At 41.0% G+C, this 274,043-nt stretch overlaps 3 protein-coding genes across 4 annotated transcripts; 1 reads left to right on the top strand and 2 right to left on the bottom strand.

Moving 5' to 3' along the window:
* Nucleotides 1–597: 597 nt before the first annotated feature.
* Nucleotides 598–29,972, bottom strand: CEP55 (centrosomal protein 55). Of its 2 annotated transcripts, none has more exons than XM_058189041.1 (9): nucleotides 29,696–29,972; nucleotides 20,669–20,882; nucleotides 19,214–19,498; nucleotides 11,800–11,865; nucleotides 6,200–6,341; nucleotides 3,824–4,128; nucleotides 2,767–2,838; nucleotides 2,256–2,381; nucleotides 598–1,514 (listed from the first exon to the last, which is right to left on the bottom strand). In XM_058189041.1, exons 2-9 carry the CDS (start codon nucleotides 20,825–20,827, stop codon nucleotides 1,293–1,295), a joined length of 1,377 nt encoding a protein of 458 aa, XP_058045024.1. In that variant the 5' UTR covers nucleotides 20,828–20,882; nucleotides 29,696–29,972; the 3' UTR covers nucleotides 598–1,292. The 2 variants fall into 2 exon arrangements, with proteins under 2 accessions (XP_058045024.1, XP_058045025.1); XM_058189042.1 differs by having other exon boundaries at nucleotides 598–1,502; nucleotides 29,696–29,971.
* An 11,071-nt stretch (nucleotides 29,973–41,043) lies between these two features.
* On the top strand, nucleotides 41,044–148,840 carry MYOF (myoferlin). The gene is made up of 54 exons (XM_058187014.1): nucleotides 41,044–41,217; nucleotides 47,335–47,390; nucleotides 51,001–51,092; nucleotides 59,892–60,000; nucleotides 61,463–61,553; nucleotides 65,039–65,199; nucleotides 66,635–66,763; nucleotides 68,783–68,848; nucleotides 68,939–68,989; nucleotides 70,486–70,516; nucleotides 72,076–72,191; nucleotides 74,445–74,571; nucleotides 75,897–76,000; nucleotides 77,117–77,185; nucleotides 77,274–77,317; nucleotides 78,578–78,660; nucleotides 79,957–79,995; nucleotides 80,883–81,007; nucleotides 83,398–83,514; nucleotides 85,426–85,603; nucleotides 86,243–86,367; nucleotides 86,839–86,945; nucleotides 89,578–89,770; nucleotides 90,232–90,387; nucleotides 91,568–91,699; nucleotides 93,922–94,085; nucleotides 97,404–97,518; nucleotides 98,833–98,938; nucleotides 99,121–99,260; nucleotides 99,405–99,578; nucleotides 100,725–100,833; nucleotides 102,287–102,364; nucleotides 107,674–107,855; nucleotides 107,938–108,096; nucleotides 108,210–108,308; nucleotides 109,157–109,318; nucleotides 111,486–111,651; nucleotides 119,331–119,407; nucleotides 125,152–125,163; nucleotides 129,011–129,109; nucleotides 129,751–129,876; nucleotides 130,432–130,587; nucleotides 131,208–131,299; nucleotides 131,774–131,944; nucleotides 133,532–133,680; nucleotides 138,680–138,819; nucleotides 139,768–139,856; nucleotides 140,054–140,149; nucleotides 141,091–141,232; nucleotides 143,079–143,178; nucleotides 143,292–143,485; nucleotides 144,537–144,646; nucleotides 146,210–146,357; nucleotides 147,229–148,840. Exons 1-54 carry the CDS (start codon nucleotides 41,130–41,132, stop codon nucleotides 147,271–147,273), a joined length of 6,189 nt encoding a protein of 2,062 aa, XP_058042997.1. The 5' UTR covers nucleotides 41,044–41,129; the 3' UTR covers nucleotides 147,274–148,840.
* A 93,095-nt stretch (nucleotides 148,841–241,935) lies between these two features.
* Nucleotides 241,936–258,662, bottom strand: LOC131200815 (cytochrome P450 26A1). The gene is made up of 7 exons (XM_058188079.1): nucleotides 258,477–258,662; nucleotides 258,143–258,367; nucleotides 254,750–255,046; nucleotides 253,711–253,860; nucleotides 245,919–246,053; nucleotides 244,676–244,828; nucleotides 241,936–242,271 (listed from the first exon to the last, which is right to left on the bottom strand). The coding sequence occupies exons 1-7, from the start codon at nucleotides 258,660–258,662 to the stop codon at nucleotides 241,936–241,938; spliced, it is 1,482 nt and encodes a 493-aa protein (XP_058044062.1).
* Nucleotides 258,663–274,043: the final 15,381 nt, after the last annotated feature.

The raw sequence follows: 274,043 nt of genomic DNA on the forward strand, positions 1-274,043 counted from the left end.
GGGTCATATTTACGGCCACCTGCAGTGCCCCAGAGTCACAAAGCTGCATTTTACGACACATTTGCAGAAAACCAGCATTTATGTCCGGTTTTGGGGGAAACCGCTCTCATAGGGAACCATTGGTTTGCTGAACGACCACAGTATTACTTTAATGATAATGAGCCTGGCACAATCACCACAAAAAAGGTCATAAAATTGATTATATGACCATCATGACATACAGTCTTGATGGACAGGCTGTCATTACAGTCGTAAGTCAAGGACTATCTGTACTTGGGTGCCTATTATTTTGGTAACAGTAATTGCTTTCAGATCAATGTGAAATATCTGTGTGGTGGTTACAAAAAATTGTTCTTATCTACTTTAGTGGTAGCTTTATAAGCCATGAAGACACAGTGTCTCCTAAAGAAGGAGATACAGTCCAATCAAATTCTGGGCAGCATGACCAGAAGCTCAAATCACATTGAAGAAATAGTACAGTAGAAGTTAGAAACAGAAGAACAGCACAGGAGATAGTAAATTCACGAAGGAATAACAAGAAACTGCATGTACAGCCATTCCTGATATTTAAAAAAAGACATATGTACAGGATTGGTGGCATAGTCAAATTCCATTTTATTAAAAGCATTTCCTTATACAGGTTCCCTGATAAGTTATATCCCTGAGCTTTCAGCTCAGGGATAACAAGTGCAAATGAGAGCATATCTTAAACAAAATGGATGCAATGGTCAAGACACACTCCGATGTTCTGAATTTGGGAGTTGCTTTCTTTCTGCAAAGAAGAGTTCAGTGGAAATTAGAAGTTGGGCTACGTGATATTTGTTTCCTATTACACCCAACTGTCTCCATGCATTCCTTCATATGGCCTACATGTTCACAGCTCATTAGATATTAAAAAGAATTTTCTTTTTTGCAAATGTTGGAGGGCCTTGGTAAACTGAAATGTCAAAATGCATTTCTGGAGGCAAGGCAAAGAATCATGTGTTAATCCAGTAAAGTAAAAACAGTGGTAATTGAACATTTGCATGATGCATTAGCCTACAGAAAATAAGATAATTTTCTTGCCCAAAAGTGCAAATACAATCAGTAGTTGAGAACTGAAGATACCATGCACAAAGTTGTTTACTGCCTGGTCCTTCATGATCGTTAAATGTTAATGTAAATGCTCAAATGTTTTGGTTGAAATATGAACTTTAGTCCTTTAGCATCTTATGAGCTGTTTTTAAAAAGTTATTATTTTCTGTTATATTGCATGGGTGTATTGAGACAGACTTAGAGGCTTAATCTAGGACTTAAACAGTACAGAAATCAACATGAGCTAATAATTCCCTATGCTGGCTTGTAGGATATTGGGTTTTACATTTTGGACACTCCAGGAAACTTTCATCCAGAAGGCTTATACGTTTTGGTGAAGAACGTTTGTCTTGTATCATCAACTTGTCTTCAAAAGCAGCCTGGAAGTTATCTAAGACTTCTAAACCTCCATCACGTTCTGGAAGCTTCTGGAAAAAAAACTGTTGCATTTAAATATGACAGTATATAATTTATAATGCATGCCAACGGTATTTCTTTTAGGGGGTCAAATATCTAAATATAATTGAACTAAAACAGGATATCTGACTGGAATGTAACAGAATCTAGTGATGTGTAAAGGAAAAAAGACATTAATGTTTTATATCAGAAGTCTATCTGACTGTCTTAATATTATCTACCATGTTTCTAAATTCCCCATCAGATGCCGTTTTAAAACCAAAGACAAAAGTACAGAACCGAATAGTCAGAAGTTGCAACAGTGTGTGAAATTGTTATAAAAACAACACACCTGGCAAATAAAATACAAACTCATCAACAATTGCAGTTCAGGATATATGCTGTATGTGGAAAATGGAAAGGATGTCTTAGGGCTGTGTAGGTCTAGTTTTGAAGAGCAAAATGTACTTCAGAGTCATATTCAGCCTTTCCCCAAGACTGAACAGCAATCATATCTCAGAAAAAGACTCATGTGGGTTATGGTGTTCCTGACAGATGCTAGAAGTACATGTACACCTGCTGTAAATATTTCCTTTCCTTTTCTTTCCTTTCCTTTCCTTTCCTTTCCTTTCCTTTCCTTCCCCTTCCCCTTCCTCCATGCATCCATCCAATTTATTGGCTGCCCATTTTACCACAGGGCAACTCTTATTTTGCCTTTCATGCTGGATCTCTGCACAGCTGAAGTAAAGATTCAGTTTTTAATTAATTCACCAATAAATACTTACTGAGGGCTCAAGACGAGTAATTTGGTCTCTTGCCTTCCGCAGTTCCTTAAGGACTTTGTTCAACTGGATTTGCAGGTTCTGGCGATCTAGTTTTTCATTCTCAAAGTCTAATGTGCATGACTGGATCTAGAAGAAAAGAACTGGATGAAAAATGAAATGACCTCCTGTTTTGTTTTTTTCATATCTGATAATTATATGATATAATTATATGATATAATTATATTATAGATAAAAAGGGAAGAATAGTTTGATAAAAGAAGTAAAGACTTGTAAAGACTACAAAGGGGATACAATTAATCCTGAATGAATTTTAAATTCATATTCTGTTCAAAACTTCAACATGAGCAGTCATTAATGACAAATTACATTAATAACATTACGATTTCCGGACCCTAGAAATGTATACTGTTTCTATATTAGAACACATTTTTTACATTAAAATGAATATTACAGTCATGGATATTAGTCACAGAGATCTATGCTCCGTGTGAGAGAGAGCATAATTTCGTACCTGCTGTTCCAGAGCTGCTATTCTTGTCTGTTCTTCTTGCTGTTTTATCAAAGACTTGTGGAGCAATTCAACCTGTAAAATATGAACAGGGGATTATGTGACAATCAGTACATAAAAAGCTTCCAAATAATAGATAGAAGACATTTCCATGGGTTTATTTTGCTACATTTCACTACTGCTGTAATGAAAAGAGGGACAGCATGAAGAGGAGCAAGGTCTCCTTTTCTTAACCCTTATGACTCCCAATTTCTTCTCAGCTGCTGTATATTGGTCCAAATACAGATATAACCTTCAATAGCAAACCTAGACAGGATGCAGATGTATTCATGCCTTTATCACCTTTGTTGATATTTAAAGCAATGTTGGGTCAATATATTTAGAGCAGACGGTTGAAGATCCGCATGCTACAAATACAGGCAGTCCTCGACTTACCACAATCGAGCCCAAAATTTCTGTTGTTAAGTGACACATTTGTTAAGTTTTGCCCCATTTTAATGACCTTTCTTGTCTCAGTCGTTAAGTGAATCACTGCAAATGATAAGTTAGTAACCCTGTTGTTAAGCGAATCTGACTTCTCCCTTGGCCTTGCTTGTCAGATCGCAAAAGGAGATCACATGACCTTGGGGGACAGCAACGGTCATAAGTATGAACCGGTTGCCAGGCATCTGAATTTTGATCATGTAAAAGGATGCTACAAAGGTCGAAACTGTGAAAAATGGTCGTAAGTCACATTTTTCAATGCCGGCATAACATTCAACGGTCACTAAATGAACCGTTTTAAGTTGAGGACTGTCTGTACAATTCCCTTCTACCTGATTTATTTCACTCACTGCCAAAATCAGGGTTAAGATATGCACCCAGGTTGTTAACCACATTAGCAGAACCATTTAAAGGGGATTTATTTTTAATCTGTCTTTAGACAGACACAACTATGGTAATCCAAACCCAACCTTCCACCACTAAAATGGAATGAACCTGCAGTAGCAATACCCTGAATTCCCAACCTGCGGGATGAGTTTGGGAAGATAAAAAGGCATCTAGGCAACAGTACAAAGACCTGAATTGAGAGGGTATGTGCACGCTTCCTTTCTTCATCCAGCTTTTTCCTGGTCGCTTCATGTTCATGTGTAACTCTTTGCAAGAGCTGCCCTTTGTGGTGGTTTTCATCCTGAAGAGCCTTAATATCAGTTTGCTTCTGCAGCTTGAGGAGGCCTTCTGCATTCACTGCCTCCTGCTTAATTTCATCATACTTCCTTTGCAGTTCGTTAAGGTCAGCATGTAGCTGGGAGACTATTCGCCTTTCTGCTTCCAGATTCCTTTCTGCTGTGGCCAACATCTGCTCATAATATCTCTGCTTGTCTCCTTTTATGAATTCCACCACAGGGGAAAGGACACAGAGAAGAACAAAAAAAGACATGAAAAAATGAATACACAAATTTGTGAAAACATGAAGGCCAACAGCATATTGCACTTTAGATGTAAGAACTGAATTATAGTATCTCACATGTTGGCATCTCCTCCTAGTGAGTCCAGAAATCATAATCACAGTAGATCAGGGGTGTCAAACTTAAGGCTGCTTAAATCTGGCCCGGAAATATCAAACAACCTCTGCCGGCAAAATGGGCTGTGGGGGAGGGCACATGTGGCCCCCACATGGCCTATTTTCAGCCTCCCCGGCCTCCTGCAGCACTGCTGGCCAAAAAGGGCTGCACAGAAGCCCCACGAGGCCTGTTTTAGGCCTCCCCACCCTCCAGCAGCACTCTGCAGGCCAAAAACAGGCCACATGGAGGCCAAAAATGCCCCCTGCGCGACCCACTGTCAGCCGCTAGAGTGCTGCAGGCATCCATGGAGGCCGAAAATGAGTCACTGTGTGTGTGTGTGTGTGTGTGTGTGTGTGTGTGTGTGTGTGTGTGTGTGTGCATGTTTTGGCTGGCAAAGTGCTGCAGGAAGCGTCTATCCCATCTCCCCCCTGCCGTTCCCTGCCTCCCCTTCCACTAGCCCTTGGAGAACTACAATGCTGATCCACCCCTCAAAGAAATCCAGTTTGACACCTCTGTAGTAGATTCTTGGATTTTTTTTTAATTTAGCACCCATACTATAAAATGGGAAACCTGATTTAATTGTATTCTGATGCAGACACTTCTTATAGCTTTCCATATGGCACTTTGTATTACTGGAATTCTACAGCATATTCCAAGGGTACTACAGTGCTTGATGTACCTCTGTTCAAATCCCTAATAAGGTTCATTTAGTGACCTTAAAAACCAACAAGCACAAATAGATTAGTCCACAAACCTAGTCCATAAAATAACCTTCTCAATGATGAAGATCCAATGTTGACAGTTTCTTCCATACCGCCATTCCATCTTTGAATGTGTTGTTATAACAACTTTTGTAGTTCAAATAAAAAGTCCTACTAATATGCTATTTTTGACTATCAAGAGCCCTTCCTTCACTAATTTCATATGGTAATGATGATATGAGTTTTGTAAAATGTATCTTGGAAATTGTAATGAAAGTACAAGGCTACAATCTCTAGTCCACATTCGCATTTCTACCATCATTCAAGATAAAGAGAGAACTTAGGGATGCAGGGATGGAGAAATGTTCTAAACCCTTCCTCTCCTCTATACAATAAAATGTCTTTAAAAACTAGTGGCAGAACTTGGGAAAACAACCACTAGTGGTATAGCAGGGCAGGGAGGAGAAAATTACCACTGTTCTTCTCTAGTTTCTGATTACAATGGGATGCAGGAGAAATCTTGGAACAGAAGGAGCATGATTCCAGGACAACTACTCAACAAGAATAGGAAAAAACATTACTGGGAGATACTGCACTAGAATTTTGATCCTTATGTTTCCAGACTTAAGTTTAAAATTTTATCAACTTTAATCTTTCTGGACAATTTTAGGGAACAGGGTGCTAATGTCAGCAATGCCAATATGTCTCATGGCATATAGATGCTCAATCAAATATAGCACAGATTAAAAAATATAATACTAATATCTATTCAGGCACAAAACAAATACCTAATAGCAGAAGAATTTCCAAAAGCAAACAAAGTGTGAAACTTGTTATCAAGAGGTCTTGCCTGCATCTCTGTACTATGGAAGTTGTTCTCAGAAATATTGTAAACTCAGTTGGAATGATAAGCATTTTTCAATCAACATCTAAAAAGCAAGTTTTATATGCCAGACCAGATCAACAAATCCTGTTTTCCTATTGACAAAATTGGGAGTCTGGGATCTAAACAATGACCGGAATGTATTTTCTCTCCCACTCTCCCTCCTAAAAAAAGTACAGTGGCACAAAAGAGTTTTTAGAAGAGCTCTTCTTACAGCTACAATGTTTTGAACAATATATGGAAATCTGACCAATATAAGTTTTTTTTTTTTTTGATGCTACGCAGTCTGGAGACTAATCAGTCTATACCTTCTGCCCTAGCTCCTTTTGCTTGTTCTTGGATCACAGTTTTTAGCTGCTGTTCCAGGTCAAATATTCGTGCTAAGAGACTCTGAACATAAGCTTCCCGTTGCTGGTCATATATTGTCCACTGCTGGTTTTTCTCTAAAGCCTGTAAAGAGATTTGAAAGTGAGTGAGACTTCAATGAGAAAAACAACAACTATTTGTTTTATCTCCCTTTTCTGTAAATCAAATATATCAAATGCATGTTATTTGCAAGGTTTCTTTTGCATGACTCCTACTATTAACACGACATTTCAGTAGAATACAGCTTACAACCACAATGGAACCTCAAATTTATATTGCTGAGTGAGACACTTGTTAAGTGAGTTTTATTTGCCACAGTTGTTAAGTGAATCATTGCAGATGTTAAGTTAGTAATACGGCTGTTAAGTGAATCTGGCCATTGACTTTACTTGTCAGCTTGCAAAAGGTAAATCACATGACCTCCGGGACACGGCAACCATCATAGAGATGAACCAGTGGCCCAAGCAGCCAAATTTTGATCATGTGACCATGGGAAGGCTGCAATGGTCATCAATGTGAAAAAAAGGTTGTAAGTCCCTTTTTTCAGTGCCATTGTCAATTTGCATGATCACTAAATGAACTGTTGTAAGTCAAGGACTACCTGTACAGCAGAAGCAAACACTAAACCAGTGAAAAATTATCTCTGTATTTTTTCCTTCATTCTCAGCACACACTGCTGTTGGAAATTATAAATTGATGTGGTTCAATATAGAGTGATAACTAGTCACAACAGTGTTTGAAAACTACTTTCAAATATAACTTGAAAAGAAACAGGTTAAATTAGACAATAGATTTGGATATTATTTAATATCCAAAAATTATTTAATTTAATTTTTAACGCAACCCAATAGAAGGAACAATGCAATTCTATGCATCTACTCAACAGTGAATTCTAGATTAAATCAACAAGACTTCAGGCAGCCGTATGATGATATCCCAGTACATTTGTTACATATTGTTCCTTGGCTTGTTCAAACTATGAGTCACATAAAAGTAGGACAGTGGCAATGAGCTTGAAGAATTAGAACAAACTCATTTATCACAGGCTCCAAACCATGCTTTTTTAGGTGTAGGCCACATTGAGAATCAAACTTGCTCTATCACATGCCAATAGTTATTCAACTATTCTAGCACCTTTTAGATGGGCTAGGTACCTATGACAGTACAGTCATACACATGTATGAGAGTTGTTAGTGAAATAAAGTATAAATTAGGAAGGAAGGAAGGAAGGAAGGAAGGGAGGGAGGGAGGGAGGGAGGGAGGGTGCTAAAATGAGGCTAGAAAAAGAATACAAGTAAAACAGATGGCTTGAGAGAGAATCAAAAAGAAACATTTAAAATAAGCCACGTTGCTTATTTTGGCCACAAAAGCCTCCCCACCCCACCCCCGAAGAATGATGTATTGCTGGAGATTACAGATAGTTCTTGATTGTTGAACCATGGTTCAAAATTACAGCCACCTTGGAAAATGTTATTTGCTACCTATGCTCGCATTTATGACCATTGAATCACCCCGCAGTCACATGATCACAATCTTGGTGTTTGGCAACCAGCTCGGATTTCTGATTACCTCAGGCAATTTCCAACAAAAATCTGGTTGGGGAATTCTGGGTGCTGAAGTCCACAAGTCTTAAAGTTGCCAAGGTTGGACACCCCTGCTTTAAAGCCTCCCCCAAAATTAGTGACTCCAATACAATTTTAAGGTTGTCCTTCAAGTATACTTAGCTCTATGAAGCTGCGAAATGTTTTTATGTCTTCCCAAGATATACAGCTTAATGTTTAAAGGGTTTATAATTTTTTGTTCCTTTACATGTAGAATTTAGGGCCAAAGTACACAATGAATTCAATATGCGGCTTCCTTACAAATTGTATTTTTTGTAGTATTTATTTATTTATTTATTCATATTTTTATACCGCCCTTCTCCGAAGACTCAGGGCAGTGTACAGCCAATAAAACGACAAGAATCCCCAAAAATTTAAAATACACTATCAAATTTAAAAAACAGATTCAATTGCTGTAACATTAAAATATTAGCTAAAATTTATCAAAACTAAAACCTAGGTAAAACCCTATAAAAAACCCACTAAAATCCCCATACTAAAATCAATCAGGCCAGCCCCGCTTGGTGAAAAAAGAAAATCTTGAGCTCGCGCTTAAAGGTCTGGAGATCAGGGAGGAGACGGAGTCCCACCGGCAGCTCATTCCATAAAGCCGGGCCCCCCACAGAGAACGCCCTTCCCCTGGGGGCCGCCAGCCGACATTGACTAGCCGACGGCACCCTAAGAAGACCCTCCCTGTGGGCACGCACTGGACGTATCGGACAATGGGAGGTAATTGTCGGCAGCAGGCGGTCCCGTAAATATCCCGGTCCAATGCCATGGAGCGCTTTAAAGGTGATAACCAACACCTTGAAGCGCACCCGGAAGACCATCGGCAACCAATGCAGCCTACGCAGGAGAGGTGTTACATGGGAGCTACGAGGAGCTCCCTCAATCCCCCGCGCAGCCGCATTCTGCACCAGTTGGAGCCTCCGGGTGCTCCTCAAGGGGAGCCCCATGTAGAGAGCATTGCAGTAATCCAGACGGGAAGTGACGAGGGCATGGGTGACCGTGCATAACGCGTCCCAGTCCAGGAAAGGGCGCAATTGGCGAATCAGGCGAACCTGATGAAAAGCTCCCCTGGCGACGGCTATCAAATGATCTTCTAAAGACAGCCGTGCATCCAGGAGAACGCCTAAATTGCGCATTCGATTCCCTGGGGGCTAACGATTCGCCCCCCAGTCAGTGATGGAGTAAGCTGACTGTGCTGGGACGCCGGCATCCACAGCCACTCCGTCTTGGATGGGTTGAGTCGGAGCCTGTTCGTCCCCATCCAGACCCGAACGGCCTCAAGACACTGAGTCATCACATCAACGGCTTCATTGGGGTGGTTCGGGGTGGAGATGTACAATTGAGTGTCGTCAGCATACAGCTGACAGCTCACCCCGAAACCACGGATGATCTCTCCTAGCGGCTTCATATAGATGTTGAACAGGAGGGGCGAGAGAATCGACCCCTGCGGCACCCCACAAGTGAGTTGCCTAGGGGTCGATCTCTGCCCCCCTGTCAACACCGTCTGCGAGCGGTCGGAGAGGTAGGAGGAGAACCACCGTAAAACGGTGCCTCCCACCCCCAAGCCCTCCAACCGCCGCAGCAAGATACCATGGTCGATGGTATCGAACGCCGCTGATAGATCTAACAGGACAAGAATAGAGGAACAGTATAAGTGTGTGGCAGCTGATTTGGTAGAAGGGAAATGTATGTGTATTATTTCTATGGTGCCATTGGAGTTTTTTAACATTACTCATTTCATACGTGGACTGTGTGACTTTTTGTCCATAATTAAAGCCCTAATTAATTCTGTCTGTCTATTTCTATCTCTCATCTATCTATCTATTTATCATCTATCTATCTATCTATCTATCTATCTATCTATCTATCTATCTATCTATCTATCTATCTATCTATCTATCTATCTATCTATCTATCTATCTATCTATCTATCTATCTATCTATCTATCTATCTATCTATCTATCTATCGTTTTCAAGTCATTTTTCACTCCTGGTGATTGCCTGGATTGCCTTGCAGTTTTCTTGGCAAGATTTTGAGATAGCATACAAGAAGATGCCATATAAATGCATAAAAATGATATCACAGTATCCATAAGTGGTTGCTTAGGTTTAGAAAAAAATGAATGGTCCTTGCTGAAATAAAATTTCCACAAAAGTAAAGCAATGCATTTAATGTGTAGTATTACATGTAGGAGATTAAAAGACCCTGTCAAGAAATTCCTTATTCCTTTACAGATAAAAAGCTTATGCAGGTCAAACAATTTAATAATTATTCAATTTTTAAACTTTATTTGAATCCATATGGCTTTCAATAGCTCAACAAAAGCTTTTCTTTACACAGACATCATTTGCATTATATTAAAGTAATCTTTGAATTTAAGAATAGTTTTCATGAGGCATAAAGGTCACTATTAATGGAATTTAAGGCACTTGCTTTATAGCTCAGAGTACTATTTTCACGGCCCTCTTTATATTTTCCTTAAAATGAAGAAAAAAAACAGAGATATAGACAAGATAGCAATATTTAGATGTAATCTAACAATGTTATAGGCTTTCAGTCCCTGGCCTTGTTTGAAGTAAGCGGATTGAACTATACTGCATTTTTGTTTAATCATCCATTCTTAATTGTTACTGGAACTGGATGTGCCATTTCATAGCAAAAGTGGCCAAGGCATAAACAGAAAGCCCACGTTAAGCTTTCAATATGGTTTGACCCTCTTTTCCAGCTAAGAATGGGAAATGAAATGTTGGCTGCCTGCCATACCTCCAATATGTTTGTTTGATTCAGAAAAGCAGAGAAATATTTTAAAGCTTCAGATGCAGGTCAGGTGCACAGGCTTAACTGCTGACCAGATGCTCTTTGTGTGACTGAACTATAGCAGCAGCTAATTAAGTGGGGGAGGCATCACATCAGATCAGGGTTCTGCCTACAGACAAATACACAAATAGTTGAATGGATAAATTACAATTTAATTGATTTATTGCAATTTGGATGAGATAATGTGCTGTTCTTTGAATGGATACATTCCAAAACATTGAGGATAAAAGTATAATTTATTCATGACATTGGAGGAGATCCGCGTTACCCTAAGGTAGCAAAAAATAAGGAGTCTGCTTATACCTTTTCAGATTAGGGCATTTTAAATTTTACTGATAGTGACTCATATATAGTATAATGTTGAGCTTACAAAAGTATGGCATAAACCGGCAAGTTATTAGCTTTTGTTGCATAGCATTTTATAATTAGCTCACTTTCATGCAGTCCATGGAACCAAATTCAATTCCTGCCTCCACCCTGAATGAAAAACTGAGCCCAGATTTAGATCTGTCTCAGCCAGTGCTGGGTTGCCCCCGGTTTGGACCGGTTCTGTAGAACCAGTAGTAAAACCGGCGGGAGGCTCCGCCAACTGACCCAAATGCCATCAAAACTCTTCTGTGCATGAGCAGAAGAGCATGCGCATGGGCAGGATGCGAACCGGTAGTAAAGGTAAGTAGAACCCACCCCTGGTCTCAGCACAATATCTGAACTGGTGCTATACATTATTTTACAGGGTAATATAATCATATGCAAGTAGTCCTTGGTTAACAACCACTCAGTCGGCAACCGTTCAAAGTTTTATAAGGTTGCTGTTACAAGTACAGTGAATGGTACTTCCAATTATTCCTCAATTGTGGGTTGATCCTAGTATTCCCATTGTAACATGACTGTGGGGAGCTACAGATCTGATTGCTTTCCAAAAAAATAATAATGCATTTTTTTATTTGATCCTAATCTCCCTATTACAGCTACATTCCCATATATTCTTTGTTGGAAAACCAGCGGCAATAGCTCCAACAGGCTAACATAGGATAATTCTACATTATTTGTATTTATGTAACAATATTTTATGCCTTAAATAAAACGTATCATGTATTTGATAAAATGCCTTACATCTTTCAGTTGAATTTCAACTTCATGTATGTTGATTGGCGTTCCAGCACAGAGCACTGCCTTTTCCTGTTAAAAAATAGAATAGCGAAACAGTTCAATTCCATTAACTGAAAGCAGATGTCTGTGTGTTGAAGATAGGAGCAGGTACTGCTACGTTATGCCTTGAAAGCACTGGGTTTCTGTAATTTTTCAAACTGCTGAAACATTCAAGATTCTACATATCATATTTCTACTAAATATTTCCTTCTGCAGAATAAAAGGGCTTGGCAAATTTAAAAATACTTAACCGGATGGAACCTAGTTAAATTTAGATGAGAGACCACATACAATCCTATGGCTCACATCTTGGGAGGGAGGGAGGGAGGGAGGGAGGGAGGGAGGGAGGGAGGGAGGGAGGGAGGAAGGAAGGAAGGAAGGAAGGGGAAGGCAATGGCAAACTGTCTCCGTACCAACATCAACATGGTCCTTACTATGTCATCATGATGAGTTGAATTGACTGAAAGGAGATTCTTTAATAAATTACAAATAGCAAAGTTTCATGTAATTGGCAAAAGATGACAGAAATTCTAAAAGTATTTGGATAAGTGTCAGATTACCTGGACTAGAATCTATTATTTTAAAACATTGTATATTACAGCTTCAGGATAAAAGAGTAATATGTCCCTAATCTATACAGTTGGCATATATATATTTGAGTTTAGCTGTGCTAATTGTTTTGCATAATGGCTGATATGTTTCAATTAACCAATAACTATAAACATCCTTCCGGATTTGGACAAATACCTGAGTTATCACTGCAGCGTTTGGTATTTTAATTTTCAAACTCTATAGGATTGATATTCTACTGCCATCTACTTTCAATAAGTGGTACTTTTCTAATCCTTTCCTATAATGTCTTAGCTAATCAGATCAGTGGAATCAAATTTATAATCTGTTCAACTTGGCTTTTAACAGAGGAATTTCTACAAAAGCACTTTTTAGCATCTAGTATGAGTTTACATAGAAATAAAAATTATGTATGTCCATTTTTCATCTATCCTTACAGTTGACTTAATTACACAGAGTTATCAGTTAAGTTTTGCTCAGAAGCCCCCGTGTGGCTCAAATGCTATGAAAACCTGATCTCCCATTAGACATAACAAGAAGCCAGGACATTCTAGGACATTTATTCTCGCTCAGCAGAATAATCCAAAATTAAAATATTCTGTATGGATCACTATATCTGTCCAGTAAGTTTAAATTAAAGATGCTAAAGATTATAATTAACTTCATTGTTACGAGCACTTACTCAAAACAGTAGAATTTTAACAGAATTTCAATTTAAAAATGGAGCATTATAAAAATAAAACAGAGCATCAAATATATAGATTTACTAAAAACAAAAGCAACAAAATACATAAGGAGTGAATAATATCTTAGGCTAATTCAAACAGCGGTAGAGAGACAGACAGAAATAAATTAATATGGATTTATTAGCTGTACCAGACTGTTTAGTTAAGAGTTTCGAATACTGAAATGTCAAATTTAAAATTTATCCCGAAGGACCATGAGATCACTATTTTACTAATTTAACTGCTCTCTTGAAAGTCATTTCTGAAATATCTGCTAGGAGGGAAACAATAAGAACAACATCTGTTTTTGCTATGTCTGATTGTTAAGGGGGATGTGACTAAAATGTTATTCCAGTTTCAATAAAAGGGACAACGAAGGATACATGCAGTTGATTCAATTTCCTTTAAGAGACAGGGGCATAAAAAGTCTTGCACAGGTGTGCCATTATATTTCTCTTCCAGATGAGCGGAAATTAAGGCTCCAAGTCTGGCTAATGTAAAAACTCTTCTCTATGTTCAATACAAAATGCTGGCATGTTATAATATGGCACCTGTGAATGGTTTCCCTAACATGCTTAAGTTAGAGAGTTTCGCAGCAAAACCTAGGTCCTTTTTAAGTCTAAGTTTGCAGTAAAGCTTAGATCCTTTTTAAGTCTAAGTTCAGAATCAGCTATTTTTTTATATACCGTATATACTCGAGTATAAGCCGACCCGAATATAAGCCGAGGTACCTAATTTTACCACAAAAACTGGGAAAAACTATTGACTCGAGTATAAGCCGAGGGTGGGAAATGAGGCAGCTACTGGTCAATGTAAAAAATAAAGATAGAGCCAAGTAAAATAACATGAATATTTATTTGAACGAAAAACAATAAAAGTGCAAAAGGGGGAAGGAGGATTCCCAGCTTTAGAAAATTTAGAACTACGCCGCCTTTGGTATGACCTGAGCATAGCTCATAAAATTATCTGCTACAATGTACTTCCTATCAATGACTACTTCAGCTTCAACCACAACAATACACGAGAACACAATAGATTCAAACTTAAAAGTGAACCTCTCCAATCTAGATTGCAGAAAATGTGACTTCAGTAACAGAGTTGTTAATGCCTGAATGTGCTACCTGACTCTGTGGTCTCTTCCCAAAATCCCCAAAGCCTTAACCAAAGACTATCTAGTATTGACCTCACCCCATTCCTAAGAGGTCTGTAAGGCGTGCATAAGAGCACCAGCGTGCCTACCGTCCCTGTCCTAATGTTCCCTTTAGTTGTATTCCTTTTATGTATTCAATTCATGCTTATATTTATATAATTATTTAATATGTATTTGACAAAATAAAATGAATACAATAGAATAGAATAGAATAGAATAGAATAGAATAGAATAGAATAGAATAGAATAGAATTTTATTGGCCAAGTGTGATTGGACACACAAGGAATGAATGAATGAATGAATGAGTGAATAGAATAGAATAGAATAGAATAGAATAGAATAGAATAGAATAGAATAGAATAGAATAGAATAGAATTTTATTGGCTAAGTGTGATTGGACACACAAGGATCTACCACTTCTTTGGATGCCCTTCCCAAATTGAACACTGCAAGCATGAAAATGAGTCCTCCTTTAGCTTCCAAGGGACCAGGGTGCCTCTGAAGGTCAGTGCTCTAAGTACTAAGAACCCAGCACAAATCTAAGCCTGTATGCACACCAACAGTGAAAATACCCTGCACAGTGTCTCTTGGAAGAGAAGGTTAATTTTCATAGACGTTGGGGTGGCTCTTTTTTTTTTTTGGCAGGGCAATAAGGGTCTCTAATATCATTAAACCCACTTTAGAAGTCTCTGTGTGTGTGTGTGTGTGTGAGAGAGAGAGAGAGAGAGAGGAGGCCCGCTGAGCAAAGCGGCGGCGGGAGGCCGCTGGGGAAACGCGGAAGTAGTCGGAGATCTGCTTGATGGGGCGGATGGGACCTGGGCAGACGCCGATGGCCATGTGCTCCTGGATGCTGATGGGCGGCTTGTCGCCTTTGCGGTGGCTCATGCAGGTGGCGCCCGGGAAGGAGGCGGCTGCGGGGCTGCTGCGGAGCCGCTGGTGCTGCTGGTGCTGTTGATGCTGCTGCCGCCGCCGTTGCTGCCGCCAGGAGAGGCCGCCAGCCCGCCCTGCCGCGCCGAGCGCCCGCCACGCTGCTGGCTGCTGGAGGAGGCGGAGGAGGGACGGAGGCAGCAGCGGCGGCGGCGGCGGGCGGCGGACGGCGGACGGCAACGGGTGGGCGGTGGAGGTGATGTCACCGGCTCTGCCCAGCCCTGCCCAGGCGAGGCCAGCAAAAGGGCCGGGGCGAAGGGGCGACCGAGGACGGGGCTCGCAGCCCAGCTGAGCCGCTACGGAGGGGGAGGGAGGGCGGGGCCGGCTAGGTTCCGGGAAGGCAAACGGGAGGCGTTCGTCCACCGGGATAGACTGCTGGGATCCACCGGGATAGACTGCTGCTGGAGCTGGAGGCTCAAGGAAGGGAAGGAGAGGGGTGGTGGAGCTCAAGGTTCTTTAGCCCTAGACACCTGCCCCGCTAGAGAAGGGAGGAGATCGGGCCGCCAGTCTCCGGGAAGGTAGACGGGCCGGATTCTTACCGGGATAGACTGCTGCTGGAGCTGGAGGCTCAAGGAAGGGAAGGGAGGTGGCTGAGGACGGGCTCGCTTAAGGCTCTTACAAAGCAGCCCTGAGCCGCTAGGGAGGGGAGGGAGAGCGGGCCGGCCAGGCTCTGGGAAGGCAAACGGGAGGCGTTCGCCCACCGGGATAGACTGCTGCTGGAGCTGGAGGCTCAAGGAAGGGAAGGGAGGTGGCTGAGGACGGGCTCGTTTAAGGCTCTTCCAGCAGCCCTGCTAAACCGCCACGGAAGGGAGGAGATCGGGCCGCCAGTCTCCGGGAAGGTAGACGGGCCGGATTCTTACTGGGATAGACTGCTGCTGGAGCTGGAGGCTCAAGGAAGGGAAGGGAGGTGGCTGAGGACGGGCTCGCTTAAGGCTCTTCCAAAGCAGCCCTGCTGAACCGCCACGGAGGGAGGGAGAGCGGGCCGCTAGGCTCCAGGAAGGCAAACGGGAGGCGTTCGTCCACCGGGATAGACTGCTGCTGGAGCTGGAGGCTCAAGGAAGGGAAGGGAGGTGGCTGAGGACGGGCTGCTTAAGGCTCTTCCAAAGCAGCCCTGCTAAACCGCCACGGAAGGGAGGAGAGCGGGCCGCAGTAACTGAGAAAAGCCTGACGAGGCGGCTGGGCTACCTTCTGGCCTCATGAGTCGGCCGTCCGTCCGTCCGTCACTTCTCGGCTCGGCAGCCGGTTTTGAAAAAGGTTCCGTCGCTGGGTTTCGGGACTTTGTTTTTAAAAACACCACCTTCCCTTTTCTCCCTAGTTGGGGCGTTTTCCCAGTTCCTGTTTTTTTCCGCCTTGCCTGTTGAGTTTTACCTGACAAGTTTCTTGCGCTTCCTCGACCTCCCTCCTCCCTCCGTCCTTTCCTTCCCCTCCCTCCCTCCCTGTCTTGTTTGTAGCCCCAGCGTCCCCTTTCGGTTGTATTTAAATCCAGAGCTTGAAACCTCCTCAGTGGGAGGAGAGGAACGTGCGATTTGGCAGCTGACCGCACTTGCACGGGCTGGGTAAGGAGAGCCCTAGACGGCACTGCGCGCTGGGGAGGAGAAAAGAAGAAGCAGCCAAGAAAAAGGGGTGGGGTGGGGTGGGGAAATGAATTTAGGAGGCGAGCGTGTGTGTGTGTGTGTGTGTGTGTGTGTGTGTGTGTGTCTGCGCTACCGTCACCCGCGAGGAATGCCAGCTATTTCTTTGAAGGCGGTGTAGCCAGGCGCCCTTCCTTCGCTTGAAACCCGGAGGGTTTTCACCGCCCCCGCGTGTGTATTTGTCAACAATTATAACTCTTCGGTCGGGTCCCTTGCCTTGCCTCGCCTCTCCCTCGTGCCCTCTCTGTCAACGCTGTCAACAATTATAACCAACGCGGGTAATTGTGCGTGAGGGGTGTCTTGGCGTGTGTCCACATAGGAATAAATGCGCATGCGCGCACTAACGAGAGCTAGCTGCCTGCGGTAGAAAGGACTCGCTGCAAGAGGAAGGGCTGAACGGCTTGGCTCGAGTATAAGCCGAGGGGGCGCTTTTCAGCACAAAAAACGTGCTGAAAAACTCGGCTTATACTCGAGTATATACGGTATATATCTGAAGAACTTTTTGGTAGCCAGTCAAGATCAGTTACTGTATGGACAATCTTGGATTTATTTCAGTTAGCCATGAGGGAGGAAAGGTATCTTCTGAAGTTAAGGCAACCAAAGGGCTTTCAAAGATTAGTTTGAGTCAACCTCTCAGAATGCAATGTCAAATTTGGGCTTTAATCCAGTCAGGTTTACATCTAATCTTAATAATAAAGAATTAACTGGTTACATACAGAAGGGCACTCAGAAATTTTGAACAAACAATTCCAGAGACTGGTGATAGCTGAGATCAGTGCATCATGAAGCAGATAGCACACTACCTTAGCTCTGAAGATTTCAGCTGTGGTGATGGCATGCTTATTACTGTTGTGGGTGGTGAATTAGAAAATGGCGGTTGTCACTTTGATCTTGCAAAGATTCAAATCACTAAGCCATTTTGTCCCATTTCCTTATTACTACTTTGCAATGACCCAATTTTTCATATTTATTTAATTCAGCTCAGAGATTTCCCAACTTGTTGACTCTGAGTGGCTCACAGCATAAAAAGCAAACAGCAATGTGCAATCCAAATAAAATGGACAAGATGGTGACTTTGGCCAATAGTATCACACATACATCTACATGTCAGGGAATAGAACCAGGTCTTTAAGACTCTCTGGAACAAGGGTCTCCAACCTTGGCAACTTTAAGACTTGTGGACTTCCATTCCCAGAACTCTGGGAGTTGAAGTCCACAAGTCTTAAAGTTGCCAAGGTTGATGACCGCTGCTCTGGAACATCATCAGGCCAAGAAGCGCCCAATCTCAGAGGGAATCTCATTCCAAAGGACAGGTACTATGATAGAGATCTCACATTTCTCTGTCTATTTTCTTCCAATTAAGCCTCTGGTGGCTCAACGGACTAAGTCTGTCTGTTATTAACACAGCTGCTTGCAATTACTGCAAGTTCAAGTCCCACCAGGCCCAAGGTTGACTCAGCCTTCCATCCTTTATAAGGTAGGTAAAATGAGGACCCAGATTGTTGGGGGCAATTAAGTTGACTTTGTATATAATATACAAATGGATGACGACTATTGCTTAACACAGTGGTTCCCAACCTTTTCTTGTTTGAGGCACAACCTTTTCTTGTTTGAGGCACCCTTGGAAAGCCTTTCAAAAGTTCCCGGCACCCTTATAAGGAAATAGATATTTAAAATCTCCGTAGCTCAAAAGTTCCCGGCACCCTCAAAAGATCTCACGGCACCCCTTAGTGCCGCGGCACACTGGTTGGGAACCACTGGCTTAACACATTGTAAGCTGCCCTGAGTCTTCGGAGAAGGGCGGGATATAAATTCAAATTAAAAAAAAATTATCAAGCAGTGCTATGACAAATAGCACTGCTTGATATATAGAACCTAGAGTACATCAACCCTGTCGGATCAAGCCATACAGGTTGATATGATGGGAGACTGGCTGTCCCTCAAAAAATCAGGCTCCAGGCAACAAAGAGCTTCATAGGTCAAAACCGGTATCTTGAATTACATCTGGAAGCAAATTGCTTATGAATCAAAACAGGCACTGACACTGCCTTTGCCACTGCATTCTGGATCAGCTGAAGATTCCAGGTGGGGTTCAAAGGCAGCCCAATGTAGAGTGCCATGCAGTAAGCAGCAGAGTGAAGGGCATTCTGATCTAGGAAAGGGCATACACCAAATGAAGCTGAGTAAGCATTCCTCACTCAGCAGGAGTTCAGACAGACACACTCCCCCAGATTGCACATCACTCTTAAAAGGGGCAAATGCTACCCCATCCAAGGCTTAAGAGTTCAAAAGGAGTTCAGTCCCAAATAACTTCCAAATATCAGTAGGAGAAAAAAGCTTTAGGAAACATTGCTCACGTTTTATATAAACTCACCTGGGCGATCTGGACATTACTGGCTCTGCTTTCAAGATCTGTACATCTTGCAGAAACGGCAGATATGTGATTTTTCTGCCATTCTACCTCTTCGGAGAGTGAATTTAGTAGCTGTTCCCGCTTAGCCACTTCTTTTGTTTTCTCATCTAGCTGACCTCGTAGAGAAGCAACATCTGTACTTTTGTTTCTACTCCTTAACTCATCTTTCAGGACCTGGATTTCTTGATCTTTCCTTTCAAGCTTATTTTTATATTCTTCAATTTCTGTTTCAAGGGCAAGTATTTTCTATATGAAGTACAAGCAAGCATTTAACAAGAAAAAAAGGTCAGTTTCCAAACTATAAATTCCTGATTGAGTAAAAATGGCTAATTATGCTGGCAAATATTAATCTATTGGAGAATAAAGATAGTAAAATTAAGCTTATGGGACAGGATTTGGAATATGATTGTACTATTCTGCCTAGAAAATGCCCATTTAATTGTAGGTACATTCTCATTAAAACCAAAATATGTCTAGTATGTCAAAGCATAAAAAAATTCCCCAAAGAACTAAAACAAGACAAAAAAAAAGCTACAGATAAGTTCACTTCTTATGAAATCAATGATTTAATGTTAATATGAAAGTGAAACAAAAAATAAAAGAACCTCCACCACTTTAACCAAAAAATGGAGTCTCAACATGAACTGCACAATATAAATAAATAACTTATATGTACATAAACAGCTCAGATGATGCATTATCAACTGTCAGCTATTTACAATTAAATTTGAATTTAAATAGTTCAAAACAGTTCAACTATTTAAATTACAATAGTTCAAATAGGCTTTCAAATATACAGACTCTATGAGAAGAGTAGAAGGAAGGGTAACTAAACCTTTCGAAAAATGCATAAAATCACAAATTTCTTCTCTGAAATAGGTAGAAACAAATCATTTAAAAAACTTACTGTGGTATGTTATAAAACCATACGTCATAAAAGCAACAGTGAAGGAGCCACCCCACTTGTCCTGAGTGCTTCATATGCACTAGAACAAAAGGAACTAATATATGAACGAATAAAGCAAACGTTTAGCATTTCTTAGGGAAGAGTAACTTGCCATCCCATTGTCAGATGTGGTTCTGGTTGCAGAAATCTAGAAAGAATGCTAACAGGCTGCACAGCAAGGCACAAAGAAAAAGCAGGGGTATCTATCACCCCAGGTAAGACATCACATTACAGTTAGGCAGAGTAGGGCAGCATGGCTGGCTCGAGAATTCTGGGAGTTGAACTCCACAAGTCATAAAAGGGCCATCATTCCCCCACCCTTGCAGTAAGGGTTAACATCCCATTATCAATTAGTTTCTTTTGTAATTAGATGAAAAGTGAAGCCCTTGCTTTACAAAATGCTTTGTCTCAATCTTAATATCCAGGTTTTAATTTAGATGCAAAACTAGGATTATTTTAATTTATATCACCTCCAGAAGCCTCTTCCTTTCTTCCGGTGTCATTTTTCTTTTCTCCTTAATGATTTCTTCCAAAGACCTTTTCAAAGCTGCATTTCCTTTCTTATACACCTGCAATTCTGTTTCAGATTTGGAATCACCAGACTTGAATCCCCACTTCTTTGATGTCATACTTGAGATTCTCCGAAAAAATCATCAGGCACTATTCAAGAAGCAACCACTTCATCTGCAAGATGTTTTTGAAAAAAAATCCCTCTAAATTCCAAACCCACAAATAGTACAAGCCAATGGGAATTCTTTTCTAATATATATTATTACAACTACTGGTAATCCATTTATTCATATTTTTATTGTATACTAACACAGTGTTTTACAACAGACAGATAAAAACAGGTAGAATTCTGCTCCACCATAAATATTATGAAAAATAAAAATTCCTTTCAAACCACTCTGAACATTTGGTAAAATAGCAATAATTCTTCCCAAATAGAACATGAAACCTTAAAATTTGACATTATGAGGAAATTAAAGAAAACAGACACAATGTAGATGTTAATTGTCTTCAATTAGCCATGTTAAACCTTACAACTGGATGTATCGCTTTTAAAATAATAAAACCTGAAATGCAGCCAGATTAATTTGAGAGCAAAGAGATGAGGAAAAACCGCCATTCCCCTAATAAGATGTCTCTCCAATTGTTGTTTGTTTTGTAGAGAAAAAAATTACACGGACCTGTATTTTTTCATGCACATCAGCTGAGGTGAACAATCACTTTATTGATTAAAAGACTTCATCTCAGACTTGCCTTTATTAAACATTAAATTGAAGTAAATGGAAATACCTTCAAATGTGACATGCTCAAAAGGGCTGGGATAGAAAAATAGCTCTAAAAATATAACTGCCAGCCACTCCCTCTCAGCCCAATCAACCTCACCTTGTCATGGGGAAACAGACAGAAGTATTAAGCATGTTTGCTGCTTTGAGTTTTATATATACTGTGTGTGTATATATATATATATATATAGGTCTTTGGTTGTTCGGGTTTTCTCCCGTGTAAAATTGGAAGTGTCTTGGCGACGTTTCGACGAAGTCTCATTCGTCATCTTCAGGCTTCAGCTCGGTTTGGGAGCAATGTGTGATCGCAGCTGTTTCTTCCTTTTAACTGCTAGTGGGGTTTGAACTGATTGGGTGGGAGCTTGGCTGTGCTCTGATTGGATGGGGTTTTCTGTGCTCTGATTGGCTGGGGTGTGTCCTGTGTTGGTGGGGGCTTGGTTGTGCTCAGTCTAATCTGTGCTGCAGGGGATTTGAGCTGGTGAGCTGCACTGCTGCTGTTTGGCTTCGTGGTCGTGCTACATCTTCATAGTGGGTGTCAGTCTGCTGCATGTATGGATTGGAGGGGTTTGAAGTGGCTAATGTTGCAGCTGCGGTCTGGCTTCTGGTCCTTGGTCGTGCTTCCTGATCAGTGTGGGTTTGGGTGTGCTTTCTGGGTGGATGTGTGGTGGTGACATCCTGTGTGACCTCGTGAGTGTGGGTCTGGTGTCATTCCTCGTGTTAGGGACACGTTTGTCAATAAGGGCAGGTTTCCAAATGGCTGGTAGGCGGAGGTATCATCTCGCTTGTTCATGCTGTGTGGGCGTTTATCTCGATGGCTTCTCTGATTATTCTGTTGTTAAAGTGTTCAGTTTTGGCGATAGTTCTGGTCTTTTAAAGTCAATATCGTGTCCTGTGACTTTAAAGTGTTGGACCAGGAAGAAGTTGGTTCCTCTTTTTGAATGAGTTCTTGTGTTCTTCAATGCGTGCACTTATTCTTCTGTTGGTTTGTCCAATGTATGTGGTGGGGCAGGCGGTGCATGGGATTTCATATACTCCTTGATTTTCTAACTCAATTTTGTCTTTGGGGTTTCTTAGGATGGTGGATATTTTTGGTTTGTGCAGAATGCTGTCTTGATGTTATGTTTGTGGAGGATCTTGCTGATTCTGTCTGTGGTGCCTTTTATATATGGGAGGAGGGCTGTGCCATTTTCTTGCTCTCTGTCTTGGGTTTTAGTGGGCGGTTCTTTTGGATTAGTTTGGTAATCTTATTTCTCTGGAATCCATTGGATGTTAGTACGCTTGTGAGAGTGTGTAGTTCGGTTTTAGGTGTTGTTCTGTCAGCTAAGCATTTTGTTCTAGAGATGAGTGTCTTGGCTACGGAGTTGATCTGTGCTGGGTGGTGGTGTGAGAGTGCATGCAGATAGCGGTTTGTGTGTGTTTTCTTCTGGTAGATGGTGTGTCCTAGGGAGCCATTGGGTTTCTTGTAGACTAAGACATCTAGGAAGGAAGTTGGTTGTTAACTTCTGTTTCCATGGTGAACTGTATTTTGGGGTGTAGGCTATTGAGGTGTGTGAGGAAGTTTTCAAGTTTTTCTTTCCTGTGGCCAGATTATGAAGGTGTCGCTCACGATCTGAGCCAGAGTTTGGGTTTGTGATCAGATTTTTCTAGTGCTTGGGTTTCAAAGTGTTCCATGTAGAGGTTGGCAATGACAGGTGAGAGGGTGATCCCATGGGTGCGCCTTCTATTTGTTTGTATTTTTGTCCGTTATAGATGAAGTATGTGTTGATAGGCAGTGGTTGGTCAGATCTAGTATGTGCTTGGGGGTTATATTTGTTTTGGATAGCTGTCAAGGCTTCTTTGATTGGCACTTGGGTGAAGAGGGATATGACATCAAAGCTCACGAGTAGGTCGCTGGGCTGTAAGTTTTGTTTCTTTATGATCTCTATGAACTGGAATGAGTTTTTTACGTGTGAGGCGATGGATTCTGCATAGGGCTGTAGTTGTTTGGCGAGAAATTTGGCTAGGTTTTGTAGAGGTGAGCCTATGGAGCTGACTATGGGTCTGAGTGGGGTTCCTTCTTTGTGTATCTTGGGGAGGCCGTAGAGCTTAGGGCATCTGGATGATTTCTCTCTGGGAATGATTCTTTGTTGGATTTCTTCGCTGATGGGGGAGGCTTTTATTTTGGATCTAGTGGTTTTTTCTAGGTGGTTTTTTCTAGGTTACACTCATCTCTAGAACAAAATGCTTAGCTGACGAACAACACCTAAAAACCGAACTACACACTCTCACAAACGTACTAACATCCAATGGATTCCAGAGAAATAAGATTACCAAACTAATCCAAAAAGAACCCCCCACTAAAACCCAAGACAGAGAGCAAGAAAATGGCACAGCCCTCCTCCCATATATAAAAGGCACCACAGACAGAATCAGCAAGATCCTCCACAAACATAACATCAAGACAGCATTCTGCACAAACCAAAAAATATCCACCATCCTAAGAAACCCCAAAGACAAAATTGAGTTAGAAAATCAAGGAGTATATGAAATCCCATGCACCGCCTGCCCCACCACATACATTGGACAAACCAACAGAAGAATAAGTGCACGCATTGAAGAACACAAGAACTCATTCAAAAAGAGGAACCAACTTCTTCCTGGTCCAACACTTTAAAGTCACAGGACACGATATTGACTTTAAAAGACCAGAACTATCGCCAAAACTGAACACTTTAACAACAGAATAATCAGAGAAGCCATCGAGATAAACGCCCACACAGCATGAACAAGCGAGATGATACCTCCGCCTACCAGCCATTTGAAACCTGCCCTTATTGACAAACGTGTCCCTAACACGAGGAATGACACCAGACCCACACTCACGAGGTCCACACAGGATGTCACCACCACATCCACCCAGAAGCACACCCAAACCCACACTGATCAGGAAGCACGACCAAGGACCAGAAGCCAGACCGCAGCTGCAACATTAGCCACTTCAAACCCTCCAATCCATACATGCAGCAGACTGACACCCACTACGAAGATGTAGCGACCACGAACACGAAGCCAAACAGCAGCAGTGCAGCTCACCAGCTCAAATCCCCTGCAGCACAGATTAGACTGAGCACAACCAAGCCCCCACCAACACAGGACACACCCCAGCCAATCAGAGCACAGAAAACCCCATCCAATCAGAGCACAAAGCTCCCACCCAATCAGTTCAAACCCCACTAGCAGTTAAAAGGAAGAAACAGCTGCGATCACATTGCTCCCAGAAGCCACGGCTGAAGCCTGAAGATGACGAATGAGACTTCGTCAAGCGTCGCCAAGACACTTCCAATTTTACACGGAGAAAACCCGAACAACAAAGACCTATATAAACACTGAAACCTCAGAACATATATATATATATATATATATATATATATATATGTTTTCTGAGGTGTTTATTGTTGAAACAATCTGCAGTTGATACCGAACGTTAATGAAATCTCATTCAGGCTCAGCCTGCGCTTCTGGGAAGAGCACGGCTTGAAGCCTGAAGATGACGAATGAGACTTTGTCAAACGCTACAAGACATTTCCAATTTTACACGGAGAAAACCCGAACAACCAAGACCTATATATAACACCCGTGAAAACCTCAGAAAACATATATATATATATATATATATATATATATATATATATATATGTTTTCTGAGGTTTTCACAGTGTTTATGTGGTTAGTTTAATCTCCGTGTAAATGAAATGTCTTGAGCGTTCATCGTCGTCATCTTCAGCGCTTCCTGGGAGCAGAAGCACGGCTGAAGCCTGAAGATGACGAATGAGACTTTGTCGAAACGTTGCCAAGACATTTCCAATTTTACACGGAGAAAACCCGAACAACTAAAGACCTACATATATATACTATATATATATATATATAAAGATAATAAAGCTAGGTAATGTTATAAAATAGTTAATAAAATGCTAATTTAATGCCCATTTTAGAATCAATTATACAGAAACAAGAGAATCACATAGATTACAAAGGAATGCAAGGCCAAATGTTATGCTCATAGCAACAGAATTAAGATATGCTAATTAGACGCTGACAAAATATGCTATTTCTCATTATGAAACTAAAGCTGGAAAATTCTAGAACTAGAGATGTGCAGACTAGCTGTTCACACCTGAATATATAATGGCTTTTCATCTCTTGCAAGAAGTCCACCACATTCAACATTGTTGCCTTGCATGTTGAATTGTTTTTATGGTGTTTTATCTGAGCAAGTAATCAAGGTTAGAAAAGTATAACTGTTGTGATAGGATAAAGTAGTCTTCAAGTCACACCCATTATTGAGCACATCCAAGACTTTTTTTGGCAAAGGGCGTCCAAAATGGCTTTGTCCTGGCCTGGTTCCATGATGTCCCAATGGAGACACAGCCTTGGGATTTCCTAGTGGTCTCCCTTCCAGCCCTAAGAGGGACCAGTGTGCATTCCTTTCAAGATTGAAAGGTGCTTTTTCAGAAAACAACTGGACTTTCTTGTTTTTCCTTTGAAGACGTTTCACATCTCATCCAAGAAGCTTCTTCAGCTCTGACTGGATGGTGGAGAAAGGAAGGATTGATATTCCTTGCAGACAGCTGGTCATTTGCATGCTTTTAGAGAGTTGTTGAGGCCACTTGGAGGTTTATCTGTGTCCTCAGGGTCACCTGAGTAATGCAAATGGGTGTAGAGCCTTCTTAGACCCTCCAAGTGACCTCACCAATCCTGTAAAAAGAATGCAAATGACCAGCTGTCTGCAAGGAATAGTTTAGTTTAGTTTAGTTTTATTAGATTTTTATACCGCCCTTCTCCCGAAGGACTCAGGGCGGTGTACAGCCGAAATAAAATACAGAGTATATACAATTAAAAGAAATTAAAAGAAACTATTAATAAATGGCCGATAATTTAAAATTAAAAATTTACAAATGTTTAAAATCTCTAAAACCTCAATTTAAAATCACTATTTATGCCAGTCCTGCTTGAATAAATAAGTATGTTTTTAGCTCACGACGGAAGGTCCGAAGATCAGGAACTTGACGTAAGCCAGGGGGGAGTTCGTTCCAGAGCGTCGGTGCTCCCACAGAGAAGGCCCTACCCCTGGGAGCCGCCAGCCGACATTGTTTGGCGGACGGCACCCTGAGAAGGCCCTCTCTGTGAGGCGTCTGGTCGATGGGAGGCATACGGTAACAGCAGGCGGTCTCGTAAGTACCGGGTCCTAAGCCATGGAGCGCTTTAAAGGTGGTAACCAGGATCTTGAAGCGCACCCAAAGACCACAGGAAGCCAGTGCAACCACGGAGCAGAGGTGTTAGTGGGAGCCTCGAGCGGCTCCCATTACCACTCGTGCAGCTGCATTCTGGACTAACTGCAGCCTCCGGGTGCACCTCAAGGGCAGCCCCATGTAGAGAGCATTGCAATAATCCAGCCGAGACCTAACCAGAGCGTGAGTGACCGTGCATAAGGCATCCCGGTCTAGGAAGGACGAACTGGCGAACCAAGCGAACTTGGTAAAAGCCCTCCTGGTGACGGCTGCCAGATGTTCCTCAAGGACAGCCGCCCACCCAGGAGGACGCCCAAGTTGCGAACCCCCTCCTTTGGGGCCACTACCCCGCCCCCAACAGTCAGCTGCGGGTGCAGCTGACTGTACCGGGGTGCCGGCATCCACAGCCACTCCGTCTTGGAGGGATTGAGCTTGAGTCTGTTTCTCCCCATCCAGACCCGTCGGCTTCCAGGCACCGGGACAGCACTTGACCGCCGTTGGGGTGGTCCGGGTGGAAAAGTACAGCTGAGTGTCATCAGCGTACAGATGATAACTCACCCGAACCCACTGATGACCTCACCCAGCGGCTTCATGTAGATGTTGAACAGGGTAGGCGAGAGAATCGACCCTGGGGTACCCCACAAGTGAGGCCCTCGAGGACGACCTCTGCCCCCCTGTCAACACCGACTGCGGCCGGTCAGAGAGATAGGAGGAGAACCACCGATAAACGGTGCCTCCCACTCCCAATCCCTCCAACCGGCGCAGCAGGATACCATGGTCGATGGTATCAAAAGCCGCTGAAAGATCTAATAGGACCAAGGCAGAGGAACAGCCCCTGTCCCTGGCCCTCCAGAGGTCATCCACCAACGCGACCAAAGCCGTCTCCGTGCTATAACCGGGCCGGAAGCCGGACTGGAACGGGTCTAGATAGACAGCTTCCTCCAGGTGCCGGGGAAGCTGCCATGCAACCATTACACTCTACAACCTTCGCTAAAAGCGAAGGTTGGAGACTGACGATAATTTCCCAAAATAGCTGGGTCCAGGAAGGCTTCTTCAGGAGAGGTCTCACCACCGCCTCCTTCAAGGCGGCGGGAAAACCCTTCAACTAAAGAAGCATTTATAATCCCTGAACCAGCCTCGTGTCACTTCCTGAGCAGCCAGTACTAACCAGGAAGGACACGGGTCCAGTAAACACGTGGTCGCATGCAACCTCCCCAGCAACCTGTCCACGCCCTCGGAGCCACAGAATCAAACTCATCCCAAATAACCTCAACAAGACGAGTCTCTGTCACCTCAGCTGAATCATCGCAATCATGGTCCAAACCATCACGGTTGAACGATTTTATCGTATAGATAACCGTTAAACTCCTCGGCTCGACCCTGCAGGTCATCCCGCCTCTTGTTGAAGGAGGAACGGGTCACCAAACAGGGCGGCCGGGCGGTTATCTGCCGACGCAATGAGGGTGGAAGCGTGGGGCGTTTCGCCTCCCTCATTGCCACTAGGTAAGTCCTGGTAAAGGACCTCACTAGTGTCCGATCAGCCTCGGACCTGCTGGACCTCCAAACACTCTCTAGGCGTCTTCTCCGGCGTTTCATCTCTCTCAGCTCCCCGGAGAACCAGGGAGCCAATTGAGATCTGCGCCGGGTCAGAGGCCGCAAAGGCACGACACGGTCCAAAGCCCCAGCCGCGGCCCGATCCCAAGCCGCAACTAGTTCTTCAGTCGTGCCGTGGGTAAGATCCTCAGGAAACGGCCCAAGCTCCGTCAGAAACCTCTCCGGGTCCATCAGGCGCCTGGGACGGAACCAACGCATCGGCTCCGTCTCCCTGCGGTGGTGAGCAGCGGTTCGAAAGTCTAGGCGAAGGAGAAAATGATCCGACCATGACAATGGTTCTTTCACTATATCTCCTAATTCCAGATCATTAACCCACTGACCAGAGATAAAAATCAAGTCTAGCGTGCCTCCCCCGATGTGTAATATAGATCCTTCCATAGAAGAGACAAGACAGTCACTTGTCTGAAATGGTATAGGTCCATGACGGTGAACCTATGGCACGCGCGCCAGAGGTGGCACGCAGTGCCCTCTCTTTGGGCACACGAGCTGCCACCCCAGTTCAACTCCGCCGCGCATGCGTGTATGTCTCCCGCCCTCCAGCTGGTCTTCGGGTCTCTGCCACACATGCGTGGGAGGCGTGCCACATATGCGGGGGCCATGCGCGCACTGCATTTTGGGGGTTCACGTGCACATTCATGCACGCACGGGCTTTGGGCACTCGGTGTGGAAAAGGTTAGCCATCACTGGTATAGATTCTCCTGCTTGAGCAGGGGGCTGGACTAGAGCAGGGGTCTCCAACCTTGGCAACTTTAAGACTTGTGGACTTCAACTCCCAGAGTTCCTCAGCCAGCAAAACTAAGGGGCGTGCATAAGAGCACAAACGTGCCTATCGTTCCCTGTCCTATTGTTCCTCTTCATTATATCCAATTATTATTATTTTTTTTTGAATTTATATCCCGCCCTTCTCCGAAGACTCAGGGCGGCTTACATTGTGTATAGTTATTACACAATTAATATAGTTATTACATACTTATACTCATATATATCCTTGTATATTATATAGTTATTTCATGTTAATGCTTATATATATATTATTTTTATTTTATTTATTTTGTCATAACAGTATACACAAACATCAACATAAAACAACAACACATCATATAAACATATATATAAGCAAAAGTATGTAACAACTATATTAATTTGATATAATGAAAGGGAACAATTCCTATTGTTCCTATTGTCATACTGTTATGACAAAACAAATTTAAAAAAAAAACAACCGCTTCCAAGGCGGGCCTCCCTTTCTTTCCACACAGGTTCAAAAGGACCGACATGCCAAGGGCGGAAAAACGCAGCTCCCGAGCGTCCCCATACACACCTCAGCAAAGTCTCTGGAGCGCTAGGTGGACACAGCCGGGCGGAGAAGGCCGCTTTAAGATGGCAAGACGACGGCGGCGGCACCGACAGCACCGTGCCTTCCCTTCCACGGAAGGAAGGGGACGGGACGGGACGGGATGGCCCGGCCCGTAGCGGAGCGGCGAGCAGGAAACAACGGCAGAACCGCTCCGCTTCGAACTGACGCCCTCTCGAACGCGGCTTCCGAGAGTTTGAATCCAGCGGCTGCACGTGACGCCACTTCCGCCCGGTTGCCAGGCTACCAGCGCCGCGTGGATCCATAAGAAAGTTCCGCGGCGGAACTTGACGGCTTCGTGACGTCACGGACGGGTTCCCTTCCCTGACATTCGAAGTGAAGCGATTGGGGAAGGAGCGTTAATGAAAGGAACGAATGCGTGCGCGGAGTGTGTGTGTGTGTGTGTGCTGGATTTTGCAACACCATCACCCCCCCCGGGATAATTTAATGACGGTTTTATTTTCTAACCAGTAATTTTTGTACAACTGCCTGGAGAGATTTCTTTCCCCGCCGAGGCTGGTCATCGGGCGGAGATTACCGCCCGCTGTCAAAATTAAGCAAATGTTTTTTTTTTAGGAGGGCAAGATAAAAATCAGCTGTATAAATAAGACTAGTTAGTCACGTATCTAAAATACTGCAGGTTCTCCTGCTTGAGCAGGGGGCTGGACTAGACGACCTCCATGGTCCCTTAAAGACACAGACTTCAGAGAATAATTAGAACTGCAGAAAAAATAATTGCTACCAACCTGCCTTCCATTGAGGACCTGTATACTGCACGAATCAAGAAGAGGACCGTGAAAATATTTACAGATCCCTCACATCCTGGACATAAACTGTTTCAACTCCTACCCTCAAAATGACGCTATAGAGCACTGCACATCAGAACAACTAGACACAAGAACAGTTCCCCCCCCCCAAGGCCATCACTCTGCTAAACAAATAATTCCCTCAACACTGTCAAACTATTTACTAAATCTGCACTACTATTAATCTTCTCATCGTTCCCATCACCAATCTCTTTCCACTTATGACTGTATGACTGTAACTTTGTTGCTGGTAATCCTTATGATTTATATTGATATATTGATCATCATTTGTGTTGTAAATGTTGTACCTTGATGAAGGTATCTTTTCTTTTATGTACACTGAGAGCATATGCACCAAGACAAATTCCTTGTGTGTCCAATCACACTTGGCCAATAAAAAATTCTATTCTATTCTATTCTATCTAGGAAATCAGTCTAGCACAGGTAGCATGAAAAGTAGCTGGACTGTTTGGAATGTGTGGATATATTTCCAATATTTCCAAATATTTTTATTACATGCATGGGTGTCTCTGGATTTACAACCCTGGAATAGTTTAATGATGGTTTTATTTTCTAAAATGAATTTTGCACAAATGCCTGGAGATACTTGTTACCCCACCAAGATTGGTCATTGAGTAGATACTAGCACCTGCTGTCAACAATAATCCAGTAATGACACAACTCAATCATCGATTTGCTGATCTTTAGAGATCACAGTCCTCTCCCACGTGGCAAAAGTCATGGGCTCATTGCGACTAACTCTCAGTAGAGTTGGGAAGAAATGTACTCGAAATATTATCATGTGTGGATAATCTACAGTTAGATTCATGCATTAATTTAATAATGCAAGTCCTAATCAAGAATCTAAAAATTGTTACTGCAGTGTCTAAGAATATAGGCAATTCCAAACAGGTGGGTTTGGTCTGATAATTCAGTATTTCCAGCTACTGAGTAGATATCAAGAATTTGTATTAATATTATTGCTTTGGTATTATCATTATTACCATGCATGTTTAATTATTTTTATTTCCATAGTGAAGCCTGCTGAAAGTTTTGGAGTTGTGCCAGATATTACTCTAATAAGTAAATAAATTCAGTCTTGAAATCATAAACTTGTGGTTCCTATACCTGTCCATAGACTGCCTACTGAAAAAGTGGTGACTGCACTTCCTCCAACACCACTGTATACCAGTAAATTGGAAACTAAAGATCTATGGTCTGACTGACCCAACCCTGGGATCATTCTGACGGATGGTCCTTCTTTGCTTCTCTTCCCTTCCTCCATCTTAAGCAGTAGGTTGCAGCGTTACAGGGGGAAGAAAAGAAAGGGGTGCATTGCTATTAGTTTTCTGTCCCTTGGAATCATTGCTCCATGGTATGGAAACTGGCATGAAGTTTCCTTTTGCTCTGCATCTTTTGCAGTGGGAGGGGAGGAGAGGAAGAGATTGGTTCCTCTACTTCTCTCGTCACCTTTTTTTTCCTGAAGGGGGCAGAAGAAATGGGAGAGAGAGGAGGCACCAGTTTTCTTGGGACCAACTCCCCCCCCCATTTCTCTTTCCCTTTGAAAGAAGTGGGACAAGTGGCTAAACCAGGGGTCTCCAACCTTGGTCCCTTTAAGACTTGATCCCTTTAAGACTTAAGACTTGGTCTTAAGACTTTAAGACTTGGTCCCTTTAAGACTTTAAGACTTTAAGACTTGGTCCCTTTAAGACTTAAGCAAAGCTGGCTGAGGAACTCTGGGAGTTGAAGTCCGCAAGTCTTAAAGGGACCAAGGTTGGAGACCCCTGGGCTAAACCACCACCTCTGGGGTTGGGGTGGGAAGGAGTCTAATTATTTGAGTATTGGAAGAACCGGCACCAAAAAGATCAGCTTTCCTCTACTATTTCCTCTAACTTTCCTCTACTCTTGCATCCATGGGAAAAATAGAGGGGGGGGGGGAAATGACAAGTATTCTCTGCCCCCATTTCTCTTGCCCAGTAGAACTGAGAATGTAATACCCCCCTCTATCTTTTTACCCCTGAAAGGTTCCTCCCTATTCACCCACCCAGGTATTAGGTGCTGCAATGCTGGTCTGCAGGTGGGAGTTGCATTTATGAGATGACCAGCAGGTTTATGACAACCATGTAGCTCTAACACTGGCAGGTGGTTAAGGCATTGCTCTGTTAGGGCTCAGTGTACAGCTGTACCCTTCCTTTCTCTTGACAGCATTCTGATCCTACAGATATCTCCATGGGATGGGGATATTTGGTTATCCCTCCTCTCCCAACATATCCCTCAATCTTGGGAATTTGCTACCAGATCTGGCAGTGTTGCCAAGAGAAAAGGGGAGACACAGGTCCGGGTGTGTCCACAGGGAGGGTTTCAAAAAGTTAACAACTTTGTGATCGACGTGCCCACACCCCCTGTTTTACAGTACATCTGAAGTGATTCATCTAAAAGGAACAGGACTTGGAGTGCATGGCTGGGGCTGCCATCTTGATTCTTGGCAGAGTAGCCAGCAGAGATTCTCCACTCCCCAAAGGTAAATGAACTTGACAATTATCAGGAAATGATGGGTGGCCTCATATTTTCATTTTGTAATCTTGGCCGGAGCCTTCTGATAACCACATCATGAGAAAACTCAGAATCTGCTTTGCTAACATACTAATCGGATGCATATATTGTTCAAAATCATAATGAGGTCTTTAACATGTATGAATGCCACAATTTTAGGTTATAGGCCATAGATTATGGTTTTAATGTCAATCCTGTTGTTTGTCGCTTATTGAATGAAGCATGAATTTAAAATTCTGATTTAGCATAATGTGTGATTTTAAATAATGAATGGTCTAGCATAGGAGGGCTTCAAGAAATCTCACTCTGAATTAAGATTCCTATATATACACAGAGTGTAAGTTGAATTCAGTTCATTATCCTAGGATATAAATATTCACCTTCATTCATATTAATTCCAACCAAACCTAGTGTATGTCTCGAATGGAAGACAGACTGATTTCACAATTTGTGCACTTCCACACAACTGAAATGCAGATTTCCAGAATAAGCTTTTATTCTCTTCCTATTGCAATATGTCAGAATAGTTCAGGTGATGCTAACTTTCTCCTTTCCCTTCTTTCTCTTCTTCTTTCTCTTCATGGCCTGATCCTTCTAATTTTGTTTGTTTTCTTACAAAGCAAATATTTTTCTTTTTTTTTTAGGAGGACAAAATAGAATTTAGCTGCTTAAATATGTATTTATCAGACATGTATAGGAAACCAGTCTACCACAGGTGGCATGAGAAGTGTAATGTATCTTTAAATGTTTTGGCGGGAAAAAAGCACGTTGCTGATTGGTTGAAGCCTCCGGCTAAACTGTATTTAAGGAGAGGTTTTTCCCAGCCCGAGTTGCTGGGTTCACCATATAGTAAAGAGCTGTTGTCACTATCCTGGTCTCCTGCCTCGTTATTGCCCGAATCTAACACTGGCGACGAGGATGGGATCTCGAGGCTAAGAGCGCCAGGAAAAGAGCTGAACTCACCAGGAAGACGCGAACCCAGCAAAACAAGGGCGGAAAGCAGCGATGTCCGGCTACACACCGCCATTCGACCCAGCTAAGGAGAAATGGGGGTCATACATGGCTCGCTTCGAGTGTTTCCTCGAAGCAAACGAACTTCAAGGAGTTTCCGACAACAGGAAACGAGCCTATTTCCTGAGCCACTGTGGTCCAGAAGTTTTCGACACCGCAGAATCTCTGGCTGAGCCAACGCCGGTACAGTCGGTACCGTGGCAAACTCTGCAGACTCTGCTGAAAGCACATTTTGCACCGATGCCATCCAAGTATGTGCAACGGTTTGAATTGGGAGCGAGACAGCAAGAAGGCGAGTCCATCAGTGCATACATGGCCGCCCTAAGAAAAGCCTCAAAACATTGCAGTATCGAGACTTGACGAGGCATTGCTGAGCAACTCATCCGCGGGGTCAGGGACATCCGCTTATGGAGGCGGCTGCTGGCTAAAAGCAACCTAACGCTGGCAAACGCCTGGACGAAGCCAGGGCTCACGAGATGTCGACCCAAGCAGCGGAAACCCTACAAAAGCAGGTCACACCAACGGCTGGTGCGAAATCAACCCCGGTCCACAATGAAGAGGTCCAGGCCGAATCGGACGGTGAGGAGGAAGAAGGAGTTTTCCACACCGGGAGGCCGGAGAAAGACGACCGGGGCGACTGCGCAAGTTGCGGAGGGCAACACCAACGACAACAATGCAGATTTAAAGATGCAACTTGTCGGCGATGCGAAAGGAAGGGGCACCTAGCACAGGTCTGTCGAGCTCCCCAACCTTCCCGCCAAAAATTCAAACCGGCCAATCAGAGCGCGGGAACGACGAAGCGGCCCGCGAGTGGTCAGTTTAAAAAAGGCGCGAAATTGAATCAAACTGTCGTGAGAGTGGGTCACGCATCAACACGCCTAGAAAAGAAAATCTTCACAAAAGCAAAGATTGAGGGGGTGCCGTGCCGATTGGAGGTGGACACCGGCTCATCGATCACGATCATGTCCTGGGACAACCTCGTGAGAGCCTTACCCGCCATCGCAAAGCGCAAGCTGCAACCACAAAGACTAAAAGTACAGGACTACCAGGGGAATCGCATCCCCGTCCGAGGGTAACGGTCCACGCCGAGTATGGACAATACAAGAAAACTCTGCCCATCACCATCGTTGATGGGACCCTACCAAGCTTGTTGGGACTGGATTGGTTCCGAGCATTGGGCATGGGAGTGACTGGAATCTTCAGAAACGAAGTCGACCTTAAAGACGTACTCATGAAGGAATTTGGGGACGTTTTCAAAGACTGCCTGGGCAAGTACAAGGGACCCCTATGTCCTTTAACTTAGACCCCAAGTTGCCCCTATCCGCCTAAAGGCTAGGAGGGTCCCGTTAGCCTAAAGCCCAGGATTGACCGGGAACTAGACAAACTAGTAAACCAGGGAATTCTAGTGCCAGTTGACCATGCTAAGTGGGAGACCCCATAGTCACCCCAGTCAAACCGGACGGATCGGTCCGGATTTGCGCTGACTACAAGGCAACGCAACAAAGCGTTGCAAAGAGTGCTTACCCGTTCGGTGGTACAGCACTTACTGCACTCAATGGGGCAAGGGCAAGTTTTGCCAAGCTAGACCTGGCACAAGCCTATCAACAGCTGCCCAGAGACAGCAGCACAGCCAAGCGCAGACAATTGTGACTCACAGAGGGGCTTTAAGTGTACCCGATTACAGTTTGGGGTTAGTGTGGCTCCAGGGTTATTTCAGAACCTGATGGAGCGGCTATTGCAGGCCTACCAGGGTGGTACCATACTTTGACGATGTACTGGTATCCGCTGAAAACCTAGAGGAATTAGGGCGAGGCTGCGAAAAGTTTTGGGCATTTTCCGGTCTGCCGGTCTCACAGTTAAACTGAACAAATGCCAGATCGGGGTTGAGTCTGTGGAATTCCTGGGCTACCGGATAGACAGGAAGGATTCACCCACTGAGAGCAAGGTACGGGCCATCAGGAAGGCCCGGTGCCCAAGAACAAAACGGAGTTACAGGCATTCTTGGGTCTGGTCAACTTCTACGAGTATTCTTAAGGAATAAGGCAACAGTAGCGAGCCGCTGCATAAATTATTAGCTAAAGACGGCTGCATGGTCTTGGGGAAAGGCGGAAGCTAGGGCATTCAAGGGGTAAAAATCTCTAACGAGTGATAGCCTTATCCAGTACAATGGCACGCTGCCATTAGTGTTAAGCTGCGATGCATCTCCCTATGGGGTGGGGCTGTGCTCAGCCACAGGTTACCAAATGGCACAGAAGCCCCTATTGCATACTACTCCCGAACCATGTCATCAACTGAAAGGAATTATAGCCAGCTTGATAAGGAAGCCTTGGCTATAGTCTCAGGGGTAAAGAAATTCCATGAATATGTATTTGGTCGTGGTTTCGAAATCATCACGGACCATAGACCTTGCTAGGTCTGCTGGCAGGCACATCGCCCAACGCCCGTGGCACTTTCGCCAAGACTGACCCGATGGACTATCTTCCTGGCAGCGTATTCTTACAAATTGCTACACCGGCCAGGAAAGGATTTAGGGCATGCAGACGCACGCACTGAGCAGATGCCCATTACCAGAGACTATTGAAGACCCCACTCCAGGAATACCAATTCTGCTAATTGACTCTTTGGACTCTGGCCCAGTCACATCCAAAGAGGTGGCTCGGGCTTCGTATAAGGACATTTTAAAACAAACTGTACTTGGTTGGGTACAAAGAGGTGGCCGCTGCGCGGGCGAGCGTTTTAAAGAGTTTGTAAAAAAATGTGGGGAACTTTCGGCGCAAGGGGGATGCCTGCTATGGGGGGATCGAGTGGTGATCCCAGAGAAATTGAGGAAAAGGGTGTTAGATCTCCTTCACGAAGGTCACCCAGGGATCGTGAGGATGAAGGGTCTAGCGAGAAGCTATGTGTGGTGGCCCTTAATGGACTCAGAAATTGCTGAAAGGGTAGGGAAATGCCAGGCCTGCCAGGAGTCCAGACCGCTACCCCCAACGGCCCCGATTCGGGAATGGGAGAGAGGAGGCACCAGTTTTCTTGGGACCAACTCCCCCCCCCATTTCTCTTTCCCTTTGAAAGAAGTGGGACAAGTGGCTAAACCAGGGGTCTCCAACCTTGGTCCCTTTAAGACTTGATCCCTTTAAGACTTAAGACTTGGTCTTAAGACTTTAAGACTTGGTCCCTTTAAGACTTTAAGACTTTAAGACTTGGTCCCTTTAAGACTTAAGCAAAGCTGGCTGAGGAACTCTGGGAGTTGAAGTCCGCAAGTCTTAAAGGGACCAAGGTTGGAGACCCCTGGGCTAAACCACCACCTCTGGGGTTGGGGTGGGAAGGAGTCTAATTATTTGAGTATTGGAAGAACCGGCACCAAAAAGATCAGCTTTCCTCTACTATTTCCTCTAACTTTCCTCTACTCTTGCATCCATGGGAAAAATAGAGGGGGGGGGGGAAATGACAAGTATTCTCTGCCCCCATTTCTCTTGCCCAGTAGAACTGAAAATGTAATACCCCCCCTATCTTTTTACCCCTGAAAGGTTCCTCCCTATTCACCCAACGAGGTATTAGGTGCTGCAATGCTGGTCTGCAGGTGGGAGTGCATTTATGTGATGACCAGCAGGTTTATGACAACCATGTAGCTCTAACACTGGCAGGTGGTTAAGGCATTGCTCTGTTAGGGCTCAGTGTACAGCTGTACCCTTCCTTTCTCTTGACAGCATTCTGATCCTACAGATATCTCCATGGGATGGGGATATTTGGTTATCCCTCCTCTCCCAACATATCCCTCAATCTTGGGAATTTGCTACCAGATCTGGCAGTGTTGCCAAGAGAAAAGGGGAGACACAGGTCCGGGTGTGTCCACAGGGAGGGTTTCAAAAAGTTAACAACTTTGTGATCGACGTGCCCACACCCCCTGTTTTACAGTACATCTGAAGTGATTCATCTAAAAAGGAACAGGACTTCGGAGTGCATGGCTGGGGCTGCCATCTTGATTCTTCGGCAGAGTAGCCAGCAGAGATTCTCCCACTCCCCAAAGGTAAATGAACTTGACAATTATCAGGAAATGATGGGTGGCCTCATATTTTCATTTTGTAATCTTGGCCGGAGCCTTCTGATAACCACATCATGAGAAAACTCAGAATCTGCTTTGCTAACATACTAATCGGATGCATATATTGTTCAAAATCATAATGAGGTCTTTAACATGTATGAATGCCACAATTTTAGGTTATAGGCCATAGATTATGGTTTTAATGTCAATCCTGTTGTTTGTCGCTTATTGAATGAAGCATGAATTTAAAATTCTGATTTAGCATAATGTGTGATTTTAAATAATGAATGGTCTAGCATAGGAGGGCTTCAAGAAATCTCACTCTGAATTAAGATTCCTATATATACACAGAGTGTAAGTTGAATTCAGTTCATTATCCTAGGATATAAATATTCACCTTCATTCATATTAATTCCAACCAAACCTAGTGTATGTCTCGAATGGAAGACAGACTGATTTCACAATTTGTGCACTTCCACACAACTGAAATGCAGATTTCCAGAATAAGCTTTTATTCTCTTCCTATTGCAATATGTCAGAATAGTTCAGGTGATGCTAACTTTCTCCTTTCCCTTCTTTCTCTTCTTCTTTCTCTTTCTTCATGGCCTGATCCTTCTAATTTTGTTTGTTTTCTTACAAAGCAAATATTTTTCTTTTTTTTTTAGGAGGACAAAATAGAATTTAGCTGCTTAAATATGTATTTATCAGACATGTATAGGAAACCAGTCTACCACAGTTTGAGGGTACTTGGCAGAAGAGGGCATCCGGCATGTCCTCTCGGCGCCTTTCCACCCTGCGACGAATGGCCTTGCAGAGCGTTCCGTCGGAGCGCAAAGAGGCATTGTCCAGAATCAAGCCAGGCGACTGGCAAACAAAAATCGATACCTTCCTGGCCGTCCAACACAGAACCCCCTGTGTAACAACTGGCCGCAGCCCGGCAGAGCTATTAATGGGTCGGAAGCTGAGGTGCCCACTAGACCGGTTAAACCCAAACTACACACCAGACGGTTACAAAGGGGCACTCGGTAAAACAAGAGGGATGGCAATAGGCGACTCAGTGTGGGCACACAACTATAGCGAGGGCCCGACCTGGTTAGCAGGAAAAATCCTAGAAATAACAGGACCAAAATCATATCTAGTAGAGATAAAGGATGGCCGGGTATGGAAACGCCACATAGACCAAATACGAAAACGAATAACCGAACAATCAGAATTAGACGAAACAGGCCCTGACTATCCAATGTTTGAATCCACAGCTGACTCAAACCCGGGGCAAACGCGGGACTTATCTGAGTTCCAGGAGGTCCAGCGACGCCAACCGGTTCCTCTAAAAAACAGCAGGGACGACTCTGCAAGTAATCCAGGGCCGGATGGCCTAGAGGAGGAGCTGAGAGGAACAAACAGCCCCTCCGGTCAGCTCGACTCACTCCCAGAGAATGAATTGCGCAGGTCCGAAAGAGTCAGGAGACGCCCAGTCTACTTGCGCGATTACGTTGAAAAATAATATGTAAATCTCATATAAATAATGGTAAAGTGTTTTCTGGGAGGGAAGGAGTGTAATGTATCTTTAAATGTTTTGGTGGGAAAAAAGCACGTTGCTGATTGGTTGAAGCCTCCGGCTAAACTGTATTTAAGGAGAGGTTTTTCCCAGCCCGAGTTGCTGGGTTCACCATATAGTAAAGAGCTGTTGTCACTATCCTGGTCTCCTGCCTCGTTATTGCCCGAATCTAACAAGAAGTACTTGCACTGCTTGGCATTTGTGTGTGTGTGTGTATGTGGGGGAAGAGTAGAGAATTTTCCAAATATGTTTATTACATGCCTGCCTGCCTGCCTGTTTTAGACCTAATCTGGAATCCTAACAACTGTCTGGGCAAGTCCATGCAATTTGCAGTTTTGGAATCAATTTGCTATTTTCTTTTTCCTTGGCCTGAGAGAGAATGACTGGCCCAAAGTCACCCAGCTGGCTTTTTAAGGCAGAATTAGAACTGAGCGTTTCCTGGTTTCTAGCCTGGTGCCTTAACCTCTAGACGCAACTGTTTTATACAATTGCCTTGCCTTATTCCTCAAATTTTATGAAGGATATGATGAACAGTGGATTCCATTCAAAACCTTCCCAATATGTTTCATTTTCCCATTCTTTTTCTAAATCTGTTTCGAAGGAAAATCTGCAGTCAGTGATATAATATTTTGCGGCTGGTTCCCATTCAGAAATCTCCACTGGAAGTTCCCTGCAGCACACAGTGCGTGGAAAAACCAATCTGCTGTTTTAGCTTCAGGCAGGATGCTGAAAAGCAGCTCATTCACAATTGATCACTTTGGAGTTTGATTCTTCTCTCTTCTTCTTACTACAAACTCTGACTGCACGAAATTTAGAGATGACTTTTACAATTTATATACAAGGTTGACTTTTGCTGAAGGGGGCGATCTAAGACTGTTTGCAACATTCCTGAATTAAAAAGAAGGAGAACGACACTCAAACCACAAACATGAGGAAAGAATGTACTTTTAAAAGAAATGCTTATGCTTTTTTTTTTTTAAATTGTCTTGGTTTAGCCATTATTTCCATAGCCATAAAAATGGAAAGTATGCAATGGATTTGAATGAGTGAGTCCTTGATTCAGTAACTATTTAATGCACATTCATATTTCTTCCTCATAATTTGCATAGAGAGCATTTTCCCCTTTTTAAGCATCGTGCTTCGTAAATTCTTATGTTTGAATTTCAATCCATATCAGTTTTTTTATCTAATGGACAGGAATTGTGAATGATGGTATGCATCACTTTTCTTTAGCTTTGGTAACAAACTTGGTAATTCCGCTGTGAGCTGCCCGTTGCTGTAACAAAGCCATTCCTTCTTGTCTCCTCCTCCTCCTATTCTTCCTCCTCCTCCTGGCATTTCAGTCTGGAGCCTGCCGAGTATCTCAAGTATTTTTTTCCCCCCTCTGAACTTTCTACTTCGAAAACAGCTTCTTTTTAAAGTTTGTTTGAAACAATGCTTCGGGTAATTGTAGAATCAGCTGCAAATATCCCTAAACATACGTTTGGGAAACCAGATCCTATTGCATCAATTATTTTTAAAGGTAAGGAAAACTAATTTTAGAAAGTTTCTTTTTCTGACAAGGTGGCACGATTAGAACAAGATTGCAAAGAGCTTCTAAAGTGTATAACTTCTTTTTTCAACGCTGAAAAACAATCTGGAGATGTCCTGAGGCACCTTGACAAGCATATTTCATTGCACCTGCATCTAGGACACTCACTTTCAGTTTTGGTGATTGGGCAAGTGAATTATATTTTGGCACATAAATAATTTTCCTGCCAAAGAAGATTTCTGGTTATTAACCTGCTATAAAGGAATGCTAGCAATGATTGATTGAATGCTGGTAGGAAGTGTATGATTTAAAATATTTAAATTCTATTTACATTATTGAATAGAATTTTTCTATGACCTTTCTTATTTAAATTAACCCAAAGTAAAGGACAACATTAAAAGCAATAGGATTTGAATTATATTTGCAAATTTTGTAGTGGGCTTTATATTGGCTCTTTGGCTCACCGTTTAGTTGGATGTGTGTTGGATGTTAGAGAAATCAACTTTTTGCTCAGTATGTGTATCAGTTTGGGTTACAGATTCCAGTGAAGACAGTTATATTACTTGGTGTTGTATGGAATAAGAACACTCATTTTATTGGAAAAAGTAGGACTATCAAGAGGGGACTAGAATGAGTTTTCTATATTTCTCTACTGCCATCTAGTGGTCCTCTGGATTTCTGCTTCCCAAGTTTAGTAGAGTTGCTAAAAGTGGACTGTGGCTTAAGCCTTAAAAAATGCACATGTGAAGCTTAAATATTTTTCACTTCGTTCTGTTTTTGAAACAATTCTTCCCTAATAGGAAGTCTTTCTCAAATGGGGTCTGATGAATAAGAAATGCTTGGCTTTATTATCCCTGTTCTTTTATGACAATTAAAAAGTTAACTTTAAGTTAACTTTAAGTTAATAAAAGTTTCTTTTATTTCAAAATTAGTCACTCGGAGCTGGTAGAATTATTGGTGCATAAATATATAAATCAATAGATAAAGATAAAATCTGGGACTTTTAATTTGTAAGAAAATGAAGCCTGGTAATTTGTTTTGCAACTTGTTTATGAATCATTCATTCATTACCCAAGGCTGGGTTTTCCATTTTCCACTTATATTTCAAAGGGGCCACAAATATTTTTTCCCCAATTGGCTTTCTGTAGCCATAATTAAGATGCTTAAAAGGCATCAACAGAAATTAATTTCTATGTTTAGGTGGTGGTGTCAATATTATTCATTCCCTCTCTAAAGCTTCTGTGCTGCTGGACATATGGGGGTAAACCCCCCCGCCCCAAATAAAATTAGAGGGAGGTGCATTTGGTACACCCATCATGCAGCTGATTTTGTTGTTTAAATCTGAATAAGTATCTTGAAACAAAAGCTTGGAAGAAAGGCCAAGAGTTACTGTGTGAGTCATGCTTTTTCCCCCCATGGAAAATGTTAATTGATGTCTTCAACAGAACAAACTTTAACCAAAGAAAAAACAAACTAAAGATGCAGCCATGCTATACTTCTAGGAGGATGGGTTTGTAGGTGGTGTTTAAAGGCTTAGAAAGAAAAGTATTTGTGAGCAAAGACATTTCCATAGAACAGACACTAGAACACCCTGCAGGAAACAAGGATGGGAGAATGGCTTGCGATAAAATGTTTAGAAGCAGTGTCTTCATTCTTGTTCTATTTATTTAGGGATGGTCAGGTTGTGATGTTGCTATGTACCCAAAGTACTCCCACTCACAAGGGAGAAGTATCAGTCAGCAGGTCTGAAGAAACCTCTGGGGTTTGCAGAAGTAGAAATATTGTAGGAGGAAAAAAAGACATCTTGGTGGAAGCTTAGAAAGAGACAAAGAAAGACAAACTGTCCTTTGGGGCATTTAAAGCCAACTGAAAATGAATGGTCAGAATCTCCAAAAACAACAGTCTTCAACATGTTCTGGATACTGGTTATATATGCTAAGAGCAACCTGGAAAGAACAGGTTTTGCTGAAATACAAATCAGCTTTACTGGCATATATTGTAAGGAACGGAATATTGTTAGGGCCATGGAATAGCAATTGAGGTCATTTCCCCACTAGAGACTTACAGGATTATATAGTTATCCTTTCATTGTTGTGCCAAAATGAGTATAATAAAGACAGGCTTCATATTACTTCAGTGACGGCTGAGTAATACTATGAAGATACTAACGAGGAAATTGTTTAAATAATGGAAAAGTTGGGGAGGAGGGGAAAGAATGGAATGGGATGGAATATCATGAATAATATTTATCCAGATAAATATTAATACCTGTAGTTTAGGATTGGCTTAAATTCATATGTTCAAGTTCAAGTTGAATCAATTTCAAATGTTCATTGCAAGGGATCAGTTCAAAGCAGGGGTGAAATCCAGCAGGTTCTGATCATCAGTGCTTGGAATACTTTACCTGACTCTGTGGTCTCTTCCCTTAATCCTAAAATCTTCAATCAAAAACTGTCTACTATTGACCTCACCCCATTCCTAAGAGGACCATAAGGGGCGTGCATAAGCGCACAAAAGTGCCTACCATTCCTGTCCTATTGTTTTTCTTTTCTTCTTCCTATATACATATATGCTTATACCTCCTTATATTTACCCATATATGTATTTATATATTATATAATCTTTTTGTATGATACCTACATATATTGTTATGACAAAATAAATAAATAAATAAATAATAAATAAATAAATAAATTTTGAGTAGTTTGGAGAACTGGCAAACACCACCTCTGGCTGGCCCCAGAGTGGAGTGGGAATGGAGATTTTGCAATATCCTTCGGCCAGGAGTGGGGTGAGAATGCAGATTTTGCAGTATCCTTCCCCTGGAGTGGGGTGGGAATGGAGATTTTGCAGTATCCTTCCCCTGGAGTGGGGTGAGAATGGAGATTTTACAGTATCCTTCCCCTGGAATGGGGTGGGAATGGAGATTTTGCAGTATCCTTCCCCTGCCACGCCCACCATGCCACGCCACACTACGCCCGCAGAACCGGTAGTAAAAAAAAATTGAATTTCACCACTGATTCAAAGTGATCTGTCTCCTCCCTCCAAGGAGAAGGAGACGATATCAGGGGAAAAGGAAACAATATAAACCCAAAGTAAAATGAACACCGCCATGTCACTTTTATATCTGGCTCTATCTAGTGTTTGCTTCAGCCTGACCCCATTGGCTAACATGAAATGATGCTAGCCATGGATGGTGTCTTGAAGATCCCTTGGCCCTGCTTGGAAACCCCATTGGTCCACTCTGCTGATTGGCTAACACGCAGCTGCATTAGCCAATGGGTAAAGCATCCTTTTTAAAATCGTCCCAAGTGAATTTAAAGCACTCCTTCAAAGAGAAGCACCTGGAACGTCTTCACTTTCGTACCCTTAAGATTGCTTGCTTGTAATCTGTTTCTACTGGTTCTTCTATTCCATTTTCCTGTGATTCATTTGGGCCCTTAATTCAGCCCTGCTCACAATGCCCTAGCAGGTATTCTGTGATTGAACACAGAAAATGTTGCCCTCTATAACAGAATTTAATATTTTGTTATATTTCTATTTTTTAAACCTAGCTTCTAAAGCTTCCTTGGAAAGCAGCATTAATCTTAAATGAAGGAATGATAAAGCAGACTTTATATGGGATTTTTCAATGGGGGTGTCTACCTTCTGTGTCCCAAGGCCACTCTCACAAACCATTATGGGGACATAGCTGAGTCTGGATCAGAGGTGGGTTTCAGCAGGTTCTGACCAGTTCTGGAGAACCGGTAGCGGAAATTTTGAGTAGTTCGGAGAACCAGTAGTAAAAATGCTGACTGGCCCCGCCCCCATCTATTCTCTGCCTCCCAAATTCCAGCTGATCGGGAGGAAATGGGGATTTTGCAGTATCCTTTCCCTGGAGTGGGGTGGGAATGGAGATTTTACAGTATCCTTCCCCTGCCACGCCCACCAAGCCATGCCACACCCACTAAGCCACGGCCACAGAAACTGTAGTAAAAAAATTTGAAACCCACCACTGGTATGGATATTTATTTGTAGTGGTAATAAACTAGAAATCCAGGTACTTTAACAGTTTACAGAACTGTGAGAGCTTTCTATCATCTGCTCCTTCAGCACAGAGACAAGGGTTCAGTTCTTTGCTGTTCTCCATTTTCTCTCTTACGTGAAAACTGTCTTAACATTACAACACCACCATCTTCAATACAACCACAATGGATAAATTGGTATTGATTATTTCTGATTTACTAATGTACTTAAAAAATTTCACTAAAACAAAATAAATGAAGATTATATGACAGTGGAGCTTGCAGTGTTTGATGAGATCTCACATGTTCATTTACCTCTTACTCTTAGGTAAATATACAATACGTGCAAATTTAACTTAAATTTAGCACTTCCCTTCAAAAAATATGTGATAAGCTCATACTCTCAGATTTCAAAGTATCAATTGTGGAAAATGTTGGGCCCAATTCAATTGTAACAGTGTATGCTAATATTAAATAATGGCAAAATTGCATGAGATTATGATAGGTTTTTAGCTTAAATATAACATTACAGGTGATATTGTTCAGCAGGACTTGCAAATCTTTTGTGGTCTAGCCTGAGCTAATATCTAACACACTCCTTTTTTTTAAATGTTAATTCCTGTCAGAGTTTTATTACAGGAATGTGACTCACTAGTTTCCACATTGACTAAATAAGGACCAAACTGCTCCTTCCACACATATCTAGCAGAAGTAGTATGTTCTGTAATTGAATTTCATGGAAGCTATGCAGATTTAGCCATATTTGGAACAGAAGGAAAATATATATCTGAAGCATCCTTTCAAAAAAACATTATTAAATCCTTCCATTACTTTTTAAAAGAGATTTAGTGCAATGCATGCTATAATAGCTGGCTTATTTGGAATAAAATTATTGTATTTTAGTTTTTTCTTATTTCTGTTAGAGATTCTATAAATTGAAAGTATGGATTTTAGTTTTTACCTATATTTAGTCGATGTAAATGTACAGTATTGAGGTTAAATGTCCATCTTTTGAAATGATCAGAGTGTCCTTCTATTTACCACAATTAAAATATGTTAATAATGATTTAGTCCAATGTTTCTTAATCTCAGCAACTTTAAAATAAAGTTAACTTTTAAGCATGAGTGACTGGGAAATTCTGGAAGTTGAAGTCCATATTAGAGCCGTTGAGATTGAGAAGCACTGATCTAATCCTAAATTAATACAGTTAGAATCACATGGGGGAAAAAAGCTCAAGGGATAATCTTCTGAATCTTACATGGATATTTATCCTTGCCATGGCCAACTCGCCATGGCCAACTCGCTGTGGGACAAGAGTTACACTAATATCAAAGAAATAGTAGAATAGAATCATTAAAGAAAAGATGCCAAAGGAGGGAGAAAATGAAATATGAATGACAAAAGTTAAAATAACATTGTAATTATTTTAAATAATTGAATTGTTGAATTGTCCTGCAGCAAGTTGTCCTGTGGCAAGTTAGCCATGCTGAGTTGACCTGTTGTGAATTAGCTGTGGTAAGTTGGCTGTGGCCAGTTGGCTGCAGCAAGTTGTCCCATTCTGCCCCAGACAACACTTTAAAAATCAACTCTCTTAGATGAGCGGTGATTGCCACACAGAAAAGAGTATTAGAGGTAGGATAAAGATTATCAATAGGAAAAAGAATATCTGCTGATATACTTTTCTGTCAACATAAGGTCTGCTAAGTCAAATAAATATTTTAAAACTTCTCAATTTTAATCTTATAGTAAATATCAATAGCTATAATAACCCTCATAAACCAAAGCTCTTTGGGAACCTCGATTATTTTTAAAACTGTAGAAGTATTCTGAGACCGATGTGTTTGAGAGTCATTGTTGTAAAAATGTCAAAGCTGAAAAGATGTTATATATTTTACAGCTGTTCTTGGGTAGTGTTGCAAAAAGAAAAAAAAAGGAAGCATTTGGAAATGTTATAGGTCTACCCAGGCCCACATAGTAAAGATATACTCTACCAATGAGTTATTATCATAGCCGTGAAAAAGGTGTTTTTTTAAAAAAAAATTGTAATGGAGTTTTAAAAACTATTTTTCCACACTAGTAACACATTTCTTTGTTTATTTCCAGATGAGAAAAAGAAAACAAAGAAAATTGATAGTGAACTCAACCCTGTTTGGAATGAGGTAACCTGATCTTTCTGTCCCTATAATGTAGGAAAAAGCACAATATGTTTAATAGGATTCAGTCACGTGCCCTGTTTCATGACTCGGACTGTTGCAAGCAAGAAGACAGCGAGAAATGCATGTGTTGTATGTTTTCTGCTCTGTTCAGAAGTAGAATTTCTTCCTGTCCTGCTAAGATTGTAATTAATAGCTAGCAGCTTCTGCAGGAGACCACAGACTGCCAAAATGATGGCCTGTGTGCAATGAGATGATTATGCAAATACCACCGTTATATATTTACATCCCAGTGATTGATCTAATTTACTAGATTTGCATGAGACCTCATTAAACACATCATCCTTTGCAATCTCCATTGCTCTCCTGATGGATGCTCATGGAGGCAGTCTTTTTACAGTCAGTGACCATGTTTGAGGAGTTAATTATTTTTCAGACTTAAGGACTTCCTGAAGCATGTGAAATCACATAGTAGCGTTTTGGGATCTTCTGACCATTATTTATTTGGGGATGGTGAAAGTGACAGCTTTTGTGATACTCTGATAAGTACAAAAAAATGGGTTGCAACAAGTGGCTCTTAAGGGCCTTTTTTGATGGTTCTTGAAAGTCCTCCTGACTATGATTAATGAAAAGGAACAGTCACTTTTAGAAAGAAGCATATTAAATTGTGGAGTAAGGTTTGAAATAACTATAGGTAGTCATCGACTTATGACCAGTTGCTTATTAACAGGTTGATGGACCTATCAGGGTACTTTTGACCCAAAGTTCCAAAATTCTGATTGCCACCCATGGACATGTGACATACATATATGGATATTTGTAGAGTCCCTGGTCATGTGACCGTTTTACATGTTTTTGCTGAAAACCAGCATTTGCTTCCAATTGTCAGTAAAATCAGCCCACAGTGAACCACTGGTTTGCTTAATGACTGCCACAAAAAAATTCATAACGTTGAGTTGGTTACGTGGGTGATCCATTTTACGGCTGCTGCAACTTATCATATCTTATGCTGGGCAGACTCTGTTATGGTCATAAGTCTCCCTCACCTAATTCCAGTGATTGTCAACCTCCCCACCTATAATCTGAATTATGAAAAGCAAAAGAAATTTGCACAGTCAATCAAAAAATGCATCAAATTTGGAAGTTATGATTTGGATGGGAAATCACCAGGCGACTCCTAAACTGTAGACTAAGCAGAAGAAAAAAATCCCAAACAGACCAAAGAATTCTGTATTTTTCTCAAAACAGCTGCATCGACCAAGAATTAAGTTCAATTTTTTATTAATACGGTAGGAGTTAGTATTAAAATTGAGCAGTCTAAATTCAAGCTTATTTTTATCCTCCTAAACAAATAGTTAAAATAAAGGAACAGTCTGGGTTAATATCTTCCCTCTTCTTCCTTGGGATTTATTTATGCATATTCTTTTCAGGCCTCTGCTTTTGATAAATGTTAATCCCAGTCTAGTCATACCAGAGCGCTTGAATATTTCAAAATGCTTAGATAGGCAACATTTCCATTTCCATAGAAATTACTATTTTGACATCTGCACCAGCACAATTTCTGGGAATCAAACAAACAAACCAATAATTATTTGAAATCATTCACAACCTTTGAAATGTGTAAATATTGTGTATGTGTGCACCTCTAGAATCTTTTGTCTGGGCAGGCAATCTTTTGTCTGGGGTTTTCATTATATGAGACAGTCAAGGGCTGCAGGGATGCAATTGCCATGGTTTGGGTTTCCCCTCCAGAAAACAAGTGGAAAATCATACCTTGCTAAAGTTTGCTGGGTGTGGGATAGGAGACGCAAAGCATGTGTCAAGATAGTGTTTCTTTCATATTTGCATACATACTCATACCTTAAATTAACTCTAACCCTAATCCTAAATTAGCATGGTTGGATGAAAGGGAAGGCTACATAGCTAGGTAATAGCATTGCAAGTAGGAGGGGGCAGGTTCGTTGCTGCACAACTTCACTTGTGAAATATACCTAATGTTTCTTTCCTTTCTGCTTATCCATTCCAAATGTCACAACTGCTTGTCTACAGGAACTCTAAAATGTTAGGAAGAAAAGCAACCCAAAACCCATCACGCCCCATTTCCCACACTTGTTTCCCAATTGATTTAAAAAACAATATTCCAAGCATGTTGGATTTTTTATTTTTAGATTATAGGTAATCCTCTATTTACACCATTTGTTTAGTGACCGTTCAAAGTTAAAATAGCACTTTAAAAAGTGATTTGTGACCATTTTTCACACTTATGACCGTTGCAGCATCCCCATGATCACATGGTCAAAATTCAGGTGCTTAGCAACTGGCATGTACTTACGACAGTTGCACTTTCTTGGGTCATGTGATGGTTTGTAACCTTCCCAGCTGGCTTCCCAGCTGGCTTCCGATAAGCAAAGTCAATGGGGTAAGCCAGATTCGCTTAAAAACTGCATGATTCACTTAACAACTGTAGTGATTTGATTAACAACTATGGCAAAAGAAGGTTGTAAAATTGGGCACTGCTCCACATAACAACTGCCTTGCCTAGCAACAAAATTTGGGGGCTCAATTGTATTCCTGACTTTCGAACCTTCCGCCGCGAGCTTAAGACACATCTATTTATCTGCGCAGGACTGGACTAGAATTTTAAATTTTTAAATGTTTAAATTTTAAATCTGGTTTTAAATGGGTTTTATTATTTATATCTCTATTTTAAATATTCAGCCTATGTAATAAGTTTTTTAAATTAATGTTTTACCCTGTATATATATATGTTTTCTTTATATGGCTGTAAACCGCCCTGAGTCCCTAGGGAGATAGGGCGGTATAAAAGTGTGAATAATAAATAAATAATAAATGAATAATAAATATTGAGGACGTTGTAAAAACATGTGTTTTAAAGAAATATTACATCAACGAAAAATTGTCCTATATAATCATTTTCCACACAAACATAATGGAGTCCAATACATTCTAAATATTAGTTTCAGTTGTATAAATTGTAGACCCATGGACTAGGTATAGAAATTAAGACACTTTCTCATTGTCTAGATAATGTAGGAAACTCTAATTCTTTATTCCACTCATCTTTGGCATATCAAATTCATTTATTGATAATGAATATTTATAGAAACTAATAATAGGGATTATTTTTCGTTTTAAAAGATTTAACCAGTTATAGTTAAAGTACCTTTGGTGTCTAAGAAGCTGAAAATGCTGCTGTTATGGTCTGCTAGCTAATAATATTAACATTTGTTAATATTATTAAGAGATGCTTTACCTTGCTTCCCACAAAATAAGACATTCCCTGATAATAAGCCCAATCGGGCTTTTGAGTGGATGGCAATGAGGCCATAACATAACATCAGAGTTGGAAGGGACCTTGGAGGCCTTCTAGTCCAACCCCCTGCCCAGGCAGGAAACCCTACACCATCTCAGTCAGATGGTTATCCAACATTTTCTTAAAAATTTCCAGTGTTGGAGCATTCACAACTTCTGAAGGCAAGTCGTTCCACTTATTAATTGTTCTAACTTATTCCTGAAATATTTTCATTTCCTACTTGTATATGTTCAGTTCTGGGTTAAATCAGTTTTAATGACTATTGTAATTCTTTTCACACAGATTCTTGAATTTGATTTGAAAGGATTACCACTGGATATTTCATCATCCCTGCAGATAATTGTGAAAGATTTTGAAACTATAGGGCAGAACAAGTAGGTTATTTTATTAAAAGTTTTAGTGCATTTATTTCTCAACAAACATTTCATGATTTTAAACTAAATGCACTACTTTTGCAATGCCGTTTATTTATTTTGGAAAGTTTAAAAAATCAGATATGCTAATGTATTGCTTTATGATTAAAGTAAAGCTATTCCTGTGTTAACAGTGTTCAGAGACCATTCAGTTACAATGGCTCTGAATGAGTTGTACTTATGACCAGTCTTCAACCTTCCAGCCATCACTCCCTCCCCCAGCCCTGCGATTGTAATCTGGGTGCTTCGCAATTAGCTTGCACTTATAATGGTTGCAGAATCCTATGGTCTTGTGATCACCATTTGCAACCTTCTCTGCCACTTTCCCATCAGCAAAGCCAATGTGAAAGCCAGCAGAGAAGCTTACAAACCACTCCTCTAAGTTACTGCCATTCCTACCAACTTCCTGTGTGCCATCCCATCCTCTGGAGTACCCACCCCTGGCACATGCAAATTGGTCTGCAGCAGCCGCCTGTGTGCCTTCCTGCCCTCCAGAGTCCTTCCAGTCCTTGCACAGCAATACAGCACCCACACCATCCAACCGTATTCCATAGAACTAATCCATTTGGTGGACTGCTAGCAAATCTCCCAGGACTTGTAATTTCCTGCTGGCTTCCCCATTAACTTTGCTTCTTACAAGCTGAGAGGGGGTTGCAAGTTGCAGTTATGTGAGGTTCTCACTTAATAACCTATGATCCTTGCTTAATTACTGTGCAGTGAGGACTGTGGGTTTGCTGTTGATAAGTCAGGTGACAACACATTTTATGACTGCACCACTTAATGGAAATTTTGGTCCTAGTTACTGTCATTCAGTGATGTCTACCAATCAATATTTCTGAATTATTAATTCTAGCTTTGTATAAGAGATGAGACAGATAGCATTAGCTTTCTATTTGGAAGTTTGAGTCAATCTTGAGCTGGTCAGGATCGAACTCCAGACTGTAGTAATAGAGTTAGCCTGCATTACTACATTGCGACCACTGTACCACCAGGCCTCCTATACATTTGGCTTAGAAGAGTATTGCCAAAAAGAACCAGAAGAGGAGAAACTGCTATGCTCTGAAGTAATATTTGTCTTTAGTCTTTAGTAATATTTGTGTCAGCACTGTAGACATATTATATAGTATTTCTCATATTGCAGGCACCAAATGATTGATTTGATTTTTGGAATGCTGTTTTTAAATTCTCTGTTTTGGTTTAACAAGTAAAGAAAATAGTCTAATGAGATTGTTTATAACTGATGTACATTAAGATTTCTCAGGTTTCTATCTAAAATAGAGAAAGGCATATGTTTTTTGTGGAAATGTCAATGAGACCAAGCAACCTAAAGGTATGGAAACTGACATTTCTCCAGCTGGACGAATGGGAGGGTGGTTGGCAGGCATGTGGTTCTATTGGCAGTCTCACAAATATATGCAAGTATGTGATTTTTATTCCCATATCCCAGAATCACTATGTGCAGGACAATTGCATTTCATGTTTGTGTTCTGGAAGTTAGACAAAGATTCCATCTTAGAACTTAGAAGTCTAACTCAACATCTTGCAAAATTTATATTGTGATTCATATGTAAAAAAATTTGCTCATAAGGATTAATTCAAAGTTAACAGTGTAATGTTTATTTAAGGAACCATTTCCTGCAAGCAATTTTTCATTTTTCTTACAGTGACTTCCTCTATGGCATGTTATAAGCAACTTTTATATTTAAACTTTTATTTAAGTTTTTTGTTTTGGAACTAAGTTATAAAACACCTTTTGTTCTGAATGAGAAAGATGCTTCCCATATAATTAATAAAATGTAACATCTAAGATAACTAACCGAATTTGTTTAAAATATTTAAATAGTTTGAGACTAGAGAGAGTAGTATCCTACATGTGTCTGCTCAGAACATCTGCAGTAAGAACAGCAGAGTGTAGGAGGTTATATAAAGATTTAAAAGATGATAATTTTAGCCTAAGAGATAGAATGAAGTAATGAACTCATTAATGGCTTAATGAGTTAAGTTTTTTTGTTTGCTCCTCCCATCCCTAAAGCTTTATTCCATATTGTTCAAGAAGGTTTTTTTGAAGAAGCATTTGTGGTAGTCTAATGGAAGGGGAGAAGAAAAAAGAGGATGTTCCTTTGACTTACTTAAATAAAATCTAACAGCATTTCCATCACCACCCTCCAGGCTTTCACAACAGAGTTTGAAATTGACCTACGGTCACATTCACTTCTGCCAGCTTCCAAATGCAATTCCAGTCTATGCTCATCCTTTTTCCTCAGCATATCCAGCAAAGCAATGGGAGAGTACACAAATGTTAACCAGTCTTCTGTCCCTTGAATACCAACAGTTTTACAGTAACAAAATTTATCTTACCCATTCAAAAAAAAACCCAACCACGTGGTGTTTCTCCCCCCATCTCCACATTTTTCAGTAGGTACATTTGTGTATGTTCATCTGGTGGTTTGCTAATACAAAATAAGAGGTTTTTAGGGTAGAAATAAGGGGAAGTCAATCACAAGATAAAGGTAAATTAAGGTATTTAACTGGGGAATGCTGTGGAGTGCTTTAGATCTGATTCTAAGGAAAAGTATATTGGAGTGCCTAGAGATGTGGACATGATCTGTCTGCAACATCATAGACCAACCTCACAGGAGTCCAATTTAAAATTTCCAAAAGCTTCCTGGCAATCTTCCATTTAAAAATACCTGAGAGTTAAAGCTGAAATGGTACCACATTGGTTTTGATAACTTTCCAACAAGCAGTTTCCCAAGTAGATGTTGTTGTGGTTGCATAGTGCTGCAGGAGGCTGAATTGAGAGGGAGGATTAATTATGAGGAAATCGATTCTGAACAATGTGTAATTAAAGAAACAAGCTCCAGCAGCAAGATGCTGAAGAGAGGGTGCATGAGTAATAGCTTACTTGAACACAGGAGCAAAGATGAAGCAAGAATGATCATCAGGAAGTAAATAGAACATCCAGAAGCTGTGCAAACCAGCTATAGTTTCGAACAAACCAGGTAAGACCTAATGGCATTAAGAGATGCATCAGTTTCAGAGTTAAACCTAAAGTGATATAAACCACTTATGTGGAAGTTCCCAATTTCTGTTAGGAAATTAAGTTCTGCTACAGATTTACTTGACGCTACCTTCTCCGGGCTGCAAAACAAGTTGTAGTTTTTCTATAGCCGTTTGCTGTTATCTGCTGTTTGTCCTGAGTGTTGCAGGCTAGATTTGGTAGCCCCAATTTTTAAATGACAAATTAAAATCAGAAGCTACAAAAATACATTTTGGAGGCTACATTCAGAATGTTCTGTAATGTAATGAAAGCCTGGGGCATATGCTGTTTTGAAATGCTTTCGTTGAGTAAGGTATGGAAGAATGTTCCTGAGATCACAAGAAAGATATATTCTTATCTGAACTCCCAAACAGGCTTAGTCTAGCATCCAAACTACGATTTCAGGTGGTTCTGGTTTTCATCTCAAACCGTGTGTCTGAATAAGCCTTTGATATATTTTCTGGTATCAGCTGTGCTTTTATTTGCGTTTTGAATAATAATCCAGTGCTGATCATTACAAATATTGGCTCTGTTCTTTATGGCTGGGGAGTTGGCTTTCATGCCCAGTGCAAATAATGAATGAATAAACAAATCCTCTTGAGAACAGAGCCATTTTAAGGAATATTATTTATAACAATTCTATTGATCAGAGGTGGGAAAGATGCATGCTGGCTGTTCCTAGGATTCTAGGAGTAAGCGAATATTTTCAAAATATGGGAATAAACTTTTTCACCAGTATGTTCAACTGTTGTAATGAGCAGTGTAATGGCTAGCATAAAATTTATCAGATATCACCAGTGTTTCTGACTCCTCTCGAAGAGTTTATGTGCCAAATTGCTTGAGAGTTAAAGGCAGTTAACATAACTGGCCTGCTGTGTGGTAGAACAGATTCAGATTCATTCATATAATAAATGAATAACTGGTATGTATAATAATTGAACAGGTATTGTATTTGATAGTGAGGGAACGAATTTATAGTCAGCAACACTGGATGACTAGAAATACATTTCTTGTGGCTATATACCTGATATGCAGGGGTGAAATTCAGCCGGTTCTATCGGGTGAACCGGTAGCGGTGGCTGCAGGAGGCTCCGCCCACCTGCGCAGACGTCATGACGTCCCTCTTTTGCGATGATTTTCAACTTCTATGCATACGCAAAAGACTTTGCGCATGGGAGGACGACACACGCACATTTGTGAACCGATAGGGAAGGTAAGTGAATTTCACCCCTGCTGATATGTAGTGTGAAATCAGAACTAGATATCCTACTAGGGCCTAGAGGCCCATTCATCAAATCAGTCATCTTAGTGCTGAATCAGCTACGAGAAAACCCATAAGCAGGCAAGAATACCTACTCATTTTGTGTTGTTCTTTCCCAGTAATTAGGTATGGAAGACTACTTCTCAGTCTTATTTATTGGTTATTCTTATATCTGCTTTAGTGTACTGGGAAGAAGCAGAAATATTCTTCAGAAGTATTTCCTTTTTTTTTCTCATCCCACACAATCTTATAAGCTCTACTGAAGTTCAACAATACTTAGACAACTTGTTCTCAGATAATATGCAAGACCTTCTGGGATTAAAAAGAGCTTATTCACAGTGGTTTAGAATTGCAGCCTGAATCACCTTTTAGTTATGTCCTGACTAATCACGCTTTCAGATAGATGGCTCTTTGTGCATTGCTTTTTTTTTTAATAAATGCAGAAGAGATACAGGTGGGAACTATTATTAAGTCACCTATCTATTAAGAATATACAGCACTAGTATTGTGACTGAATTTGTACCCTAAGTTTATAAATTACATAGTATGGATGTTTATAACTCTTCTCTCAAACATTTGCAAAACTACTTACAGTATTTTCCTTTAGCAGCCACTGCAGTGTCTGATTATTTTAGGAACTAGACAACTATCTAAATAGCAGCATGTTTATGGTATATTTAATCAAAATGAAGTTCCTTTTAGTAGAAAAAAGTGCAATAGGAAAGTTCTCCTTACCTTATCTGTCAAGGTCCCTGTCATACTTGTTATCTCTAGGCATAATTTATTGAAAAAGTTATCCTAAATAAATCTTTTGCTCATTTGAATGGCTTTTATGTGGGATGACCAGATGATAAGCAGGATATACCTGCTGAAATGCCTTTTTCTTATCCCTTTTGGGCTTGTTTTACTTCTGACCACTGTAAGTAGAAGACTTTTAATGGGCTTTGCATAGAAAACATTGCACAGGGTAACTTTAAAGTGAATTTTGTGTACTGAGTGCTAACAGTGCATTGTAGGACACAGTAGGGCACTGAATTTTTATTAGTTAGGAGCCAAATGTTGATTAAACTGGAAGAGATTCCTTTCACAGAAAGAGAAAATGGATTTTCATTTCTGTTTTTCCAGTTTTTCTTAGTGTTTAAGTTTGCTCTCAAGTTTGGTGACTGTTTCCTTGCAGCTTTGCGATGCCAGCAAACTATTGATTGTTCTGGCATGCCTGTGTTGTCATATAAAGCTGAGAAAAATGCTGCCTCTTTTTCTGTTTTCCGTAGGATAAGATTTGTGCAAGTTAACTTGCTTTAACTTGTAAAAGTCTTATCCAACCTTAAGATCAAACCCAATTGAATTGTTATTACTAAGGTTTAGGTCATTTGGAAAAGTAGTGTCAACAATTCTAGGTTGATGGTATAAAGTAACCACAATATGAGCAGAACCCCCAGTCCACGTGACTAATTGCATAGCTGGATTTTCCCTTGTAAGGAAAATAGAACAGTAACGACATCTGTTTTCTATTATATGCTAACTTTTTCTTTGATGGCTCTGAATTTATTCAAGCTTTTAAAAAAATATTTAAAATATTTCAGAAATATAACTCTGGAAAATGATGTGCTGCTACTGTATATTTTGGAATACTGTACATTGTCATGCCACAGGAAATAAATTAAACCAAAGTTTATATAAAGGGACCTTATTGCATAGGTAGGAAGAGAAATAAATTTTCCCTTTTTTTCCAGGCACTAAATGGTTTGGCATTGGAAATAGAAGGGAAATAGCATCTGGTCAATTTTCATTTTTTTAAACAGACCGTAGAATGTAGATATGCATATAAGTAAGTAAGCTTTGCCTTCAGAAGTTGTGGGTACTCCAACACTGAAGGTTTTTTTAGAAGAAATTGGACAGGCATTTGTCTGGAATAGCATAGGGTTTCCTGCTTGGAAGATTTCCAAAGTCCCTTCCAACTCTGTTATTTTGTATTTTGCAATTCTAGGCAGGATACAGAGTATGAATAATTAAAATTAAAGCAACTATCATTGTTGCAAGAAAGATTGGACAACTGTCCTTCCGTCTGATTATGGAGATGAGGATAGATTACAGACCCTTGCAGTGATGACGTTATCTAGTTGGATAATGAAATATCTACAAGCTCAGAGACCACCAGAAACTGCACTTTTCAACCCTGAGCTGCAACCCTGAATAGTTGTTTTCTGCAGAATCCTGCATTATACCAATTGGCCATTTTTAGAGCCCTGGTTAAATCTCTTGTGGTCTTATTTACACTGATTGCAAACTATTTTGAAAGAGTACACAATCTGTTTTTTAAGTATTTGTAAGTGGCACCATTGAATACTTCATGCCAAGTGTCACCTTCTCCCTGCTGAAATAACAAGATTTTGGACACACCACACTATCACAGTAGAAGAAAACCAGGATGTGACATAATGGAAAACACCAAGTTATACCGTAAACAGATTGGTAGGAAACTCAATTTGCTTCCCAAACGAGAATTCTGCAGAAATTAAAGGGTATGACTCAGAATGAGAAGAAAAATTAATTTTTTAGATAAAAGTACTTCTTATTAAAGACTCACCTCCAATTCCTTTCTTGGTATGCTGTGAGTGAGACAAGGTAGTGTAAATCTGTGGTCTGATAAAACTTCTATTGGCTTTGTTCCCATTACCATAGCAATTATGCATACTAGCTGGGTTCACACATTACAGAGCACTCACAATATGGTTTCCTTAATTTTGGTTCAGTGTGTTGAACGCAGTAATCTTAGCTTTTGTGATGTGTAAATCACATCTTTTGGCTTAATGTATGCACTATTGCAAATCCAATCTATTGCAATGTATTTTAGTAAATCAGTGTTTCCTAACCTTGGTAATTAAGATGGGTGAGGTTCAACTGTTATCCAACATGCTGGCCGGGAACTCCGGGAATTAAAGTACACCAATCTTAAAATTGTCAAGGCTAAGACAATAAATCATAGTTAAAGAAATCAAGGTTTAGCATAATGCACTATCCTGGCTACAGTATCAAAACAAATGGAAAATCTAAATCCTCTTCAGTTGTGTATTTCTTGCATTCTGTGCTTCAATGAATATTGTGGAGAATGAAAACTTTTTTCGTTTATAATTACCCAAATTACCCTACTTGAAGTGGTTTGAAGTTATCCTTTCTACAATCATTTTGCTTAAAAGTGAAAGAAAAGAGCGGGAAAACAAGATGCTATTTCATTACTTCTGTGATACTTTCTTCAGAAAGGAAATGTTCAGAATAAATGTCTCATTTGACAGTTATGGCAACCACACCCTTATATTTCATAACAACAATGTACAAATAAACTGCTAATCAGCCTGGCTTTGATTTTTTTTCAAAGTAGCCCTTCTGTTTCTGCATAAAATGGGTTTTGTATCCATATTAAGCATGAAATTAATCTAATATTTACTATACTATGTTTAATAAACAATACAGCAATATTTGAGAACTTCCATGAGCATCTAATATACCAAATGGATTTTATAGCTATTTACTGGTAGTTATTAAGATTTCCTTAGAATTTCTCTAAGATGGAGTATGTATATATAAAATGTGGGTAGAAGTATAAACAGGTCATAGTTATTGTAAATTAAAGCTACTTAAGTCATTTTCTATATATATAGTGAATGGAAGCCATGGTTTGATCAATCAAGGATTGACAAAGCCACAGTGGGCTGGGTTCACCTTCCTATTCTAAATATAAATCATGATTTAGGTAAAGGACATCCAAACAAAAAACAAAGCACATATTATAAGGTCCTTGTCAATCACTTCAGATAACATTTTTGTTAACTAATATGTCAGTTGCTGATCTGTGGAAAATTACAGAGCTAATCACCATAATAATTTTGAATAATAGTACATGTTGCCAAAAAAATTGCTCTCTGAATTTTCCAAAGAAAATGGAGAACAAATCTCTTTTTGGCATGATGGCAGGATATGAGTGAGAACTTGCTATGAACTTGCTATGTTTGGAACTCATTACCTGACTCCATAGTCTCTACTCAAAATCCCAAAATCTTCAACCAAAAACTGTCTACTATTGATCTCACCCCATTCCTAAGAGGGCTATAAGGGGCGTGCATAAGAGCACAAAAGTGCCTACTATTCCTGTCCTATTGTTCCCTTCATTATATCAAATTGATATAGTTGATGCATATTTTTTACTTATATATATATATTTTCTTCAAGATATGTTGTTTTATCTATGACAATTGTTTGTGTATACTGTTGTGACAAAAATAAATAAATAAACTATGAAGTTGCTATGAGCTTTGAATAATGTAGCAAACCTGAGCATATTTGTGATCAGCAGTGATTTTCAAAATCTCAGGCCTGTTGGCAACTTCTCAGAGGAAAGCATTGTTTTTCTTATAATACCATAAGTGTCCTCTTGATAACAGATTTCCCTCTTTTCTTACAGACTAATTGGCACAGCATCAGTAGCACTTAAGGAACTAGTAGGCACGCAAAGTAGATCTCTTCCATACAAGCTCGTTCCCCTGCTAAATGAAAAGGGACTGGAAACTGGAGTAAGTGCCCTCTTTATTTTTATTATTTAGCTGGATAAAATGTTTCAAAAACATGGGGAACTTTTTGGAAGAATAAATCCGCAGCTGCAATCAAAGATGGCTGAGAGGAAAAGATCAGAATTGGCAAGATGATTACTTTATGAATGAATGTATTTACGTTAAAGGGACTAACACAGGGGTCTGCAACTTTAAACACTCAAAGAGCCATTTGGACCCATTTCCCACAGAAAAGAAAACACTGGGAGCCACAAAACCCTTCCTGTGCCTGACTATTTCTTGAGCGGCCACAAAATGAGCATATGTAGTCAAATTAAATGTTCTGTTTTCTTCTGAAACTTTTCTTTTCTTGGATTTATCCATGGTTGGCCTACTGGGGGTTGAAAAGCTCAATAAATCGCGTGCTGGCGGGTGTCGCACATTGGCTGTTGTGATACATATTTTGAGTGACAGGGAGCCACAGCAGAGGGATGAAAGAGCCACATGCGGCTTCAGGTTGCTGACCTCTGGACTAACAAAACAAAAATATACATGTTAAAAGGCAAAAGATCTATACATTGGTTTCAGTTATTTTAATATACTGCTTCAACTACCGTACTGTAGCATCCCTATGAAATGCAGCCCACATTTGTCTAAAATGCAATACATTTAAATACTAAATCCATAATATTAATGTTAAGGATCCAAAGAATTAATGAGCCCAAAATTTGCTCATACGGATAGTCCTCAACTTAACAGCCACAATGTGGACCAGAATTTCCATTGCTAAGTAAATCATGTCTGATTTTACCACCTTTTTTGCCACATTTGTTAAGTGAATCACTGCAGTTGTTAAAAGAATCATGAGGTTGGTAATTGAATCCGGCTTTCCTCATTGATTTTTCTTGGCCGATGTTGGATGGGAAAGTCACAAATGGTGATTACATGACCCTGCTACATTGCAACCATCGTAAATATATGCCAGTTGCCAAGCACCCAAATTCTGATCACATGACCATGGGAATGCTGCAACTGCCATAATTGCAATAAGCACTTAGACTTATATACTGTTTCACAATGCTTTACAGCTCTCTAAGTGATTTACAGAGTAGCATATTGCCCCCAACAATCTGGGTCCTCATTTTACCAACATCGCAAGGATGGAAGGCTGAGTCAACCTTGAGCCGGTCAGAATAGAACTCCTGGCAATGAGCAGCAAGTTACCCTGCAGTAGTGCATTTTAACCACTGTGCCACCATGGCTAAGTGGAAGATCCAATTGTAAATCACTTTTATCAGCGCCGTTGTAATTTTGAACAATCCCTAAACGAATGATTGTAAATCAAAGACTATACTGGAGGTACAAAATAGCTTCATAAAATTAAGAGAATATGTTATATAAGCAACATGGATGGCCTGTAGGTCCATAGAACCTTTTTGAATTCATTCATTGCAGCATTTGTAAGTTCTTTTTTCTTTTAATTTAGGCAACAATTGATTTGGTGGTAGGCTATGAGCCACCAGCTGGACCTCCAAATCCAAATGACCCAGGGGGAACTAACCCAGAGAGCACTGAAGGTATGCTACAGCCACTATTCCCACTCATCCTTCCATAAACGAAGATAAGCAATAAGTTGTCCCAAGATATTAGTTGCCTGCATTTTAGTATTATATGGAGGAGCTTTCTACTTTTTCTCCCCCTTGATCTGTGGATTAGCGTAACTTTCTCTCCATCTCCTTTGGCACTGCTATGAGAAGATCAAAAACACCTTTTGGCTTTAAAACAGCACTGATGTTGTTACCTAGTTTGGGTAATGAAACTGCAAGAAAACAACCAGGCTCAGAAAGCATTAAGGACCCTTGGTTTTAAAATAACTTGAGATCTCTACTGCAGCGGAACTCAAGGAAAGGGGAATTCCATTTAGCTTTAATTATAATTAAAGAAGAAAAAGTTTGAAGTTGGCTTGTTCAAACCTTAATTTAAATTTAACCAGCATTTTCGCAAGTTTAAACATAATGGGGGAAAAAACACGCTCAACAACACTATGGAATAGGAGATGTAAAGAGGAATGATGGCTATGGGACAATTAACTACACTGTAGATCAGGGGTGTCCGTCTGGCGCAAGGGGATGGCCTGGAAATAGTAAAGGATTGGCCCACGGTGCCTCTGGCAGCCAAAATGGAGCACGGGGGAAGGGGCCATACACCCTCCCCCTCTTTTCAGCCTGGACCGCCTCCTGCAGCACTCTGGCAGCCAAAACATTTTCTGCAGTCTCACTCTAGGCATGATTTCTTAAATGAATAAGTGTGTTCAAGTATGTGCCTTTGAGTAAGTTTTTGACTGCTGGCAACTGCCTGGACAAGTCCCTGCAGTTTTCTTGGTAAGGTTTTCCAGAAGTGGCTTGCCACAGCCTCCTTCCTAGGGCTGAGAGAAAGTGACTGGCTGAAAATCTTCCAGCTGGCTTTGTGCCTAAGGCAGAACTGGAACTCATGATCTCCCAGTTTCAAGCTTGGTGCTTTAACCACTATACCAAACTGTTTGTCTCCAAATCAGGTAGTCCTAGATGAACAGCCAAGCAACTTTGTTAGTATGTTACATTCAGTCTGCGGATTGGTGTAAATTTCACAGCCCTGAATGACCACCCCAATTCTGCTAAAGTAACTAGGCTGGCGAGTGATACTCTTCCTACAGCTTTAAGTGAATCTATTGCTAGATTGCCCTGGATAGCATAGATAGTTGCCAGTCCTGCACCACACAGACTAAGGATCATGAATGAATAAATTGTGTATCTGACAAGTGATATTGGATAGGAAGGAAATGCTATCAGGGCAATCTAGTAATAGTTATACTTCACTTAAAGCTTTAGGAAGAGTATCACTCACTAGCCTTGTTACTATATATAGCTCTCTCTGTGTGTGTATGTATGTGTGTGTGTGTATTCCTTGGGACATATAACAAAGTGCTTTCAGCCTTTAAAACGGAATTGAAACTGAAATCATATATTTCATAGTAGCGTTTGCAATACGCAACTGCCACAGCTTACCACAAGGAGTGAAAATGTAATAGGTGATTTACTGTAATGCCTTAATAGGAACTGTGTTGCCCAAATAAAAGATTTCAAATAAAATTATTATTCCACTGATGTCACCTAGTGTTATAACATTGAAGTGGATAAATAGCAGCAACTTTCTATATTTCAAAATCAGCTTCTCTCAAATTATTTTTTTTCAGATTCCCCATTAAACAGAAATCAAATTATTAGAAAAAGAAAATTTGCTTATAAAGATAATAGGAGATAGGTGGTTATTCTAAGAGCTTTATATAGTACCACACAAATAGTCAAAAATAAAATTGTTCCTTTAAAAAAAGCCACTTCAGCCTCCAAATGCAATTTTGTACAGTATTATTGTGATTTTGGTTAACAGAATAAATTGTTTCCCTTAACTCGTTTGTGTTTAGTTAAAAACTAAAGAGCCAGCTTATTTTTTTACAATACAATTTTAAGTTTAAAGGTGAAACCAACTGGAAAAACTAGTTTTTTGTACCTTGGGGGAAGGTAACGCTCTGCCCTTAAAGTATATTTTTCTATTTACAAAAGTTTTCTTTTCTCACCTAGGAATTAAGCTAGCATATATCAGCTATTCAGGAGGCTGTCTGTAAACTAATAAAATGGTTTTCATAACATAAAAAGCCAAAGGTTTGGAGAGGCTTTAAATCATAGTAGCAACTATTTTGGTCAATTACAACTGGAACAGGGAGCTTCAGGTCTAAACCTGATTTATAGAGACATGAGGTGAAAGTGTCTGGCATTGTTTCTTTCCACACCCAGTTCTTAAAGCAGCAAATTTGATAACCAAACTGCAACCAAATAGCAGAACTATGTCTTTCAACCATCAATCCTATGTAACTGGAGGGGTAACAGTTCTCACAAGAGTTTGCAAAAATTCAAATTATTACTAGATGGCAGCACAGCGAGAGAAAATTCTCATTCTTTCTTGACATCCGATGGTGCTTGTGCAATCTTGATAGTAACCCTATTTAATCTTTGTGTGTGATATAACTTTTGTTGAGCCTTCTATAACATACTAGATAACTTATGACCTGATGGGTCATTGTTAGAGATATTTTTTTTCCAAACAGAGAAACAGAATGACCACAGGCAGGCAAAAACAAGTACAAGTGATTTTCAACTTCCTGACGGCTTCCTCATTAAGTTTCCTTGTCAGATACTGACAAGAAGCATTGGAATTTTCCTTTCTCTCTTCCCTCCCTCCCGGCTTTCTGCCACATCAAGTTTAGGCTTCCTGCCAGCTTCCCCATTGTCTTAATTTTAAAAAAAAGTGCCCTGAGGGGAAGGTGTACAAGGGTGTTGTGAATGATGGGAATGGTGTGACTTTGCTTGTGGAAAGCTGGCAGGGAGCATGGACAATCCCAATTGAGTTTTCACTTTCTGCCAGCATCCTCTTGATTTTTCTGAAGTTGTCAGGGAGCATTAAAAATGATCAGCTGACCACAGACTGGCAGCAATGAAGCAGCCACAGAATTGCCAAATTTCAATTCCACGGATCTCAAATTTTGAAACATTCTGTAAATTAGCCCATTTGAGCTATGTTGTTGCCCTATGATACACCATTTTGCCCAACTGAAGATTAGCAACATTCAGACACATGAGTTTTAGTACCGTAGTAGATAGATTGTTTATGCTTTGGGTTTGGTGTTTGCTTATGATTACCTTTGCCAATATTTAATGTCCAATTGCTTTGGTTATCTGTAATGGTTAAATTGCTGGATTCCACTTAGCAGCACTTTAAATGCTTCAAGGATCAGATTGGTGCTGTTTGGATCATTGTCACATATCTTTCTCAAACTTGATATCTCTGGAGTCCTGACCTGTTTAGCTATCATTCTCCACAGCCATCCTATCTGTGGTAACAATCCACAATTTAAAAACAAAATAGCACTTTCAGAGATCCATATTAGTGCCAGTATCTTTCAGGTTCATTCACTCTGAGTTTTTCTTATTGTGCTTTCAAGGATAATAACATTTGAAATTGTTGTTAGATGGTGAAGAAGATGGCGGTGAGGAGGGTATACCCAATGATGGACCTGGAGTTCTCCCCCAAAAGGGTCCAAGTGGTTCCCGTGAAGTTCAACTTGCTCGGCATATTACCAAAGGAAAGAAAAATCGCAGGGTGCTTTCTAATAAACCTCAAGATTTCCAGGTTGGAAAATAATGAATTTTATCAATAATACGGTAATCCTAACCCTAATAATTTACCCGAGAGTAAGCACCACTGAGTACAATGAACCGTGTATTCTTACACGAAGCTTACTCACATATAAGGCATAGCTTGCATTGTGGTTAATACAGTTTGGGCAACATATTTATTTTCTGTTTAGAAATCTCTTCCACAAGCTGTTATTTAAATCTTGGAAGATTCTTTTCCCTGGTGTAACATTTTTGGCTCCAGGTCATAACAACAAAGGAGTGTATAAATAAATTTGAGAACTAAAGACTAAAGACTGGGAATACTTGTTGCATTCGAAGTAACTTAATAATATGCAGTATGTTAATTGTGAAAAATACCAAAGCATTAGTCTCTAAATCAGGGATTTTTAACCTTTTTGTGACATAGATCCCTGTGACAGTCTGGAGAACCTTACAGATCCCTTCAAAGAAAAATGTATTTCAAATGCATTAAATTTACAAATTATTCAGGGGCTGTAAATTACTCTGTTATTATTAAATGAAAAAAATCAAGATTACTGAAAATAGTGTTGCATTTAGAAAAATGCAGTATCTGAATGAACTTTCTCCAAACTGTTCCCTTTCCTAACACGTTATGAGTACAACTTAAAGAATGTATACATTAGAAGATAGTATGTTGTTGAAGGCCACACCAAATATTCATTGTGAATTAGAGTAGAAAGGCATTTCTTTAATTCTTTGGGGAAACTTGGATTTTTAAAAAACACATAATGGAAGTTTATTTTTTTATTTTATTTATTTATTTTGTCACACAGTATATATAAGCGTAAGCATGAAATACACAGTATATATAAGCGTAAGCATGAAATAGCTATATATATGAGTATGTAATAACTATGTTAATTGGATATAACGAAAGAAACTAATAGACAGGAACGGTAGGCACTCTCATAATTTGTATAAGTTCTCATAATAGATATGCTCCAGGAGAGGCTTGCCTGTTTCTAAATTGCAGCCATGGTAAATTTGATCACTCACATATTATCTTTTCTAATGCCCTCTTTGTATTCTTTATCATACTATTCTGAGAATGTTCTGAGGCTTAATTATGATTTGATGACTCTAGTGCATGATAGATTGTGATGTGCACCTAGATCTTCATAACTGCAGAGATAGCTGCCCTTCTCCTCCTATGCCTGGGGATATTCTAGATATACCATGATCAAGTTCCTCATGAACATAAATTCCTTGGATGAGCTCTTCATATTCAGCTCTATGTATTATTTGGAACTAAGGAAACGGAATATTGTTCATTATAATTCAATAATTGACAATCCCATTCTAATTTATTTTAGCAGGAAATCACTCAAAGAACTTTCAATTGATAACGGCTAATTAATAGAAAATGTCGCCCGTCTAATATATATCATTGTGTTACTTGTTACCAGATTCGTGTTAGGGTCATTGAAGGACGTCAGTTGTCCGGGAATAATATAAAGCCAGTTGTAAAAGTACATGTTTGTGGCCAGACACACAGAACAAGAATTAAAAGAGGAAACAATCCCTATTTTGATGAGGTAAGTATAATATATATAATAAAACTACTGTATACTTTATAAGTTTAGCTACTATATTTTATGAAAATGCAGATAACCTTTGGAATGCCAATTTGGAAGTAAATCTTGTGAAACTGATGCAAGGTTATTTAGTTTAGTATGATTAGTAAAATCTCCTTCAAGTCCACATATGTTTATTCTTTTTTAAAAAGAGCACAAAACTGTTGCTGTTCACCCCTTCAGAAATATTTTTTTGGTATCCTAGTGACAGTTCCCGATGGTGCCCTCTAAATATACAAATTAATTCTTATCCTACTAGGCCTTTTTGATCAGCTAAGATTAATGAGGTGAAAGTATCTACTGAGGTGAAAGTATCTACTGTAAATAAGTGTGATTAAGTCTAGGTAACAGACACATGACAAAAAGAAAGACAGCTAATGGTGGAATATACTGCATATCCACTAATGAATTCAGGTACATAAATTCATCAAAATCCATCCCCTAAACTGCGAATTGCAACCTACTGTGACAACTGACTTGAAGTCATATGAAGAAAAGTGAAATAATCTGTGGTGGTTTAAATTTATCGTTTATGTAAAATGTCCTCATGAATCAGCATGTTTCTGTCAGCCCTGAAAGATAGATGAACTTGAACTCCGAAATCATGTATGCTAAAACTGCTTTTATTGTATGTTTACAGTGACAGAAACTTGAAACTCTGAATGTGTCTCCACCCCACCCTCCTTCCCCCGCCCTTATCCTGTAGAGAATTAGAGAAGGCCAGGTCAAAAATGCTTTGTCAAATTCCATTCCTGATCCAGATTTCTCTTATCTGACCATTTCCTTGGCTGTGCTTTTAATGGCTCTTTTTTCTGCCTCTTCCTCAAGATTATTCTCGAAGTTTATTACATTACAATGTACATAGCGTGTACACTGGATAGATTATCTGAGACTCCAGGGCTACTGTACAGTAGCTATCCATCATCCTTACAGAGCCACTGGTGCTGGGATTGCCAGACATTAATTGCAAAGTTTCAGGTCAAGTTCAGATAACACGAACACTAAAAATTGTAAACTCAACATAACTTAACATAACTGAGGTGTCCTCCCTAAGCATGTATCCCCAAACAGGGAAAACAGAAAGTTTCCACATACATGTGGCCACCCACCCTGTATTATTTCCCCACCCATATAGTATGTCTGTCTATAAATATTCATATGCAGCAGGATTTTTGGAAAAAATGTTTAATCAAATAATTAGGACTTTTACAGAAGAATATTCCTCAACCTCCCTGTGGTATGTCATGAGTCAGGACTGAAAGATCAGGTCCATAGATGAAGGTCCAATTAAATGGATTTATTGCTACTCATGCCTATGTACAAGACTATTCTTAGCACCTGCTTGGAGTTAGATAAAGGCTAACAGAATTCAAGGGGGTTTGGACTTAGTCCGCTAGTGATTATATAGAGATTCTAGGCCCATGATGGCGAACCTATGGCACGCGTGCCACAGGTGGCACACGGAGCCATATCTGTGGGCACGCGAGCATTGCCCTAGCTCAGCTCCTGCGTGCATGCACCGGCCAGCTAATTTTTAGGCCTTCTGGGCCCAGTGGAAGTCGGGAAATGGATTGTTTCTGGCCTCCGGGGGTGGGGGAAGCTTCTGGAGCCTGGGGCCTAACGGGCCCACCAGTAACCTTTTTGCCGTCACATGCCAAAAATGGGGGGTCACGCGCGCATGTGCAGGGGGGGCGGGGAGTATTGAATTATGGATGTGGGCACGCATGCGAATGACTCCCTCACACTCCCCACGATTTTGGCATGCAACGGCAAAAAGGTTAGCCATCACTGTTCTAGACTGATTCCTCGTTTAACTCCACCTCCAGGTTCTGCCACTTCTTCCCTTACACAATGGAATTGAAGAGCTTAGCCACATACTGATATCTCATTTGTTTTAATAGGATAACCATCAAACACCTCTATGTTACACCCCAGTTTTTCCTGCAGATTTAGTCTAAAACTGTTTCCCCTTCCTAACAGATATTTTTCTACAACATACACAATATGACGCCTTCAGAGCTCTTTGATGAAACCATAAGCATTCGGGTAAGGCAAATGAACGATTGTCTTTATTATTGCTTTACTTTTTGTTAAGTTAAAGTTATAACTTATTCTACTTCTTTCATTTCCTTAAAGGTTTATGATTCTTACTCTCTGCGTCCTGATAGTCTAATGGGGGAATTTAAGGTAAGCATTCTTGATGTTCCGCCATAAATTCATTTGGAGCTTACGCAACATGAAATTAAAAGACAAAGAATCAAAACATGTCCTATTAAAAACAGCTGTTCAAGGCAATATCTGCTTTTTAAAAATTTTGGAAATGTAAATGTGTGAATAGATGTCCTCTTGCCAGTTTAGAATGAAAGACTAAGAAAAAATGAGTCCAAATTTTTATTTCATTTTCTTTTCTCAGGCTTAATAATAATAATAATAATAATAATAATAATAATAATAATAATAATAATAATAATAATAATAATAATAATAATAATAATAATAATGTTTTAATTTGTATACCGCCCTTCTCCCGAAGGACTCAGGGCGGTGAACAGGCAGATAAAATACAAACAGAAACATACACCATAATTAAAACAACCCTTAAAAAACTGATTCAAATTCGCCAAATTTAAAATAACATTACACCCCATAAAAAATTACAAAAAGTTAAAACCCACAATTAAAATTTAAAATTTAGAATTTAAAATCAGGCCAGTCCAGCCATACGAAATAAATAGGTTTTAAGTTCGTGGCGAAAGGTCCTAAGGTCAGGTAGTTGTCGAAGCCTGAGGGGAAGCTCGTTCCACAGGGTAGGAGCCCCCATAGAGAAGGCCCTCCCCCTGGGGGCCGCCAGTCGACATTGTTTGGCTGACGGCACCCTGAGGAGTCCCTCTCTGTGGGAACGCACCGGACGCTGGGAGATAGAGGCCGGCAGTAGACGGTCCCGTAAGTAGCCCGGTCCTAAGCCATGGAGCGCTTTAAAGGTGGTAACCAATACCTTGAAGCGCACCCGGAAAACAACAGGTAGCCAGTGCAGCGCAGGATAGGTGTTATATGGGAGCTTCGAACCGTTCCCTCAATAACCTGCGCAGCCGCATTCTGGACTAGCTGAAGTCTCCGGGTGCTCTTCAAGGGGAGCCCCATGTAGAGAGCATTGCAGTAGTCCAGACGAGAGGTAACGAGAGCATGAGTGACCGTGCATAGGGCATCCCGGTCCAGGAAGGGACGCAACTGGTGGATCAGGAGAACCTGGTAAAAAGCTCTCCTGGAGACGGTCGTCAAATGAGCTTAGAAATTATTTCTCCAGTTCTGATAAATGTAAAGCATTATCACTACCTGAATTAATGTGAAAATATTTTGTTGGATTTAAGAACATGAAGCAAAATCCAGGTTCAGCATTAAACATATTGATGTGAGAAGGTTAATATCTATAACTGGTTTTGGCAACTGATTGTGTTTATGTAGCCACCATAAAGCATTAGTTTGTTTATGGCTTACTTTTAATGTAAATATATTTTAGTTACACATGTTTAAATTTAGATCCTGTACTTCATGTGACAGAAGAAGCATTCAGATATGTTACTGAAAGCAAATGAGCTTTAAAGCCACATATATAGTCTATTATATTTATTTGATTACCTTATCATTAACTCTAAGGCAATAATATTAATATATTTCTACTACAGATTGATGTTGGTTATGTCTATGATGAACCTGGTAAGTAATTTTCATGCAAAATATCTTAGGTTGTTTGAGAGTTAATGATATCTAGTAATAGATGCTTTGATTAGGATGGGGCTAAATGTAAGACTTGATCTAGCCTATATATTCAACCACAGAAAGAAGGGATATATTTTGATGTTACAGTTATCAACTGGACACTAAAACTGCAATTGATTCATTAAAAGGAAGTCTTTTTGAAAGAAAAAGAGATTTTGTGCTCACTCATAAAAACGTACAGTGTGTTAATAAAACTGCTGGTAGTAAAATCAACTATCAGTCTTTCTCTTTTAACATATGGTAGTATGAGTTGCTTGGTTGTGGTACGTGTTTGAGGTATTGAATTTAATTGACTTTTACGTTACCTGAATGATAGATATTAATGCGAGATACTCCAGACCTGTGACTCCTCAAGCTGCTTCTAAAGGTGTATGTATCACTCTACTGAAAGGATTAATCCAAGTTGTAAGATAGCCTAGCTAACTGGTTACAGGCATGAAGTGAAGCAGAAGACTATTTTCCCAGTGCATTGTGGAGAAGCATCAGATATATCTTCCTTCTTTATTCCTTTACTTTTCTCCACTCCTGTGGCCTGTCATACTTCTGAATATATTAAGCCTATGTCTAAAAATAGCCTGCCAGGTTGATGGCATGGAAGAGATCTTTCCTAGTTTACTTGGCACTCTTTCTCCACCCCTGTGATGGATATAAATCACGCTAGCAAATATGGAGAGTATATGCAGAGTAAAGCAGGAAAGAGCAGTTAATAAGTGTTGGCTGTAAGAAGTCATGGCCATCAGCATCTCTGGAAGTAGTATCTGCAAAACGAGTTAAGAATAATCAGCATAAGGTTCCTACCCAAAAGAAAACAAGTAAATACTATGGCTAAATGGATCTCCAGGTTGGAAAAATCACCTATGTTCATTGATGACCAAAGTAGGGGTGAAATCCAACAGGTTTTGACAGGTTCTGGAGAACCGGTAGTGTAAATTTTGAGCAGTTTGGAGAACTGGTAGTGGAAATTTTGAGCAGTTCGGAGAACCGGCAAATACCACCTCTGGCTGGGCCCAGAGTGGGGTGGGAATGGAGATTTTGCAACATCCTTCCCCCAGGAGTGGGGAGGGAATGATGATTTTGCAGTATCCTTCCCCTGCCACGCCCACCAAGCCACGCCCGCAGAACCGGTAGTAAAAAAAATTGAATTTCACCACTGGACCAAAGGTAGACAGTGGAACTCACCTCTCCTTTCTGGTTTAATCTGATCAATGCAGCATAGTACCAGCACTCACCCAAGAGAAAATGTTGCTCTTATTTTTCAATGCATGCCTAGTGCTCTTATGCATCCAAGTATACAAGCAATCAACATAACATCCTTTGAAGTCAGTTCCAGCTGCAGTTTCACATCTTCCTTTCCCCATACCAGCAGCAGGATCAACAGAAGAAGCTCTTTTCCTCCATCATATCTTACAGAAGACTCCACTCTTTAAAAAAAATCATGTAAACGTGATTTGGGACTTGGCTTCAGCATTCAGGTTCAATGTTCTTTTGCTTTTCAGGCCATGCGGTCATGAGAAAATGGCTGCTTTTGAATGATCCTGAAGACACCACTTCAAGCCCAAAAGGCTACTTGAAAGTCAGCATGTTTGTTCTTGGAACAGGAGATGAGCCACCTGTAAGTTTAGATGTGCATTTTTTTTTCCTCCCAATTACAGATTGGATACTTCATTTTAATATCCATATGAAGCTTTACGTTTAATGATAGAAGACACTCAAAGAATGATCCTGCTGACCCTTTGTTTCTTTTCCCTAGTTCTGCTTATTCCGCTACTTTCCACTCTGTCGCCGCACAACCTCTCTTCCATGGCCTTCAACACCACTGCCTTCTGAAGGTACATCTCCCCTTAACCTTTTTCACATTTTCATCTCTTGGGTCCAACTTCTCCTTCCTCATAATGCTGCTTTATTCCTGCTGTTTCATTCGGTTGCAAAAGAACACATGAATATTTTGTGGGAATGTCAAGGATTCCCACTCTAGAACATTCTCACGTCTGGACGTAATTTTCAGAAGCATTCTCTCAAAAAGGTCAACTATTTGTGATTGAATCTGCCTTAGTTAGAAATCACTGTTTAAAGAAGACAGATAACTCAGATTATTCCTACCATTATCTCCAGCCCTCAAGAAGCTCTGTTATTGCAGACAATTTATATATCTTTTTTTTGGCATGTCAGATATATTTCCAAATAAAATACTGGATGGCGGCCACATACTTTCCTTTTCTTAGACAAGCAATGAAGTTTAGACAGATTTTTGTGGCATCTAGGCATACTCTTAGAAATAAATATTTTGATTAAAAATAATTTTATTAAAAAGGGAGTAAGGAGTCTGATGGGCATCAGTGGAAATATTTCTGTGCATATTGATATCTATGACACTTCCCAAAGTCGGTCTGTTAATGAGACATGTGGTCTCCAAAATTAAGATATAAAATAAATATAATAAATGAATGCACATTGCTTATCCCTGTATCTTATTTGGCCTTATCTTTAAATTTTCCAAGATTAAAATGAATAAAGAATCTATTGTAGGTTGGCTGTTTGTATTTTTTTGTGATGATAATGTATTTTACATATTTATAAATGAAAAACTAATCATGTTTTAGCTAAAGTTGAGCAGCATAAACTACACTATGTACAAATTAGGATCTGGAAATTCATATTTTTCATAAATAGTATTCACAAATAGTATTCATATTATCAATGTCAGCCAATGAAAGGTCCTGAAGCAGTCTTTTCAATGGAAAACTCCTTTAAAAGTTCAATGTTTAAATAGGATGGAGAAACTAAATGGGGATGCAGAATATCTTTGTACTTTCAAAGGTACTGTTAAAGTGGAAATAAGCTATATAACTTTGTTTAGCAAATAAATAAATGTAGAAGAGTAGTCACCTGTTATCCTGACTTTTAAAAAGTTCCGTTTAAAGCAGGAATTAGATATTCTTATCCAGAACTCATTATCAAATGCCATTATTTACAAAGTATAAACATAGGGAGGACACGAGAATACTGAAAGGATGACTAATTGCTCAGTGCATTTCTAGCTACCCCTATGATACTAATATATTTCTAATGATCATTAAAATGCTATTGATTCTTACTAATGTTATTATTTGCAAAAATCTCAGAAAATCAACCACAGATACTGCTGTGATAGCCAAAACCTAAACCAGTTGGATATATGAAATTAAATTAATAGGGTTAAGAAATATCTCAGGCCTTTGCTTGGCATTATTCTAAATTATTTCAGATGATCATGCAGCAGTCATGCCTTATTGACAGTGACCTGCCTATATTAATTGGAGAGGGGAGGGAAACATCACATTTTGCAGGGAGAAAGGAGAATGGAAGAGATATATAGGTAGTCCTTAACTTACAACAGTTCATTTAGTGACATTCAAAGTTACAATGGCACTGAAAAGAATGACTTATGATCGTTTTTCACAATTACAACCATTGTAGCATTCCCGTGGTCATGTGATCAAAATTCAGACGCTTGGCAACTGGCTCATATTTACGATGGTTGCAGTGTCCTGGGATCAGATTATTCCCCTTTTGCGACCTTCTGACAAGCAGAGTCAATGGGGAAGCCAGATTCACTTAACAGCCGTGTTACTAACTTAACAACTGCAGTGATTCACTTAACAACTCTGGAAAGAAAGTTGAAAATGAGGCAAAGTTCGTTTAACAGCTGTCTTGCTTAACAAGAGAAATTTTGGACTCAGTTGTAGTCGTAAATTGAGGACTACCTCAGCATATTTCCTCCAATCAGGAAAAAATCATAACTTCTCAATCTTTGAGGGTATTAGTTGGTTGAGGTTGCTTTTTTTTCCCTAAAGAATAGAATAACACCCAAATATGCCCCCAACAGGTGGAAAACAGAGAACGGGAGAATGAAAATGATGATGTGGAAACCAACCTATTGCTTCCAGCTGGAATAGCCCTCCGATGGGTTACTTTTGTTCTTAAAATCTACAGAGCTGAAGATATTCCTCAGAGTATGTATCATAGTTATCTATTATTAACAAGGGGGGAAAATGAGTCCACAAGTCTTAAAGTTGCCAAGGTTGGAGACCCCTGACCTAGCCAGCTTTTATATCTTAGGCAGGACTAGAACTCACAGTCTTGTGGTTTCTAGGCCAGCACTTTCACCACTACAACAATTGTAAAGAAGGAATTGAAAAGTTGAAACAGTAAGTGGGAGCTGACATGTAATCCTTCTCTGACAATTTTCTCTCCCTAAATTTGAAAGAACAGTATTTGCCTGTACTTTCAGTTTTCCCCATCAACCGTGATTAAACCAAATCTATCTAATTAAATTTGCTTTCCTTCTAATGGTGGCTCAAACATAGGCAATATGGCATGTGATGGTGCTAAATCAACTGGCAACCAGCTGGCATCCTAAACAGATTATGCCAAATCCTAAAAGTAGATTTTTTCCCCCAATCATAATTCTGCATTGTCGTGTCCACCTAATTCATCTGTATGAATAAACCACTCTAAGGTACAAAGAGACAGAATTACTGAGCTTCAGTATCTGGGGGAAAAAATCTTAAAAAGAAAAAATTCAGAACAACTAGTCTATAATAATAAGTGAAACAAAACATTGACTAGGGGGCAGTAGCGATAAGGTGCACTGGCAAAAGCGGGGAAGAGAAATCAGAACATGGTGACTGGGGAAAAACCACAAAAGGAAGGGAATCAAATAGATTAGCTGAAAATGACATTTGGCGAAAATGACATTTGGCAAAAATACAATGTCATCAATTTGGACAGTTAACATCAAAAGGATACCTGCCAGTAGGAGTCAGGACAAAGAGGCAAAGAAGCTGAAAAAGGAGGAAACAGAGAAAGCAACAGAAACTGGAAATTCTCAATAGGTTCTTTTGAAAATTATAATGAACATTTATTTCAAAACTGATCAAGTGTAATGGGTGAGGATACTGCTTTAATGCTGGAGGGGAAAGAAAAGAGGGAAAGGAATAGAACTGGTGCTGCTGCAGCTGCTGAAACAATACAACAAGCACTGCCCACTGTAATAGTTTATTGCAGTATTTCTCAAACTTATCAACTTAAAAGTGTGGAATTGCAGAATTCCCCAGTCAGTATGCTGGCTCAGGAATTCTGAGGGTTGAAGTTCATACATCAAAGTACAAAGTAACCAAGATTGAGAACCACTGATTTATTGAATAGTTTAAGCATCTGTGGCATTTAGCACTCAACGACACCATTTTGCACGTTCAGAAATATATAATCATGCGTGCAAGTTTTGAGCAATAGAAAGTAACTTCTTTCATTCTCTGTTTTAAAAATTCCTGTCCAGTGGATGATGCCTTTGCACAGACTGTAAAGGAAATATTTGGAGGAGAAGCTGACAAGAAAAATCTTGTGGATCCCTTTGTGGAAGTTTGCTTTGCTGGAAAAAAGGTATTTTGTGCTAATAACTGTATTGTACTATACAGCCATGGATAAAGTGTCTGATAACTGCTCTTGCATAAATATGTTTTCATAGAGACCAAATAACAAAAATCTATTGTGGTTTGGATACAATTACATTTATTTAGAAATGAACAAAGTAGGATTGATTTGATAATACTATATATTTTATATTTTTAGGGAAATTATTGTGTGTTACCATATATGTTAAATACATAGAATTGAGCAGAATTAAGTATTTCTACTAATATCTTTAACTACGAAAAGAAAAAAAATCATATGGAAATATATGTATTTTATGTTGCTTGAAAAGACTTTGTCTGTTAATTAGAGTAACTACTTGGATAGAAGACTGCCAGTGAATACCAAGGCTTTGGAGTAAACTGGGAAGTCAAAAATTATCCCGCTAAAAGGCATTATTAGACTTTGTGCAAATTGTAGCCGAGAAAAGTACATGATAGTATTCATGTACACAACAGAAGTAAGGCTCAACTCATGGGTCAATTTCCTTAGGATCACACTGGGAAAGAACTGAGAAGATTTAACTCTGTTGTATTACAATATTTAGCAGAATTTTTCTCTTCTTGACCTATCCTTTAGATGGGTTGCTTAGGAATTTCTATCATTCCTAGTCCTCATTGCACAAAATTGAAAAAATTATAATTTAATCAAGATGGGGAGGGGATCAGGTTGAGGATAGTTAAGTTGATATTTAGATCTGTAGAGTAGTTCATATTCAAAGGGCAGTGTCTGATTCAAAACATTTGAGGCACGTACAACTGATACCTGTTGAGCACCTTGTAAACTGAAGATGTCTCTTTCAGGATCAATTACATATGCTAGCTCAAGATAGGAGAGGCTGCTCTATGGAGCTCTAGGCTGGTGCTATCTGCAGGACTACACATACTCTAGTGACATTTTCCCCTTTGAATCAGTCCTGCCCTCCTGCCATTCAAGAATTAAGTGCCTGAGGTCTTTCTCCAGGCTCTGAGTTAGCTAACATTAACAGGATGAGCAAGTCTAGTCATATCTTTCTGGATAATAAAGAGTAAGGATTAAAAATAGAATTGATTTGGTTTAAATGGAAATGGACTTTTTCTTTGGCAGGTTTGCACCAATATAATTGAAAAAAATGCTAACCCCGAGTGGAATCAGCTTATTAATCTTCAAATCAAGGTTTGTTTTCTAATATGTTATTATACAATTAGGATTTCGTATTTAAGAAAGAAGACTTCAATAAATAACATAATTTTCTTTTTTCTAGTTTCCATCAATGTGTGAAAAAATAAGGCTGATGGTATATGATTGGTAAGCTCTTCCTTATTATGTCGTCAGTGTTCTACAAAGCAACTGTTAGAATTCTGAGAACAAATATTTTTGCATAAGCTGTACATACTTTTGTTACATTTGCGCAAGCAATACTAATGCAAAGTTTAGTTCCATTTATTTGCAAAATTGCCTTAAAATTAACATAATTTTTTTTCATTCAGTCACTGGCCAACTTGATTTATTTATTAAATTTATATAGCCACTCATCTCACATTGTGACTCAGAGAAAAACAAAAAATTCAAAATGATCAAAAAAACAAGACCATTAAACTACAGTTACAATAGTGAAAAGCCTTTAACAAAAATGCAGGAGAATGCATTCAACATAAACACAATGCAACCATTTAACAGGGCTCTAACTTCCATGGGATTCCCCAGACTCAGTGACAAAACCCAGTTTTAAGAGCCTTCTGGAAGGCCAACATGGCTGGGGCCAATCTCGTCTCATAGGGAATGATGCTTCAAAGCGAGGGTGCTACAGCAGAAATTACTCTCTTCCCTTCTTGACTGATAAGACCCAAGTTGGAACAGGTCGATGTAACCAGGGAGAGGTGGCCCCTCAGATAATCTACCTGACCCCATGGCATTTAGGGCTCTAAAGATCATAATCAACACCTTAAATTGGACCCAGAAACAATCCAGCAACCAGAGCATTTTGTGGAATAGTGATGTAACATGTCCAGTTCTAGAAGCATGGATAACTAACTACCTACGCTGCTGCGTTTTGCATCAGCTGAAGTTTCCAGATATTCTTCAAGGGCAGCCACTTCTTGCATTGCAGTAACCCATTCAGAAGGTGACCAGGGCATGAGTGTCTGAGAGTAAAGCCTTGAGTTTTTATCAGCAAATATTTGGATAGTCTTGTGGTTAATTGTACTTATTTGTAGTTGATAGTTCAGATTGTGGGGAATAAGGAACTGAGATAAATCCCTGTTCTAAAAGAAATACTGTAGGTGATATGCTCTTTTTGAAGACTGCACATTGTGCCATCTGCTGGCTACCAGTGGAAGTGAAACCTTCCCACATCCATAAGATATTAGCTAATATGATCCTCTGCATTTTCTATACGGTTGTCTTGCTAACCAATATAGTTACTGTTTATATAATCAACACTCAGAATTTCACACTATTCAAATAAGTCAATAGGACAGATACATAGTATTCTAAATGGGACTATTAGAGATACAATATTTAAAAATAATGTGTATTTAAAATGAATATTGATGGATTTAAATGCAGGGATCGTCTTACAAAAAATGATGTTGTAGGCACTACATATTTATGCCTTTCCAAAATAGCTGCCTCTGGTGGTGAAGTTGAAGGTAAGCCAATCTCTTTTCTTATTGTAGATGTTTCCTCAAAATAACTATTACAAACTCAGAGCAGAAAGATGATGAACACAAAGAAGAATCAGTGGTATTTCCTTAGATATGGTATAGGACAAAGACTTGGGGAAGTTTGCTCTGGTTTATCCAGATTTAATACAAACAAGTCTAAACTGGAATAATCATGCTAATTAAAATGATACACATGATGGACTTCTTTCTTTAAATAAAATACTACTGGTTCTCTTATCTTTTCAGAATGATATTTAATGTTCTTGCCTGGCTAAATTTAGCATTGCAAACAATGTGTGTTGATTTTACTTTCAGATTTGTTATTCAGTATATGCTAAATAATTATTAGCAATATATCATTTCACACAGAAAGAAGCAAGATATAGTTCTAAATCAAATCAAACAATTATTTTTAAGTGTTGTTTTTCTAGAGTTATCATGCAGGCTTTCTCCATTATACAGAAAAATGGTTTGAAAACTCAAGGGATGGTTGGCCTTATTCAAATTCAAACATGCCAAAACATTTACACACATATTCACACACATACTACCGTATATATACAATATAAATATTGTATTATCATTGGATCAGATGGATAGTAAATATTGTTTCTTAGCTTATTCTTTTGATTCATATTTAGCAGGATTGTTTTTCTTTTAATCTGAAAATTTTATTCTTCAGGAAAAGACATACTGATTACATATTTTGTTCGTCGCAGTTTATTACATTAGTTCTTCCGTATAAATGGTAGTCATTTGAAATTTGTTCCAATTCATGGAAATAATTTGAAATCTGTTTTAAATTGTATGATTGAATGTTTCTTACTTGATAATATCTGTGATTTGACTAAGCGATTCAGAATAGAGCTAGTGATGGTGGTTCAATCTTGTTCATACTTTATCTCTTGTTTAAGTTAATGGGTAAGTCTTTTAAAGTAAAACAATAACAACAACAAACCTAACATAGTAGGAAATAGTACTATGACTTTTTATAGTGCACTGTGGATACTATTGCGAGGGACACTTTACCTTTAAAAAGATGAGATAGGATTATTTTCAGATGTTCCTCACTGTCTAATTTATTGTAGTCATGACAACATAATGTATGATTATCTCCATAATGATAGTGTATGGTAATTAATCCGTGTAGCTCTTGTTAAGTTCTTTTAAGCTTTGACACTCCCAACTTGTTAAGATTAATTTTGAGTAAAATGTTTAATATATTTGCTGAATACTTTGTCTTATTTGCTAAGCAATTTCTTGTCTTTTTATAAAATGCAGAGCTTTCATCTTCGGGAGCTGGGGCTTCATCATATGAAGGTTCATAATCATATCTTGGAGTGTAATATGATTTGCTTTCTTTGGTCCAAAGTAATATTTCTTTCAAATCAAAAGAATTACCCAAATTATTGCTTAAAGTTGCGTTAATGGCTGCAGCAATACATTTATCTTTGTGTAAATAATATTAATCAGCTTGGCATAACTGGGGAAAAAAAGCTTTTGCCTTTTGCATGGCTTTATATCAGAGTTTTAGGGCAATTATTATTTTAGCGATCTGGCTGTACAATATATCTCTACTGCTAAAGGAACTGTGGCTGGTTGGTGGTTTAAATCTCAGCGCTTCTCTTGGCTCAGTGAAAGTACAAACATATGAATAGTGTTAACCATCAAAGGTGACCCCAGTATAATATTGCACTGACCATCATATGGTGTGGTTTTGCAGAAAATACATGGCAATATAACTTGGAGGAAAATGAATGCAAAATAAAGGAACTGCCAGGAAACCCAGCTGTTGAGACTTCTCAGACACGTATCAATGAGTTTGGGGCTAAATGGCTTTTCAGGCTCTGTGATCCTGGGGAACTTGGGTTTTATCTGTGGCAAGTCTATGAATAAAGGAGTCCTTGTTCATAAGATAGCTAGTCAGTCATATTTATGCCATGTTTTTGCCAGATTTGGCCAAGTGGCTGCCACTTCCCAACCTCAGGCATACAGAGGAATTGGCTTGAACAGCTGGAATTGATAGATTGGAATGGCTATATATAGATGGAAATAGTCATTAATATTTAAACTTTCTCCGTGTAAACAGAAAAAAAAGTTCTCATTTTACTAACCATTAATATTTAACATTTTACCTTGCTGTAATTAGATTCAATTATCACACTTGTGAGCCTTAATGTCTCCTAATCATGATGTTTCCTTGTTAGCAAATACTGGAGATACGGAAGTGGGCTTCTTACCAACATTTGGGCCTTGTTACCTGAATCTTTATGGAAGTCCAAGAGAATACACTGGATTTCCAGACCCATATGATGAGCTAAATTATGGAAAGGTTGGTTCTTGAATATTTCTAGAGAAAATGTATTTTTTTTCTAAATGCGCGCTCACATTCGCGAACCAGTAGGGAAGGGGCAGGGGTTGGCAACCCGCGGTTCTGGAGCCGCATGTGGCTCTTTCATCCATCTGCTGCAGCTCCCTGTTGCCGATCAGCTCCACAATTGATAGGGCTTTCGGTTAGGACAGGTAGAGGAAAAAGGATGCGGCGCTAGGAGGAGATTCTATGGTGAGGCAACCGGACTTCCGGTCGGCAGAGGAAAAAGGATGCCCCACTAGGAAGAGACTCTATAGTGGGGGAACTGAACTTCAAAATTGAACAAGGGGTTTCTAGTTAGGACCTTTGTGGCTCTTTGAGTGTTTAAGGTTGCCGACCCCTGGTATAGGATATCCTGCTTGAGCATGGGGTAGGAGTAGAACACCTCCAAAGCAGGGGTGAAATGCTCCTGGTTCGGACCGGATCACCCGATCTGGTAGCGATGGTGGCGGGTGGTTCAGAGAACTGGTAGCAAAAATCCCTGCCCCCCCCCCGCATGCCTAGCTGAGCCGCGCAATCATCAGAGGTTTTGGTTTTTTTTACTTTTAAAGGCATTTTTACTTTGGCCGAAAAAATGCTTATAAAAGTAAAAAAAAAGCTTGTGATGATCGCGTGGCTCAGCTGGGATCGTCCGAACCTTTTAAAAGCATTTTCTTCACAACCTCTTTGGCCGAAGAGGCTGTTAAAAAAATGCTTTTAAAGGGTTCTGGCAATCAGGCAACTCAGCTGGGACCGTCAGAACCCTTTAAAAGCATTTTTTTTACGACCACTTCGGCCGAAGAGGTTGTAAAAATAATGCTTTTAAAAGGCTCCTCTGGTGTCCCAGCTGAGTTGCCTGATCATCAGAAGCTTTTAAAAGCATTTTTTACAACCTCTTTGGCCAAAGAGGTTGTAGAGAAAATGCTTTTAAAAGTAAAAAAAAAATTGGCCACACCCACCCAGTCACATTACACCCCCCACCAAGCTACGCCCACAGAACTGGTAGTAACAAATTTTACATTTCACCCTTGCTCCAAAGTCCCTTCCAACTCTGTTATTCAGCACCCAGAAGCATACTGGCAATCATAATAGTCCCTGAAGTAGTGGTGTTACATGTGCCAAGTAACTGACACCATTTACTTGTCATGCAGCTGCATTTTGCATCAGTTGAAGCTTGCCAATGCTCTTCAAGCCCCATGTAGAGCATATTGCAGTAATCCAGACAGGACGTCACTGTTCTGTCCCCCCCACCTCAGTCCGGGAAACATGTGAACTGACTCAATTAGCCAGCAATGTAGTCCACGGCAGCTATCAGCTCTGGCAGCAAAACAGCGATCGTATGCCAAGGTTTTCTTTATCTTCCCAGATGCCGGTGTCAGTAAGCTCGTTACTGTAGCAATCAGTAAGTCAGGAACAAACAGCAATTCAGGCCAAATGCTCAAATAGTTCAGCTCAAGTTTTCTCCAGCCAGTTCATTTTGTCCGTCACGAAATAGTAGAGCAGCCCCTCCTGCTTTTATACCCTGTGGGGTGTGGCTCCATGACTCAGCACTCTCTAGGCCTGCCCCACCCCCTCTTCTGTTGTTCCCGCCTCTCTTGTCTATGAAACCTGGGATCTAACCAGGACTGATTGTCCACAGCTGGGTCTGGGAGCATTGCCTGGGCGGGGGGAGATACAGGAGACAGAGGCCTCGTCACCTCCTCCACCTGGCCTGCCTCTGGCTCTTGGAGCTGAGCCAGTGAGGCTGGCCCTGCGGAGGGGAGCCCTGACAGCCCTTCCTCCTCACTCTCTGAGTCACTCTCTGGCAGGGGGCCAGGCCCAAGGTGAGGGGGGGCTGGAGCCACAACAGTCACAAGGGCATAAGTGATGGTGAACAAGTCAATATAAACATCTAAGAGCAAATGCTTCAAGTGTAGAATATGCCTTCCTATACTAGAGAGAGACTCGCATATATGCACACACAAACTTGTTGCTTTGACAAGTTTCCCTGTACCTATCGATAAGAGCCAGAGGACGGCACACAAGAGGCTTTCCACTGCTTTCCACAAACAGCAAACTCAGGAGATAGTTATAATATATGGCTGTTAACGCAACCAGGAGAAGGCGGCCATTTTTAAATAAACCAAAATTCAAGACTCTTTTAAACCTTTAAAGGCTCAAAAAACCTCCCATCTTATGAACACATGTTGAAACCTATTTTCTTGGGTTCAATAGCAATGCTGGAACTACACATTGTCAATGTAATTATAAACAAAAGAACTCTCTTATTCCGATATATAGGATTCAATATGTCAGTTGAAGAACATGGTGCTGTATTGGTAATGTAGAATATTATGCTAACTATACATTGAAGTAAATTGCTTGGGTTGCAGGGAGAAGGTGTCTCTTACAGAGGCAGAATCCTGGTCGAACTTTCTACACTGCTCGATAGCAAACCACATGCTAATAAAATTGAAACTATACCCAGCGATGACGTATTAATTGTAGAGGTAAGTGGCATTTTGTTTCTCAGTAAACAGTTATCATAGGAAAAAGCATCATCTATTCTAGCTGATCTTTCTTGTTTGGAGCAGACTAGTGCTTAGACACCATCAGAAAATCCCAGGCTATAAGCTTTTATAAACTAGATTGGACAATTAAAAAAAAAATTAAACTTATTTGCTGCCCATCTCCCCGATAGGATGACTCTATGCAGCTTCAGAACATAAAGTGATAAATAGAAAAGCAATTCAAATTTTAAAACTATAGTTATTAAAATGTTAAAACTATCAAAAAAATCAGAACCACGAAGAAAGATGGCACGGAGATGAGATCTTCTTATTCTGTCAGCCTTCTCTGACAATGAGTGCCCTCCTCAAAGCTCAAATAGCAAAACCAAGCTTTGCCAAGAAAAACAACACAGTTGTTTCTTGTTTTTGCCAAGAAAATGACCTGGGCATATCCACGATGTTACCAGGGCTACAAACCATCCCATCAGATGTATAAGGTTGACAACGAAACGTGCTGTGTTACAAGGGTGAACAAACTGAAGAATTAGTACTGTATGTATGTCTGAAAAAGCATCAGATGTACCACCTAATATCTGCTAAAATTGCAGTGAATTATAATTTAACTTGTTATTATTTTGACTATTGGACTGTAGAGGTCAGGATGGATGGATGGATGGATAGATAGATGATAGATGTATTATAGATTAATAGGCAGATGAGAGAGAGAGAGAGAGAGAGAGATGATGGATGAGAGGTTAATAGGCAGATGATAGATAGATAGATAGATAGATAGATAGATAGATAGATAGATAGATGGATGGATGGATGTGGTGCAGTGGCCTAGAGGTGGAGCTCTCTCCTCACAATCAGGAGGCTGTGAGTTCACTCCTAGGTAGCAGCAGGTAACTAGGCACAATGAGTAAATATCAGCTGTGAACTCTGCATTGGCAACAGGAAGGGCATTCGGCCAGGAAACACTCAGCTCCATTCAGTTGCCCCGACTCCACCCGGATGCAAGGGATTACGGGGACATTAAAAGACAAAAAAATAGATGGATGGATGGATGGAAAATAGATAGATAGATAATATAGAACACAGTGAAGTACAAAAATACAATTTATTGCAGTCAAAACAAATCATGTGAGACATTCTACCTGCTTGTTTACCAGCGTTAAGAATTACAATGTATTTTCGTAGCATACCCTTCTAGAACTGCAGTTTTCATCTGCCCTGTATAAGGGCATCTGCAGGAAACCAAAATGGCAGCAGCATGTACAATGCATGAAAAAAGGGGTGAGAGACTCTATTCATATGATCATGGCTACCATCTTAACTTTTTTGACCTCACTCTTCAGACAAGGCTACATAGGCTATAACTTTTAAGATGATAAAATAAATAAAAATAATATAATAAATAAAAACCATTGAATAACACAGTTGGTAGTTATATTTATTATATTCAACTATTTTAACTTTCATGATTTAATTTAAATTAAATGAAATTATGTTTCTATACCACTCTTACATAATTCTATTTATGTTTGAATATGGTCCCAACATAATAGCAATAGCAACAGCAATAGCAAGTAGCACTTAGATGTATATAAGCTTCATAGCGCTTTATAGCCCTCTCTAAGCGGTTTACATAATCAGCATATTGTCTCCAACAATCTGGGTCGTCATTTTACAGACCTTGGAAGGATAGAAGGCTGAGTCAACCTTGAGCCTGTTAGAATCGAACTCCTGTCAGTGAGCATTGAGTTAGCCTGCAATACTGCATTCTAACCACTGCACCACCACACCTAAGCGAATATTATGCATCCTGCTATGGATAATAATTAATCCATTAAAACCTTAGGGTAAGATTCGGTCAGTAATATAAGTAAGCCAACATGTTTGTTGATCCTCTAGAAATACCAGCGCAGAAGAAAATACAGTCTCTGTGCTGTGTTTCATTCTGCCACCATGTTGCAAGATATTGGCGAGCCCATCCAGTTTGAAGTTAGCATTGGCAATTATGGCAATAAATTTGACAACACCTGTAAACCATTGGCATCAACCACCCAGTACAGCCGGGCCATATTTGATGGTGAGTATTGCAGTTGTAGATCCTACCATGGTGACCTATTTAAAGCGGAAATATTTTTACATTTTGTTATGTAAATCAGGGTTGTGTTCAAAAAACAGCAACATTTTGATGACACAGTTTTGGCCATCATCTTGACTTTTTGACTACACCTCTCAATTGTATGAACACTCCCTCCCTCCCTCCCTCCCTCCCTCCCTCTCTCTCTCTCTCTCTCTCTCTCCCCTCTCCCTCCCTTTTCCCTCTCCGTCTTTCCATTTGATACTTCATTATTTGCTTCCAATTTTTAAGCTACAATATTAGTTGCAGCACTTAGATAACTTTAGCTGATCTTGAAAAGAGCTTGCAGGTCAAATTTACAACGAGAAAACACCAGGAAATCTAATTGCTCTAGCTAAACTAGTATTTCTTTAACCCTACACCTTAATTTCAACTGTGGATTTCAAAAGTGTGGATTTCAACTTTTAGCTCAGGGGCCAGTCATTTTCTCTCAGCCCAACATAACTTATGGAGTTTGTTCTGGGGAAAAATGTGAGAAAGAAATGCTGTGTATGTATATTACTTTGAGCTCCTGAGAAAAGGTGGAATATAAATCTCATGAAATAAATAAATGACTATTCATTTATCCATGTTTCATCTTAGGAAACTATTATTATTATTTACCGTGGGCAAACACAAAGCCAGTAGTAACACTGACTTCTTACTGGGAAGATATAAGTCACAGATTGGATCCTTTAAACTTGATTCTTGCCATGATAGTAAAATTGGTAAGTAGTTTGGAACTATTTTAATAAATTATTTTTATTAACTACTTAATGTTAATGCATGAATTATGAATTTCCAGCATTAGATTTATATCCAGTTTCTAAGAATAGACTGGTACTGCAGCATCTTTATCTTTATAGGCTGTCTGTTACCTCTAAAATAACTATGCTATCCCCAGTTACATTATTACATTTTCACAATATTTCTAAACTATACATAAGAATGCCAAAATTCTAACTGAGATTTTGTGATATTTCAGAGTTTTCATCAAGTATGAGTCATAGAAATCTTGTGAGATTTCAGGCAAGGGGAAAATAATTGAAGGTCTTAATTGTTGCTGATATCTGTCCTACATAGAGATGTACAGAATGTTTGTAATAAACTTGAATAACTATGTTAGGTCTTTCCAAAGTTGTTTTGATGAATTATAAAAATGAAGCTGTCATTGGCTATTCAATTCTTTCCCTTCCTAGCAAGCAAACCTAACAGCTTTAAAATCAGGAATACAAGCAAAGATGGCAGAAAATCAATTGGCAGAGTTATGGTTGAAGCTGATCGATGAACTTATAGTGGACTTAAGGTAAGCTGTGCTGTATCTTTCTTCTCTGTGGCTGCCTCAAAATTAAGATTGCTAAGTATTCCTGTTCCTGAGAGTCAGTTTGGTCTATGTTATATCCTCCTCGCCTCCATCCGAACGATGGCTTAATTAGCCGGCTCTTATCAGCTCTGGCAGCAAAAGAACCAGCATCTGCCAAGAGCCCTCATTAGCTGCCAAGACGCTGGTGAGTCACAAACTTCAGCTCTAGTCAATCCGTGGATTTGCCTGATACAAAGAGACACACCAGCTCTTGCTGCCTTTTATATCCTGTGGGGTGTGGCTCCATGACTCAGCACTTCCTAGGCCTGCCCCTCCCCTGCTTCTGTTGTTCCCTTCTCTCCTGCCTACGAAACCTAAGATTCAGCCAAGCCTGATTGCTGTCAGCTAGGTCTGCAGGCGTGGCCTGGGGGGGGAAAGAGTCAGGGGAAGGAGGCCTTGTTATCTCTTTTACCTGGCCTGCTTCTGGCTCCTGGAGCTGAGCCAGGGAGGCCGGTGCTTCCGAGGTAAGTCCTGACGGCCCTTCCCCCTCACTGTCCAAGTCACTTTCTGGCAGCAGGCCCGGCTCCAAGACACTTTCGGGCATGGGGCCAGGTTCAGGGGCGGGAGCCGCAACAGTCTAGTGGTTAAAGTGCTGGCCTAGAAACCAGGAGGTTGTGAATTCTAGTCCCGCCTTAGGCACGAAAGCCAGCTGGGTGATTCTGGGCCAATCACAGACTCTGGGAGACTCTGAGTTCCAATCCCTCATGAAACCTGGCTATGTGATTCTGGGCCAAACAGTCTGTCTCAACCTACATGAAAAAGGACATCCCTCAGAAATTACAGTATGGTTGTCAAGAGAGGACCATTCCAATGTTAAGATACAACTGACCACTTATCATGCTTAAGCAATGTGTTAGATATTTGGAAGTGCAACTAGATCAATGTTTCCTACCCGGACAAATGTACTATCTATATCTTCCTTTTTAAGGCAGCAAGATACTTGAAACAAAAACTCCAAAGACAACAATTGTTATTGAAGATATTTATAGAGAAAATAAGTCTTGACAAACAAAAGGGTGGCTTCACCCTCTCTCCCATCAAATTTTTAGATGTGAGCAGGATCAAACCTAGTTCATCTCTTTGCTTAATTCTATGAGGCCCAAATTGATCCTCCCTGCCTCAGACAAAGGCCCCTGCAATTCTATCAAAATCAAAGTATAGAAGCCTCCTCACTAGCTCACAGCACAACACAAGAGCAATCCTTATAAGGATTATAAGGAAATTACAAACTAGAGAAACTCCAACTTTCCATCCTCCATCAGCTGACGACCTCAGCATTATGGAGTCCATGGTACTCTCTGAATCTGATTGTTTCGAAAACTAAACTTGGTTTTCAACTCGGTTTACAAGTTTTCAACTTGGTTGAAAATAACAGAGGATCAAGAATTCCACAATTCAACCCTGGGCTACAAATATCTTCTATTGCGACCTCAACATTCAATCATATCTCTTTTGCAATGAACTTACTCACTTCTGCTGCCTGCTGAAAGGCCTATTTTGCTTAACAGTAGTACTACCCCCGTTATTCAGGCAAGGAACTGCCTAAATTCCCAAATCGGCCTGCAAATCCCTAGGATTTCCCATCTTGTAGCCCTCAACGTCTATAAATATCTTTGCTTCTCCATTATTTAGGAAATCTTTTGCAAAGCAGGCACCAAAGAACTTATTAAGCATGATTCTCCTCAGTGTTGTGCTCCTTATTCAGACTGAATGCACAAGGGAAAATACAATTCTCTCCACCACCCCCACCACCCCACAACCTTATGAGTTAGAATTGTGCTCTTGTGGAGTAGACTTTATCAGATCCACAGCTCATGGCCTGTTATACTGTATACCTGCTTTATAACTTCCTATCTGGCAAAGTACCCAGATAATTCTGACATTTTGTGTACAATTACTGTTTATAAGGTTAATGTGATTTAATTTCCTTGAATGTGCCTAATTAGGTTGCATTGTTCCTAAAACTAGACAAACCCAGATCAGCTCATCTCACCTTTACTTATAATTAAAACTTGTCTTATTTTATTTAGAATAGCAATTATTTTGTTTTAATTTTTGGTTATTGTAGAATCCTGGTCAGTGATTGTAATAAAGATTCAAATTAATAAAGAGAAGAACTTGACTGATCCCTATTGGCTCCAAGTGGCTGTAAATATAATTGTATCCTCTACTTTTTTCCTATAGAAAAAAGAAGCCAGTGTTTAACATAATAATTATATATAAATGATACTAATATATATATAAACTTTATAATAATAATAAAAATATTTAAATAGTCGCAGTTTTTATTCTTTTTCACATTTATATTTTCACATCTATATTCATGTATTTTCATTTTAAGAATCTTCCCCAACAAAAGGAATATGATTTTCTGAAATGCGCCAGTCATAAATCTTGCTGTTTTTGAGAACAGATTTTTCCCTTGTACATTTCTTGCATTCAGAGTTTCCCATCATGGTTTCATAAAATCTCTGGGGCATTACTATATTGCATTAGTTTGTGGTGTTTTTTATGACCTTCTAAGTATTTGCTGAATGAAATTTAATTGCTAAAAATTACTGGCATTTCCTTTCAGCAAGGAGTCGCCTCGCTTAGAAGGCAAGCAGAATGTCACCGTCCTTGATACCCAGATCCTCAGATTGCGGGCCAAGTCCCTCCATCAGATTCAGGAAGCAGCAATTAGACTCAGGAATGAAGCCATGGATGTGAAGGCCACTCTGCCGGACATCGAAGATTGGCTGGACAAATTAATACAACTAACTGAAGAGGTGAATAGATTGTATGCGTGGGGGAGAGGGGGTTGTTTGCACGCATGCGCATACACACACACATTTACTTGGGCGCCCATGGGCAAAGGATAGCACATGCATCATGTTCCCATGATATAAATGGCACGACTTACCAACTTATGTCAACTGCCACGATGCTGGTAACGTAATTGTGTTATTTGTACATTGATGTCATGAACCATAATGAATCACTTTGACATAATTGTGGCTTGTACAGACGGTACTGCCAATTCACGCATATATTGTAAATGTGAGTGGCATTTATAAGTGTACAGTATATGGCAGTTTCATCTGACATTGAAAATAAGTTGGCCTAGGAAGCACTTTAGAATGGGCCTGTTTGCTGATGAGTCATTTCCAAGGAAGTCTACAAATGATGTTGGATATTAGCAAGACTAATAAAGCTATTTCATTGCTCTCTCCTTCATTGAAAACAAAAGCCACAAAACAGTGTGCCTGACGTGTTTATATGGATGATCCGGGGAGAGAAGAGGCTGGCGTATGCACGTGTTCCTGCTCATGAGATTTTACATTCAACAACATGTCCCGAAGCATCTGGCAAATATTGCGGGAAAACTCAGACAGTCTTTTTAAAGGTACTGTTAACTCCATGCATATCTTTGGCTGGTGAGTCAGCCATGCATACAAAGGACATGCCATTTGTATTTTTTAAACTTTAGTTAAATGAAAAGAAGTTTAATAAAAAGAAGTTTAGTTTAGTTTAAGTTTTAGTTTAATAAAAAGAAGGACTAGGGGAGACATGATAGCAGTGTTCCAGTATCTCAGGGGTTGCCACAAAGAAGAGGGTAGAATAAGAAGCAATGGGTGGAAAGTGATCAAGGAAAGAAGCAACTTAGAACTAAGGAGAAATTTCCTGACAGTTAGAACAATTAATAAGTGGAACAACTTGCCTGCAGAAGTTGTGAATGCTCCAACACTGGAAATTTTTAAGAAAATGTTGGATAACCATCTGTCTGAGATGGTGTAGGGTTTCCTGCCTGGGCAGGGGGTTGGACTAGAAGACCTCCAAGGTCCTTTCCAACTCTGTTGTTGTTTGTTAAAAACTCTGAAGCAGAGATAGAAAGTCTGTGACCTCTCATTTCCATCTTTCTGGCCAGCCATACTGGCCGAGGCTGATAAGGGTTGGAGTCCAGCAATATTTGGAAGACCATCCCTGCTATAAAAGTCCGGAAGTAAAACTAAAACATGCTTCCACTTTCAATTCAGAAAAACAACAACAACGGTGTTTCGATGGTTAGAGTGTCTCAACATAACAATGCTGATCTTCAAGCTGCTTATAGTAAGGAAATATTAGCAATGATTACAATCTTTATTCTCGGAATTGGGTAGTGGCAAAGTATTGTAGGCTGACAATTGGGATTGGAAAAACAGGAAATAGATTAACCATCTGGCTGTCTTTGCTTCCTCTTAAGTCAAATCAAAGACAAGTTTATATTTTGAACCTCTCTGTTTTTCGTTTTCTACTTTTTTGAAGTAGTCTCTGATTGAAAAAGCACAAACTACACCAGGGGTCTCCAACCTTGGCAACTTTAAGACTTGTGGACTTCAACTCCCAGAATTCCTCAGCCAGCAAAGCTTGCTGAGGAACTCTGGGAGTTGAAGTCCACAAGTCTTAAAGGGACCAAGGTTGGAGACCCCTGAGCTACACCATGGGGCACCAGTCCTGGAAATCTGTACTGTATATCTTTTATTGTGATGAAGACACATTGGAAGTGACTGGGTTTTTTTCTTTCTTTTTCTTAAAACATACTCTAGTACCCACAAGACAAAAACAACAATGTCAAAATACCAGCACAGCTGCGAGTCAATTTTTGGCTTGGCTTGAGTGCAGTCGAAAAAAAATTCAATAGCTTTGCGGAAGGAGCATTCAGTGTCTTTGCTGAAATGGTATGTGCCTAATCATTATTCTGTCGTTACTCTGGGAAGTTGAGGTTTGGCCCTTACGCTAATATTCTGAAATCAAGCTTCGAGGATTGTTTTTCTTAAAACATACTCTAGTACCCACAAGACAAAAACAACAATGTCAAAATACCAGCACAGCTGCGAGTCAATTTTTGGCTTGGCTTGAGTGCAGTCGAAAAAAAATTCAATAGCTTTGCGGAAGGAGCATTCAGTGTCTTTGCTGAAATGGTATGTGCCTAATCATTATTCTGTCGTTACTCTGGGAAGTTGAGGTTTGGCCCTTACGCTAATATTCTGAAATCAAGCTTCGAGGATTGTTTTTCTTGTTCTTCGTTCTCATGTCCCCTCAGGACTTGAAAATGAAAGAACATTTTATTTCTGTAATGTGTTGTACAGCTCCTGTTCATTTTAGTGGAACATGCTTGGGACACATGTACAGTGGCACCTGCCAAAGATTAATCAAATTGATAGTACAACTACTTATTCAAGGGCAAATCTTAATCTTTACCTTTATTAGTTAATACTGTGTTTCTCCGAAAATAAGATGGGGTCTTAATATTAATTTTTGCTCCAAAAGATGCATTAGGGCTTATTTTCTGGTTAGGTCTTATTTTGGGGGAAATACGGTACTAAATGCACCCATCTGGCTAACAATCTTAACTAGGGCTTATTTTGGGGGTAGGAGCATCCTGAAAAATCATGCTAGGACTTATTTTCCGGTTGGGTCTTATTTTCGGGGGAAAAGGTTTGGTCTAATAATGGTATTGCACATTGCCATCTGAAAACATGAAAAATGTGTTGTTTTGTATTCCCCTACTTATTTTTTTGTGTTAGTTGTCTTGAGTGCCCCTGAATATAAAAGTAGGAAATAAAGTGATAAACAAAATAATTCAGCAAAAGCCATGTAATAGATAATAGCTCCATAGCTTGGCACGATATCACCCTTCTCAGTGTTTTGAATCAAAGGACTTATTTCAGGCTGCTACAGCCCAAAGCTTGATTTTGAAGGTAGCAGGTGTTTCAGTTCAGACAGCTACAGCTGTTATGCATGGCAGGTAAATATTTTGGGGTTGGAGACTACACATTTTTGGGGATGCACTAATATTACCAGAGAGGTTGGGTTTGAAACTTCAGCACTTCTTTGGAAGGATGAGCAGAATTGGTCCTGGACATGAATATTTTTCTCCTCAAATTAAGCAACAATTTCCTATGGATTCAGGAGAAAGATCTAAAAGGGCAGTTTTATAGGGCACAAAAACTTGGCTGAGGGAAGCTATAGGGATCTCCAGGCCATATAGGTGGGTTATATTTGGATTCACGGCTGTCATTAGAGAGAGAGAAATTGATAAACGTGCTCAAATCTTCATTTAATCGATATTCCTAAAGCCTTTCCTTAGCTAAAGCTCTACAAAGGTTCCCATGTCTTTAGACTCATTTGAACATTGCTCAGGCTTTATTTGAGAGGCCAGCGAACTCCATCCTTGCCTCCTTCCATGATCCTCATGAATTTTTAGCTAATTCCAGTAGTTTTATTTTTGAAATAGTTTTAGGGCTTCTCCCGACATTACTCACAGACCTGTGATGAACACAATGGGATCTTTGTAAAGCCCATGAATATTATTATGAAAAATCCAAACCGTTTATAAGGTATTGAGAGAAAGGTGGAAGAAAGGTGTGCTTTTATGTTAAAAAAAATATACATCTGCTGGGGAAGTTTCTTGAGCATTGATATATAATTAATCTTGAACATTTATTAGACAGGGGAAGAGGTATAATACTTGATATGGAGATGTATTTTCTGTGTGGGCAGAAAAATACGAAGATCTGTTGTTGACAACTAGAATTTTAGGTTTCATTAGGGAGAAGGAAATGAGAAGATGAAGAACCTGGAGACCCCTTGATTAGGATTTATTTTTTTATTAAATATACGTGCCACCCATCTCATCTAGATAGAGATTATGGAGTAAAGCAAGAAGTAGTTAAATAGGGTTTTCTGCTTGAGCAGGGGGTTGGACTAGAAGACCTCCAAGGTCCCTTCCAACTTTGTTGTTCTGGTCTGTCAATCCCGGGAAAGGCTGAAGTGATGATTATAGACTGAGTATAAAGAAGTTTTAAACATGTACCCGACTTCTTGTTTTGATGGCTTTGGAATGCTGACAGTGAACAGATTCATTTTTCTAAAGCTGTATTTACTTTTTTGGCAACAGTATGAAAACCAGGTTCTTATGTTTGGAAAGTGGGGAACCAGAGGCCTTGTCGGACGCCACAAGTTTTCTGATGTCACAGGAAAAATGAAACTGAAACGAGAATATTTTTTGCCTCCCAAAGGATGGGAGTGGGAAGACGAGTGGTTTGTTGATCCTGAAAGAAGGTCAGATTTTTGACTTGGATTCTTCTCATAAAAAATGTGGGGTGGGGAGCTTATGTAACTTCCATTGGAGGAAATCTCATACATTTAGCAGGAAGAAAGGAAGGCAGGAAAATGCTCACTCCTGTTGAAAAGCAGTTCAGTCCTGCATAAACCTGTTTATGCCAAGGGAAGGTAACAACACAAATAAAGGCTTCCTTAAGTTATGGATGTTGAGGAAAGGGCTGATGGATGCAAGCTTGTTTTGACACTTCTGGAGAAGCCAACAAGGGTGTATTGTATCCCAGGGAGAAATAATTATGTCATTTCAAGGCCTTCCCAAAGATTTTTAGAGGTAAATTCAAGTTTCAAGGGGCAGAAAAGGACCTTGTCTGAAACCAAGTCATCTACAGAATGTAACTTGGCTAACAGACCAGTCTTACTGAAATCTCAGCTATCAGCAAATGGAAGGAAGGATTGCATTTTCTCAACAAGCAGTTTAATAACATTTTATTTACTTTTTAATCTTTCACTGATTATGTAATCCATGATGATAAGATAGAAGATAAGTGGAAGCTAGGTGCATACCTCTAGTTTTGAGGCGTACTCCTGAGTCTTGTGCAGATTCTCTGTGATAACATTCCTACTTTTATTAACTGTACTGGAATTACTCCTTTGTATAGGTAGTCCTTGACTTACAACAGTTTGTTTAGTGACCATTCAAAGTTAAAACGGCATTGAAAAAAGTGACTTATGACTTTTCGTCACACTTACGACCTTTCCAGCATCCTCATGACTTTATGATAAAAATTCAGATGCTTGGCAACTAGTTCATATTTATGACCATTGCTCTGAGTCCCAAGATCATGTGATCACGTTTTGCAAAGTCAATGGGGAAGCCAGATTCACGTAACAACTGGGTTATTAACTTATCAACTGCAGTGATTCACTTTAACAACTGAGGCAAGGAAGGTCATAAATTGAGGCATAATTCACTTAACAGATGTCTCATTTAACAGCATTGGGCTCAATTGTCGTTGTAAGTGGAGGGCCACCTGTAACAGAAGATGTAGAAGATATTTTATTCAGGAAAATTAATGCTTCTCTTTCGGTCCTGAACAAATCTACTTTTTTCTTCCTGCTGTATGAAGAAGGGACATGCTGGCTCAGTGGCTAAGACGCTGAGCTTGTCGATCAAAAGGTCGGCAGTTCAGCGGTTCAAATCCCTAGTGCTGTGTAACGGGATGATATCCTGTTACTTGCCCCAGCTTCTGCCAACCTAGCTGTTCGAAAGCACGTAAAAAATGCAAATAGAAAAATAGGGACCACCTTTGGTGGGAAGGTAACAGCGTTCCGTGCACCTTTGGTGTTTAGTCATGCCGGCCACATGACCACGGAGACGTCTTCGGACAGCATTGGCTCTTCAGCTTTGAAAAGGAGATTAGCAACGCCCGACTAGCACATATGTGCAAGGGGACCCTTTTATGAAGATACAAGTGCCTAAACAAATTGAAAAAATTTATATTAAGAACTCTAAAAACTGTGCCTGTGGGTAGAATATCCAGAACAGCTTGTCTGTTAACAACTAGTTCACATGAGCCGCCTCCTTTCCACATGTTTTGCCATCCACCAATCCTCTTTAGCATCCTCTCCTTCTCTTTTGCTGAACTCACCAAATTTTCCTACTTGTCTCGGATTCTGTCCCCAACCAGCTCAGTCCAACTACTACATCCACTCCCTTTAGACTGTCTTCCTTTATAGTGCTTTTAGGAGGTCACCCATCACCACTACTCTTCCCAATTTTCTCCTCTGCTTTTAGCTAATTCTTCTCATATATGCTACTTGTATGTCATGCTTCTCTATATTTATTAAACAAATGTATATGATCAACCAGAGGAACTCTGGATGGTGAACAACGATTAAAAACATAATTAGCCAATTGATTTAAAAAATAAAAATGAAAGACTTTAAAAGTGACAACTGGCATCTAAACTGCACCTCTATGCCAATTGGGAGCTAGTGCAGCTCACAGAGCAGCAGTGACATGGAATACCATATGTGCACATTATATTTCACTTCATTCTGGATTGAAATTTCAAATGGTTCTCAAGGGTAGCCTCATATTCAGCCTGTTGCAAATGATTAAGTACTTGTGATCTAAAACCCAAAGCCAGTCAGTTTTCTCAGGATTGAGCCAAAGCTAGTTCTTCCCCATCCAGACCTATATAGCCTCCAGGCCCTGGGAAAATGCCTTGACTGCATCACTTGGATGAGCTAGGACAGAGATATATAAACGACTATCATCAGATGATTCTTGATTCTGTGCTGATAGATAACCTCGTCCAGCATTTTCATGTAGGGGTGTGGATGGATATGCTGTACCCATCTAAAATCTACCTTTATCTATAAATATGGCTGATGCTATTTTGGTGCTATATCTTGGCCTGAAACCTGACTGCAACAGATCCAGATAATTAGCTGGAGATCGACTTCCTTCTCAACAACCAGAAAGGGAAGGTTAACAACTGGATGAAATTTTCCAGAACTAATGGATCCATTGATGGGCTCTTGAGAAGAAGGCAGAATAACGCAGTCATTATGGCACATGGAATTGCTCCCTCCAACAAAGTAACATTGGACACAACGTGGCCCAGCACATACCACTTTTCAGGAGGATATGAACCTAACATAGCTGTGATCGTATTTAATCACCCAAAAACGCTGCCCACTTTCTTGGGAGTAATAGAATCAAACCCATCCCAGATAACAAAATAATAATAATAATAATAATAATAATAATAATAATAATAATAATAATAATAATAATAATTATTATTATTATTATTATTATTATTATTATTATTATTATTATTATTTTGCCCTAGGCTCTTCTATCAACTTAGTGCTTCTATTCTTAGTTTATCTCAATTTTTTCCCCTCCTCTCATGGAGTACTTTCTTCTCCCCTCCCCCTTCACTTAGTTTTCTGTCTCCTCCTATCTGGTTTTAAATCTTTTATTCCCTACTGGTCTATTCTAAAGCGAAGAAACACATAATTTTCCTCCCAGTAGGTGGAGCTGTATGTTACCAATATCTGCATCGTATCTTACTAAGCTGCAGATTTATTTATTGCTGTTATTACCCAAAAAAGTTCAGAAAAATTAAAAATAGCTACAATAGCTTTATATTAATTAAAAAAATAGGTAATATTAATATTTTTTTAAAACCCTGGTAAAAGCCTTTTAAAAAGAGCCGTTCCCCCGGGTTTATACTGTAGGACAGTGTCTTTCGTTGAACATCCCCTGTTATCTAATGCTTTGAAGTCTTCCTTCTGGCTCCACAGCTTGCTGACAGAAGCAGATGCTGGCCACACTGAATTCACTGATGAAGTATATCAAAATGAGAGGCGTTATCCTGGAGGAGAATGGAAAGCAGCTGAAGATCAATATACAGATGTGGTAAGAGCTGCTTCTGATGGCTTAGCAATTTTAAGTGCTGCAGATTTTTTTCACAGATATGGGTGACTTAATGTGTTTGGTGTGGGGGGGGGAGAAGGAGAGAGAGCACAGCCAATTGATGAGGATCTACCTGGAACTAAGCAATTTTTTTCCAATCCCATAAGAGCAATGGTGGTGCAGTGGTTAGAATGCAGAATTGCAGGCTAATTCTGCTGACTGCCGACTGCCAGCAGTTCAGCAGTTCGAATCTCACCGGCTCAAGGTTGGCTCAGCCTTCCCTCCTTCCAAGGTGGGTGAAATGAGGACCCAGATTGTTGGGGGCAATATGGTGACTCTGTGAATCGCCTAAAGAGGGCTGTTAAAGCGCTGTGAAGTGGTATATAAGTCTAAAGGCTATTGCTACAAGACCTCATTAAGTCTAAGCTATAAACAAAGTTTCAGCTAATACTAAACCATAATATGGATCGTTTATTTTGGCAGAGTATGATCTCTGCATTATGGCTTAGCATACTGAACACTGTATTTGTGTTTATCAAACCTATGTCTATGCCCCTTTAGCCATGGAAGTGCTGTAGGTGAGGTTGGGTCAGTTTTTGTCTCTTAGCCCATATTTGTCTGCTAGATTATATGAAGAAGAATTGGTGGAGAAAATGTTGCCTTGAGCTCTTGAAGGAAACACATGTGTTGTTGTTGTTGTTGTTGTTGTTATTATTATTATTTCTGTGTAAAATGAAATTTAAATTGCAGTGTGCAAGCAAACTAAAACGTGCATTAGTGAGTTGTAAAATAAGTTGTAAAATAAATTTGAATGCAGAATTCATGTGCACACCTTTTAAAAAGTTGCTAGTTTACAACTATTGGATCCTAGTTTGCTGCTTCCAATTGTACAGCAGGAGGAGTCAAACAGAAAAGAACTGGTCTTAGTCTTGCTAGTCTAGTGCATCAAACCACTCAATGATATTATAGTACTTCAAAGGTTTAAACATTTCTTGGGACATACATTTTTGGATCCTCATTTGGATCTGACAATAAAATTAGCGTTCTTTCAGGTACTCTACTTTGTAATGAGTTATTATGAAATGTAGAGACATCCCCAAATAATAGGGTAAAAAAAAAATCAAGATGTTGACCCATCTATGAGATTGAACTTTTTTATGTGCATTATGTGGAAAAACCGGGACAGAGTTTTGGTACGCAGTTGCAGCTATTATGTTGATTTTTTAAACTCCCCTGAACATCCCTGATTATGCGCATATATATCATTCTGCTAAATGTGACCATAATTCTCAGTATGCTTCTTTCTATGTTTCAAAGAATGGAGAAAAAGCTCCCCCACCAGGTGAAATTATGTGTCCTCCTGGCTGGATGTGGGACGATGATGCTTGGATATATGACATCAACAGAGCAGTGGATGAAAAAGGCAAGTATTTGAACTTGCAGCCTGCTTTTTATTTCAAATGTGAATGTCTTATGAATGTTGGCTTATGAGAAAAAGATGAGGAAAGGTTGGCAAACTGTGAATCATAGATTTTAGTAGCTACCCTATTGACTATGGAAGGAGAGTCCGGTTTTAATGGCCAATACATGTATTTTTCATTTAAGGTTGGGAATATGGAATTACCATTCCTCCTGACAATAAACCAAAATCCTGGGGTGCAGCAGAAAAAATGTATCACACCCATCGAAGGCGAAGGTTGGTTCGAAAACGCAGAAAGGATCCAAACCAAACAACTGCATCAAAGGTAAGACAAAGAAATTGCAGCTGACAGTGAGCGTCTGTGGAAAAAACAGAGGGCGGGGGCAGCATGTAGAAAATAGATGTCGGAAAATAATTCTGTGTTTTGTCAAAGAAATACACTGAACTGCTTGTTATAATTGTCTTTTAGGAAGCCACATCATACGAAGATCGCGAAGGGTGGGAATTTGCATCTTTGATTGGGTGGAAGTTTCACTGGAAGCAAAGTAGTTCTGATACTTTTCGCCGCAGACGCTGGAGAAGAAAAATGGCTCCTTCAGATGCATATGGGGCAGCTGCCATCTTTAAACTTGAAGGAGCTCTTGTACGTAGGGATAATTTGCCTTGTCTGTTATCACTTAATGATCACCTCGAGGATAACGTATAATTTAAAAAGTGCACGTAAATGTGACCTAGGCAACTGGATTAAAAAGTGGCACTCTCAATTCTTTTTTTCCTTGTCACAATCTTAACAATCTTCCCTTCTGCAGATGCTGTTTAATATACCAAGCCTAAGTAGGGCAATTGTTCATTGAGTCGCACCTGATTTTATGACCGTTTTTGCCGCAGTCATTAAGTGAGTCACTGTGGTTAGCTGAATTGCACAGTCTTTAAGAAAATCCAGCTCCCACCCCCACCCCCCGTTGACTCTGCATGTAAAAAATTGGCCAGAAAGGTCGCAAATAGCAATCATTTGAGCCCAGGACGCTACAACTGTCATAAATACAAGCTGGTTGCACATGTGACTATAAGGAATGCTATGATGATTGTGAGGACTGATCATATGTCTTTTTTTTTTAGTTCCATTATAACTTCTAACAGTTGCTATACAAATAGTAAGTCAAGGATTACCTCTACTGCAGGGGTCTGCAAACTTGGCTCTTTTAAGACTTGTGAACTTCAACTCTCAGAGTTCTTCAGCCAGCAAAACCGGCTGAGGAACTCTGGGAGTTGAAATCCACAAGAGCCAAGTTTGCAGACCCCTGCTCTATTGCATTATGGTTTTGGGATTTAATAATCTGCAGCAGATATGTTCAGTCAGAGAGAAATACAGAAATTTTTTAAATGCCTTTTTTCCCCCAAGGGAGGGGGGGCGGCAGGTAGGAAATGCTGCAACAAGACTGTGAGTATCATTGTTTTGAAGCAGTAGTCTAAAGCTTTTCTGTTCTGAGAAGTACTGAGAAATTTCTTCCCCATTTCATTGGAATGTTATAATTAATTAGAAGAAAATTATGTGCCGAGTTAAAAAAATCCTATTTCCAGGAAATGTGATCCATTAAACCAGGTCTTCAGTGAGATATATTAATTTTAGGAATCCTTATAGCTAAGAATGGATGGCCATGTTTGCCTTTTCTCCTTTCCTTTCCCTTTTTCTTTTCATGTTGGGTTTTTATTTGATAAGCCTGATAACAAAGACCATTTTGAATCTATGGATTTAAGCTAAGTGCTTTGAATAATTATATACCCTTAGGGAGCAGATTTTAGTACTGAAGATGGAGACCACACTTCTGAGAAGTCTACAGATTCAGCAGCAAATTTGTTTGGTGCAAACACTCCAATTGTTTCTTGCAACTTTGACAGTAAGTCAGTTCAAATTGTTTATTCAAAGTGATGGGATTCCTTGGTTTTCTCACAGCTGCTCTTTTATTGTAGTTGATATACAGTATAAGCTCACACTGGCGAACATAGCTAATTAGAGTCATCTGAGCCCTTTCCTGCCCCCCAAAAAGGAGACTCTATGACCATAGGCCTGATGTAAGGCCTCCCAAAATGCAAATATGGCCCCATATTGCCAAATTGCTCTCATTGGGCAATGCACAAAAATTAACAGAGTGAAGTGAGAACAGTAAGAAGTCCACATCATTAACCATGATCCTTTAATGTCATTCAGTCTTCAGTCTGTTTCTTGGATTAGTAGAAATGTATTGCTCTATTGGCAAGATTTAGTTAATAATCACTTTGACCATAGAATACAGCTGTACTTCACATTATTATTCCAAAATAAACACCGATAGAAATTATAAAGAAAGGTTAATTTCCATTTATTTGATCAGTCAAAGAAGCTAGTCCAAAATGTGGGCATATCCGATATGACCAGTCTTATGCTTATTAAAATTGTACTACGTTTCCATTCCATGTTCGATCCAATTCATAGAAATGGTCCTAGTTGGTTATTGCTTTCAACACTCTGGAAACCTACAATCCAAAGACTTTGGAGGCAGACAACGCTTACATTAGAAATAACAAATGCATTAGCATTCTCCAATGTTTTCCTGAATGCCAGATGTTGACAGAGCATAATGTTGGACTAGACAGATTCATTTATTTGTGGCAAAAACAGATGAAGAGAATGATTGAAATGTTCAACAATCTTCAAATAATAAAAATTTCTATAGAATTAATGAAGACAACTAGAAATTGGAAATTACTGACAAGTATAGCAAAAAAATACAGATGGGGGAATGACTATGGAGACTCATACTAACGTAGACAGAATAAAGAGGATAAGGAGGAGGAGCAAATGTAAGTGTATATAAACTGTCAATTTTAGTCCTGCCTTAGGCATGAAATCAGTTGTGTAATCATAGGCCAGTCACTCTCTCTCAGCCTTAGGAAGTAAACCAGGTGTGAAATCCAGCAGGTTCTGACAGGTTCTGGAGAACCGGTAGTGGAAATTTTGAGCAGTTCAGAGAACCGGTAGTGGAAATTTTGAATAGTTTGGAGAACCGGCAAATACCACCTCTGGCTGGCCCCAGAGTGGGGTGGGAATAGGGATTTTGCAGTATCCTTCCCCTGGAGTGGGGTGGGAATGGAGATTTTGCAGTATCCTTCCCCTGCCACTCCCACCAAGCCACACCACGCCCATCAAGCCACGCCCATAGAAATTTTTTAGTAAAAAAATTTGGATTTCACCACTGAAATAAACTGGTGGGACTTGTCCAGTTAGTCACCAGGAGTCACTGGTTCAAAGGCAGGTATATACAAAGAAAAAGATTGTTTCATTTACACTGACTTGTGTTTTTGTTGTTCTAGGAGTTTTTACTTATCACCTTCGATGTTACATCTATCAGGGAAGAAATCTTACAGCTTTGGACAAAGACAGTTTTTCAGGTACAGAGAATAAAAGCTAGGAAATTAATTCAAAGAACATGTATCTTTTCTGATATTTTTCTAGAACAAACAACTTGATAAGCAAGGGAAATAATTTGAGCATTTCCTGTTCAGAATGTTATGGCTAATCAAAGATTTGCCTAATTATTTAATAGTGATGTCTATTCATTAAAATATTTATAACCCAGTATATAGCAGAACAGTTCAAACAATAAAACAAAAAAATAGAATAAAAAGCAATTTAAAGAAAAAAAGCAATGCATGCAAGGTCTTTACTTCAATGTACTTCAAGGTCTTTACTTCAATGTGCCCACCGGGTTTCCAAGCATTCCATCAACCGAGGGCCCAAGGTAGGGGTGGGGGGGTGGCGGTTGTGATTAAGGAAAGTCTAGAACCGAGGAAGACCACTGTACCTCAGATAGCCGGTTGTGAATCCCTCTTTGTGAAATGGGGTCATAGGGTGCAGGTGGGCTTGTTGATCACGTACCTGGCTCCTTGCTGCGTGACTACAGCCCTGCCCAAGCTGCTGGAGGTGCTTGCCGGGGTGGTGGTGGAGACCTCCAGACTTATAGTCATAGGGGACTAACTTACTCTCAACCAGTTTGTCATCAACGGTGGCTCGGGAGTTCATGGCCTCCATGACGGCCCTGGACCTGACACAAATAGTTGATGGCCCTACTCACATTGGGGGAGGCACACTGGATCTGATTTTTATCTCTGGACAGTGGTTAAATGATCTGGATTTAGGAGATTTAATTACCGAGCCATTGTCATGGTCAGATCATTTTCTCCTTCGTCTAGACTTTCGGACCGCCGCTCAACACCGCAGGGATACGGGACCAACACACTGGTTCCATCCCAGGCACCTGATGGACCCGGAGAGGTTCCTGATGGAGCTTGGGCCACTTCCTGAGGATCTGGCCCACGGCACGACTGAGGAGTTAGTTGCGGCCTGGGAACGGGCCGCGACTGGCGCTTTAGACCGTGTCGCGCCTTTGCGGTCTCTGGCCCGGCGCAGATCTCAACCAGCCCCTTGGTTCTCCAAGGGGCTGAGGGAGATGAAACGCCGGAGAAGACGCCTAGAGAGTGCCTGGAGATCCAGCCGTTCCGAGGCTGACCGGACACTAGTTAGCACCTATAGTAGGACCTACCTAGTGGCACCGAGGGAAGCGAAGCGTTCTTACGTTTCCTCCCTCATTGCGTCGGCAGATAACCGCCCGGTGGCCCTGTTTCGGGTGACCCGCTCCCTCCTTTATCAGGAGGTGTGGGATGACCCCTTACAGGGCCGTGCCGAGGAGTTTAGTGGTTATCTATACGATAAAATCGTTCAGCTTCGGGACGGATTGGATCAACAGTGGGTAGATCCAGGTGAGGGGCTGGAGACACGTCTTGTTGAGACTATTTGGGATGGATTTGACCCTGTGACTCCCGAGGACATGGACAGGTTGTTGGGGCGGTTGAATGCCACCACATGTTTATTGGACCCATGCCCCTCCTGGTTGGTGCTGGCTACACAGGAGGTGATACGAGGCTGGCTCCAGGGGATTATAAATGCCTTTTTGATGGAGGGGGTTTTCCCCGCCGCCTTGAAAGAGGCAGTGGTGAGGCCCCTCCTCAAGAAGCCCTCCCTGGACCCAGCTGTTTTAGGAAATTATCATCCTGTCTCCAACCTTTGCTTTGTGGCGAAGGTTGTTGAGAGTGTGGTGGCATGTCAATTACCCCAATACCAGGATGAATCTGTCTGTCTAGACCCGTTCCAGTCTGGCTTCCGACCCGGGTACAGCACGGAGACGGCTTTGGTCGCGTTGGCTATGATCTCTGGAGGGCCAGGGACAGGGGTTGCTCCTCTGCCCTGGTCCTATTAGATCTCTCAGCGGCTTTTGATACCATCGACCATGGTATCCTGCTGCACCGGTTAGGGAGTTTGGGAGTGGGAGGCACCGTTTATCAGTGGTTCTCCTCCTATCTCTCTGACCGGTTGCAGACGGTGTTGGCAGGAGGGCAGAGATCGACCGCGAGGCCCCTCACATGTGGGGTGCCGCAGGGGTCGATTCTCTCGCCTCTCCTGTTCAACATCTATATGAAGCCGCTGGGTGAGATCATCAATGGCTTTGGGGTGAGGTACCAACTGTACGCTGACGATACGCAGCTGTACTTTTCCACCCCGGGCCATCCCAACGAAGCCATCGAAGTGCTGTCCCGGTGTCTGGAAGCTGTACGGGTCTGGATGGGGAGAAACAGGCTCAAACTCAATCCCTCCAAGACGGAGTGGCTGTGGATGCCGGCACCCCGGTACAGTCAGCTGCAGCCGCGGCTGACTGTTGGGGGCGAATCATTGGCCCCAGTGGATAGGGTGCGCAACTTGGGCGTCCTCCTGGATGGACTGTTGTCTTTTGAAGATCATTTGACGACCGTCGCCAGGAGGACTTTTTACCAGGTTCGCCTGGTTCGCCAGTTGCGCCCCTTCCTTGACTGGGATGCCTTATGCACGGTCACTCATGCTCTGGTTACCTCTCGCTTGGACTACTGTAATGCTCTCTTCATGGGGCTCCCCTTGAAGAGTACCCGGAGGCTCCAGTTGGTTCAGAATGCAGCTGCATGGGAGATAGTGGGAGCCACACGTTGCTCCCATGTAACACCACTCCTGCGCAGTCTGCACTGGCTACCTGTGGTCTTTCGGGTGCACTTCAAGGTGTTGGTGACTACCTTTAAAGCGCTCCATGGCTTAGGGCCAGGGTACTTACGGGACCGCCTGCTGTTACCGAATACCTCCCACCAACCTGTACGCTCGCACAGAGAGGGACTCCTTAGGGTGCCGTCCACCAAGCAGTGTCGGCTGGCGGCCCCCAGGGGGAGGGCCTTCTCTGTGGGGGCTCCCACCCTTTGGAACGAACTTCCCCCTGGACTTCGGCAACTGCCAGACCTTTGGACTTTCCGCCGCGAGCTGAAGACCTATTTGTTTGTTCGCGCAGGACTGGCATAGGATTTTTTAATGGGATTTTAAATTAGTTTTAATGTTTTAACGTTTTATATTTTATGGGGTTTTATTCTAAATGTTTTAATTCGGCCATTTGTGTAATAAGTTTTTTAATTATGGTTTTACATGTATATTGCTGTTGTTTTTTACTATGGCTGTAAACCGCCCTGAGTCCTTCGGGAGAAGGGCGGTATAAAAATTTAATAAATAATAATAATAATAATAAATAATGGAAACACCATTTATGTACATATATCTATACTACTTTTTTTTTTATTTACATTTATATCCCGCTCTTCTCCGAAGACTCAGGGCAGCTTACATTGTGTAAGGCAATAGTCTCATCCTATTTGTATATTTATATACAAAGTCAACTTATTGTCCCCCCAACACTCTGGGTCCTCATTTTACCTACCTTATAAAGGATGGAAGGCTGAGTTAACCTTGGGCCTGGTGGGACTCGAGTCTGCAGTAATTGCAAGCAGCTGTGTTTAATAACAGGCTGTCTTACAGCCTGAGCCACACCGCGGCCCTTCATTTAAGAACAGCTCTCATGTTTCTACATATCACCCCATTAAAAAGATGTAAAGGAGAAACATCCTACTAATCAGATTACTACTTCAAATATCATGGTCCAATACTTTATGGGAGCCATTACTAAAGAGCATCACCATATTAAGCTTTGGTTCTCTTCTGTTTTTCTTCATTGCTAACACTATCCTGTAATCCAGTCTTTTCCAACTATAGACATTTTAAGATGTGTGGACTTCAGCTCCCAGAATACCCCTGCCAGAAGTCTTGGGGTGCAGTTGGGGAACACTGGGCTTGCCTCTTCCACCTCAGACTTAATTTCCAATCCTTCTTTTCATAGGACTCGACCTCCTTTTGCTTTTTTTTCAGGGTTTTTCTGATTTCTTCTCCTGTTTAAGGACCAGAAGAGCACAGGAAAAGGCAGGCAAATGATTTAGCCAATAATAGTTAGCCAAAATAATAAAACATTAGTAGAATCACAAGGAGGAGTTAAGCTGTAATTAGTATTATGCTGCATGTTATGCAATGTCTACTTCTTTTCTTTTCTTTTCTTTTGGGTGGATTTGAAATTATAATGTTGTGTCTTGCCCGCCCTCAGAGCAGCCGGGGCCTTCTTACCTGCTCCCGAACACTGAGGAATGTATGCCTCCCGGCCCAAGTCCTGGCTCCATGCCCACACAAACTGCAGAAGAAGGAGCATCTCCCGGCCCCAGCCCTGACTCCATGCCCAGGCAAACGGAGCAGCTAGACCCTCCCTCCTCCACAGCATGTGAGCCTGAGGAGGTTTATTCTAACAGCTGCTGATTGGTGTGACCTCGCATCAGAAGGCTGGATAGGCGGAGGCAACAGAAGGAAGGGAGGGGCAGGCCTTAATGAGTGCTGAGTCATGGAGCCACACCCCATGGCCTATATAAAGGATCGGCTTTCTGGCAGTCTCTGAGTCAGGCAAAAGTCGAACTTATCTTGCTGAAGTCACTTACTGGTCTCCTGCCTGCTCTGAGGACTTTGCTAGGACTTTGGGCAGAGCTGCAGAGGCAAAGCGGAGGAGTGGGACACGACATATAAGATGCAGTTTATGGTCATTTTGAATCTATTTGGTTTTGGTTCAGTATATAAAATGTCATAATGTATATAATGTAAAACGCATGACAATCATATGAAGATTGTGTTAATCACAGCTTTAAGATTTTTCATTAGCTTTTAAAAGCTACAGACTCTCAGTTCTTTTTCAAATATCCAGGTAATTTTCATTTAAAGGTTACATTCTATTTCCCACACAAAGAGATAAATCAGGACCCCATAAACATTTTCCAGGAGGAAATTATACTATTGGAAAGAAAGAATTACCTGGATAAATGTGGGCCCCTAAAGTCTTTATTCACTTCATTAACTTTCTAATTACTAAAGTTAAAAAATACGTATAACGCTGCCATTACATCTCTTGCATAAGGAATCAGAGGGATAATCTTTAAATGATATCAAGTCATAGTAATTTGTATAGAAAACGATATCCTCCCCCCTTTCTTCAGAGGTCCCTTATGATTTCAACGGTTTTTAAAAAAATAATAGGCCTAAAGCTCTTGTATTCATTTGCTTCTAGTTCTGAAAAAAAGGGAGAGATGTAAATTACAATTTTGGAATCTTTTTGGAATCATGCAATGTGGATTACTATGACTCAGTACCAAGGTTAGGGCTACTTTTAAGATTGTTAAGTGAAGCAAAAAGAGAGAGAGTATAGAAAAATGTACAAACTTAACTCTAAATAAGTGTATGTCAGTATTCCCTTGCTCTGCTCTTTCAGATCCATATGCTCATGTTTCATTCCTTCATCGAAGCAAAACAACTGAGACTATCCATTCAACTCTGAACCCAACCTGGGATCAAACAATTATATTTGATGAAATTGAAATTTACGGTGATCCCCAAACAGTAGCACAAAATCCTCCTCTGGTGGTTGTTGACCTTTTTGACAATGACCAAGTGGTAGGTACCATACCAAACTTCTATGTCTTGTTTTTGTTTAATGATGTCAGATACATGATCATTTTGGTATTTGGGATTTCAGGGCAAAGACGAATTTCTTGGAAGGACCTCTTGCTCTCCAATGGTAAAATTGAACCCAGATATTGATATCAATCCAAAACTTCTTTGGTATCCAGTTAAGAATGGAGGCAAGGCTTGTGGAGATGTTCTTTTAGCTGCTGAGCTTATACTGAATGAAAAGGTAATGAAAACCAAATTGACTTATTTTGGACTTAAGATACTTTGATGAGATAATATCCATGTTTGGTCTCACTATAAATTATAGAAACATGATGTATCTATATCTTTAAACAGGGGGGCACCAATCTTCCAATTCTTCCTTCACAACGAGCACCAAATCTATATATGGTACCACAAGGAATTAGACCTGTTGTGCAACTTACTGCAATTGAGGTATTTTGATTATTCTTTATTTGTTATTCAAAATGACATGTTAATAAGACATTTGGGCATACTTGCTTACACAAGGCCAAGTGCTAGCATAAAATCTTAGTATACTTTTAATGTATAATAAACAGCTGCCTGCCTTCAAGTACTTAGGCAAATTTTCCCTCCCCCCCAAAAAAAAATCTGGATGTTTTATTTTCGTTATGCAATGTTCATCCAAGATTTGATGTCATTATTAGAAGCTTTAATGATAAATTCAAAAATCCTTAATTTATATCCGTCATGAACTTGGTCTCAAATTAACAATTATATCTCAGTCTAAGGAATATTATGGGCATTGAAGAATTACTTAGGTAAACTAAGAACGCTTTCAAAATAGGTTATGGAAATGCTGAATATTATGAAATGCACTTGGATTTATGAATAAAGTAGCATTACATTCATGAGAATAGGTTACCCTGGGAATTAATACAACATCCTAGAAAAAGACAATTTGCAAATTCATTCCAAAAAACCCTTCATCCATGAAGTCAGTAAGAGTCAAGATGCAAAATGAGGAACAAAAGGAAATGTGAATGACAATTTTTTTAAAAAAATATTTATTTTAAGTAATTGAATTGTTAAATTGTCCCATGGTGTGTTTGCTGTGGCAGGTTGGCCATAGCAAGTTGTCCCACAGTGAGTTGGCCATGGTGAGTTGGCCGTGGCAAGTTGGTTGCAGCGAGTTGGCCACAGCAAGTTGTCCCATTCCGATCCCCCTTCTTTTCTTTTCTTTTAACATTAATTTTGCAGCAGATTATGTTTCTCTTCATAATATGATGTTTTGGGGCCTGTTGCTTCATTTGTTTTAATAGATCCTTGCCTGGGGATTACGGAACATGAAAAACTATCAAATGGCTTCTGTGACTTCTCCCAGTCTCATTATAGAATGTGGAGGTGTAATGGTAGAATCTGTAGTGATCAAAAACTTGAAGAGGACACCTAATTTTCCCGGATCTGTTCTCTTCATGAAAGTGGTATGATACTGCAAAGACTTCATAGCAAAGATGTATAACACATTTTGACTACATATTGATCATTAAAAAAATAGAACCAGTATATATGTTGATACATATATTTAATCTGTAAACTGTCCAGAGCAAAAATTTAAGCATTGTAAATGAATCCTATTTTTAAGTTTGAACACAGCTTCAGTTGTAGTATGGTCATACGTCTGTCTCTTCATTCAGAAGTAGATGGGAAAATACATGAGATGGAATGTTGAATTCCTATAGCACAGATATCATTATTACAGTATAAACACATACAGATGCACAGCACGAAGTGGGTACATTGTAAAATATCAAGCAGTATTCAGTATATCTTTCTTCCCTACTAAATGCTTAATTCATTATCTTCCACATCTTTTCCCTGAACATAAGACAGTTTTTGTGAACTGAAGCAAAAATCACATTCTCCCATCTGAATATATAAAACTGTATTTATTTGTTAGCTTCTTTGGTGCTTAATAGTTTTTTATTCTGAATATCATGAAGCAAAATGGATCAAAGCAATTTGTTTTTGATTTAGCCATTTTTTTCTAAGACTCAAGCTAGGAGAGATGTAAGCAGTCTATGATTGGAGTCCCCAAGCTTGTCCATTTTGACTGTAGAATGTGGACTTTAATTTTCACCAGAAAAGAAAGTTTAAATCTTTAATCTCCATGCTGTGCTCCAAATCCATATAAATGTCTTTTGCAGGAATACTCAGGAGATTAAAAAAAATAAGTCAAGAAAACAGTTGCAACTATGTCATAAAAGTTCAATCAGATTTTATATATGTTGATATACAGAGGTATTTATTTATTTATATTGATATATTGATCATCAATTGTGTTGTAAATGTTGTACCTTGATGAAGGTATCTTTTCTTTTATGTACACTGAGAGCATATGCACCAAGACAAATTCCTTGTGTGTCCAATCACACTTGGCCAATAAAAAATTCTATTCTATTCTATTCTATTCTATTCTATTCTATTCTATTCTATTCTATTCTATTCTATTCTATTCTATTCTATTCTATTATTTATTAATCACATTTATATACCGCCCTATCTCCCGAAGGACTCAGGGCGGTTCACAGGCAATTAAAAACATATAAATACAAGTTAAAATAACAATTAAAAAACTTATTCTACAAAGCCAATTATTAAAAACAGTATAAATAATAAAACCCATTTAAAACCAATAAATTTAAAATCTAATCCAGTCCTGCGCAGATGAAATAAGTGTGTTTTAAGCACGCGACGGAAGGTTCGGAGGTCCGGAAGTTGACGAAGTCCTGGGGGGAGTTCGTTCCAGAGGGTGGGAGCCCCCACAGAGAAGGCCCTTCCCCTGGGTGTCGCCAGACGACACTGCCTCGCTGACGGCACCCTGAGGAGTCCCTCTCTGTGAGAGCGCACGGGTCGGTGAGAGGTATTCGGTAGCAGTAGGCGGTCCCGTAAGTAACCCGGCCCTATGCTATGGAGCGCTTTAAAGGTGGTTACCAGGACCTTGAAGCGCACCCGGAAGGCCACAGGTAGCCAGTGCAGTCTGCGCAGGATAGGTGTCATACGGGAGCCACGAGGGGCTAGGTACTTTCGTAGTCATTTTTAATTGGTTCCAGGCAGGGCGATGAGTATCAAAAACTATGCGTACCAAATAAATTTTTCCCGTAAGGAACAATATAGCAAATCACAAGGTGGTCAACACCAAGTTTTAGCTTGTGCATTGAGTATCAAACAATGAGTACTGGGACAAAATTTTGGGTTGAGTACCAAATTCGATGAGTTTCAAAGCAGTTGAGTACCACAGTATCACTGTACATTTAAAAATAAATGTAGCTTCAATTATTTTCACTTTTTATTTTTTCCATCCCAGATGTTGCTATGTTAGATGCATTTTTGTAATTGGTTTTAAATGTGGTCTATATCAGCGGTCACAAACTGGTGGTCCGTGGACCACTGGCAGTCCGTGAGAAAATGTTGGTGGTCCACAGAAAAATTATTTGCATTTTTTATATTACACTATATATTACTTGTCTTTTTAAAAAATACATATTAGTGGTCCGCAGGATTCAAAATTATAAATTTAGTGGTCCCTGAGATCCAAAAGGTTGATGACCCCTGGTCTATATAATATATATTTTGTTTGTTTTTAACTAGCTGTTGCCCAAAGAGGAATTGTACACTCCATCACTAGTTCTTAAAGTGATAGATCACAGGCAGTTTGGCCGTAAGCCTATCGTGGGACAATGTACCATTGATTTACTGGAGAGGTTTCGCTGTGATCCTTATGTTACTAAAGAAGATATTGCACCACAGATGAAAGGTATAGTTATAAAATAAATACTTTTTTTTTCATTTATTGTTCTCCCAGTCTTGTTACTATTAAGATAATTTATTGACTTTACAAAAACCCCATTGAAATAAATGACCACAATTAAACTTTGGTGATAGTTTAACACTTTTATAAAAGTCCATCATTGTTTTTCATATAATGGGTAGTCAGTGAAAAGAAAATCAGTATTGAGAAAGAATGAAACCAGATATTTATTATCCATTAACATTCATGGTTTGGAATATATACAAATGATGAATTAGATTACTTTCATTGCACCAGAGGTGGGTTTCAGCAGGTTCTGACCAGTTCTGGAGAACCGATAGTGGAAATTTTGAGTAGTTCGGAGAACCGGTAGTAAAAATTCTGACTGGCCCTGCCCCCATCTGTTCTCTGCCTCCCAGGTTCCAGCTGATTGGGAGGAAATGGGGATTTGCAGTAACCTTCCCCTGGATTGGGAAGGGAATGGAGATTTTACAGTATCCTTCCCCTGGAGTGGGGTGGGAATGGAGATTTTACAGTATCCTTTCACTGCCACACCCACCAAGCCACACCATGCCCACCAAGCCACACCCACAGAACCGGTAGTAAAAAAAATTGAAACCCACCACTGCATTGCATCTACTAGAACTTAGTCCCACTTCTTTAATTCTAGCATATAGTTCTGCATTTAGCTTCATTAAAGCGGAATCTTAACCAGAATGTTGCAGTGGGGATTCAAATACAGACCATCCATTTCACTCCCTTGCCCCCAGAAGTTTTCTGATTGTTCATGAGCGCTGAATGTGCCTCCTTTTACCTATAAGACTTTGGGTTCCTCCAAGCTTGGTGATAATTCCATCTTGCAGGAATGGGTTATTTTGGCAACACAAGCAACTGCATTTTGAGCTTAAATACAGAAAATGTTCTTTGCTCTAAAATAAACACTAATTTATATATTTATATCTTGCTTTTTGGAAGCCAATTTCTGAACAATTTGACTTGGCAGGTAATTCCCCCAAATAGAATTCATTTAGAGCAATGTTTTTCAAATTTGGTCACTTTAAGAAGTGTGTCTATGGAGATTCTCAGTCGTCCAGGTCATGGTTGTCCTAAAGGTGCTTTTTCAAGAGGCAACTAGACTCCATTCCCCACCATCCAGTCTGTTCTGTTTCCCTTCCCCCAATACTCCCAGCAAAGAGTCCGTCAGAGGCCTTCCTTTTTTTTCCCTTTTATTTACATAGATACATGTCCTGGCCACGTCTACCCACGGGCCTGCCAAGTTTCTGGAGATAACGAGGAAATTATAGATAAGGCCAGAATTACTCACGAATATATTCTTCCCTCCATGAAATAGTTAGCTCGCGCCAAATTCATTGCTTTGTCCAAGACAAAAACCAGGAAGTCCGCCTCCTATTTATAGTCTCTGCAGATGTCACTGCATGACAATTATGACTTGGCTTTGTCCCAACTCTTCCGCTGCTGCGCACGCCGATCAAGCCTTCGTAATCTTGCGTCCCTCCAAAACTGTTCTTGGGCGCCAAATCAGAAGAAGGCCGGAGAATCAGGCCTTGCCGGCCCCTCCCTTTGAGTGGGTGCCAGGGAGGAGAGGGCTCAAGAGAAGCAGGGCTTGCCAGGTCTTCTCCTCATTTTCTGAATCATCCGAGTCCAGGAGTCTGGGTCCAGGAACCTGGGTCACAACACTATCCTCACCGCAGGGCCCTTCCCCGGGCTGACGATCGGGATGCGGTCGGGCTGGGTTCTGCTCATGGAAGGCCTGCACCAGGTCAGGGCATGAACGCCGGAGGCATCTACCCAGGAGAAATCAGTCCCGTATCCCTTCCACGCGATCAAATATTGGAAACGACCCTTTAGCCAGCGAGAGTCTCAGACGCTGTGGACTTCAGATTCCTCCGACCCGCCCTCGGCGACAGTGACGGGTGCTGTTGGGCACCGGGGACTCGTGTGGCCTCAGGAACCAGAAGGGACCGTGAAAACGGGTGGATCCGCATGGATCGTGGCAGGGTCAGTCGGTAGGCTACCGGGTTGATGACTGCCTCGACAGGGAACGGGCCGATGAATCGGTGGTCCAACTTTACCGCCGGTCGGACGGGAGGTGTTTGGTGGAGAGCCACACCCGTCTCCAACTGCCAGCGGGGCGCGTTCGCCGGGAGCGGTCAGCGGACCGTTTGTAGTCCTCCTTTGCCCGATTCAGCTGCTGACGTACCAACTGTTGGACCGCATGCAATTCCGTCAGGAAGGTCGGCGTTTCGGGAACAGGAGAGTCCGGTGGTGCCAGAGGGAAGAGCCGCGGATGGTACCCCACATTGGCAAAGAACGGGGTCATCTGAGTAGAGGTGTGCTGAGAGTTGTTAAAAGCAAACTCTGCCAGGGACAGGTAGTCGGCCCAGTTGTCCTGTTGCTGGTTGATGAAGCAACGGAGATACTGTTCCAGTATACCGATGACCTTCTCTGTACCCCCGTCGGTCTCCGGATGGTGCGATGACGACAGACACACCTGCACCTCCAACGCGGCCATCAGGCTCTTCCAGAAGCGGCTGTGAACTGAACTCCGCGGTCCGAAACCACCCTGTCCGGTAGACCATGGAGGCGGAAGATGTGCTGCAGAAAGAGACGGGCCGTTTTTGCGGCTGTGGGCAGTCCGCGGCATGGGATGAAGTGTGCCATCTTGGTGAGCATGTCCTCCACCACCACCAGCACCGTGGTGAACCCAGAGGACGGCGGCAGGTCCGTCAGGAAGTCCATAGAGATCGCCCCGCAGGGTCTGTCGGGTGTCGGCAAGGGCTGGAGGAGCCCGGGAGGGGCCCCCGTGGCGCCTTGGCTTGCCGGCACGGTACGCAGGATGTCACATAGGCATGTATATCATGCCGCACTGGGCCACCAAAAGGTCCGTGTCACCAGGTGGAGGGTCTTGAAGAACCCAAAATGTCCTGCTGCAGGGTTGTCGTGGCACTGGGTCATGACGAGGGCTCGGAGTGGTCCTGTGGGTACATATAATCGCCTCAAACTTGAGTAAGTCCTCCTCCAAGGTCCAAGGAGACGGGGCCCACCTCCGCCTCCTTTGCTGCGACCAGGCGTCCTGGCGCTGCGCCTCGCACCTGGGCCCGCAAGTCCACTGGCTCCGTGCTGCGGCCAAGGCTTCTGCCGCAGCACTGTCCGTGGAGGAAGGGGGTCCTTGGCGCAGAGGTACTCTGGCTTGCGGACAGGGCATCCGCCTCCGGTTGTGACCGCTGGGAATGTAGGTCACGCGGAAGTTGAACCGGCAAAACAACGACCACCGGATCTGCCGCTGGTTCAACTTCCGAGCTGTGGTGAGGTGCTCGAGATTCCGATGGTCCGCTCGACCTCCACCTGATGTCGGGCCCTCCAGATGGTGTCGCCAAGCCTCGAATGCAGCCTTGATAGCCAGCAACTCTTTTCCCAGATAGTGTAGTTGCGCCGGAAGGTTGAGTTTCCGGAGTAGTAAGCGAGGGAAAAGTGTGCCACCATTCGCCGGAGCCTGTAGCAGCACCGCCCCAGAGCCACATTGACGCGTCCGTTTCCACCACAAAAGGCCGGAGCGGGTCGGGATGCCTCAGGACGGGTTCCGTGACGAAGGCTTTCTTGAGGGCTGTGAATGCTTCTTGCTGCGGGGACCCCACCGAATGCAACCTTCTTCCTGAGGAGCTGGGTAAGTGGAGCTGTCAGTGTGGCGAAGCCGGGATGAAGGTCCGGTAGTAGTTGGCGGCCCAGTAGGCGCTGAACATCCTTCACCCGACGAGGGCTTCCCAGCTACACAAAGCTTCTACTTTACATGGGTCCATGGCTATGCCTCGGGCGAGATGATATGCCCGAGGAATTCTATGGAAGTCCGGAAGAAGACGCATTTCTCCAGCTTCGCATTGAGTTGTTGCTTCCGCAAGCGTTGCAGAACCCGACTGACCTGTCGCAGGTGGCGTTCCCTGGACCCGGGGTAAATCAGGATGTCGTCGAGGTAGATAACCACGAACCGATCCAACATGTCTCGGAACACGCTGCTCATGAAGTGCTGAAAACGGCGGAGCATTGGTCAACCCAAATGGCATGACAGTGTATTCGTAGTGTCCGTATCGGGTGCCGAATGCCGTCTTCCATTCGTCTCCTTCTCGTATCCGCACCAGGTTGTAGGCCCCCCGGAGATCGAGCTTGGTGAAGATCGTGGCCTCCCGCAACCTTTCCAGTAGCTCCGGGATGAGCGGCAGGGGTAGCGATTCCGCACCGTAATGGCGTTTAGCCGCGGTAATCACAGCATAGGCGCAAGTCCCTGTCTTCTTCTTCACAAAGAGGACCGGGCCGAGAGAGGGACTTTGAAGGCCGGATGAACCTCGGGCCAGGTTTTTGTCCAGGAAGTCCCTGAGGCGGCCAACTCGGGCTCCGACATGGAATACAGGCGTCCCACAGGCAGTGGTGCGTTGGGCAGAAGGTCCACGGGCAATCGAGGGGCCGATGCGGGTAGTCGGTCCGCCTCCTTCTCGCTGAACACGCCGGGCGAAGTCCGCCAGCTCAGGAGGCAAGGTGATGGCAGCGGTGGGGACGTTCTGGCCGGCACAGGTGTGGCGGATGTGATCGACGCACTGCAGACTCGGGAAAGAGATGGCGTTCCGCGACCAGGCCACCTGAGGATCGTGGGTCCAAAGCCAGGCCAACCCAAGGACCAAGGGAAAATGAAGGTCCGCCGTGACATAAAACTGGATCACCTCCTCATGGTCCCCAATAGCCAGGCGCAAAGGCTGGGTGGCGAATTTAATGGGGCCGGACACCAGTTCTCGCCCATCAATTGTCTCTACCGCATCGGAGGGTCCACCGGAACCACGGGACCGCAAACTGGGTCACAAAGGCCTGGTCCATAAAGTTTGTTGTGGCCCTGAGTCCACCAGCGCATGCGCCTGGAGCCCGTCCGACTGGTTCCCCAACCATATCCGTGTGTCCAGAATCAGATGCCGAGGGGCCCAGAGTCTACTTCCGCAACGCCCAGTGGGGGCTTAGTACGTGCCCGACCTAGGGTTTCCCGAGGTCGGGCCTGCTCCGCTTCCGATTGGTCACGCTGTGATTCGGGGACGGCGTCGTGCCCCACTTCGCTTTCTGGGGCAAGAAGCGCGGCGGCCGGGCTCCCCACAGTACAGGCACAATCCCCTTGGCGCCCGGTTCCGCCTCCTGGGCTGTTAGGCGAGGTCTGGCCGCTCCCAACTCCATGGGCTCTTCCGCAGCGGTTACAAAACGTGGGCGACCCTGGGTGCTGGTGGTGCAGGAAGTGGGGTGCAGATGTCGACGGAGGGTCCCGGGGTGCGACGGGACGGTCGCCGTTGCAGACGGGCATCGAGGCGGAGACAAAGGGCACCAAGTTGTCGAGGGTCCGCGGCGCCCACGCTGGCCAGCTCGCCTTGCAATTCCTCTGAGAGTCCCTCCTGAACGCTGGCCCACCAGCGCTGCATCATTCCAGTCAGAGTCCTGGCACAAAAGACGAAATTCGCGATGTACTCCTGCAGGGGCGTTTCCTTGACGGAGTTCCTTAAGGCGCCTGGTTGCCGCCAGCATTCGAACGGGTCCTCATACATGGTGCGAGGTGCTGCCAAAACGCTGTTGGTCCGCCAGCAGGGGCTGTCCTGGAGCAAGAGGGCGTGGCCCATCGAGCAGCCGAGCCGGAAAGAAGGTTAATCACGAAGGCCACCTTAGCCCGGTCGCCTGGGAAATCCTCTGGCCTCATAGCCATGTAGAGCTGGCACTGTCCCAAGAAGGTCGGGAACATCTCAGGCTGCCCAGAAAACTTATCCGCACGGTTATCGGGCACTGCGACGAGGAGGAGGAGTGGGAGGATGGGGGGCTGCAGGCACATTCCTGGCAGCAAGTTGGCCTGCCAAGTGAGCCACTTGCTGCTGGAGCTGTTGATTAGCCGCGTAGCTGCTCTAACTGCTGCTGTACCTGCTGCTGATCCATCTTTGGTGGAAGATGTTTTAGTCAGGTCTTGGACAAAATGTTCTGTTTCCCTTCCCCCAATACTCCCAGCAAAGAGTCCGTCAGAGGCCTTCCTTTTTTTTCCTTTTATTTACATAGATACATGTCCTGGCCACGTCTACCCACGGGCCTGCCAAGTTTCTGGAGATAACGAGGAAATTATAGATAAGGCCAGAATTACTCACGAATATATTCTTCCCTCCATGAAATAGTTAGCTCGCGCCAAATTCATTGCTTTGTCCAAGACAAAAAACCAGGAAGTCCCGCCTCCTATTTATAGTCTCTGCAGATGTCACTGCATGACAATTATGACTTGGCTTTGTCCCAACTCTTCCGCTGCTGCGCACGTCGATCAAGCCTTCGTAATCTTGCGTCCCTCCAAAACTGTTCTTGGGGCGTTGCCAAATCAGAAGAAGGCCCGGGAGAATCAGGCCGTGCCGGCCCCTCCCTTTGAGTGGGTGCCAGGGAGGGAGAGGGCTCAAGAGAAACAGGGCTTGCCAGGTCTTCTCCCTCATTTTCTGAATCATCCGAGTCCAGGAGTCTGGGTCCAGGAACCTGGGTCACAACACAGTCAGAGCTGAAGAAGCTTCTTGGATGAGACATGAAACGTCTTCAAAAAAACCCCAAGAAAGTCCGTTTGTCTCTTATTTAAGAAATATGGACTTCAACTCCCAGAAAAAAGTAAGGTTCTACATTTAGGCCAAAAAAACAAAATGCACCAGTACCGTATATGTGGTACCTTGCTCAATAGTAGTACCTGTGAGAGGGATCTTGGAGTCCTAGTGGATAACCATCTAGATATGAGCCAGCAGTGTGCAGCAGCTGTTAAAAAAGCCAACACAGTTCTGGGCTGCATAAACAGAGGGATAGAATCAAGATCACGTGAAGTGCTAGTACCACTTTATAATGCCTTGGTAAGGCCACACTTGGAATATTGCATCCAGTTTTGGTCGCCACGATGTAAAAAAGATGTTGAGACTCTAGAAAGAGTGCAGAGAAGAGCAACAAAGATGATTAGGGGACTGGAGGATAAAACATATGAAGAACGAACTGGGTATGTCTAGTTTAACAAAAAGAAGGACTAGGGGAGACATGATAGCAGTGTTCCAATATCTCAGGGGCTGCCACAGAGAAGTGGGAGTTGGGCTGTTCTCCAGAGCACCTGAGGGTAGAACAAGAAGCAATGGGTGGAAACTGATCAAGGAAAGAAGCAACTTAGAACTAAGGAGAAATTTCCTGACAGTTAGAACAATTAATCAGTGGAACGACTTGCCTGCAGAAGTTGTGAATGCTCCAACACTGGAAATTTTTAAGAAAATGTTGGATAACCATCTGACTGAGATGGTGTAGGGTTTCCTGCCTGGGCAGGGGGTTGGACTAGAAGGCCTCCAAGGTCCCTTCCAACTCTGATGTTATGTTATGTTATGTTATGTTAATTTTGGTTGGGGAGATCTGGAAGTTGAAGTGCATTCATTTTAAAATTGCTAAGTTTGAAAAACACTGATTTAGAAGAAGGAAAGATATTTTCTTCCAGTTTTAATGATCAGCAGCCCAGTTCTCTAGACTCTCCCATCTGGTGGAAGCAAATAAAAGAGCAAAGCATTAAGATAAATAAAAGCTGAATTATGACTCCTGAATCTGATTCTTAGTGTTTCTTTGCTCTTAGTTTTTCTTCATTTAATAAATTGTTTTATCTACAGTTACTATTCTAGCAGCTGCGCCTTGCCGAGATGTTGTAATTGAAGTGGAAGATGCACAACCCTTATTAACATCACAGGTAAACTTCTTGTTTACATACATTTTCTGTGGCCAGTTCATTTGTTTTTTGGCATGCGAATCTTACCACACAATTTATCCATAATAATTGTTGAAAGCTAATATGTTCTCTTATGTAGCCAGAATGTGTGTCAATCACTCTGTGTTTTTCCATTGTTTTTGTATGTGTAAATCACATTTGGTATTCTTCAGATGTGTTTGATTTCTTCAGTCAGTATGATGGTACTCTGATGGGGTCTTATGGGAACTGAAGACCAGCATATTTGGAGATCCTCAGCTAGGGAGGGCTGATATAAATTATTGTCTGTCTTCTATGTGGCTGCTGTCCCTGAATTGTTTGCCAATAATTTTAGATTATATGTGCTCTCCAGTGAATAGACTGATAAATTGAACTGGCAGTTTGAAGGCTTACCTTCTGAAATCATCATCTAAAATACGTATTAAATTTGGTTAAGTGGGGGAGCACTCTCCCTGTCAGATACCATTGGAAAAAATGACAGCTGCATGACAAAATGATTTGAGTGAAATGGCATAGCATAAATTTGAAATTGACATAGCTATTCAACCTTTAGACATATTTCTGACCAGTATCCTCCCTTTTCTGTAAAATAATCATTGTTTAACTACAATTAGATACGTAATTGCTGGATTATCCCAGACAGATATGAGACTAACCACTGATACTAAAGGGATTATTTTAGTTTTCAAAGCTAAATGATGAAAATATTTAACATTAGCTATTTAATTCAGAAATGTCAACATTTAAATTCAGTGATTTATTCATTTCCTCTCTGTAATTGCAGGGCTTTAAAACTGTGTCCCTTTTGCTTTAAGAATTCCTCTCCCCATCCTATTCAATCTGTGAAAAGAGAGCCAGTCACAATATATTGTTACTCCTAATTTTACTTATTATTTATTCATTCATTTATTTCTTAGATTTGTTTGCCACTCACTTTGCCCCATTTCAAATAAGAGTAGAAGCTGTACTAGAATTAAGTTGTACAAGGCCGGGAATTAAGTTGTATGGGCCGGGATAGCTCAGGCAGTAGAGAAGCCTGTTATTAGAACACAGAGCCTGCAATTACTGCAGGTTCGAGCCTGGCCCAAGGTTGACTCAGCCTTCCACCCTTTATAAGGTAGGTAAAATGAGGACCCAGATTGTTGGGGGGGCAATAAGTTGACTTTGTAAAAAAATATACAAATAGAATGAGACTATTGCCTTATACATTGTAAGCCGCCCTGAGTCTTCGGAGAAGGGCGGGGTATAAATGTAAACAACAACAAAAAAAAAGATGTAATAGAATTAATTTCAGTAATATATGTGTTCTTGCAGCTAATCCATTTCTCTGTTGTGGTATTCAGTCTCTTCATTCACTACAGATGGTCCCTGACAGTTACTCTGCAACTGTTGAAAAAAACTACTTATGACCTGGATTCAAAGTTCTAACCGCCACCTCCTCAGAGTCATGTGACCACATATTGTGCGCTTGTCAGTCAGCCTCCATTTAGATCCATTTTCAGCTTCTTGTGGCCATGTGACCATGATTTATGTCATTTGTGCCGGAACCTGGCATTTACTTCCAGTTTCTGGTGAAAAGTACCCCCTAACAAACAGTTGTTTCATTTAATGACCATTAAGTGACTTAACTATCACCATGTTTATAACTGCCAGATTTGCTGTAAAAAAAGATTGTAAATGAGGTGAAGTCACATGATGACCTGCTTAGTGACTGTCACATACTTATGACCATAAGTACAGACATAAATCGAAGACTACCTGTAGAGCAACTAATAGAGATTGGTCATTAAATATTGGGCTCTACTTCATTCTGCATTCTTATGACTGCTATTTTTTATAGTTAACCTTGCATTTCACCAGAGGACACATTATTAGAATTATGACCGAAAGGAAAGAGGTTATATTCCCTAGTTATTCTTCTGGGGTCTTTTAAGCACATTTAAAAGGACATTTTTCTCTCTAGAAGATTTCAAAAATCTAAGATAATTTAAAGGCTAAATAGTCAATTTATAGCGATAAACTCCAATATTTTTGTGATAATTTTTAGGGGGGGAAAGAGTGACATATACAGGTAGTCCTCAACTTACGACCACAATTGAGCTCAAAATTTCCTTTGTTAAGTGCGACATTTATTAAGTGAGTTTTTCTCCATTTTACGACCTTTCTTATCACAGTTTTTTAAGTGAATTGCTGCAATTAATAAGTTAGTAACCTGGTGGTTAAGTGAATGTGGCTTCCCCATTGATTTTGCTTGTCAAAAGGTCATAAGTCACTTTTGTCAGTGCTGTTGTAACTTTGAATGGTCACTAAATGAACTGTTGGAAGTCAAGGACTACCTATACTATATCCCAGTGATGGCGAACCTTTTAGACACCAAGTGCCCAAGTTGCACGCGTGCGCATTGTCCAAACTGAAAGGTGCCCCACATGCGCGGACATGCACATGCACGGGCATGTGCGGACATCTGGCCGGCGGGAGGCGGGGCATCCCAACACCGGCAGCATGGCAAGAGACAAGATCTTTTCTTTCGCGAGCTTCTGTTTCGTCCTTTGCAGGGAAACAAGGTCATGAAAGAAACACCACGGAGATCTGTCCTGGGGCGATGGCACGCATGCCAGTAGAGAGGGCTCTGCGTGCCACCTCTGGCACGTGTGCTATAAGTTTGCCATCACAACTATATCCTATATACTAAATTAGAAGTTTGCATATATTGCATACTGTGTAAAAAGATGCTAAGTTCAACTCAAGGCATCTCAAACCACTTTACAGGGATTACAGGTGAGCAACTGAAAAGATTACTAATTAAGCTTCTGTTCAGAAGCTTCATTGCCAGACAGAACAGTAATACTTGTAAAGCAATTTAATGGGCCAAAGTTACTTTAGAGATTAACTACAGAATGGCATCTATGTACATGCTTAGAATAATGTATTACGTATAGGATATCTGAAATAATTAAAGACAAGATAGTAAGCTATAGTGCCTTATTTAAATAAAATAAGGATAACTTTAAGGTGCTTCAAGAAAGCATAAGAAATAAATAATTTATTAAATTTTGAAGGCCAATGTGCATTATTACTGAGTTCCTTTTGGTGAGAACCATTGACGATACAACTCTGCACTAGTAGATGCTGCATAATCTTTGCACTGTATTTCTAACTATTAGTGGCAATTGTAGCAATAGGAACTTTTCTAGATCTGCAGCTTCAGGCACAAGGCAAATAATTATCATTAATGGTTATATTTTGGTATATAGAATATTTTGATCGATATCTAGCCATCAGCACATGGAATTAAGACATGGAATTCTGTGTTCATAGTAAATGTATTTAAAAGCAAAGGGAGGTTTAAATCTAATTTTGTATATTAGTTTGTTTGGAGCTGAATGTTCCTTTAAAGATGCAGCATTCTAATTTCTGATAAAACAGAATGGAAAATAAAGACTTCTTAGAACAAATGATGTGCAGATCTCAGACTAGTGTGACAGATGCAGAACTTTCACAAACTGCATTCCAATTTCTAGTGCATAAGCAGTATGTCAGCTGCACTCAGCAAAATGGCTTCTCCAAGCGCAGTACATGTATGTATAGATGAAAAAAAATGCATGGGGATTATTCACCTTTGATGCTTTTATCATTGAGCTTTCATGCCACTTTTCAATATTCTACACAGGGAGCTTTTGGAGAAAAATAAAAGATTCGGTTCAAAGCAAATTGAAAAACAGTTTCATTGTCACGGCTTTGAAGCAGCTAAAAATTACACCTTTCACTGAAAATAGGAAAAATTGCTTTCACACAGATGTGTTGTCACTAACATGTGACATCCAATTGGCTTGCTAACAGTAAAACATTATGTGTGCATCCTCAGAAATTAATCCAGTGAATTCAGAGGGATAGGCCCCCGTCTAAATGGACATAGGATTGTAGTCAATCAAAATAAAATTGCATTGCTTGATATGACTGATTTTTTTTCTGCCATTGGAGAACAAAATTTGGTAGTGATTATTTTTACATGCTTTCTCCAAAATCTCAAAGCACTAAGTTTGTAATAAATAGATGAAACTGGTGGTCAGTGATTGCTTATGGGTTCTATCATCAACTGGGTTCCTACTTAGAAATTGTAATTATATTTTGCTGTGAAGGTCGATTTAAAGACTTCTGCAACATAATCTACGAAAATAATACTTTTTCAGGAATAATTATAGAAACAATTTACAGAAGATCCTTCTTTTGTAAAAACTATAACGTTCAGCCCATAGGGGTTTTGTTATACTGAAAAAATGGAGGATGGAAAGGCAAGATATGAAATACAGACAGACAGACATAATATTCTATTCCACTTTCTGTTCATGTGGAAAAATTGAGTTGTTCTTTATCATTCTCTATAAGACAATTCCTGCCTTGTCTGAAGACAACAGGCAAGCTTAAGGGCATCAGGAAAACTACTTACCATTCTGTATTCTTCTCTAATCTGTGTTCCCCTTAATGCCATCTGGTTGGCAGGATTATAACATATAGAGACAGAAAGCTTAAACTTGGGATGTCAAACTCAAGGCCAGGGGGTCGGATACGGCCCGCAGGGTACTTAGATCTGGCCCAATGGGCTACCCTGGAAACAGTGAAGAACCGGCCTGTAGTGCTTCTGCCAGCGAAAATGGGCTCCCAAGCTCCATTTTTGGCTGCCACAGCCTCCTGCAACTCTCTGCCAATGAAAACGGAGCTCAGGAGCCTGTTTTCGCTGGCAGGGTGCTTGAGCCATCCCAGGCGCCCCCGACAAGAGTGACGTCGAGCTGGCCATGCCCCTTCTACCTGCCCCCAAGGTCAAACACAACCCTGATGCGGTCCTTAATGAAATCAAGTTTGACACCCCTGTCTTAAACAATCATCTGTAGTGTAACGGATAACTTTCTATAAAAATTAGAAAAAATTACAAACTCATTATTTACTGTCATTCAATATTGCTTACATTGCTTTACATATTTAAAAATCATTTAATTTTGTTTCCAAATAAAGTTGTATAGTGCTTTTCTTAAAAGATAAACTGTTTTAGCTTATAATAACAGGGAAAAAAATCAAAATACACAGAGAATATGTGTTAGAGTACAAATTTCATACACTGTTAAATAAAGCAAAATAACTGTGCACCCCTATCTGGAAGTACATTCTGTCAAATTCACTGGGATATAATTAATAGAATTTTATTGTAAATTGTTTTAAAAGGTGGTCGTAGGACAAAACTAGTCAGAGGAAACAATTTAATGCAAACTATTTGGAATTCCTTTGGCACATAATAGCAATGTCTATGAAATTAAAGATAAATAGAATAAAATTATTATGCTCCTAACTCTAGTCCTCTTTCAGAGAAACAGATTATTGGTCCAGTCTTAATTTCTTGATGTTCCTAAACAAATCAATTAATCCTTTGATTCTTGGGCTAATCCAGAAATGTCCTGGAGATAATTTCAAGACATGATTTCTCTTTATGTTCATTTGATAAGACTTAAGGAATTATAATATCTCTGGTGGATCTCAATGAACTTCTTCTTCACTAATTAAAGACATGGGCATTGTTCAGAGAAAAACAAAACACATTATCTGAAAATATATCTGTAATCCAAAATCACATTTTGTCTTCTATAATGTGTATCAAATAAATGCTTGGTTTGATTTTAATTGTTCTGTTTTGGTTTTCCCCACCAATCTACCCTGGAATGTGTTTCCATTAACAGCTCACTGAAAAGGTAATTGAATTACATCTATGTAGTTTGAATTATTGATGCTATATCTATTAATTTTAACATGCATGTATTTATTATGCACTATTTAATTGGAAAAAAAACCTGCCAGGGTCCCTTTATTTGAGAAATAGTTTTACAGGTCCAAGGGATTTAGAAGCTTCTTTGTGAAAAATAATGGAACTGAATTAATTGAATACAATTCTTCAATGTATGCTATGGTATAATCAGTGGTGGGTTGCCCTTGGTTCAGACCGGTACTATCGAACCGGTAGTAAGTGTTAAGTTGTTTAACCCAATAAGAAGTCCGAGGCTATTTCAGTTAACAAGCTTTATTGTCAGCCAAATTCAATCAACCATGCTAAGAGCCAACATGCTCTGGAACAATAAGAACGAGCTCCCTCACTTGACAGCTGCTTAAATAGCAAGCTGTCAAGTCGAAAGAACCAATCAAATGCCATCCCGGTTCCCGCTTTTAAACTACCCGCGTCTAGACCAATAAGCGCTGGCTAGCAACAGGCAAAACCTTGCGGGTCGTAAGTCCGAGGACATAACACCCCTCACCCCCAGACAGCGCAAGCGTAATCGGCTAGATACGCCGGACGACGTCGGCTCCGCCCTGATCTCCTTAGTATGCAGCCTGACGTCGCAGGAGTAGGTTCGTCATCCTTGTGCGCTGTTGAAGACGCCGCTGCCGGGGGGTTGGAATTCGACCGGAACATCGCTGGAATTTTTTAATTCCTGCTACCGCGGCTAGGGCTTCACGATCTAGCTGACTATAATTACGCTCGGCAGCCGACAATGTGCGCGAGTAGAATGCGAGAGGGGCCTCTGAGCCATCAGGGAGGAGGTGGCTCAAAACGGCACCCACCCCATAGGGGGAGGCATCGCATGTTAGGGCCAGAGGTAGGCAAGGGTCGTATTGAACCAGGACAGCCGCCGACGCAAGGATGTCTTTGACAGCCCGGAATGCGTCAGCAGCGGCCCGGTTCCATCGCCAAGGGGCCTTGGCTGCCAAAAGCCTGTGAAGTGGCTCGGCCACCGACGCTTTGTGGGGGATAAATACAGAATAGAAGTTGAGGAGCCCCAGGAACGCTTGTAGTTCCGCCTTATTAGTGGGCGTTGGGGCATTCCTAATTGCATCAACCTTAGAAGGTGCCGGGTGGATTCCCTTGGAATCCACCAAGAAACCCAGAAACTCAACTTGTGACACCCCTATGTGGCATTTATCTTTTTTCAACTTCAACCCCGCAGACCGGAAACGGTCAAGAACGGCGCGAAGACGTTCGACGAGTTCTGATCTGTCAATAGCCGAGATCAGAACGTCGTCGAAGTATGGCACGACCCCTGGGAGCCCCTGGAGCAACCGCTCCATCAGGCCCTGGAACAGTCCGGGAGCTATGCTGACTCCGAATTGCAGGCGGTTGCAGCGGAAAGCCCCCCGGTGGGTGACAATCGCCTGAGCCATGGCGGTCGCGTCATCCACCGGAAGCTGCTGATATGCCTGGGCAAGGTCCAGTTTGGCAAATACCCGCCCACGGCCTAACGAGTGGAGTAAGTGTTGTACCACCGGAAGAGGGTATCGGTTTGCCTGCAGGGCTTTATTGATAGTGCACTTATAATCGGCACAGATCCTAATGGATCCGTCCGGTTTTAGGGGGATCACAATAGGTGTCTCCCAAAGTGAATACTCAATAGGTTCTAGGACGCCCTGGGCAACGAGTTTGTCTAGTTCCTTGTCCACTTTAGGACGTAATGCCAATGGCACCCTCCGCGGCTTAAGGCGAATTGGGGCAATCTGAGGGTCGAGATTGAAGGAAATTGGGCGACCAGTATATTTGCCTAACTGGCCGTCGAATACATCGGCAAATTCTGAAAAGAGTTGGTTCGGGGTGTCTAGACTTGTGGTGTGGACCCCTGATACATCAAGGTGCAGGGCAGCAAACCAATCCAAGCCTAGGAGGCTTGGAAGGTCGTCTCTGACTACTACTAGGGGCAATTTACCCTCAAAAGACCCAGAAGAGACGTGAGGCGGGGTACACCCCGCAGTAGGAATTTGGTTTCCCTGATAGTCCCTTAAAATAATTTGACAGGGTTGAAGGCGCCGTTTCGGAAAATTAGGCAGCAGGCGCCGTAACGTATGCCAAGCAACAAGAGATCTCGAAGAGCCAGTGTCAATTTCCATTTTAAATGGAACCCCCTCTAATTTTACGCTGAGGTAAATCTTGTGGGCGGAACAGCGGTGGAGGCGTGGCTCACAGCAGCATCAGCAGCGATTCCCTCACGGTCGACTGCATGGCATTCGCCACGGCGGGTAGGCAACCTCCGCGCCTTGCTTGGGCTTGAGTTGGGGTTGGGCTTCTGATTTGCGGGAAGGGATGCTCGGCAGACCTCGAGAGATGACCTTTCGACCGCAGCGGGCGGCAGATCGCTGCCCTGAATCGGCAGTCCGCACGATGGTGACTTCCTCCGCATCCGAGGCAACCTCCTTGTGACCCTTCCAGTCAGTGTTCCACCCTTCTTCCGAGTTGCTTTGAGGTGGCTTACTGCATCGTCCTCATCGGACGGTGCATCGCCGCCCACGTCCTCATAGTGGACAGATTGTTGCATTCCGTCGGTAGCGGACCTAGTGTGATATCTCTGGAGTTCCGCAACCGAACGTACAGACATCTCAGAGGCTCGCGCCTCATCCAAGGGTATTTGAAGAGTCACATCATTGCGGGCCAGTAGTCGGCGGTGCAGCTTCAGGTCCCGGACACCGTGACTAATTGGTCTAGCAGCATTTCATCCAATTCCAAACTCACATTGTAGGGCGGCGATACGCAGGGAAGCCATGTAGTCGTTAACGGTTTCCCCCTCTTTCTGGAACCGCTGTCTAAAAGCGTGTCTTCTAGCAATGCGGGAAGGAGCCGGCGAGTAATGGGCTCGCAACTTCTCTAGCAGAGTCTCCCAAGGTACCGAGGAGACAGGTTGAGGGGCCGTCAAAGCCCTCGCCGTGGCAAATATATCACGGCCACAGAAGCTTAAAAAATAGCCTCGCTTCCTGTCACTTGATAGATCTGACAGGCCGTTAGCCTGCAGGAAGCATTCGAACCGCTCCAGATAAGCCTCCCACGCTTCATTAGCAGGCTCGAATGGGGAGATAGCGGGCAGCGAGGTCGTCATATCGGCGGCGGTGGTTGTTCGACCCCCAGTCCTCGTCGCCAGTGTTAAGTTGTTTAACCCAATAAGAAGTCCGAGGCTATTTCAGTTAACAGGCTTTATTGTCAGCCAAATTCAATCAACAATGCTAAGAGCCAACATGCTCTGGAACAATAAGAACGAGCTCCCTCACTTGACAGCTGCTTAAATAGCAAGCTGTCAAGTCGAAAGAACCAATCAAATGCCATCCCGGTTCCCGCTTTTAAACTACCCGCGTCTAGACCAATAAGCGCTGGCTAGCAACAGGCAAAACCTTGCGGGTCGTAAGTCCGAGGACATAACAGTAAAACTGGCAGAAGGCTCCGCCCACTGACCCAAACGTCATCAAAACTCTTCTGCGCATGCGGGCACGATGCGAACCGGTAGTAAAGGTAAGTAGGACCCACCCCTGGGTATAATGTATATTATAACGTTTTATTTTTCACAAAAAAAGCTTCTAACCCTAACTCTAATCTTAACTCTGTTTCTCTTTGAACAGGCAGAGGCTTACATCAGTGAAAGAGGGGAGGGATTTGGGGTGTGGCTTAAGGAATTGTAAGCTAATATGTCAGGAAGAAACCAAATTGAAGAAATTATGTGTACAGTATAGCTAAAATAATTATCCTAGAGATTGTTATTGCTTCCTTTTAGTTTTAAATGTGTTATTCTTTAGGAAAAAGAAGTTGTGGACTGGTGGAGCAAATTTTATGCTTCAATAGGCGACACTGAAAAATGTGGACAGTATGTTCAGAAAGGATATGATACATTGAAGGTATTTATCTTTATGGATGAGACTTTTATCTCACCGCGTCTGAGTTTTTAAAAACAACAATGTTTAAAATGACTAGGTTTTAGATCACTACCTTTTCTTAGCCCAATTCATCCTCTCTAGAAAAAAATATGCAGCACAGGATTTATATCTATTATAATAATTTGTAGTGTTATGATGCTGTTATTTGTCTGTTTTTATTTGGGGGTGGTACTTTTATGCCTTCAAGTCATTGTTGAGTCCTGGACAAGTCCCTGCAGTTTTCTTGGCAAAATTTTTCAGAAATGGTTTGCCATTGCTTGCTTCTAAGACTGAGAGGGTATGATTGGCCTAGTCACCTAACTAGCTTTGTGCCTAAGATGAGACTAGACTCAAAAGTCTCATTGTTTTCAGCTTGGTGCTTTAACCACTAGACCAAACAGTCTCTCTATGCTATTACTCATTAATTTATTGTTCGAATAATCTGATTTTTTTTTACCATTATCGAGAATTATTTCACAAATACAATTAAACATTTTTCCCACATCATTATATTGGTTTGGAGCTGGGAATATTTTCCTGTATTTTAAATTTCTCAGCATCTGTCATCAATGTATACATCACAGTTATTTTAATTGAGGCACTTCACTTTTTTTTTTTGGTAGGTTTACAACCGTGAACTGGAGAATGTACCTGACTTTAGGGGTTTAACAGACTTCTGTGATACTTTCAAGCTGTATCGAGGAAAAACTGAAGAAAATGATGACCCTACAGTTGCAGGAGAATTTAAGGTACAATGAAAACAACAAATAAATTATATTTGCAATAGGGAAAAGTGGGATACATTGATTTCGTCTTTCCTCATAAGACCATTGAGAATGCAGTCAAACTAAATAGTGCAATTATTCCGTATTTTCTCATGAACAGATTTGTGAAAAGAAAAGAAAAAAAAGGAAGTAGATGAAAGACATAATGGGTATAAATGATTGCCATTATTTGGGCCAATAGTAAAACTTTAACTGAGGAATGGCTCTTTCTGGAAAGACCAAGAGAAAATGAGGGCCTGTGAAATGATTACATTATGTATACGAGGTTGATTCATTCTCCCATGGTCTTATTTATGTTTTTAATTTTATTTAATGGTTATTTTAGACTTGTTCTAAATATTTGCTTTATTGTATACCATGCAGAGTCACATTATATGAGATGGACAGGATGGATGGATGGATGGATAGATATAGAAAACAGGAAGATATAAGAAGCTTCAGAGAGAGAAAGGGAGAAAGCAAATAACATGAAACCCTCCTTGTTTTGGTTTATTTACTAGTATTCATGTGATTTATTAGGGCTCTTTCCGGATCTACACATTACCGGATGATCCAACTGTACCACCTCCTCCTCGGCAATTTTGTGAGTTACCAGACAGCGGGCCTCAGGAGTGTATTGTACGGATTTATGTAGTTCGAGGCATAGAGCTCCAACCTAAGGATAATAATGGACTGGTAAGTTAATAGCTCCAGCCAATACTACCAATTAGAGCAGTGTTTCTCAGTCTCAGGAAGGTTCGGTTGTCTGGAATTCAACTCCCAGAATTCCTTGGTCAGCACGCTGGCTGGAGAATTTTGGGAGTTGAAGTCCAGACATCTTAAAGCTGCTGAGATTGAGAATCACTGGATTAAAGCATTGTGGTGCATTAACTGGTAAATAACGAGTTGGAATATAGTTGACAGGAATAAATAAATATACAGAGGTATGAAGTGTTCCTAAATAAATGAGTTTCACTAAAGGTATCTTAAAACAGCATTCATCATGAACTGTCTCATAGTGGTATGGAGGAATGAATAAGTTAAAGGTTCTGTATTTAATGCCCTAATGGAGTAATTAAATGCAACATAAGTAAATCCCTGGCAATTGATTGAAAGGCTTTGGGAACACAGCTGCCTTCTTCCTTAAAATTTTTGGAAATTTAGAATTTTTCTGCAACCTGGACAGCTGTAAACTTAACGTTTATAATGTCTTTTTGATCAGTCTAGCAATGAATATTAACATATTTTTATATGTTTTATATTATTAACATTATAATTAACATTAACAACTTTTTTGTTTATTTGTTTCCAAATAGTGTGACCCTTACATTAAGATCAGCTTAGGCAAAAAAATTGTTGAGGATAGAGATCATTACATCCCCAATACATTGAATCCAATTTTTGGAAGGTAGGTAATTAAAATGTTCTTCCTTCCCTTGTAATTAGAATTTATGTACAGAATACCAGCTTGGGAGCATTCTATTAAAATAGTAAAAAAATAAATTGTGAATTTATTTTCCTATATGAAAAAATAGGTATGTGTGAGAAAGAGGGGGAAAGTGATACGGTTTTCTGGTTTTTTTTCTTTCTCTCATTTCTGTTGATTTTATTTAGAGAATATCCTTAGTTGGATTAAATTTCAGAGAATAATTGTGATAGAATAGACCTGCGCTTTGGGCATTCGGTCCGGAAAAGGTTAGCCATCACTGATCTATATCCTTTCCTTTCAAGTACTGGTAGATCATCAATATTACTCTTGTTTTAAATAACAGAGCTTCAGACTACTCAGTTGTGTGAGCAGTGCTAGTAATATTGTAGCTTTCTTCATCTTTTCAATATCATTTTTCTGGAATTGAAATTTACTAGCTATTTCTGCACTTAGAATGTATGAATTGAGCTGCTTCTTGCCTCAAGAGAAGGATTTGAAAATTTCCATCTATGACTATGATCTGATGACTCGAGATGAAAAAGTTGGTGAAACTACAATTGATCTGGAAAACAGATTCCTCTCCCGCTTTGGATCTCATTGTGGGATACCACAACAATACTGCGTGTAAGTCTTCCTATGCCAATTAGTCCTCCATGGGTCCTGATAAAACCAAATCCTGATCTTAATCCTATGGTGAAAGCCACCTAGAATGTGATTGACTGACATACTAGTCAGTCAATCATTCAATAAATCTGAGTGATTTACTCAAAAAATCTAGGTGGGTTAATCTTTCTTTTTTCTTTTCTTTATCTGATTTATTTTTTAAAGATGTGCAGCATGATTGGAATTGCACTTATTTCTTTTAAACTATAACAAAATATGGAAAGAATGCAACTTCTGGAATTCTTCCTAACTTCTTTTGGATTCCAGTAATATCCTTATTTTCTTTGTCAAAACAGTGTATCATTTCTATATGTCTTTTTGTTCTTGTGTTGCATATATGTGTTTCTATGTATCTTACAGGTAGTTCTTGACTTACGACCACAATTGAGCCCACATTTTTTGTTGCTAAGTGAGACATTTGTTAAGTGAGTTTTGCCCCATTTTATGACCTTTCTTGCCACAGTTGTTAAGGGAATTACCACAGTTGTTAAGTTAATAATCTGGTAGTTAAGTGAATTTGGATTCCCCATTGACTTTGCTTGTCAGAGGATCATCAAAGTTGATGATATGACCCTGGGACACAACTACAATGAATATTAAGCAGTTGCCAGAAATCTGAATTTTGATCACATGCCCATGGGGATGCTGTAACCGTTCTAAGTGTGAAAAACGGTCATAAATCACATTTTTTATTGCCGTTGTAACTTTGGTCACTAAACGAACTGTTGTAAGTCAAGGACTACCTATATTTACTGGGAAACCTAGTAGGAAATGCATATACCTGCTATGCATCAGATGGAAGTGATGTTAGGAGAACTGACCAGCAATGTTCCAAAGTTCTTTGCAAATGCCTCATCCACAGGAATGGATGGGAGGGATTTTTTTTTCTGGAAGGTTCTTCTTTGAAAACTCCAAACTGAGTTTTCAAGCCTGATCTTCCTTTTGCTTTTCCCATGACACTAAAATGATCCTGTCCCGATCTGAGAACTCTCTTTTTGAAGTTATCTTATAATCTTGAGCCACTTGAGCCACTTGACATAATATCTTTCCATGTGACCTTGGGTGGGAACAAATAAATATGATCCATATCACACCCCCAAAAATCCACTTCTTCCTGAAATGACTTTTCCTGCAGTTCTTTCTTACAGCTAAACATTTACACCACAATTCTGTAAGCTCAATGTTTTCCGGTTAATTTCATTTATAAACGCCTTTGGAGTTTCATTTAAAAAAGCTCCCTTGTTAAAATCATGGAAAACCTTTTTAAGTAATTCCATCATTGCTTCTCTTAAGTATCTGGAAGATGAAATTAAAACAAACTAAAAATAGTTTTTAGGAGGTTATTTCTTTTTTTAAAAAAACTTACATTATTTGTCATTTTGATGGTACTGCTTTTCTTTTCTTTCCTTTTACCTACCTACCTACCTTTTTTTTTTTTTGCAAGCAGTAGAATTTTACAACAATCGCACCTAAGAGTAATCAAAGTATATATAGTATGGCCGAGACGATAATGCATTTCTTCCAAAATGTGTTTTGTTTTCTATAAAGGTCAGGTATCAATACTTGGAGGGATCAATTAAAGCCAACACAACTTCTGCAAAATCTTGCCAGGGTTAAAGGTCATCGTACTCCAGTCCTCTCTGAAAATGGAAAAAGAATTAGTTATGGAGGAAGGGACTATACTTTGGAAGAATTTGGTAAATCCTTGTCTATTAACTGTATGTTACTGATTCATGTTTGCCAAATTGCCGTTTATCTCCATTATGCTTTTAACTGTATTAATATAGACCGGAGGGTTGCATTTATGGGTAGTCCTTGTTTATTTATTTATTTATTTATTTATTTATTTATTTGTTCAAATTTATATACCGCCCTATCTCCCTAGGGACTCAGGGCGGTTCACAGGCAATTAAAAAACAGACATATAAATACAATTTAAAATCAGACATAAAAAACTTATTCAATAGCCAGATTGATAAAAACAATATAAATACTAAAAAACCCCATAAAACCAATAAATTTAAAAACTAACCCAGCAAATAAATAGGTGTGTTTTGAGCTCATGACGAAAGGTTCGGAGGTCCGGAAGTTGACAAAGTCCTGGAGGAGTTCGCTCCAGAGGTGGGAGCCCCACAGAGAAGGCCCTTCCCTGGTGTCGCCAGACGGCACTGCCCAGCCGACGGCACCCTGAGGAGTCCCTCTGTGAGAGCGGACGGGTCGGTGAGAGGTACTGGTAACAGCAGGCGGTCCCGTAAATAACCCGGCCCTATGCCATGGAGCGTTTTAAAGATTGTTACCAAAACCTTGAAGCGCACCCGGAAGGCCACAGGTAGCCAGTGCAGTCTGCGCAGGATAGGTGTCACACGGGAGCCACGAGGGGCTCCTTTATCACCCGCGCAGCCGCATTCTGGACTAACTGAAGCCTCCGGATGCCCCTCAAGGGGAGCCCCATGTAGAGAGCATTGCAGTAATCCAGACGAGACGTCACGAGGGCGTGAGTGACTGTGCATAAGGCATCCCGGTCTAGAAAGGGGCGCAACTGGCGCACCAGGCGAACCTGGTGGAAAGCTCTCCTGGAGACGGCCGTCAGGTGGTCTTCAAAAGACAGCCGTTCATCCAGGAGAACGCCCAAGTTGCGCACCCTCTCCATCGGGCCAGTGACTCGCTCACAACTACAATGAATATTAAGCAGTTGCCAGAAATCTGAATTTTGATCACATGCCCATGGGGATGCTGCAACTGTTCTAAGTGTGAAAATGGTCATAAATCACATTTTTATTGCCGTTGTAACTTTGGTCACTAAACGAACTGTTGTAAGTCAAGGACTACCTATATTTACTGGGAAACCTAGTAGGAAATGCATATACCCTGCTATGCATCAGATGGAAGTGATGTTAGAGAACTGACCAGCAATGTTCCAAAGTTCTTTGCAAATGCCTCATCCACAGGAATGGATGGAGGGATTTTTTCTGGAATTGAAATTTACTAGCTATTTCTGCACTTAGAATGTATGAATTGAGCTGCTTCTTGCCTCAAGAGAAGGATTTGAAAATTTCCATCTATGACTATGATCTGATGACTCGAGATGAAAAAGTTGGTGAAACTACAATTGATCTGGAAACAGATTCCTCTCCGCTTTGGATCTCATTGTGGGATACCACAACAATACTGCGTGTAAGTCTTCCTATGCCAATTAGTCCTCCATGGGTCCTGCTAAAACCAAATCCTGATCTTAATCCTATGGTGAAAGCCACCTAGAATGTGATTGACTGACATACTAGTCAGTCAATCATTCAATAAATCTGAGTGATTTACTCAAAAATCTAGGTGGGTTAATCTTTCTTTTCTTTCCTTTTACCTACCTACCTTTTTTTTTTTGCAAGCAGTAGAATTTTACAACAATCGCACCTAAGAGTAATCAAAGTATATATAGTATGGCCGAGACGATAATGCATTTCTTCCAAAATGTGTTTTGTTTTCTATAAAGGTCAGGTATCAATTCTTGGAGGGATCAATTAAAGCCAACACAACTTCTGCAAAATCTTGCCAGGGTTAAAGGTCATCGTACTCCAGTCCTCTCTGAAAATGGAAAAAGAATTAGTTATGGAGGAAGGGACTATACTTTGGAAGAATTTGGTAAATCCTTGTCTATTAACTGTATGTTACTGATTCATGTTTGCCAAATTGCCGTTTATCTCCATTATGCTTTTAACTGTATTAATATAGACCAGAGGGTTGCATTTATGGGTAGTCCTTGTTTAGCAGTCACAAATGAGAGGAACAACTTGGTTGTTAAGTGAATTTTGCTCCATTTCATGACCTTTCTTGCCACAGTTGTTAAGTTAATCACATGGTTGTTAAGTGAATCTGGATTCCCCATTGACTTTGCTTGTCAGAGGATCATCAAAGTTGATGATATGACCCTGGGACACAACTACAATGAATATTAAGCAGTTGCCAGAAATCTGAATTTTGATCACATGCCCATGGGGATGCTGCAACCGTTCTAAGTGTGAAAAATGGTCATAAATCACATTTTTTATTGCCGTTGTAACTTTGGTCACTAAACGAACTGTTGTAAGTCAAGGACTACCTATATTTACTGGGAAACCTAGTAGGAAATGCATATACCCTGCTATGCATCAGATGGAAGTGATGTTAGGAGAACTGACCAGCAATGTTCCAAAGTTCTTTGCAAATGCCTCATCCACAGGAATGGATGGGAGGGATTTTTTCTGGAATTGAAATTTACTAGCTATTTCTGCACTTAGAATGTATGAATTGAGCTGCTTCTTGCCTCAAGAGAAGGATTTGAAAATTTCCATCTATGACTATGATCTGATGACTCGAGATGAAAAAGTTGGTGAAACTACAATTGAACTGGAAACAGATTCCTCTCCCGCTTTGGATCTCATTGTGGGATACCACAACAATACTGCGTGTAAGTCTTCCTATGCCAATTAGTCCTCCATGGGTCCTGATAAAACCAAATCCTGATCTTAATCCTATGGTGAAAGCCACCTAGAATGTGATTGACTGACATACTAGTCAGTCAATCATTCAATAAATCTGAGTGATTTACTCAAAAAATCTAGGTGGGTTAATCTTTCTTTTCTTTCCTTTTACCTACCTACCTACCTACCTACCTACCTACCTACCTTTTTTTTTTTTTGCAAGCAGTAGAATTTTACAACAATCGCACCTAAGAGTAATCAAAGTATATATAGTATGGCCGAGACGATAATGCATTTCTTCCAAAATGTGTTTTGTTTTCTATAAAGGTCAGGTATCAATTCTTGGAGGATCAATTAAAGCCAACACAACTTCTGCAAAATCTTGCCAGGGTTAAAGGTCATCGTACTCCAGTCCTCTCTGAAAATGGAAAAAGAATTAGTTATGGAGGAAGGGACTATACTTTGGAAGAATTTGGTAAATCCTTGTCTATTAACTGTATGTTACTGATTCATGTTTGCCAAATTGCCGTTTATCTCCATTATGCTTTTAACTGTATTAATATAGACCAGAGGGTTGCATTTATGGGTAGTCCTTGTTTAGCAGTCACAAATTAGCAGTCACAAATTAGCAGTCACAAATTAGCAGTCACAAATGAGAGGAACAACTTGGTTGTTAAGTGAAGTGGTCGCATAACCAAAGTCAAAGTTTCATGTGTTTTTTTTCATCACAAGCACAAAATCCAGAAGCGATATCCAAATTAAAAAATATATATATATTCTCCTCTTGGAATAGAACAATCATTTCTGCTTTATCTTGCTTGCTAAGGGAAATTGCTAAACAAAGACATTGCCAAACAACTATCCATACATAAGAGGTTGTGATTTAGGATGCCAGCTCGGCAATGCTCAATGGACTTTTCTCTTGTACATTAGGGAAATGTGAAACAAATGTTTACTTAAAATGTGAGGGGTCCTTGGTGGTCTCTTGGTTTGCTTGTTTTCTCGCAGATGTTTCATTACCCAAACTAAGTAACCAGTATATCATCATCAGTGTAAGTATCAGTGTAAATATCACCAGTGCTAGTAAGAAGTGTGGTTCGCTGTCAGATTATATTCTAGTGCCTTGCCCTGTCAGTCTTGGTGGAAGGTGGTTTTAGAGATCTTTTGGTTGGGTTGTTTATCGTTGGCTTCTTTGCCACTATATAGAACAAACAGGCAGACGACTGGCAGAACACATCCATGAACACCAACTAGCAGTCAGAAGACATGATGAAAACTCTTTAATTCCACAACATATAGACAGGCTTAACCATAGTTTCAATTGGGAAAAAGTGACCATCCTAGAGCAAGCCAAGTCCAAAAACACCAGGAAATTTCAAGAAGCCTGGCACTCTGACAAATTAGCCATCAATAGACACATAGGCATTAAACATCTGTATATGCAAAAGAGACAATCAACAAGCCAAAAAGGGAACTAAAAAGACCCACGCTCCTCTCCACTGGCAATCAACACCCAGATCAGCATAGATTAACTTCAAGATTAACATCAGACCAAAAATCAAGTAAACAATACCCCAACCAAGAAACTGCCAAAGCAGTCAACAGTAAACAGCCCAACCAAAGAATCTCTAAGAGATTCACCAACACTGACAGGGCAAGCCACTAGAATCTGAACTAACAGCAAACCGCACTCCTTACTAGCATTGATGATGTTACCTAGTTTGAGTCTGCAAGAAAACAAGCAAGCTCAGAGAGCACCAAGGACCCCACATTTCAACCCTGAGCTACAACTGTTTTCCTTTATTGGTATTATACAAAATATGTCAAAAATTTGAATCCCATATAGTGTGGATTTAAAGCACAACATGTAGATACATTCTGAAACCATTATGCAGATATAATTGTATGTGAGAAAGACCTTGAGAGACAGGGCAAGGAAACGATTACTAGGGAATGGTCAAGTAAGAGATTGGCATAGTCCACAGCTGTATAATGGGTGGAGAAAGAGACTCAGAAGAGACTCTCCCTAGCTTTCTAGGTGTTTAAGGAGATAGCAGGAGATCTGTACTTTCAGACTTGCAAGATTCTGTAAATGTACCCTTACAATAAAGTAGAATTAGCTCACCTGATCATGTTTCCTGTCTGGTCCATTTAGAAAGGTTGACAGCAGATAGGCCTGTCTACTTTCAATGCTCTGTAGTGAGTTTCTTGTGATTGTCATGTTTCTTTCACTTGATTTCAGAGGTAAACAAAATATTGCACGAGCATCTGGGACCTGGAGAAGAAAGGCTGGCTCTTCACATTCTCAGAACTCAGGGCTTGGTGCCTGAGCATGTGGAAACCAGAACCCTGTACAGTACTTTCCAACCCAACATCCCTCAGGTATAAAAAAAAAAAATTTCTTTTCTTTCTGTTTATGAGATGCAGATCCATGAAATAGCTAGATACAAAATGATTCCTACAATTGAGTTAGGTACTTTTCTACTCTCGCATCCTCCTTTTGTCAATAATTTTATAGGGATATGATCATTTTTTTAAGGGATATTCAGGTGTACGGAAAAGCCCATTATGAAAAGTCCAGCATGTGAATGAAAGTAAATAAACATCCATAACATAGTCTCCTACCATATGATTTTTCTGATGTAGCTGACCACGTAACACTTGATAGCACACGTTGCATTATCATTACTTTGTTTCATCCAGCTAGGGAGACCTGCATTGGCAGGAAATATGCACACACCTTGTATTGCTATTCTTTTTAAATCATTCTTACGATGAAATATCGCACACACAATAAAAAATAGTAGAAATATATCATAATAACCAGATGGTCATTAGGGGAAGTACCATGTGAAGGATGCTTCTGACAGTTAAAGTGGGAATAATTTCAAAGCAACCCCACCACATTATTAGGACTTGTTATGGGTGAGAGTCTAAGGCAGGGGTCTCCAACCTTTGCTGGCTGAGGGATTCTGGGAATTGAAGTCCACAAGTCTTAAAGTTGCCAAGGTTGGAGACCCCTGGTCTAAAGAGCTGTTTTGCGTATGTCCTGTGAATGGTCGTCTGTTCCCCACTCTATTGCAAAATGCTTTTGAAAAACCCATTAGTTTTAATCATAGTTTGCTCTTTGAATATAAAACAATTAGGTGGAACTCCTTTTTAGCACAATCCAGCCAAATATGACCTGGGCATGCAGAATAAATTCTTAGGGGGGGCAGGTTGCATCCAGGTCATGTCATCAAATTAGAATACTGATAGGTTAAGAGATGGGTTTTCTTTTCTTCTTTATTTAAGATAAAGCCTGACACGATCATTATCTTATTGATACAGGGGAAGCTTCAAATGTGGGTGGATGTTTTTCCCAAAAGCTTGGGCCCACCTGGTCCTCCTTTTAACATCACTCCTCGCAAGGCTAAAAAGTGAGTAAGCTTGGCTGAAGTTTGTAGCATGTTATTTCATGGCCCAGAAGTCTTGATCCTTTCAAGACGAATGAGAAGTTTGCCTTGCATTCTGTTCCCTTCTTGTTGTCCCTTGTCACCATCGCTGAATTCAGATGGAAGCCAAGACAAGAGCTTTAAGTGGTACCACTTCATTCTTTCCATTACTTGCATTACAGATATGAGCTACGGGTGATAATCTGGAACACCAAGGACGTCATCCTGGATGAGAAAAGCATCACAGGAGAAGAAATGAGTGACATCTATGTAAAAGGGTAACAATGACTTCGGCAGAACTTGTTGAAAATAGGAAGGCTGTTCTGTTTCCCTCTCCCAATAGTCCGAACAAAAAGTCAGTCAAAGGCCTTCTTTTCAAGTTTATTTACATTTGGCTGGATTCCTTTTGGCACAGAGATGTTCTGGCCATGTCTACCCACGCGCCTGCCAAGTCTCTGGAGATAACTAGGAAATTATAGATAAGGCCAGAGTTACTCACGAATATATTCTTCCCTCCATTGAAACAGTTTGCCCGCACAAATTCACTGCTTTGTCCAAGACAAAAAGCCAGGAAGTTCTGCCTCCTGCTTTATAGCCCCTGTGGGTGTCACTCCATGACTCATCATTCTTTGACTTTGTCCCAATGCCTCCTCTGCTGCGCACGCCAGTCACGTCTGCGCAGTCTTGCATCAAGCCGAGATTGTTCTTGGGGCGTTGCCAAATCAGAAGAAGGCCCGGGGGAATCAGGCCTTGCCAGCCCCTCCTCCTCCTCCTGGTGGGTGCCAGGGAGGGAGAGGGCCCAGGGGAAGCAGACCTTGCCAGCTCCTCCTCCTCACTCTCTGAATCCTCCTCCTCCAGGAGTCCGAGTCCGGGAACCTGGGTCACAACAAAAGCATTGTTTAGTGTTATGGAACTTGATCACTTTGCCCTGCAATCAGTTAGAAGTATTGGAATTGAATAATCATGCAATATTCACATTCCATCATTTGGTCCATATTAAAAACCATAAATTTGGATGCAAGGTTGTACAAGTGTTCCTAGGTTAGAAAGATTAGTCCATTAATCTTGACAACTTTCAGATGTATAAACTTCAGCCCCCAGAATTTCCCCACCAGCATGGACAACTGGGCGTTGAAGTCCACACATCTTAAAGTTGCCAAGGTTTGGATTGGTCAGTTCCATGGACTACACAGCCCAATCTGCTGCTTCTGCCTTTCAGATGGATGCCTGGCCACGAAGAGCACAAACAGAAAACGGATGTCCATTATAGGTCCCTTGATGGGGAAGGGAATTTCAATTGGAGATTTATTTTTCCTTTCGATTATTTTCCAGCGGAGCAACTCTGTACAGTTTCCAAAAAGGTATAGGCACCAAGGACAACTCTGCAATCACTAATGCACATGAGAAAGAGCATCTAGGCTTGTATTTGTTTTAACGAAACTCTGAAAACCATTGTACACAAATCCGTAGGAAGAACCATGAGGGGTTGTCCTGCTTCTCTGGCTTTGTCAACCACTTCTTCATCCATAGGAGAAAAGAATTCTGACTTAATATTTTTCCCTAAGGATGGAAGAGCAAGGAAATGGTATATGGGAAGGGTAATTCTGAATATGAAATAGAAAAGAAAGGAGCATAGCTTTTCCCTTTGTTGTTTTTTCACTAAAGGCTTTCATCTTTCATGCCCGTTTTTCTTTTAAAGCAACAATAATCAAATATGCTTGTCATGTAATGTCTCATTTGAGAGATATTACATGGTGCAAGATAATAGCCTAGAAATATAAGACAGGTCACTTTAAGAGTGATTATGCCTTTCAGAGGGCCGTCTTTCCTATGATTGCAGCAAGCACTCATCCCACCTTATTTATTTATTAAAATTTTTTTGCTCATCTTACTCACATGGTAACTCAGTTTACAATAATAAAAAACTCAGTTTACAATAATAAAAAATATTTACACACTATAAATAAGTTAAAATAAAACAATCCATTTAAAGTTGGGGAGACCAGGCTGGGTGGGCAGCATGGGGGGGTGGTTTTTTGGCATCCATTGTTAATCAGCCACTAAGATGTTCCCCCATTGGAGCCCCAAGCTAGCTAGCAGAACCAGGTCTTTAGAATATTGCAGAAGGGCAGAGGGATGCTGACCTCACAATGGGGGGCGGGGGGAGATGTTCCACAGGGCAAGTGGAATGGCAGAGAAGGACCTCCTGACCCTGCCCACCAGAATAATTGGGCTAATGGGGCCTACAGGATGCCTCCTCTGCCAGCACGGGTCTAACAGCAGGACACCTTGCTAGCTAATATTTATTTCTGTATCTATAAAAACACTTTTCTCTTCTTTTTTACTGTAGCAATGACAATAGAAGGAAAGCTCAATTTTTCAGGCAAAAGTTTTCACAAAAAATTGAAATTCAGAGATGCAAAATACATAATCAGATACTGAAGACAATGAAAAACTATATCCAATTCAAAATAAAAAGACTGAGTAAAATACAATCAAAGGTTTTTAAATGAGTCAGAACAATTGAGCCTTCAAAATCTTTTCTAAGAACTAGAAAGATTGGGGTTGGGGGGTGTCACAGAAAAGACCCTTCCTCCTAATTCTTATTCTGTTTTGCATTATTTTGCCAAATGTGGCAGCAAGATTACTAACTGATGCAAGGGATGGGACCTCATAGTGTGCTGAAAGATTAACACAGTTCAACACAGATTGTTAATGATTTACCAAGTGCAAATCATGGAATTCTACTAATCCCTAACAGTGGACAGTTCCATACTTAAATTAGAAGGCAAAAAGAGTCACATATGAGGCACCTATCTGCAACTTCTTAAAACAGATCTATCTTTTCCCAGGATCATGTAGCATTGTCTCAAGTTCACAGCAGAAAAAATAAGTTGCAAAAGATTTTTTGTACAAAATTAACTGAATCTAGTTTATGTGTATGTTCCTTGAATACAGAGTGTTTGACCAGCTTTCAGTGGTCAGTATCACTGGCTTCTAATGTACGCATTACCGTACCTTGAAATACAAAGAATTGAAGCTAATTGATCTTTTTAATCTCTGTAGATTTTCTTCAGGCAGAACTGAAATGCCGCTGATAGAAAGTGGTAGATGGGTGATGCTAAGAGTACTTTTACAGAAGATGATGAGGGAAATTCATTATAAATTCCTTGCTTAGTCTCCTTCTGTTCTGATTCTGGCTCTTAGGAACACTTCTGGAGTCTTGACAATACCGAATTCAGAATTCCACCCAAGCTGCTTATTCAGATATGGGATAATGATAAATTTTCTTTGGACGATTATCTGGGTATGTATAAAGTATTTCCAGATAAGGAAAGTTATGCCTTTAAGTTTTGTGTGCCAAAATATCTTGAGATAATAATGATGTTCTCTTTCTCTGCCCTTTCGCTTTTTCTTTAGGTTTTGTTGAACTTGATTTGCACAACGCAGTGGTGCCAGCAAAGGTTTCACAAAAGTGCAGTTTAGACATGATTCCAGAGCACAAGCCAATGAGCTTGATGAAGAATGTTAAGATTGCTTCACTCTTTGAACAAAAATCCATGAGGGGATGGTGGCCGTGCTACGTCGAAAAAGATGGCTCCCGTGCTCTGGCTGTAAGGTTCTGTTAATACTCCTTAATCCCTGGGTTTTCATTTCGGAATGGGAGAAATTGCCATGGCCAACTCACTTCAGCTGACTTGCCATGGTTAATAACTACAGGACAACTCACTGTGGCCATGGGACAATTCAATGCAGGATAACTCGAGAGGGACAAGTGATTTGCAGCAGGCCTTGTCATGCTTTAGGTTTGAACCTTCTCAAGTTAGAAGTCCTCGGGTTGAAACCTAAAGCAAGACTTTAGCAGCAAGACAAGGTCTGCTGCTACACTTCACTTGTCTCTTGAGTTATCCCATGGTAAATTGTCCCACGGTGAGTTGTTCTATGGTGATTTGGCTGAAGTGAGTTGGCTAAAGTGTATGTGATGAGACCGGGACGTATTGTCCAAGATCCTTTCATTTTGCTTCTCAAACTTCTAACTACCATTCTTCCTTACAAAAGATTTAAATTGTTTTTGAAGGGAAGTACTGCACACAATATTTAGTAAGTAAGTAAGTAAATAACAGTTCTACACCTGGAAACTCATTGCATGGGATTTTCATTTCATTTGTATTGAGATTTATAATTCCAAACTATTTATATAAACTCATCGTTAAATTTTGCCTTATAGAATCCACTCCATTTCTGGTCATCCCATTTCTTTGCCTTCTCCACAATAGACCCTGATAGAGGGACGAATCCACAATCTATTTAATAACTGTTTCTTGTCCCAAATATTAAAGTAGAAGAAATTGAATTGATTATGAAGATAAATTCCCAGAAGTACCAATATGCAGTGAAAATCAGTGCAACTATGCACACATAGCAGACCCTTATTCCGCATTCACAAAATCTGAATGTGATTGTTGCTTGGGTTGGGGGATTTTCCTGGGGAGAATCTGATTGGGGGATTCTTTCTGGGGTGGGGACACATTTTAAAGCTGCTGAAGTTGAGACACTGAATCACATTTCAGAATGGGCTTGAAATCGGTTTATGTATCATTGAACATCATGAATAAAACATTAAGTTGCAGCACTATTCTTGAGAATATTTTTTTTTATTTAAAGGGTAAAGTTGAAATGACTTTGGAAGTCCTTGGTGAAAAAGACATTGAAGAACGACCAGCTGGTAAAGGAAGAGATGAACCTAATATGAATCCCAAACTAGACATGCCAAAGTAAGATATTTTCCACTTTTTTATTTTAGGGTCTTGTAGATTGGCTTCCCAACATGTTTATTGGCTTCCCAACATGTTTATATGAGGGTTTAAAGTTTTGGGGATACCTTGAGAATGTCAAGTCCATGGAAACAAGAATCATTTCAGTTCACATGAACACATTAGTTGGCTCTTAGTGGTCCAGTGGCCTTTGTTTTAATGCATAGTCTCTAGCCCAAAGGTTCGACTTTAATGGAGACATTAGAATTCATTTCTATATTATTTCACAACTTGTCATCTATAACTTGGAAAATTACAGTGAAATGATAATTTGATAATCATTTCCTGCAGCTCTTTTTCCTCCAATTATCAGTCTTTTCTTCAAAACAAATTTGTCTGAAACTTAGGAGCAAGCTAATTTGTGCCAAGCATATTGTGCAAACCTTAGTTTTAAGAACCGTAATAGAAAAAGTAGCAGACATTTGGAGATGAGGGATAAAAATAAACACTCTTTTTAGGCAGAAAAACTGGAAAAATTAAACATTTGCACAAATATGCAGGTAGTGCTCACTTACTGATATTCATTCAGTGACCCTTTGAAGTTATAATGGTACTGGAAAAATAACTTTACAACCCATTTATGACCTTTTATGACTTTACAGGGTCCATCATTCAGGTAATCGCTATTATAGTCAGTACATGTTGTCCTGTGTCTGACCTCTTTCTCCCCCCATCTTACAGAGCAGAGAGATTGAAGAGGAGAGGGATTGTAAGAGAGTAAGCTGATTGCTCTTCTACACATCAGACCAATGCAGCCCAATGCATCCTATGCAAACAACTTACTCTCTTGAAATTTCTTCGACTCCAATCTCTCTGCTCTGTGATGGGGAGGGAGGAAGCAGTTTTTGCAGATCCTTCATTTGCCTGATCCTTCAATCCTCCTGCTAAGAGAGGGATTGAAGAGGGATTTCAAGAGGATAAACTGTTTGCTCACACTGAGAATAATGTGATCACACCAGTAGCAGGAAAAGGTCAGGTAAAGGATACCTATAGGTATCACTTGCTTTTTCCCCCTCCCATACACCCCTGCACAGAGTGGAGAGATTGGAGAAAAAGGAATTTCAAGAATACTATAAATTGTTTATAAAGTACACCCACATCTCCCAGCCCAAAGCCCTGGGGGGGAGGAGGTGTCACTGCATTGCTTTCAATGTGTACAAGGCAATAAACTAGCACTTGGACATTCCAAAGGGCAGAGGAGTGGCTGGGAGGCAAACAAAAGCCAAAGGTATAAAACTGAGTGGTCTTGTCTCTTTCCCAGCCAGAAAGCACATTTGTGAACACCCTATTTCCCCCGTAGCAACTGCTTCTCTTAGTGGCAGAATTGCCCATCTCAATTAGGATCATTAAGCAAGGAGTCCCTATGCCACTTATTACATATTATACGCCATTTAATATCTATAGGATTCTTATCTTCAACAGTTCAGTAATAGTATTCATAGTATTTATACTAGATTCTTAAGGTTTGGATTCCTGCACACATATGAAAGTCATGCACCAACTGAATCTTTTTTCCTTCCACAGCCGACCAGAAACTTCCTTCCTTTGGTTCACAAATCCATGCAAGACAATGAAATTTATTGTGTGGCGGAGATTTAAGTGGGTCTTCATTGGCATCATCATCCTGCTGATTGTGCTTTTATTTCTAGCAATCTTCCTATATTCCTTGCCAGTATGTATTTTCTGTTTGTATCTTTTTACTTTCAAATTAGTTGGGCTGGTAATCAGGTTATACATAAGTACACATGACCACAGACAAACATTCCTTCTTGGTTTCAATAGGCATTGATGGAAAGTTAAATATTTTCAATTTTACTATGCAAAATGAGTATTGTTAAATGGATTAAAATCTAAATCAATTTATTATTGCTTTAATTAGGCAATTATTTTACACATGTTCAAAGTATATTTTAGTGATTTCCCCCCCCCCCTTTAGTTCAATTGTCCTATTTTCAGAGACTTACTGGTCATATCCCTGCAGGGTTTTTTTTGGTTTGCCATAGCCTTTTTCCTAGAACTAACAGTAATTAGACTATTTAGGTTTATAGTAAATAGACTAATTAGAATGTCTGATTCTGTGAAACTATACTGATAATCCTCAATTTACGACCCAATTTTACAAATGTACCCATTGTTCGCTATGGGTAGTTTTTGCTGAAAACTAGAGTAAACACGATCATGTGACCACAGGAAGCTGCAGAGGACCATAAATACAGACTGGTTGCCCCTGGAATACAACCACATGACCTATAGGGGGCGGCCATTGGGCTTTGGAATCAGGTTATAGGTATCTTTTGAGGGGGGATCTATTGTAACTATGAACGGCCGCTAAGCTACCAATCATAAGTCAAAGACTATAACAGTAATTAAACTAATTACTAATAATTGTAGCACCGTGTCAAGATTATATTAAAGATCACTTCCTTGCCATGTTTTTTCTTTAAACTATTTTGTAATGATTTTAGTTGAACATTTGTGAATTAAAAACTACCATGCCTGTCTAAATGTGAAGAATTTATTTTGGCTTCTTTTTATTTTTGTAGAACTACATTTCAATGAAGATTGTGAATCCCTTTTCATCTCGTTAAGGAAGACATTGTTCTTAAAGCTTGACTTTGAAACCAGGTTATGCAACCTTTGGGCCAAATTGAACCACCAATTGTCTCTGTCTCTGATCTCCTGAGTTTTGCACCAGGAAAAAGACCACTTATGTGAATTCAACTGCTATCCAAGATGTTTTGAAAAATAACAGCCCAAAGTGACTATGATTTCTGAATTATGACTTTGATAGAAGATTATAAAATGATATGTCTTTTTTTGTTCTTAAACATTTTTCTCAGTATACCATTCATTATTTTTTTCAGTTTTACCTTCCTTTTAAATATGTACTCTATTTACACTGTAATTCTATACATGTCTACTGGCAAGTTAGCCCCTTTGAGTTTCACAGGGACTGACTTCCAGATAGGTGGAAACTTCAAAGGTTTATTTTAATTATGAGCAGTTTGAAATGGTGCCTCTTAACTTTAGGAGGGGGGAAAACACATGCTACTTATTCTTACAAAAGAAAGGACTATAAAATGGTTCACTAGTGTCATGAATAGGATACTATAAAAGGTCATAATAGCTCTAAGCTTTATTTTGCTACGGTCCTGCCTTATAAATAAAGCAGCGAAATAAAGCCAAACAATTTTTCAGTTTAGTTTTGTGGTTATTGTGCTTAGCAAAATATAGAATTGTTTTTATTTCATATCATTTTCCCTCACATGCAGAGTTCGCTTTTTTCAAAGTATTGAATATTCGGTTAAAAGAATTGACTGACCAGCTTGTTGCTGACATCATGGGCTGAGAGAGAGAATTCCTGGCCCTAAGTCACCATAGGTTGGACTTGCCTCCTCTAAAGTAACCTCCTCAGAGTCTCAGAGTCAGAACTGCCATGACACTTGGTCCCGTTTACCTTAACCTTGGTCCAGGTAACGGACTGCTAAATTTCACACACTGTACCGGCAGAAAATGGGAATGACAGGTACTCATCTCCTTTTCTTAGCTGAGGGAGCCAGCATTGTCCGGAGACATTTTCCATGGTCATGTGATCATCATGACTGTCTGCCGAGGCACATTGAATGCAGTTACCTTCCCACTGAAGTGGTACCTATTTATCTACTCACACTTGCATGCTTTTGAATTGCCAGTAACCGGAGCTCACTCTGTCGCACAGCACTTGGGTCTCAAACCCGGACTGTCAGTTTTACAGCTGACCAGTTCAGCATGTTTAACTGCTCAGCCATCGCACTTGCAAGCAAGTGCCCCTAAAATAGACATACACGACTGTGGCATCTAATGCCAACCAGGTAGAAATGGAACGGGGAAAATTAGCCTTCACCCCAACAAAAATGATAGTATACTGATCTGGTCACCATACTTCATCAGACTAATGTTGGAGGCTTTTGTTGTTTAGAAAGTCTCTTCCCTGCTTAAGTTGAAATGAAAACAGGCCCACTGAATGAAATTCAGTATTCCACATTAAACAAGGGATTCGGGATGGGGAAGCAAGTTAGCTACACAGGACTATCTGCCCATTCTTCATATGATTCCTTTTTCTTCTACTTGTCATCAGATATAATGTTTTTATTTTGTTTTATTTTTATTCTACCTTTATTATTTTTTTAGGTGACTCAAGGCAACAAACATACCTAATGCTCTTTCCTCCTATTTTACCCTCAACCATCACCCTGTGAGGTTGTTGGTCTGAGAGTGAGTGACTGGCTTGCATGCCTAAGAAGGGACTCAAAGGGACTCAAACTTCTAGTTTCTGGCCTGGTGCCTTAACCACTAGACCAAACTGGCTCACTATTTTTCCCCATTGATGTATTAATATATACACTATGTGGAATTAATACAGTAACTTATTCAATAAATTATGGCAGCATACTCTGAAGAGAAGATAGTGAACCCTAACTTGTACTATCATCAGAAGATAAACTGTCTCACAGCAAAGAGTTATACCACCCATATTCTAAAAACTCTATTGGTAAGGTAAGAGTTCTCAAAGCAGACATTTGTGGTTCATTTTACAAAGAAATTCTAAGCATGAATGAATTTTAATGCATTTAATGCATTTTTGTAGATACTGGAAATTTGCTACAGTCCCCATGATCTACCAACATCTCCATGGAGACAATGGCCATAATCACAAACATCAAAACTAGTTAACTCATAGAGCTGAGAACCTTCACTTTTGGCTGTGTTCACATAGCAAATAAACCTAATCTCAGGCTTAAAAAAATGCCATTCCTAAATTCATAAAACATGCAGCAACTCCAATAAACCGTATTGTCACTTACCATCATGGCTTGGTTCCTATCACATGCTGTACTACAATCTATCAAAGCCCACTTTAGCTTAGTCGAGTGTCTTAAGAAGATCAGGTGTTTGTGTGAAGTTACCATTTAGAAAGCACAAGTTCCTTTTTAAAAAAAATGAGCCATCCACACTTAATTGTTACAGAGGCAATTTGAGACAGGAATCACTTCTGCAGAGGACTCAATTCCTACCATATGTTTATACTTAGACATGAAGCATAGTTAGGATGAAGAAAGCTAGAATTTTACAGATGGGCCTTCTTTCTCATTGGAATGCAACTTGCCCAGTCATTCCCAATAAGTCAATGGCGGCTACAGAAATTAGAAAATTCTTGCTTCTTGGTGAGTCATGGCAGGGCAACCTTTGAATCTGTATGAAGCTTGTAGAAATTGCTTATTTTTCACCTTGACTGAGTAAATGATAATGGTCTAAATTTGGTGAATAAACTAATGGCTATAATTCCATGAAATTATTTCCATAATGTGGATGGAAATGTTAGAATGGAACAGTTTTTCTGTCAAAACATAATTGCCCTTTATTTGGGAGTGGTAAGAACCAACTTGAAAAGACAACCTAAGAGCAATAGCTCAGGGCTGGAACTAATCAGAATCCAGATGGATTGCTATTTAGTGACATAATACTTTGGCAGTAACTTGCTGGGATATAAGTGAACATTTGATCACTTCTCATTTAGTAAGGGTTCAGTCAGTGCCACGATTAAGCAAAGAATGAAAATCACAAATGGTTGGCTTTTCATCCAAGAGCTTAAACGCAATATACTTAAAAGTTCTTATTAGAAAAAACATTTCCCTTAGAGAACTTTAAAGAGTATCATTTTAAGAAAATTAAAAATAGGTTGTGGAGAGACCTGGACCTTCTTGTTCACTTAGATTGTAATTCTGTGGAGAGAAGATTGGCTTCTATCTTTAAGGCAGCTCTTTCCAGATATGATCATGGTAAGAATTAATTCTTAAATTAGTTCTTCAATCCAGTGGGGGTAAAAAGGAACTATGGGAGGATTAGATTAGAATAATATGAGGAAGAATTCTTTAGTGACATCCAGCATGGATAGTTGTGTATCTGTGTTTTTGACTGCAAATTTCCAAAGCACCCCTCCCCCACTTTTCTCTGGTCTCTCACAAAGAGTAGAAGAGAATTTCCAGTATTACTTTTCATTTATAATCTCTGACATTCTTCACCTCTATAATAATACAAAAGAAAATAAATATTTGAGCAGTTGAAAAGAGTTTGACAACTGTTTATTGAATATAACATGGAGACATATCAATTCCAAACTCAAATTATCATTTATTTTCTTTTTTTAAGTTACTACATGAACGTTTCATTGAATTTTACTGTTTATTGCTCTTTCTTGGCTACTCTAATGTACTTGCTCTTTTATGACAAGTAGATAAGGCTATGTAAAATTGATGGTTATTATGAGCTCCAGATAATAAGTAAAAAAATAGTAATCACATCTACATGAAAATTGCCTTAACACTTGTTAAATAATCAAAACTGTTTCATGTCAGGAACCAAAGTTGCTGATGGAGATATGTAGATACGATTTCTTAGCATATTTGCTTTTTTCCTCCTTCCACATAGACACGTATTTATTCATTAAAACATTTTCCAGCTTTTCCAGCTTTTTTCCTCACAAGAAGGAACTTAATATTGTTTTTAAAACAATAGGACAGCCACTGAACATAGAATTCAGAAGCAAAAAGATTAACCCAGCCAAAAGCTTTTTATTATTATAATTATTTTTAAAATGCCCCTGCTTCTTGGTCCAAATATAACATAGCATTTCTTCTGTCAGTCACAAGATGTCAGTGTCTCTATTCTCTTTGTAAGGGCTCCACATGCAAATCTTTGTATGTTCCAAATGTTTAAGTAGAAAAGTGATGTGTGATGTGTTATCCTTTTATAGACCAGTGGGAAAATAAAGAGAGTTCTGATGTAAACTTTCCAAAAATACCTCAAAACAAAGGTGACAATTATTGGTAATGTCTTTAAAATTCTAATGCAGAGATTTAAATAATTATGAAAAATGCAGTCAATATAGACTCAGCAACATCTAGCAACTTCATCTAGTTTCAACAAAGAATAACAACCACATTTTTTTGTAATTTTGAAAAAGCAAAAACACTTTTGCAATTCATTGATAAGGCAGAAGAATTATTTTTGATATGGCCATGGCACTGTTTCAGTTAGAAGATCTAGAGAAAGGGAGGGAGGGAGAGAGGGAAGGAAGGAAGGAAGGAAGGAAGGAAGGAAGGAAGGAAGGAAGGAAGGAAGGAAGGAAGGAAGGAAGGAAGGAAGGAAGGAAGGACGGTTTATGAATAAACATTACAATTTGCCTTTACTTGCCAATTGCTTTCTATGGGTTCTCTGTTCAGTCTGCTTAGGGTTGGGAAGGGTTAGGGTAGACATTTAAAACCAACAGATATTTAACATGGGCCTGTATTCCTGAAAACAAGCCAACAAAAGTCAATTTCTGAACATTTTGAGCTCAGCTATCTAACTCGCTAACTGTATCTTCTTAAATCAGTAGCTAGAGCCAGTCTAGGGTTGTGGTTAAGGCATCGAGCTAGAAACAGAGAGACTGTGAGTTGCATGACTAGCAATGCTCTTTTGATGTGATCAAAAACATTTAATTCGCTTCATTTATTCACATCTTTATTTTAAATCTGAGCTACTATTATTCCAGAGAGCCAGTTTGGTGTCATGATTAAGGTTCAAAGCTAGAAAGGAGACTAGGACTTCTAGTCCTGCCTTGTGCACAAAGCCAACTGGGTGACTTTTGGCCAGTCAATTTCTCTCAGCTCTAAGTAGGAGGCAATGACAAAACACTTCTGAATAATTTTGCCAAGAAAATCACAGGGACCTATGCAGTCAAGTCTCTTGAAAATTGGATATGATTGAATAGAAGAAGAAAAAATATATCAGCACCTACCTGACAACAGAACATGTTAGAGTTATTTTTATTTCTTTAAAGTATGGTAGGAAAACAGGCGGCGTATCTTGTTTTTTTCTCACTGACACCTTTTCTTTGTTCTTTTTATTTACAACAATTTTGATACCACCAATTTTAAAGAAGCTGATTAGCCTTTATCATAAATTGGAAGGGATCTTGGATCCCATCAGAGTTTGTGCCCAATATCCAGAAACTGCTTCCTTCCACCATAAATCTTAACTTTGAACTTCAGCACCTTATTTACTACACAAGGGCTTTTTAAAAAAAGAAAAGAAAATGACAGGACAGGACTGAAAAAATATGTTAGTTTCAAGTGTGGGACCTAGAATAACCCAAGGAAATATTTAACTTGTTTTGTTTTTCTTGGACTGGTTGACATCTTGAATCAAAATGCTAATTGTTTTGGATTTCCCCTTAAATTTAAAAAAATGCCCTGAAGCTTAGAGAACTACAATTCAACCCTCACCAACCCACCCTTCCTGCCCTCCCCAAAATAAAAAATCTAAAAATTAGTTGGTGTTTTGGCAAAGAAATAGTGCTTGTTTTAAATCCTGCCTCTTCTGTGGAAAACATTATGTATGCAATATTCCAATGTGCATTCATCATCTTTTCAACTTAATTTTAGTATATTCAGGGCAAATAGATGCGATATTTGATAGCTGATATTCTGAAAGTTCCCTCAAGATCTGTTTATGTTGCCAGCATCCCAGGGACATGGCACCATTGTGGAGGGTGGGCATTTTTATCCTCCCTTCCAGTATGGTTCGTATTTTTGTGTTTATAATATTTATTACTGTGGAGGTTTTTTTCTAGATTTTTACCCGTTCTTTTTATATTGGCAGCTGTATCTATTCTTGTGTGTTGCCCAGAATTGCCTTTTGATGAGATGGGCAGCCGTATGAATTTGATAGACAAATAAACAAAAAACTATTTGAAGGGTCAATATATTTTTGTTGAAAGGCTGATGAAACAAATTTAGCTTTTAAGGCCAACCAAACATGAAGAATTTGAGTTTCCTTAAAAGAAGAATTTTCTGCTTGGTAAATATCTATCAGCCCCCTCAACTCACCACCCACCCACCCACCCACCCACCCCCAGCAGGGACCCAGAACCAGCTAAATCCTTTTCGGTGCATTTGAATAGCCCACAATCTGCCCTCTCAACATTTTGCCATTCAAATTAACCTCCATTACAATGGAAAGAAAATAACCCTGAAATCAACTAATTTCCAAGTGTAAAAGCTTCATCAGAAAACAACTTTTGCATGTAAATTAGGCCTCCACCTTGTGGTCTTGTTTAAGGCTGACTTGGAAGCCGGGTTTTAAACATTAAACCCTCCCCCCCATCCCATATGGTTTTAAGTGGGGTGGGGAGGGGATAAAAGGTGAGGAAAAATATATAAAAGTGAGGAAACAATAAGGGCTAGGTCCAGCATGGTCCCTACAATTCTTCTTTTTCTTCATGAAGCTTCACGAAGACAAACAATAATCTTTCACACATTTTTTGAGCCCAATTAGGATGAGGAGCTGAACAAAGGAACTCACTTGAAGCCACTTTTTTAATTGACAGCCACTCCTGGAATAAAATATACCCTCAGAGGTGAAGAGGAGGTATATTTAGAAGTTACAGGAGCTCTTCACCATAGTCTCTATAATCCTTTCTCCCTTTAGAGAATATAAAAGATTGAAATAGGCTTTTTTCTCAGCCTTCTAGGTTTTAATCTGTCACAAATGAACCCTTCCTGTCACCTCACTCAATTCTTATAGTGGCCTTTCAGACAGATAAAGTCTTTAAAAAAGACTAAAATGGTGGGTGCAACTGCACAGTACACATTTTTAAAAAAGGAATGGGGCTTCGAACATGCAGCAAAAATCCATTCTTCTTGACTCTTTTGACACACACCCCCTTTGTGGATATCCCCGTGTGTGAAACTGACTGCCTTATAATTTTATAAGCTTTAGTTTTCCATATTGAATAATAGGGAAAGTTTGATAGTCAATGATAACAATTAATTACACCAGGGCAGGGGTGAAATCCAGCAGGTTCTGACAGGTTCTGGAGAACCGATAGCCGAAATTTGGAGTAGTTCAGAGAATTGGCAAATACTACCTCTGGCTGGCCCCAGAGTGGGGAGGGAATGGGGATTTTGCAATATCCTTCTCCTGGAGTGGGGTGGGAATGGAGATTTCACAGTATCCTTCCCTTGGAGTGTGGTGGGAATGGAGATTTTGCAGTATCCTTCTCCTGCCACGCCCACCAAGCCACACCCACCAAGCCACACCATGCCCACCAAGCCACGCCCACAGAACCAGTAGTAAAAAAAATTGGATTTCATCACTGCACTAGGATATAAAAAATGCAGACTGTCATTAAAAATAAGAATAAAAACAACAAAGATCTCAATCAGAATTGGAAATCTGATGATGTAATTTCTTGTCACTGACTTCAATCAGGTTGTTTTTAATTGCTAGCGCAGACTTCATTCTTGCGATTTCTTATGATTTCCCAGTCATGTCCTGATTAACTACATGCTACTACCAGAGCTGGACTAAACCTGGGGAGTCAATGTTAGCTGGAAGCCAAATCACTCAGGAGCGGTAATATTGGAAAATTGAATTGGGAGATGTGAATGTTTGTATGACAGGACTTCACTCAATTACTTTTTGGTGTGTATGTGTCTTCATATCGGTGCTGACCCCTGGAGATTGTCTGGAATAGTCACTAGCCCCTGCAGTTTTCTTGACAGGTTCTTTTAAAAGTGGTTTGCCATAAGGCTGAAAGAGATTAACTGCCTCATGATCAACAAGTAAAAAGCAGGACTAGAACTCACCTTCTCCTGATTATTCTTTAGCTGGTAGGTGCCCAATCATTACTTCAATAAGATGACTAACACATTGCCTCCATAATATACATAACAGCCCCAGGATGTAGGTCAATTCATGCATTTGACCTCAGATGGAGATACAACAATGGGGTAGAATCTGATCTCAGGATTAGCTAAGCCTGTGCTTTTGAACCTTGGCAACTTTAAGATATGTGGACTTCATCTCCCAGAATTCCGTTTGCCAAGATTGAAAAATAGTGAGCTAAGCCATTATTTGATGACCTGTTTAAAATACTTATGGATGACCTGTTAAAAACATTTAAGGCAATAAAAGTTGCATTTGGTAGCTACAGTAAAACAAAAAACAATTGATTCAAGGGAACCTGATCCAGCCTGTCTTGCAACTTTCTCTTCAACTGAGATGTTTATGGTGCTAATTCAATAAGAGACTGGATGACAAGGAATGAACGAGTGATGATTAACATGAAAAATTAACACATTACAGGAAACAGAAAGATTCAAACACTTATGGCAACATGCTATTTTTAATACTAATTTGCAGCTTCCAGGCATTTGGACGTATATCAAAAAGAAGATTGAAAGACTGAAGATTTGCACCGCTTTTGGGAAATATGGTATTCTGGGAAAAATAACAAGCTTAACTCATGATCATTCTTGTTCCAGGAGCTAGATAATTTTAAAAGAAGAATGGGAAGGGCAATCAAACCACTTTTCAGTTAGCTATGATTACACTGTCTCATCATCCATAACTACAAACAATGCTATTTGTTTTCGACTCTATATAACACAAATACCACATTTAGATCCCCTTAAATGTGAATATTTGTTTCCAGTTTGCAGTCATTATTATGGTTGCCAGAAAAGCAAGATGAAAGGGCAAAGAATTTACAATGTCCAAAGTGAAAGAGAGGAAGTGATATAGGAAATGGCCTGTGCCTGTATTTTGAAATTTTGCTAAAAAATTATCATACTGTCTTATCCAAAAAGACTTTTTTTTCTAACCTTGTCTTCAAAATTGTAATTCTGTTCCAAATCATTCTAGCACAGTGTTTCTCAACCTTCGCAACTTTAAGATGTGTGGACTTCAACTCCCAGGATTCACCAGCCACCAAGTATGGCTAGTGAATTCTGGGAGTTGAAGTCCACACAAAGGGTATGGTCATAGGTGTTTTTTTTTAAGGAATGGAGCTTTATAAGGAATTTCCTGGAAAACTCAGGAACCTTGACATCTTACCTCAATAAAGCATATGACTTCTGGTTTCTGTACTGAAAGTCTATTTATTTTTCCATGCTGTTCAAATTTTAAATGTGATGGTTTACAAGATGGTGGTGTGCTCTTGTATTTCTTCCTTTCTCTGAAACTGAAAGTATGTTGATGTCCAGCTACAGAAATAAATTGGATGAGGAGTATCAAGTTGAACCAAGAGGAAATGTGGAAGTTTCCTTTGTTGTGGGAGTTTCAGGAATACAATGGAAAGAAAGAGAATGATAGATAACAGGAACATTTGACTTGGTTGATTTTATATTATGGAACAAGTTTTTTTTTTAAAGTAGGCATCTTTTTAATGCATTTTGTATCATGTCTAGGTTTCGCCAATCCAGACAACTGAGAGATGAATGGATTAGGTAGATTCCCTTACTAAGTATTCAAATGATAGGATAGGATAGGATAGGATAGGATAGGATAGGATAGGATAGGATAGGGTAGGGTAGGGTAGGGTAGGGTAGGGTAGGGTAGGGTAGGGTAGGGTAGGGTAGGATTGGATAGGATCAGGGGTGAAATCTTCTACCTTCCCTACCATTTCAGAAGTGTGCACTCTGTACGCGTATGATTTTGGACCCTCTGTGCATGCGCAAAGCCTTCTGCTCATGCGCAGAGTCAAAAACAGGTTACTTCCTGGATAAAACAAGGAAGTAACGATGTCCAGGCAGATGGGCAGAGGATCATGCTGCCGCCACTACAGGTTTGCCGAACCATGTGCCGCATGATAGGATAGGATAGGATAGGATAGGATAGAATAGGATAGGATAGGATAGGATAGGATAGGATAGGATAGGATAGGATAGGATAGGATAGGATGGGATGGGGACAGAGGACATTGTCTAACAATGGATGAAATTGATGCAAAATGTTATTGCAAGTCAATGATACTTTACTGATGATTATGTGCTTTCTATATCATGTACTTCCTATTAACTCAAATTTTCTATTTAATTTTCTTATAATGGAGTTTCAATTATTGCCTGAATTTTTTTCTTTATTGCAAGCAGCTATTTTGGATAGAGATAAATGATTGACAGATGATAGATAATAAATAAATATCTCACCAAAAAAATGATACAAATAAATGGTTCAAAATCCCATTAAATTTGTGGGGGAAGATAAGTGTTACAAAAATAAAAAAGAAATCAACTCATATTTGCCTGAATGTGTTCTTATATAATTAAGATTATATTAACCTTATTTTCCCATGGAAAGAAAAACCCCTAGATTTTCTTTATTTAAATTATGGCTACCATATAATGTTTCAGGGGGTTTCCTTGTCTGATTTGCAACTTTAATCCGGGGCATATATTTTTACATTTTATGGAATCAAATCAGTGATTAAAACAAATCCATTACATGCATAATTAGAAAGTTACTATAGATATTCCTCGATTTTCGATTACAATTGAGCCCAAAATTTCTGTTATTAAGCGAGACAGTTAAGCAAATTTTGCCCATTTGGTGACCTTTTAAGCGTTGTTAAGTGAATCGATGCAGTTATAAGTTAGTATCATGGTTGTTAAATGAATCTGGCTTCCCCATTGATTTTAATTGCCAGAAGAGTGTGAAAGTTGATCACATGATCCCGGGACATTTCAACCATCATAAATATGAGTCACTTGCCAAGCATCTGAATTTTGATCACAAGATCATGGAGATGATGCAATGGTCATAAGTGTGAAAACAATCATAAGTCACTTTTTTCAGGGCTATTGTAATTTCAAACGGTCACTATATGAAGTGTTGTTAAGTCAAGGATTGCCTGTACTGTGTGTTATCTCTGTCATGTCATGGCAACAAAAGATATCCTGCATTAAAAGCTACAAGGTACATTTGGAAAATTCTGGAACTAAAGTATAACTTTGATTCTTATTCACACAATAAACCTACCTACTGGGAGAATTCCAGTTTAAAAATGAAAGGAGTTGGTTTGGGGGATTTAAGGTGCAATTAGGAATAAATATGCCAGACTCGCCTTATTCCTCATCAAATTTTTAACCATTTGAATTATTGGAAAAGGAATTTGGGCTGCTTGAAACTTTACACATAAAGTATATTCAATTCAAACATCTACATCAGGGGTGTCCAAACTTGGTCCCTTTAAGACTTGTGGACTTCAACTCCCAGAGTCCCTCAGCCAGCAAAGCTGGCTGAGGAACTCTGGGAATTGAAGTCCACAAGTCTTAAAGGGACCAAGTTTGGACACCCCTGATCTACATAGTCCTCAACTTACAAGATTTCACTTAGCGACCATTCAAAGTTATAACAGCACTGAAAAAAGTGACTTATGACCTATTTCCACACTTGCAATTTTTGCAGCATCCCTATGCCCACGTAAACAAAATTTGGAAGCTTGGCAGTTGGCATATATTTATGATGGTTGCATGATAAGCAAAGGCAATAGAGAAATCAGATCATTAACAACCGTATGGCTAACTATACAACTGCAGTGATTTAATTAACAACTGTGGCAAGAAAGGTTATAAAATGGGGCAAAATTCACTTAATAACTGTCTTGCTTGATGTCTTTTGAGATTCTCAGTCATCCAGGTCATGGTTGTCCAAAAGGTGCTTTTTCAAGAGGCAACTGGACTAGCTGTGTTCCAATATCTCAGGGGTTGCCACAAAGAAGAGGGAGTCGGGCTGTTCTCCAAAGCACCTGAGGGTAGAACAAGAAGCAATGGGTGGAAACTGGTCAAAGAAAGAAGCAACTTAGAACTAAGGAGAAATTTCCTGACAGTTAGAACAATTAATAAGTGGAACGACTTGCCTGCAGAAGTTGTGAATGCTCCAACACTGGAAATTTTTAAGAAAATGTTGGATAACCATCTGACTGAGATGGTGTAGGGTTCCTGCCTAGGCAGGGGGTTGGACTAGAAGGCCTCCAAGGTCCCTTCCAACTCTGTTGTTATGTTATGTTATGTTATGTTATGTTATGTTATGTTATGTTATGTTATGTTATGTTATGCTATGCTATGCTATGCTATGCTATGCTATGCTATGCTATGCTATGTTATGTTATGTTATGTTATGTTCTTGCTTTTTTTCTTTGAAGACGTTTCACTTCTCATTCCAGTCAGAGCTGAAGAAGGTTCTTGGATGAAAAGTGAAACGTCTTCAAAGAAAAATAAGAAAGTCCAGTTTCTAGCTATTCACAGGTTGAAATATGGTTTTTTTCCCTCTTTTCCCTTCTCTCCTTTTGTACATTAAAAAAACAGCCTACACTTATGTCTCATTTCATTTTATTCAAGAGGGTCTCCTTCCCAGCCTATGAAGAGGTAGAAATTATTACAAAGTGGAAGAAACTTTCATTTCCAAGCCACAATATCCTTAACTAGATCAGAAGGATGAGCAGGATGTATTTTAATTATAAGCTTTACAAAATCTGGGTGTTCCCATGAGAATCTGGGTGTAAAAGAGGAGGTGAATGTTATGTGTGAAGTGTGAATTTAATCTCCTTAAACTTCCTTTTTGTTGACTGCATAGCCTCCATATTCCTTCTGCACAGTTCTATTTCTTCCTGTTTGCTGAATTGCTTTATGTTTATTCGTATTTTTTTTTAATTTACATTTATATCCCGCCCTTCTCCGAAGACTCAGGGCGGTTTACACTATGTTAGCAATAGTCTTCATCTTATTTGTATATTTATATACAAAGTCAACTTATTGCCCCCAACAATCTGGGTCCTCATTTTACCCACCTTATAAAGGATGGAAGGCTGAGTCAACCTTGGGCCTGGTGGGACTAGAACCTGCAGTAATTGCAAGCAGCTGTGTTAATAACAGACTGTTTTAACAGTCTGAGCCACAAGAGGCCCTTCTTTGGGTGTTCTTCTATATGGGTACACTCATCATTAAACCGTGTCTGTTCACAGTTTTGCAACTGAAGATCAGATGGAAATGTTAGCCCAAATCTCCTTTGCCTTGTATTGATTAGGAAAAGTAGCCATTTGTTCTTTTAGGAATCATGAAATGTATGATACTCAGATGAGATCCAAGTGTATTTTTAGAGGAGATCACTTTTCTGCATTTTCACTTTTGAGGTTTATCTCTGGAAACCCCCATGAATGGTATCCATGGGGATTTCCAGGTTCATTTTAAAAGAAACCATATCCAAATGGTATCGCTATCCAAAATCATGCCCCCTTGTATCCTGTAAATGAGAACACAAATGGTTCCAGACCAATTAAGTGATACAGCCTTCTATAATAGGGATCTGTGGCCTACAACCCAGAGGTGGGTTTCAGTAGTTCGGAGATTTTTTACCGGTAGTAAAAATTCTGACTGGCCCCGCCCCCATCTATTCTCTGCCTCCCGAGTCCTAGCTGATCAGGAAGAAATAGGGATTTTGCAGTAACCTTCCTCTGGAGTGGGGTGGGAATGGAATTTTACAGTAACCTTCCCCTGCCACGCCTACCAAGCCACACCCACAGACCGGGTAATAAAAATTTTTGAAACCCACCACTGCTACAAGCCATACATCATTGATTAATTCAATAGCAAACCATATTTCTAAAAGTTTTCCACCAAGCCTCGAAAATTCCATCTCACCTTTCAAAGAACCCAAGTCAAAAGTAATATATTTCCTTATCCCTCTGATTCTTCACTTTGCTCTTTGATAGTATACAAAGATGACATGTGTGCTAACACAAATGGGACCTGCTACAAAATTCTCACCATCTTACAGGAATGGTGTTGTTCAAAAAACCAGTCATAGGTGCTTTCCTCCAATATATCATAAGCTATAACAGTAACGCCAACCTCTTATTCTATGGTTCACCATTGTTTCCATCAAATGTTTTGTGTGAACCACCAGCTAAACAGGAGATCTTTAATGTAATCTATGGTGATAGAAATCAAGTATAAATATAAAGAAATATTAAAAACACCTTCTGGTCCATTTTATTCGCTGAGACTCATTTCATTGCAGGCCAGCTCTGTATACCACTTAGTAACCACGTCTTGTGGCAAGAATGCCCTGTCTTCCCATCATTAGCTATGGCCCTTCACAACTGTGCTCTTTTGACATTTTCAGTTCACAGTTCAAGATGGCTTTTTAAAAAAAGAGGGGGATATAATAATAATAATAATAATAATAATAATAATAATAATAATAATAATAATAATAATAATAATAATAATAATAATAATAATAATAATAATATTTTAATTTGTATACCGCCCTTCTCCCGAAGGACTCAGGGCGGTGAACAGGCAGATAAAATACAAATACATACAATAATTAAAAACATCCCTTAAAAAACTAATTTAAATGCCCAAATGTTAAAAAACATACTCCCCCATAAAATCACAAAATTTTAAAAACCCATCCAATAAAGATAAAAATCAGGCTAGTCCAGCCATACGAAATAAATAAGTTTTAAGTTCGCGGCGAAAGGTCCTAAGGTCAGGTAATTGTCGAAGTCCGAGGGGAAGTTCGTTCCACAGGGTCGGAGCCCCACAGAGGAGGCCCTCCTGGGGGCGCCAGTCGACACTGTTTGGCTGACGGCACCCTGAGGAGTCCCTCTCTGTGGGAACGTACCGGACGATGGGAGATAGAGGCCGGCAGTAGACGGTCCCGTAGATAGCCCGGTCCTAAGCCATGGAGCGCTTTAAAGGTGGTAACCAATACCTTGAAGCGCACCCGGAAAACAACAGGTAGCCAGTGCAGTCTGCGCAGGATAGGTGTTATGTGGGAGCTCCGAGCCGCTCCCTCAATTACCCGCGCAGCCGCATTCTGAACTAGCTGAAGTCTCCGGGTGCTCTTCAAGGGGAGCCCCATGTAGAGAGCATTGCAGTAGTCCAGGCGAGAGGTAACGAGAGCATGAGTGACTGTGCATAAGGCATCCCGGTCCAGGAAGGGACGTATCGTGTCCCACTCCTCCGCTGACGGCCGGGTCAGGGAAATCCGAATCAGGCTTGCCTCTGCAGCTCTGCCCAAAGTCCTAGCAAAGTCCTCAGAGCAGGCAGGAGACCAGTAAGTGACTTCAGCAAGATAAGTTCGACTTTTGCCTGACTCAGAGACTGCCAGAAAGCAGATCCTTTATATAGGCCATGGGGTGTGGCTCCATGACTCAGCACTCATTAAGGCCTGCCCCTCCCTTCCTTCTGTTGCCTCCGCCTATCCAATCTTCTGATGCGAGGGTCACTCCAATCAGCTGTTGGTAATAAACCCTCCTCAGGCTCACATGCTGTGGAGGAGGGGGAGGGGTCTAGCTGCTCCGTTTGCCTGGGCATGGAGTCAGGGCTGGGGCCGGGAGGTGCTCCTTCTTCTGCAGTTTGTCTGGGCATGGAGCCAGGACTGGGGCCCGGAGGCATACATTCCTCCGTGTTCGGGAGCAGATAAGAAGGCCCCGGCTGCTCTGAGGGCGGGCAAGACACAACAGGACGCAACTGGCGGATCAGGCGAACCTGATAGAATGCTCTCCTGGAGACGGTCGCCAAATGGTCTTCAAAGGACAACCGACCATCCAGGAGCACGCCCAAGTTGCGTACCTTCTCCATCGGGGCCAATGATTCACCCCCGACAGACAGCCGCATCTGCAGCTGACTGTACCGAGGTGCCGGCATCCACAGCCACTCCGTCTTGGAGGGATTAAGTTTGAGCCTGTTCCTCCCCATCCAGACCCGTACGGCTACCCGTATATCAAAAGTCCACTTTCCCATCCTGGCTTAATTGAATGGAAAAAAATTGGCAAATATTGACTCCTTGTTGCTGTTTTTCTGTTGTTCTTCTGTCACTTTTAAATACAGATAGTCCTCAACTTACAACAGTTCGTTTAGTGACCGAAGTTACAACGGCACTGAAAAAAGTATCTTATGACCATTTTTCGCACTTATGACCATTGCAGCCTCCCCACGGTCAGGTGATTTACATACAGATTCTTGACAATTGACTCATGTTTATGATGGTTGCAGTGTCCAGGGGGGCCATGTGATCACCTTTTGAGACCTACTGACAAGCTAAGTCAATGGGGAAGCGAGATTCACGACAATTGTTCATAATTTCACAGCTGTAGTGGTTTACTTAACAACTGTGGCAAGAAAGGTCGTAAAATGGGACAAAGTTCACTTAAAAACCATTTCACTTAGCAACACAATATTTTGGGCTCAATTGTAGTCGTAAGTCGAGGACTACCTGTACACTGAAAATGGGATTGTACGTAGATTTTTTTAAAAGGGTTTATTTGTTATTTAGGGACATGATGGCTCAGGGGCTAAGACGCTGAGCTTGTCGATCGAAAGGTCAGCAGTTCAGCGGTTCGAATCCCTTGTGCCGCATAACGGGGTGAGCTCCCGTTACTTGTCCCAGCTTCTGCCAGCCTAGCAGTTCGAAAACACGTAAAGAATGCAAGTAGAAAAATAGGGACCACCTTTGGTGGGAAGGTAACAGCATTCTGTGTGCATTTGGCGTTGAGTCATGCCAGCCACATGACCACGGAGACGTCTTCAGACAGCGCTGGCTCTTCAGCTTTGAAACGGAGATGAGCACTGCCCTCTAGAGTCGGGAACGACTAGCATATGTGCGAGGGGCACTTCTACCTTTACTATTTGTTATTTATTTATTTATTTAGCATACAATGTGTTTATTGAATGTGTGCTTATGGTACTACAACGTATGATTATTTATAGAATATAAGTTCTGTAAATAAATAAAGGAGGCAAGCAAATAGATACTTATGTATTTTGGTCATTGGACTAAGTTGCATCTGAGTGAATTGGTAATTTCCCTAGCTATTCTATTTGAAATGGTCTCAACAATAGAAAAACTCTTCTAGCATCTTAACTATTTTATCTTCTCTGAGCCTTCCCTGGCAGACTGTTGTTGTTTGTACACTGTATTTGTGGCTCCCCCAGAACAACACAGCTGCCTCTTTGGAAATCATATAAGTTGATTCATCATCATCATCATCATCATCATCATCATCATCATAATAATAATAATAATAATAATAATAACTATTACTATTACTATTACTATTACTATTATTATTATTATTATAAAAAATGCCTGTGAAGGCCCTGATGAAACTCCAGAAAACCTCCATTTACAGGAAAGCACCTACAATTCCTTTGTTATCTATTTGCACCACTGTAATCCATTTATTAGGATTTTGAAGCAACTTGCAAAGCCAGCAAATCATTAAGCGTATCATTATTCATGTAATTGCCAGAAGAAATGGACATCTCTTCAATTGGGTGGTATGCTGGCGTAATTCTGTAATTCTTCGTTTGAAGTCAGCGGCCTGGCAATTATTTCCTTAATTTGCAGAGAAGTGGGGGGTACTACAGAGAGGAAGTGAAATAGGAAGACAATAAGACTGCTTGCTTTGAACATTAGTGAACAGGTGTCCTACCAAGCTAAAAGGTTTATGAATCAGGTCTTTACTTTGTATCCTACTTTACAAGAAGATACCAAGCCAATTCTTTAACATTTTAAGGTTGAGTGGACCTAAAAGAGCCAGTTGCAGAGATTAATAAGACATTGGTGTCATGTTTATCTATGATCAATCTGAAATATTGTATAGACAGTGTATTACTACAATAACAGAGATAAATCTCATCTCCCAGCTCAGCAATTTCTCAGAGTTTGTTCACAACAAAATTGAAACATTCCCACTGCCTACTCAAGTCGGCTCAAGCGGGATAATGTAAGTTTTAGATTTACCCTTTGCTACTTGCCTCCCTCAGCAAATTGCTAAGCTCATCACCCAAATCCCATAAACTCGTCATCAATTTGTATTTCACCTGTAGATAACCTGTAAAATTACCAACATTGCAGGAATAAGAATATAAGGCATTAAATAACAGATTAAGAGCAGAGTTGTAGGGACTGCTAACACAAAATCGAAAACTTCAAAAAATTAAGGCCCGAATGTAAGAACTGTACTTAACTATTGATATTAAACTAAGTGGTGTAATAAATTTATAAACATAAATTTAAATTAATAATATTAATAAAATGACAAAGACTAATAGACCAGTAGACTGTACTTCCTTGGAAGTTGTTAAATTCGACCATACAGTTGATAAAAGTAGGTGAGAAATGACATTTCCTTAGTGTGTTTTTTTGGACTCTTGCCATTTCACTTTGCTTAGGGATAAAGCTTTTATTTTAAGTAATACCATTATTTTTCTCTCATTTTTGGTTATTCTTAGCTCAGGTCGTTTAAGTTTATTATTAGCAACAGCATGCTAGATCTATTTATAGAAAGTAATCAAAATCCATGTTCTTCATATTGTTATTAGATTATTTCTGTTTTGTTTTGCTTTGTTTTTGTTTAAATTCTTTTTTTGCCCAAAATAAAGAATTGATTGATTGATTGATTGATTGATTGAGTCAAATATGTGATGATAGTCAGTAGAATAAAGCGGCATAAAATAAATGAAAGAAAAAGAAAAATATCCTAGAATGGTGAACAGGTCAAACAATCTGAGCTATAGGATATTCACAGATTTCATGATGTAAGAAGTTTGCTGATGCTATCAGCGGGTCATTTGAAATGATAGGAATAAGAATTTAGGGTTAGATTGTTGAAGTCTAATATCAGCTCTTCCACCGTGTCTAATTAAATCATATAACAAGATCAGCCACTTCCTCTCAGCTTCTTTTTCTCTGCTTCCTGTAAACCAGACAGGATCCGCTGGGGGCGGGAACGGCTATTTAACAGGATGGGGAGATCAAAGAGTTGTTGAAGAGGTTAAGAGATGACACTTCATTGTGGACAATTATTAGCCTCTTCCGAGCCTTCCTCCCAAACTACAATCTATTGCTCCAAGAGCTTTCATTATTTCTCTGCTTTATATCTCTTACTAATTCCTAACCTCTACAAAAGAAAGGGAAAAAATATGGGAGGATATTTAGCTTAAAACAGCGTGTGAGCTTCTTCACAACAACGAAAGCACTTCCTATGCCATTTTCTAGCCTCCCTCTGCCTTCCCCATCCCTCCGATCAATTTGTTTTTTTTAGAGAACCAAGAAGGATCCCTGAAAAGAGTAGGACAGGAAAGCCCTTCTTGGAAGACAAACTCTGAAACCAGTCTACGTTTTATTTTCTGAGAAGCACATTTTTCCTCAGATCTCAAGACCACCAGACCTCAGAGCCTGTAATTTATCGGCAAGCTAATCAATTGATTCATTTTATCCAGCTTTTGATCAAAACTGCACCAGCCAATCAGGGGAGATATTTGTTTCTTCTGTGGCTCAGCTGCCACAACAGGAGCTGAATGAATGAGCCAGAAACATGTTGTCTACCTTCCCTCTTGTTTTCTGAATAGCACATAGATGTCCCAAGTACCACAGCTATGATGCTCTGTTTTTACAGCCTCACCAGGTTGGGCAATGGCAACCCTCTGTTCTCCTTGTGTTGATTTTGCAACCTGGGTTTTTCCAAATAGGAGGCTAGGGCTCCATTGAGTTTCTGCTCAAATAACTCCAGTGTACAATTTTTTTCCATACAGCAAATAATCAAAAGAGAGAGAGAGGCAATAAGGGGGTAGAAGCACCAAAAACAAATTTAAAAAAATTAAGAGTATACTTGGATCCCAGCCGGCTCCCACATCTTGGATCAGGAAATACTTTTGTAGGACTGCAGCTTGATACATTTAGTGACTTGGTCTCACAATGAGTCTGTGAACAAATGTACCTGTAGGTGAGATATTGAAACAATTATCTTGTTCTAGCTGTGTTTCTTGTTTTTTCTTCATTTGATACCAGTCTCTGTTGATCAGGCGTTTCCTGTAAAAAACAAAACAAAAAGAAAAGTCACAAATTGTTGTGGGCGTGTGATGTGGCCTCTTTCAAAGTACTTCATTCTATTCTGTGCCCACCTGTTGTTGGATTTGTTTGTTTTCCTTCAACAAGCAGCCAGTATTATACAACCACTTATAATACATTATATCCTCACTGAGGATTGGGGGGGGGGAGGTCTTCTGATTTGGGGAGATTCTTAATCTATTGTGTCGATTAAGTGGAATCCTCCAGATTTAGCCTTTCTTTCTGTAAATATTTCTCTCCTTTTGCAATCCTTGAGAATCCACATACATGTCTGAATCTTAAATAATCAAGGAAGGGATGATATGCATTTGATTTACATCTCTACAAACCCACACTTAATCAAGCAATCAGAATAGAGCTGGAAGGGACCTTGGAGGTCTTCTAGTCCGACCCACTGCTCAAGCAGGAGACCTTGTAGCATTTCAGGCAAGTGACTGTTCAGTCGCTTCTTAAAAACCTCCAGGCATGAAGCATCTACAACTTCTGAAGGCAAACTGTTCCACTGGTTAATTGTCCTCACGGTTAGGAAGTTTCTCCTTAGTCCCAAATTGCTTCTCTCCTTGAATAGTTTCCATCCACTGTTTTTTGTCCTGCCCACAGCTGTTTTGGTAAATAAGTTGACCCCCTCCTCTTTGTGGCAACCTCTCATATATTGGAATACTGCTATCACCCCCTAGTCCTCCTTTTCTCTAGACTAGCCAAACCCAAATCCCACAACCATTCTTCATATGGTTCCACTTAAAACTAGATAGATCTAATATTTAGTCCTTAAGAACTTTACCCTGGGACAAACATTTGGGAAGCTGTAGCATAGAATTGAATGGAAATGGGAAATGTGTAAAGCAACTTCTGATCAGGAATTTTTGTTTATTTATTTTTTAAAACCAGCATTTCTAGAGGAAAAGTTGCTCTGGCTATACAATCTGAATTTAAGATCACATTTCCCCCCCTTCTGGTTCTTAATCCATTCCCATGCTTTCTCACAGAACAAGGAAGGTAACTTCTGTAGAGATGTGAATGGTTGGTATTAGAGAGAAATGCGTCTTTGGAGTTTTCTCAAGATTTTCCTCTCTCTCTCTCTCTCTCTCTCTCTCTCTCTCTCTCTCTCTCTCTCTCTCTCTCTCTCTCTCTCTCTCTCTCTCTCTTTCCCCCCATGGCACACCTGACTTTTATATTTCTGGAATGTGATCAGGCTGCCTATGTAAAATATACTCAGTTCCATTAGTTAAGCCAACAAGAATTAGTCCTGGGTTAAAAACTTTATGATTGTGAAATAGGTTTTGGTATATGTCCCTCCACTAAAAGAGGAAGGAAATTATAATTCTTCAGAATATTAATTGTATTCCTTCAATAGAAAAATAGGTTCCTCTGTGAGTGTTCAAAAATAGCTGCTACAGTCTTGTTATAATACATATCAACTCAGGAGGTGAAAGTTGTTCACAGCAAAATGCCCTTTGACTATCTATCTATTGTTCTCCATTGACATTTCCAACTCCAAAATCTATGTTAAATTGCTCTCATAAGGATAACTCTCCAAAAAATATTATGGGTATGTTCTAGATATTTAATCAATTACATCATCATCATTACACCACTGTACACCGCTCTGAGTCCTTCGGGAGAAGGGCGGTATAAAAATCGAATAAATAAATAAATAAATAATAAAAATTATTATTATTATTATTATTATTATTATTATTATTATTATTATTATTATTATTATTATTATTATTATTATTATTTTATTATTATTTACATTTATATCCCGCCCTTCTCCGAAGACTCAGGGCGGCTTACAGTGTGCAAGGCAATAGTCTCATTCTATTTGTATATTTACAAAGTCAACTTATTGCCCCCCCAACAATCTGGGTCCTCATTTTACCTACCTTATAAAGGATGGAAGGCTGAGTCAACCTCGGGCCGGGCTTGAACCTGCAGTAATTGCAGGCTGCTGTGTTCTAATAACAGGCTTCTTACCAGCCTGAGCTACCACAGCCCTGTACATCATTAGTCTGCCTTCCATAAAAGTCCAGTTCTTGTGAGATAGGTTAAATTGAAAGGCAAGATCGTGCCTCCAAATCAAGAATTTTAACTCCTTTCTGTGTAGGCTAGGGGTGTCCAACCTTACCAACTTTAATTAAGACTGTGGAGCTCAACTCACAAAATTCCCCAGCCAGCCAGAGTTGAAGTCCACACGTCTTTAAGTTGCCAAAGTTGAACACCCCTGACCTAGGCCAAGTCTACCTTTGTTTCTAAAGCACAATGTTGGATTCTTAAATTCTAATTACTAACATATGTGCTATATTTACAGCAACTTTCCACAACCTGGTACCCCCAGGTAGACTTATGGAATTCCCATGATCCACCTCAAAATAATATTTCCATCTTGTTCCAATGTATTGGTTCAAGATGGTATCTACTCCTCTGTATTAGCTAAAAATGAGAGGTAAAGCCGCCTTCTTAAATAACGTTTTTCCTGCAATTCCTAAAGGGCATTATTGTCAGTTAGCATAAAAACAGAAGAATTGCCCTCCGGCACCACCTTCTGAAATTGAACTTCCAAGTATGAGCAGAGTCACTGGAAATGCTGACATCTACTTAAAGGGGTGTGAAGTCTGAAAGAACCAAGGGAATTTAACTCCTTCATTTTACCGGCATGAATAATTCAAGAGAACAGGATTTTTTCCTCCTCCTCCTCCAAGCCACACTTGAAACTAGATCAAAAGAGAACTAGAAAATCATATTTCATCCAGGATTGTCAGGAGTTGATTAAGTGCCAATGTAAACCATTTCTGACACTAATAATAAGCAAAGTAAACTCTCCTTCATACTCAGAAGAAATTCAGAGAAGGCCTTTACAATAGCAACTAAAAGTGGCAGAGATGAAGGCTTGTTTGCAGGTTGACTCTCATAGGCTGGATTATGCACCTGTTTTTCTGTGTGCAATATCCACAACTGAACATACAGAGTGTGACCTGGGATCTCCATGAGCACAGAAACTTGGAATTACTGGGCAAAAAATTACTATTCTGGTTTAATAAATGGGAGATAGCTGTCCTAGACCATTTTGCAAGGTTGGGAATTACTAAAGTAATAGGTCAAATGAGAAACTCCATAATCTAGATCGGGGTGTCCAACCTTGGCAACTTTAAAACTTGTACACTTCAGCTTCCTGAATTCCCCAGCCAGTGTGGCTGACTGAAAATTCTGGGAATTGAAGTCCACAGGTCTTAAAGTTACCAAGATTGGACACCCGTGATCTAGATTTAGATGTCTTATCTAAAATCATGTGATGGACCATTGGCACTGCCAAGAAGCCACAAATTGGGGTCTTCTGGCTCACCCACCAGTGAACTCCATCATGCCAAAAGCCTCCATCATGCCAAAAGCTACAATGGATTGGTTAAAAAGAGCAAGCCACAGGACTATCACATATTCAAAGATTTTGCATTCCTCTTCTAAGCTGCTTGACTTCACTATCTATGGTAATACATTCAAAATGCAAACAAGGAGAGATGAGAATAACTGGGAATTTTCTAATCAATCAACTATGACTTCAGAAGGAGGGGCGTGCATAAGAGCACCAACGTGCCTACCGTTCCTGTTCTAATGTTCCCTTTGATTGTATACAATCATATAGTTATTACATACTTATGGTTATATATAATGTTGTGACAAATAAAATAAATAAATAAAAAAAATTAATCTGGCTTCCCTGTTGACTTTGCTTGTCAGAAGGTCCCAAAAGATGATCACATGATCTTGGAACACTGCAACCATTCATATATATGAAACAGTTGCCAAGCATCCAAATTTTGATCACATGACCATGGAGATGCTACAATGATCGTAAATGTGAAAAAAAGGTCTTAAGTCACTGGTTGTTGTAACTTTGAATGGTCACTAAATGAACTGTTGTAAGTTGAGGACTACCTGTACATACTTCTTTCAAAGATGTGCATGTGAGAAGAGAGAGAAGAGAGGATTTCTAACCCTACAAATCTTGTTACAAGAACAAAGGTGAGGGTTCCAGAAAAATAAAGGCTAACTGGCAAATAGGTAAGCACTATGCTTTTCTAACATGCCTCCTTCTGAAGTCATAGTTGATTAATTAGAAAATTCCCAGTTATTCTCATCTCTCCTTGTTTGCATTTTGAATGTGCTCTTCAGAAGTATTGGGACTCAATTTCCCAGAATTCTGAGCAGTGTTGACTAGGAATTCTGGAAACTGTAGATACAGTATATCTGGAAGGAGGTACGGTGACAGTAATCTAGGTTTGGGACAAAATATTGCCATGCCACTATGAAATTTGGTCAAAATACCGAAATCTTTAATACCCTCTAAAGCAGGGGTGTCAAAATCGATTTCATTGAGGGCCACATCAGGATTGTGTTTGATCTTGAGGTGTGGGGTAGGCATGGCCAGGGTGGGCGTGGCCAGCTCGATGTCACTCATGTTGAGGGCACCTGTGATGGCCCAAGCTCACTGCCAGCAAAAACAGGCTCCCAAGCTCTATTTTCAGCTGCCAAGGCCTCCTGCAACCCTCTGCCAGTGAAAAGGGAGCTCGGGAGGGCCTCCCGAGCTCCATTTTCCCTGGCAGAAGCACTGTGAGCTGTTTCCAGGCAGTTTCACAGGCCAGATCTAAGCACCCGCAGGCCGGATCCAGCCCCCAAGCCTTGAGTTTGACACCCCTGCTCTAAAGCCTTGATTATTTATTATTATTATTATTATTTATTGAATTTCTTGACCGCCCTTCTCCCGAAGAACTCAGGGCGGTGTACAGCCAGGCTAAAAACATACACAATATACAATATTAAAAACTAAATTAAGAAACTTATTACACAATTGGCCGAAAAATTAAAATAATTAAAATCTAAAAACCCCAATTTAAAATATAAATAGAATTTAAAATTTAAAAACTAAACAGTTTAAAAAGTTTAAGCTAGTCCCGCGCGAATAAATAGATATGTTTTCAATTCGCGGCGAAAGGTCCGAAGGTCAGGTATTTGGCGTAAACCAGGGGGAAGTTCATTCCAAAGAGTAGGAGCCCCCACAGAGAAGGATCTTCCCCTGGGGGCCGCCAGCCGACATTGTTTGGCAGACGGCACCCTGAGAAGTCCCTCTCTGTGAGAGCGTATGGGACGGTGGGAGGCATGAGGTAACAGCAGGCGGTCCCGTAAGTTTAAACATCTCCATCACTGCACATCAGGGAACAGATGCACCTGTCATTCGGGGACAGTTGCACTGGTGTTGCATTTATATTTCTGCACATGCTAACATTCTGGCTAGGAGGTGCTCAAACAGCAAAGCACAGAACCGGAAGTCAAATCAACCAAACAGCACGCAAGATACGCACCTCTGCACAAGTGCATTTGGGATTTGGGTGCCATATACATCGGCCTGTCTGCAGCCATCTGCAAACTATGCTTACCCATCAACCCCTTCGCAGCGTAGGTATGCAGCTACATGCAGTTGCAGGCAGATTTAAATCAAGCTTTAGTCTGCCATTTTAGTTACAGTCTCATGGAATTGAAACTTGTATGATTTGCTTTGAAATAAGGAGGCATAGAAAAGTGCTATAATGATGGGTTGGAGGGGAGGTTAGTTGCAGTTAAAATGACAGATCCATTCAATATTTTTCTTATACGTCCCCTTTGTCCTACACTCTGCAAGCCATTAATATTGCATTCAGGTTCAGCGTGAAGTCAACTAAGAGCATATATATGTATATGAAATGCACAGGCACTTCCTTGTTAAATTATTACTGTGTTACCCTGAACTGTAAATGACCCTTTTTGCTTATAAAAGAAGCAGCTGTTCTTGCAATTGAAACCACGGTTCATTACAAAATGACCTCAAATCCTGGGGTAAAACTTCCTCCTTTTTACTATTCAGATGTCGCCTAGCTTGATATAAACAATAATCAACATTGGGATGAAATCCGACTAGAGGAAAACCATTCCGGTAAATTCATTTGACAAAATGACAGACGGGCTTGAATCCCGAAGAGTGAGGCAATGCTTAAATGACCCTCAAAGGAGCTGAATTGCGAGCTCTGAATCCTTAAGCATATATAGTGGACAAGTACTAATTAATACAATTCTTTCAGGGTAGACATTGTTGAGAGAAAATATGCTATATTATTTTGACTGTGGAATATTTCTTAAGAAGGGCGAGTGATTTAAAATTGTGAGAGAACTTCATTTCTTAGCATGGCTTCCCCTGTATGCTGAACTATCCTTAAATATGATGAGTTGGAATGAACTATTATTTTATTATTTATTTTATTTATTTATTTGCCAACAGTATATATAAGTATAAGCGTGAAATAACCATACGAATTGGATACAATCAAAGGGAACAGTAGGACAGGAACGGTAGGCACACAATGATCCACATCAGAGGGGGTATTCATCAGGTTCTGAGCAGTTCTGGAGAACTATTAGCAGAAATTTTGAGTAGTTAGGAAACACCGGTAGTAAAAATTCTGACTGGCCCCGCCCCCATCTATTCTCTGCCTCCCGAGTCCCAGCTGATCAGGAGGAAATGGGGATTTTGCAGTAACCTTCCCCTGGCGCAGGGAGGGAATGGAGATTTTACAGTATCCTTCCCCTGCCATGCCCACCAAGCCACACCAACAGAACCGGTAGTAAAAAAATTTGAATCCCACCACTGATCCACCTATACATTGTAGCACTAAGGTAAAAGCTTAATCTTTGCTAACATTATGTTAGCTGATTCCTTCAAGATTGAGTTGCCTTTCAAACCAGTGGATCCCTTTGTGGAATGAATCACAGGGGTGTTTCTATGCAAGGCATTTATTATAGTCTTCTGCCTCGTCACAATTTACTTGGGAATGCAGAAAATAAGACATGTCATTTGTTCCCTGCCTATTCAATCTCTCCCCCCGCTTTTCTAACTGTAAATCATTAAGCAAGAAAAAGGTCATTAATTTGAGATGGACAGTCATATACATTGAATAAATAAATGAAAAAGAGCATAGAAAGCCAGTTTGAGGTAGTGATTAAGGTACTGCCCTGGAAACTAGGAGACCATGAGTTCTAGTCGCACTTAGGCATGAAGGCTGGGTGGGTGACTGGGTGACTTTGGGTCAGTCAACTCTCTCTCAGTCCAACTAACCTCACAGGGTTGTTGCTGTGGGAAACAGGAGGAAGAAGGGGCACTAGGGGCCTTGAGTTATTTATAGAAATAATAAAGATAGGATATAAATAAATACATAAATAAAATACGATTACAAGGACCTTGATGTTCCACCGTATGTCAAAGATCTACCCTTTTCTTCAAGACAAGATTGAAATATAAACTTTCATAATTAATCAACAATATTGTTGATAATCAATATAAAATAATCAACGTATATTGATATTGATTGTTTCCTGATTGCTTATTTGTACCCTATCATTAAGTGAATGTCTATCATTAAGTGTTACACCTTGATGACTATCATTAAGTGTTACACCTTGATGAAGGTATCTTTTCTTTTATGTACACTGAGAGCATATGCACCAAGACAAATTCCTTGTGTGTCCAATCACACTTGGCCAATAAAAAATTCTATTCTATTCTATTCTATTCTAAACAAGACTTTGGATCTCCCCACAGGCAGAGGAACAGATTTTGATCCTATCTTCCCTAGCCATCATCACTGAAGCAATCCCTTGCTAGGTTGGCAGAAAGGGGTGCTGAATTGACACACAGTAATGGCAATGGCACTTTCTGTTGAGTTGGTAGGGAGTTAAGGCTGTATAGATAATAAGATGGAGATGAGGCAGGGCCATGATTGTTAGTGGGGGAATAAGGCTGATGCTGCCAAGCCATTCTAAACTTTCTTAGATCCGAAGAACATACTGAAGAACATGACAATGAAATTATTATAATTATTTATAATGAAGAATATAGCATAGACCTGGCCACCTCCAATACTGTTAAGATAAAGCAGTGAGAATCCTGTTAATAATGTACGTCAGAAATCCCCTGCATTGACATTAATAAATAATAAATAAATACACGGCATTTCTAGTATCAACTTTCAGTACCATCATTATTTTCAATATTGCATCCACAAAGAGATGACAGAGAGCACTGATGGGTGAGGTTTATTCTTCTAAATAGTGCCTTGTGACCACCCCTGTCCACTGTAGCAACCATGTGATAAATAGAAAAATCTCCCATGACAGCCATTTTGCAACTATGGTTCAACAGATGTTTTCAGCTTTACCCTCACACCACAAAGACTGCCTCCTTCTGGGGCCAAGGATTCTGCAGCCAATCCTGACCACCCCAAAGAATATAAATCCTTAAAAGGACATCCACAGAATACGTATTAGGTCATTTTGGGCACTTTTGAAGGAAAATTAAACTTTGCCAGTAAGGAATACTACAAGGAATAAGAAGACATTATATCAAAATAGGCAGGCTTGAGATGGCATCTCAAAACAGCACCAACCTACTACAAATGTCTCATTAATCCCTCTTTCTTTGGAGCATATATAACCTGTAGTTTTACTAAACTATATTGGCCTGTTTCCCACAATTAGAAATTCATCACAGTGAGAAAGAGGGGTCACTATACCCTTTGATATAGGTGCATTTAGAATTCATTTATGTCGAGGGTGAGCATCCAATCTGGTCTATGAAGAGAGGGTCCATCTGGGCATTGTCCATTGTCATTGTGAAAAGAGGACATAGTTGATCAGTCATTCTGGGAATTGTTATGTACAGATGGTTTTGGGAGACACTGAGGTAGTAGTCGGAAAAATAGTTATATTTTAGGTTTTTGAGGGTAAAATTAACATTGGTGCTAGGGGTAGCTAGAATGGCAATTACACTACATTACTATTATGCCAGGATAAAGGATCTGAGAATTACCTTGTAAATGTTGCGTCACTTATTAATATTAAATGCTGATTTATTCATTAGAAAGAGCCCTTAATGCCATGGATCAGTTTATCTTATTTCAGTGAATGGTGACGTTCTGTGACATTGTCTAGGGAAAAGTTATCTTCAGTCTAAGTGGCACGTACATACAACATGTCAATATTACAACTATGAAGTTTACTCAGAAGTAAATTGTTCTGAGTAAGATAGAATTTGTTCCCAGGTAAAGAGCAGATACGATTCCAGCCTTTGTCTAGTTACGCAATTTCTAAGAGGTATCCTTCTCTTTTGTGCTACTCTGAGTGTCTTGTCATCTCCTCCGGATTCTTTCTTCGCTGACATCACCCCTTCCTTTTGTTGTGCGTGACTTGGCTCCTCAAGCAAGCTCTTCCAATCTCCCCAGGCTCCATGCATATCTTGACTGCATAGATATAAAAGTAGTAAATATACTAGCATTTGTTTGCTGGCCAATGAATCAAAATCAACTCCCCCCAGTCAGATACCCAAACATGATGAAATCATGATATTCACTTGGGACCTGTGTCTGTACCCCAAAGAGTAAATGCATAAAAGGAATGAGATGAATTGGATATATGGGATGTGGTTTTTCTATTGATGCTCTAAAACAGGGGTCTCCAACCTTGGTCCCTTTAAGACTTGTGGACTTCAGCTCCCAGAGTTCCTCAGCCAGCTTTGCTGGCTGAGGGACTCTGGGAGTTGAAATCCACAAGTCTTAAGGGGACCAAGGTTGGAGACCCCTGATCTAAAAGGAAATTAAATTATTCCTCCGATCTAATGTCATTCAGATAGGTTGGATTTCAACTCCCATAGTTGAACCAGCCTACAAATTGAATCGTATATATCTGGAAGGTACTAACTTAAACATGCTCCATGTATAACAGGGTGGGTGTTTCCCTCCCCCGGGTTTACTAGAGGTACAATTCTCTTCAAAAATGTTATAAGCCAAGGGAAATTCTCTTGATTTTTTTTTTTTTTTGTCCTTATTGCAGCCTCTAAACTAGTGCGTCTCAACTTTAAGGTGAGTGGATTTCAGCACCCAGAATTCCTACCCAGCATATTGGGATGAGAAACACTGCTCTAAACCAGGGGGGGGGGTGTCTCCAACCTTGGCCACTTCAAGACTGGGAGTTGAAGTCCACAAGTCTTAAAGTGGCCAAGGTTGGAGACCTCTGCTCTAAACTCTTCCAAATATAGTTCCAAGAACTCACACAAATTCTGCAGAAAAAAGTCTGAAGTAGGACAACTTGGTGAAAAATGGCTTCTTCTTCGTCTTCCTGTGAGTGGTAATTTCAGTCTGGTTGTAGATTCTTCTACAAAGAGTATTCACATTTATCATATTTGCATCACAGTACTGTATTTGTGTGAGCTCATTGGGCTTTCATTTACAGTAACTAAAAGCCCCGGGAGTACTTGTAGTATTTTAAAAAGTATAAACAAGTCCTACAAATAAACAGCTGACATGGAGGAAAGACTGGACAGCTGTTTGCCGTGTGGTGTGGTAGTGGTAGTGCCACTACGAAAGAAATATAATCAGAATTCCAACTATACAGGGAAAATTGATATCCCTGAGAAAGGCTTCCGGGGCCTGAGATCAACAGTGTTTTCAAAGGTTTCGTATAATACTGTTGTCTTAGTTTCTGTCCAATTAAGTTCAGACACTCATTGCTCACAACTACGCTGAAATGGTTCCCTAGATGGACCTGTTTTTCTGAGAAGACAGGAAGCAATAGGAGATATCTAGAGAGTGTAAATGTTTTCCTGATGTGTATATTTCACTATTGTACTCCACTCCGTTGTTGAGACTAATGCGTTGGATCCAACACTCTGTTGTTGAGGCTGTTGAGTTGGTTGTTGAGTGATTCAGGATTACTTGACCCATTGAATTCAATGAGTTGAACCCAACTGATGATGATCCATCTACGTATTGATAGATGTATTGGTCTTGTGTTGATATTTTAATGTTATTGACTCTTGATGCCAACTTTTAGCTTGATCTTCAGCTAAACCTCTTTTTTTAAATGTAAATATTAATATATTCAAAACACAATCTTTAAGCCTTGCAGAAAACCTTATGAAAATCCAGAGTTAGTGAATTCTTCTTGCCTTAGTATTACTCTACTTCAACCTGATACTCTACCATTATAGTCACAAAATGCTATAATCAATTATTACCTTAAAAAAAAATTTAAACCGTCCAATTCCTGAAGCTCCTTGACTGGTTTGCAACACAACCAAAAAGAAAAAAACCCCGAGGTCAAACATATCCCATAAAGTCAAATAAAATACAAAATAAAGATACCATACAAACTAGGTAGCTCAAGGTAGAAATCAAAATCTAAAACAATCAAGTATGAATTAAGAATATAATTAAAAACACTGGGAAAAGAAAAGGCTTTTCACCTAGTGCCAAACTATTCCTAAGGTGAACATCGGATAAATCTCTCTGAAAAAGACAATCCATCAATGCCCTTTCAACAGAAAAGGCAAACTCATGGTACCTCAACTCCTTTTTGGGAGGGGACCTGGAAGAATAGAATAGAATTCTTTACTGGCCAAATGTGATTAAACACACAAGGAATTTGTTTCCGGTGCGTAAGCTCTCAATATACAAACAACAACAGTGATAAGCAACAAATGCTTATGGCATTTGGGGGAAAAACTGTCATTGTGTCTAGTTATTCTGACGTGCAGTCCCTATACCACCATTTTGAGAATAAAAGTTGAAACTGTTTATGTCCAATGATATGAGGGGTCTGTAGATATTTTCACAGCCCTCTTTCTGGCCCATGCAGTATATAGATCCTCAATGGAAGGCAGGTTGGTAGCAATTGTTTTTTTTCTACAGTTCTAATTATCCTCTGAAGTCTGTGTTTGTCTTGTTTGGTTGCAGAGCCAAACCAGACAGTTATAGAGATGCAGATGACAGACTCAATAGTTCCTCTATAGAACTGTATCAGCAGCTCCTTGGACAATTTGAGCTTTCTGAGTTTGCGCAGGAAGAACATTTTTTGATGTGCTTTTTTGATGATGTATTTGATGTTAGGTGTCTATTTTAAGTCTTGAGATATAATAGAACCTAGAAACTTGAAGGTCTCTACTGTTGCTACTGTGTTGTCTAGTATTGTGAGTAGTGGTGGGATTATAATTTAACAACAGGTTCTGTGTCCTAATGACCAGCTGGATGGACGTGGCTGGGTGGGCATGGCCAAGGGGCATGACAGCACTCAGGCTCCTGAAGCTCTGCCAATCAAAACGGGGCATGGGGGTTAATTACAAAATGTGGGCTTTGTTTTGTTACATCCAGCGAGCAAGGGATGTGAACTGCACAGAAAATACACTTTTGTTTGGTTAAGAAGAAATATCCGCAGTCTGATGTACACTAAATGTAGACTGACTTTTAGCTACACATCTTCCCAGCAAACAGCAAATTTTGAAGCTCCAAGTTCATTTTAGGATGAGTAACCACAATTTGTTGGAGGTTCCTAAAGGAATGCTGGGAAACTCTGTATTTTAAAGAACATTTGAGGGAGGGGTGCGGAATAGCCCTTATCTGTCTGAGGCTGTAGAGACCTGGATCCAATCAAAAGACTGTTTGTGAAGCAACTGATCAACACCGACAGGGTAAGCCACTAGTATATGAAAATAAGAAAAACCTCCACTCCTTTCTAGTACTGATGATATTACCTAGTTTGGTAATGAAATATCTGCAATAAAACCATCAACCAGTTCGCTGAACTATACAAAAAATTAACAACAGGTTCTTTCAAACTGGCATGAACCGGTTGAATCCCACCACTGATTGTGAGTAGGAGGGCGTCTCCTAAAATCTACTATAATTTCTACCGTTTTAAGAGGAAGGTGTCATTGGAATATTTAAGGTCTGAGTAGGTACATATGAGAGAAAGCAAATGAGGGAAATGCATAAAGACAATGAAAAAGAAGAAGAAAAAGGAGGAAGATGATAAAATCTATCTGCTTTGACATCATAGTTGATTTACATAATGTCCTTGATGTAGGAGAAGGGCAAACTGGGTTTGGGAGTGGAGTCAAGGAAGTAATAAGCCTGGAGTCATTATGTTACTACAAGCGATCCAAGTCCAACCCCTCTTGAATTCTGTTAACTCTTATCTAGCGTCAGTTTAGTCCTTACTGCTAGATGACTAGATTCTTATGTATAGGCATGAGCAATAAATCAGTCTAACTAGAAGTTAACTTGTGACCCTGATTCTTTGCACTCAACTCTTACTTGTTTTCTTGACATCAAAGGAAAGATTTTGCCTTCCTGAAAATTAATATTCTTTAGAATTACCCTGTTTCCCCCAAAATAAGACATCCCCTGATAATAAGCCCAATTGGGCTTTTGAGCGCATGGCAATAAGGCCAAGCACTTATTTCAGGGTTCAAAAAAATATAAGACAGGGTCTTATTTTCAGGAAAACACGGTTGTAATGTTTCGGATAAAACATCCATGTTTTATGAAAACTGGAAATCATATAGACTGTGTTTTGCATTCTGTGAATTGTAAGGAGTTCGTATAGTTCTTTTAGCCTTTAGTCTTTCTCCTTGCAAACATCTTCTGTATTAACATTATTGTTAGAGACACATATTCTTCACATCCGATTGTTACTGATATATTCTGAAGTTTGATGTTTCCAGGGAATAGTCAAAATGAGATAATAGCCATAACAGTGCAATAGCCTAATTCATATATTGTACTATAACATGAATTCTATAACCTGGTTGATTGAATAAACCACTATTGGTTGGGTTCACACCAGTGGTGGACTGCTCCCAATTCACCCTAGTTCGAGCGAACCAGTAGTGGCGGCGGTGGGAGGCTCCGCCCACCCACCCAGACATCATCAAAAACGCTCTGCGCATGCACAGAAGTGCCGTACACTAGCAAAGCAAGCATGCGTACCCGTGTGCTACCGATAGCGAACCGGTAGTGCTGGGATTTGAATCCCACTACTGGTTCATACAACATACTAAGATACAAGTCAGTAAGCTTCCTTATGATTTCATGGAATAGGAAGATACCATTACTGAGTGATTACTTAAGACTTTATCCTTTGACTATGTATGTAGTGTGTAAAATGTAATCTGTTTTGTAACAAGAACCTTTTAAAAGCAAACAGACAATGATCAGTGAAGTTTTAAATTATGTTTATGACTCTTTACAGGAAAGCTACCACATGAGCACTTTCAGTGTAAAACAAACTCGAAACTGGAGCCAATTTTACTATATTCACCGTTACATGCAGTGCTGCCGTTATGAGACGGTGCTTGTAAATTGTTGAAGTTTGCCAGCCTTTCAGGATTTATCCTTTCTAACCAATAACTGAGCAGAGAAAGATGCCAACCAATCAGCATTCGTTTACTGGCCAGAAAAAGTAAGTTATTCTGCTCCTTGCAGTTTGTGTCTGACTTCCAATTCCCTTCTCCTTTTGCAAGTGGAAAACCAAAATTGCCAACATTTCCTTGCGTTTATGGATTCACCAGGTTCAAATTACCATTGCATCAAACTTCTCAGCTCTTACATTTGCTTTTTTTTTAAAAAAATGGTATTTATTAATCAAATTTAAACACCATTCATCTCACCATCTGAGTGGCTCCTTTTGCAAGTAAAAATGACATTAAAAGTGTCAATTCCTTACAAAAAGTAACAAAGGGAAAGCCAACAGTGAAGTGAAGGCAACAGTTCACTAATGACAGCCTAGATGGCAGATTCTAACACTTCTAACACTTCACTGTTGCTGAAAGGACCTCTGCTGTCTTGAAACAGTTTTCCTTCCACAGATGAAACATCGCTGGCACAAAAGTACAATGAAATCCTAGCAGTTGTGAGATCAAGGTGACAGCATCATGTGCCCAGTATATCATCGTACATGCCTACAATGTCAATTGATCTGATGTGAGATTTAAACATGGAAATTCTTTTGAAGACGAAGCATCTGAGAAGTTTCAAAGATAATGAAAAGCTCCTGGCATTTTTATAGGGAAAACATATCCTCAGAATTCTCCATAAAATTCATCGTCAGTGGGGATGTTTTATCTTAGAATTCTTAAAAGCAGCTTACTATATATGCCAGATAGAATCATTTTACCTTCTTCAACGTTCATCTGGCTATCAAATTGTGAGAAAAGGAGAAAAATTAACCACCACGGTTGAGCTGGGAGCAGGTGAACAAATCGCTCATAAAAATGATACTTATAATTACTGTATAGTTTCACAGGTAAAAATAGCAAGGAAAAAACTATTGATGGAAGGGTTTGGTATAAGAAAATGTACAATGCCGACAAATGCAGACTTTCTTGATGCCTACTTTGCCTTATATTTTTGATTTATTAGATTCCAGAACTCACTAGTTCTCAATACATAGTTGGTCCAGGGATTTCTTTCATCCCCAAAACTGGCCTTTCAGCCTTCTTATATACACAGTCATGACTTCTCTTCTTGTTTATTTCAGCAGCCATAGAGAGACTGTAGTTTGACGCCAGAAATTCTTGCTAGTCCATTGCAAGTCATCCATTTGTTTTCAGAAGACTCCAATCTCCTAGTTCACATACAAGAGAATGTACAGTAAGAAATTTCATGGCTAGCAATATTTTTGGATGTGATCAAAAATATTTAATGAGCTTAAAAAAAATTTCCAGTGTTGGAGCATTCACAACTTCTGAAGGCAAGTCGTTCCACTTATTAATTGTTCTAACTGTCAGGAAATTTCTCCTTAGTTCTAAGTTGCTTCTTTCTTTGATCAGTTTCCACCCATTGCTTCTTGTTCTACCCTCAGGTGCTTTGGAGAACAGCCCGACTCCCTCTTCTTTGTGGCAGCCCCTGAGATATTGGAACACAGCTATCATGTCTCCCCTAGTCCTTCTTTTTGTTAAACTAGACATACCCAGTTCCTGCAACCGTTCTTCATATGTTTTATCCTCCAGTCCCCTAATCATCTTTGTTGCTCTTCTCTGCACTCTTTCTAGAGTCTCAACATCTTTTTTACATCGTGGCGACCAAAACTGGATGCAATATTCCAAGTGTGGCCTTACCAAGGCATTATAAAGTGGTACTAACACTTCACGTGATCTTGATTCTATCCTCTGTTTATGCAGCCCAGAACTGTGTTGGCTTTTTTAACAGCTGCTGCACACTGCTGGCTCATATCTAAATGGTTATCCACTAGGACTCCAAGATCCCTCTCACAGGTACTACTATTGAGCAAGGTACCACATATACGGTACTGGTGCATTTTGTTTTTTTGGCCTAAATGTAGAACCTTACTTTTTTCACTGTTGAATTTCATTTTGTTAGATAGCGCCCAATGTTCAAGTCTGTCAAGATCTTTCTGTAACTTGAGCCTATCTTCTGGAGTGTTGGCTATTCCTGCCAGCTTGGTGTCATCTGCAAATTTGATGAGTTCCCCATCTATCCCCTTGTCCAAGTCATTGATGAAGATGTTGAAGAGTACTGGGCCTAAAACAGAGCCTTGGGGTACTCCACTGCATACTTCCCTCCATGTGGATGTAGTTCCGTTGAGGACTACACGTTGAGTGCGGTTGGTCAGCCAGTTACGGATCCATCTGGTGGTGGTGCTGTCTAACCCACATTTTTCTACTTTATCTAGTAGTAGGTTATGGTCTACTTTATCAAATGCTTTAGTGAAGTCCAAGTGCTTTACTGAATGTCCAAATGCTTTACTGAAGTCCAAGCTTCATTCATTGAAATCTTTATTTTAAATCTGAACTACTCTTTCCAAAAAAAACACCCAGTTTGGTGCAATGCTTAAGTCCAAGGGTAGAAATCAGGAGATTGGGAGTTCTAGTCCTGCCTTGGGCATGGAGGTGACTTTAGATCTCTCAAGCCTGGAAAGGAAGCAAAGGTAAACCACTGATGAAAACCTTGCCAAGAAAACTATCTTGACCAGGCAAATCTCCAGGAATCAATACTAGAAAAAAAATTATCTAACTTAGCATTCCACAGTAACAAATCCAAAATAAAATTGGCACAGTGGATCACATGATTATCTTGAAATCAGTGCACATTTAGAAGCATGAATACCAACAGAATTTTCCAGTATTTCAATTCATAGGAATACTGGAAATGAATGGGACCAGAGGTGAGTTTCAGCAGGTTCTGACCAGTTCTGGAGAACTGGTAGCGGAAATTTTGATTAATTCAGAGAACCGGTAGTAAAAATTTTGACTGGCCCCACCCCCATCTATTCTCTGCCTCCCGAGTCCCAGCTGATCGGGAGGAAATGGGGATTTTGCAGTAACCTTCCCCTGGTGTGGGGGAGGGAACGGAGATTTTACAGTATCCTTCTCCAGCCACACCCACCAAGCCACGCCCACCAAGCCACACCCACAGAACCAGTAGTAAAAAAAATTTGAAACCACCACTGAATGGGACAATTTAGAGCTTCGTGTAGTCACCGAAATAGTTAGGGAGATACACATAATGGAAGCATGAATTATAAACAGTATATTCATACATTCATTAGACCAAAATATTGCCAGGGCAGGTTAATGAATGATGGCGAATATACATGTTTCAGGATATTGTTGCAGAATCCAATCTGGGTCAGCCACCAGGACCAGAGGTTTTGTCTTCTGAGTTTTTGGACTTCCAAGGATGGTTTCTAGCATAGAAAGCTTGGAAAACAAAGTCTCTGGTCCCAGTGACAAACCCCTAGATTGGATTCTGCAGAGCCAAATTAAGTTTATGTTGAGAATCACCAGTCATACATCAGGCATTTAATTTTTATTCCACATCTTTACATTGTCAAGCAGGCCTTTGGCCAAGAGTAGGTGGGTTCAGAGGATTAAAAGTGGACTCAGAGGATTCACTTCTTTCCTTACCAGCCCTTGTCTCTATCTCACTCCATCCTCCTTCCCCATTGAATTCAGCAGCCACCTGTGGACCAAAAGCTCAGATTAGAGATTTGAACCAATCAATCTCTTGGCAAAGAGCTTTCAAAGTAGCTTCTATGTCTAGATCGCAGAGAATTATTCCTGATTCCTGATTCAAGGCTTGATTCAAGGCTAAATTACTCTGGAAAAAACAGCCCAAAAAGCATCTTTCACCCCCACCCCCACAAACTGTTACTTTATAATTTGCTGCAATCAGGATTCAAAGATGTTCTGATCTTTTCTATTTTAGCTCTTTCTTTTAAAATACATTCACAGAGAACTTTGCTGTGGTTTCTCTCCCTCTCTCCCTCCCTCTCTCTCTCTTGTCTTTCTCTCACTTGTAGGTGAGCAGTTGTACAGTTTTATTGCACAGTATTTACTCACCTCTCCCTCCCTCGCTCTCTCTCCCTCTCTTTTTTCCTCTCCCTCTTTCTCTCTCTCCCGGTTTTGACCCCAAGCCCTGGCGAATTCCACAGACCATTAAACTGCTTACAGTAAAAGCATTTGTTGAATCGTCTACTTTTGAGCCAAACAGAGGCCTTCTCTATCAAGAATGAAAGCCGAGTTCCCTTGAATTCTCTTGACATAGGAGTGAACCCATCCAGCGCAGAAGGTAAAAACAAAGGAAGGGTGTTAAAACAGAAGTGAAATGTAGCAAGGAGCAGGTTCTCCTTCATGAATTACGGGGAGATTTGTAGCGGTCCAACCGTAGGAAGGCTTTCAGCCTGTGTATCCAGAAGTGTCATGGGCTCCCTGCATTATATCCCAGCTGCCCTCTTCATGAACTGGGCAGCTTCCTTTCACCAGTTTATTTTTGCTTCTATTCTGGCAGCTGCCTACAAGGGGAGATGCTTATCTTAAATAATTTGCTACTTGTTTGAGGATTTGTGCCAGTTTACGCAAAGAGAGTGGAGGGGAGGGGGAGTCAGGCTTAGGGTCTCCTGTGGTAACAAGTTGAACTGAAAAACCAACAGAGGACAAGAAATGCTCTATATTTATTAAAAGTGGTCTCTTTCGTAGGCTCAATAATTCCTGAAGCTTCTGGAAGCCAGCTTTTAAGTTCTACAGAACTCTGTTTTAGATGTAAGCAAGGCATACCTGTCACCAGAGATCAAGAATGGGAGGAAAAGATGATGACATATATATATGACATATATTGATTACATGTAACATTCTCTAAATCTTCATTGCAAACTGAACACCATGAGATACCAAATCTTGTACTGGATAGCAAATAAGTATATCCATACCATGGTTGTAACCCACAGCTGCTGTCTCCATGATGGAATTCCATTTCAGCCATAGGGCCGAGATGTGTAGCTCCATTGACTTTGGGAGAAAGAGAAACTGGAATTGCCATTTATTTATTTGATTTTCATCCTGCTTTACTACTTTATAAGTAATTCAAGGCAGCGAACATACATAATTCTTCTTTCTCTTCCTATTTTCCCCACAACAATCCTTTGAAGTGAGTTGGGCTGAGAGGAATTGACTGGTCACCCAGAAGTCACCCAGACAGCTTTCATGCCTAAGAGAGGACTAGAACTTACAGTCTCCTGGTTTCTAGGGCAGCACCTTAACCACTACATCAAACTGACTCAAAATGCTATTTAGTGCTTAGGGGCGGGTTTCAAAACCCATTGATACCGTTCGCTCGTGGGTGCATGCACGCTTATGCGCATGACGCTTATGCGCATGCGCAGAAGCGTCTGGGTGGGTGGGCGGAGCCTCCTACCACTGTTACTGGTTCACCCAGTCCGGGGCGAACCGGTAGCAACCCACCATTGGTGGTAATAATTCATAAAGTATAGTTCTATGATATGATATACTATAGTCTCCCAGAGTTACTCCGAGATAAGATGGGCAGCCAATAAAAATGATTAATAAAAATAAGTAAAATAAATAGCTATCTTACTATTCTGATAGGTCTGTTTCTTGATATTTTTCCTTCCCTTTACTGTTTGCTAGTGGCAAGTTCTAGATAGAAACAACCTTTGTTACAGCTAGTAACAAACAATTGAAACCTTGGCTGTGGTTAAACTGAGTTGAGAAAAATTATGCAAGAGGGAAGAATTCTCAGTCATCTAGGTCATGGTTGTACCAAAAGTGCTTTTCTAAAAGGCAACTGGACTTTTTTCTTGAAGATGTTTCGCTTCTCATCCAAGAAGCATCTTCAATTCTTCAGAAGAACTGGTTGTTTAGCAACCAGCAGTTCAGCCACTAACTCTGTTTATGATTTAGCTTCAGGGTTTTGTTTTGTTTTGTTTTTGTTTGCTTTACAGACCTATGAAGGTCATCAATGCAAGGATTAGTCAAAAAGTTACTTTACTAAAATCGATAGCTGCAAATAAAACCAGGAACGTTTCAGGATTCAGTGTGAATTGTGCATATGGTGGGGTTTGCAAGAATCTTTACAATTAAAAGTGTTGAAATGGTTGCTGAGGAGAGACTTGGTATATGACTTACGACCACAACTGAGTGCAAAATTTCTGTTGCTAATTGAGACAGTTGTTAAGTGAATGTTAAGTGAATCTCGCTTTGCTTGTCAGAAGGTGGCAAAATGACATGATTCTGGAATGACACTGCAATCGTCATAAATATGAACCAGTTGCCAAGCATCCACATCAGTGGTGGGATCCTGCCAATTTAACAACTGGTTCGGTGATCGCGCACGTACACACCTGACACATGCTGTTACAAAAATTTACTTTTCGCATTATCGCTGGGGAGTAACACAGCTGCGCAAATCAGCTGAGAAGATATAGGTCAGTAAAGCGCAGGGGCAGGTGGGCGGGCCCACCTGATCATCAGAGCGAACCAGTTCACTCCCATCTGATTGTCGGGTCTACCAATTCGCCCGAACTGGTAGAATCCCACCCCTGATCCAAATTCTGATCACGTGGCCATTGGAATGCGGTCGTAAGTGTAAAAAACAGACATAAGTCATTTTTTTCAGTGCCATTCTAACTTTCAACGGTCGCTAAATGAACTGTGGTAAGTTAAGGACTGCCTGTAATTCTAGAAAAAAAAAAAATACCAAAACAGGATATATTAGTTTTGCCTAAAATTTGGAATCTGGTTTAATAACCTTCCCAAAACCTTCCTGTGACTGCCAACATTATACAAAAGCAGAATTCTCAGCAATATGTCGCTATCCTTTTATCAGCCATGACTGCAGATCTGTTATGTGTTACGTTGTCTTAAAATATGTCATTATGTGATGACATATTTCTCTCTGTGTACGTGATTTAATAATGATGACGGTGTCGTGTGACATCAGGGAGTCTATTCACAGGAGACATGTCCTTTTCCCCTTGTCAAAACTCCTATTCTCTTAGCCCCTGTTGCTGATAGAGGGTCCTTCAATGGTTAATAAAACTTGCATGTTAGGCGCTATAATATAAACTGAAGTGCCATAAAGAAAAAAGGATTTCACTTATGCTTGTGATTTGTTTTAAAAAGCCAAAACGTAACTCTATGTTATAATATCATGTCTCGCTACATGTATAAAAAGAAAACAATAAAGATACAAAGAGCAGCATTAACTGAACTTTACAATGCCCGTAGGCATTCGTTTATAATTGATTTATCGCTGTTCTGAAGCAAAACGTTTCTTTTTCTTTTCTTTTTTAATCTCAACCAAATGCAAGAGGGATGTAAATCCCTTCGGCTGTCTTTGATTTCAAAAATGGAGCAGCCAAAACTCACCATTTCATTTCCAGGAGATGTGATTAGCCCTCTCTCTATTGGCAAAAGTCAGTGATCCATTGAATGTCAAAAGAACTGAAAAACAGAAAATAATGTCCAAGCTGCAAATCCTGAGCATAAGACTTTATAGCATTCCCCTTGGAATGGCAAAGGGTTTTGGTTTGGCATTTGAACGAAAATAAATATTTAAAACCAAGCAGAAGCATTGCCTTTCAGACAAAGAAAGTCCCAGAATCCAATAGCTACATTTTATTCAGTCAGCAACCTGCCTCTTAGCTGCTGATTCCTTCCATGGTGCAGACGCCTATCTATTGTGAATTTTATTTTATAGCATCTTTCACCTTTTCCTTCCTTTAAATCAAGGAGGGCTAGCCTTTCTCCTAGGACTTTCCCAAGCCATTAAGTCAATGGAAGACCTCCCCTCATTCATAAGTGGAATAAAAAGTGCCTGATTGAGCTGATTGATAGATGATAAAGAATAAGATGGTAGAAGTGTGTACTGGGTTGTTTCAAGCAGCTGGTTGTGTTCCTGAAAAGTTCTGCTACGTTTGAAACGTTGCTTCATAAAAAGCCCTTGCATGTAGCAATGTAGTCGAGTATTATCAGAGGAGAGTCTAACTTGTTTAATATGCTAGATTAACATAATTAATAAATAACTTCTATCACACCGTAAGTTTTTTTAATCATGGGGAAAATCTTCAAAACTCTCTCTCTCTCTCTCTCTCTCTCACACACACACACACACACACACAGAGAGAGAGAGAGACTAAGCAGTGCTATACCGAATTTTCTCACTGTGTCAGATTGCAGTCCCCAGTCTTTTTGCCACCATTTTGTGGAAGACAATTTTTCCACAGACTGGGTGATGGGCAGTGGTGGGTTTCAATTTTTTGTACTACCGGTTCTGTGGGCATGGCTCGGTGGGCGTGGCAGTGGCATGATACTGTAAAATCTTCATTCCCTCCCCACTCCAGGGGAAGGTTACTGCAAAATCCCCATTTCCTCCCGATCAGCTGGGACTTGGGAGGCAGAGAATAGATAGGGCCCGGGCTAGTCAGCATTTTTACTTTGAGTAGTTCTCCGAACTAATCAAAATTTCCACTACCGGTTCTCCAGAACTGGGCAGAACCTGCTGAAATCCATCTCTGGTGATGGGATGGGAAGGTGGAATATGCAGCCTAGATCCCTCGCGTGTCCGAGTTTAGAGTTCACACTCCTATGAGAATCGAATGCCTAATGATCTGTGGTGGAGCTGAGGCAGGGATGCTAGCATTGGGGAAAGCTGCAAATACAGAGGAAGTTTCACTAACTTAACCACCACTCACCTCCAAGTGGGCGGCCTGGTTCCTAACAGGCCGTGGATTGGTAACAGTCCCCGGTCTGGGATTGGAGACCCCTGGTGTAAGAATTTCTCTGTCAGGACCAATGGGGGTAGTAAACCTATGTGACAGTAGGTTTAATACAACTTATCCTAAGCTTGTAGCCTCTATTCATAATAAAGTACAACTCAGTACAACCTGAATTGATTATTGAGGGAGTTATAATCCAGCAATTCTGGAGGGTGATATTTGTTTATAGCGTGTCTTAAATCTCTTGGAAGGATATTTCAATAGCTAAGAATGACGTCGGGGGATCTCAGGTATAGTCTGGGAAGTGGTTGGAGGCAACGTCATGAAGATATCACAACAAGAAATGACGGCCAGAAGAAAAGGTGGCCCGAGCATGTCAATGCATCCTTGAAAGGAAATGAGAAAAGGCTCCATGTCTTCTCTAACTGGCACTTGCAGTCTAGTTCAGACAGGAGTCTTCCCAAAAATTAAAAAGAATTTGGTAACACCTTTTCAGGCCACCAAATTTTATTAAAAGTCATACGTTTAGTCATTCCTTCTGGTTTTAAATACCCTAAGCCAGCATGATTGTCCCCTTAACAAAGTCTTCCTAAGAAATCTGGAAATGTGATGTAATGGATTGTTGAATGCGAAGGTCAAACAAAACTATTCCAATACTTTAAAACAACAGATTTTTCATCATTTAGTAGAAATGGAAGAAATCACGAGCAGAAGCATTTTGCATTTTACTTATTGAGACTCTTCTATCCCAAACATTCCCAAAGAATTTCCCAAATCCTTGGAAAGGGCAGAGCACAAATGAAGTGAGTAATGGTTAACAAGAAATCCATGGCAGTAAATAAAGGGATTCTGAATGTATACAATCCAATGAGTAACTAGAATATCTTTCTTCTGAAACTGTCTGTGTGTAGAGTAAATGAAAGAAGTGTATGAAACAGTATTGAGTAAAACCAAAATTGTAGAACCCCAGTTTAGAAGAAAAAAACCAGAACAGAAAGGGCAAGTATGAGAAAAAAATAGCAAAGATTATTCAAAATTTTAAAAGGGAACACATGGTAAAGGTGAAAGTGGTACCACTTTTTCATTATATAGTACACTGTGATCCATCTTTTGTATTGGAAAAGAAAGATAATCTTAATAAGAATCTATGACTTCTATGGTTTAATTAAAGAAACAGGAACTTCATCAATTGTAACCATAAAAGGTAATATTTCCTAACTGGTTATCTTCTTGAAGCTTCCGACTCATAATCTGTCATGCTGGCTATAAATGATGAGAATTGCAATCCACACATTTGCAAGGCACTGGCTCAGAAGAGAAAGTAATAAGGTATCATTAGCATACAGAGTTTATTTAATTCAAACTTTAATTTTAAAAATATATATCCTAAACAGGATCATAAGTATAATGACAAATAGTAGAATTTTCAATAAAGCCCAACAGAATGAGCAGATAGTAAAAACAAAGATGCAGAATTCATTTCAATTCAAGAATTAAATCTCCCTCAGTAATCCAGCTTGAAAAATATTTCTTTTAAAAAGTAGCTAGACAAGATACCTGAAAGGATCTGTGTTAAGGGCATTCCAGAACTTCAAAAGCACAAAAAATTCTGTTTCATGGCTTCTTCCAGTAAATAAAAATTCAGTTAATTTTAGCACCTGTCTAAGAAAGGCACCTTGAGTGCAAGTTTCGTTATATTGAATCAGATCCTGCCTGGCATTCAGTCTTCACCCTTTTCATTTGAGACGAAACCTTTGATGCCACTGTCCTAAATACACCATTGATCTTCCTTAAGGAAATCAAGCTTTTATATTTTAAATATATGTATTAGTATTAAATATATTAAATATATGTATTAGGATGCTTGCTCCTGGGGAGGAAAGCTATGGCAAATCTAGACAGCGTACTAAAAAGCAGAGACATCACCCTGCCAACAAAAGTGCGTATAGTCAAGGCTATGGTTTTCCCAGTTGCAATGTATGGCTGTGAAGGTTGGACCATAAGAAAGGCTGAGCGCCAAACAATTGAGGCCTTTGAACTCTGGTGCTGGAGAAGAGTCCTGCAAGTCCCTTGGACTGCAAGGCGAACAAACAAGTCAGTTCTAGAGGAGATCAACCCTGACTGCTCTTTAGAAGGCCAGATCCTGAAGATGAAAGTCAAATACTTTGGCCACCTAATGAGAAAGAAGGACTCACTGGAGAAGAGCCTAATGCTGGGAAAGATTGAGGGCAAAAGAAAAAAGGGACGACAGAGAACGAGGTGGCTGGATGGAGTCACTGAAGCAGTAGGCATGAGTTTAAATGGACTCCAGAGGATGGTAGAGGACAGGAAGGCCTGGAGGAATGTTGTCCATGGGGTCGCGATGGGTCGGACACGACTTCGCAACTAACAACAACAACAACAAGATTACCCTAGTCATCATTTTCTCTTGAAACCTTTTTTCTCATATCAACTTTTGGAAAACTAAATCAAGAAACATCTCCGACTCTTTTATATGTGAGCAGTGGTCATATGGTCTTCCTTCAAATGCAATAGCTGCTTGGGAGGTAAATCATAATTATGACTATATTAGGAGTGATCATTGCAGCTTCCATCTCCTGTTGAATATAGAAAGTTGAAGTATTCTCCATTTTATTGTGGAATGCTGCTAGGAGAAGATGCACTGCCTTTTTCAGGAGAAATCATTTTTAGGGAAGTGTAGGGAAGACATTATTGCCTTTTTCTTTATTTTAAATTGACATTATGAAAATGAACAGAGGGGTTATAAAATTATCTGTGTTCTTTGATGGTATTCCAAAGAGACTGGAATTAATATATAAATAGTCTAGGTACTACAACAATTTGACAGATGTAGCTTGAAAGGTGGAGGGAGGGAAGCTAACATTTGCTGACATTACCTCTTCTGTGTAACTATTAATTATCCTGGAAGTTGGTTGTTTGGGCTGATTAGTCTATATAAAACATTTCTCTTAGAGACTGTAACCCTACAAGGTTCAGTGGATGTTGTCTTTGTTTAAAAGAGATCACATGATTTGTATTAAAATCGTTGCATATTTGGTTTGATAGTTTTAAACAAGTTTCATATTGTTCCAATCCCGGTGACTTTCTCCATGGGTTTCTGTTTTTTATTTTGTCTCCAAAAGATGGAGAAGGAATGTCCTTGATCTTCCCGATTTGAAGCCCCATGTGTCCTTCCATAGGGATTCAGGTGAAGAGACCATATCGCAAGACAGCAGGGATCCAAACTTTAAAAACCAATCTGTAAAGTCATGACCTATTTGTTTGGATATTTGATCATGCCCCAGACAGGAGAAAAACTATTGCTGAGACTGTACAGACATAGAAGACTTCACAATTTATTAAGCAGATTAGCTGGGTTTAGCTGGGCATTAAGGACCCGCCATTGAACGTGTGTCATTCTGAATACTTCATCTCTTTTCAACCATTGAGAAATTATTTGATTTTTGAGACGACTTCCGGTATCCAGCGGCAACGGACGTCTGGAAGGCTTCTCCTGCCTCCAGCGCCCGAATCCGGCCGCCGCCGAGGCCCTCAGGGGCCAGGTGTTCCGAAAAGGACACCTGCCGCACGGACGGCTCGCCAGGGGTCTCCCAGCCGACATACAGGACTGTGGGGACCGATGCTGGCGCGTCCTAGGCTCGGCGGGGTTCGGAGGCCACAGGCCGCGGCCATTATTTTGGTCGTCGCCTGGGCCGCTGTGCCCGGTGACACCGGGGCATTGGATTTATAACTGCAGCAGCCTGGTGGTGAACAGGGCACGGAGAAGAATTGAGGAGGAGAAGGGAAGGGAATATCGGTAAACGTGAGTGGACTGCTCCGGAGTGCGGGGGGGTTTTTTCTCCCCTGCGGTTGGAAGGAGCACGAGTTATTCTGGAGAGAGGAGAACTTAAAATAAGAAGATTACCGGTTTTGTGGAGCTCTGGAGAGAAGAGGTGATGGAGAAATTTAGGAGGGAAGGTTTGAGGCCCCCCCTCCTTCTGGGGAACAGTGGTGGCGCCCAGCTTCCGCCTTCACTATGAGAATTTTGATGACATCACTTCCCTTCGGCTTCCTGGTTGACTAACTGTACTCTGGACTCGTTGCTCCTGTGAGTGCCCCCTGGTGGATCCGGAGGAAATTACAAGGATACCGTGCCTGCCTGAGGATTTTGTATTTTTTTTTCCTTAATGGCAAAGGTCAGAGACCAACTGCTGGAGAGATGGAGAGAATTTTGGAAAAGTTATCTAATATGGACAAGAAATTGATGAAATAAGAGCAGAAATTGTGACTATCCAAAAGGATTTAAAGGATACTCAACAAGTTTCAGCAGAAAACAAGCAGAAAGTGGAAGGTTTGGAGGGTGAGATGGGCAGTGCAGAAAAGAGAGGAGACGACAGGCAATGCTGTGCTTGGACTACAGATGGATAAAATGTCTTATTTCCTTAGGTTTCAAAATTTGGAAGAAGTGGACCAAGAAGACTTGAGAGATGTTGTGACTAAATTGTTGGGAGAATTTCTTGGGAGAGGTGTTGATTTCATGAATTGGGATGTGGATCGAGTTTATAGAGTTAATTCGCAATATGCACGCACGCATGCAGTTCCCAGAGAGGTTCATGTCAAATTTGTGAGAAGAGAGACGAGATGAAATTTTAGAAAACATAGGAGTGGGGCACTGATTTACAGGGGCAGGGAGATAGCCATTCTGAGGCAGATTCCCAGACAGGTACGTGAAAAAGAAAGAAATATTATTTTTGTCAAGCAAATTGTACCAGAAGGAGTGGGCTTCAGATGGCTGATGCCAGAGGGATTGATGATTTTCCGGGAGGGCATTACGAAAAAATCAGTACAATTGCGGAGGCTACGGCCTATGTGGAGGAACACAAAGCCTTCCTGGAATCAGATGACCCAGGAATTGAAGAAGGGGAGGTTATAGATCATGGGGCTGAAGCGGCTGCCGCTGTTGCGGCCCTGGAGTTGGGTCAGGCTGAACCCAGAGTTCTGGGGTCCAAAACTAGGAAGTGATAAAGATATTTGGGATTGTGTTGGTTTTCCTTATTCTCTTTTGTACGATATTCTGTTTATTCTTGACTCTTCTTTATTACGTATTTAAAATTTGCAAACTTAGCTACTTCGTGTCACCTGCTTGCCTTATGGCTGTTGTATGTGTTAAAAAATTTGAGTAAAATTCTTATTTTAGATAAGAAAAATGAAAATTTACCATACCTGATATGTATTTGTATAAACCTTTTTTGACTAATAAAAACTTTTTGAATAAAAAAAAAAAAAAAAAAAAAAGAGAAATTATTTGATTTTCAAAAGGTGCATTCTTGCTGCCTTTGTTGCAAGGCAACAAACATATTTGATGCAAACATATCGTTAATGTTGCACAAATATGTATCAGGAGAGACCAAATGAAAGGCGCCCTAAATATTGAGGCGCGCGGCCCATCTTTCTTCTCCCACCCACCCTCTCTCACCCACTATATTTGGGCTATATTTGTAGAACGACCTGCTGTGAAATGACAAGGTTCATGGTTCATCTGAACTTTTGAACTCCAATGAGTATTTGACACAGCAAAAACAATCTAACATGAACCTAACACAAAGTTTTCATAGTTTTAAAACCTGGCTTTCAAGCCTTTGTCCGGGGCAATTGGATAGGAAAGTTCTTTATTGATGTTGTAAAAACGACCCATTTAATAACAGAAAGGGAGGGATGCCCAGATCAGGGGAAAGAGAGCACCTAGCATAGCTGAAATACTGCTGGGCTGGTAGTTCATTGAACTCTACCTGACCCCGTTATTAAAGGCTTCCTTGGGACAAGTTGGAGAAGCATTTGTGACAAGACCAAAGATTCCTTGTCTATTTCAAATGCTCCAAAGGCTGGGAGTTCACATCCAAATATAGGTTAGAAGAAAGGAAGTTGGGGGAGGAGGAAAGTGCACACCAAACACTGCACTCACAACCTTGTGAGCTTCTCATACTGAGCTGTAAGGAAGGAAGGAAGGAAAACAAGGGATGCTACAATTCCTCTTCCTCTCTTTTCTAATCTCTGTGTAGAAAAGGGTTGGGGGTTGTTCTTGTTTTTTAAGTGTGCCTTTATGCTATTTCCTATCTCTAAACCAGAAGTTAAGATGAGTCAGGAATTTTTATGGCGGTGACAAATGGCGTGTGTGTGTGTGTGTGTGTGTGTGTGTGTGAGAGAGAGAGAGAGAGAGAGAGAGAGAGAGAGAGAGAGAGCAAAAGGTCTGGAGGAATGTCCTTGCTGGAGTTGTAGCAAGAACTAAAATTGGAATTGTGTATGCAGAAACATTTATTTGGGGATGGCAGTTTTTTGGTGCATGGTGGGACCATAACTGATAAAAATCAATGGCATAATTTCCTACTATTTTGAGTGGCAAACAATCAAAACTTGTCACATCAATCCTGTGATAAACACGATTTAATGCCTCTCCATGTTCCAAATCTAGGGCAAATGGGGCAATCAGCTCTATCCAAGCAGAGTTCTGTGTGAACTCTTCACAGTCAACACACCAAGAAAAACTGGGGCATGTCAGGGGCCGATATGGAAATGATGTAGCAGAAGGGACTTCTTCTGTAGGAAACCCTGGAAACTATTATAACGTTTTATCAGCTGAACTAGTTTAATTTATTTTCTTCCATTCCAGATAGTGGAAGACGAAACTGAGACACTTTTACACACACACACACACACACAACACACACACACACACACACACACTTTTCCCCCAGCAAAATGGCAAGCTGGTAGATTGGAAAGCTGCTGCTCAAAAACAGAGATGCTCAAGCCCAGAATAGTGTATGGCCTCCAGGTTTCCAAAACTGTCATCTTTAACATGGTGGAAGAGTAATCATATTGACTTGTAATTTTATAATTTGCTCTCTATTTTTGTTCTTGACTTGCCCATATCTGCAATCTGGCTCTCCGTATTTCTCACCATGCCACCTAAAGAATCAGTCTAACTTTCAGTCACTCCTGATGTTGAGCTCATGGATCAGGGGATCTTCTGATCCTCCTTCTCCTCCCTACAAAATTGCAGGTTTATTGATTGATTGAGTTATGCAACACATAAGGTTACACAAATGATGTTGTATGGCTCTGCAAAGCAATATGTCAATAAAAAAAACCCAAATCAGACTCCACCAAATATAAAGCGGGTGTTACCATACATATGACAGTCAGAAACCTGATTGTCTCATAAACCACTGGTCCTACCCAAAACATGCTTAGTTTTCATTAAAAACTAATAACTTCCTGTTATTTGGGATATGCTTATAAGCGCTATGTGCTTAAAGCTCAAAGCATTGTTAGAAACCCTACACACCGGGGTGGGTTTCACTTACCTTTGCTACCAGTTCGCTCGCTTCGCTCTCGCAGAAGCTTCTGCACATGCGCAGATCATATTTGATGATGTCCAGGCAGGTGGGCGGAGCCTCCCGCCACTGCTGCTACCAGTTTGCCGGAACCAGAGCGAAAAGGTAGCAAACCACCATTGCCACACACCCATTTCACAGTCTGTTTCTGCTGCTTCCCTCTGGGAGGAGGTTTCAAAGTATTTCTAGCAGATTTCCAGATTCTGTAACAGCTTTGTTCCCTATGCCATCCACAAGATTCATTTTTCTCATCATGTACACATACACATCCAAACTAGACTGTGTTGTTTCTCTATGTCATATAATATATGTGGACATATGGGTACATGCATTATTTATTTATTTATTTATTTATTTGTCATGATTATGTAGTGTATACTGGAGGTGATGACCCTTTGAGAGCTGTATGCAACAAAATTTCATTTTAATGTATGCCGATTAGTGTACATTTAAAGTGACAATAAAGTTATTCTAAGTCTTGTGCAGAAATGAATAGATTAACCTTGATGATTAAAGAGAGGATTCAGAATATTTTAAGATATGGGATAAATTCTACCATTGGTTAGAAAAAAGGTATAGATAAGCAATGGATACTTATGTAAGAAAATGGTATATTTAGAATAGTGTATTTGTGTAATAGTTTAAATTGAAGTGAAGGAAGAAGAAACAATAAAAAGATGGAGCCATGACGAAAACACCGAGATGTCACACGGAAGGAATCACTGAGGTACTAAATGTTTGTTTGTTTATAAAATAAAAAATTTTTTTAAAAAAAAGTTATTCTAAGTCTAAGTCTAAGATAGACTTGGAATTCTAAATGCTCCATTTGCTTGTCTTTGGGGAATGAGTCCATTCATAGAATAGAATAGAATTTCATTGGCCAAGTGTGATTGGACACACAAGGAACCTGCCTTGGTGCACACGCTCTCAGTGTACATAAAAGAAAAGATACGTTCATCAAGGTACAACATTTACAACACAATTGATGATCAATATATCAATATAAATCATAAGGATTGCCAGCAACAAGTTATAGTCATACAGTCATAAGTGGAAAGAGATTGGTGATGGGAACTATGAAATGATTAATAGTAGTGCAGATTCAGTAAATAGTCTGACAGTGTTGAGGGAATTATTTGTTTAGCAGAGTGATGGCCTTCGGGAAAAAACTGTTCTTGTGTCTAGTTGTTCTGGTGTGCAGTGCTCTATAGCGTCGTTTTGAGGGTAGGAGTTGAAACAGTTTATGTCCAGGATGCAAGGGATCTGCAAATATTTTCACGGCCCTCTTCTTGATTCGTGCAGTATACAGGTCCTCAATGGAAGGCAAGTTGGTAGCAATTATTTTTTCTGCAGTTCTAATTATCCTCTGAAGTCTGTGTTTTTCTTGTTGGGTTGCAGAACCGAACCAGACAGTTATAGAGGTGCAAATGACAGACTCAATAATTCCTCTGTAGAATTGGATCAGCAGCTCCTTGGGCAGTTTGAGCTTACTGAGTTGGCGCAGAAAGAACATTCTTTGTTGTCCTTTTTAATGATGTTTTGATGCTAGCTGTCCATTTGAGATCTTGCGATATGATAGAACCCAGAAATTTGAAGGTTTCTACTGTTGATACTGTGTTGTCAAGTATTGTGAGAGGTGGAAGTATGGAAGGGTTTTTCCTAAAGTCTACCACCATTTCTACGGTTTTGAGTGTGTTCAGTTCCAGATTGTTTTGGTTGCACCACAAGGCTAGTCGTTCGACCTCTCGTCTATATGCGGATTCGTCATTGTCTCGAATGAGACCAATCACTGTTGTGTCATCTGCGAACTTCAGTAGCTTAACAAATGGATCATTGGAGATGCAGTCATTGGTATACAGAGAGAAGAGAAGTGGGGAGAGCACACAGCCTTGGGGGCCCCTGTGCTAATTGTACAGGTATTTGATGTGATCTTGCTTAGCTTCACCTGCTGCTTCCTGTTTGTTAGGAAGCTTGTGATCCACTTACAAGTCTGTTCCGGTACCTGTAGCTGGTTTAGCTTAGTTAGAAGAATGTCTGGAATGATGGTATTGAATGCTGAACTAAAGTCTACAAAAAGGACCCTTGCATAGGTCTTTGGAGACTCAAGATGTTGTAGGATGTAGTGCAGAGCCATATTAACAGCATCATCTGTTGATCTATTTGCTCGGTATGCAAATTGCAAGGGGTCTAAGAGCGGATTCGTGATGGTTTTCAGGTAGGAAAGCACTAGCCTTTCAAAGGTTTTCATGACTACAGATGTTAGAGCAACTGGTCTGTAGTCATTCAGTTCCTTGATGGTGGGCTTCTTCGGCACTGGGATGATGGTAGAGCGTTTGAAGCAAGAAGGAACATAGCACATCTCTAGTGATTTATTGAAAATATGGGTGAAGATGGGGCCAATTGGTCAGCACAGACTTTTAAGCAAGAAGGAGTTATCTTGTCTGGGCCTGGAGCTTTTCCTGGCTTTTGTCTGTGAAATAGGTCCTGCACTTCCTTTTCTGTGATCACTAGGGGTTGTGAACCCAATGAAATGGGGTCAGTTGTAGGAGGCTTGGCTGTTGTTGGTGTGTCTGAGATGGGGTTGTGGAGATAGGTGGCTGTAGTTTCCTTTCAAACCTGCAGTAAAACTCATTCAGGTCATCTGCCAGTTGTTGATTACCTTCAGCCTGGGAAGGAGGTTTGCCATAGCCGGTGATATTTTTAAGAGTTTTCCACATGTTTGCTGGTTCATTTGCTGAAAATTGATTCTTTAGCTTTTCAGAGTAGCTTCTTTTGCTGCTCTTATCTCCCTTGTTAGTGCATTTCTGGCCTGATTGTACAGCATTTTATCACCTTTTCTGTAGGCTTCCTCTTTGGAATGTCGTAGCTGCTTAAGTTTAGGTGTAAACCAAGGTTTGTTATTACTGTGTATTCGCAAGTTCCTTGTAGGTACACATAGGTCTTCACAGAAGCTGACATATGATGTTACAGTATCTGTGAGTTCATCCAGGTCTGCAGAGGTATCTTTAAAATATTCCAATCAGTGCAGTCAAAACATGCCTGTAGCTTTAATTCTGATTCCTCCGTCCAGGTTTTCACTGATTTAATTATTGGTTTTATGGCTTTAAGTCTTTGCCTGTAAGCAGGTACAAGGTGAATCATGCAATGATCAGAGTGTCCTACAGCTGCACGTGGTAAAGACCGATAGGCATCTTTTAGTGTTGTGTAACAGTGGTCTAGAGTATTCTTGCCTCTGGTGGGACAATTGACATGCTGAAAGTATTTTGGTAGTTCTTTCCTTAAGTTTGCCTTGTTTAGATCTCCCAAAACAATGGCCAGTGAATCAGGGTGTTTGGCTTCAGCCTCCATGATTTGGTCAGCTAGAGTTCGTAATGCCTCGTTTACACAGGCTTGTGGTGGGACATAAACAGCAATTAGAAGAAATGAGGAAAATTCACAAGGCGAATAGTAAGGTTTGCAGTTGATAATTAGAGTCTCTAAATTGTTGTCACAGAATTTGTAAATTATGTTAAAATCTTGACACCAGGTTGAATTAATATATAGGCATAAGCCTCCTCCTTTCTTTTTACCAGATGTTTCTGGAATCCTGTCTGATCGTTCAATTTGAAATCCTGGAATGTTCAGGCTGCTATTTTCAATTGATTCATTTAACCAGGTTTCAGAGAAGCATAGGACTGCTGAATTGCGAAAATCAGAATAGTATTTGTTTAAGAGGAGTATTTCATCCATCTTATTTGCAAGTGAGCGTATATTTGTTAGGAAAATTGAAGGCAGAGGAGTTTTAGTGCGAGTTCTTAGCTTGATTAAGATCCCAGATCGTTTACCTCGTTTCCTTCGTTTCCGTCGTTTGGTTTTTTTAGTAATCCATGGCTCCGTGGGAATTGCCTCCTCCTGTGTTAGAATCTCCTCCGTGTTTGTAAAGACAGGCGGGGGTGAGATTAAAGAAAGCTGCTCCTTAAAGAAATGTTCCTTAATTTTTAGCAGATGGTCTCGTGAGTAGGAAATCCGTAGTGAGTCACAGAGAACAATTAGAAATAAAGAAACAATTAGAGAGCATTTCACCGAGGCAGCCTTCGTCGGCGCCATCTTAGGATAAGAGAGAGAGAGAGAGAGAATCAACCACTCTGTTCCCCATATCAGAATTAAAATTCATGTTGAATTATGAATTAACTTAAAGGTAAAGGTTCCCCTCTCACATATGTGCTAGTTGTTCCCGACTCTAGGGGGCGGTGCTCATCTCCATTTCAAAGCCAAAAAGCCAGCGCTGTCTGAAGATGTCTCCGTGGTCATGTGGCTGGCATGACTAAATGCCAAAAGTGCACGGAACGCTGTTACCTTCCCACCAAAGGTGGTCCCTATTTTTCTACTTGCATTTTTTATGTGCTTTCGAACTGCTAGGTTGGCAGGAGCTGGGACAAGTAACGGGAGCTCACCCTGTTACACGGCACTTGGGATTCGAACCGTTGAACTGCCGACCTTTTGATCGACAAACACAACGTCTTAGCCACTGAGCCACCTCGTCCCTTTATGAATTAAATTCCATTGATTTAAATTATAACATATTCCCAACCTCTCTATGGCATTTGTGAGGAAAGGAAAAATCCCCCAATTAGAAATAACATTCTGTTCTACCATAAGCCATGTCTGTGACCTGTTCCTGAACTAACATGCATGGACAACATTTTCAAAGTATCAGTCACATAAATCCTAATGACTCACACAATCTTAATATATCAGCCATATGAAACTATTCCCAACAAGCGCCTTGAAAAAAAATCTGCGGGCCAAGCATCCTTGTAGGTAATCTTATAGCACTATCACAATACACTTCAGAGTACATCCCTTAATGGGGGAAAATGTTTAATCAGATCTTGATTTATTTTTTGAAAATGAATAATTGCTCTCTGGCAAGAGAAAAAGCTTTTAGGCCGATCATCCAGCAACTGTTGGTATGATTGTTAGAAGATGTATTTTAAAACAACCAAGTACTTCATCCACTGGAGAAAATAGAACAGATCCAATTGCAGAAGGTTGAAGCTCGGGTCATATTATATTTACTGCATAATATCAAGATGATTTGTGGCTTCTAGGAAATGTGGAGATTCCTTAGGATCTAAAGCAGCCTTCCCCAACTAGGTGCCCCATCAGATGACAATAGAGAATTCAAGAAATTGCTTCCCAATTCCAACACATTTTACCTGGGGGAAAACACTTTAAGGCAACGTTTTGTTTTTAAGGGGACCTGTTATCACCTGGACAAGTAGATGACAACTGGCCAAGTAAAGTCATTGTCTCAACTGGCCAAGTAAGATCCTTGGTTCTGCCAAACAGTTCTTTCTCCCGACAAGCAGAAAAGCACTTGAAATGTTGTTGTTGTGGCAAAAGAACATTTCCCTTCCTTTACATCACCTTTCCTTTTTGGTTGGTGACAGGAGCCTGTAGTTGAGATACACTCAGTGGTGAAATGTAAAATTTGTTACTACCAGTTCTGTGGGCGTGGCTTGGGAGGTAATGTGACTGGGTAGGCGTGGCCAACTTTTTTTTTTTACTTTTAAAAACATTTTTTCTACAACCTCTTTGGCCGAAGAGGTTGTAGAAAAAATGCTTTTAAAAGCCTCTGATGATCCCAGCTGAGCCACGCGATCATCAGACGCTTTTTTTTTACTTTTAAAAGTATTTTAAAAGTAAATACTGGGCATGAAGGGGCCAGAGATTTTTGCTATCGGTTCTCCAAACCACCCGCCCCCATCGCTACTGGATCGGGCAATCCGGTCCACACCGGGAGCATTTCACCCCAGGTACACTAACGGATGGGTGTTGGCATAGACGTTCTTGTTACTTCTGCTTTTGCTTCCTGCACTTTCATCTGGTCATGGGCAGTTGGTGGCCAGTAGCAAAGCAGATTATTTTAGTTTTAGGATATTGTTATCCATTTCTAACGAAGCATCAAAGAAGCAAAGACATTAACAGGAACTGAGATCTTTTATGAGTCACTAACTGGATCCATACTTAGCCATGCTTTATTGGTTGAGTGAATGTAAACCACAGCTGGTTGGATTCACACAATATACTGAACCATAAACCTTGGTTCACAGATCACAGATGCTAAAACTTAATGGAAAACGTACGGATGGGTAGTTCTCAGGTGCAGGAATTAGGAAATCTGCGTTTCTACGGTAAATTAGGCTGCAATCCCTCAGAAACAATAGTGCCATCATTTGGAGAGATGGCTAGGATTATCACGGAAGTTGGACTGGCCTCAGTAATACCTGCACCAAATAAGTTCTTCCTTGGATGAGCATGGCCTAGCTACTACTGTTTATGTTCTGGTAACCTCACGCTTAAAACATGCTCTAAATACAGACGTTGTGTGGCATATACTGGATTCAATGGTCAAATTGCTGAGTGAGACACCAGACACCACCACACCTCTATGAAAACAACTGCATAAATTACCAAGTAGCCAGTTTTACTTCAAACATTAAAGTCTTTTAGAAACTCAGGGCCAGGATAACTGATGGACCCCTCTACTTTTTACAGAGCCAGTCAACCACTGAGAGCATTGGGCAGAGGTGGGTTTCAGCAGATTCTGACCAGTTCTGGAAAACCAGTAGCGGAAATTTTGAGTAGTTCGGATAACTGGTAGTAAAAATTCTGACTGGCCCCAACCCTATCTATTCTCTGTCTCCCAATTCCCAGCTGATCGGGAGAAAATGGGGATTTTGCAGGGATCCTTCCCCTGCCATGCCCACCAAGCCATGCCACGCCCACCAAGCTACACCCAAAGAACCGGTACTAAAAAATTTTGAAACCCACCACTGGTGTTAGGGTGCTTCTTCTGCATGCACCCTGATTGGCAGAACCGTCCTGTGATTCCTTGTAGGTGACATCTGTGAAATGGAATCTGAAATTCCATTGGGAATTCTATTGAGCTTGGACCAGGGGTGAAATCCAGCAGGTTCTAACAGGTTCTGGAGAACCAGTAGTGGAAATTTTGAGTAGTTCGGAGAACCGGCAAATACCACCTCTGGCTTGCCCCAGAGTGGGGTGGGAATGGAGATTTTACAATATCCTTCCCCTGCCATACCCACCAAGCCACACCCATAGAACTAGTAGCAAAAAAAATTTGAATTTTGGACACCCCTGGATTGGACAGCCATTTGTCTGAAATGGGGTGTCCTGCCTGAGCAGGGGGTTGAACTAGAAGACCTCCAAGATCCCTTCCAACTCTGTTATCCTGTTATTCTGTTATTCTAAATCTTTGAAATGGCTACCAGGAAATCTTTTCAGCATCTGTTATTTCATTACCTAGGCCTCCCAGCAGGAGTGGGTTCTACTTACCTCTACTACCGGTTCGCAATGGGGGCATGCACAGATCGTCATTTATGACATCCGGGCAGGTGGGCGGAGCCTCCCAGCGATTTTACTACTGGTTCTATAGAACCGGACAGAACCGGGAGCAACCCACCACATACCTCCCAGGTATGATTGTTCCATGCACAACTGGTTTTATTCATTTTTCTACCCCCATTATATGTTTAACAAATAGGTTTTTATATATACTATTCTGTACTCTCGTGTTTAAAAATGCAGTTGTTGTTGTTTGCAGCTGCTTCATTGTATACCTCTTCTTGTTGCAATACTAGGTAAAATGGCATGTAAACTGCCCAGAGTCATTGACTGAGGCAGGCAGCAATAGATATTGAATAAATCAATGGATAAATAAAAGTACGTTAACTAAATCAGAGGTCTCCAACTTGGCAACTTTAAGACTTGTGGACTTCAACTCCCAGAATTCCTCAGCCAGCAAAGCTGGGTGTTGAAGTCCACAAGTCTTAAAGTTGCCAAGGTTGGAGACCCCTGAACTAAATCACAAGCCATGCCTAGGATAGCTGAGCAGGTGTACCAAGCACAGACACTAGAATTTCCCATGGTCAGTTTATTTTCTCTTTCATCTATTTAAAGCTAACACATTTCCCTGCAAAAAATGAAAAGTAGGCAGTGTCAAGGTTCCAGAAAAACCTCTTCTGCATAAAAAAACTCAGAAGCCATTGTTTTTCAGAGTTCTTTACTAGCATGAGGAAACTGGCACACGATGAGTGAAATTCCAAAACTGAACTTCCGGATTCTTTTCCCAGTTATACAAACCCCAAGAGTCCCACCCCCCTGACCCCTTTGATGGTCACATGATCCCACGTTCTCCCAGTTCATTCGAATATCTTCTCGCCACTCGCCACTCACAGATGTGAACACCATCCGACCTTGACCGCCTGAAGAATGTTACCATACCCCTCAGCCCCCCTTCTTCCCCTCAGGGGAAAAATGTGGCAGCGTCTGGAACCCTAAAGTCTAGTATGGTTTCCAGGCCTGACAGGCAGCAGTGCAGGTAGCCCCCTGCTTAAACAGTTCATTTAGTGGCCAATCAAAGTTACAACGGCACTGAAAAAAAGGGACTTGTGACCGTTTTCCATACTTACAACTGTTGCAACATCCCCCATGGCCACATGTTCAAAATTCAGGGATGGTTGGCAACGGACTCATATTTATGACAGTTGCAATGTCCCAGGGTCATGTGGTCCCCTTTTGCGACCTTCCGACAAGCAAAGTCAATGGGAAAGCCAGACTAATTTAGCAACCGTGATACAGGTAGTCCTCAAATTATGACCACAATTGAGCCCAAAATTTGGGTTGCTAAATGAAACATTTGTGAAGCAAGTGCTGACCCATTTTACCACCTTTCTTGCCAAGGTTGTTCAGTGAATCACTGCAGTTAAATTAGTAGCGCAGTTGTTAGGTGAATCTGGCTTCCCCATTGAGACTTTGCTTGTCAGAAGGTCGCAACAGCTGATCACATGACCCCTCTGTGATCACATGAGCATTGCAGCCGTCATAAATATAAGCCAGCTGCCAAGCATCTGAATTTTGATCAATGTGGCCATGAGGATGTTGCAACGGTCGTAAGTGTGAAAAATGGTCATAAGTCACTTTTTTCAGCACCATTGTAACTTTGAATTGTCACTAAATGAACTGCTGTCAGCTGAGGACTACCTGTACTAATTTAGCAACCGTAGTGATTCGCTTAACAACTGTGGCATGAAAAGTGGTAAAATGGGGCAAAATGTACTTCACAAATGTCTCACTTAGCAACAGAAACTTTGGGCTTCGTTATGGTCGTATGTCGAGAGCTACCTCTACAATTGCTGTGTGCTGATAAGTAACCTTTATTCACTAAAAGAAGAGCAGGGCTTAGAACTGGGCACTTTCCAGTTAGGGGAATGCTCCTTCCTTGCTAAAGACACAGAATAGTTCTCACATTTCCCCTTTCCTCAAACAAGTTTCTGTTGGGTTTGTCACAACACCCATTAACTGCATTCATACGACTTGCTGAACCATGGACACCGACCCTCATGGAATTCTAATAGTCCAAAGTTTGGGATTTGCACAACACATAATGAGAGAGACTTTGGGGTAGCAGTTAAACCACCAGATTAGAACTGCCTACTGCCACAAACAGTCTCCCATCGACCTGTGCACTCCCACAGGGAGGGCCTCCTCGGGATACCGTCAGTTAAGCAATGTCGACTGGCGGCCCCCAGGGGGAGGGCCTTCTCTGTGGGGGCTCCTGCCCTCTGGAATGAGCTGCCTCCGGGGCTTCGCCAACTCCCCGACCTCCGGACTTTCCGCCGCGAGCTGAAGACTCTTTTATTCCATCGAGCAGGGCTAGCCTAAAAACGTAGTTTTAATGGGGTTTTAGTTTTATTGTTATTGTTAGTTTTTAGTATTTCGGCCATAAATTATATTAATTTTATAGTGTTTTTAACCTGTATTATATTGTGTTTTTTAAACTGGCTGTTAACCGCCCTGAGTCCTTCAGGAGAAGGGCGGTATATAAATTCGATTATAAATAAAAAGAAATAAACAAATAAACAAACCGAGAGACCATGAGTTGTTGTCTAGCCTTAGGCACAAAGCCAGTTGGATGACCCTGAGCCGGTTGTTATGACCTAAGCCCAAGTAGTTATTACCAGACACAATCAGTCCTAAACAAACGTATTTTATTAGAACAGCTGAGAATTACTTCATTCTCAGCTTAGTCCAAATTAAGTCCAAAACAAAGTCCTTTAGAAAAAAATCCTTCGGCCTTATCACAAACCTTTGTCTTCTTTGGCATCCTGCCAAAGGCTTTTCTTGGTAAGAACCCGGGAAGTTCAGAAACAGGAGACAAGAAACAATTGTAGCAACTTTTTTGCTTTTCTACAAAAGAACTCAAGAGCAGTTGCTGCTCTTTTAAGCCTTATGGGAGGGGCCAATCATCTCCTGGCCTTACTCCCAAGTAAGGAATAACTCCCTTTTTGCTTTAGCTACTCTTGCTTTCTGGCAGCTCTTCGCATGCGTGCACTAGGAACAGGTTCCTCCTGTTCCTCTGCCTCTCTGCTGTCCGCCTCTGGAGGCTCTGGAGTCCACGCATCGCTCCCAGATGGCCCTGGCCTCATCTCTGCCTCCGACACAGAGCCCTCGTCCGGGCCTTGCCCTGACTCCAGGACTGGCCCATTGTCCTCTTCAGCCTCCTCACTGTCCGACTCCACTGCCAGCTCCACAGGCTGCTGGCAGACCACAACACCAGTCCCTCTCTTTTAGCCCCAGGAAGCAAGCAATGGCAAACCATTTCCAAAAACATTGCCAAGAAAAATGCCAGGACTTGTCCAGGCAGTCACTGAGAATCAACACTAATCTGAAGGCACCAAAAATTAAGCAGAGCACATGGGACTACAAACAAATCACAGAGACAAGATTTGTGCAAATGCTAGATTGAACTAGTAACTGCCTATTTTGTGTCATTACGTTGTGCAAAAGCATCCAGAGCCGTCAACAAGCTTCAGATTCGTTGCAAGAGATTTAAATTAGATCTCGCCTTGATTTCAACTAGGTTTAGACCTAGCTTATTAAGGCTACTTTGAAATCTTGATTTTAGATGAAAATATGATCTGCTAGCCAGAGAAAGAAATCCTAATTTGTTTGACTGCTTTAAAAGGTACACTGACATAAAATATTTGAGTTGTATTCATGCCGACAATGACTGACACTGGATTTCTCTTATATTTCTCTGGGGAAGGTGAGTTTTATGTTTAAGCAGATTCCCATTTGAAAAACCCACGGTTTTCTATCTTACTTGGGAAGCCGACTTTTGACCCAGGAATCCCTGATTTGCTCCTAGATTTTCTCCCCTCTGATGTGTTGTAAACTAACTATTAGCAGCTTATTGAAATAGCCTTAATCCAATGCAGCTCCAAAACTGGTGGCTAAAAGGATTCTAATCTAGTCCAACCCTCTGCTCAAGCAGGAGACCCTATACCAGTGGTGAAATCCTTTTTTTTTTTACTACCGGTTCTGTGGGTGTGGCTTGGTGGGCGTGGCTTGGTGGGCGTGGCTTGGTGGGCGTGGCAGGGGAAGGATGTTTCAAAATCTCCATTCCCACTCCACTCTGGGGCCAGCCAGAGGTGGTATTTGCCAGTTCTGCTACTGATTCTCCAGAACCTGTCAGAACCTACTGGATTTCACCCCTGCCCTATACCAGTTCAGAGAAGTGACTATCTAGTCTTTTCTTTAAAACCTCCAATGATGAAGCACCTGTAACATCTGAAAGAAAGCTGTTCCACTGGTTTATTGTCCTCACTATTAATTGTCCTCACTCTTTGAATAGATTCTAAATGGCCACCTCTTCCCTTATCGCTACTCTGAGTTCAATATAGCCCATAGCCTCAGACTTATAGCCTATTTTATTTTTTAATGCATGCTCTTATTAAAATCAGTAGAGTAGATTTTAAAATCGTCACAAGCATTGTTTTCTCATGGACAAAGATCTTGCCCTCAGGCTTACTCCAGGACAGGTTCAACTCTATGTCTCCCCAGCTCCACAGCTGAACCCAACAAGATTTATTCTTAGGTAAGTTCACACTGAGTTTTTCCCAGACCTGGTGGGAGGCTGGAGCGTTAAGGATGTCTTACACATCTGGAAGGCACCAGATGCTTCAAGGTTGGCCATATAAGATCACAGCCTTTGGATGCATCTAATTTTTCACCTGCCTCCTAATCTTCTTAAGAACCTTGGGAACCAAATCATTGGCTACCCTTATTGGTGGTGGAAGCTGCCAGGTTCACCACAAAAACAAAGCCCGGTCACGCGAATGAGATTCTTTTTATATTATTATTAAATCTTCCCCCTTAATTCTCTTCTGAAAAGGTATTACCCGGTATTCCAAGACATGAACTGCTGAACCAGCTGTGTCTTTTTAGCTGAGTCTATATAAAAGGGTTATGTTTCAGGTTCTTTAAAGCCTCCGAGAGGCTGTTGTTCCCAGGCTGTGAGCCTGCTATTGCTGCTTCTGCATTCCGGTTTGCTTGAAGAACGTATAATTCTTTCGGCCTCTTGTGTATTGTTTGCTGTCAAAACAGCTCTCCCAACTCCTGTAGTTCTCAGGCCTGAACATCCGGCAAAGATTCTTTCCCATGGGGTGATATTACAAAGAGTAGTATCAATATTTATTGCCTCTTTGCTACATCTTTAATCTACCTTCACTTGGGGTTCGGATTCCCACTTTAGTCTCACCGGATCACCTGCTTCTTCCTTCAGAATCTTCCCTTTCTCCATTTAATCAGATCCCCTTACCAGATCTACTTTGCTTGCTGCATAGATTTGCTATTGGCATGGCTTAACTTCAACTTTCAGTGCCCTTTGCATTTTGTCTGCCATTTCATTGCTTTGATTGCCCCAATTAAACTTCTACAGATTCCTCCTTGGGCATTTTGGCACCTATGTGTTGTCCTTTCTTTTCCCACCAGCACCAAAATAGTTTGGCTCAGGATCATTGGTGTCTCCTTCAGCGATATACAGTGAACAATTTTCACAGATCTATTGATTCCAGATCTCTTCGTGTCTGCAGAGAGAGTCAAAGAAGTGAGATGGTCTCCATGATTATACTGTTGAAGCCCCTGTCTCACATCACAGTTCGTGTCTCATCGGCTCAAGGTTGACTAAGCCTTCCATCCTTCTGAAGTCGGTAAAATGAGGATCCAGATTGTTGGAGGCCATATGCGGACTCTGTAAACTGCTTAGAGAGGGCTGGAAAACACTGTGAAATGGTATATAAGTATAAGTGCTAGTGCTACTTCTACTGCTGTCACTTGTCAAAAGGGCAAGGTTTTGATCGTGCAATTGTGGCCACTATTTTGGCAACTCCTCCTCCATAAGTGATGCCCATCATACCTGATGTGCATAGATTTAAACTGATGAAGGCAAAAAATCACAGTCCCAGTGCTGGAGCAAAGATAATTCTCTTACAGTTGCTGAATAACTTCATATTGTCTAGTAAACTAAAGGAGTAGATTGATGAGCACACATATATAACCTCCTTCCTTGGTATACTGTATTTTAATCAAGATTTGAGACTTCATGACTCTGGAGCAATTGGCACTTTAGTTTGAAGGTTAGAGTATGTAATTTGCACAGATTCAAGATGGAAGTGTACTTGTGCTCATTCAATGAGAGTATGGCCTTCAGATGCGAAAGCACAGCCACTGCATCAGAGCTTAATCCATCTACTCAACATTGTGGACAATAATAGTGCTAGACTAGTTGGCTTTAGAGAGACGTGGTAGCTCAGCGAATAAGACACTGAGCTTGTCGATGGAAAGGTCGGCAGTTCAGCGGTTTGAATCCCGAGTGCCGCGGAACAGGGTGAGCTCCCATTACTTGTCCTAGCTTCCGCCAACCTAGCAATTCGAAAGTGCGTAAATAATGCAAGTAGAAAAATAGGGACCACCTTTGGTGGGAAGGTAGCAGCGTTCCATGTGCCTTTGGCATTTAGTCATGCTGGCCACATGACCATGGAGATGTCTTCGGACAGCGTTGGCTCTTCAGCTTTGAAACGGAGATGAGCACCTCCCCCTAGAGTCAGGAATGACTAGCACATATGTGTGAAGGGAACCTTTATGTTTACCTTTAATTGGCTTTCAATAATTAATGGTATGGGAACCCAACCATTATAGTTTATTATGAATAGATCAGGAACCAAACAAAGAGATTTCTGTAGACAAAGCACCAACTAGAGGTAGTCCTTGGTTTACAAAGTTCATTTGGTGACCATTCAAAGTTATAACATTGAAAAAAAATGACTTATGACACTTTTTCACACTTATGACCATTACAACATCCCCATGGTCACATGATCAAAATTCTGACGTTTGGCAACTAGTTCATATTTATGATGCTTACAGCGTCCCAAGGTCATGTGGTCACCTTTTGCAACCTTCTGACAAGCAAAGTCAATGGGGAAGCCAGATTCACTTAACAACCTTAACAGAGCAACTGCAGTGATTTACTTACAGTAACAACTGTGCCAAGAAAAGTCATAAAATGGGGCAAAACTCCCTCACTTAAAAATTGTCTCACCTAACAACCAAAACTTTGGGCTTAATTGTGGTTATAAGTCGAGGACTACCTGTATATCTCTATGACAGTGTTGACCATAATTTGATTGTGTGTGCGTGTGTGTGTGTGTGTGTGTGTGTATACACACACACACATATATATATATATGTTTTCTGAGGTTTTCGCGGGTGTTTGTATGTAGGTCTTTGGTTATTCGGGTTTTCTCCCATGTAAAATTGGAAGTGTCTTGGCGACGTTTCGACGAAGTCTCATTCGTCATCTTCAGGCTTCAGCTTCATTGCTCCCAGAAGCATGAAGCTGAAGCCTGAAGATGATGCATGAGACTTTGTCGAAACGTCGCCAAGACACTTCCAATTTTACGCGGGAGAAAACCCAAATAACCAAAGACCTACACACACACACACACACACACACACACACACACACACACACACACATATATATATAATTTGCCAAGCTATCTATTTCCTTCAGATGTCCAAAGATAGGCCCACTTGGTCTCCGAGATATATTCACGACAGTACGGAAAATCTTGTAACTTTCATATGTAGGATTCCCTTCTGTGTAAAATCAAAGTCCAATAAAAATGGATTTTATTTTGTTGTATCTGTGATGCAAAAGATCCTAAATAGTTAAGATTGTTTAAACCTAAACAATTTGCCATTTTAAGAAAAGGAATTGTTTTACTGATGAAGTTCACACATTGTCTAAAGCCATAATCAGGATTGTTTGGTTGTGATTTAGTGTGCTAGAAGAATCATCCCATTCTGGCCCACAATGACTTTATTTTTTTAAAAGTTGAAACAAACCACAACCAATACGTGGCTATAGCCAGCACTTCAATCAATTCTTTATTAAAACATTAAATCTTGGAAGTGTTCAGAGTTTGGATACATTTCAGATTTTCTGACATTTTCTACGTTTGCCTCCAGAGTAACCAATATTCTATGAATTTAGCCCTGTGGTAACTCTGTGGCTGCCTATGTTGTGTGATCATTGAAAACTGGGATAAAGTGTGACATGTAATCCAGTGGTGGGTTTCAAAAAAATTTACTACCTGTTCTGTGGGTGTGGCTTGGTGGGCATGGTAGGGGAAGGATGCTGTAAAATCTCCATTCCCTCCCCACTCCAGGGGAAGGTTACTGCAAAATCCCCATTTCCTCCTGATCAGCTGGGACTTGGGAGGCAGAGAATAGATGGGGGTGGGGCCAGTCAGAATTTTTACTACTGGTTCTCCGAACTACTCAAAACTTCCGCTACCGCTTCAGCAGAATCTGCTGAAACCCACCTCTGATATAAACCCATCTGCAGCTTGCTATGCAGATCCAAAAAAAACATTCCTTTTTTAAAATGTTCTCTTTTCCCCCCTGCTATGTCCAACTTTGCCCAGTTGAAAAACAGGAAGAGGCATCTGAAGAAAACTTCCAGGTAGTCCTCGACTTACAGAAATTTATTTAGTGGAATTGCAATCAGCACTGGAAAAAAATGGACAAGAGCCTTTTTCATCCATTACTGTTGCAACATCTCCATGACCACGTGATCAAAATTTGGACCCTTGGCCACTGACTAATATTTATGACAGTCATAGTGTCCTTTTGTGACCTTCTGAAGCCAAACTCACTTAACAATTGTGTTACTCATTTAATAGCAGCAGTGATTCACTTAGAAAACATTGTAAAATGGGGGGCAAAACTCAGTAAGTGTCATGCTTAACAACAGAAATTTTGGGCTCCATTGTGGTTGTAAGCTGAGGACTACCTGTACACAGAGTTGCCACAGATACAGTTCTGCAGTAGTTGTAATGCTCCCAGAATGGATCCTGAAAATACTAGTTTAGGGGAAGACATGTTTTCACCCTTGCTGAATTAAAAAAAGTTATATTTCTCCCCTTCAATTCATCTTCTCTTTTTTTTTTGTTTAGATTCTTCTCTTTTTGCTAACCATCTGGCTCTAAACAGTAATCTTCAGTATGTCTCAAAGCAATGGCCTGGTTATCGATGGTGGTTGAACAGCCAAAACGAAGCAAATCACATTATGACTTAGGACAGTTGTATTTATTATTTAAGTTCATTAAAAACTTCCCTTGAGCTCAAATGAGACTCATTTTTCTGTAGGCATGTTCCTGTTGCACACCTGCTTTATTTTCTGGGGCACGAAAGAATATGTGCCATTCTGTGCTAAAAATCTTAGTCCTGTGGTGTAAATTTCCTGATTCAGCAAAACAGGCTGAGAACCTATTTATTGTATCCCAACAAGTCTATTAAGAAAAGAAACCAGTCGCAAAGAGGTTGAGTTTCTTTTCTTCTTGGTAACACACCATCTCCAGCATTTTGAGGCCTCCACAGGCCCAAAGTACTTTCCCTTGATTGTTGAAGTTTTCTTTTGACATGACAATAGTTTTGAGGAAAACCCCTACCCACAAATGGTTAGAAGCAAAGCAGCGCAAGAATCCTTTGTCAATATAGTCGCCTTTGGAAATGTTGGGAACATCTAAGTTTGAATTGAAGAACACAACAAACAGGTGCTGCCTGACATCAGCAACCATTAGCTTTCACCTTGATGGATGCAAGCCTCATCCATCTCCCAAACTATCGCCACAAGGCAGCCCAAAGTCATTGCCTGGAAACAAATGAATAAACGGGTAGATAACAATGCACTACCTCTTTTCTTTTACAAATGGCATTTTTAATGATCGAGGCTGCTGTGCCATTAAATTTTAAATGGGGATGCATTTTACATTACACTATCAATACATGCGTATTCTTCACTCATGGCTTTTTAATGAGCTCCTGGTAAAAATTAATGGGTTTTGAAGACTTTAACAAAAATAAACAACCTCATTAACCAAATGCAAAAAGAAACTGGGGGCGGGAGGGAGTTAAAAATGAAGAGGGAAAAGTTCTTTGAAGGACAAAGTCTCAGTTAGAAAGTCAAGAACTTAGAATAGAATAGAATAGAATAGAATTTTATTGGCCAAGTGTGATTGGACACACAAGGAATTTGTCTTGGTGCATATGCTCTCAGTGTACATAAAAGAAAAGATACGTTCATCAAGGTACAACATTTACAACACAATTGATGATCAATATATCAATATAAATCATAAGGATTGCCAGCAACAAGTTACAGTCATACAGTCATAAGTGGAAAGAGATTGGCGATGGGAACTATGAAACGATTAATAGTAGTGCAGATTCAGTAAATAGTCTGACAGTGTTGAGGGAATTATTTGTTTAGTAGAGTGATGGCCTTTGGGAAAAAACTGTTCTTGTGTCTAGTTGTTCTGTTGTGCAGTGCTCTATAGCGTCGTTTTGAGGGTAGGAGTTGAAACAGTTTATGTCCAGGATGCGAGGGATCTGCAAATATTTTCACGGCTCTCTTCTTGATTCGTGCAGTATACAGGTCCTCAATGGAAGGCAATGGAAGCAGAGCAGCTACTGAGATCTTAGAGTGGGAGAGTGGCCCAAAGGGAAACTTTGACGGAATTCATAGAGCTCAATCAACTTTACTGCTACAAGATTACTGGAAGAACATAGGTTGTCATCAATTTACAACCATTCATATACTGACTCTTTGAAGTTACAACAGCACTGAAGGAAGTGATTTATGACTGTTTTTCACACTTAACGACCATTGAAGCCTCTATGGTCATGGGATAGCAAAATTCAGACACTTGGCAAGTGGCCTATATTTATGATGGTTTCAGTGTCCCAAGGTCATGCGATCAACTTTTGCAACCTTCTTTACAAGCAAAGTCAATGGGGAAGCCAGAGTCAGTTAACAACCAGGTTACTAACTTAACAACTGCAGTGATTCACCTAGCAACTGTGGCAAGAACGGTCGTAAAACGGGGCAAAACTCGTTTAACAACTGTCTTGTTTAGCAATGGAAATTCTGGATTCCATTGTGATCGTAAGTCGAGGACGACCTCTAAGTGAAATGGGCATCATAAACTACATTCCACATTTGGAAAGGAGAAACTAACCCCAAATTTGTAAGCCTTCTGTAAGGATCGTGCAGCCTTTTTCAAGCCTACAACTATCCCTGAATTTCCTTGGCTTGCAGAGGCCACATTCTAACAAGAACAAACAAACAAAAAACCTTAACACTGAGTGTAAGTTTGGTGTAAATCTAATTAATTAATTGGTAGGTTTGCTCCCATGGATTTAATCTTTTTTTCTTCCATCATGTTCAATGTTGTAATTTAGTTACAATTGAGGGTGGGTATTAAAACTACATGCTGGGCCATTTATAAAACTCTTGGTTGCAAACTCTGGCCCTTAATTAATTATCCAGCCTCATCATGGCTGGGCAGAAGAATTAAGCATTAGCACCCCAAAGGAGCAAAGGTTTCAGTGCCATGATTGGGATCCCAATTTGCTTAGTCATGTTTAATAGTTTGCATATTGTTCCTTTAATGGCAGTGGGTTCACAACCTTTTCTTCATCACATATTTAAAGTACATATTTAAAATTAAAATTACTTCATTGTTTGGTATTTGCCAATTGAGAAACCACGGTTTTTGGAAGAAGCCTGCAATCCTGTACTGCAATATAGTATAGAAACATCTCAGAGCTGGACAGGCTCTGTCCTCATATACTTTTCCCTATCCATTCACACTGAGTTTGGCGATAGAGCATTTGACTTAGAAATCCCCTCAGAAGAGAAGAAAATACCAGATATTTTATAGCTGTAATATGGTGTTTGGGCATCTATTGTGTTGCAAGGCAGCCATAGGAAGATTATGTAAATTTATTTATTTATTTTATTTACTTATTCAGCTTATATGCTATCCATCTTGCCTAGAGATGAATCTAGGTAGCTTACAAACATAAAACAAGATAAATATTAAAATATTAAGACACTAAATATTAACACTAAAATTGATGACAAGATGGGAAGGAAGGAAGCAGGATGCATATGGGGAGGAAGTGGGGTTTATTTTTGTTTTTTTTAAATTATTTTTATTAAACCAGGGCTTCTAGTGGCTCAGACTGCTAAGACAGTCTGTTATTAACACAGCTGCTTGCAATTACTGCAGGTTCAAGTCCCACCAGGCCCAAGGTTGACTCAGCCTTCCATCCTTTATAAGGTAGGTAAAATTGCCCCAGATTGTTGGGGGCAATAAGTTGACTTTGTATATAATATACAAATGGATGAAGACTATTGCTTAACATAGTGTAAGCCGCCCTGAGTCTTTGGAGAAGGGCGGGATATAAATGCAAATAATAAAAAAAACCAGATTAAAAAAAAACACCAAAAAGAAATATTAACACTTTCCTCTTTTCAACAGTTTTGCGTCGGTGATCAATACATACATTTCTCTCTCTTATCCTAATGTATCTTTTATACATATATTTCTAATATATCGTATCTATATCACTATAATATATTCAGGGGTGAAATCTAAATATTTTTGTTACCGGTTCTGTGGGCATGGCTTGGGCGTGGCTGGGTGGGGTCATGTGACTGGGTGGATGTGGTTATGTTACTGGGGGATCAAAAGACAGAAACTCACTAGCAATGTCCTGCTGGAGCAGGGTTGGACTAGATGACCTCCAGATCCCTTCCAGCCCTGGATTATCCTCTGAAGCTGCATCTAGTGCCAAGTTTGTACTTCTTCCTTCCTCCCTCCCTCCCTCCCTCCCTCCCTCCCTCCCTTCCTTCTCCGCCTCCTTCCTTTCTTCCTTCCTTCCTTTCTTTCTTTCTTTCTTTCTTTCTTTCTTTCTTTCTTTCTTTCTTTCTTTCTTTCTTTCTCTCTCTCTCTCTCAAAATTGAACCCCACACACACACCCTGTTTTTCCTCCCAGCAGGCTCTGCTAGGCAAACCAAAAAACAGGGGGTGGGAGTCTGTTTTTCCTCCCAGCATGCTTCAGGGAAACTTCAGGGAAGCCTGCTGGGAGAAAAAACAGACTCCCCCCCTCCCATTTTTGGTTTCGCTAGCAGAACCTGCTGGGAGGAAAAATGGAACACCTCCCCCCAGTTTTTTGGCTAGCACCCAGCTGAGCTGCGAGATCATCAGAGGCTTTTTTTTAACTTTTAAAAGCATTTTTTCAGCTGAAGGAAAAATGCTTTTAAAAGTAAAAAAAAACACACTTCTGATGATTGCACAGCTCAGCTGGGCATATGGGCGGGGGGGCAGGCAGGGATTTTTGCTACCAGTTCTCCAAACACCCGCCGCCATCGCTACCAGATCAGGCGATCCGGTCCGAACCAGGAGCATTTCACCCCTGAATATATTAAAGGTAAAGGTTCCCCTCGCACATACAGTACGTGCTAATCATTGCCGACTCTAGGGGGAGGTGCTCATCTCCGTTTCAAAGCCGAAGAGCCAGCGCTGTCCAAAGACATCTCCGTGGTCATGTGGCCAGCATGACTCAACGTCAAAGGCGCACAGAACGCTGTTACCTTCCCACCAAAGGTGGTCCCTATTTTTTCTACTTGCATTTTTACATGCTTTCGAAACTGCTAGGTTAGAGCTCACCCTGTTACACGGCAGCACTAGGGGTTCGAACCGCCGAGCTGCCGACCTTTCGATCGACAAGCTCAACGTCCTAGCCCCTGAGCCATCGCGTCCCCTAAATATATTACGTTATTCAAATTATTTTATTTACATATATACTTAGATATACATGTCTACCCAATTTCCTTTCCACAATTTTTGTTTCTTCCTATTTGTTCTTATATTTCTACTCCTAATTTAGCCATTATTTAATCTTTCCTTGTCCTTTTTTTCCCCCTTTTCCTCCAACCGTTTATACTATCTCTCCCAGACTAGATAATATTCTGTTTCCTCTTTTTCTTGTATCTCCTTTATAAGCTTATCCATTTCCACACATTCCATAATTTTTCTAATTACATTGTCTTCAGATGGTATATTATTACTTTTCCAGTTCTGTGCATAGACTATTCGGGCTGCTGTAACTATGTGGATAATTAAATACCATATTTCTTTTTCATATGACCCTGGAATTATTCCCAGTAAAAATGTTTCTGGCCTCATTTCTAAATGTTGATTTATAATTTTTTCTATTTGTAATTTAATTTTTTGCCAATATTGTTTCACTTTAAGACAGGACCAGCACATATGATAATACGTTCCCTTTTGTTGTTTACATTTAGAATAGAATAGAATAGAATAGAATAGAATAGAATAGAATAGAATAGAATAGAATAGAATAGAATAGAATAGAATAGAATTTTTTATTGGCCAAGTGTGGTTGGACACACAAGGAATTTGTCTTGGTGCATATGCTCTCAGTGTACATAAAAGAAAAGATACCTTCATCAAGGTACAACATTTACAACACAATTGATGGTCAATATATCAATATAAATCATAAGGATTGCCAGCAACAAGTTATAGTCATACAGTCATAAGTGGAAAGAGATTGGTGATGGGAACGATGAGACGATTAATAGTAGTGCAGATTTAGTAAATAGTTTGACAGTGTTGAGGAATTATTTGTTTAGCAGAGTGATGGCCTTCGGGGAAAAACTGTTCTTGTGTCTAGTTGTTCTGGTGTGCAGTGCTCTATAGCGTCGTTTTGAGGGTAGGAGTTGAAACAGTTTATGTCCAGGATGTGAGGGATCTGTAAATATTTTCACGGCCCTCTTCTTGATTCGTGCAGTATACAGGTCCTCAATGGAAGGCAGGTTGGTAGCAATTATTTTTTCTGCAGTTCTAATTATCCTCTGAAGTCTGTGTCTTTCTTGTTGGGTTGCAGAACCGAACCAGACAGTTATAGAGGTGCAAATGACAGACTCAATAATTCCTCTGTAGAACTGAATCAGCAGCTCCTTGGGCAGTTTGAGCTTACTGAGTTGGCGCAGAAAGAACATTCTTTGTTGTCCTTTTTTAATGATGTTTTTGATGTTAGCTGTCCATTTTAGATCTTGCGATATGATAGAACCTAGAAATTTAAAGGTTTCTACTGTTGATACTGTGTTGTCTAGTATTGTGAGAGGTGGAAGTATGGAAGGGTTTCTCCTAAAGTCTACCATCATTTCTATGGTTTTGAATGTGTTCAGTTCCAGATTGTTTTGGTTGCACCACAAGGCTAGTTGTTCGACCTCTCGTCTATATGCGGATTCGTCATTGTCTCGAATGAGACCAATCACTGTTGTGTCATCTGCGAACTTCAGTAGCTTAACGGATGGATCGTTGGAGATGCAGTCATTGGTATACAGAGAGAAGAGAAGTGGGGAGAGCACACAGCTTTGGGGGGCCCCGTGCTAATTGTACAGATATTTGATGTGATCTTGCTTAGCTTCACCTGCTAAGTGTGGGTTTTTATTTTAATCCATTAACCATCCCAAGAGTGACAGTGGGATTCCTGGCTGGTTGGCAGAGCAGGTTTTCAGGCCCTTTCAGAAGGTCAAAAGGAGGGTATGGATCTCACATATCTGGTGGGGACAAATATTCCAAAGGACAGGAGCCATGGCAGAAAAGACTTTTCTCCTGGATCTCACCAATCAGAATTCCTTGATGGGTGGAGTTCCCGATATGCCCCTTCTGCTGGCACATAAAGGGCAGGCCAATTCCATTGGGGTGGGATGGTTTCTCAGGTAACCTGGAACCATGCTATGAAGAGCTTTAAAGGTAAGAACCTTGAATTGAAGCCAGAAGCAAAGTGGCAACCAGGCAGATCACAGAACAGCAGTATAATATGGACCACCCTAGGGGCACCAAGAACCGTCCACACAGCTGCATTCTGCACCAGTTTCCGAATATGCTTCAAGGGTAGCCCCATGTAGAGTACCTTGCAATAGCCCAAGTTATGTCCAATATCATAGAATCCCAGAATTAGAAGTTAGCTTAAAAGTTATCTAATCCATCTACATCTCAGTGCAGGATCCTCTGAAGCAGTGGTTCTCAACCTTTCCTTCACCATGGACCTCCTTTAAATACCTTTTGTGGCTCTGGATCATGGCCACGGACCACCAAGGCTTAAATCATAATGTTTCTTCAAGTCTTCGCAGATCCCCTGTAACAACATCCATGGATCACAGATTGAAAACTATTGCTCTAAAGCACCTCTAACAGGTAACATCCTCTGGTGGCGTCTGGTGGCGCAACAGGCTAATGCAGCCTGTTATTAACATCAACTGCTTGCAATATTGCAGGTTCAAGTCCCACCAGGCCCAAGGTTGACTCAGCCTTCCATCCTTTATAAGGTAGGTAAAATGAGGACCCAGATTGTTGGGGGGCAATAAGTTGACTTTGTATATAGTATACAAATGGATGAAGACTATTGCTTGACATAGTGTAAGCCGCCCTGAGTCTTCGGAGAAGGGCGGGATATAAATGCAAATAAAAAAAACAAAAAAAACCAAACATCCAAGCTCTTTCTCAGTAGATCTGAGTTAATAGACTGGGTGGTACTGGGAGAAAGCATTTTTAAAAAATACTTAGATCTTAAGCTGTTTAGGGCTTATATGCCAATGTAAAAACCTTGAGTCTGGTCCACACTTGATCACATGTGGACGTTTCATAGCGGTGAAAGTCAGGTTAGCTCCCTGACTTAGCAGTCAGGTTGCAAGATCCAGATGGCCTTCAAAGGTGGACCCATAGAAAGGGCATTATAGTAATCCAATTGAAAAGATTATCACTAGTGATTTCCCTACCATTTAGTACCGTATATACTCGAATATAAGCCGATCCAAGTATAAGCCGAGGTCCCCAATTTTACCCCAAAAAACTGGGGTAAACTGGGGACTCGAGTATAAGCCGAGGGTGGGAAATGAGGCAGCTACCGGTCGGGGAAACCCTCCCTCCCTCAGCCGAGAAGGCTGGCGGCGCCCCGCCCTCTCACTGCACCGGCAGGGCTTCCCCGCGCTAATGCAAAAGCCCGCCAAGTTTGCGCCATCCGGTATAATGTGAAAAAAAGAAGAAAAAAAAACTCGAGTATAAGCCGTATATACTCGAGTATAAGCCGAGGGGACGTTTTTCAGCACAAAAAACGTGCTGAAAAACTCGGCTTATACTCGAGTATATACGGTATTTTTATGATGATGAATGAAAATCCAGGAAATATTACAATAAGAACCAGACAAGACAAAAAGAGAAATTTGCAGTTGTATACAATACTATCCAAATTCTAGAAACAGTAGGGGGGTTGATTTTGATTATACTATTAATTAAATCTACTCAACTTCCAAGGTTTGTACTCTTATCACCTCGTTTATGGCAATTATGTCTGTGTGCATGAGTGTAATAGAATCCAGACTTTGTCTATTGTAAGAATTAAGCATATCTAGATGTGCTGGGGGCAGTCAGGAGGCTTTGGAAATGTTGGTTACAAGTTGCCCATGCCTGACAACATGATTCTTAAAAAGTATTTAGATGTTTGCCTAGAACAGAGGTGGGGAACTATGGCCCCTTTATGAATTGTGGACTTCAACTCCCAGAATGGCTGGCTCAGGAATTCTGGGAGTTGAAGTCCACAAGTGATAAAGAGAGAGAGGGGGGGGAGGGAGGGAGGGAGGGGGAGAGAGAGAGAGAGAGAGAGGGAGAGAGAGAGAGATAGAATTCTTTATTGGCCAAGTGTGTTTGGACACACAAGGAATTTGTCTTTGGTGCATAAGCTCTCAGTGTACATAAAAAGAAAAAAATACATTCATCAAGAATCATAGGATACAACACTTAGTGATAGTCATAGGTTACTAAATAAGGTTATTTAGTCAGTAACCTTCTTTATTTTATATTATTTAGTAACATAGGTTACTAAGAAGAACTATTGAAGGAGAAGTTTAAAATTTCCAATTCTAGTTATGAAGTTTGTGCCCAATATTCGCTATGCTGCAGTTATCCCTATGAGTTGGTAGCATTGCTTTGTAATTAACCAATAGATGCCAAATATGAATTCATAATAGCGCTAGATGCTACTTTGAGAGCAAATGAGAAAGGGATACACTTGAGAGAGAAGGGTTAAATGTCCTCTCAGCACCAGGCCTAATCTGGATCTGGTTGTTCTCCAGTAAACCAACACACTTGTACAGGAACATGTCATTCAAGTTGTGGATATTAGGGCATCTTTCACTTCCTTGTTCGATTTCACGTTGTCCTTCAAAAGAAACACAAGTAAACTAATTAAATCTGACAAGAAAGAGAAGTAGAAAGACCATGAATCATGAGAGGTATGGATTTCAAGGAAAAACCAGATGACATCAAGGACTGACATAGTTATCTCTAGAGTAGAGAAGATGGGGAAAGATCTGAGTGTATTAAAAAAATTATCTACAGTGTACCAATGGCTCATGCAAAGATGCTTCAGTACAAAGCAGTCCTTAACTTAATGGGTCTTAAGCAATCCTCAAAACAGTCCATCAGGCGCCAACACTAGGCGCCGGATTGAAACGTTGCTTCCCTTGTCTCAGACATTAAACGCATTTGAGTTATTAACTCCTGTGCATTGATACTTATCCTAGTTCAAAAGGATGCCTTTTAATTGTGCAATTTTATATTTGTGATGCTACTTTCTTATTGGCACTAATGCTTCATTTTAAAATGACCTCGTAGAATACCATAGTTGGTCCAAAATGTTGAATCGAAAATAGAATAGAATAGAATTTAGAATAGAATAGAATAGAAATAATTTTGCAAAACAGGCCAATTTCAAAGCTGGCTTTTCGGTTTCAGCTAAGAAAGGGTGTGGGGAACCCTTCAAAAGGAAAGATAGCTCAAAGGCCCTTGTTCCCAGAAGTTCTTTTTCCTAGTGTTTCTTTTCATTATAGGCAGTTTTGTTGTGTTTCCTGACTGGGACAATTGAGACACACAAATCTAATTTATTAAAATACTCCCTTCACCTGGAAGATACAATTAAAACAGCTAAGTTGAATGACAGCAGTTGGGTGGGGGAATTTAATTTCCCTCCATTTAAACATACAATAAATCTTCCTTTAAGTAAAAAACAATCTTCAGATGTGGTTAATATATTTTCTTGCAGTGTAACGAAGGACACATATCTGAAACTGGTCTTTGTGCAATTAGAAATGGAAACATTCTCTTCCTTGTATCATCCTTCCTTGATCTGGTGCCTTCCAGATGTGGGTACAATGCAAAGTACATGAATAAATACCGAGAACCATGCTTGCTGAAGACATTAGGAGCTGAAATCCTGAATTGGCAAGAACCAGACGCAGAACAACTGGTCTTTAGCAAAGTGTCAGCCGTCATACCCAATTGGTTCCAGTTCCCATCCTCAACACCAGTTCATGTGGATTTCTAAGAGGGTGAATTAGCTCTTCCCTTTGATTTAAGTACTGCATTAAGCATAGAGAATCATACTGAGTTAACTAGTTAACAATGGGATTGAGGTAGTTCCAGGCTGATGCTGTTGTTCCTACAGTCATTAACATAATGGTCTTCACTTTCACCAGCTTCAAAATGCTGAAAAGGCGGAGCAGAGAATGTGCTTTTGTTCTTCTCCCCCCATTCCTACAGTCTCCACCACAATCCTAATCCAATCCACACAAAAAGGGATTTTTTTAAAAAAAATTGCATATCTCAATCTTGATTTCAAGTTGTGTTACCTTAGTTCAATGGCCCCTATAAGGGAAAACTGAAAAGCCACCTTGGAAGACTGGCAAAAGAAGGAGAAGCGTAGGAGCTGTCAAGGAAAGGATGGCAGGAATGTCCTTGCAACACACATAATAAAGGGATGGGCTTTGATCACAGTCATAGCCAACATCTTGACTTTTCTGCTCCCTGAACCTACTTCCCCCCAGGGCTTGTAAATGAGTAAACACTGCCTACAACAGTGATGGTGAACCTATGGCACGTGGGCCAGAAATGGCACACAAAGCCATCTCTCTGGGCACGCCAGTAATCACCCACTGCTCTTCCGGATTCTGGCATGCACATGTGCACCAGCCAGTTGGTCTTTGCGTGCACAGGAGCACCGGAAACTGGAAGAGCAGCTCCCTGGCGCAATATGCGCACTGGGAAGCTGAGCTTCTGGTTTCCAGCATACGCATGCGCGTATGGACACCGGCCAGCTGGTCTTTGTACACACATGTGCACCAGAAACCAGAAAACCAGGTGACTGGCGCACATGCGCACACTGGAAACCAGAACCTCAGTGCGTGCCGGGATTCTCTTCTGGTTTCCGGTGCTCCCCTGCGCGCATATACGCTCACTCCCATTTTGGCACTCGTTGCCGAAAAGGTTCATCAACACTGGCCTACAATCTCCCCAGAGTTTTGGTGTTTTACGGAAACAAGTTATAAATTTCCCAACGAAGCTGTAGAATCATGGTTACTCAAATGAAACAAACAAAATGTGAAATGATACTTATGTAGTTATACTTGTGATACTTATGTAGTTACTTACCAAGCACATCTAAATTAGATTAAAGTAACTAAAAATCTTTACAATCCCCAAGGCATTTTGCAACTTTTGAGCACTCCTAATGTTTGAAAATTGAAAGTTAAAAATTTGACACGCCCTAATAGTTAGCAACTTGTCAAACCTGGATGGCTCTGTAAAAGCATCCCCCAAAGTTGCCCGTTCTTTTCATCTATACGAAGATCCGGGGTTGTACCAAGACATTTGGTGGCCTGAAGTAGTACAACAAATGGCCATCCATCCATCTGCACCCACCAGCTGCATGAGATGTGAGGCAGAAGTCCACTGCTGATCTCCAATCCCTAACAATTAAAAGACGAAAACAACAATCCCAAATTAAATAAGTGAAGGAGCTGTTTCAGGTATGACGTTGGCCATCAAGGCATGCTTCATTGATGGTCAAAATCATACCTGAAACAGCTCCTTCACTCAACCTCTTGGGAGCACCTATTGAATATCAGCATTCTGTTAACACATGATGCCTTTTCTGGAACCAGCATTGCCTGCTCAATGTCTCCTGGGCAAGACACTATTATACAAACCACAGTTGTGCTTAAGGCACAGCATCAGAAGCAGCAACAAATATTGGCAACTTTCTTTCTTCCCGATCCCACTCCCCCAGTTTCTCCTACAACCTCCCTGCCTTGTCCTCCAGCAAGAGCAAGGCTGCATACTGATGAGACATGTAGTCAACAAAGGTATTTCTGAGCTAAATCTCAGATGGTGCCACCATATATACCAGCAATATATTCTCATCATCTCCCCAAAATAAGTGGAATGCTTCTATGGCCTCCTCCCATTCATTTTGCCTAATCAAGCCTAGGGTGTTCATTCTTTGTTTACTTTAATACAGTATACTGAAAGAAGACAAAGTCAACCATCTCCTGCTCTTTTTATGTTTTTCATTAAATGTTCTGAATGACTAGACAACGGAGTGTATAAAAGCCCTCCCCGGGACAATGTTAGGCGGGCAGCCATTATGTTGATTTACTTTGGACCATTTTAAGTTCAGGCAGTGGGGTAAAAGCCTTGAAGAGCTTAAAACCTCTTTCACTTGGCTGTAATAAATTCTGCACATAGCTTTAGAAGATAGAGCAAAATAGCTAGTTTAGCGAAAGTAGAGGGTGGAAGGCGAAGAACTGGTTTTGTATTCCACTCTGGTGGAAAACAATAGATGATGGGAAAGTTCTCCAGAAGGTAATCAGAGGAAAAGTTCACCAGCATCGATCATGGGCTGTGTCTGTGAGGCCTGCTGGGATAGGGGGGAGGGACATAAAGGTGTCAGCACTTGAGCCCATACTGTAAATCACAACCATGCGAGAGCAGAGAGAAATGGCCAAGCAAGGGAGGAAAAAAAAAGGCCTTCCAATTCTACTTCTTTCTTGACGTTTAGGATGTATTCCTTCCTTAACCCCGACTCCTTCCTTGTGACCTGGGTAATGCTGGGTTTTGTGCAGAGCGTTTCTTATTAGCTTTCCTGTCAAGGGCTATTTTCAGGTTCAGAAAAGGTGAAAAGATGAATGACCTTCAGACCACCAAAGTTTCCAAGGGCATGTGTAGGAGTTTGCATTTGTTTTCTTGGAGTCTTTCGCCATTCTTCTTCTTCTTCTTCTTCTTCTTCTTCTTCTTCTTCTTCTTCTTCTTCTTCTTCTTCTTCTTCTTCTTCTTCTTCTTCCTCTTCTTCCTCTTCTTCTTCTTCTTTTTTGCTTCCTTTTTTGATTAAATGCACGAGAAGAGACAATCATTTTTAAAAGAAAAAGGAATTAAAGCACAGAATAAGAGGATCCTAATGGTGGCCTCAGAAAATGTATAGATACGATCGTTTGATTTTATGAACGGTTTTTAAAAAAAAGAAGTTACATTTTTCACTCTGAAATCTTCTGCTCACTTACCTGAAAATAAGTAAGCAGTGTACAACTTATTTTACAGATGTAATGTAAATTCACACATGTAATGTGTGAATGAGACGAAACCAGCATGCCTACATAACATCCACAACACATTGAATTGGCTGAAGTTCTCCTTTTAAAGTATTTAATTCTAAGGTAGAACCAGTTTGGTGTGGAGATTAACTCATCAGGCGGGAAACTGAGAAACCGTGAGTTCTAGTTCTGCCTAAAGCAGGGCTCTCCAACCTTGGTCCCTTTAAGACTTGTGGACTTCAACTCCCAGAGTCCCTCAGCCAGCAAAGCTGGCTGAGGAACTCTGGGAGTTGAAGTCCACAAGTCTTAAAGGGACCAAGGTTGGAGAGCCCTGGACTAGAGTACATTAGAGTAGACTAGCTTTGCTGGCTGAGGGACTCTGGGAGTTGAAGTCCACAAGTCTTAAAGGGACCAAGGTTGGAGACCCCTGGCCTAAAGCACAAACCAGCTGGATGACCTTGGGCCAGTCACTCGCTCTCTCTCAGCCCTAGGAAGGAGGCAATGCAAACCACTGCTGAAAAACCTTGCTAAGAAAATTGCAGAGATTTCTCCAGGCTGTCTCCAAGAATCAGACAGAAGAAAAACAAAAATCAAAAGTGATTTTTGAAGTGGTTGGAATCATTGAATCAAATCATCTACCTCCAAATTGATTCAGAAAGATACAGATTCAGAGCTTAAAAAAAAAGAAAACGAGTATTTTAAAACATTTCAGACAAGAGACAAACAAGCCCTTGAAAGACAAAGTTCACGGTGCCTATTATCCATAAACTACAGTTTGTTGAACAAAATTTAGCAATCTGATACACACCAAGTCGTGTAGGAGAGTTCATAAATATGAGGGGGGAGGCTCATGTACCACATAAGTTAAAACAAAACAAGCAATATCATAGTATCGCTCTCCAAGAGTATCTATACAACCTTACTATGTCTGATATAATGGGTACATTCCAGATCCACTCCCTTAAATGCTGTCATCTGATGGGACCTTGGAGGCATGCCTTATCTGTAGCCACCCCAGCCCTTTGGAGTCGCCTCCCACATGAGATTCGAAAGTCTCTATCTTTTAACCTTCCAGAAGGCCCTAAAGATTTGGCTCTTCCTCCAAGTGCTGGGCTAGGATGGGGGTTGAGTCAGGAAGCTAATAGCGCAGTTGGTCTGGCGCCAGGTGGGAGGGGTGGTTTTGTTTCTTATTTTTACAGTTGGTTTGAGATGCCTAGGATCATTATATGAGGTAGGCAACCATATAAGTTCTTTAAATAAATAAACCAGAACTATATTCTTTGTGTTATGTATGAATAAAGTCAGTATGACTCCAATTTTTAATATACTTTGGAAAGGATTTTTTTTTTAAAAAACCTTCTTTACTTAGCCCCATCCAAATTCCATTCATTTATGGCATTTGAGAATTGTGAGAGTTAAAATCCAAAGCTTCGGTACATACCAGATTGAAAGAATATTGTTACAAACTGTAAAATCCATCTTCACGTTCTTTGCATTAATATTCTTAGGAGTAGGCTAGTTTGGACTGAGATGAATTTCTAAATAGAAACAATGCTATTATCTTCATACCTTAAAATTGTATTATCGGACTTTTCCTTTGTTGAATGTCGATTGGAAAACACTGTTGAACTTCTTGCGTAAAACCAAAAAAACCCTGAAACTATTATGCAAGTTTGATCATTAGAAAAAATAATATTAAAAATGAAAGTTATGTTGGAACCTTACACTGAGTAGTCAATTTAAATTTATACTTATAACTATTGTAAAATCAGAAATCATTTACCAGTATATTTGTTTTTTCTTTATACTTGGCTTTGTTGTCTCTTGCTTTATTTTTTCTCTTTTTCACATCTTCATTATTACTTTCTGTTAGTTTTTATTCTTCTCGTCTAACTTTTAATAAAAATTATCATAAAACAAGACTTTTTTTATGTTTGCTCTAAAAAGATGAACCTGCACACTCTGCTAAACATGTAGTTGGTAAATTTGTAGCTTGGCTCACTCTGAGAATAGATAGTTTTATTTGCCGATGTCTTATGAAAATCCCCTGGCTTAGGCTAAGTTTTAACTATTGGTTCTTGGGTTGTCTGTCCACATACAATCTTATAAAAACAACTAGACAATCATGGAAAAACTGCTGGTCTTCATTAGCCAAATCCAATGGACAAGTTAAAATTGCTTGACATAGTGTAAGCTGCCCTGAGTCTTCGGAGAAGGGCGGGATATAAATGCAAATTTAAAAAAAATTGATTAGCAGAACCATTAAACACTATTAATTTGAGCACTTTCGAAGAACCTCTATTCCATAATGCCAAAAGAATATCAAGGTTATTAACCTTCCAAGACATCTGGTCTGCTCAATCAAGATACTTCTTATCTTCTACAGTCTCAGTTATCACAAAATGCATCCCTTTCATGTTTTAAACTCATTGTAAAACTCCAGTGCCCTTGAGCAAGGTTGGATTTTCCGGAAACTTTCAGTAGTTTCTGGGCCATTCAGATAAACAAGGTTGTACTGAGTTCATTGGGAATTCCAAGTCTGTGTTCTTTCTTACCAATATTAATCTCCTTTGTAGGTGACAGATAGCTTTTGAATGGAGCCTTGAAGTGTCCAATGTAGACTTTTTTTTTTATTTTGCTGCCAGCTACTTTTGGAAATAAAATAGGTTCAAAGTAATTAGAAGACTGATCATTATATCCATCTGTTTCCATATGGAAGCAGTTAAATATTTCATCTCAAACCCATCCATGAAGTTGCATTTACTTCCCTACCATGATGAGGACTGCATAATTCATGCAACTTTTCATGTCATCATTTTTCATGTTGATTTATTAAATACTTTGGGCACCCCTGTCCTGAAAATGGCATTTTCTGAATTTGCTGCCATTTGTCTTCCTGATTTTCCATCCGTAACATTAATGACTTCTGCACATAGACAGAAAGATTCTTTTATGGGTGATCTATATAATGCTTGCATGTATAAATAGGAAGGGGAAGATAATTTGAACTCGGCTGACTGCCAAAATTGCCCATCCATCCCCGGTTTGCTAGATGCTTCCCCCATCTAGCTTTGAAGTTCTGCAGAAAATATAACCCATCCTTGTAAAACACTTTGATCTTAAGAGTTTTTCAGCCAGGAATTACTACACCTATTGAACTGTTACCCACTCCACATAAGAGGCAGCAATTGTTAAAAGTACACCTATATGCAAAGACATGTGAGTGGACTAGCATGGGATAATCTCAATTTGTACATAATGTAATTAGCAGATACATTCTTGAGAGATAGCTGTATTAGACCATCATAGTAAAAAAAAAAAAACTACAAAGAGATCTGCACCATCTTAAAGATAAATGAATTTCTGGCCTGACGCCCTCATCATCTAATGAATTAAACAGATCCATTCAGTTGAAAAACATTGTTATACCCTCAAATATGCACTTACTTAAATACACCTTCCCAAGTTAGCTAAATTCAGGAAGTATGGGATGGTAGAGATATTAGTGCTTATGTTTTTTACAGACCGCTCACATCCTGGACATAAACTGTTTCAACTTCTACCCTGAAGATGACCCTATAGGGCATTGCACGTCAGAACAACTTAGACACAACGATAGTTTTTTTTCCCCATGCCATCACTCTGCTAAACAAGTAATTCCCACAACACTGTCAAACTATCTAGTAAGACTGCATTACTATTATTCTTCTCATCTTTCCTATTACCTATCTCCTTTTCTATCTATGACTATAAATTCGTTGCTTGTATCTTACGAATTATATTGTTTCATTTAGTATCCTAGTATGATTTATACTGGTTGCTTATTTAGCATCCTGTGACTATCACAAATGATTTGTCACTTGTTGCTTGTATGTATACTGAGAGCTTATGCACTGGAGACAAATTCCTTGTGTGTCCAATCATACTTGGCCAATAAAGAATTCTATTCTATTCCAGGGGTGAAATCTACTTACCTTCCTTACTGGTTCGGAAGTGTGAGTGCGCATCTTCTTCTGGGCATGCACAAAACCTTCTGCACATGCGCAGAAGGCAAAAAACATTACTTCCTGGTTAAAAGAAGTAAAGACACCTGGGTGAGTGGGCGGAGCTTTGCTCCGTCATCACTACCGGATCGCCGAACCACCAGCCACGATCGCTACTGGATCGCACAATCCGGTCCGATCCGGGAGCATTTCACCCCTGTTCTATTCTATTAAAATGTTATTAAAGTGTCAAAAATTAAGGTGCTTGTGAAATGGTTTAATAGACCTGGCAACTACCTGGATCCACCATTAATACATTTTGGCAGAACTAGGACCATAGTTGGCATTAAAAGCAAAAGCTTCATGCAAGATGTAAAAAAAAAAATATGCAGGTTTTCACAACAGCACTTTAGGCAGCTAATCCAGTTCCAACTTCTGCATCTCTGTGTAGCTCCTTGGAGTACAGGCAGAGTACAGGGATGATGTGAAGAAATTTTGAGTCACATTGTTACAAGAAATCCACCTCTCCCAAAGTTTCACTGTATGGTTTTTACAGTTCTTTTACGTTTACATTTAAATGATTACTTGCAATCATGGGTTTTTAGCAAAATATATATAAAATTACCGCAAAGGTATCAATTCAATACATCCCCTCTAATATTAAATGTGCCATTTGTTTTGTATCTTCCTTGCAGTCATTGCAAACAGTGCAACTGTTCTTTTATGTTCATTTTGGTGTTTGAATTTTTAGGGAAAGTATGTGCATTTAGTGTAAAAGAGAAGTGTCATAGCACAACGTTTAGGAACCCCTGACCTAGAGGGAAGTGTTCCACAAAAAGATTAAACTGGCTTCCAAAAACTATCATTAAGCCATCACAGAAAAGAAGACCTAAGAAAGAAATAATTAAAGCATTGTTCCATCTTCCTTTTATTGGGCAGACTGCTGCTACTGCTTCTTCTTCTATTACTACTAATAGAAGTATCCATTAGGAGCATCTGCAGGGAATGATCAAAAATAGCAGCCCAACTATGCAATCAAAGCTCTGAAACATGTATAAAACAGGCAGACTTTTGATCATATCAGCAAATGGATACCATAATTGTTGATCACACTATGTGGATACCCCTGGCTATTGCTATTTACCCTAGGACTGTAATAACTGGACCAGGAAATCCATCTATATAATATTTCCCTAAACTGGCAACTCCAAGTTTAAAGAGAAACAGATCCTGCAATTACAAGAATGGAATTATATGGGCAATAGAAAACATTCTACTAGTAGAAAACATTTTAGAGATAGTAGTCTTTACATACCACTTGTGTCTTCGTGAATGTAGCTACATACTATATTTTTAATTCTGTTTTCACATCTACCTACGTAGTTGTGATGGGATGTACTCAAGTGATGACTCACAAGTTATGTAACTCTTGATCATATATTATAAAATAGTTTGTGAGATCAAAAGCTATCCAAACCTTAAAATTAGCCGCATGCCACCAGTTAGTATTTTGTTCTAAAGTGTTTCTAAAACAATTCAGGATGTTTGAGAATGAGGCTTTTCCTGATGTGTTGTAACTCAGAGAGAATTCTTGTCTGTCCAGTAGACTCATTAGCTATTAGTAAAACTTTGCAATACACAAAAGGTTTCACAGTATGTTTCTGCATATCTCATTGCAGAGCCAGTCTGGTTCCAGTCATCTCAATCTCATCACTATGCTTCTCAAAATAAGTGGGGCCAGGACAAAAAGTTAGCCAGACCCAGAGCAAAAGCAGAATTTGATTTATTTCAATTAAACAGTTATCAGTATCCTCCACATATTTATTAATTTCTCCCTTCTGAAAATTGAAAATCACTATTTGGTGGTAGCATTTGGAATAGCTCCAATAAGTTAGACTAGGGGTCTGCAAACTTGGCTCTTTTAAGACTTGTGGACTTCAATTCCCAGAGTTCCTCAGCCAGCAAAGCTGAATTCAGTTTTCTGCCCTCAGAAGTCAACCTTGGAGAGCATTCCATAGAAGTCATGATTATGTCATGGTGTGTGATGTCACTAGCCAGCCACCTTTTACCACCCGTGTAGATATCCATGGTAGCCAATTGTCTATGGGAAGCCCATAACATGGATATGTATGTAACAGTATCCTCCCACTTTTGTTTCCCCAACAGTTGGTGTGAAAATGTTTGTATGCTTTTATTCTGGGATATGTTCCTGACTTCACTAGAAGATACAGAGAACTGTATGGAATATTCATGGAATATTCTTTCCATGAATATATTTAATTTCTTTTAACACTGTTCAAGTTGGTGGGTCTTACTACATCTTGCACTGGGACAGCTTTACTTCCTCATCTTTCTACTAAGTTATCCAATCTTGACTATTGTAGGAACACTATTCCAGTTCCTTAATAATACTGGCTGCTCTTTTCTATACTTTTTTTTTTTTTGAAAGAGTTTTTAAAAAACAAAAACATTTTCCCCCTTTTCCCCCCTCCCTCCCAAAAAACAAAAAAAACAAAAAAAAAACCCCTTCCCCCCTCCCTCCCCCCCCCCCCGGCTTCCCGGGTCAATCACAAGGTATTGTTATACAAAAACCAAACATAGAATAAAATTTTCCCTTCCAATCCAAATAACCACATCCAAAGCTTTTCATCTCCCAACCTCCTCCCCATTACCTAAAATAACTTTCTAATTATTCAAAGGCAATCTGATATTTCTTAATCTGATATCTGTTTTGTAGATAATCAATCCATTTTTTCCATTCAATTAAATGTCTTTCCTGCGTATTGTCTTTTAAAAACGCTGAGATTTTAGCCATCTCAGCCAAATTAGTAACTTTCAGTATCCATTCTTCTATTGTAGGTACCTCTTCTTTCTTCCAATATTGTCCAATCAACAGTCTTGCTGCTGTTATTAAATTCAGAATCAATTTAGTCTCAATCCCTGTACAATCCGTTATAATTCCCAAAAGGAAAAATTGTGGCAGGAACTTTATCTTCTTCTTCAGTACATTTTGAATAATCCACCAAATTCTTATCCAAAAGACCTTAATTTTCTTGCAAGTCCACCAAATATGAAAATATGTAGCGTCATCACAATCACACCTCCAACATTTCGCTTGGATATTAGGATACATACATGATAACTTTTTGGGATCTAAGTGCCATCTATAAAACATCTTATAAAAATTTTCCCTTAAATTCTGTGCTTGTGTAAACTTAACATTTCTAACCCAAATTTTCTCCCATGTTTCCAACATTATTGGTTCCTGAATATTCTGTGCCCATTTTATCATACAATCCTTTACCAAATCCTTTTCCGAATCTATTTCAAGCAACACATTATACAATCTCTTTATATGCTCCTGGGTCTGATTTCTAATTTGCTTCATTAAATTTTCCTCCCTTTGCATTATACCAATTTTTTGATCTTCTTTCCATCTAGCACTTATTTGCCCATATTGAAACCAAGTATAATTCCTCCCTTCTTCATTTAATACCTGTAATGATTTTAATTGCAATCTACCTCCTTCAGCATACAAAAGTTCTTTATAAGTAATCATTTCCTGTTTCTGTTCTATATTTATATTCTCTATTGCATGTCTAGGGCTTGCCCATATAGGAATCTTGTATTCTAATTTATAGGAATATTTTTTCCAGACCCGCAAAAGAGCACTTCTCAACACATGATTCTTAAAAGCCCTATCCACTTTTTTTTCATAAAATAAGTACGCATGCCATCCATATAAAGGCTCTTGGATCACCACGCCTTCTTGAATCTCTTGAAGTTTTTCTATCACTTCTATTTCGACTTTCAAAACTGTAGAAAGAAAATCCTTTGCCTTTAAAACAGTGTCAATTCTATATCTCCTTCCTTGATAGAATACTGTCAGTCCAACTGGCACCTCCCATCTGAATTGAATCTGATGTTTTTTAAGTTCTTGTGTAAAAAAAGCAAATTCCTTCCTATCTCTTAACATCTTTGAAGGAATCTCTTTCAACACCTTCAGCTCCTGTTCTCCAATTTTTAAAGTTGTCTGATATGAAACTTGCAGAATCTGATTTCTCATAGTCCTTTTCACAAAATAAACCACAATGTCCCGAGGAAGCTTTCTCTGTCTTGCAATCCAGGAATTAACTCTATATATTTTATCAATTTGGTAAGCTACCTCTTGGGGTTCCACTTCAATAAATTCAGCCAATGCTTCTGATATAATTTTTCTTAAGTCTTCTCCTCGCTCTTCTTGCATATCACGAATTCTAAGAGCTCCTTCCATAAGTTTATATTGTAATATCACAACCTGATCTTCATTTTGATCCACTTTTTTCTGAACACCTTTCATTTTGTCTTCTAAATGCTTATTTGACTGAGAGATCTGTTGCATTTCCACTTCCAATCCCTCAATTTTTTTACTCAGTCCTTGAACTGCCATAAGAATATCTTCTCTTATTTTTGCATTAAAATTCTCCATCATCTCTTTTTGCCTATCTTCAGAAAGTTTTAATTGTTCTTTCAATATTTCCTCAAGACTTGGTTCAGATCCCCTTCTTCCAGAAGGCTTTAAAGGTTTAGCTGCCATTCTGTCTTCAAAAGAATCAGGAATTCAAACTTAATAACTTTCCTTCCCTCCTTTCAGTATAAAAAAAACTCCGTTTGTAACAATCCACAAATAATGCTACTTTATCGTACTAAAAATTTTTTACTTTCACTTTCAGACGCCATTTTAAAAGTCAATTAATCAAAGACAAAGAAAGGTTTCAAGTTTCAAAAAGGGAGTCGGTACTTGCCGTGCTGATTCTACATCAAAGATCGAGCGCTTGTGAAATTCCCGTCTGCTTAGAAAATCAATCAATTTAATAAGTCTTTTTGAGCAGAAGCGACTTTCCCACTACTTTTTCCTGATAAAAACAGGAGCGTGTTGAAGTTGGAGGGAGTGGAATTCGGTGGGGTCATAAATCCAGGAAAATTCGCTCTTAAGAGCAAACCCCCTGTCAGACCTCCACTTTCCCACAACTCTGATAACCTTCTTTCGCCCAGAAGGTATGCTAAGCTCAGTGAACAGTGATTTTTTTTCTGTTTCACTGACTTTTACAATCTTCTAACACGGAGTGCTCTGTTAGAGCACCCAGCAGGAGGGTGACGTCACTGGAGCCTCTTTTCTATACTTTTTTCAGTTCTACAATATCTTTTTTTTGTGTGTGTGTGTGATGATATAACTATACTTAAAAGGCAGGGGCAAACTTTCCTGTGGATTTTAGTGTTGATCCAAGAAAGAGAAGACTGGGATTTTTTTCTGTTTCACTGACTTTTACAATCTTCTAACACGGAGTGCTCTGTTAGAGCACCCAGCAGGAGGGTGACGTCACTGGAGCCTCTTTTCTATACTTTTTTCAGTTCTACAATATCTTTTTTTTGTGTGTGTGTGTGATGATATAACTATACTTAAAAGGCAGGGGCAAACTTTCCTGTGGATTTTAGTGTTGATCCAAGAAAGAGAAGACTGGGATTTTTTTTCAAAACATTTCACCCTGTGTAAAAATCCCAAATGTTCCTAAAAATAAAATCAATTGCAGAAACGTACAGTTAGTAGGTGGCCTCAACAGTTGCTTTGAGTATGCTGAAAGCTTATCTTCCTGTGGAAAAAGGAAAATCATATCTGCCCAGCATGCTTGAAATACTCAATAGTTCAACAGATCGTGTTTTATTTACATGGCCGGAATGATGTATGGTGAAAAACTGTTGTTTTTTTTAACTATTGACCCAGCTAAATTGCCTTCGTGCTAACCGTTGAAGTGCTTAGCAAAGGCCACAACTGCAGTTGAGGTAGAAATGTTGACTGAATGTATGTCTTTAAGGTTATCCAAGGTTCAGAAGGTCATTCCCGGGCCATTTTATCCATCTCAGGCACACATGTACCATATGACCATGTTTTTTATTTACAGCCATAAGCTAGGAAGGAAACAGAGATCCCAGGGTAGGTGAAGGACATATTAGAGCTAAGAGGATGAAAACCTGCTGACCTACAACCTAGCAGTTCAACTTTCTGATAAAGGTTGACCAAAAAGAGACTAGATGTTCATTTGTTGTTGTTTTTTAGAAGCAGAGAATAGCCCTTATCAACCTGAGCCAACACCTCAGGAGGCATGGAATCTTCAAAATTTGGGGAAGCAAAATTTTGCTTACCAAGCAGTGGATTAAATAAGAAGTCCACATAACTCCATATACATAAGCTGCTTTCAGAATACTGCACTCATCAGTAGGATATTAAGAAACAGCATACTACTGTTTCTGCAGAGGAACCAGCTGATACTCAGTTTATGTATTACCTGCGTTGACCAGGTATTAATTTGATATAATGAAGGGAACAATAGGACAGGAACGGTAGACACTATTGTGCTCTTATGCACGCCCCTTATAGTCCTCTTAGGAATGGGGTGAGGTCAATAGTAGACAGTTTTTGGTTGAAGATTTTGGGATTTTGAGTAGAGACTATGGAGTCAGGTAATGAGTTCCAAGCATTAACAACTCTGTTACAGAAGACATGTTTTCTGCTTCATATAGTTGCCATGGATGAAAACTAGCCATTCATAGAACTTCTCTCCATGGAATTTATCTCTCTTTTAAAAGCCAGATAAGGCAGTAGGGAGAGAAGCAAATGGCCAGGCTGTATATGGTGATTTTTTATGGTTATTACCTTGTTCACCAGCATATCCTGATAGAATTTGGACAAATGGTTCAAGAGTAGAACAAGCATGCAAATGGTTCAAGAGTAGAACAAGCATAGCAGAAATTTGTTTGGCTAAAGGTAGAGTGCAATGGTTTGGTAATAGTAAACCAATGCAACAACGGGATGCAACAAAAACAATATGAACATGGATAAATACGTAAAAAGCAGGTTGGGCAGATGTCAGCATACAGTACAGATGTGTGGACTTCAACTCCCATGGTTCTCCAGGTAGCCATGCTAAGGCTAAGGAATTCTGGGAGTTGAAGTCCACACATCTTAAAGTTGCCATGGTTGAGAAACAGTGACCTGTGGAGTAGTGCCTTGAAGATCAGTGAATGGACAAGAAGTACGGGTATACTGAACCAAGTATGTGCACATGTTCAAGTCTTTTCTGTGATAGGAGAGGTGAAACATTGTTAGTTTTCCTCTTTCATGGCTTAAGTTATCATCCAGCAGCTTGATTCAGCTGGCTGATCCCACTAGGAGAAAAATAGCATCAAGCATTCCTGCCCAATCACCAGGATTAGATAGCACAGCACTTTGTCAGTAAGATCACTCAGATTCACCCATGTTTTGACTCTATGCAGGCAGAATCTGGAGGGATGACTGGAGCATATCTTGCCTAATTCTCCGGAATTCCTTTTGGTTTGGGTGGACAGTGGAGTGGATAGAGTGCTCTCTAAGAAATCCTCTACCATTTGCAGGTTGGATCCTACCTGTCGTGTCCCCCTCCCTCTCCGACGACCGGGTCAAGGAATTCCGTATTAAATGTGGCAACAAAGCCCCTGCAGCTTGCCAAATTCCTTCGAGGTTTATCAGGGCAGGCAGGAGTCCAAGTTGTGACTTCAGCGATAGAGTCCGATATCAGCAAACTAGATAAGACTTTGCTTGACTCAAGGTTGGAATGCCAAAAGCAGGTCCTTTATATAGACTGTGGGCTCCATGACTCAGCATTTATCCAGGCCCTGCCCCTCCCTTCCTTCTGCTGGCGTTGCCTCTCAGATCTCCGGAAGCGAGGATCCTCCCACTTTGAATTCTCTTCAGCTGGATCTGCTGTCAGTAATTCTAGCACATGGCTGGCTTCCTGCTCACACGCTGTAGGAGTGAAGTTTATTGGGCTTGTCTGTTCGCTCCTGACATCCTCTCCGGGCATGGGGCCAGGGCCGGGGGCTGGAGGCATGACAGGCCGTTCATCTTCATTATCAGACTCGGAGTCTGATAACAGGCCCGGTTGAGGAGAGGAGGGAGGACGAGGCACAACACTACCCTTTCTGGCTCCTTTATGAAGCTGGAGTAGTTTCCTAGATGTGGGGGGCATTGAGATTATCGACTGATTGGGGATGCGGATCCTGCAAGCAGCTTTGAACAATGCTGTAGTATCCCCTCATTAAGAATCCCTCCCTGCATCCAGAGGTGTTAAACAACTACTGCCCACTCTCTACTCTTCCCTTTTTCAACAAGGCTGTTGTGGTGAATCAATACCCTAGAGGAAATAGTTGATTTGGACAAGGCCTATGCGTGGAATGGAGACAGCATTGGCTATGACATCAGGACCTGGATGGGGAAGGAAACTTTTCCTGACCCTGTTAGACCTTTCAGCAATGTGCAGCATGGCACCCTTCTGGGCCACCTGCACAGGTTGGGGATTGTAGGCATGGTATGAGTCACTTTCAGGTTTCATAATATACAGATGATACATCACAACCCCCAGTCCTGTTTCAATAGTTGGAAGCTATAATGATCTTGGTGGGACAAACCACTCTTGAATTGAATCTAAGCAAGTTGGAGTTAGGTAGAATGGCATTATCCCTGATGGAAAGAGGTCTGTAATTTGAGCTTCCTTCTGGGTGTGCAGTATCTTGACTTGTAACCACAACTGAGAGCAGAATTTTCATTGCTAAGCAATGAGTCTTGGCCAATTTTATTACCTTTTTTTGGGCCATGGTTGTTAAGCAAATCATGAGGTTAAGTGAATCCAGCTTCCCCCATTGACTTTGCTTGTCAAAATCCAGCTGGGAAGGTCACAAATGGCTATCACATGACCCCCATGACCCTGCAGACATCATAAATACACTGCTTGCCAAATACTCCAGTTCTGATTATGTGAGCATGGAGATACTATGTTGGCCTAGGTCTGGAGACCTTTCATAGGTCACTATTTCAGTGCCATTGAACCGTTGCTAAATAAATAGTTGCAAGTCGAGGACTACATATACATATAAATAAATGGTTGTAAATCGAGGTCATAGCCAAGAGGACTTTCCCTAGTTTTGCTTGTAGGTCCGTTGTGATACAACGTGGGGAAGGAGGACCTTGCTACAGTAACTCATGCCTTTGTCAGATAACTGAAACCTGCTCCATATGGACTTGTCTTCAAAGAACTTTGGGAAATTGCAGTGGGTTTGAAATGACCTGGGCCATGCACTAGCCTGCATTTGACAGTGGGAACAGATACCACAGCTGTTGACCCTTCGCTGGTTATTAGTAAGCTTTTGGGGTACAATTTGCTTATGCTAATCTATAGCACCCTACATGGCTTGTTGCAGTTACCTGCAGGGCCATATTTCTCATTGGAATAAGCCCAACCAGTCCAGTCTATCCTCAGGAGAAGTTGCTAGCCATTAACCCAAAGGTGCTTTTTCAAGAGGCAACTGGACTTTCTGGTTTTTCTTTGAAGACGTTTCACTTCTCATTCAAGAAGCTTCTTCAAAGCCGAAGCTTCTTGGGTGAGAAGCAAAACATCTTCAAAGAAAAAGCAGAAAGTCCAGTTGCCTCTTGAAAAACCACCTTTGGGATAACCGTGACCTGGACTGAGAATCTCCATAGACATTGCTAGCAGGTTCTTCAGTTTGTGGAGATGAGAGGACCTAAGACTCAGCATCACTTCTCAGAGGTAACATCAGAGCTTGGGAACAATCTCCCAATGGACAACCAGTGGAGTCCCTTTTGGAGTGCTTCAGTGGTGGGTTTCAAATTTTTTTAGTACCAATTCTGTGGGTGTGGCTTGGTGGGCATGGTGTGGCTTGGTGGGTGTGGCAGTGAAAGGATACTGTAAAATCTCCATTCCCACCCCACTCCAGGGGAAGGATACTGTAAAATCTCCATTCCCTTTCCAATCCAGGGGAAGGTTACTGCAAATCCCCATTTCCTCCCAATCAGCTGGAACCTGGGAGGCAGAGAACAGATGGGGGCAGGGCCAGTCAGAATTTCTACTACCGGTTCTCCGAACTACTCAAAATTTCCACTACCGGTTCTCCAGAACTAGTCAGAACCTGCTGAAACCCACCTCTGGACTGCTTCCCATAAGCAGTTCACAATGGAGTCTTATGGAGGGTGATCTGGGCTATGATACTGCACTGGGGTTACAGATTCAAGTTTAATTTTAACTGTGTCCTTTAAATGTTTGTGTGTGGTTTTTGTCTTTTGACATGCTAAGACGGCTTCATAATTGCAATGGTCTCTAAATGTGATAAATATTAGTCTTCAGAACTGTGCTTAAACATGCAGTTTTGTCAATATTTCCCTTGCTTAAAAATTACTTACTTTTTTAATTACTTAAAAAAAAGTTTTGAATAGGTTTCTTAAATAAAACTTTTATTTTTATAGAAATAAAATTATCCAGTTATGAACCCCAAGGATCCGCAAGTATAACGCTTGCTTTAAAAAAAACAAAACCTAAGTTTAATATAAGAAACATTTTTAAAAGAACACTTTATAAATAACTATTACAACTTTATATAAAGTTAATTGTACAAGATTGAACGTAAGACATTATAGAAAGCCACTGTGCAAGCTTTAAATGGAATTCCTTCGTCTCAACCTTTGAAAGTGGTAAATTTTGTAGGGAGATTGTCCGCTGGATAAACAGTTGGGCCGGTCTTCATTATTGGAGGTCCATTTAAAAGCTGCCAATCACAGTTCCGGGCCAGCTCTACTGTGAAGATTTTGAGAAGAAGTTTGGCAAACTCTTTGCCCACACAGCTTCTTAAGCCTCCTCCGAAAGGAATGAAACTAAATCGTGACGCATCTTCTGGGAAAGGAGCCATGAAACGGTCAGGGTTGAATTCTTCCTTGTTGGTGAAAACTTCTGCAACGCTGTGAGTGTCACTGATGCTGTATATGACATTCCAGCCTTTTGGAATCTGATATCCCTATAAGAACCAGACAAATAATGATGCAAACCAGCGTTTATAGGCATTTGCTTTGTAGAACCAACCACTTTTTACTAAATGTCCTGTCTCGCCCTGCTTCCTAAGAGCGTATACATAATTGAACAACAAGTAGTTAAAAATACCATTATAAAGATGATTTACCTCGAAGGAGAAGGCAATTCCGTCTAACTAGTTACCTAAATATTGCAGCTCAGGTAATTCTGAACTTTTTCTTTCCCCAACACCTGATACTTTTGCAAAGCTCGAAGTTTACTCTAGTTACTGACCCCTGAACTTACGGAGGGAAGGTCACTGGGGCAAAGACTGACGTTCAATGATTACTATGAGCAAGTATGGTGTACAACAGCCTTCTGCAGCTTGGCTGAAGGCCATGTTGACTGAGGAAATTCCAGAAACTGCAATTTCAACATAGCAAGAGGGCATTAGGTTGAGATGGCTGCAATTACTAGAGTCACATAGAAAGATGGCCATTTTGAACAAATGTACTTTACCACAGAGGCATTGGAGAAGACATTCCATCTTAATGGAATACTAGAGACATCAGCCACTTGTTCTCATATAGATCTAAATCTCCAGGCTATACTCTAACCCACTAAGAATGACCCATGCATAGAACCAAGCTTCTTTGTGTGGTTATTCTTCAGAATTGATTACTTGTTGAGAGACATAATTTCAAGTATTACTTCCTAAGCACATACAACAAGCATTTGGGACCTACCAAGTACAAGTATATTATTTATTATTTATTTATTATTTAAATTATTTATTATTTAAATTTTTATACCGCCCTTCTCCTGAAGGACTCAGGGCGGTGTACAGCCAAGATTAAAACAATTAAATATACAAAATTAAAATATCAATTAAAATACATATTCAATAATGGCCAAATTAAAACCGTCAAATTGACCCAGACTAAAATATCCCATATAAAATTACTAAAAATTCAAAATTTGAAAATTTAAAAATCAAGCCAGTCCCACTTGGATAAATAAATAAGTTTTCAATTCACGGCAAAAGGTCCGAAGGTCAGGTAGTTGGCGCAAACCGGGGGGAAGTTCGTTCCAGAGGGTAGGTGCTCCAACAGAGAAGGCCCTTCCCCTGGGGGCCGCCAGCCGACATTGCTTGGCGGACGGCACCCTGAGAAGACCCTCTCTGTGAGAGCGTACAGGTCGGTGGGAGGCATAAGGTAACAGCAGTAATTGTGCAAGTAATCTTCTGCTCAGAGATGAATTCCTGGCTCGGAAAGAGGTGATACCCTATCCAACATGCACATATCTCTGTGTATGTATATATGTGTAATTATACATAATGACCCCATTAAGCCACCTATTTCTCTATTCTTCTTCAGTGGCAATGGATTGCCCATGCAGAAATTTATTCAAACACAACAAATTATGAAACCCCATGAGTTATCAAACCAGTGGAGAAGCAAGTTTAAAGAATAAAAAAGTATTCTAATGCCTACTTAATGTGTGTGTCTGTGTTTATGTGTGCTCATTACAACACAATATGGTTTTCCTGAATATTTGTATTGCTTTCCATTTATGAAGTAGATTTTTGAAATCCCCAAGAAATATTTCCCGTAGTACTCTATTAATTGTCCCTTTGTTTAATTCCAGAAGTATCACAAGCCATGATAATACCCCAACCACAATCTCTCTGCCAAAAATGACACTTGCCACCAGAATAGGAAATTAGTTTTCAACAGATGCCCCACTCCGTTGCACAATGAACTCTGTAGGAGGAAGGACAAATCTGAACATTTTTTATTATTATAGTGGCAAGGGGCATTTATTACTCAATGGATTTAATACCTCCTCTTGTCCTTTGATAATGATATAGTCAGCTTCGTTAATACCATTCTTAGTTATGAGCCTAAATACTACAAGTGTGCACAAAACAGACAACGTGTTTTAATTTTGTGTCCTGGAAATTTGGCTGAACCATTTCAGATCAGCTGTAATTCAGCACAACTGAAACATAAATCCAATTCAGATTGTTGAGGCAAAACCAATCCTGAAAGCCAAGTACTGTATATGGCCAGAATACTGTGCATTTCCTTCTCTCCTTTCATTAGATTGAAGCCCTAAATTTTCCCAGTGTCTTTCCTCACCTAAGCCATTGTTATTAATGGCTTATTCCCACTTTTCCTGCTTCTTTGCAGAGCAAATCCATTCATAGACCATTTCATTCCATGCATGAACTGAACCATCTCAAACGGCATCTCAGGCCATGGATCAGTCAAAACAAGCTATTCCATACGTAAAATGTTCAGACAGAGAAGTATTAAAATGTATTTTGAAAATTAAAAAGTCTTCTAAATCACCAGCCTTACCCAGGAGATGCATTTAAGAAGTCACGAACTTCATGATCTCTTACTTACATTGAGTTCAAAGGTTTTGAGGGCCACCCTGAACCCTCCTGGAACTGGTGGGCTGAGTCGGATAGTCTCTTTGACAACACAGCCAGTGTATTTCAACTGCTCCAGGACTTCCATTCCCAAAAGCTTCTCTTGACTGCAATTGCCCAATAACCCCTAGAAGCAGAGGATATGTCATGTAAAGCGGAGACTTATTTGACTAATAGAAATTACAAAAATATGCAGCAGCTCTCAAACAGGTTATTCATGGAGGTAGAAACCCTTGCAGACTAAATCAAAACATCACCAGTATTTTCTGAGCACAAATCTAGTTTAATTTACTTTTCTTTTCTTTTCTTCAGCCTTCCTGCTACGTTGCATTTTTCCCAGGAATTCAAAAGTTTTTTGCTCATGTGGTAGGGTTTCCTGGAATACTGCAAAGCCATAAAATGGATGTACATCCAAGAGGCTAAATACTGTTTTGCATAATTTGAAAACAGAGCAAAATACTCCATGCAAATTGCATAGGTTACTGCATTGTTTATAGTTACATCACTGAATTAAGCCATCCAATATAAGATTTATTCAAAAAAATAATTGAATATATTTGTACACACAAAGATACAATCCGTGCAGCACTGAGGACTTTCTGTCAACTACAAGGTCCTCACTGATTATTTTAATAAAAACGGACTTTGTATTATTTATTTATTTATTTATTATTCGTATTTGTATACCGCCCTATCTCCCGAAGGACTCAGGGCAGTTCACAGGCAAATAAAAACATTTATGTACAGATTAAAATAACCATTAAAAAACTTATTCTAAAGCCAGGTTCTTAAAAATAATATAAATATTAAAACTAATTAAAACCCCTATAAATTTAAAATCTAGTCCAGTCCTGCACAGATGAATAAATGTATTGTCTTACCATTTTTGCAGCTGGAACCAAATGAGAACTGTAATTGTAAGCCCTAAATATGGGCAGGTTATATTTTTTTAAAAGCACAAAGAACTCCCAACATTGCATGCCCCATGATCATAATCAATTTGCAACCCTCTAAAGATCTAACTGTGACCCTCAGTCACAGTTAGTCAAAAGCCATCATCTTTGATAAATAACAATATCTCGACCGATTCAATCTATGATTAAAATCAATTAAAAGGCTACAGCTACCCACTACCTGGACCTGTGTTTTTTGGACCAGGTCATTTTTCTTCGTGCCCTGTCCAAGCGTCTTGCCTAGACCTTGAAAGCAAAACCCACCTTCTCTTGTAATTCCTTTCTCACTTTTTGTAGCACTTTAGGGTGAAGGCTGAGGTAGGTAAGCAAGGATGTTGCTGCACTAGCTGTGGTCTCGTGTCCGCCAAAGAGAAGTTCGGTTGCCGATTCCTTTAGCTCCTTTAGAGAAAGGAAACAAAGAGAGTGATCAGGTTGTATTTTGCATGACAAGATATTTTCCACGTCAAATTCTTCTGCATGCAGATATTGAGAGCCATACCCCAAAGTCTGCATGCAAAAGTACTGCTTGGCTGGAAGAGTCATATTGCTGGTGGTCAGGGGTGAAATCTAATTTTTTTGCTACTGGTTCTGTGGGCGTGGCTTGGTGGTGGGGGGTCGTGTGACTGTGTGGCCGTGGCTATGTAACCATGTGACTGGGGGATCAAAAGACAGAAACTCACTAACAATGTCCTGCTGGAGCAGGGATGGACTAAATGACCTCCAGATCCTTTCCAGCCCTGGATTATCCTCTGAAGCTGCCTCTAGTGCCAGGTTCGTACTCCTTCCTTCCTTCCTTCCTTCCCTGCCTCCCTCCTCTTTCTCTCTCTCTCTCTCTCCCTCTCAAACAAACCCCCCCCCCACACACACACAGTTTTTTGTCTAGCAGGCTTCAGGGAAGCCTGCTGGGAGCAAAAACGGACTTCCCCATACACCCCCATATAAAAAAAGGATCCAATGATTGCGCACCACAGCTATGATCCTCGGAGCCTTTTTTTACCTTTTAAAAGCATTTTTTATAACCTATTCGGGCAATAGGTTGTAAAAAATGCTTTTAAAAGGTAAAAAAAGGCTCTGACAATCACAGCTGTGGCGCACGATCGTCAAAGCCTTTTTTTTAACCTTTTAAAAGCAGGAAGTAATGACACCCAGGCAGGTGGGTGGAGCTTTGCTCCACCATCACTCCCGGATCACTGAACTACCAGCCATGATTGGACCGGATCGCACAATCTGGTCTGATCCGGAAGCATTTCACCCCTGCTGGTGGTCCTTTTCTTTAGATAGGTATCATGCATTCCTCCTTTCCATCCAGGAGCTTCCATAAACTTCCTTCCCACGGCTTCCCCCTTCTCTAAAAGCCTTTCATGGCTGATGCAGGTACCTTCCTCTTATTCTCAACCAGCCACATATTGTCCATCCATCAGCCGCAGAATTTTTCAACCAAATTTCTCTCCATTATACAGCTAGTCCTCGACTTAAGACCGCAACTGAGCATAAAATTTATGTTGCTAAGTGAGAAACTTGTTAAGTGAGTTTTGCCGCATTGCACAATTTTTCTATGCAAAAGTTGCTAATTGAATCATTGCAGTTGTTAAGAATCTGGCTTCCCCATTGACTTTGCTTTACAAAAGATGATCACGCGACCTCCAGGACACAGCAACCGTCATAAATAGGAACTAATTGCCAAGCATCCAAATTCTGATCATGTCTCCGTTTCAAAGCTGAAGAGCCAGCGCTGTCCGAAGACGTCTCCGTGGTCATGTGGCTGGCATGACTAAACACCAAAGGTGCACGGAATGCTGTTACCTTCCCACCAAAGGTGGTCCCTATTTTTTTTACATGCTTTCAAACTGCTAGGCTGGCAGAAGCTGAGACAAGTAACGGGAGCTTCACCCCGTTACGCGGCACTAGGGATGCAACACAAACCACTGAACTGCTAACCTTTCGATCAACAAGCTCAGTGTCTTAGCCACTGAGCCACCATGCCCCTTCCATGGAGAGATAGATGTGCCTAATTATTACCTAAACCTTGGGCTCTCTTAAAGAGAACATAGTTTAGAGATTGGTGGAGAGATAACAAATCCCACAGAAAAGTTTTAAGGCTAATAGCCTGCATTCCATTAAAGTTTCATTTTGGTTGGTTCTTTCTGTGACACAAATGAACCAATTACGTCTAAAAACTGCTAGTATCCTGCCCTTGGACTGCAAGGCGAACAAACAAGTCAGTTCTAGAGGAGATCAACCCTGACTGCTCTTTAGAAGGCCAGATCCTGAAGATGAAACTCAAATACTTTGGCCACCTAATGAGAAGGAAGGACTCACTGGAGAAGAACCTAATGCTGGGAAAGATTGAGGGCAAAAGAAGAAGGGGACGACAGAGAACGAGGTGGCTGGATGGAGTCACTGAAGCAGTAGGCATGAATTTAAATGGACTCCAGAGGATGGTAGAAGACAGGAAGGCCTGGAGGAATGTTGTCCATGGGGTCGCGATGGGTCGGACACGACTTTGCAACTAACAACAACAACAAGTATCAGTCTGGATTTCCTACACACAGCATACTGCAGCCAAATAAGTGCACAAATTATGCCATAATAATCAATTTGAACAACAGGATGCACATGCACACATGCACACATATACACACACACAGACAGACAAACATTGTTCTCTATGGCTCCATTGTTCTCCATGGAGACGAAGAATAAAAGCAGGAAGGGGGGAAACTATCCTTTGGATTTGATAATGAGAAAATTGCCAGGGACAAGTTCACCACTTAAATGAATTGCATCTAACACACCTAAAGGATTACTTTGCTCTAACATATCTTTCTGCCCTCAAGCAGGGGTGAAATCCAGCAGATTCTGGAGAACCGGTAGAAGAAATTTTGAATAGTTTGGAAAACCGGCAAATGCCACCTCTGGTTGGCCCCAGAGTGGGGTGGGAATGGAGATTTTGCAATATCCTTCCCCTGCCATGCCCACCAAGCCACACCAAGCCCACAGAACTGGTAGTAAAAAAATTTTGATTTCACCACTGCCCTCAAGTATGGTGGAAAACTAAGTCAAGCTGAAGAATTGAATGCTGTCTTACCCTTTATCTAAGGCAATAAAACCTCTTGGGCCAATCCTGACCTTACTTAGAAATCTTCGTTGTGAATAGCAGTGGGGGAATGGGAGAGAGAATTCCATTGAGGATTTTTTTTCCTCCCGGATACGATGGCCTTAATCTGGCTTCACATCTCGCTTGGCCTTCAGCTGAATGCAGAAGGCAGGTTCATAGAGTCATGGTTGCAATATGTAAAGGCTAAGAGCAGAACTGTAAAAAGGGAAGAGAAGATAGTAGAGATTAGAAGGCGGGGAGAAAACAGCCAAAGAAAAATTGGCCAATAGTGAAGATGTTTGGATACAAGGTATATTTTGAATGTAGAAAGGCCACAGATCTGTTTGCTAGAGCAGCAAAGGAACTCAAGGAAAATGTAAATGTAATGGCGTACAATTGAATGGCAATTCCATTAAAGATACTAGGGAAGGAATATTGGGAGGCAGTGATGGGATAAGGAGGGTCAACAATGAGGTAGATTATATGGTCCTTGATGGAAACGAAGGGCTTGCAAAAATAGTTTTCTTTTTAATATATTGTCCAAGTAATTCCTTTGCCTGAAGGGTCTGTTTGGCTTCCTGAGCTCCTACGCCAGCTCTTAATTGGGACAGTTTATACATACATATATTTGTTCAGTGAAGTTTAGAAGTAGATATCCCTAGGGAACTGAAGTTTGTCTCCAGCCTGCTCCCCTCTCTGCATATTTCTCCCAAGAGGTTCTCATCAGTGAACCTGACATAACCAAATGCTCAATCAGTATTCCTTAACTGCTCATATTGAATGCTAATTACATCTTCCAAATCCTGCATGTGTATGGAAATGTGTTTTAGTATAATTGCAAACATTTCGTGACCATGGACTTTCCCTGGTTAATTGACCCATGGACTATTTAATTAAGCTGGGTTCACGGTCACTGAATCAAACCCAACCATACATCTGTGTTCAAATAATAAGTTAAAATGGGCTTGGTTACTATTCACTCATTTTCCACCCACCCTTAAAGCTCTAGGCCAGGGGTGTCAGATTCAATTTCATTGAGGGCCGCATCAGCATTACGGTTGTCCTCAAAGGGCCAGTTGTATATAAGACTATGACGACTCACAGTGGCCAGGTGAGCATGGCTGAGTGGTCACAGCCGGGTCACTGCAACTAGGTGGGCGCAGCTGGGTGGGCATGGCTGGTAGATGTGGCTGGCTCAACAGTCACTGGGTGCAGCTGATTCAGGATGGCTGGGTCCAGATGGAACAAGTCTCACTGTCGTGTCCCACTCCTCAGCTGACGGCCGGGTCAGGGAAATCCGAATCAGGCTTGCCTCTGCAGCTCTGCCCAAAGTCCTAGCAAAGTCCTCAGAGCAGGCAGGAGACCAGAAAGTGACTTCAGCAAGATAAGTTCGACTTTGCCTGACTCAGAGACTGCCAGAAAGCAGATCCTTTATATAGGCCATGGGGTGTGGCTCCATGACTCAGCACTCATTAAGGCCTGCCCCTCCCTTCCTTCTGTTGCCTCCGCCTATCCAGTCTTCTGATGCGAGGGTCACTCCAATCAGCAGCTGTTGGAAATAAACTTTCCTCAGGCTCACATGCTGTGGAGGAGGGGGAGGGGTCTAGCTGATCCATTTGCCTGGGCATGGAGCCAGGGCTGGGGCCGGGGGGTGCTCCCTCCTCTGCAGCCTGCTTGGGCATGGAGCCAGGGCTGGGACCGGGAGGTGCCCCCTCCTCTTCAGCTTGTCTGGGCATGGAGCCAGGACTGGGGCCGGGAGGCATACATTCCTCCGTGTTCGGGAGCAGATAAGAAGGCCCCGGCTGCTGTGAGAGCGGGCAAGACACAACACTCACCAGCTAACTCGACACGGGGACAATTTGGTGCCCCACAAGTTCCTCGCCTCCCCAACTACTGGCAGCCAAGCATGTGCATGCACATGCGCGCACGCACACACACACACACACACACACACACACACACACACACACAGAGCATTCTAAGTTTGGGAACTATTATCCATAGAGAAAGGAGAGGACTTTCTCCCAAGCCCAGGCATGACTGGCAGTTTGCAAGCTCAGTTATGGATAAGTCTCCAAACTTGGAATGGTGTGTGTGGGTGTGGGTGTGGGTGTGTGCACGCGCACTTGTGCAGAGCATGCTAAAGGAGACTTTCTTCTCCCAATCGCAGACGTTGGCGTTTCCTTGTCTGGAGCCCCCTCTCAGCAAAGCAGGAGGCGGAGGACGACGCTGCTGGTGTGGAAGCACGAAGGAGAAAATTTGCAGGAAGCAGTTTCCTCCAAGTCCAACTTCTGCCTTGACAGATCTCTGGAGAGCAAGAGGAGGCAGGAGGGGAGCAGTGCTCCCTGGTCCTGCACAAGGAAGGCTGGCCCTTCTCGAAAGGGAATCCTTGTTTTCAACTGTGTGGGGTTAAGTATGCTGGCTTGTTGGGGGAGCCTTCCCTCACATAGGTCCCCTGCCACCCCCTCCCCTTCTCTAGAGATCTGTGATGTCTGAGGTTGGACCCGGTGGAAACTGATTCCTGAAAACTTTCCCTTCTGCACTTCCATGCACAGCAGCATTGTCCTCCGTCTCCTATGGGAGGCCAGGCAAGGCTGGGAGGGGGGATTCGGGGGCCTCTGGTGGAGGACAGTGAGACCAGAGCCCCAAAGCCTCGTTCACCTGAGAAGCCCTCTCAGGCCACACGGAGGACCCCTGCATGATGGCACAGGCTGCCTAGAGTGGTGGGCAGTGGAGGGCAAATGCCCAGCCCAGCCCAGCCCAGCCCCGCTTCCGAGGGGGTGCTCAGCCATGCTTACCTCCTCCTCCAGGCTGCTGCTGCTCATGGTGCTGCACCATGTTGCTCATGGTGGATGCAGGAGGGCAAAGTGTGTGGGTCAGAGGGAGGCCCATTCCCCTTCCTTGCAAGGAGACCCGACTTCGTAAGCAAAGCATCCTCAGTGATAAGATGGGAGACTACTAGGAGAGGACAGGAGGGGGCAAGGGGATGGCAAACAAGCTGCGAGCTGAAGACGTATTTATTTACTCGCGCGGGGTTGGCTTAAATTTTAAATTCTAAATTTTAATTTTTTGGATGTATTTTAATGGGTTTTAAATTTTTAATATGTTTTAAATTTTTGCCCAATTTTATAATAAGTTTTTTAACTGTTTATTTTAAATTGTATTTGTTACTGTTTTTATTTCTGGCTGTACACCGCCCTGAGTCCTTCGGGAGAAGGGCGGTATAAAAATCTAATAAATAAAATAAATAAAATAAAAACGGGCAGTAGGGCTGCTGGTGGCCAAGTGGCAGGACTTCCCTCAGACCCTCCCTCTCTCTCATTCCAATCTCTTTCTTTCTTTCTTTCTCTTTCTCTTCCTCCCTTCCTCCAAATTCCCATCTCCTTCCTTCCCTCTCTCTCCCTCCCTCCTTCCCTGTCTCCCTCCTTCTCATTCCCATCTCCCTCCTTTCTTCCTTCCTTCCTCCCTCCTCATTCCCATCTCCTTCCTTCCCTGCCTCCCTCCTTCTCAATCCCATATCCCTCCTTTTTTCCTTCCTCCCTTCCTCCCTCTCTCCATGCCCAGAAAGGGACAAGGGGAGAGGGTGACAGCACTGCCAGTGGCCATAGCTTTCCCATGCAGGGATGGGGGAGAGGCCGTCCCAGTGAAAGAGAAGCACTCGCAGACTATGGGGCCAGCTGTGCCCACAAATAGACCAGAGGCGCTGCTGGCCCCATGCTGATCTGCAACTTCATGGTGGCCCCACGCTGATCTACAACTTCAGGCCAGAACATAGTCAGCCTTAGATCTGGCCCATGGGGCCACCCCGGAAACCAGCCCCACTCCCTCACTGCCTCCTGGGTAGCCCCATGGACCAGCTCTAACCCCATCCCAGGCTGGGTCTGGTCCATGGGCCTTGTGTTTGACACGTCTGCTCTAATGAATTTAAACTGACTAAAATTCAAGCCATTGAACGCAATAAAGGTTTGATTTCTGGGATTCTAATCCTTTTCTGACTGGGAACCACTATATCCTATAAATGCTAAATTAGAAAGAATGCCAGTTATGCAAGGCTTATTTCTGAGAAAATGTGCAACATGTTCACCTAATGAACATCAGCACAAAGTTGAAGAAAAAAGAAGTGAGCCTGCCTGCTGAAAACCTGGGCATGAAGTAAAGACTTACATTTCTAGGATTGCACTTAATAAAAAAAAAAAGTCCATCAGAAGTCCGAAGACAGGCAACTCCCTCTTCTGGACTTTAGTCAGGATAAGAGTTATTTCACTGAAGTGAACATCTACATCTGCTTCAGGATTAGACATCTGGAAATCTATACATCCACTCAGCTGATGGGAACCTAGCATTGCCAGATGCACCTAGGGCAGCAGTATGACTTTCACAGGTACAGGAATAGAGAGGAAAATGTTACATGATGATCTAAAAGAGAAATAGTGTAATCCTTCTAATTAATTTTCCCTCCCATGATAAAATATAGCTTTTCTGAATCTCAAGCCTGCCACTGAATTTCTGTATCTGTCTGGAGAAAGCTATTCTCCATTACTTTTGGCTCCATTGTGCAGCCATGACAGCTCTAGTCTCCTTCAACCTGATTTAAAATTAGCAGATATCCTGAAGACTTGCATACAAAATTGGGAGGAGGATCCTACACTCACAAAGAACATCCTTTTCTCCCAGCTCAGTGCCAGCCAAACAGCTTTTCCTGTTTGACCAAAAAGCAGAACAGTCATCATTCTGCTAAACAAATAATTCCCTCAACACTGTTAAACTATTTACTAAGTCTGCACTATTAATCTTCTCATCGTTCCCATCACCCATCTTCTCCCACTTATGACTGTATGACTGTAACTTTGTTGCTTCTCTTCTCTTCTCTTCTCTTCTCTTCTATTCTATTCTATTCTATTCTATTCTATTCAAAGAATTGGACTTTGAAGACTTCTAGATAGATGCTGAAAGACTCACCTGCATGTTGAGCTGCTCCCCTCTGCTCTGGGTGTGCTCTATCAACAGCTGCAACACATCTTTATAACCATTGGAGGGCTCCTTCTCAGCCAATTTCACTCGAATGATCTCCTCAATTTTGGCATGGATCACATTCCGTGCTTTCAAACCCTGGGAATAGAGCACGGATTGTTTGAGTCTTTTAAGATAGGACTTTTTTTATGATCTGAGAAACACAACTTTTACCCTAAAGCAGGGGTGTCCAGCAGAGGTGGGTTTCAGCAGGTTCTGACCAGTTCTGGAGAACCGGTAGCGGAAATTTTGAGTAGTTTGGAGAACCAGTAGTAAAAATTCTGACTGGCCCCGTCCCCATCTATTCTCTGCCTCCTGAGTCCCAGCTGATCAGGAGGAAATGGGGATTTTGCAGTACTCTTTCCCTGCCACGCCCACCAAGCCACACCCCCAGGTCATGCCATACCCACCAAGCCACACCCACAGAACTGGTATTAAAAAATTTTGAAACCCACCATTGAGGTCGGGCCTTGGCAATGTTTAAGACTCAGGAAACTTCAATTCCCAGCTGGCTGGGGAATTCTGGGAGTTGAAGACCACAAGTCTTCAAGTTGCGGAGGGTACTGTAGACATGCCTGCCCTGCAGTATGTCTACCCCAGAAGTCTGCAACCTTAAACTCTCAAAGAGCCATTTGGACCCGTTTACCACAGAAAAGAAAACACCGGGAGCCACAAAACCCTTCCCATGCCTGACTATTTCTTCAGCGGCCACAAAACTAGCATATGTGGTTGAATTAAACTTTCTGTTTTCTTCTGAAACTTCTCTTTTCTTGGATTTACTGGTGGTAAATCCTACTGGTGGCTGAAAAGCTCAATAAATCACATGCCAGGGGGTGTCGCACATTGGCGATTGTGACACATATTGAGTGACAGGGAGCCGCTGTAGAGGGGTGAAAGAGCCACATGCAGCTCTAGAGCCACAGGTTACTGATCCCTGGTCTATCTCATTGCCTAAATTTATAAATAGAGGCAGACTTCACAGCTTTACCTTATATAAGCCACTGAAAGGCACATAAATTGGCAGGGAGAAAAGGTTGCGGATCATCTCTTCAAAGGTGTCCACCAGCTGCTGCTCACTCTCGCAACCTGCCTCGTTGGGCTGGAATCCCAGTAGAATGCGCATTGCAATGCGGAACATGAGGCGCTTCACTTCTGGGTAGACCAATAGGCAAGAGCCACGTGCAGAACTAGTCAAGAGCCATCGCTTCAAGCAAGCACACACCTCCTCCTGGATGACTGGGGTATAACGCTCCAAGGCTTCACGGGAGAAAGCTTTCATGATAACCTGAAAATGGAAAAGGAGGTTATGTTATTATTAATCACCTTAGTTTGGTGAAAGTTTGGAAGCTATGGCTGAATTATTAAATCTGCCCCAAGTCTCCGTCAGATGAATGGAGCTGACTAGGTGGCTCAGTGGCTAAGACACTGAGCTTGTAAATCAGAAAGGTCGGCAGTTCGGCGGTTCCAATCCCTAGTACCAGTGTCCTGTGTGAGCAGGGGGTTGGACTAGATGACCTCCAAGGTTCCTTCCACCTCTGTTACTGAATAGTGTTTGGTTCGCTTTTATTTTCTAAAGCTGGACCATTATAATCATTGGAATGCTCCATAGATTATTCTAAGCAAAATAAGTGTTTCATGGGGAGGCAATAAAAGTTGCAATATGATTAGAGGAAAAACCAGCTGAAAGCACCTTCAGAATCCAAATGGCTTGAACAATGAGAGTTCTTATACTGAAATGAAAATCCAGCTGAATTCAAGTAGGCTTTTTTCCAAATCAATGCACCCAGCATAAAACTAGGTGTCTAAGGAAGACTTCAGGAACTAAAAGCAATGAGGTATTGTCCTTTTTAATGGAATTTATGTCCCAAAGAGCAATGATTTGTTTTGAATTAAATAATTCGATTTTTCTAAATGAACCCCATAGCTTAAGAGTAGCAAAAACATGGATTTGGCTTTTTATAGGGAACTCACTTCAGTTCAATCATTTCTAGCTGAGAATCCAAATTCTGAATATACAGAATTTGCTTATCTCAGAACTGCTTTAGTGATCTTAGGTTCTGGAAGGTGGGAGATAGAATAAATCCTGTATTTTTCTATCTCTGTTTCTGGGATGGCTGAGGACTCTTCCTCAAAACTGAGCTGAAATTCAATCTTCTATTCCTTTGAGCCAGGACAAAAAAATCCAACATAAATTGAATCGTTCCTCCTATATACACACAAACACACACACACACACACACACACATATATATATAAAATTCCCAATCTCTGTTCTGCCAGAGATATTAGACTCGCAAATGGTGCTTATCCTTACATACCTGCTAACATTCACCAAGCAGATCAACTTAAGAAAAGGGATTGGTGGATTTCTTCTGTTTCCTCTACCAATGGGGAAAAGAACCTACCAACCATTCTCTCTATGGTAGCATGGGGTTCATTTAAGTTGGTTGTTTTGAGTGATGGGCACTTTTAAGCCAAAAATGGACATGGAGAACAGTGTCCAGTAGGCAGAAGGAGGAAGCTGACCTACACCAGCCTAAAACAAACAATAAGAGCCAGATAGAACCCAAGCACTGGTAAGTACCCTCAACCAGGGGTGAAATCCAGCAGGTTCTGACAGGTTCTGGAGAACTGGTAGCGGAAATTTTGAGCAGTTTGGAGAACTGGCAAATACCATCTCTGGCTGGCCTCAGAGTGGGGTGGGAATGGAGATTTTGCAATATCCTTCCCCTGCCATGCCCACCAAGCCACACCACACTCACCAAGCCACGCCCACAGAACGAGTAGTAAACAAATTTGGATTTCACCACTGCCCTCAACCAAACAGATCAGCAAAGAATGCCAGATAGAATAAATCACAAAAAATTGCATTTGGGATAAGATGGAAAAAGCTACTTTAAAATTCAAACAGCAAGAAGTGACTTTAGATATGAGTTGGGGATGAGTTTGAAGGTAATATAACAAGGACGTTATGGAAACCAAGTTTCCAGGAGATGTGTGTGCAAAAAAAAACATTTTATCCATTCATTCCTGAGACATGATAAAACCAGCATAGAAACTATTTCCCATTGCCGGTCCTTATTCTACTTTTAATTCATCATCACTGCCAACCCTTCTGACCACACCCACAAAGATCAGCTGACCTTACCCTTAAGATAGCAGACAACAAAATCCTACCCACCTTGAAACTCTAATGTGAAGCTGGCTGCAAGGGGGAAAGGCTTTTGTTCCTTTCTGGCCTCCACCAAAAAAGGTTTTGCCAGCCAGCAAGAACCGTAATCACAACAATATCTTCTACGTGATGTATTTATGCAATATTCATGCAACTAAATTAAGTTGATTAATAAAAGTCCTCAGAACCAGCCTGGGAGAATTTATCAACCATCAAAGACAAAGTCTCAAAAACATGAAATTTCATCACTAGAACTGGATTAAAAAGGAAACAAGAGCCAAGAAACAATTATATTAAAATTGACACACCTAGGAGCCAGTGTGGTCAAGATACAGGATTGTGTTAAAATACAGATCAGGACAAAACTTCCCTCTTTTCAAATCTTCTACAACTAACTGCTAGTGAGCACAGAAGCGATTACACTTTTTAATATCCCTGGACTGTACGCCCATTTTTGGCACAACCGTCCAACCACTTGAAAGAAAAGGAAATACTTTGGAAAAGGGGAGGAAGGGTTTAATCATAAGTTTTAAGGTGTGGAGGGTGGAGCGCCAACCCCTCTTTATGGCCTCTAGATTGCCCTCTTTGCTTCTGGAAAAGAGTTCTCAAAGGCACCATTCATTTTATGGGAGACTGTTTTATGGGGAAGGACCTTCCCCAGATGTGTTTTAAGATCCTCCTCTGAGCTTTCCCTTCCCTTCTTCCCTTCTCCCTTTTACAATGAGCCCTGCAGCCCGTTCATTCCGAAGCGGGCCCGTCCGCTGAATATGAGGGCTTTCTTCTTCTTTTGGCTAAAGTAGTTACAAGATAGAAGACATATCGCACAGATTAAAAACTGGGGCTTGGCCGGTCTCCTTAAAACTTCAGGGTTTTCAGCTAAGACTCGGATCCATAAATTGCCCCGCCACACATACATACATGCATGCATCCATACATGTATACACATATGCATGCATGCATGTAAAGGTTTTCAGCTAAGACTCGGGTCCTTAGGTTGCCCCGCCACACATACATACATTCATGCATGCACACACACACGCAAATTATATCTCCTCTCTAAAAATTAGGAATCCAGATCCCGCGACAAACCTTCCTCCGCCTTTAAGATAGCCAGAGACCGATCTCCTTTTCCCAGGTCCTAAACCCCCGGCCGGAGCAGGGGGCTGCTTTGCCACGAAAGGGAAGGAGCCCCTTTCCCAACCCGCTTACCTTTTTGCGATGCTTGTGCTGACCGTCGTGCAGGTTGGAGAGGCAGCCGGAGCCCAGGATGATGCGCACCGAAGTCGGCCAGTGTACAGCCACCAGCCGGTGCTCCCCCAAGAGGATGTGCCGCACGTTCTCCACCCCCATCACCCGCACCGTCGGCTTCCCGAAGAGGTGCGTCTTGTAGACGTGGCCGTATTGCCGGCGCTTCATCGACAGGAATTTCCGACGCTGGGAAGGAAAAGGGGGCAAGCGGTTGAGTGGAGCCCGGACGCTTGAATCGGGTCCCCGGGACTCCCCAACCTAGAAGGCGCGGTGCCCGCCGCCCTTCTCGCCTTACCTGCAGCACCAGCTGGAGAGTTTCCCCCAGGAAAGGCAGCCCCATGGTGCCCGGCGGCAGCGGCAAGGGGCAAGCGGGATCGCGGCCCCGCAGGCAATAGAAGTGCCAAAGTTTCAGGGAGGCCAGGCAGAGCAAGAGCGGCACCAGGGTGCCCAAGGCGCTGGCCAGCAGGAAGGAAAAGCCCATGCTTGAGCGGTTCGCCTGGCTTCCACGGATGGAGCAGAGGCAGCGGGACCTGGTACTTGCTTTCCCTCTCGGCAAGCAACGGAGCGCAAGGGCTAAACCCCGCAACGGGGACCCCTTTTATACCCATCGTCGCCCCCAGGTCGCTGCCCACTTTACCTTGGTCCGGACGATCAATTAGTTCATCCAAAGTTCAGCTTTAATTGCTGCTGGTGGCCAGCAAGCTCCGCCCCATCGTTTCCTCGACCCCGCCCCGCCCTGGCTTCAAGCCTTTGGAGTCGGGGGTGGGTGGGTGTTGCGCCTTCCCGTCCCCGCCCCTTCACCAAACCGCCGGCCCGAAGCCGGCGAGGTCTCCTGTCACTCGGGCCAGGCAAAGCTCCGGGCGATCAGCTCCAGGCCCTGGGATCGAGATCCTGGGGTGGGGAGCGGATTCTTCTTCCGAAAAATTAAAAGGAGCTTTGCAGCTCCCATCCCAAGTAGGCTGTTCTGGAATCCGTCCTCTTCACCCCTGGAGAGATCGGGCATCTCTCTCTCTCTCGAGCCTCCGGACTACGTGGGAAGCAGGTGCGGCGGTTCGTTCGCCCGTTTTGCTGCCAGGATCCGCCAGTTCGGCCTCGCGGTGCAGTCCTCAGTATTTAGATTCCGGAATCCACCCTCTTTCTGATTTGTGACGGTGTCTTGAAAATAGAAACCAAACTAAAGGAACGGCGTCTAAACGAGAGACTGGCAATCCAAGTAGAATAGGGTAAAGCTAAGCAGCGTGGATTCTGGCTGGGTTCACACGTTCTTCTATGGCAGGGTTTGGCTGGGCTTAGCGTGGGTGTAAACTCGGCCAGTTATGGTAGATTTAAGTTTAAGCGAGATGCGTGAACCGCGTTAATGCGTAAGCGGTTTACGCAGCCTTAAAAGCGGAGTCCCGAAAAAACTCGGGGAAGAATCTGGTTGCTCGGTTGTTCAGCGCAATCCTGGACCGTATTTATTCAGAATAAATCCCTGCAACGGCGGTCATGTATGAAATGCAAGTGATTTTGGCCTTTCATTCAAGCGCGGTAGCCCCTTCCTACTCCTTGTAGAAAGTAAGTTCCTGGGTTCCACGGAGGGTCTTTAGAACCTTTTCGACATTTGTCCGCTTCTGAGCAGCCCATAATGAAGGCGCTCCGTTTTTTTAGGTTTTAAGCGGTAGCCTGCTGAATTCAAGAGATTTATAACGTTAAGCTTTTGGCCCTTTAGATACCACAACCCCCATAATCCCCAGCCAGTAGAAGGAAAGCTAATTTGAGCTGCAATGCTGCTTTTAGACTTCCTTTAGTCTCGTTTCAAGGCCTATGAATTTTACTTCGATTGCTCTCTGGAGAATCAGCTTCTCTCCAGGGGGCACAAATGAGGCTAAACCGAATTTCAGCTGGTTAGGCATAGACCACGTTCAGCAACTGAAAAGTTCCAAAAGATTTTTTTTCCTAATCACTTTTTCTAATACCATCCGGATGTTGAAAGGCTTGAACCTCAAACAAGATTACTTTCAGTGCAAATTAATTTTCTTCCAGGTATCCAAAATACATAGGGCTATAAACTAACCAGGTTTATTCGCAAAAGAGGTAAGCCACGATCAACCAATAAACAGATTTATGCTGGTTTATGACCACAATAAAGATCTGATTTGATTAAAAGGGCTTAGGGTGTTCTGGAAATAACACTGTAAGGGTTTTAACCGAGTTGGTTAAGCGTGCTGAGCAACTGAACTAATAAATGCCTTTTCTGGCACAGTAACCTAAGACCGTGGGGTTCCAAATTATATACTTAAAAATAACCAATTCCTGGAAAGTTGATCCCTTCCATTCGTTTTATCCTCCTACCAGCCCATGATGCAGCCCAGCAAAAAATTATTTGTGTTATGTAAGGAAAGGAAGAAGGAATCTGATCCGGGCATTTCTACGTAAATAAAATATTGACTGGATGCCAATCGTGAAGTGAATTACAGACTTGACCAGTCAGTCAATCTGTCAGTCCGAATCTGTCAGCGTTTTGAAAAGCAGCGGGACTGCCCCAAGGTCACCCAGTGAGTTTCATGGTTGTGGGATCCGTCCAGATCTCCGCAGAGATCAGAGTCCATCCCTGGCTGGTCCACATTCTTAAGAAGTTTTATCCCTCTTAAGTATTTCCCCCACTCCAGAGGTTGCGAAATTCCTCCATGAATAATAATTACCTGTGAAAATCCTGAACATTGCTGGCAACTAAATCATTGGCAATTTCCTTGAGTCAAACTATTTGTGGACTTAAAGTCACCTTTACCACACCTGCCCTCCAGTTTTGCATCCTCTCCCTCTCCCCCCACCCCACCCCACCCCATTTGCGTTTTGCAGGATATGCAGAAATGCAATTTATCTCAACACTTTTTCAGGCGTGGCAAAGAAAAGAGAAGTAACAGCAGGACTTGCTGAATTTAGGCCTGCTGTTATCTAAAGACGCATAGCATTCACAAGTTAATCTAATTTCATTTTGGTGCCACAAGGTCCATTTGGTCTCCCTGTTTTCCTAACACCTCACCTGATGAAGAATGTTGTTGAACTGGGAACCTTGCTCAGGTTTTTAGCCATTCTATTAGATTAGAACCTTTTGCAGTTGATCAATGCTAGACTTCTCTATCGTTTTTCATGTCCCGTAAGTACTTTTAACCATCACCTATGGGGGGCTTCATCGTTTTCCCGGAGACTAATCTGAGCTTGTCTGTCTCTGGAGGTTTGTTCTTTTCAGATCTATGGAGCCCTCTGATGCAGCTATGTAAATAATTAAGTAATTAATAAGCTTCATGCTGTTAAATTCGATTGGTGTTGTTAATCCCCTTCCTCTCATGGCTCTGATGGGAGGGAGATATCTCTGTAGGGATCCATTCCAGCTAGAGACATGGGGCTTCAGATTTGATCTGGTCTCGAACCAAATAGTTGTAACATATTGAGATCGAGTCGACCAGATTTTCTGGTAGTTGCAGCCATACTCATGGTCTCCTGATCCCCATTCTCCCAAGGGAGAGCCTTGGAAGCCATCAGATCCCGATCGGCAAGAATTTGTGACACACACACACACACCTCCAGAGAAATAAGATCCAACCTTTTCTTTTTTTAACCACCTAAACTAGAAAGCAAGAGTGGTGTAGGGGTTAAAGTGGGAGACAGGTAGTTCAGCCCAACCTGGTGACCTTGGACCCATCACTCTCCCCAACCCTAGGAAAGAGGCTGCAGGAAACCACTTCTGAAAATCTTGCCAAGAGACAAAATGTAGAGACTTATCTAGACCTAAGATGGCTCCACGAAGGCTGCCTTGGTGAAATGCTCTCTAATTGTTTCTTTATTTCTTGTATCTTTTCTTTTATGTACACTGAGAGCATATGCACCAAGACAAATTCCTTGTGTGTCCAATCACACTTGGCCAATAAAATTCTATTCTATTCTATTCTATTCTATTCTATTCTATTCTATTCTATTCTAGTCACCAGGAATTAACCCTGATTCGAAGGCAGAAACAAAAGAAGTAAATTAAGAGGGGTAAAATCTGGAAGTAGAAAGACATCAAGGCAACTGAGTTTTGGGGTGGACTCGCTTGGCTCGCTCCCTCTCCACCACCACCACCCCTCTCTCACATACACACTCACACACAGGGGCCACTTTTTCCTCTTGGCCTATGTCTGCTTTTGGTTGGGCCCAGCAGTGGATTTTGATGGTCAAATGAATCCCCAGCACAGGAGACCCTCCAAAACCCACTGGTGGGCGCCCCACCACTGCCTTGCCCCCGTGCGGTGAGCATCGTCTTTGGGTCTCCCCTAGAAAAAGTCCTCCTTGGCCTTCGATTCACCTCACAAGGCAGGAGTTTATCTGTAGGTTCGGGGCCCTGAGAGCGAGGAAGAATCCGCCCCAGCAGCAAGAAGAGACGCAGCAGATTCTCGAACCGGCGAAGCGCTGTTAATGGCAGGTTCAACCGCAGGTCACCGAGGGGGAGGGAAAAAAAAGGTTAGGTTGGCCAAAGGTAAACACGCGCCAGCGCCGCGGCTTCTCGTCGCCCCTGACTGGCGCGGGCGGGAAAACGATGTCCCTTTCGCCTCGGCCCAGCTCGCAGCCTCCGGCTCCTCTGGACGGGCGGAGCGGCGCTCAAGCAGCCTCATTCCTGTGGGAACAAGGATTGGGAAGAGGAGAGAGAGGCCGCCGGTTGTCTGCTTCTCTACCCAGCTCCGGCAGGCCGAGGGAATTCTGCATACCAATTACGCGGACGACAAGCACCGGGAAACGACCCTGGCAGACGAGGCGCCGGGCTCCAGAAGCCAGCCAGGGCCCAGTTCAGGGAGCTTTGGGGCGCCTTTCCGGACGCTTCAGCCTCGGGTTCTTCGCCGGTGAGGAGGAGTGACAGAAGGCCTCCTTCTCGCCCAACAGCCGAAGCAGGGGGAGAGGGAGGAAAGGAGGGGGACCGTGCTTGTCTCGCCCGCGCTCTCCTCAGAAGTCCTGAGGGAAACGGTTCCACAGGCGCAGGCTCTTTCCCGCGCGGGGCCTTCCCACCTGTCGATGAGCCACAGGCCTGCCGGCAGCGCCTCACGAGTTCCCTCGTTCGAGCCGGGGGTGGGGAGGGGCTGTACCGGCCGCGGAGTCGAATTGGAACCCCCCACCCTCTCCGTTCCTCCTTCTTCCCTCCCGGCGCCGCCCTTGGGACGATCGCCCGCGCCCTTTAAGACTTTGTGCCTGGGCGATCCAGTCCGTAGGCACCGCTAAGGAGCAAGGCCGCCGCCGCCGCCGAGAAGACCTGAGCTCTCACGAGCCTCGACTTATTCGTTGAGGGGGCGGAAGAGCCGCGGCCTGGACCCAACGGGATCCATCGGGGGTTGATTCCTCTCTTCCCCCCCCCCCCACACCTCCGTCCCTGAGGCGTTGCGAAAGGTGCCGCGTTCTTCGCTCACCGCCACCACCCACCACCCCACCCGCGCAGGGGGCTTGTCTTCTGTGGTGCGGTCCTTCAGGTGGAGCCTCTTCAGGTCTGAACGCGGCCAGATCGCCCGCTTTTCCTCGGGAGTCGGTCGAACGCGGGCTGTGGATGTCTCGCCGCGCAAGTGAGGAGTTCAACGCTTCGAAGGGCGCCTCCCTCGGCCGACCCTCCCTTCCGACATCGGCACCGGTTTTTTTTCCCCCCCTTCCAGAGAGCCACGAAAAAAAGGGGTTTCCCTCCTTTAAAAACGGGGCGGGGGGCGGGGAGGGTGGGCCAAAGGCGGCGGCCACCCTGTTCAACCGAAGCGGCGGCAGGAGAAGAAGCGGGTTTCCTCCGGATCGGGTTCGCCTTTGCCCTTCGCTCGCGTCCGGCGGTCTCGGCCTCGAGAGGGATGGCTGGAGAATGCGACCCATTCCAAGCGGAAAGGCGGAATGGATGGAAGGCGCTCCAGGAGGCCGCGGGTCCCCTTCCTAGAGCCGAGTGAGAAACGGCAGTTCGTCCTTCTCGTGTTGCAGCGGAGATACTTGAAACCGGGCGGGTTCCGCCATCTGCTCTTCCTGATTCTCGTTGTTGTCGTTTCTGTTTACACCGATTCCCCCCCAATTCCGGGGGGTTTGATCCTGGGGGGCTTGGGGGAAGCGAAAAGGACCAATTAAGGCTGGCGTTAAGAGACAGAAAGTGGGGTGGGGGGGAGTCACGGGGTGCCTAGCGTTCTCTTATTTCACAAACAGAACTGGGGAAGAGAGCAAATCTAACATTAGGCATCTTTTTTTAAAAAAACGGATAAAGAAAATCGAAAATGGACAACGGTCTCCTGCAGTTTCAAGAGTGTTCAGCTGACACCCCGCCCCAAATCCCCGCCCTCCAAGTCAAACGTTTTGGGGACAATTAACAGTCAGTGTAGCGTGAGGATCGGGATCGGTTTGAAACGAAACAAGTTTAAACCCTCAACCTCCAAATCTGAAGGGTAATTTTCGTTCAGATACAGAACCTTCGGGGTCCTTCGGGAGATAAACACTCAAAAGAGGAATGGGGGAAAGGCTGCCGGCCAGAAATGTGACATATTTCGACATGTGAATATGGAGCAGGTCTCTTCATAATTCATGCATCGTTAATCTGTGTTAAATAATCGTACCAAGACGCTCCGGTCGAAGAACAGAATGCGCCAACTCAAAAAAGTTTTATTTACTCCAACGCTTTGCGTTAATTGCTCCAGTCATTCCACTCTCTGGGAATTGGACACCCAGAGGCGCACCGCACCGCCCGGCCTTTTGACACGTTTTACACCGAATTGTTCCGCTTTTCTGGGACTTCCTCCAAGTGAATGCACTTCTCTCCGTGAGAGCTTGGCCTCTTCCATGGGAAGAGAGGACTCCTGGTGGCCGATTAACTCTTCACATTCTGAACGATGCCTAGAAATGGGGGAGAAGAGAAGGAAACGGCCGAGACATTGAGGGAAGGGGTGGGAAAATGATGTTTTATTTCCTATGGATGCCCCCATTCCCCCCCACATTCCCAAATTTATAAAGATTCTTTGTAATTGCGGTCCTTCAGAAAAACTAAGGGGCCGATCTGTCTTATGTAGAAATCCCCGGCACGTTTTGAATAGTGAATATAATAGTGAATATAACAGGTAAGGAATCTGACCAGGGAATTTATAAAGCAGTGAGATAATCCCAAGGCCGCTAAGCATCTTCACACTGAGTTCCCTCCCATTGGCTCTTAATGGTCAATCTTGCTCTGTACCGATTTTATCTTTAACAACATACAATCCTGCACTTATTTCTAACTCAGAAGTCAGCCTTACAAGTACATAGACACAACTCCTGCCCGGGATCCTTTCTTCTACGGATGTCCTTAATTTAGGACCACAATTGAGCCCGACAATTATGTTGCCAAGTGTAAAGTTTGCCCCATTTTACAACTTTCCTGGCCACTTTTGTTAAATGAATCCTGCAATTTCTTAAATTAGAAACCTGGTTTTTTGTTTTTTTTTGTTTACATTTATACCCCGCCCTTCTCCGAAGACTCAGGGCGGCTTACAATGTATAAGGCAATAGTCTCATTCTATTTGTATATTTTTTTTTACAAAGTCAACTTATTGCCCCCCCAACAATCTGGGTCCTCATTTTACCTACCTTATAAAGGGTGGAAGGCTGAGTCAACCTTGGGCCGGGCTTGAACCTGCAGTAATTGCAGGCTCTGTGTTCTAATAACAGGCTTCTCTATTGCCTGAGCTATCCCGGCTTCCCCAGGGACTTTGCCTGTCGGAAGGTCGCAAAAGGAGATCACGTGACTGAGACACTGCAACCTTCATAAATACGAATCAGTTGCCAAGCATCTGAATTTTGATCACGTGACCATGGGGATGCTGCAACGGTCATTAAGTGTGAAAAACGGTCATAAATCACTTTGTTCACGTTGTAACTTCTACCGGCCATTGAGCCAACTGTTGTAAGTAGAAGATTACCTGTAGAGTCTCTTCATGGAAAGCTATTATTTTTTCCTAAATTTCCATCTTCATTCTTTTGGGCAAATGCTGATTTTCATAGGATACCTCTGGGGCAAGGGGCATCCGGGGCAATTACACTCTCCCTCTCCCCACACCATACTTCTAAGTGTGTGTGTGTGTGTGCACGGAGTGCCTCTTGGACCGGAAAGGGACCTAATTCTTTCTTAGCGAGGGGAGGGGATCGTGGAACCACGCAATCTATTTCCCCAAATTGGCTCTTTGTTTGCTGGAGTTTAAAGCCCCCCGTGCCCACTCTTGCTCTCCGCCACCGCTCCGCCTGACCTAGATAATCCCAGCGCCCCGGCGAGGTGAAAGCCGCCGGGATCCACCTCCAACTACGTGCCTGCTCGCCTAATGGCTGGGGCGGGGAGGAGAAGTTGGGGAGGCGGGGGGGGGGGGAGACGGATGCCTCTTTGGCAGGGCGCGTCTGCGGTTTTGCAGCCACCAGAAAACAAGGGCATGACCCCGGGGCACTTGCGCCTTCCCAGGCGCTGACCTGCAGGCGACCTACAGCCCGGACCGTGACATTTGAATGAACCCTGCCTGCTTCTTCGCCAAGTTCACTGTCTATCAAATAACGAGATACGGAGGTCTGAGCACCGTTAATTGCCACAGGAAGCCTTTATTATCTCCGCGCCCATCTAGTTTATGTGCGTCAATCCCGGGGTGGCGGTGGGGGGGGGGAGACGGGAGGGGGGCCTGTGCGCGCTCCGATGGCCACAGAGTGAAAGGGATAATTAAAGACATCTTGAAAGGAGGTTAATAAATGAACAGCCCCGAGACGAGCTGCTGGCGAAGATGGCAAGTTAACCGTCGGTTTTTTGTGTGTTTTTTTTTTCCCGGGAAAACTCTTCTGTTGGAAGGACGCTGCACTTGCGCTTGTCAAAAACTCGAAATCCAAGTAAATTTACCAGAATCATCCCATTCTCCCGAAGGCCACGTTTATTGGAGCTCCGATGATTTCGGGATCCCGGTTAGCAAAACTGGTCCGTTTTCTTTAAAATAGCAATTAAATAGAGGAAGCCTTTCGGGTTATAAAGCGTTTGCCTCTTGGTTAGCTAGACTCGTAAACCTCCTTTATAATTTGTCCAGAAACGGAGCAACAAACTCGGTGGGCTGGCCATGATCTCAAAAGCTTCGGAAATTTTTTTTCTTCACAAGTTTTAAAGGCGCTAATGAATCAGTTCCGTGGGTTTTTTAACAGATCCGCGACTGAACCTTTTGTAATTAAAGTGCTCGGACTTGTTTTCACAGGAAATACTTCAGACATTCAGGCAATGGTCACTTAAATGGCCATTTCTAAAGCAGATTAACATATTTTACATAGGGATTCAAATTGGATCTGCTCTACTTTCTAACTTCACCTTTAGATATTCATTATGACTACTTTCTGGTTTCAATTGAGGTTTCCAACAATATATGTAAACCTAAAACTACCATCTGTTTCAAAAGTTCCTGTTATGATGCGATTGTAATGAAGATGAAATAATTCACAGTGAATGAAAAGCTGGGGTTTTTTCCCCCTTTCCTACACCTATGAGATTGTGAGTAACCTACATGAACTATTTTAACTGGAAAGTCCAGTTGCCTCTTGAAAAAGCACCTTTGGGACAACTATGACCTGGATGACTGAGAATCTCCACAGACATGTTTCACTTATGAATGCATAAATGGACTGAAAAGGCCCACTAAAGTGCAAGGTTTCAAATTGGGCATTTAATGCCACTTCAGATTTGATTGGCTAGTTCGTAGCTCAGGGTATTGTAGAGAAAGAGCAGCTCAATTCAACCTCTGTGTGCTTTAGGTCAGGGATCTTCAACCTTGGCAACCGTTAAGTCTGGAGGACTTCAACTCCCAGAATTCCCTAGCCAGCTTTGCCAAGTTTGGAGACCCCTGCTTTAGGTTGGATATGCATTCGATTTTTTCCAATGATAGATCAGCTGAGTTTTCTTGAGACTGGCTTTCTCAAAACCACACCTCCAGCCTTAACCAAACAAGAACAAGATCCACTCAACAGGTCAGGATTTATTTAGCTACAACAGGGATAATTCTGAATTTATACCTTTGAAGAAAGGGAAAATCCCTCATTTCAGTCTTCGGGTTTTCAGAACACAAGTTTAAAATAATTATTGGATTTTCAGGATGTGACTAATTGAAGGGAAGTTTCCTCATCTTGATTTTGCCCATATGTGTTGGGGCCTAGTGGCTATTACTCTGACGGATGGGAAATGTAGTCCAAAATGTCCCAAACACACGGATGGGGGGGGGGGAGGCTGAGACCTTTCTACCCTGAAAAATACAAATACAAAGCAAAGTGTGGGGAGTCACTGATGGGAAATGTAGTCCAACATGTCCCAAAGATATGAGTGGGCAGTGAGGCAAGGGAGAGTTTTTTTACCCTGATGGATACAAATACAAAACAAGAGACATAAATGTTACTTTCCTGCCGCTTTAAAAAGCTATTTCTTTGCTCTCCTTCATCCTAACCTGGGTTTATATTTAAATTAATAAGACTGAGGTGCATCTTGAAATTAAACGATTATAACTAGAGAGATAAGTAGATTTAAAAATCAGCTTTTGGATGTTTGAATCGAAATCCTTTCATTAAAGGCGAATCTTAGAACTATACCATCAGAGCACTTCAGATGCACCATACAGAAAGTTATGTTAATTAAAGTTAGTCATTGACATTTGGCTGTTTTCTTTCAGCTGACCACAAAGATTTACCTTAAAGACAAGGTCAGGAGGGCAGAAGCTTCTGGTTCACTTGAAGGTCAATCTGCCAACAGTATTTAACTCAGCATTATAGTGCAACCTTTACCCGCTTTGATGGGGGAGAGGAAAGAAAAGAATTACCTTACATAGGAGCAGCGCCTCCCTTAATTCGGAAGTCCTTCCTGATCATTGGAAGTGTCCAGCATTCAGACAGGAGAGTTCATCTATGACTTTGGAATCAAATAACAGATGCAATTTTTTAAAAAAAACCAAACTTCGAACACTCTGACTTCCTCCTTTGCTTTAAAACCAACTTTTCTTTTAAAGGTTAGAAGGATTTATTTTACAAAACTATCTTCCGTCTATTCTCTTTGGGGGGGGGGGGAAGAGATCCAGGGACGTGTGAGAACTTCAGGGAGTGATTAATCCAGCGAATGAAAAAGTGTCTTCCTCTATAAATGAAATCTAGGGGAGAATTTGGGTAACAGAGGCCTAAGTCAGGAGGCCAGGTTAATGTTAAAACTTTCAGACAGGCAGCTATCCAACAGATTAAGTGATGTGGATTAGAAATTTAGGAAGTATACAGAGAAAGCTTCACTTTCTGAATATCTGCCAGTTGAAAGCATGAGGCTTTCATGAGGAAAGGAAGGCAATTCCAGCAAGACAGATAAGGAAGTTTATAGGCTAAAGGAAAATCTACTGTCAGCGTCATCTTCTGACTACAGAGTTTAATCAGTTATCCTCTCTAATGGACTCTGCTCTGAAATGTGGACTTTATGAGAATTTTTTTCAGAGGTGCTGATTGCTTTAAGTGGCTGGGGATCTGTAAATTCTGGCCACAGGCAACTGATAAACAACTTTGTCATGGAGTAAAGTACCACAACTGCACAAGAGAAACATTTAAGTTTTAAAGATTTGTGTAAGATTTTCAAGATTTATTTTTTTAACCTTAAAAACTAAATTTTTGAAAGATCAAACTAAAGAAACCATTGATGAGTAAAATGTCTTAGATCTGGTAATTGCAAAACAGAGAAACTTGTATATTTTGCTTTGAAATTTGACTTTAGATAAAAAAATATTGTTCCGTTATCTATCGGCGGCGAAACACAAACTTTTAAAAAATTGCAGAGGAGAATCATCCTGGTGACCTGATGACACGGTGATCCCAACAGTAACTGGGATTACTGTCAGTCATACTTCTATCAGGGATTAGAAGCAGGACTGAAATGAAGCTTATTGTCCATTGAAACCAGCCTATTTTTATTTTTAAATAGAACATTTGCTTTTACTTTGCATCTTTCACTTTGAACCTCATGAATTTGAAAACAAATCCTTTAAGCATCTACTTTTCCTGTAAACTTCCTAAATATAACCATGTTCATTACTGATAATTTGGAAGAGAATTCAAAGTCTTACATGTTCCTGTTCCCTACAAAAATATTGGCATCAGGCCAACCATCCACTGAAGATCACTTGTGTTTTAGGAAACCCCCAAAAGAACATGGCTTAACTGTGTACACAATGCATTTCACATCTGTTTGGGAAGTTGAATTTTTAAATTTTTTTAAAAGTAATATTCTGGTAAAATCAATTAAAAATGAAGATAGCTGCTACATAAATAAACAAGGATTCCCTTGCCATGAGGCGTCCTCTTGTGGCCAGGACATGTAAAGAAAATCCAAGATGGTGGACATGACCAGGCAACTGAAACTCCGCCTCTTTTTGACATGCAACATTTCTTTATGGACAGATTCGTAGGCACATCATACAACCATGTCTATCTAGTTCAGGGACAATGCAGGTAGTCCTCAACGTACGACCACAATTGAGCCCAAAATTTATGCTGCTAAGTGAGTAATTTGACAAGTGATTTTTGCCCCATTTCACGACTTTTCTTGCCACATTTGTTAAGTGAATCACTGCAGTTGTTAAATTAGTAACCTGATTGTTAAGTGAATCTGGTTTCCCCATTGACCTTGCTTGCCAGAAGGCCGCAGAAGGGGATCACATGACCCTGGGACAGGGCAAACGTCATAAATGTGAGTCAGTTGTCAAGCATCCAAATGTAAACCATGTGATCATGGGGATGCTGCAATGGTCATAACTGAAATAGGGTCATAAGTCATTTTTTTTCAGTGCCATTGTAACTTTGAACGGTCACTATGTGAACTGTTGTAAGTCGAGGACTACCTGAAGAAGATAACATCATATTCCCATATTCCCAGTATGTCTCTCTACATCAGGGGTCTCCAACCTTGGCAACTTTAAGACTTGTGGACTTCAACTCCCAGAATTCCTCAGCCAGCTTTGCTGGCTGAGGAACTCTGGGAGTTGAAGTCCACAAGTCTTAAAGTTGCCAAGGTTGGAGAGCCCTGATCTACGTGGAGGAGTGAGAGGAACAGAGACAGCACTATTTTGCACACAGCTGATATATCTTGAGTGGACAAAATAACAAATTAAACATTAATTGCTTGAAACTGAAGGAATGTCAGACTGGACCCATAGTTTGAGTACAATTCTGTCCACTCAGGTGATGATACCTTCTGAGAGATCATCAAGTAGTACCATTCACTGATCTGAACGCTCATCAGGAATAGCTTAGTTCCACAACTCGGATGCTCATGGTCAGAGCTTCCAATTTTCCAAATTTGATTTTGAATTTAGGAAGATTTCAATTAGCAAAAGAATCTCTCCCCCCCCCCTCCAAATTCAATCATATCTGATTCTCAGAGACTGTTTGGATGAGTCCATGCAGTTTTCTTGGCATGTTTTTTTCAGTAGTTTTTCCCCTCACTTCCTTCCTAAGGCTTAGGGAGAATGACTGGCCCAAGGTCACCCAGCTGGCTCTGTGTCTAAGATAGGACTAGAACTCATAATTTCTAGCCCAATGCTTTAACCACTACACCAAACTGGCTTTCTAAAATAATAGCAGGAAAGGGAGCAAGGTTTCACCCCTGGCACTGTCTAAACTATTGAAATACTGTAGTGAATTAAAAGAACATGTTCTGTAGGACTAAGTTAGGAGTGATGGAAAATGCTGTTCGAAACATTGGAAAAACAGCAGATCATGGAAATCCAGTTTAGATAATGCAAAGAAGCTATTTGGGTGTCATTCCCCTCCAACACTATAGGTGGTGCTGTACAAACTCCAGCCATTCCCCCCCCCCAAAAAATACCCAATACCTTCTGAGGATGCCAAAAGTTCCAGGTATTTAATTTTGTTGTTTTAATTGCTTGAGGTTATCTTTGAGTACCATGTCCCTGCAGCAGGGCAAATATATCTGCCTTCTTCACTTTTGTTTAAATGATGACATAAATCAAAGGCAGCTTTTCCAATGTTCAGTAAGGTACCGTAATTGTTGAGTAAATTGGTGTTTCTTGCAACATTAATGGGCTAAATTAATGGGAATTCCAGCTCTCAATTTCTTGGCATTACACTTCATAACATGAGATGATGTGTATTTGGCAGTATGCTCTCAGTTTAGATGAGGATTAAGCCAGTGGTGGGTTTCAAAATTTTTTACTACGGGTTCTGTGGCTTGGTGGGTGTGGCATGGCTTGGTGGACGTGGCAGAGGAAGGATACCGTAAAATCTCTATTCCCTATCCACTCCAAGGGAAGGTTACTGCAAAATCCCCATTTCCTCCCGATCAGCTGGGACTTGAGAGGCAGAGAATAGATGGGGGCAGGGACAGTCAGAATTTTTACTACCAGTTCTCTGAACTACTCAAAATTTCCGCTACTGGTTCTCCAGAAGTGGTCAGAACCTGCTGAAACCCTTCTCTGGATTAAGATCTATTTAAGGGGCCAGCAGACCACAAGCGAGAGAAAAAACAACACAATACCAGAGTTCCACTCCTTTGGATTCTGACTCTCCACAATTCCCCTTCCAGCCTGAATTTAATCTTTCTCTGGCCAATGTTTAGCAGAGACCTATTTCCCCTATCAGGCTTTGTGCCAGGCAGTAAATATTTTAAATAAATGCAGAGCAAAAAGAAGTTCTGGCTGGATCTGTTTCTGAAAGGCCGGTCCTGTTTCCTCCCACATCTTTTATAGGAATTTTATTTAGCGATCAGTTACCTACAGCAGAGTTATTCCAGATAGTGATAGCTAAAGTTGTGGCAGCCTGGTGATCAAGAAAAGAGAACTGAAACACACAATTATCACAATCCCTCTGATACATCCCTACACTATGTGACAGGACAAGCAACTTTGGCTAATCAAGAGCTCTGCTGGGTAACGGGGTGGCAGATGACGCCAAGTAGATATAGCAATATCACACAACTGGGTTTATTTAAAAAAATAAATTAAAGGCAGAAAAACCTGTTGCTGATTTTCAAGAGGTCAACAAGTTAGTTTTGGGAAGATGGAAGAGCAAAGAGAGGGGCAAATAATGGTCTGGGTCAGAGGTCTCCAACCTTGGCATCTTTAAGACTTGTGGACTTCAACTCCCAGAATTCTCTGGGAGAATTCAACTCTGGGAGTTGAAGTCCACAAGTCTTAAAGTTGCCAAGGTTGGAGATCCCTGGTCTGGGGCATTAAATATGCTGTTCAAGGATATTCCTTTTGATGAAATGCACCCACTTTAAGACAGACACAGCCGGCTATAAATCTCATCCAGCACAATGGCATCATGGGAGTTCTAATCCAACCCATGTAAGAAAGCATATCAAACTGAAATTAATCTGGAAAGCTGTGCTTGGGCTGCACCATATCATTCTCGCAGGTAGGGGGAGCTCACACAGTGAAAAGCCGGCCTATCCCCCCCAGAGAGGAAAATGCTGCATATGGAGAGGCAGAATAGCAATAACTTGAGCCTCACTTTCTCCTTGCTGTATCAAATTCTTACGTTTAGGTCTTAAAGGATTCCTAGCATTGGGGACTTGAATTACAACTGAGTTTCTGATTTGCCTTTATGGTACTTCTGCCAACCTAGCAGTTTGAAAGCACGTAAAAAATGCAAGTAGAAAAATAGGGACCACCTTTGGTGGGAAGGTGACAGCATTCCGTGTGCCTTTGGCGTTTAGTCATGCCAGCCACATGACCACAGAGATGTCAGCGCTGGCTCTTCGGCTTTGAAACGGAGATGAGCACCGCCCCCTAGAGTCGGGAATGACTAGCATATATTGCGAGGGGAACCTTTACCTTTGTAACCTACTGTCAATCATATTTGCTAGAAGCTTTGGCCATTTTTT

This window comes from Ahaetulla prasina, chromosome 6, assembly GCF_028640845.1.
Source record: "Ahaetulla prasina isolate Xishuangbanna chromosome 6, ASM2864084v1, whole genome shotgun sequence".
Classification (NCBI taxonomy): Eukaryota; Metazoa; Chordata; class Lepidosauria; order Squamata; family Colubridae; genus Ahaetulla; species Ahaetulla prasina.

Coding starts and splice junctions, on each gene's coding strand:
- CEP55 (XM_058189041.1), bottom strand. CDS start 20,827: ATGACATCAAAGAAGTGGGGATTCAAGTCTGGTGATTCCAAATCTGAA. Junction 6,342..11,799: donor TTGAAATTCAACTGAAAGAT/GTAAGGCATTTT, acceptor ATCTCTTTACAG/GCTTTAGAGAAAAACCAGCA. Junction 2,382..2,766: donor TAGCAGCTCTGGAACAGCAG/GTACGAAATTAT, acceptor CTTTTCTTCTAG/ATCCAGTCATGCACATTAGA.
- MYOF (XM_058187014.1), top strand. CDS start 41,130: ATGCTTCGGGTAATTGTAGAATCAGCTGCAAATATCCCTAAACATACG. Junction 98,939..99,120: donor CAGAGCAGTGGATGAAAAAG/GCAAGTATTTGA, acceptor TTTTCATTTAAG/GTTGGGAATATGGAATTACC. Junction 102,365..107,673: donor GGACAAAGACAGTTTTTCAG/GTACAGAGAATA, acceptor CTGCTCTTTCAG/ATCCATATGCTCATGTTTCA.
- LOC131200815 (XM_058188079.1), bottom strand. CDS start 258,662: ATGGGCTTTTCCTTCCTGCTGGCCAGCGCCTTGGGCACCCTGGTGCCG. Junction 258,368..258,476: donor CTCTCCAGCTGGTGCTGCAG/GTAAGGCGAGAA, acceptor TTTCCTTCCCAG/CGTCGGAAATTCCTGTCGAT. Junction 246,054..253,710: donor GGGAGCAGCTCAACATGCAG/GTGAGTCTTTCA, acceptor CTTTCTCTAAAG/GAGCTAAAGGAATCGGCAAC.